At 39.7% G+C, this 288358-nt stretch overlaps 3 protein-coding genes and 2 long non-coding RNA genes across 9 annotated transcripts; 2 read left to right on the top strand and 3 right to left on the bottom strand.

The window, feature by feature from the left end:
• The first annotated feature begins 49622 nt into the window (after window positions 1-49622).
• Window positions 49623-117960, top strand: LOC133538659 (uncharacterized). Of its 2 annotated transcripts, none has more exons than XR_009803077.1 (4): window positions 49623-49712; window positions 84341-84515; window positions 92772-92905; window positions 114105-117960. It is a non-coding gene; the product is annotated as an uncharacterized LOC133538659 (long non-coding RNA). The 2 variants fall into 2 exon arrangements; XR_009803071.1 differs by lacking the exon at window positions 49623-49712 and adding an exon at window positions 49930-50048.
• On the bottom strand, window positions 111172-171235 carry LOC133538650 (ribosomal protein S6 kinase alpha-2-like). The gene is made up of 22 exons (XM_061880337.1): window positions 170809-171235; window positions 159788-159904; window positions 154678-154759; window positions 148626-148706; window positions 147887-147966; window positions 147614-147720; window positions 144937-144974; window positions 144699-144841; window positions 143991-144061; window positions 141068-141156; window positions 140182-140246; window positions 138239-138341; window positions 136414-136556; window positions 136213-136335; window positions 124183-124272; window positions 123908-124066; window positions 123647-123808; window positions 121085-121161; window positions 119091-119208; window positions 114608-114664; window positions 114420-114500; window positions 111172-114236 (listed from the first exon to the last, which is right to left on the bottom strand). Exons 1-22 carry the CDS (start codon window positions 171058-171060, stop codon window positions 114087-114089), a joined length of 2388 nt encoding a protein of 795 aa, XP_061736321.1. The 5' UTR covers window positions 171061-171235; the 3' UTR covers window positions 111172-114086.
• Window positions 171236-188588: 17353 nt separating this feature from the next.
• rnaset2 (ribonuclease T2) lies at window positions 188589-202861 on the bottom strand. 4 transcript variants are annotated; one of them, XM_061880298.1, is made up of 12 exons: window positions 202702-202861; window positions 202508-202584; window positions 201353-201465; window positions 197710-197781; window positions 197580-197634; window positions 197205-197254; window positions 196840-196897; window positions 196671-196735; window positions 196379-196492; window positions 196234-196279; window positions 189060-189134; window positions 188589-188979 (listed from the first exon to the last, which is right to left on the bottom strand). In XM_061880298.1, exons 4-12 carry the CDS (start codon window positions 197772-197774, stop codon window positions 188791-188793), a joined length of 717 nt encoding a protein of 238 aa, XP_061736282.1. In that variant the 5' UTR covers window positions 197775-197781; window positions 201353-201465; window positions 202508-202584; window positions 202702-202861; the 3' UTR covers window positions 188589-188790. The 4 variants fall into 4 exon arrangements, with proteins under 4 accessions (XP_061736282.1, XP_061736291.1, XP_061736301.1 ...); XM_061880307.1 differs by having other exon boundaries at window positions 201410-201465; XM_061880317.1 differs by lacking the exon at window positions 201353-201465.
• LOC133538645 (uncharacterized) lies at window positions 198410-199953 on the bottom strand. The gene is made up of 2 exons (XR_009803067.1): window positions 199319-199953; window positions 198410-199098 (listed from the first exon to the last, which is right to left on the bottom strand). It is a non-coding gene; the product is annotated as an uncharacterized LOC133538645 (long non-coding RNA).
• Window positions 202862-212676: 9815 nt separating the features above from the next.
• On the top strand, window positions 212677-274057 carry myom2b (myomesin 2b). Its single transcript, XM_061880277.1, has 39 exons — window positions 212677-212801; window positions 214901-215004; window positions 222361-222418; window positions 222539-222693; window positions 222788-222874; window positions 223801-223889; window positions 223973-224020; window positions 224110-224274; window positions 224625-224786; window positions 228837-228978; window positions 230531-230730; window positions 230890-230943; window positions 231063-231190; window positions 232054-232237; window positions 232350-232524; window positions 232590-232711; window positions 232798-232985; window positions 238881-239007; window positions 239073-239251; window positions 239729-239843; window positions 242576-242738; window positions 242836-242942; window positions 247200-247244; window positions 247583-247719; window positions 247947-248091; window positions 252367-252429; window positions 252913-252980; window positions 264369-264482; window positions 264670-264757; window positions 265578-265616; window positions 265951-266056; window positions 266729-266795; window positions 267109-267205; window positions 270495-270531; window positions 270627-270649; window positions 270765-270820; window positions 270887-270976; window positions 273304-273429; window positions 273540-274057. Exons 2-39 carry the CDS (start codon window positions 214922-214924, stop codon window positions 273750-273752), a joined length of 4245 nt encoding a protein of 1414 aa, XP_061736261.1. The 5' UTR covers window positions 212677-212801; window positions 214901-214921; the 3' UTR covers window positions 273753-274057.
• Window positions 274058-288358: the final 14301 nt, after the last annotated feature.

The raw sequence follows: 288358 nt of genomic DNA, 5'->3' as shown, positions 1-288358 counted from the left end.
TGTTTTGATTGATTGATTGATTTAAACTTTTATTAGTAGATTGCACAGTACAGTACATATTCCATACAATTGACCACTAAATGGTTGCACCCGAATCCATTTTTCAACTTGTTTAAGTCGGGGGCCACGTTAATCAATTCATGGTAAAGTCAAAAGGCTGTGGTCGATAAGTTTGCAATTGGAAGTTGCAATTTACCAAAGCAGGAAGTGTTGCGCCATAGCCATATCGGGCTAATCACCAATACTCACTTTTTTAACTCACAAAGAAGGAGAATAAAATGTTGATTAGGTAGCAGATACACTATATATTTGCAAGGCCATTTTCAAGAGGGATATTTAAAGAGAAACTACATCTTGTGAAATGACGTCGACCATCCCGGAACCTAGCTCAGCTGTGCATGGGGGAAATACTCGCCACTTCCACTCGAATTAACAGACTACGAGCGGTACCACTGGCTTATACGCCATTGAATGGGTTCTACAAATTGTGAGTTCAAATATTTAATTTTTTTTATTTCCACCCGATTGTATCTGAGATAGGGACCAGCCCCCCCCCGCGACCTCAAAGGGAATAAGCGGTAGTAAATGGATGGATGGATTTCTTCACATATAATTTTTTTTTTACAATTTTAATTTCGACAGTACCACATAAGATATGTTTTAATTGCTGACTCGGGTTTATTGATTTTTAAATGCGTCAGAAAATTACCCATTTTCAACTCTTTTGAGGTGGTTCAATGCCCAGTAGTGCATAAATGTGTTTCTTTGTTGTATTTCTCCAGTAATGGTCATGTGATGACATCAATTATGGTATTTTGAGAGGTATTCATTGAAGTCGGACATCACTGAAGGCCTAGGTGGGAAATGCAAAGCCCGCCACTGCACATAAATCATAATCTGTGTGTGTGTGTGTGTGTGTGTGTGTGTGTGTGTGTGTGTGTGCGTGTGCGTGTGCGTGTGCGTGTGTGTGTGCTTGCGTGCGTGCGTTTGTTTGTGTGGAGACATCTGCACATGTAGATTGATTTCAGCTTCTTGAGTTGTGGTAAGCTCACCACGAATACATGTCAACAAAGAAACTTTTTTTTTTTTTTTAATTTCGTTTAATTTTGCATTTACTAATTCCTTTGCCTGCACACTAAAAAAATGCTGGGTTATTTTGATAACCCAATTTATTAGATGCGAGTGTTGGGTTAAATTTTGGAGTTATTTTTATGAAGAGCAATCGATTTTTGGGGTTGTAAGGGTAATATTTTAACTCAATTTCTGGGTTTTCAAAACTGTTAACCATTTTTGGGTAGTTTTTCAATGAGTAATGCATTTTTGGGTAAAAGGCTTTTTTTTTTAAAATAAAAAAATAACTTTTTTCTTGAAGGGATTTCTGTAAAGGATTAATCCCATTAACATTATTTACAATCACACATTGTATTTACATGTACATGAAAACATTTGAGCATGCTGTATAGAACTACTATGACCATACACGGCAATTCTTGTAAAAAAAAATGGCCCTTATATCTTGCTTTTGAGTAAATTTGAATGGAATAAAAATACTTTTGATCAGTAGTTGGGAAGAAGTAGGACAAACCAGCAGTACAATTTATAATTTTGAACCAACTATTGGGTCAAGGAACGCTAAATTGCGCATCCCAATAGTTGGGTTTGTTATAATCCGTTGTCCGGATCGTGTTTTGTTATGTTAGTTTGACTACCTCAGTTCTGTTTTCAGCACCCCTAGATTTGTGTTTTAGTTGCTGTGACTGCAGATAAGTTTCACCTGCCTCTGATTAGTGTTCGGGATGCTCACCTGCTCCTGGGCACTAATCAGAGAGCTATTTATTCCTGTTTTTCGCCACAATAAGTCTGGCTTCCTTGTTTGCACTACACAACATTCACGACGTCTTCTATTTTGCTTCAATGCAACCCGTTACGTTAAATATTTCTATGATCTTTGATCCCTGGTACTGTGCTAAGCTTTGCCATAGCGCCCACGCTAAGGGCACACTTTTCTGTCTTTTTGTATTTTTGCAAGATTCAGGGACAATAAATCAATGTCTCACCTGCACCTCGCCTCTGGAGGTCCTGCTGCAATTTGGTTAAACGATCCGCACAATAAAACATAAACCCGTCGTTAAAGGGTTAGGAATAACCCAACATTGTAGTTAGCACAACTCAGCTTTTGTGTTAAATGAATTTAACCCAATAGTTGGGTTATGAATAAACCATCATTGAGTTATCAAAACTCAACTTTTGGGTTAAATAATTCATCCCAATAGTATGGTTGGGAATAACCCAACATTAAGTTATCACAACTCAAGTTTTGGGTTAAATAATTAATCCCAATAGTTTGGTTGGGAATAACCCAACATTAAGTTATCATAACTCAACTTTTTGGTTAAATAATTAAAAGCAAAAGTTAGGTTGAAAAAAACTAACCCAAAATGTTGAGTTAAAATAACTCAAATAAGGGGTTTGTCCTTTTCTGTATCAGCAGTTGGGTTAAAATTGGGTTATTTTTTTAGTGTGTGTGAAATAAGAAAGCTTTCAAGCTTTATGTTTTGTGGCTCCAGACTATTTTTCTTTGGTGGAAAAAGTGGCAAAATGGCTCTTTTGACAGTAGAGGCTGCCGTCCCGTGGGTTCCAAAGGTAGCTGAATATGACAAGTGATGTAGAACATGATCAGGTAGAAACCAGCAAGCGGTCAAACCAAAAACAAAACATGTTGGATGTCCTCCATGCTCCTTCTCTCAGTTGCTTTAATTGCGTCTCATCTATGATGTCACACTATTTATACTATCCCGCCCACACACTATGTCGGAAGGCGTTCCAGAACTTACCGCGGTGTCTTTATTCACACACCTGCAGCTTTTCGCTCCACATTTGCAGCCATCTGGATAAATAGTTGCGTTCGTCAGTGCTGCATTGTGTCTTAATGTGGTTAGTGAGTGGGATAAACACAGAGGACACTTTCCCCCGGTGGGCCGCTATCACCGTGTATTGTGTTTATCTGCCTATCTTCTTCTTTCCTGCAGCCTATAGTTGGTCACGAGTGGATCATGCAGCAGCCATTACCCCCTCCTCGCACACACAGTTCCCTTCTTCACTGTCAATTTAACCCTGGTGTGTGATGGGGCCCACACTTAGGCTCCTTGCGGGTGTTAATGGCCAATGGAGCAGATATCGTAATGAGTGATCAATCTAGTTGCTAGCCGTCACTGCGGCGCATTAGCCATTCATACAGATTCAGTCCACTTGCCCAAGCAGAAGATCTGGATGCATATTTTATGTTTATCTATTACCCATCTCGTCTAAGCGGCGCCGCTCATAAAGCAAAGAACTTGAAAAAAGGTGGCAAAGTCCACGCCGAGACTTCTCGTCAAAGGAGATTCATCTATATGAATGATAACGAAGTGATTATTAGACTCTTTTGAAAGTATCCCACACTTGCATTGTCGAGCTCACACCCCCCCCCAAAAAAAAGTGAGGTATGAGATGAAAGCGAGCATATAATGTGGAGAGGGAGAAGCAACCCTGGGAGATGAGCCGAGTGTCTGCTTTTAAGTACCTCAATCATGCACCTGTCACTCCGCTTCTTCCCGTCCACGTCCATGTTTACCAAAATGAGCTGTGACAGAAGACATCAGTGCTGGTTTGTGTGCAAACAGCTTATGTGGACAGCCTCATGGAGCCCGCCACGTCTCGCACACTAATGCATTTTTCAGCTTTCGCCATCATGCGAGATCTTATTTGAGGCTATTTAAAGCAGCCGGAGGAACTCGCACTCATCCGGACGAGGAGGGCAGTAATTTGGCGTGGGTTGGCTGAGACGGCGTGAGGAACGAGACGCCTGGCGCCGCTAACGTGGCAGCGGCCGCTGTGGCATTTGTCATTATTACCTGAATATATTTGTCGGGGTGGGGGGAGCCGTATATGTAGCGAGCGTCCCAAGTCAGCCGTGGAACGCCTGAAAGCAGGTTTCAGGCAAGGCTGGTTCCAATTCAACTGTGATAAATGGGCAGATAAGACGATCAGTGCAGGCGGTGACACGGTGCTGCAGTGTTATCTGTCACACTAGCACTGCTCCGCCAGGTGCAGCCATGACGTCCAGGTGCACTGACGGAAGCCTCAACAAGGGGGTCTTGTAGAGAGCGTGTGGTTACTACCTGAATGACGAACATCTTCGGCCCCAGCTTTTTTCTTTTTTTTTTTGTCGTCATGAAGCTGCAATGCGGTGTTCACGTTCCTGCATCTCCAGGATGCAACAATGAGGCTAATTGTTGTTCAGTGCTCATCATGTGGCTGTTATTGCACCAACCTACAGCAACACCCACCCTCCACCCCATAGCCCGGCTTGCACTCGTGGTGTTACAACAAGCACTCTGCACGCAAAGCTCCCGACATCCCAGAACCAAAAGCAGTCGTTCTACCAAACATCAACTTTCTCGCCTCCCGTGTCATCTAATTGGGATAGAGCCCATTTGTTTTCTACCATTCTATTATTATTAGTGTCTATATGTATTTAGATGGTGTAGTTAGTACACTGCATCCTACCTAAATATTATCTCTGAGTATGATGTCGTGCATCACCAAAAAAAATATTCCTAGGCAAGGCCACTGCTGCTGCTCACTGCTCCCCTCACCTCCCAGGGGGTGATCAAGGGTGATGGGTCAAATGCAGGGAATAATTTCACCACTCCTAGTGTGTGTGTGTGTGTGTGTGTGTGTTTGTGTGAGTGACAATCATTGGTACTTTAAAGGCCTACTGAAATGAAATTTTCTTATTTAAACGAGGATAGCAGGTCCATTCTATGTGTCATACTTGATCATTTCGAGATATTGCCATATTTTTGCTGAAAGGATTTAGTAGAAAACATCCACGATAAAGTTCGCAACTTTTGGTCGCTAATAAAAAAGCCTTGCCTGTACCGGGAGTCGCAGACGATGACGTCACCCGTGTGAGGGCTCCTCACATCCTCACATTGTTTATAATGGGAGCCTCCAACAAAAAGAGCTATTCGGACCGAGAAAAGGACATTTTCCCCATTAATTTGAGCGAGGATGAAAGATTTGTGGCTGAGGATATTGATAGCGAAGGACTAGAAAAAAAAAAAATAATAAAGTAAAAAAAAAAAAATGGCGATTACATTGTGAGCGATACAGATGTTTTTAAACACATTTACTAGGGTAATTCTGGAAGATCCCTTATCTGCTTATTGTTTTAATAGTGTTTTAATGAGATTTTAAAGATTGTAAAGACATACCTCGAGGTCGGATGGCTGCGGTGAACACGCAGTGTCTCAGACAGAAGCAGAGGAGCCAAGCTCACAGCTGCCTTTTTTGACATGACAGCTGCTGCAGGACGACGAATAATCCATTGATGTCTCCGGAAAGATATATATCACAATTTCCCCATCCAAAAACATGCTGGTTGACGTAGAGAAAACATGTTCGCTTGACCGCTCCGCTTCACAACAAACAAAGAAACACCGGCTGTGTCTCGGTGCTAAAGACAGCTGCAATACACCGCTTTCTACCAACAGCATTGTTTTTTATAGTCTCCATTATTAAATGAACAAATTGCAAAAGATTCAGCAACACAGATTTCCAAAATACTGTGTAATTACGCCATGAACAGAGACAACTTTTAGCCGTGTTTGGTTTAGCGCTAATATTTCCTTACAGTCCGTGACGTCACGCGTACACGTCATCATTCCGCGACGTTTTCAACAAGAAACTCGCGGGAAATTTAAAATTGCAATTTAGTAAACTAAAAAGGCTGTATTGGCATGTGTTGCAATGTTAATATTTCATCATTGACGTATAAACTATCAGACTGCGTGGTCGGTAGTAGTGGGTTTCAGTAGGCCTTTAACTTGAACTTAATTTCTGCACAAACCCAAATGTGCTGGTGTAAATGTCAGTTTCTGTACGGTTGTAATGGAGTGTTGATAAAAATGACCCCAAATATTGGAAGTGCACCAGTGCAAATTCCCGCCACAATGGAATGAATACTTCTCTGAGCAATAACTTGTAACCATAATGCACTATTAAGGTCTTTTTTTTAATGTGAGTGTACCTAATGTTTTGGCCGTACAAATGCATGCGCTTACAGCAGATGATCCACTGTAAAAGTGTATGTCACAGTAAATCACTGGATAATAATTGAATTGCTTTTACAGTAAAATATACAGTATTTTACTGTATATTTGTATATGCCAAATGTTGCGTAACCTAGTCAAATGTACAGTGTTGTGCCACATTGCAGTGATCATATTGATATTTGGGAGAGTGGCCGTGCGCAACCCAAGGGTCCCTGGTTCAGTCCCCATCTAGTACCAACCTTGTCACGTCCGTTGTGTCCTGAGCAAGACACTTCACCCTTGCTCCTGATGGGTGCTGGTTAGTGCCTTGCATGGCAGCTCCCTCCATCAGTGTGTGAATGGGTGAATGTGGAAGTAGTGTCACAGCGCTTTGAGTACCTTGAAGAAAGAAAGAAAGAAAAGCGCTATACAAGTACAACCCATTTATTTATTTATTTATATTTTATTGAATGTATTTTTCCACTAAACATACAATTGCTATATCGATATAACTTAGACCTGGACTTAGACTTTGACAAACTTTATTGAGCCACAAGGGAACTCGTTCCACACAGTAGATAGATAGATAGATAGATAGATAGATAGATAGATAGATAGATAGATAGATAGATAGTACTTTATTTATTCCTTCAGGAGATTTACTTCAGGAAAATTAAAATTCTAGCAGCAGTGTACAGAGTTGAGATCAATTTAAAAAGTAAAGTAAATAATGGGGGTATAAATTGAAACAAAATAGAAAAATATTTCAATAAGAATACAAATAGAAAGCAACAATGGGAATATAAATATAACAGTAAAATAGGAATATAACAAGGGAAACTAGGCAGTAGTGACCATGTTATGAAAAAGTATTGCACTGTTGTTGTTTTGCATCCCCTGTCATCCTAAGTTTGTATCCCAAGTAGCTCAGTTTCAAAGGATGGAAAGTGTAAGGATAGAAAGGATAATGCAGGTATAAAGTAGACTGAAAATGTACCGTAGTAGCAATATAAAATTTAACATAAAGGTAATATCTACAGCTTATATATACAGTATATAATATATACTGATATGTTGTATTATTATATTATATTTTTATATAATATATACAATATATAAAAATTAAAATGTACAATAATACAGTATATGTAACAGCTGCAGCATAAAATAAAGAGCAACTCCAACAGAAAATATACATTATAAACAAAGAGAGGTAGCTAACATTAAGGTGATCAGGTAATTATCAGATATCATCTATTGCTGTATGGCAAATGATTATACAGAATCGAATGACTTGTAACATTTAATAATACATATTTTTGAGTAAAAAAAAAGAAATCCAGTCATAAGTTTTGATAGAGCTGACAGTGTAATATATTTTGGGGTCCAATTTGAGTAACACATGCAGTAAAAAACTGATTAAAAACTGTAAAAATTATTTATTTTTTTCATTTGGACAGTGCGAGCAGGTGTTCAAATCTTTGCAGCAGTTAAGAATAACTGAAGCAAAGCCTACTTTCAGAAGTTGCTATGGCAACACTGCCACCTAGAGGCAGACAGAGGAAAGGTTGCCCGCAGCATCAGCAGCATCTTCACACATACATCATGCAGCTTTAGCAGGGTGATAGTGAGTCCAGCATCAAAAGCAGAGGGAAAAGACCACTCCATCTCCATTGTGCTTACATCAGGTGGGCCATCCTCCACCAGAATCCCAGCTGGCCCAGCAGAGGTACGCCAGCACATGCTGACCTGCTCTTGTTCGCTTGCACAGAGGCGGAACTATAAAGACAGGAAGTAGCCGAGGACTCACCTGTGAACCAGAAAGGCCCCGTTCAGGTGGGACCTGTCTTGACCTGCTGCCACATGGACCCCCATGGAGGGTGAGGGGGCATGGGGGGGAGGAAAGGGGTGGCCATCTGCTGTATATATATATATATATATATATATATATATATATATATATATATATATATATATATATATATATGTATATATATACACATATATAGTAAATGTGTGGGAGTGCGTTGTTTATGCGGTTCTACAGTATACAAAGATTCATAGACACATACAATGTGTCCTCATTTAGCAGGTCAAAATTACATTAACATCAAAATGCATACATCATTATTTGACATGTATGCACCTCTTATATAAGACACTAGGACATACTTATTTCATCTAAATATTTTTGTAGTCCATTTTTAACTTCAAAATTGTATAATTTATTTAGAACAATGGAAATCAATAAAACAAGCATTTTTTTTCCCCTAGTGAATTTAGGCAAGACATAAATAGGCAGCGTCAGATTAGGTGCATTTAATCATCATGATCTCTTTTTAAATTACTGATTTTTTGTACATAGAAATACATTAATAACTCGTATATTAATATAATTTATTAAAAAATAATTCTTATTAAATATGTATTTTAAGTACAATTATATTAATATAAATAAACCTTTATAAATAAAAAATAAAGTAAGTAAATCAAATATTTTTGTGTCTTATGTTGTGTAGGACAAAACAAATACTCATCCATGTGTTATAAAGTTCTGCCTTAAATAAGCAGAATTTAATTATCATGATCTCTTTTTAAATTACTGATACTTTGTACATAGAAACAAATAAATAAGTAATACATGAATATAATTTATTACAAATAATACTTATTTAATAGTTATTTTTAATACCATTATATTATTATAAATAAACATTTCTAAACAACAAATAAAGTAAATCAAATATTTGTGTTTCTTATGTTGTGTAAAATAACATTAAAACTAATGCATGTGTGATAAAGTGCTACCTTGACTAAAAACGGAACTATCCATATTTTACGAGAATGAAAGTAACAATATGTAATAAATCTATTTTGAAATAATACCTTTGAAATCATGAAAATTATACAATGGTTTGTAATATTACAGGTTGTTGCCACAGCGACCCCAAATCCCTTAGTTTGGGGACCTGGCTGGTCATCAACACAATTTTGATTTCAGAGTTTGGACGGCAAGGCCCAACTTAAGGACCAAAAAAACACACAAACACTGATTATATTGTAAAAAAACAAAAAACATAGAAATTGTATTTCTAGAAAGTGTTTAGCTGACATGACCCAAGCAGAACAAATTGACCGACAGTGGCAGACGAACACGGACCCCTGGTCACAACCAGATGCACTGACAGTGGGGATGTGCAGTCAAAATTGACCAGCTTGTGGGCGCTCCAAACACAAACAGGCTTCAGCTTGAGCATACTTTTCCCCTTTGGTCCTTTAGTGCTTGATATGTCTCCCAATGAATGCATTGTTTTTGGATGGTAAATATTGCATTGTAAATTACATCCCCGTTAGTGTTAGTGTCAGTGCTAATTTTCCTGGGCTTTCCTCCGCACTAAAATGATATGTCATGTTTATTTCAAGTCATAAGGTTACAACACAGAAAAACTCTGTTAGCAATCGGGTTGTGCTACAGTTATTTATTCACTTTATGGAGGAACAAAGGACAAAACGTCACAATGGATTCTAGAGGCGATATTGACTTTTTTGCCTGAGAAGAATATCCGAAGCTCTTGTGACAATGACAATAAAAGTGACAGTGACGTGATCCTCCATGTTTGTCTTACAATCAAAGGTCAGCTGCTTCTCCAATTCTTACAATAACGGTCAAAACAACATCAGACGCACTAAATCGCAACAATAACATACAGCGACTCAGACAGCCAATGACCTTTTGCCGTTTAAAGAGCTGGTTGCCTATGATACACACACACACACACACACACACACACACACACACACACACACACACACACACACACACAACACACACACACACACACACACACACACACACACACTCACACGCACGCACCTCAGGAGGGAATGTGAACATTTAATTGGAATTTAATTTGGCCAAAGGCCTGAGGGGGGCTTGTTTGACTGGCTGGTTTGTATCGTGTTTCCAGCTCTCTATTGTCATTTAGATGCTGCAAGTTGAAGGCGGTTAAGAGTGATTAGCAGAGATGTCCAGGGGCTTCCTGTGCATCTGAGACTTCCTGGAAAAAACAAAACACTTGTTACAATGGTTGGATCACTGTTATGCAAATTTAAAATGAAAGTAAGAATATGCAATAACTTTAGCCCAGATTAAAAATTTGGATGATACAATTTTATAAACAGCCCCCTTAAATGGTGGCAAGAGAAACTACATTTCTGCAGTTTCATACCAATTTTCACCAAACTATAACCTTTCTTGAAATCCATCCATCCATCCATTTCCTACCGCTTATTCCCTTTCGGGGTTGCGGGGGGCGCTGGCGCTTATCTCAGTCATTTCCGCTAAATATGTATTTTTACTGCGTCTTGATCAGGGGTGTCCAAACCTTTTGACTGGGGGGCTGCATTGGGCTAAAAAAATTTAGCCGGTGGCCGAAAGCCGACTGCATGCAAAGTAATTATACATGTTATAAAAAGATAATGTATATATAATTAATAATTTTTGTAACTGAATATCAAGAGTAGGTGAACATTCAACTCCTACCTGGTTTACTTCCGTGACGATGTCTTTAAAGCGTTGTAATCAATCAGAAATATCAAACAGCTAAACTTCAAAAGTGTGGAGAGAGTGTTTTGCATTTTCCCCATCATGCCTTGCAAGGGATTAAAATAGGTGTATTTTCAATTTTTATTTTTATTTTTTTATTTATATCCACAAAGTTCAGCGAGCAGGTTGTGTTAGTGTGACAATGTGTGTTAACTTTTTTTGTGCTGGTTGAATTTTTTTATTCTGCTCCATGACTAGGAAAGGTTGTTTGGATTGGGTTGTAAGTAAATTATGTGCATTTACTATCAAGAAAGTACACATCATGGTCACCGATCTGGGTTTGTCACTTTTTCCTCAAGACCAGGGGTCTCAAACTCAATTTACATGGGGTCCACTGGGTGAGGCTGGGCCGCAAGAAAAGATTTAAAAAAAAATCTAGCATGCCCTTTTTAATGAATTCACCTTCTCTGAATGGCTTTCTCGCCCTAGCAACATACTTGCCAAACCTCACGATTTTTCCGGGAGACTCCTGAATTTCAGTGCACCTCCCGACAATCTACCGGTGCAACCATTCTTTCGAATTTGTCCCAATTTTCACCCGGCCAACTGCACTGCCTGTAACGTCCTCTACAACAGTGGTTCTCAACCTTTTTTCACTGTAAACTGTGAATTTTTTTTTTTATTCAAGTACTCCCTAATCAGAGCAAAGCATTTTTGGTTGAAAAAAAGAGATAAAGAAGTAAAATACAGCACTATGTCATCAGTTTCTGATTTATTAATTTGTATAACAGTACAAAATATTGCTCATTTGTAGTGGTCTTTCTTGAACTATTTGGAAAAAAAGTTATAAAAATAACTAGAAAACTTGTTGAAAAATAAACAAGTGATTCAATTATAAATTAAGATTTCTACACATAGAAGTAATCATCAACTTAAAGTGCCCTCTTTGGGGATTGTAATAGAGATCCATCTGGATTCATGAACTTAATTCTAAACATTTCTTCACAAAAAAATAAATCTTTAACATCAATTTTTAAGGAACATGTCCATAAAAAGTCTAGCTGTCAACACTGAATGTTGGATTGTTTTATTATTTTTTCACAGTTTATGAACTTACATTCATATTTCATTGAAGTATTATTCAATAAACATATTTATAAAATATTTATGAATTGCTGATGTTTTTTTAGAATGTTTTTAATAAATCTCACTTTCCCTTTGCATACCTTCAAGTACCTCCAAGAGTTCACTCACCCCCTGAAACAGGACTACTGCTCCACTTCATGTCATCGCACACGCTTTTACATCACACAACCGATGTGCCTGTTCCATAACATGTTGTATAAGACTTGTGCAGGACAACGTCAGCGGCTGCAAAACGTATTTGTTCAACAGCCATACAGGTCACACTGAGGGTGGCCGTATAAACAACTTTAACACTGTTACAAATACGCGCCACACTTTGAACCCACCTCAAACAAGAATGACAAACCCTTTTGGGAGAATTTCCATACCTTAACACAACTTAAACACAAGAGAACAAGTACCCAGAACACATTGCAGGGCTACAATATACAACACCTCAACCGACGCAAGTAGGGAGGGTGGGGGTTGGGGGGTTGGTGGTAGCGGGAGTGTGTATATTGTAGCCCGGAAGAGTTTGGGCTACATGGGATTCTGGGTAATTGTTCTGTTGTGTGTTACGATACGGATGTTCTCCCGAAATGTGTTTGTCATTCTTGTTTGGTGTGGGTTCACAGTCTGGCTCATATTTGTAACAGTGTTAAAGTTTTTTTTACGACCACCCTTAGAGTGACCTGTGTAGCTGTTGATCAATATATTTTGCGTCTTGCATGGCCAAATTCAACATACAACTGGGCTTGCATGCAGTCAGTTCAGGATGTAGGGGGCGCTAAGGGCGGTGCCATTATGGCACTCCCTGAATATTGTTGATTTGATAAATATCGACAGGGGGCTTCGATAGAATTGGCGCCCTGAAATTCAGGGGTCTTCCGGGAAAATTGGGGACTTCGCAAGTATGACGCTGTCAAGCGCCCTTCACATTTAACTCGCGGGCCGCACCAACATTAAATTGTCATATCTAATTGCCGGCCGCATAATAACGTCTCGCGGGCCGCAATTGGCCCGCGGGCCGCTTGTGTGAGACCCCTGCTCAAGACGGTGACAATGTGCCGCCTGCTGAACACCTGGGTATTTAAAATGAATATGAAAACACCCCGCATGGCCAGGTTGCTTATTGAAATTGAACATGTGCCGTTGTTTCGCGAGCCAGATGTGGCACCGGGGTTTGGACACCCCTGATCTAGATGGTCTGTGTTTATGGGCTTGTAAATCAACAACCATGAGACTTTGACGGTTTATTATTTGCATATATCTTCACAACTGTAAATAAAGATTTGTGATATGTAAAGATCACCTGTGCAAAGTATTTTAAAATAAACCAGAGCAACGTCAAATAACTTTTACTGGAGAAAGGTGCATTCAAGCAATCCTGTGAAATCTGGGCAAAAACATTACATTGGTGTAAAATAACTTTCTTTGATAAAGTTAAAATTAAAATGTGATTTTTTTTAAATGTCTTTAATGTCAATGAGTACCTTATCTTCAGAGATCCAAATAATATGTACTAAATAGTGAGTGCAAACTATAACATTGCATGTACTATTAATGTGCGTGCTGCGGGTAATTGACAGCGTGTAAGACTATTCAAATGTGATTTGTATGTGTACTACCGACTGTCACCATGGAAACACTCATTTCCCTCCACATATGGCATCAAATGGTCAAATCTGTGGCATTTTGTTGTGTTGTTGAACATGCAGCACAGACAGCAGATCCTACTTTTAGCACGCTGAAGGTGCACTTGGGAGGCGCTGTGGTGTTTGGATGGTACGTCTGGAATTAATCAGACGCAAGGAAATGATTATTGAAATATGTTTTTTTGTACAGAAAAAACAAACTGACACCAAAACAAATCCATTTAATTATTTTTAATGAGCCCCTATGTCATCCAGCAGCTATAAAATTATAATATAATATTGCTGAATAGACAAACATGTAATATTTTTATTTAAGCTTGTCCAAATATGTTGGCGCGCAGAAGAGTTAAGTAAATAATACCTCGATTCTGTGTCCAACGTCTGTTTTGAAGCGTGATTGCTTCTTTTTCATATTCATATTTGCTTAACTGTGCCAGTTTGCACACACATTTCACAGGTGCAAAAAATATAGATACAAAACAATGGCTGCAGAACATTTTTAGTCTTAATAAATCACATTGTGAATGCTAAATGATTATATTTGCATCTCTTCCTCCCAGTATAGTGGGCCTTGTCAAACACAGCACATATTCTGCATATGTATATATATATATATATATATATATATATATATATATATATATATAATATATATATATATATATATATATATATATATATATATATATATATATATATATATATATATATATATATATATATAAAGACAGATGCTAAATGAATTACGTTATCTATTTTGGTCATTTATAGGTTGATTGGCAACACTAAATTGGCCCTAATGTGTGAATGTGAGTGTGAATGTTGTCTGTCTATCTGTGTTGGCCCTGTGATGAGGTGGTGACTTGTGCAGGGTGTACCACGCCTCCCGCCCGAATGCAGCTGGGATAGGCTCCAGAACCCCCCGCAACCATGAACAGGACAAGCGGTAGGAACTGGATGGATGGATGGATTTTGCTCATTTAAGAGATGCAAGAGCTTAGTAGATCAGATTAGTAGATCAGCTATCAAGTTTGCATGTGTTTTAATTAAGACTGTCAAATTAGGACTCAGTTATTTAACTGAGTTACCTATAAGATAATTAATCACATTAGTTATTAATCACTTGGATTAATCGTACAATTTATTTTGACCTCACAAGCTCTTATACCTTAACCGCTATAGGGTAAGTGATCAGATCAACGCGTACATCAGTACAAAAATGAGTAAAGAAACTCAGACTTGTGTGCTGGCCATACTTGCCAACCCTCCCGGATTTTCCGGGAGACTCCCGAAATTCAGCGCCTCTCCCGAAAACTTCCCGGAAGAAATTTTCTCCCGAAAATCTCCCAAAATTCAGCCTGAACTACAGGCCACGCCCCCTCCAGCTACTTTGCGGTCCTGAGTGGAGACAGCCTGTTTTCACGTCCGCTTTCCCACTATATAAACAGCTTGCCTGCCCAATCATGTTACAACATCTACGGATTTGAATAAAAAGCTGTACACACGAGACGAAGCAGAAGACTGAAGAAGTTACAGCCATGGCGACGCCGTCTGTAATAGAGTGATTCTATGTTGTCTGTTGCCATCTCCTGGTGAATGTTGGGTATAGCGTTATGGGGTTGCTTTTTGATTGGCCAACGATTTACGTGGTGTTGGGCACCTGACGGCAAGTGAGAGAGTCTGAAGCCCACAGTAAAGAGACATAAATTCATCACCTCGCCTGGTTATTGACTCCAACCCAATATATTACACCGTCGATGAGGAAAATGAAGAAATAAATGTCAGAACAAAGGTTACTCAAATAGTGAAAGGTAAGTGTTGTTGTTTTTTAGTAACCAGCAAGCAGTACAGTTAGTAGAACAACTGTGTTTTTATTACTGTGTATTTGATAGGTGCCGTCTGAAATTCAACTGTTTCTTTTATTCATATATATAATAAAATAAATATATATAGCTAGAATTCACTGAAAGTCAAGTATTTCATACATATATATATATATATATATATATATATATATATATAAAATACTCGAGTCTGTGAATTGTAGATGTAAATATACTCCTCCCCTCTTAACCATGCCCGCCGCCCCGACCACGCCCCCAACTAGGCCTCCGCCCCACCTCCGACCACGCCCCCAACCACGCCTCCGCCCCATGTCCGACCACACCCCCCCCATCCCGAAATCGGAGGTCTCAAGGTTGGCTAGTATGGCGCTGGCTGGAAAATGTATCTCCAAAATACAGCGAGAAAAGCTAAAACTGTAACCAAGTCTTGCGCAAATAAATGACAATCATTCATAAAAACCTTTTTTTTTTTTAATTCCTGGATGACATTCTGACAACAAAATTGCATTTATGTAAAAATATTGGAGTCTTTTCTTTAACAAATCACAATTATGCAAGCAAGTGATAACCTGTGCTTAATCATGATTAATCTAAATTCCACAATGTGATTAATCTGGTTAAAACATTTATTATTGGACAGTTATTGGTTTTAAAACATGCAAACTTTTCGTAGATGAGGCCCTAAATTGGCTGGGATATTGTGCGGTATTATAGCGTAAACAATGTTTACACCCAAAGAAAAATATACCTTCTCTACCCTCTAACATCCTGAAATCAGTTTCGTCATTTTTGCATAATCCTGCTAACCATCCAACAAACTACAATAACAAACGTTTTAGCCTTTTTTATTTTCTGTAAGAAAATGATGCCCTATTGTAATTTTAGGCCGCTTTGTCTGAATTTATCTCCGATTCAGACCCTCTTATACCGCCAGACAACATGTTACCACATTAAAACGTCAACATTGAACTTGGCCGCGGGCTAACACGTGCACGCGTTGGTCGCTTGTAACCAAAGTCCTCCCTTGACCCGGACGTCCAATTGAACCAACACCAGTTTAAAGTCCTGCTGACAGGAAGCGGGGAGCGAGAGGAGAAAGAGGATATGACATGAGGAGAAATCGGCTCCTTCTGTTCCTTGTCACTCCGGATTATTGAAGACTTAGCCAACATGCACCTGGGGGAATCAGTGTCTGTCCACCCGGGTCGCTCCCGTCTCGCGTCGAGACACACATTCCTTCCTTCCTTGTTTTCTTCCTCGACAAATGTGCGCTTATTCCCTTGTTTTTTCCCTCTCCTGGCATTGTTTTGCGTAAGCGTTTGGGCTCCAGCGGGTCATGTATGTCAGCCCGTGTATGTTTCCACATATGTGTACATATGTGAGCAGATGTTTGCTCGGGGGCGCTCTGGCGCTCTGTCCGTCCCTGCTAGCTCAATGGAAATATGAGACAAACTTGGTACCACAAAGGAACTTTGCACAGCGACGTATTCAGCACACATCTGAATAAGCCATCACTGCATCAAGATGTCCTCCTTTTTTTAGGAGGGAGGAATGAGGGTGTGGGGGGCTTACTATTCATTACATGACAATTTATTATAATATTCATTATTTCTACGTGTCCACAGAGGAGGAAAAATACATCTGTTAATAGCAGCAGTTCCTTGATAATGTCCCCGCAGAATGTGCTCCCCCCCCACCATCGTCTCATATTAATAAGTCCTCGAAACAGGGTTGTAGTTATTACAGTTATTTATACATTTTCCTCCACAAAGCCAGCCTCGCACACCTCACTGAGCACCAAATATGTTTTTGTCAAACTCTTTAATGGTAATTCAATGAACCGTGACCTTTGGATGACAATTAATGCCAAATGTATTCATTTGTTACGGGCTCCTTTTACCTCGCATTGCATTTTCTCTCGCCGCCGTGCGAGTTGTGTTCAAATGAGCTCTTCGTCATTAGCCTCAGCAGGACAAAGGCCTCGCCGTCCACGTCGGGGCGACTGCATTGGGGAAAGTCAACTTTAAATTTCTAATGAATTTGTTTATGACGAGCCAGGGGCTATTAACTGCCTCTTCGTGATGAGCGACTTGGATTTAAAAAATGTGTTACGAGGGTATAAACAATTTAAAGCCGCTTCATGAACAAATGGGCTTGTATTGATTATTTTACAAGCACGATTGAACCAAAGGAAATGTGTCCCTCTAAGCTCTTAGAAGTCTGGAATGGATGCTTTTTTTAGACAGACGTCACAAGATCGCAGAAATATTCTGTTTCCGCCCGTTGCGAATGTTTCCAGTCTATCATGCATCCCCCCCTTACTGGGATCAGTGGGGCCATCACGCGCGCACCTTTGATGTCTCCCAGAGTTAAGCTGGTTTTGAAGTCAGATTAGTGAATTGTAAACACCCCTTTTAGACCCTCAGACTCTCGGTGCATAGTGTGGAGGGCGAGAAGGAATTGTGGGATTAACCCGTACACTACAGCTGAAAGGTTAGCGCATCTAGAGCCGTGGTACGTATTACGTTGAACAGACGGACAACAATTCACGTGTTGGTCCACGGGGCACTATTTTGACCAAAGTTTGTGAGCACAATAACAACTGCACACCTCATTCGAATGAAACTATGTACAGAGGACTGCCAAGTCTGAAAATAGTGGTGCATATCTAAAAAAATGCTGATTAATTTCAATTTTTCCATCGTCTCCCTATTTTGCACAAAACACTGCCACTTGCCAATCGATAGGACAAACAAACAGAACTACCGAGGAAACAATAACTCGGACAAACTGCCCCCTCGTAATGTTCTAACTTTCAATGCCAACAAAGCACACTGTAAAAAAATAAAAATCTCCACAATTTACGGTAAAATACTGGCAGCTGTGTTTGCCAGGAATTCACCGTAAAAAATACGGTCACGAGATGTAGGAAATTACAGTATGTTGAACTGTTTTTGCTAACTGTAAATTACTATGAAAAAAAATGATATATTGTTAACCTGGTAAACAAAAAACTATAGAATTTACAGTAAAATACTGGCAGCTGTGGTTCCCAGGAGTTCACTATAGAACAAGCCGGAGTACCGGAGGGAACCGACGCAGTCATTTTGGGAAAACATTCAAATTCCAGATAGTAAGACCCCAAGTCCGGCAACGCCTATGTTTCTGAGACATTTGAGCATTACATTAGCATTTTAACTTGAAAGTATTTGTACAACCTTTCACTGGACAACTCACAACATTCCGCAGCATGTTTCTTCAAGTGAACAATTAAAAACGAGCCTTAAATGCACCCTATCAGTTAAATAACTGTTTGCAAACAGTTACAACAGACTTGAACATGGAGCATGGTTCATTTCGATGCCGTTAACGATGAAGCAAGTAAAGGTAACTGATATCAATGTCTGAAACCACTTGCCAGAAAAACACAAGAAAACATGTTAGCCAAAAGTTAACTCGGCTAATGCTTTAGTACAAAGCCCTAAAATTAACAAATTAGGTTATGCTGTACATTTAAATGTACTATATGCAAAATCTTTAAGACAGAATACCATTTGTTCATCCATTCTCAACTACTTGTCCCTCTCGAGGTTGCAGGGGTGATTGCATTCAGGCATTCATTCACACACTAGGGCCAATTTAGTGTTGCCAATCAACCTATCCCCAGGTGCATGTCTTTGGAGGTGGGAGGAAGCTGGAGTACCCGGAGTGAACCCACGCATTCACAGGGGAACATGCAAACTCCACACAGAAAGACCTCGAGCTTGGGGATCGATGCAGGGCCTTCTTATTGTGAGGCACCAGCACTAACCCCATACCACCGTGGTGCCTTGAGACGGACTAATACTGTACATTTTAGAGTAATTGCATGCTTGCGTGTGACATCACAGTATTTGCAAATGCAATTTTTCATTTTTTTCAAAGTAAAGTCATGTGTTTTCTTCGTATTATAACCATAGTAATTTAGGTTATATACTGTTTTGTGGTTTGCAGGAATCCACTGTAAAAAGTATAAAAAAAGCTAACCAACATCCGACAAACGTAGAAAATAATATTGTGCTGAGTTGCAGGTCATTTCCTCCTTTACTCGGGGCGTTTGCGTGCTTTTCACCCTACGGTGGCGGTCCTCAGGGCGCTGAGAGTGGTCGGCGGCGCGTTGGAGTGTTTGGTCATTTTGCTATAGAGCCATTTCATGAAAGGAATCTTAATTTTTGTTATGCGGGATTCATTTGTGGCATATTGAATACAAGCCTGATCGTGTTACCGCTAATAGTTATATATGTCTTGTGTTTGTTTAATGTTTTAGTCGTTCCCTGCTGAATATCAGGTCCCACCCATGACTCCTTAATTTGCATAAATGCAGCAACACCCGGACACTTGGGTGCGTTTGTTACAAACCTTGAGGAAAACACCAGTAGAAGAGGACACAAAATAGAAAATTAGGGCTTACCTTACTTTTTCCGTTTTCCTATAGGTTCTAACTCAATTTTTCTCCCCTCAAGTGTGCCCCTGATTTTAAAGATCGCATTTGGTTTGAGTCTTTTAATTTTTTTCCATCTAAACTACAACCAAAACCTTTTTTCATCGAAGAGAGAATCATTCACATAATGTAAATTACACTCCTCTTGCTTGGTTTCTTCTATTTTGCGCAAGTACATTAGACTGAAGAGGTCCATACTTTCTTCATACTACCATCATTTGGATATGTAAGCAGGTTAACCGCTTCTTTATTGTATTGCTACAACCTGCAACAATGCATCTGGCAGACAAATTCTGCGTGAAAATATCATGATTCGGTATTAAGATGCTACCAAACATGTATGGCCTGATTTACTAAGATTCAAATATCAAGCGCTAGAGGCTCATAAAAAATACAATGTTGTGTACTAGCAGTAGGCATGTTGCATGTGATCTACCAACACTGTGTGTGCAATTGAAAAGTGGTGCAGGCCGCATTATTTAAATGAAGATTTTGTGTGCGTACGGGATTTTACCATGGAGACACTTGATCATTTTTTCTTCACATTCCTGTTGTCATGATCCTACCTGTGTGCGATGTGTTGAACCAGCAACACACATTTATAATCTGTAATTTTTTCAATCGCAATCTAGACAACAAAAACATATGCACATTTTCTAACACTTTTCTTTCACTTTCACGTTCTGTGCACGAGGCTGTGAATCGCATCATCAGCGCCTTCGTCTGTCTGGAATGTCTCAAACGCAAGAAAATGCACAATGAAAGACGTATTTTCATATAAAAGATATATTATAGTAATATATTTCCTAAATAATAAATAAAGAAACAATATTAAAAAAAATGCCAGCAGACACCAAAACGCATCAAATTAATTTGTTTTAATCAGCTCCATAATTCATCCAGAAGCAATATAATTAAAAAAGGAAATTGCTGGATAGACGATAAGTCTAAACAGTTTTATTTCCGACCATCCAAAAATTTCGACACACACACACACGTATGATGGAGGATTCTCTGTCCAACATCTGTCGTTGCAGCATGAGCAACTTCTTTTTCACAGCCGTGTGCGTCTGTGGCTGCGTTTCTATTACACCTGAAATGCGCAAAACCTAAATAAAGCAATAAAAAACTGGTAAAAAGTCTGCGGGCTATAGAGCGTTTTCCGTTCGGGTTCCAGTACTCTGGAATGCCCTCCCGGTAACAGTTCGATATGCTACCTCAGTAGAAGCATTTAAATCTCACCTTCAAACTCATTTGTATACTCTAGCCTTTAAATAGACTCCCTTTTTAGACCAGTTGATCTGCCGCTTCTTTTATTTTTCTCCTCTGTTCCCCCCTCCCTTGTGGAGGGGGTCCGGTCCGATGACCATGGATGAAGTACTGGCTGTCCAGAGTCGAGACCCAGGATGGACCGCTTGTCGGGACCCATGATGGACCGCTCGCCTGTGTATCGGTTGGGGACATCTCTACGCTGCTGATCCGCCTCCGCTTGGGATGGTTTCCTGTGGACGTCCTCTCGATGCTGTCTTGGATCTGCTTTGAACTGAACTCTCGCGGGTGTGTTGGAGCCACTATGGATTGAACTTTCACAGTATCATGTTAGACCCGCTCGACATCCATTGCTTTCGGTCCCCTAGAGGGGAGGTTGCCCACATTTGAGGTCCTCTCCAAGGTTTCTCATAATCATCATTGTCACTGGCGTCCCACTGGGTGTGAATTCTCCCTGCCCACTGGGTGTGAATTTTTCTTGCCCTTATGTGGGTTCTTCCGAGGATGTCGTAGTCGTAATGGTTTGTACAGTCCTTTGAGACATTTGTGATTTAGGGCTATATAAATAAACATTGATTGATTGATTGATAATGAAAACACCCGTATTTCGAAAAACCTCTCAAATATCGCTAAAACATTTTTTTTCCAATAATAGTGTTTCACAAAAGCAATATGGAAACACTTTTTTTGCGTTTAGAGAGCTCCTAAACACCGAACTGACGCACAACACCTTATAATGAAAACACGTAGAAGTCGTAAATGCACTTTATCGAAATTTTTGAAATAACGCTTTATTTGGCGAAAAACTGCGATGTCAGGTAGCACGTCCTTCTGACATGTGCTAAATAAAACACAAAATAGTGCTCCCAAAACGGTCTTGAGTGTTGATTAATCACGTTAAGCTTTACATATTCTCCCACCATTGTGGGCGTTTTGATGATGAAGCATATATTTTGCATGATAACGAAGACGCCAAATGTATTATTCTGCTCACTTAACTGACGGAGAATCCTTTTTGCACACATTGAGTAGATCAGCTTGCGTGTGCTATGAAGTTTGCGTGTGTTTTAGTACATGCAAACCGGTAATAAATCGGGCCCATACTACCTAATATGAAAAACACCCTATTGTTATTTTCAAAATAAAGCAAGCCCGCCCACATTTGGATGCTAAAAGTGGGTGATCCAAAATGTGCAAAAAATTGATTGAAAATCGTCCTAAAATCACAACATTGTCTATTTTTGGGGCAATTTTACTTGTAGACATTGTTTTTAGGTTCAGAACTATGAATTAAGTGCCAATTAGGGTCTCTTTAACTGACCCTTCCTATTAAATACAAATAGAATATGTTTAATTGTTTCTTTACTCCCCCCAGAGTCAAAACATAAACTTTGACGTTATATTACGTTGTCCTCTACATACCAAACGTTATGATACCCATAACTGATGCTGTGTTGTGTTAGGTGTTGATATCTTGTTATTTTATATACTTTACTATTTTTAATTAATTCTCTTTACTACCTTGTTCGTATCAGAGTAAAGATAGGATTTATGGGACTCTGAAGGGAGCCCGATCTTGAAGAGCGGATCCTTTTAACAAAAACGTTCAAAACTTCCGCATTTTTATGAACACAGACACGCTGAATAGATTTGGCTTCTTGTTTTCTGCACACAAGAGACACATTCCTCTACGCACACGTTTAGTAGATCAGCTTTGCATGTGCTATCAAGATTGCACATGTTTTAATTAGGGCTGTCAATGTTGTTGCATGTGTTTAATAAAAATAAATAATCAGGTTATCAAATATGAAAGATTATTCACTTCTGAGTTAAGCCTTAACCCGGAAGACACAACATCGTGATGAGGGGCGGCCCATTTCACTTCAAAACAGAACTTTTGATGAAACGAACGTAACTTGTTGGTATTGCAGCATCAAAAGTTTTAATCACCGGTACATACAGTACATCAAGTTTAAAATACCATCTTAAAGTGAAAAACGTACTCGCCGACAGTGTTGTCAATCTTCTTGGCCACTTTTTTTTGGTAAACAGATACTAACGACAAATCTAATGAATTTTCCAGGGAATATTGGTGACTTTTTTGTGTCTTGGAGAAACCAAGAAGCAGTCACCGTCCGCAATATGCTGGTTACATCCACAACAATCATAGGAGAGGAGAACACTATGCTGGCAAAGTTTACTGATTCAATGACGTCAACAAAAGTACCACACTTAAAGGCCTACTGAAACCCACTACTACCGACCCCGCAGGCTGATAGTTTATATATCAATGATGAAATATTAACATTGCAACACATGCCAAAACGGCCGGTTTAGTTTACTAAATTGCAATTTTAAATTTGGCGCGGAAGTATCGTGCTAAAACATTGCTGTATGATGACGCGTGTGCCTGACGTCACGCATTGTAGAGGACATGTTGTTCCAGCACCATTCCCAGCTATAAGTCGCCTGTTTTCATCGCTTAATTCCACAGTATTATGGACATGTGTGTTGCTGAATCTTTTGCAATTTGTTTAATGAATAATGGAGACGTCAAAGAAGAAAGCTGTAGGTGGGAAGCGGTGTATTGCGGCTGCCTTTAGCAACATAAAAACAGCCGGTGTTTCATTGTTTACATTCCCGAAAGATGACGGTGAAGCTTTACTATAGAACAGAGATGTCAAGCGAACACGGTTGGATTGGACCACACACACAAAGTACAGTGTAATATGCAGCGACCATTTCGAAAGATCGTGTTTCGAAGAGGGTCCCTTACAAAGGGCAGAGATGGGCATCGCCACCACCCGTCGACTGGTGCTGAAGAAAGGTGCGGGGCCGACCTTCAGGTTGTACAGGTACGACCATATCATCTCACTAAAACACTGGTAACACAACAAGCAGATAAGGGATTTTCCAGAATTATCCTTGTAAATGTGTCTAATAACATCTGAATCGCTCCCACTGTATAGTCTTTTTTTTTTCTAGTCCTTCACTGTCACTTTCCTCACCCACAAATCTTTCATCCTTGCTCGAATTAATGGGGAAATCGTCGCTTTCTCAGTCCGAATCGCTCTCGCTGCTGGTGCCCATGATTGTAAACAATGTTCAGATATGAGGAGCTCCACAACCCGTGACGTCACGCGCGCATCGTCTGCTACTTCCGGTAAAGGCAGGGCTTTTTTATTAGCGACCAAAAGTTGCAAACTTTATCGTCGATGTTTTCTACTAAATCCTTTCAGCAAAAATATAGCAATATCGCAAAATGATGAAGTATGACACATAGAATGGACCTGCTATCCCCGTTTAAATAAGAAAATCTCATTTCAGTAGGCCTTTAAGAAGTTTAACACATGCCCTGGCTGAACGGACAGCATGCAGGACATCTAACATCTGTGGAGACCAAGTCCTGCAAGAAGATGTCATTCATATCACCACAGCTGACCTGTCTTGCAATACCTTGAAGAGGCACAATTCCAACAAATAGGTTAAGAACCCCTACTTTAATGGCAATCATTTACATTGCATCATAAGCACTTCTTTACCATCTATTGCCTGATCTTGTCAGAGTGTACACTGCTAATTGCAGAAGCTTACTCACCACAAAGTTGTTGGGCAAACATAAAACATGTTTTCCCCTTTTGTTAACATTTCCACTTTGGCAAACGTTATACTACTTTCTGTATTTTGCCCTCAGAATGTTCTGGAGACAGCCAGATTGAAGCAGACAGTGTGTCTGACACACACACACACACACACACACACACACACACACACACACACACACACACACACACACACACACACACACACACACACACACACACACATTCTTATATTTCTTACCTTCTTGAGACCTCAAAAAAATGCCCACCTCTTTAGGACCACCCTTTCTAGATATATAAAGACTAGTATTTACAACATTGATAATACATACATACTATGCAGATAAAAAAAGGTAAGCTTTAAGTAATTATTATTTACTTTTTTAAATGAATTGTAATTGGTTTTTAATCTTCATTATTTACTAAGTTATTACAGTATGTCTCTATGTACATATTATAATTTTTTTTTTGAAACATTTTGGCCAAAGGGGGTGCATTTCAACTTCTTACACACACTTGTTATTACATATGTTGGCCAAAGGGGGAGCACTTTAAATTTTTACACACTTGTTATTTCATATGTTGACCAGAGCGGAATAACTTTTAAAACCGACACACGTTCAATTTGAAATATCCCTCCTTTTTGGGACCACCCTCATTTTGACAGATTTCAACACCAGGGGTGCAAATGAGATCTTTTTTTTTTTGCTTTTTTGTAATGTGCTTAAGACCGATGACAAACGAGTCACGGACCACAGATGGCCCCTGTGCCGCACTTCGGGCAACCCATCTGTAGAAGCTAACTGTTAATGGCCACTATAGTCTTAGTACAGTAGTGTATTTATTCATCCTACGTTCACATATGGGACGCGGGTTGTCTTACGTCAGCACCGGAAGTCGTAAAATCAGCTGTTCCCCTGGCGTTTTTTTTTTAGGGTTTTAAATAGAGAAGTCCTTCTTCAGCTGCCGTATTGTCTTATCATTTATTGCTGCCTTTGCACCTGTCTTTTGTATGCCCATTAAAAAAAAAAAAAAATTCGACTTTGGAGCTATGTTCACGGACTCTAGTGTTTGGCTCTCTACCAGATGCAATGGTTTTCCGTATTAGGACCATGACTTTGGTCCTAACTACAAATTTCCATATGAGTTGGGAAATTGTGTTAGATGTAAATATAAATGGAATACAATGATTTGCAAATCTTTTTCAACCCAAATTCAATTGAATGAACTGCAAAGACAAGATATTTGATGTTCAAACTCATAAACTTTAATTTTTTTTTTGCAAATAATAACTAACTGTTAATTTCATGGCTACAACACGTGCCAAAGTAGTTGGGAAAGGGCATGTTCACCACTGTGTTACATAACCTTTTCTTTTAACAACACTCAATAAACATTTGGGAACTGAGGAAACTAATTGTTGAAGCTTTGAAAGTGGAATTCATTCCCATTCTTGTTAGAGCTTCAGTCGTTCAACAGTCTGTCGTATTTTACGCTTCATAATGCGCCACACATTTTCGATGGGAGACAGGTCTGGACTGCAGGCAGGCCAGGAAAGTACCCGCACTCTTTTTTTACGAAGCCACGCTGTTTTAACACGTGCTGAATGTGGCTTGGGATTGTCTTGCTGAAATAAGCAGGGGCGTCCATGAAAAACATGGCGCTTAAATGGCAGCATATGTTGTTCCAAAACCTGTATGTACCTTTCAGCATTAATGGTGCCTTCACAAATGTGTAAGTTACCCATGCCTTGGGCACTAATGCACCCCCATACCATCACAGATGCTGACTTTTGACTCTTTGCGTCCATAACAGTCTGGATGTTTCGCTTCCCCTTTAGTCCGGATGACAAGATGTCAAATATTTCCAAACACAATTTGAAATGTGGACTCGTCAGACCACAAAATACTTTTCCACTTTGCATCAGTCCATTTTAGATGATCTCAGGCCCAGAGAAGCCAGCGGCGTTTCTCGATGTAGTTGATAAATGGCTTTCGCTTTGCATAGTAGAGCTTTAACTTGTACTTACAGATGTAGCGACGGACTGTATTTCGCGACAGTGGTTTTCTGAAGTGTTCCCGTGCCCATGTGGTGATATCCTTTAGAGATTGATGTCGGTTTTTAATACAGTGCCGTCTGAGGGATCGAAGGTCTCGGTCATTCAATGTTGGTTTCCGGCCATGCCGCTTACGTGGAGGGATTTCTCCAGATTCTCTGAACCTTTTGATGATATTATGGACCGTAGATGTTGAAATCCCTAAATTCCTTGCATTTGCACTTTGAGAAACGTTGTTCTTAAACTGTTTGACTATTTGCTCACGCAGTTGTGGACAAAGGGGTGTACCTCACCCCATCCTTTCTTGTGAAAGACTGAGCATTTCTTGGAAAGCTGTTTTTACACCCAATCATGGCACCCACCTGTTCCCAATTAGCCTGCACACCTGTGGGATGTTCCAAATAAGTGTTTGATGAGCATTCCTCAACTTTATCAGTTTTATGGCCACCTTTCCCAACTTCTTTGTCACGTTTTGCTGGCATCAAATTCTAAAGTTGATGATTTGCAAAAAAAAAAAAAAGTTTATCCGTTTGAACATCAAATATGTTGTCTTTGTAGCATATTCAACTGAATACGGGTTGAAAATTATTTGCAAATCATTGTATTCCGTTTATATTTACATCTAACACAATTTCCCAACTTATATGGAAACAGGGTTTGTAGTTCACCGGTCCTCATAATGGAGGTACTTTTCCTTGTTGACGTCTCAAAAAGAGTATAAATACAAGAACACACACACACGTTTGGTATAGACGCACGTGTGCATGCAATGGGGGGAGCGGGCAGTGTTTTTCAGGCCGAGAAGCCCGTCTGTCTCTTTCACATTCCATTAGTTCCTGGAGCTACATCAGAGGGCAGAGGGAGCACGCAGGCATTCCTGCAAGACGCAGATGCCAGGATCAAAAAGTCTGACTTAGTCCTGTACACAGCGGGGCGAGGGGGGGGGGAAGATTTACAAGTTTGACCAAACCACAGTGCAGTGTCGGTTAGTCGCAAAGCAGGAACAGCGATTTCCCCATTCTCCTGTGAGACAGTGAATGCCCCGTGTGATGATGTGTTGTGTTTACTCTTCTGGGGTCGCCATCTTTACTCACGTCTATGCCGCTGCTGCCAGGCTTGATGGGAAACTGTGCACCATGCTGCCTGCATCTTGTGCCGTGTTTCAGTTATTAAAAGGCACAGGACCAGATGGCATGTGTGCACGTATGTGTGTGTGTGTGTGTGTCTCTCTCTCGTTCTCTTTCTCTCTCTCTTTTTCTGTGTATGTGTGTGTCTCCAGGTCTACGCTTTGGCTCCGGGCTCTTCCAGAACTGGCACAAGCCCAACTGGGTCATCCATGCAAAGACTCCCTCTCTTCCTCTCTTTCAGTCCCCATCACCAAGACCGCATCTGTGTATGCTTTTATATGGGCAATGTGTATGTGTGTGTATGTGTGTGTGTGTGTGTGTGTGTGTGTGGTGAAGAATGCTCTAGAAGGGATGGAGATGCGACGCAGCGTGCGTCCACTCCTTGACCAAACATGTTCAGCATCTGACAATCTCTCCTGGGCCTGTCCGTGCGTGTTTTTGTTTTCATCTCGTCTTCCTCTCATCGCAAGCCAGGTGAACTCTCAGTCAAGCTTTTACTTTCACTTTGGGGCGAGAGGAAGAAAGGAGCAGTGGGATTAGAAACGGTAGAAGTGCGCACAGACGTATACACTGCATGGGACGCAGTCCTTCAGTGCGGGAATGAGACAAAAGGAATGAGGACGGAAGGAAGTGCCACAGGCCCTCTGGAGCTGTCAAGACAGCCGTGGGATGTGATTTTAAAGTATTTTTTTTTTTGTGAAGACTTTTTGATCTTTGCTCACAACTCATACATGTAACGTAATGCTGAATGAACACGAGAGGCCGGGACTGTAGCTCTGAGCAACACTCTTCTATCTATCATAATTTGTGGAGATCAGCACTAAAGTCAGTGTTAGAATTTGACCTGCAGGAGTTCCTTCTTCTCTTTGCTTCTAGCAATGCTTTCACTCCACGTCAACTACAAAATACACGAAATATATAAATATTTTTTTATTTAGAAAGGAGTCGTGCTCCTGATGTGCTGTAAATTGTTGCCGCAAAGATCATAAAACTATAATATTTTCACCAGTCACAAAATTAGGTACGACTGCAGGAGATAAAAGGATTCTGTACAATAAATGAGAACTCAGAATTTTACTTTTTGAAGTTAAACCTTATGTTAAAATAATTTATGATAAGACTGATTTAGAGTAAATATCATAAATGAGTGGTCAGAAGATATGAGTATGACTAAGGGAGAAAGAAACAAATGCCCCGACTTTCTTTTCTCAATTAGAAACATAGAATATTACGAATACCACAAAAAAATTGGCGACAAGAACATATGTCAATACTAAAATATAACGTGTAATATATTTTTTAATCTCATTTTTTTTAACCTTATTTTGGGATTGCCGCCCCAAAAAAATGCATAACTTATACTGCTTTCCCAATATGTACGGCGACCTTGAGAGCTTTGAAAGGCGTCTTCCAAAATAAAAAACACTCTCTCTCTCTCTTTCTCTCTCTCTCTATATATAGATAGATAGTATTAGTAGACAAACCCCGTTTCCGTATGAGTTGGGAAATTGTGTTAGATGTAAATATAAACTGAATACAATGATTTACAAATCCGTTTCAACCAATATTCAGTTGAATATGCTACAAAAACAACATATTTGATGTTCAAACTCATAAACATTTTTTTTGTGTGCAAATAATCATTAACTTTAGAATTTGATGCCAGCAACACGTGACAAAGAAGTTGGGAAAGGTGGCAATGAATACTGATAAAGTTGAGGAATGCTCATCAAACACTTATTTGGAACATCCCACATGTGTGCAAGCTAATTGGGAACAGTTGGGTGACATGATTGGGTATAAAAGCAGCTTCCATGAAATGCTAAGTAATTCACGAACAAGGATGGGGCGAGGGTCACCAATTTGTAAGCAAATTGTCGAACAGTTTAAGAACAACATTTCTCAACGAGTTATTGCAAGGAATTTAGGGATTTTACCATCTACGGTCCATAAAATCGTCAAAAGGTTCAGAGAATCGGGAGAAATCACTGCACGTAAGCCATGATATTACGGACCTTTGATCCCTCAGGCGGTACTACATCAAAAAGCGACATCAGTGTGTAAAGGATATCACCACATGGGCTCAGGAACACTTCATAAAACCACTGTCAGTAACCACAGTTGGTCGCTACATCTGTAAGTGCAAGTTAAAACTCTAGGCAAAGCAAAAGCCATTTATCAACAACACCCAGGAACGCCGCCGGCTTCGCTGGGCCCGAACTCATATGAGATGGACTGATGCAAAGTGGAAAAGTGTTCTGTGGTCTGACGAGTCCACATTTCAAATTGTATTTGGAAACTGTAGACGTGGTGTCCTCCGGAACAAAGAAGAAAATAACGATCCGGATTGTTCTAGGCGCAAAGTTTAAAAGCCAGCAACTGTGATGGTATGGGGGTGTATTAGTGCCCAAGGCATGGGTAACTTACACATCTGTGAAGGCACCATTAATGCTGAATGGTCCATACAGGTTTTGGAGAAACATATGTTGTCATCCAAGCAATGTTAACATGGATGCCGCTGCTTATTTCAGCAAAACAATGCCAATCCACGTGTTACAACAGAGTGGCTTCGTAGTAAAAGTGTGCGGGTACTTTCCTGGCCCACCTGTAGTCCAGACATGTGTCCCATCGAAAATGTGTGGCGCATTATGAAGCGTAAAATATGACAACAAGACCCTGGACTATTGAACAACTTAAGCTGTACATCAAGCAAGAATGGTAAAGAATTCCACTTTCAAAGCTTCAACAATTAGTTTCCTCAATTCCCAAACGTTTACTGAGTGTTGTTAAAAGAAAATGTGATGTAACACAGTAGTGAACATGCTCTCTCCCAACTACTTTGGCACGTGTTTCAGCAATAAAATTCCAAGTTAATTATTATTTGCAAAAAAAAAAAAGTTTATGAGTTTGAACATCAAATATGTTGTCTTTGTAGTGCATTCAATTGAATATGGGTTGGAAAGGATTTGAAAATCATTGTATTCTGTTTTTATTTACCTCTAACTTCATTTCCCAACTCATATGGAAATGGGGTTTGTAAATACTGCATATACAAACATAAATAGAAACATATATACTATATATATAGTATATGTACATATTAATTTATATATATAAAAATACATGTGCATATCATATATATATAAAAATACATGTGCATATCATATATATATATATATATATATATATATATATATATATATATATATATATTTTTTTTTTTTTATCAGATTAAAATAAATGTATTATTATTGAAAACAACCTAAAGTATGTATGTATATATTTATGAGAAGGTATCGGACACCTCAGTCTCTTTAGACACATCCTCGCTCATCCAGGCAGACTGGACACTGGCCGAGTTAGCGGGCGGCCGAGAGTGGAGTCGGCTCTTTTGGTTGCTTTGTTGGGTCTGCTCCTGTCTCTGGCCATGCTCTCTCCACCTCAGCAGACGATGGCGTGGAACAGCGCGGAAGCCACCACAGTGTATATGTTTATTTTACTTTTTATTCATAGCTGTTCAGGGTGTACCACGTCTTCCGCCCGAATGCAGCTGAGATAGGCTCCGGCACCCCCCGCGACCCCAAAAAAGGAACAAGCGGTAGGAAATAGATGGATAGATGTAGAAGTGGCTGGTTGCATCAGCTCTGCTTTTTTAATGTCTTTAATATCCTTTGTGTTCTTTGAGGGGCAGCAGGGTGGAAGAAGGGTTAGTGCGTCTGCCTCACAGTATGAAGGTCCTGAGTAGTCCTGAGTTCAATCCCGGGCTCGGGGTCTTTCTGTGTGGCGTTAGCATGTTCTTTCTGTGACTGCGTGGGTTCCCTTCAGGTACTCCGGCTTCCTCCCACCTCCAAAGACATGCACCTGGGGATAGGTTGATTGGCAACATTAAATTGGCCCTAGTGTGTGAATGTGAGTGTGAATGTTGTCTGTCTATCTGTGTTGGGCCTGCGATGAGGTGAGGACTTGTCCAGGGTGTACCCCGCCTACCACCCGAATGCAGCTGAGATAGACTTCAGCGACCCCCCGTGACCCCAAAAGGGACAAGCGGTAGGAAATGGAAGGATGGATGTGTTCTTTCATGTGTGCTATGGCTATGAGTTGTTTTTTTCCCTTGGCCTCAGTCTGGACCCCCTCTCCAGGGGCCCATGCTTAGACCGATTTTTTTTTTCTCTATTTCATCCATTCAAAAATGTCAGGTTAATTTTTATACTTAGCAAACTCATCCCGTAGGCTGGATAAAACCTATTTGTGGGCCTGATCTGTACTTTTGACAGCCTTGGACCAGAGGATCACAAATTGGCAATTTTATATGCATTAGTGTTACACCTGTGTCAGCGCTGGTTTTACCCTACACTGTCCGTCTTCTAACGAGCACATTAGTCCTCAGAGCTCCTTGATGACATTAAATGATGACTTGTCTCTCGGGGCTTTAAACAGTTTGGTTTTCAGTGTGTCCACACACGCTATCCCTTTGTCTGTCACTCTCTCTTATTTTGGTTCCCTCTCCTGCTCAGCTTGCTCACTTTCCCGTTTAATGATGGTAATTTTCTTCGCAGGTCCGAGTGCGAGCTGATGTGGCCACGCTCTCGGCACCCCCCGCTGTTCCTGACGAGGCCTGGTGGGAAATTACCCGGCACCCTCTCCAGTAACTCGCTGTTTAGTTGTAATAAGCCGGTAAGGCCCCGCGTGCATCTACACACACACACACACACACACACACACACACACACACGCACACACACACACACACACACACACACACACACACACACACACACACACACACACACACACACACACACACACACACACACACACACATTTCTGATTGTGTGCATTAATTACACTGTGTCTGATCACCACAGTGACCACAGCTGTGCAGGCAACGCCTCGCTTTCCGGGTCACTCGGGTCATCAACTCCACCATAAGAGCTAACAGCAGACACAATAATGAGTGTCATCCCTACCACACACACACACGCACGCACGCAGACACACACACACACACACACCAGTAACACACTCTATTCCTGTCCATCCATCACTCTCCCGCCTCCACCGTGCATGGCCGCTGTGACGCGGGCAAAGCCACAAGGGCCCGCCAGGGTGCCACCACCGGGGGAGTGGATGTTGATGGAGAGTTTAGAGGGTGGGCCAGCCCCTGTCGCTTTGGTGTGTCACCTCTGCAGTGCCGCTGTCACCAACAAATGGAGCTGTGAGTGGAACCCTGGGAAGAGGATCCTGCTGAGGTACTGTTTGAATCAGCTTGCAGCCAGTAGACAACCGCAGGTTCTGTTTGATCAACATCACTGGATATTGTCAGTATGCGTGGCTGTGTGTGTGAGTGCGTGTGTGTGTGTGTGTGTGTGTGTGTGTGTGTGTGTGTGTCCACGGTCAACCTAACAACAATTGACCATCAACTGTCAATGCATTTATCATAAGTGGGTTGCTTGTGCTAAAAAATGTAATACCAGTACAAGTATAGTGATGTCCAGCCTAACATTCTTTGGGTTACTAGAAAAAAAGTGCGATATGAATCTAATCCGTTATCATTATTAATATTGTAGATTTCATTTGGGGTTTTGGCAGGTTATACAAAAAAGTTTTTTTTTTTTTTCTTAAGCTGCGACAACCATTTGAAAGCTTTTGGAACCCTAATGTCGCGTGGGGGTCGCATGTTACTGCAAGAGTCATTCTCCCAGGATGCAGACGGACCAAAACTAAACAGAACACGATCCGTGCAACGGATCATGACACCCAAAAGGGAGGTCTGACTTTAAAAAATAAAGCATTGGTGTAATTGGTCTTCGTCCTCAAAATTGACAGGGATATGAAGACTTTTTAAGATGTAAAAATATCCACTACATTAAAAAAAAAAATCTATACACTACATATCTGTAAATTTAATGTATAAAACACCTGTATATACATGTTGTTTTTCTTTTTAAAAATATTAAATTTGGCTAATGTGAATAATAATGAGTTTAACTATTTGTGTCATAAGGTGTTTTAAGTGAAAAAATAAGGCATTTTTTGGATGCAAAAGGAGTGAAAAGCAGGTTTGAAATGAGTCCAAATTGGTTTAATCAGCTTTTTAATTAAGAGATTCAGTGCAATTCTACCATATTCATACCCATTCCTCAAAATCTAAGTATTATTGATGAATTCACACCTAAAAGAAAAGTGCAGAGCTTCTTCATCGGGTACCCCTTGCATAATTTGATACAATCCGACAAAAAAGTCTGCCCTTTAAAGCTGATAACGCTCAGTTTTTGTTGGTTAACTTAACAATATTGTTATGATTGTGTCCGTACATCTGCATTACATCTACTGATAAAAAGTGTGCATTTGAAAAAACAAGCATATCATGGAAAAGCCAAGAAAAGGGAGTGCAATAGTCTGCATGAAAGCTTCAATTATGGTACCCACATGGTCATCGTCCACATGATTGTGTGTGAACAAACTACACAATGTGTTTAGGTTGCATGACATCACTTCGATGATGCAATGTAATTCTGATTCTGCCCTGCCATGAGCGAGCTCTGCTTTATTATCATAGAGTATGGAGGCCATATACTTCCCTGCATGTCTGTGGACATCCTCCAAGAGGAGCTCAATGTAACTAATGGATAACGGTCAGCATCAGCCCCGTCATAGCGCCCCTGGCTGACTGGATGTGGGCAAAATAGCCAGGACTTAACCAAACTGGTGTGACTGAAGACGGTCTGAGATGGCAGAATCAGCCCTATACACACACACGCACGCACGCACGCACGTACGCACGCCCGCCCGCACACACACACACACACACACACACACACACACACACACACACACACACTAGAGCCAGGGGCCAGAATGCTGACAGTAAATAAAACCAGGGACCCTCCGTAATTAGCTCATTCCCTTGGGGGGAAACAGGAAAAGTGTGTCAGTCTCTCCCTCATGTTGGCTACTACTCTATCAATGTGATCAGGGAAGCCAAGGAACACTGTAAGAAAAGCCTATAGAGGGACAGAATTTCCCGCTATTCAGAATATGTATTTATGTATCTGTACAACACTGTGTGAGTGATACATTATATGTATGTGCTGCTGACCTCTACTTTTTCTTACTTTTCTTCCTGTCACAAACTTCTCCATCTCTGTTATAAGAAACTCTGTTTCTCCACACTATATGTTTCTACTTTGTAGTAATCAATCCTTTAATCTTTTAATCAATCAATCAATCAATCAATCAATCAATCAATTAATCAATCAATGCTTATTTATACAGCCCTAAATCACAAGTGTCTCAAAGGGCTGCACAAGCTACAATGACATCCGCGGTACAGAGCCCACATAAGGGCAAGGAAAAACTCACCCCAGTGGGACGTTGGTGACAATGACTATGAGAAACCTTGGAGAGGACCGCATATGTAGGCAAACCCCCCCCCCCTCTAGGGGAGACCGAAAGCAATGGATGTCGAGCGGGTCTAACAAGATATTGTGAAAGTCCAGTCCATTGTGGATCCAACATAACAGTGAGATAATAAATACACACGTGTTGCTGCACACTTACTACTTACTGGGTAATAGTTGAAAGTACACATGTGTTCCTGTGTTCTTACTACTCCTACCGTGTAGAAGGAAAGTAAGTACACTGTAAAAAAATTACCTTAAAAAATACGGCAATTAATTGTTAAATAGCAACAGTAAAACATTGGATAATCAACAGTACTTTATCACAGTAGTGAAAGAAGTGGATTCCTACAAACCAAGAAACGGTATATAACCAAAATTATTATGGTAATAATACATAGAAAACATATGACTTTACTGTGAAAATGTAAAAAGCTTGTACAATGTCGTTAATTGCAATACTGTATTGTCACAGCCATGCAAATACATTAAAATGTACGGTATTGTTCTGTATTAATTCAAGATTTTGCAAATTGCACATTTGAATTTACATCATACCTTAATTAATTGAGGGGTTTGTGTGAAAGCATTGGCTAATAAAATGTTTTTTTGTATTTTAGTGGCAATTTCTTTCAGACATGGAGGGGTTACACCTAGGTGCCTCATTGTAAACTGCATTGGAAATAAACATGCTGTGTGTTTAAGTTTGTTGACCTGGTTAAAAGCAGCTATTTAACAGAAATGGAGCATTTAATAATTTTTAATAGCTCACTTGAACAAACATGTTGTGAGTTGTCCAGTGAAAGGTTGTACAAAACTTTCAATTTAAAATTCATATCTACCGCTCACGTGTCTGAGACACACAGGGATTTTGCAGATACTAGTATTGGTAACAGGTCGACGCAGTGGTTAGCATTAATACCTCTCAGTAAAAAGGTCTTTAGTTCGTATCCCGGGCTAGGGACTTTCTGTGCAGAGTTTGCATGTCCTCCCCGTGACTGCGTGAATTATCTCCGGGTACTAGCTACGGTTTCTTTCCACCTCCAAAGACATACACCTGGAAATAGGCTAATTGACAACATTAAAATTGGCCCTAGTTCTTTTACGGTGAATTCCTGGCAACCACAGCTGCTGTACCGTAAATTCTGCAGAATTTTTTGTAGAGGCTAGCAATATATCAGTTTGTTTCATTGTAATTCACCGTAGGCAAAAACAGTTATTGAAGTGAAGTATATTTATATAGCGCTTTTTCTCTAGTGACTCAAAGCGCTTTACAAGGTGAAACCCAATATCTAATTTTTTTACATATAAACCAGTGTGGGTGGCACTGGGAGCAGGTGGGTAAAGTGTCTTGCCCAAGGACACAACGGCAGTGACTAGGATGGCGGAAGCGGGAATCGAACCTGCAACCCTCAAGTTGCTGACACGGCCGCTCTACCAACTGTAAATTTACCATATTCAACACCAACATACCGCAATGTCCGATACATCATGACTGTATTTGTTGCGGTGAATTCCGGGACACCACAGCTGCCGGTATTCTACCATAAATTGTGCAGATTTATTTTACAGTGTATACATAATTTCCTGCGTATTTACTACTACTTCGACTGGGTAGAACAGGCATCCTGTTGATTATATTGAGCACTGATGCCACCTGGCTGCAGGCTTGTGCATTACTATAAAATGAATAGTAGAGTGTACACACAAATAATGAAAATCTGTGACCGCAACCCCCCTGGAACCTAACTGCTTTCACTTACTTTACAGTGTATCATTAAAACAAATACATCACAACCAACGCCCGCTTCGAATACATACAATCCAATTTTATCTATATAATAGAAGCATCATGGATTTAAATTAAAGCCAGCGCTATTTTTTTTGTTGTACAGATACTCATTAAATTGAACATTGACAAGGTCAAGCCTGTCTTCCTTGGTGCATCACCGCCAATTAATCCAACCTGACTTCATTAGTGTGTAATTAAATAAAACAAAAGAGACCTCCATCCTATTGTTTTCCTGGGTTTGTGACCCTCGTCAGTCAGCCATTTAATGACAGACCATCCCAAGCTTCCCGGAATTGTTGTTTTTCTTTAAGCATTAATTTACTATTAACATTATGTAGGGTTTTTCTTTATAATTTTTTTTTGCGCCAAATTGCTCTGTAGAGAATGAATTTGGATTGTTGGGGCAAATGTTTTTCAAACGATGATGCAATTATTGGAGGCCATTAAAAGTCAGGTAAAGCCTGATAAAAGTGCACTACTGCCCCCTGGTGGTAGGTTTATCATCTAACCCTAAAGGAAGCCCCGAAATAAATTAACAATTAGCCTTTTTCTTAGAATGAAAACAAAATAAAACTGATTTTCATTGTTATTTTTATTATTTCATAAATTAAATTTATAAATAAACATTGATTTATTGATTGATTCAAACGGTATTTTATTTACAAAGGAATATATGGATGGCATGTAATGAAATTATAATAGTATAATATGGCAATATCATGTCAAATGTAATAATAATATCGTAATTGTACAGTAAGATCTTATAAAATGTAGTGCGTCAAGGTCCACATTATTTTGGTAAATAATAAAATAAAATTAAGGCTACAAAGTAATAATGTAGTAGTTATTTTAATTACTGCATTTGTATTTCATAGACGCTGAATAGCTGGATGGATACATTTAAATTATAGATACAATCAAATAATTATGTCAATTAAATTAAGGCTAAAATGTAATATGTATCTAATCATAAAATGTAGTATACAAATAGTAAACTATACTTTACCATGTTTTGTTATAATATACTATGTTATGCTATGTACTGTACTATGTTATACATACAATACTATATTAGGCTATTCTATACTGTTCTCTACTATAATAAATTATACTGTAATATATTGCACTATGCTACACTAAACTATATTATACTCTATTATGATATGTTAATCTGTACTATATTATTCTGTACTATGACTTGCTATACTATGTTATTATGTACTATACCAGGGGTAAGGAACCTATGGCTCTCGAGCCAGATGTGGCTCTCTGCATCTGATGATTGCATCTGGCTCTCAGGTAAATCTTAGCTGACATTGTTTAAGTAAGTAATGAATAATTCCACTGGTAATCAGAGTGTTAAAAATAACTTTCAAAATTTAAAATATTCTCATGCCTTTTAATCCACCCATCCGTTTTCTACCGCACCTGTTCAAGAAGTGCCATTAATGGTAAGAAGTATTTTATTCATTATTAGTTAGCAATGTTATTAACAAGAACAAGAGACTTATTTTACTCTAAAAACGTTGGTCATACTTAAAAATGCACGCATCTGGTTGTATTCGGTATTAAAAAATATTATATGGCTCTCACGGAAATACATTTTAAATAATTTGGTTTCATGGCTCTCTCGGTTAAAAATGTTCCCGACCCCTGCACTGTACAATGCTATGATATAGTATTGATATAGTATGAGTTACTACACTATACTACTGTTAACAATGCTATATTATGCTAGACTATGCTGAGCTACATCATACTATAAAATACTACACTATACCATGCTATACTATACAATGTTATGCTACGCTATGTCGGGCTGCTATGGTGGCTAATTGTGCTCGTTCGAACACCATTAAACTGCAACCATTATCTTTGCAGTTTGCTCAATTAAGGAAAAAAAGAGCACACTAGAGCGGTTCTGTCAAGAAAAAAATGGCGAGAGAAAAGCAACTCCGGGGAGAAAATTTGGCGAATGTGGCCTTTACCACAACATACTATACCCATCCATCCATTTTCTACCGCTTATTCCCTTTTGGGGTCGCGGGGGCGCTGGTGCCTATCTCAGCTACAATCGGGCAGAAGGCGGCGTACACCCTGGACAAGTCGCCCCTTAATCGCAGTCATACTATACCAAATAATACAATACCATACCATACCATGCCACCAGCTCAGTGGCCTTGTGGTTAGAGTGTCCGCTCTGAGAATGGGAAGTTGTGAGTTCAAATCCTGGTTGAGCCAAACAAAAGACTACAAAAAATGGGACCCATTGCCTCCCTGCTTGTCAGGCAGCATCAAGGTTTAGAATCACCAAATGATTCCCGAGCGCGGCGTGCGCTGCTGCTCACTGCTCCCCTCACCTCCCAGTGGGTGAACATGGGATGGGTCAAATGCAGAGGAAAAAAATCACCACACCCAGTGTGTGTGACTATCATTGGTACTTAACTTTAACTTTAACTCTGTACCACAGTGGTTCTCAACCTTTTTTCAGTGATGTACCCCCTGTGAACTTTTTTTAATTCAAGTACCCCCTAATCAGAGCAAAGCCTTTTTGGTTGAAAAAAAGAGATAAAGAAGTAAAATACAGCACTATGTCATCAGTTTCTGATTCATTAAATTGTATAACAGTGCAAAATATTGCTCATTTGTAGTGGTCTTTTTTGAACTATTTGGAGAAAAAAAAGATAAAAATAACAAAAAACTTGTTGAATAATAAACAAGTGATTCAATTATAAATAAAGATTTCTACACATAGAAGTAATCATCAACTTAAAGTGCCCTCCTTGATGATTGTAAGAGAGATCCATCTGGATTCATTAATTTAATTCTAAACATTTCTCCACAAAAAAAGAAATCTTTAACATCAATATTTATGGAACATGTCCACACAAAATCGAGCTGTCAACACTGAATATTGCATTGTTGCATTTCTTTTCACAATTTTTGAACTTACATTCATATTTTGTTGAATTATTATTCAATAAATATATTTTTAAAGGATTTTTGAATTGTTGCTACTTTTAGAATATTTCTAAAAAATCTCACGTACCCCTTGGCATACCTCCAAGTACCCCCAGGGTTATGTGTACCCCCATTTGAGAACCACTGCTGTACCATACCGTATCATACCAATGGCCACCTTAATGCACCGGCTTACCTGGGCTGAAGCCAATCGAAGCCCCCGATTCTAACGACGGGATGCAATGACTGGTTTTCATAGCTGTCAATAACAGACAGCTCTGCTGATTATAGCGATGTGTACTCTCTCTCTATTGGCTCTGTTGTCTTTTCTTACTCTGCAGAGCGGGGCTCGAACCCAACTTGCCGGCATGAAGGCCAGCGTCTTGACCACGAAAAGCACAGGCCAACATTATTCTTGAGTTTGAGTGGCCTCTGCACCAACCGCAAAGGAGATATATTCAAGAACACAATTGTTTTTAAAATGGATGATAGGTTTGCGTTGTTGCTGTTCTGTCGAGTAAAATCATGATTTTTCTTTTCAAACTGTGTTTTCAGGGTGGGGGGAGTGGTGGGCTGGTGTTTATTTATTTTTTTGGGGTCTGGGTGTTGTTGAGGTTTGGGGGGTGGGAGGGATGCCCCAAAACCCCTCTCGAGGCCCTTTACTGGCCATACCATATCATACTAACTACACGCTTTAGAAGAAACATGTTGTCACCCACATAATGAATTCAGAGGGTAACGTCGCTTTTATCACTCTTCTTGACTGATTCATGCAATATTTGCTGGAATGGAACACATATGTGTTTACTGGTCACTGTACTGGAAAGAGGAAAGCGGATTTACACGTTGTTGCCCTTTTGATGTCATTGCGTCATCACGACTCAGGAGGAGGGGTACTTTACTGAGAGGATAGGATAGGATAGGATAGGTCTTTATTGTCATTGCACAAGTACAGCGAAACTTTGTTTTCAGCACAAATCTGTTCAAGATTAGACAAACAAACAGTGTACAGGGTTACAGAACAAGAACGCTGATGGGTCGCCATAAGGCGCCCCGTAAAAGATTGGAAAAAGGTAAACGCTGGGGAAGGATGAGTAAAAAAATACAATTAGACTGGGCTCCAAAGGGGGCCCAGTCTGGAGTGGGAAAAAACCTCCATAGCAAAGCACATATACATATTACAACATACATCTCGAGATATCTAGCAACAGAGGGAAGGTAGTTCAAGGTCATGGTGGTAGGTCGCAGCTCTCAGGCGCTGACCAGCCATTCATCACCCCTACGGGATTTGCGTCGAGGGCGTTGGGTTGGTGGGTGGGGGGGGGGGGGGGGGGGGTTGTATGTGTGGCGTATATTTTTTTGTGGATGTGTGTGTGTGTGTGTGTGTGTGTGTGTGTGTGAGCCCGTAGTGTGTCTCTGTTCCGCGGCCTTGATGTATTGTGCAGTCGCTAGTCCAAAGTCAACAACAACAGGTGTGTGTCAATGAGAGAAAAGAAGGGAGTTTGTTGTGTCTTCCTGCAGTGATCTTTGGGAGAGTCTCAAAGCCAGGGAAACAATCCAAGTTAGAGTAATTTGTATGCGAGTGAAAATAAAATTTGCTTTTCACTCTAAATGATCTATGACTGGTCCTCAAACCTGCGGGGTTGACAGTCCGATGTAATCCACAGTTCTTCCCGCATCCTCCAATCATTTGTGGCAGCTTTGGGGTACTTTGAAGACTGCCAGCAACTTCCAATTTGTCGACAAACCAGAGCAACGCTTACTCCAATCAGCAGATGTCGTGTTGTCATAATTCCCAATAGGTAGATATCTTCACGTCCTCGACAGAAAAGGGTCGCCAGGCAGGCGGCCCTCCTTCTTCTCCCAAGAGTCTGTCGTGTGTCCAGCAACAACCGCTTCGTCACGACAGCAGGTTCCCCCAAACCCAAGATCTTGTCTATTTTGTTGAGGCCAGTTAAATAGTTCCAATATTTAGATTTGGAGAGCAGTGCAAAAACAGGCAACAAGAAAGTTAAGACAAGACAAAACAAAGAAGCAAGCAGGAGAGATAAGGGAGCGGAAAGGGGAGCGTCCACCCTCGATGAGTGCCAGAGAGAAAAAAACTGAGAGATTTTGGTCCTCTATGAACATTGTTATTAGCCACAAAGAATGGACAAATTGTGCGATTGGGCAAAACGTCAGGAAGTTTTCAAAGTATGCAGAGTGTGTCCAAAGATACATGCATGTTAGCAAAAAGTCCGGCAAGCTATATGGGACGAGACAAGCAGAGGACACACGTCACCATGGCCATATGGCAGTGGCCCTGCAGCCACTATGAGTGGACTATCAGTCTCAACTGTAACGAAAGGCCCAATTAAGGACATTAATTATGCTTCCTTGGCACTCGACCACTCTCTTTTTTAGCCCGGAGAGCACTTACTCGCGCGCACGATCCCCCTCGTGCTAATCCCATCCACTTGAGGAAGTTTGTCATGTTTGGCCGAAGTGAACTTTGCGGGACGAGCCGGGATATCCAGATGGACAGTACGGCGGCGCCGCGCTCCTCCACGGGCGAAAGATGTGTAGTCACACAGAAAATGCAGTGTGATCTCAGAGCGGGATTCTACGAGGGGGTCTCCTAATGCGCTGTGAAAAACCTGTGAGGGAGGCATATGCAACATGTTTCACATCAGCACGCCTGACAGCTCTTTACTCAAAGCAGACATGAGAAAGCCAACACGCCTCCTGCCATTTTGCATTTGGCCACACTCAGCTGTATTAGCTATTACTTTACAGATATTAATTATATGGATGCAAATGTGCTTTAAGTTTTCAAAGGCTCATAGCGCCTGCAGGCATGCTGTCCTGATTGGTGATGAGACTTAGTTTGATTAATGACATTTCTTCCCCAGGGAAATGTAGTTTTGACCCTTTCTTATTAAAACCTACACTGCTGTGAGAATGTTTTCAGTCCCCGATAACTTTGTCGTTTTGTTCACGGCAGCCTTTTGGACATAATAAAACAGTAAATATTAGGAAGATACATATTGCAGGATTACGGATAATGTACAACAAGGATATTTGGTCAAAGTGTTGTACATTTACCCATCAAGTTATGGCATGAATAGAAATTCACCCTCAGAATCGTAATACAAAACCCAAAACCAGTGAAGTTGGCACGTTTTGTAATTCATAAATGAAAACAAAATACAATGATTTGCAAATCCTTTTCAACTTATATTCAATTGAATAGACTGCAAAGACAAGATATTTAATGTTCAAACTGAGAAACTTTATTTTTTTTTGGCAAATAATCATCAACTTAGAATTTAATGGCAGCAACACGATGCAAAAAAGGTGGCACAGGGGCATTTTTACCACCGTGTTACATTGCCTTTCCTTTTAACAACACTCAGTAAACGTTTGGGAACTGAGGAGAATTTTTTTTTAAACTTTTTAGGTTGTATTAGTTCCCATTCTTGCTTGATGTACAGCTTAAGTTGTTCAACAGTCTGGGGTCTGCGTTGTGCTATTTTGGTCATCATATTGCACCACACATTTTCATTGGGAGACAGGTCTGGACTACAGGCAGGCCAGTCTAGTACCCGTACCCTTTTACTACGAAGCCATGCTGTTGTAACACGTTGCTTGGCATCGTCTTGCTGAAATAAGCAGGGGTTTCCATGATAATGTTGCTTGGATGAAAACATATGTTGCTCCAAAATCTGCATCTAATTTTCAGCATTAATAGTGCTTTCACAGATGTGTAAGTTACCCCATGCCTATGTGGACGGCGTGGCGAAGTTGGTAGAGTGGCTGTGCCAGCAATCTGAGGGTTACTGGTTCAATCCCCACCTTCTACCATCTTAGTCACGTCCGTTGTGTCCTTGGGCAAGACACTTCACCCTTGCTCCTTATGGGACCTGGTGAGCGCCTTGCATGGCAGCTCCCACCTTCAGTGTGTGAATGTGCGTGTGAATGGGTGAATGTGGAAATACTGTCAAAGCGCTTTGGGCTCCTTAAAAAGGGGAAGAAAAGCCTTATACAAGTACAACGCATTTACCATTTACAATGCCTTTGCTTCACACTGGACCGGTTCGCAGCCGAGTGTGAAGCGACCGGAATGAGAATCAGCACCTCCAAGTCCGAGTCCATGGTTGTCCCGCGGAAAAGGGTGGAATGCCGTCTCCGGGTTGAGGAGGAGACCCTGCCCCTAGTGGAGGAGTTCAAGTACCTAGGAGTCTTGTTCACGAGTGAGGGAAGAATGGATCGTGAGATCGACAGGCGGATCGGTGCGGCGTCTTCAGTAATGCGGACGTTGTACCGAAGAAGGAGGTGAGCCGGAAGGCAAAGCTCTCAATTTACCGGTCGAGCTACGATCCCATCCTCACCTATGGTAATGAGCTTTGGGTCATGACCGAGAGGATAAGATCACTGGTACAGGCGACCAAAATGAGTTTCCTCCGCCGTGTGTCCGCGCTCTCCCTTAGAGATAGGGTGAGAAGATCTGCCATCCGGGAGGAACTCAAAGTAAAGCCGCTGCTCCTTCACATCGAGAGGAGCCAGATGAGGTGGTTCGGGCATCTGGTCAGGATGCCACCCGAACGCCTCCCTAGAGAGGTGTTTAGGGCACGTCCAACCGGTAGGAGGCCACGGGGAAGACCCAGGACGCGTCTCCCGGCTGGCCTGGGAACGCCTCGAGATCCTCCGGGAAGAGCTAGACGAAGTGGCTGGGGAGAGGGAAGTCTGGGCTTCCCTGCTTAGGCTGTTTCCCCCGCAACCCGACCTCGGATATGCGGAAGAAGATGGATGGATGGATGCCTTTGGCACTAATACACCCCCATACCATCACAAAAGTTGGCTTTTGAACTTTGCACCTAGAACAATCCGGATGGTTCTTTTCCTCTTTGTTAGGGAGGACACGATGTCCATAGTTTCCAAAATCAATTTGAAATGTGGACTCCTCAGACCACAGAACACTTTTCCACTTTGCATCAGTCCTTTTTAGATGAGCTCAGGCCCAGCGAAGCCGGCTGAGTTTCTGGGTGTTGTTGATAAATGGCTTTCGCTTTGCATAGTAGAGTTTTAACTTGCACTTACAGATGTGGTGACAAACTAGTTACTGACAGTGGTTTTATGAAGTGTTCATGAGCCCATGTGGTGATATCCTTTACACACCGATGTCGCTTTTTGATACAGTACCCCGTTTTTTGTGTTTTTAACGGGCATGACGGTGCGTCGTCACATCATGACATTGCTGGTTATACAAGCAGAGGAGTATATTCAGCAGTGCAACATTACATAGTACTTTTAAGCAGTGTGTGGACAGAAAAAGGACAACGGACGCATTTTGGCTTAAAAAATTATGATAAAGGTGAAGTTATAACACGGAAACGCCCTCAGGAAGTGGTGCTTTAAGACATGGCTAGCTAGCTAGCAGCTAACATCCATCCACAGTTGGCAGTGTTTTCATTACTTCTAAATCACTAATCCTAGTCTCCATGGCGACAAAGTGAGTTTCTTACAAGTATCATCCCTGCAGGACGAGGAATAGCTAAACATGTTTCACTGCACACCATAGGAGGATACAATAGCTCACCGGCGTCACCGCTAACAAAAGCTAACGCTCCTGAATGTAAACAAATGCCATGGGTGGATCTACACCCGACATCCACTGCAATGATAACAATTACAGCATATCTCATGGAAACTACTATGATTACAATGATATCTTAAAATAAATTTGTATAATGTTAAAAAAACAGGAAACATGTCCCTGGACTCTTGAAGAGTTTGAATATGACCAATGTATGATCCTGTAACGACTTGGTATCGGATCGATACCTAAATTTATGGTATCATCCAAAACTAATGTAAAGTATCCAAACAACAGAATAGTAAGTGTGTATTACATTTTAACTGAAGTGTAGACAGAACATGTTGAAACAGAAAGTAAGCAGATATTAATAGTAAATGAACAAGTGGGTTAATAATTAATTTTTACAGCTTGTCCCTCAAAATTTTGACAACATAATAGAATGTGTAATGACACAATATGTTACTGCGTATGTCAGCAGACAAATTCGGAGCCTTTGTTTGTTTACTTACCACTAAAAGACAAGTTGTCTAGTATGTTCACTATTTAATTTAAAGCCAAATTTGTTCTTCGATTGCAATAAGAAACAAATATTTAATGTACCCTAGGATTGTCTTTTTAAATAAAGCCAATAATGTATTTTTTTGTGGTCCCCTTTATTTAAAAAAATATCAAAAAGTATTGAAATACAAATTGATACCAAACCCCATGTCCACATAATTTTACTATTCAGGGGAGAGCACAAGGAAGTTAGCTCTCTCTGGTCGATGTGCCGCTAAATGTAGGTCCTTATTGTTAGCGCTTATAATAACAATATCGCCAACACTTGGTTGATAATCAGGTCGCAAAATGTGAATGGGGTATTGCTGGCGCTTTTTGGATGTTGTTACGTCTGACCAGTCTTCCTCTCAGGGAATAAAAATCACTGGTCAATCCCAAGTTCTTTCAGATGACATATGTGTTGAGTAAGAAGGACCATCAAGACAGAATAGGAATATCATCAAGTTTTACCAAAGCTTTGGGGGACCACCCTTACAATGCGGTAATACCAGCAACTACAAGCAGTCTGAAAGCCAAACGGAAAGAGATAACTTATTAAATACGAAAACAGCTCCCACCTTGCCCACCCGCCCAGAAAACAATACAGCCTCTTTGTTCTAATACTGATAGGGTAAAAAGCGTTTATTTGCGGACATAAGATACAAGCATAAAGAGTACACATGGGAAAATATTAGCTGCTTTAAACATGACTATGAATGAAGAAATACTGTATATCTTAAAAATAGTGGCATTCTCTACAATGTTTATTTAGACTTAGACTTAGACTTGGAGAAACTTTATTGATCCACAAGGGAAATTGTTCCACACAGTAGATCAGTTACAAAGGATGGATAGTGTAAGGATGGAAAATGTAATGCAGGTATAAAGTAGACTAAAAATGTAAATAAAATATAACATATTTGCAATATTTACATGTTATATATGCAGTATATAATATATACTGATATATTATATTATTATATTATGTCGATTAACAACACTAAATTGGCCCTAGTGTGTGAATGTGAGTGTGAATGTTGTCTGTCTATCTGGGTTGGCCCTGCGATGAGGTGGCGACTTGTCCAGGGTGTACCCCGCCTTCCGCCCAATTGTAGCTGAGATAGGCGCCAGCGCCCCCCGCGACCCCTAAAGGGAATAAGCGGTAGTGGATGGATGGATGAATGAATGGATGACAACTCTAAATTGGCCCTAGTGTGTGAATGTGAGTGGGAATGTTGTCTGTCTATTTGTGTTGGCCCTGTGATGAGATGGCGACTTGTCCAGGGTCTACCCCGCCTTCCGCCAGAATGCAGCCGAGATAGGCTCCAGCACCCCTTTGACCCCAAAATGGACAAGCGGTAGAAAATAGATGGATGTTTGTATTATATTATCCATCCATCCATTTTCTACCGCTTATTCCCTTTCGGGGTCGCGGGGGGCGCTGGCGCCTATCTCAGCTACAATCGGGCGGAAGGCGGGGTACACCCTGGACAAGTCGCCACCTCATCGCAGGGCCAACACAGATAGACAGACAACATTCACACTCACATTCACACACTAGGGTCAATTTAGTGTTGCCAATCAACCTATCCCCAGGTGCATGTCTTTGGAAGTGGGAGGAAGCCGGAGTACCCGGAGGGAACCCACGCATTCACGGGGAGAACCTGCAAACTCCACACAGAAAGATCCCGAGCCTGGATTTGAACCCAGGACTGCAGGACCTTCGTATTGTGAGGCAGACACACTAACCCCTCTTCCACCGTGAAGCCTATATTATATTATGTTATATTTTATTGGGTGTTATGGTTGGAATAGACACAATTGCGTCTGTTGGCTCTTTTGTAAGCAGACTTGTTTCTTTACAGGTTAGAGTATATTAAAAAAAAAGACAATTTTATTCTTGTCCCTCATAACAATTGTGAATTATAAGCAAAATTCCCAAAAAGTGTCACAAACAACAAATCCCAACTCTATTAAAGGCCTACTGAAACCCACTAGTATCCACCACGCAGTCTGATAGTTTATATATCAATGATGAAATATTAACATTGCAACACATGCCAATACGGCTTTTTTAGTTTACTAAATTACAATTTTAAATTTCCCGGGAATTTCGTCTTCGAAACGTTGTGTAATGATGTCGTGTACGCAAGACGTCACAGGTTTTTAGAAAGTATGAGCGCTACGCACACACACACCTAAATGTCGTCTGCTTTAACGGCATAATTACACAGTATTTTGGACATCTGTGTTGCTGAATCTTTTGCAATTTGTTCAATTCATATTGGAGAAGTCACAGTAGAAATACGGAGTTGGGAAGCTTTAGCCTTTAGCCACACAAACACACGGTGATTCCTTGTTTAAAATTCCCGGAGCTGAAACTTTCCTATGGGATCCAAGAGAACATGGATCCCGACCACATGTCAACCAGCAGGTTTCGGTGAGAAAATTGTGGTTAAAAAGTCAGTTCTTACCGGAGAAAAGCTGGGCTTGTACCGTCCATAGCTGCCGTCGACTCCTCTGAGACACTGCGCGTCAAGACACCCGTGGAGACACCCTTCCGACTATCAGGTACTATTAAACTTACTAAAACACTAGCAACACAATAGAAAGATAAGGGATTTCCCAGAATTAACCTAGTAAATGTTTCTAAAAACATCGAAATCCGTCCCAATGCAATCATGTTTTTTTTTTTTACTTTTTTAAAAAAAAATGTTCTAGTCCGTCTCTATCAATATCTTCAAACACAAATCTTTCATCCTCACTCAAATTAATGGGGGAATTGTCGTTTTCTCGATCTGCTTAGCACTTTTTGTTAGAGGCTCCCATTAAAAACAATGTGAATATGTGAGGAGCCATCAACATGTGACGTCATCGTCTGCGACTTCCGGTAGAGGCAGGGCTTTTTTCTTAGCATTGAAAGTTGCGAACTTTATTGTGGATGTTCTCTACTAAATCCTTTCAGCAAAAATATGGCATTATCGTGAAATGATCAAGTATGACACATAGAATGGACCTGCTATCCCCGTTTAAATAAGAAAATCTAATTTCAGTAGGCCTTTAAATGTAAACTGCTTATATTTATAGCCTGATAGACATACAGTTTTTAACATTAAGCAACTTTTTAGTTTTTGAAATGAGCATCCTTTCCGTAGGTTGCCATCCCAAAGCCAACGTTCTCCCCAGCCCTTCCAGACCACCAGGCCTCAGTTTTCTTGGCCAACGAAACATCAGCACGCTTATTGCTCTCGCCGATTATCCCAACTATGTACGGTACATTAGCGAAGTGTGCGATTGGCCAACCTCCCGCCTGCACAATCAACAGAGAGCGTGAACGAATGATCAGCCATTAGCAGGTCGGCTGTGAACTGTGAAAATGGGCTCTCACACCAATGACTGCAGGAGGCCTCCACATGCACGTGCCTAGCCCTAGCAGCCTTCTGCAAGGCCCTGCACTTGTTGTTGCACACACACACACTCACGCACACACACGGTGGCAGCACATGAGGGGGCACGAGCTGCCCTGCCCAATGTAATGCAGTGGAACACAGCGACTAGTGTAGCGTACTGAAGCCCAGTCTAGTGGAGGGCTGTATGCAAGATCATAGCAAGACTTCTTGCTAGCATATGCTTGTGTTTAATGCAGCGACCTGCTTCTGCATGGTGAGTTTACACATACCCTGCAGTGAAGGTACTTTGCTGGATGTGTGTTTAAGTGTGTGTGCGTGTGTGTGTCTGTGTATGTGTGTGTGTGTAATATCAGTAATCAGTGTACCTCAAACAAGCTGGGTATAACTAGGCCTGGTGTGGCAAGAGGGCTGCAGACCTGCACTGGTCTGCCGGCACATGTTGGCTTTATCAGACGCTGCACTTTGACCTGGATATTTTTCTGCGCGCGTGCATGTGTGTCTGTATAGTGTGAGTGTGTGTGTTTGTGTGTGTGTGTGTGTATAGTTGTGTGTCTTGGAGTCTCCACCTCCAGATGAGCGACAAGCTAAGGTAAAAAGACAACAGGAAGTAGATGACTTTGTGGGTTTGCTGTGTTTCGTTGGGGTCTGCTACATGCATGCATTGCAAAGTTCCTCCAGTGTGTGTGTGTGTGTGTGTGTGTGTGAGAGAGAGAGAGTGTGTGTGTGCGTGCGTGTTTGAAAGTGGAAATTTAGGCAGCACGAGTATGGCTGCCATAGACTGGATGCCTTTGGAGCCGGCAGCATGTCGAGGATTATTGCAAGACATATGCACTATTTAAAATGGAAAATGATCATTCCTACTTTATTTGATTATTCCTTTAGAATTGTTCGAATTGCTACTACTTAATATCAATAATAATACGCATGTATTGACAAATGTATTGTATGTTTAAGTCCTCATAAGGGGAAATCAAGTATGAAATAATGTATTTATTTATTTTTAAATATCCATAACATTTATGCTTTTAGCACAACTGTCATTGTTTTTTTTGTCAGTTAGTTAACAGTATTATGCAAAAACTAATAAAAAATTCCATGAAACTTTTTAACAACTGCTAGCCAAGAATGTACAACAATTCTTCTCAACAAAAGAGGAGAAATATAACCTTAGAGGAAAATATAATATAAAACATGTGTATGCTCGTACAACACTTAAAACCTTTTGCATAAAATTATTAAATTAAATTATGGAAGGGATTAAGCAAAGAAATCAAACAAAGCACCAATATGATTCAGTTTAAGAGGCGTTTCAAACTACAAGTGTTCACAAATTACACAGAGCAAGAATTAAGATGAACATCTTGAACCCTTTTTTTGATTTTTCTTATTTTTTTTAAAATTGAGACAAAGATTATTTATGTATTGAATATTTGTATGATTACTATGGTATATAATTATTTATTATTTATTTGTTCACTGTTCTGTTACAGAGAACAAGGAAATAGGACACAATTGCTATTATATGAAAATGGGTAGGATTAAATAAGCTCAGCTTCTTCCTACTCCTTTTCGGACGTTCTGTAACGAAACAACTGGAATTGTGTGAAGCATTACATTGTATCGTATGCATGTTCCAAATAAACTGAAACTGAACTAAACTGACCTGAACATTCAAAATATAAAAAAATCAAATCAAATATATCTATTTGATTGATTGATTGATTAATAAATAAAAGTGGAACGAATCAAAAATATTTGTTTAATATTTGTGTAATTTCAAAAGGAATAATGCATGCATTTTAACGACAAAAAAGATTGATTGTTAGGCCTTGTCGGCGGTCTGTGCTCTTGTGGTTTTGCAGAAAATAGAAATGGACCAATGGATCCTTCTGGAACTCTATAGCACTATGTGGTACGGGTACCATTAGTGCTACACAGGCTCCATCTAATGGTACGCCAAAATAATCATTTAATTAAGTGATTATTAGGGCTTCACGGTGGCAGAGGGGTTAGTGCGTCTGCCTCACAATACGAAGTTCCTGCAGTCCTGGGTTCAAATCCAGGCTCGGGATCTTTCTGTGTGGAATTTGCATGTTCTCCCCGTGAATGCGTGGGTTCCCTCCGGGTACTCCGGCTTCCTCCCACTTCCAAAGACATGCACCTGGGGATAGGTTGATTGGCAACACTAAATTGGCCCTAGTGTGTGAATGTGAGTGTGAATGTTGTCTGTCTATCTGTGTTGGCCCTGCGATGAGGTGGCGACTTGTCCAGGGTGTACCCTGCCTTCCGCCCGATTGTAGCTGAGATAGGCGCCAGCGCCCCCCCGCAATCCCGAAAGGGAATAAGCGGTAGAAAATGGATGGATGGATGGAAGTGATTATTATTGTATTTTTTGATAGTCAAACAGTCAATCAATCAGTCAATATTTATTTATATAGCCCTGAATCACAAATGTCTCAAAGGACTGTACAAACCACTACGACTATGACATCCTCGGAAGAACCCACATAAGGGCAAGGAAAACACACACCCAGTGGGCAAGGAGAACTCACACCCAGTGGGACGCCAGTTACAATGATGACAATAAGAACCTTGGAGAGGACCTCATATGTGGGCAACCCCCCCACCCTCCGCTAGGGGACCGAAAGCAATGGATGTCGAGCGGGTCTAACATGATACTGTGAAAGTTCAATCCATAGTGGCTCCAAGACAGCCGCGAGAGTTCAGTTCAAAGCGGATCCAAGACAGCAGCGAGACTCCCGTCCACAGGAAACCATCCCAAGCGGAGTCGGATCAGCATCGTAGAGATGTCCCCAACCGATACACAGGCGAGCGGTCCATTCTGGGTCCCGACGAGCGGTCCATCCGGGGTCCCGACTCTGAACAGCCAGTACTTCATCCATGGCCATCGGACCGGACCCCCTCCACAGGGAGGGGGGGGACAGAGGAGAAAAAGAAAAGAAGTGGCATATCAACTGGTCTAAAAAGGAGGTCTATTTAAAGGCTAGAGTATACAAATGAGTTTTAAGGTGAGACTTAAATGCTTCTACTGAGGTAGCATATCGAACTGTTACCGGGAGGGCATTCCAGAGTACTGGAGCCCGAAATGAAAACGCTCTATAGCCCGCACACTTTTTTTGGGCTTTAGGAATCACTAATAAGCCGGAGTCCTTTGAACGCAGATTTCTTGACGGGACATATGGTACAATACAATCAGCAAGATAGGATGGAGCTAGACCGTGTAGTATTTTATACGTAAGTAGTAAAACCTTAAAGTCACATCTTAAGTGCACAGGAAGCCAGTGCAGGTGAGCCAGTACAGGCGTAATGTGATCAAACTTTCTTGTTCTTGTCAAAAGTCTAGCAGCCGCATTTTGTACCAACTGTAATCTTTTAATGCTAGACATGGGGAGACCCGAAAACAATACGTTACTGTAGTCGAGACGAGACGTAACAAACGCATGGATAATGATCTCAGCGTCGTTAGTGGACAAAATGGAGCGTATTTTAGCAATATTACGGAGATGAAAGAAGGCCGTTTTAGTAACACTTTTAATGTGTGACTCAAAGGAGAGAGTTGGGTCAAAGATAACACCCAGATTCTTTACAGAGTCGCCTTGTTTAATTATTTGGTTGTCAAATGTTACAGTTGTATTATTAAATAGAGGTCGGTGTCTAGCAGGACCGATAATCACCATTTCCAATTTTTTGGCGTTGAGTTGCAAAAAGTTAGCGGACATCCATTGTTTGATTTCATTAAGACACGCCTCCAGCTGACTACAGTCCGGCGTGTTGGTCAGCTTTAGGGGCATGTAAAGTTGGGTGTCATCAGCATAACAGTGAAAGCTAACACTGTGTTTGCGTATGACGTCACCCAGCGGCAGCATGTAAATGCTGAACAGTGCAGGGCCAAAGACTGAACCCTGGGGAACTCCACATGTTACCTTAACATAGTCCGAGGTCACACTGTTATGGGGGACGCACTGCACCCTGTCAGTGTTTCTGTTCAAACTGTTTTATAATGTTACATTGGCCAAAAATATTCAATATGCTTGTTAATGAAAACTTCTGCCTTGTTTTTAATGAATACTTGGGTTTACTGCGCTGCTGTATTTTAATGTTGGTCATTATGGTGGCACTTGGATAGCTAAGTGTTTTTCTAAGGTGTTTTTTGGTGATAGAAGTTTGAGAAGCACTACTTTATAGCATCAAGAGAATAATTTGCACAGCATTTAGGGTTTTTTAAACCCAAACCAGAATCTCTGAAGCAAGCAGCCTGAATGTCTGTATGTCTGTAGTGCATGGATTGAGCAAACAGTTTGAAAAAGTTTCTTTGTTAAGTATGCAGCCTGACACATGTGCACAGCTTCATAACTCAGGTCAGGCTTACAGCAAACACACTCTGTTTTGTCTTCCAGAGCCAGAGATGGCACATTAGTCATGACAGAGAAACCAACACAATGTGTGAACAATTTTCTTCTTTATTGACTTTGACAGTGTCGAGGTGCAGGAATAAATCAGGCAAAAGAAGCGAAATAGCGGCATTCAACCTCGTACTTATCTGCTTTTTTTTCCCACTTTCACACCCTGCTCTAATTTCACACTATGGCTGCGTGATGGCTCGTATTGTCGAGTCTCGAATCAGTGGACCAGTGGATCAGAGCGGACTCGGGGGCCGCTAACTTGGGGCCCAGAGCTCTGCACAGGGGGCGCCTACGTGTGCATGGCTAATTTGGTTGTTATTGCCGCTACCAATTGAGGCAAAGCGTGTTGGTTGGCGGCGGCGGCCAGGTTTTACTTCCACTCGCTAGTCTAAATGTGCACACGGAGGCTGATGTGAACTCCCTCTGGACCCCCCCCAACACACCACCAACATTCCTGAATCTCTTCCGTGACCCTCTGACAACATTAAAATAGGTTGTTTCATTTCATTGATGGCGATGCTTATGCCTGGATGACAATGCTTCTCTTCTGATTGGTGCACATCGCATGCACTGATGGCTTTACTTTGACAAACAAGAGCTTGTTAGCACACACTGTCAACACAGACACATAGGAGCAGTAAAAGACAGACCTCAGCCAAGGCCAAACTACTATTTTTTTAATAAAGCAGAGCAGGGAAATAACCACAGGCACCAACAATGTATTGATTTTGAACATAAAAAACCTACTGAGCCCCTAATGGGACATGGAGGGGAAAAAATGTTTTGCGTGATTTCGCAAAAGGTTTTTTTCCTATGTCAGTGAACCGGAAGTAAAACAGACACAGCGATGGTGAACCGGAAGTGATTTACAACCTTCTTAATACAGTTTTTAAAACCCTGATAGCTCTTTAGACAACCACATAGTTACCTTTACACTCTTGTCATCCAGTATTGTGACGTTGCCAGAGGCTGAGCCAATCATTGGTCATAATACTGAATAGCGTCCTCTGATTGGTTTGGTGTCATCTAGACTTAGACTTAGACTTAGACTTCTTTTTAATTGTCATTCAAATTTGAACTTTACAGTACAAATAAGAACAAAATTGTGTTGCATTAGCTCTTGATAGTGAAGGATAAAAAAAAAAAACAGTAAGGTGCAGGTATAGATAAATAGATTACTGTACAGATAAATACATTGCACTTTTTCACATGCGTCCATGTTTATGGATGTATGTTGTATTGTCTTTTTTATTCCAGCGAGTTAATCCATTTTGGGTGGAGTTGAGGGGATAATTTAATTATGATGCGTTCAAGAGTCTTACTGTTCCCTCTGGGGACTCCGGCTTCCTCCCGCTTCCAAAGACATGCACCTGGGGATAGGTTGATTGACAACACTAAATTGGCCCTAGCGTGTGAATGTGAGTGTGAATGTTGTCTGTCTATCTGTGTTGGCCCTGCGATGAGGTAGTGACTTGTCCAGGGTGTACCCCGCCTTCCGCCCAATTGTAGCTGAGATAGGCGCCAGCGCCCCCCGTGACCCCAAAAGGGAATAAGCGGTAGAAAATGGATGGATGGATATATATATATATATTTACATATAATATGATGAATAAATGGGTTGTACTTGTATAGCGCTTTTCTACCTTCAAGGTACTCAAAGCGCTTTGACACTACTTCCACATTTACCCATTCACACACACATTCACACACTGATGGAGGGAGCTGCCATGCAAGGCGCTAACCAGCACCCATCAGGAGCAAGGGTGAAGTGTCTTGCTCAGGACACAACGGACGTGCAGAGGTTGGTACTAGGTGGGGATTGAACCAGGGACCCTCGGGTTGCACACGGCCACTCTCACGCCGCGCCACGCCGTCCCTGTATATATATATATATATATACATATATATATATATATATATATATATATATATATATATATATATATATATATATATATATATACAGTATATGTATATATATACAGGTTTATCCTAAACTGCTGCACACAAAATATTGCATGCACTCTACTGTGTTGTCTGCGCAAATTTTTCTTTTGACAACTATTATCAAATCCCCTTCGATATCTGTAGTACTGTACGTACTGTATGTTAGCAGGCCTTCCAAAGCATTTTGACCACAAGCTGATTGGAGCGCCACAAATGTTATTTTCATGTACATTACCTTCACTTTTAACGTAATAAAATATGCTAGAGTAATGGAAAAATAGCCGTAAATTCCTTAACATAAACAATTATTCCATACAATTTCATTATACTGTAATTAAAAAGTACTCCCCAAACTTTATTAGTGACGATACGTACAATGAACTTCCATTTTCTCACTGTTACTGTTGCTCTTTCTACTAATTTTTTGCCTGTAAAGGGAAAATCAAATCCTCCCACACTCGACACAGTTCAATCAAAGTGCTTCTCGGCCTACAAACAAACAGCTCATCATAGCATTAACACAACTCACACACATAAGAACAATGCATGCACTTATTAGTTAAAGTCTCTGCTTGCAAACGTCTCGTCTCTAGGATGCAGTCAGTGACTGTGTGATGTGGACACTGTGTGTGTTGTCGCCAAACTAATGCGTGAGCTTAAAGCAGCTGATGGTTGAGCTTCTAACTCTCGCACTATAGGCTTTTGGCGACTCGTGTCTGCCTGATGTGCCATCAGTTGGGGATCATCGTGCGGATGCAGGCATGGAGTCCTGATAATGAGCAACAGGACTGAGTGCAAATCTCACAGATGCATGTGCTGTAAAATGTGAGCCCTTCCAACTGGATTTACCTGATTTGTGCCGGTTTATGCTTTGATGATATACAGCAGCCAGCCTCATTATACGACCTAAACACACTTGTGTGTGCGTGTGTTTGTTGTAAGTTCACCAATTAGAGACCTCTTGTTAGAGTGCTTAAACACAAGAAGATAGGATGTAAGGATGGAGCCAGCTAGTGTTCCATGCTTACTTGGGTGTAATGACCCATCAGTGGTGACATCTTGTTGCATCATCTTCTGCTTCCCTTCACTTGACTGTCTCGGCCAGGCTTCTCATCCCTTCTTGCCCCCTCAAGTCATCCTCCAAATCTTACCTTTCTGCCCTGTCTGCATAACTGAGTTATGTAAACAGTATGAAGAATCACACATTCACAAATCATTGTATCATTGTTGTTTGGTCATTCTTATGGATCACACTCAAGGCCCGGGGGCAACATCCGGTCCGCCACATCATTTATTTTTAATGTGATCCGCCACATCATTTCCTGCAGCTGCCGTGTACATTTAAGGTGACCCAGCATGACATTTATGTGGCCCGCCACTTCATTTATGTTGGACCGCCAAGTCATTTTACAAACCCTGTTTCCATATGAGTTGGGAAATTGTGTTAGATGTAAATATAAACGGAATACAATGATTTGCAAATCCTTTTCAACCCATATTCAGTTCAATGCACTACAAAGACAATATATTTGATGTTCAAACTCATAAACTTTATTTTTTTTTTGCAAATAATAACTAACTTAGAATTTCATGGCTGCAACACGTGCCAAAGTAGTTGGGAAAAGGCATGTTCACCACTGTGTTACATCACCTTTTCTTTTAACAACACTCAATAAACATTTGAGGACTGAGGAAACTAGATGTTGAAGTTTTGAAAGTGGAATTTTTCCCATGCTTGTTTTATGTAGAGCTTCAGTCGTTCAACAGTCCGGGGTCTCCGCTGTTGTATTTTACGCTTCATAATGCGACCACACATTTTCGATGGGAGACAGGTCTGGACTGCAGGCAGGCCAGAAAAGTACCCGCACCCTTTTTATACGAAGCCACGCTGTTGTAATACGTGCTGAATGTGGCTTGGCATTGTCTTGCTGAAATAAACAGGGGCGTCCATGAAAAAGACGGCGCTTAGATGGCAGCATATGTTGTTCCAAAACCTGTGTGTACCTTTCAGCATTAATGGTGCCTTCACAGATGTGTAGGTTACCCATGCTTTGGGCACTAATGCACACCCATACCATCACAGATGCTGGCTTTTGAACTTTGCGTCCATAACAGTCTGGATGGTTGTCAGACAACAGAACACTTTTCCACTTTGCATCAATTCATCTTAGATGATCTCGGGCCCGGAGAAGCCGGCCACGTTTCTGGATGTTGTTGATGAATGGCTTTCGCTTTGCATAGTAGAGCTTTAACTCGCACTTACAGATGTAGTGACGAACTGTATTTAGTGACAGTGGTTTTGTGAAGTGTTCCTGAGCCCATGTGGTGATATCCTTTAGAGATTGATGTCAGTTATTCATGCAGTGCCGTCTGAGGGATCAAAGGTCACGGTCATTCAATGTTGGTTTCCGGCCATGCTGCTTACGTGGAGTGATTTCTCCAAATTCTCTGAACCTTTTGATGATATTATGAACCGTAGATCTTGAAATCCCTAAAATTCTTGCAATTGCACTTTGAGAAACGTTGTTCTCAAACTGTTTGACTATTTGCTCATGCAGTTGTGGACAAAGGGGTGTACCTCGCCTCATCCTTTCTTGTGAAAGACTGAGCATTTTTGGGAAGCTGTTTTTATACCCAATCATGGCACCCAACTGTTCCCAATTAGCCTGCACACATGTGGGATGTTCCAAGTAAGTGTTTGATGAGCATTCCTCAACTTTGTCAGTATTTATTGCCACCTTTCCCAACTACTTTGGCACGTGTTGCTGGCATCAAATTCTAAAGTTAATGATTACTTGCAAAAAAAAAAAATGTCAAACATCAAATATGTTGTCTTTGTAGCATATTCAACTGAATATGGGTTGAATAGGATTTGCAAATCATTATATTCTGTTCATATTTACATCTAACACAATTTCCCAACTCATATGGAAACGGGGTTTGTATGTTGTCTGCCACATCATTCATTGTGGCCCACTATGTCTTTATATATGGTCAGCCACATCATCTACTGTGGCTGCCACATCATTTCATAGCTGCCTACCACGTCAGTTATTTGGCCCGCCATGTCATTTATGTGACCTGCCATATTATTTAAATGGCTTGCCACAAATTTATGTGGCCTGCCATGCCATTACTTGGCTGGAAATAATAAACACATTTTTGGCTATGCAATTTGTGTTTCTCACAGCCAGACATGTGTGTTTACTTCCATAACTGACAGTTTAGGCTGCAACTGTAGCCTTCCTCAGAGGTTGGCACGTGATTTTGTAGTAGTCATACCATCTCTGAGGAAGGCAACCGTTGCAGCCTAAACTGTCAGTTATGGAAGTAAACACACAGGTCTGGCTGTGAGAATACAAATTGCAAACTTTTTGAGGAACTAATGAACTATTTTGGATCACATTTTGTTTAATTATAATTTTTCTTTTGTTCTTCAAATTTTGACAGAAAAATGTACTGTATGCCAGGGGTTCTTTGCCTTTTTTACGTTGGGGCCAGGGGCGTCACTAGACCTAATACTGCACTGGGGCACACCTGGGGCACAAATAATTCATATGAGCGTGCAAAGCGCGAAAGCAAAAAAAAATGTATTATCATAAAAAATACATAAATAGTGCTTCAAACTATGAAATCATATCAGATTATGTTGTATGGATCTTTGATTAACCACCTGAAATTAACTAATGCATTTAACCTACTTGTGCACTTTTTTACTCCAGACTTCTAAACTGCTACAAGTAAAAGCAAAAAGGAAGAGCAATGAATCTTTTTGAAATATATATTGCAGTAATCATCTGCAAATTTAACATCTACAAAAGTAAAACAAAAAATAAAGCACCCCTACATCTCTGGGTTCTTTTATATTATTTAATTTCCATTTATGGCAATGTGGCTAATCCTATTTCAGATAACAAAACTATAAAATATACACAAAATAATAAAGCCACAGTAGAAGAATAAATGAACAACTGTTGTGTGTCTGTTCAGGGAATCATTTTCGGAGAAGTAAACTATAACGTCTCGTTTTCATTTTTGCAAAGTGGTCAATCTCTCTGGACAGACATGGAAATATTACAGTAACTGTTATACAGTTGACCAGTGGTTCCCAACTGCTGGGTCGTGACATAAAAGTGGATTGTGTGTCATTTTCAGTGAGTCGCAGTCACATGTGTGCATGAAAAAAAAAAAAAGTTTAGGGAGAAAAAAATCAAATTGTGGCAACAAAACCAGATATTTTTAGCCATTTTTCTAGTGACTATTAGAGAGTATTTTAGCAAAAGGCAAACCGACTAACACGTTGGAGGAGGACTCAGGACAGACATGGAAATATATTTTTCAAAAATCTAAATGGGGCAACAAAACCCGATATTTTCAGCCCTCTTTCTGAAAACAAATACAGAAATGTTACTATTTTTCTGGAAACAAAAGCAGATGCTTTAGCTGTAGTCATTTTTCTGGTGACAAAACAAGATTATTTTAGTCAAAGTCACACCGATTAACAAGACAAGTCTACTGTGCTATTTTTCTGTGAAATAAACTTGAATGGTTTAAAAATTTGGCTCACGACTTGATGATATGGAAAAATGTTTTTCTTCCTGAAGATAAACCATTTGAGAAGCACTCAACTCACACATGCTTACTCCAAATCATCATTGATGCAGAGGTCCTGAGCAGAACCAGCAGACAATGACCAACAGTATGTTTCATGTTGATTGGAAATTCCCCCAACTGCTCGTACAGCAAATGAATATGTTTGTCTTGATACAAGGAATAATGTTAGCTAACTTAGCATCAACTTAAGACAATGATGTTGCCTAGCTAGCTAGGACTTCACTTACATCTCTCATTCCTGCTGCTTCTTCTCTGCTGCGGGCGAATAACTTTCTTAAATCCATCTAGGAGTTACAGTTTGAGTCACATCAAAATCAAAATAATGTAATTAACAAATTGTTGTTGGCTAACGTTACCTACCTCGAGCAGTGATTCTCATCCTCTCTCTCTCTCTCTCTCTCTCTCTCAACCTAAGTCTCGATCCACACGTGAATAAATTACCATATTAAGTAGCCATGTGCTCATTGTTACGTGGAGTGAATACAGTAGCAATCAATTACCATACTAGGTAGTATGTGCGCTGTTGTTTATGTTATGTAGACTTAAAACTCTGAAGCGTTTTTTTTTATTGGTGAAATTTTTACTCGGGCACTGCAGATCAACATTGGGGCACGTGCCCTAGTGAAATCTGTCTGGCGACGCCCCTGGTTGGGGCCCAACTACAGAAGGGCCTGGAGGCCGCTTAAAGTGGAATTGATCTTTGTTTGTAATTTTGACTTTAGTTCACAATCATTATGAGAGACAAGAAGACAAAAGGATTTTTTTTCCCGCTTTCAAACATGTAAGAATCGTCTCTTTCTTGGTGGCTAGCAATGCAGCTAATTGGAGCAATAATTTTTACTTTGAATCACTCTAAAAATGTCAACATTACTCATTTACGTTCCGCAACTTGTGTAATAAGCAAGCTGTAGCGACATTGTTATTGTAAGAGCGAACACTGAAGAACTCTTCTTCTAGCATACTAACACATCGGTGTGCTACGGTATTAGCTGTAGAAGCTAACTATGGCAAGAGATAAGCTAAGTTCTACGTTAACACAAAACACGTTTGAGTTTGTAGAGCACAACACTGCGATAAGTCACCAATCTGTACTGACTGAAAAACATAAGCAATCATATTACAGTATCTGTAAAGTATTAGCCCACATTTAATGTTTTGTTTGTACACAACTAACCAGACAGTTTATGGTGTCTGTCATGATACGCACATGATGTTCAGTGTGTATCATGAACAATATAAAGTGTGACTCAATCGATGGACAGTTGTCCGTTGGGACGATTTCTCCGGTCAACTGTGGGTAAGCACTCCATTTATTTGGAAATAGCTTGGCTTCAAGTACCACATTTTGCAGCTTCGATTCACTTTCACCTCACTCTTTTGGCTTCTGTCTGCTCCAACGTCTCACTCTTTCTTTGTGTTTGCTTCTGGAAGCAGTAGTTCATTCAAAAAGATAAGGTTGTGAATCATCATTTGTCTAAAAATACTGGTCTTCCTTGTTTGTTGCCAAAACTGCCATGATTAGAACATACTCGTAGAAACAGGTTTTGGCTGGAAGTCAGATGTGCACTGCTTTGAAAACAGAAATAAATCCGCCAAAGAATTAGTTTCAGCAATGATTAAAATGAACAAAATAGGGTAAATATTGTACATATTACATGTTATGAAAATGTATGTTACTACATTATATATAGACTTGCTCTCATACTGATTGTGAACACTAGGCTAAATTCCCCCAAAAGTGAAGTTCCCTTCTCAAATATGAACTATTATCATATTATTTATTTAAAGGGGAACATTATCACCAGACCTATGTAAGCGTCAATACATACCTTGATGTTGCAGAAAAAAGACCATATATTTTTTTAACCGATTTCCAAACTCTAAATGGGTAAATTTTGGCAAATTAAACGCCTTTCTATTAATAGCTCTCGGAGCGATGACGTCACATAGGTAATCAATCCGCCATTTTCTCAAACACATTACAAACACCGAGTCAAATCAGCTCTGTTATTTTCCGTTTTTTCGACTGTTTTCTGTACCTTGGAGACATCATGCCTCGTTGGTGTGTTGTCGGAGGGTGTAACAACACGATCATGGACGGATTCAAGTTGATTTACGTGGAGTGTGCCTCGGTTAGCATGCTGTGGGGTTTTGTAGGGAAAAGAAATTTGGCGTGACAGTACCGTACATGTTATCTGATACAGTTGTACCATGTTCTTCAGTAGATATGTCATGTTGAACTCCTAATAAAAAAAATACATTTGAATCAATTTAAACGGGACAACTATTGTGATTTAATTTATATTGCGATACATATCAAAATCGACTGATATGAAAACAACATTTTGCCGCCCAGGTCTACCCACGAAAGAGTATTTAAGGTGCATTGCCCAAAATTTGTTCTAGAATGCCAATCTTTAGTTTAAGATGTTTAGTGAAGCCTTTTAATTTTTGTGTTACACTGTTATCATTTGTAAAGCGGCACTTGGACTGGGCTCATCTGGCCAAGGGTGAGCCAGAGAGGTGGTATCAAGTCCATGGGGTTTTTACTTCATGAATGCACAACAACTTTGATGCTCCTAAACATGCTTTAGGGACACATTATTAAAAAGTCAGTTTTACATGAGAGGACATCTTACTCTTATTGTGGGGATATTTTTGTTCCATTGTGCTAGTCCCCATACAAAGAAATTATAGTCTGAGGTCCTTATTAGACCGTGTGCGCGTGTGTGTGATAAAGCAGTGGGGGGTCAGCTGACGAGTCTTCTCACTAGGACACCGAGGCTGACTTGCCTCAAGCGCTGCTCAGAGCTCCACTTCTGACAGGCGTCATACTTATTGCTCAATGACATTCCATGTTTTCCTTCAGTTTTGCTCTAAGATTGATTCTCTACATATGTCTGAAATATCTCCAGAGCCCTAAAGCAGGATGATGGCCACTGTGGCACACAGAGAGGCGGCCATGACAGACAGAGGTGGTACTGCAGTTGTTAGGTGTTCATAGATAAAATTTGAAAAAGGCAACGAGCCGTCCAAAACAGTAGTGTGACTGATACACACTAAATTCTGCTCTCTTACAAGTCTTTCCTTAGGCATCAATTGTCAAACTGCTGTTAGGCTAATACTATTCAATATAGTAAATATAAAGAAAAATGAATGAATGAATGGACATGAATAATGCAGTACTATGTGTGCTGTATGGTCGCTCTAAAACTATTAGATTAGCCCCATTTACTTTTTCGAAGAAAAATTACCTAATGTCATAGTAATAGTAGTTTTTTTTTTTTTTTGAATTCTATTAAAAGCCTACTGAAATTAGATTTTCTTATTTAAACAGGGATAGCAGGTCCATTCTATGTGTCATACTTGATCATTTCGCGATATTGCCATATTTTTGCTGAAAGGATTAAGTAGAGAACATCCACGATAAAGTTCGCAACTTTTGGTGCTGACAAAAATAGCCCTGCCTCTACCGGAAGTCGCAGACGAGGACGTCACAAGTGTGGGGGCTCCTCACATAATCCCATTGTTTTTAATGGGAACCTTCAACAAAAAGTGCTATCCGGACCGAGAAAATGACAATTTCCCCATTAATTTGAGGAAGGATGAAAGATTTGTGTTTGAGGATATTGATAACGACGGACTAGAAAAAAAAAAAAAAAAGTAAAAAAAAAAAAACGCGATTGCATTGGGACAGATTCAGATGTTTTTAGACACATTTAGTAGGATAATTCTGGGAAATCCCTTATCTTTCTATTGTGTTGTGAGTGTTTTAGTGAGTTTAACAGTACCTGATAGTCGAGGTGTGTCTCCACGGGTGTCTTGACGCCATTGTCTCAGTGGAGTCGACGGCAGCTATGGACGGCACAAGCTCAGCTGATCTCCGGTAAGAAGCGACTTTTTACTACAATTTTCTCACCGAAACCTGCTGGTTGACATTCGGTCGGGATTCATGTTCGCTTGACCACGCTCTGATCCATAGTAAAGTTTCACCTCCCGTAATTTTAAACAAGGAATCACCGTGTGTTTGTGTGGCTAAAGGCAAAAGCTTCCCAACTCCATATTTCTACTTTGACTTCTCCAATATTAATTGAACAAATTGCAAAAGATTCAGCAACACAGATCTCCAAAATACTGTGTAATTATGCCGTTAAAGCAGACGACTTTTACCTGTGTGTGTGCGCAGTGCTCATATTTCCTAAAAACCCGTGACGTCTTGCGTACACGTCATCATTACACAACGTTTTCAAGACGAAACTCCCGGGAAATTTAAAATTGCAATTTAGGCCGTATTGGCATGTGTTGCAATGTTAATATTTCATCATTGATATATAAACTGTTAGACTGCGTGGTGGGTAGTAGTGGGTTTCAGTAGGCCTTTAAAGGCCTAAGGTTGTCAAAGCAAACTTTTTTATTGGCCAACTACACATTCTAACGACAAAAAAAAAACACATCCCAGATGAGAACATTACACTAAAACTTAAGATAAATTTGATTTGGCTTACTTCTTCTCAAAAATGGTACATGAAAACCAAAATGTCTGACGATCTGTGCGTCTTACTGTATATTGCAGGGGTGTCAAACTCATTTTAGATCAGGGGCCACATGGAGAAAAATCTACTCCCAAGTGAGGCGGACTGGTAAAATCACCGCACCATAACTTAAAAATAAAGATAACTTCAGATTGTTTTCTTTGTTTAAAGTAAAGTAAAGTTAAAGTACCAATGATTGTCACACACACACTAGGTGTAAAAATGTATGTTGTTTCTTTTTTTACACTTACATGTTGCGGTTAATAGTATTCTATCTTTATTTGTCGTTATTTATACTTTATGAATAAATTATGTAATAATGTTCATCAGTCAACTCATTGGTGTTAATTTTAATATATCAAGATAAAAAAAATAATAACAAAATTAAATTACATATATTTTTTATGTAGTTTGCTAATTTTCCCCGACTGGTGCACTAACATCATGTGGTTTATGTTTTTTTTATTTTACATATGTAGCATCCTCTGAAAATATAAAACAATTGCTATCGTGACTTCTAGTGGACACATTTAGAACAGTAGTTTCTTTCATTCAAAAATGTTGGCTCATTTTTATACTTAGCAAACTCATCCCAATGGGTAGGATAAAACCTGTTCGCAGGCCTGTTCTGGCCCGCACGTTTGACATCCTTGGTATATAGTTTCTGAAGATGATCTGTCATGATGAACCTGTGCCAATGTCTTGCAAAATATGCACACGTTTTCGAGTGTGCTAAAGCCCTCAAAAAGATTTAGTTGGCGTAATAATAATAATAATAATAATAATAATAATGATAATAATACGGTATAAATGAAGAATGATCATAGGAAAGTATGTCATATCTCAAAGTGGTTAGGTTGGGCCAGGCGAGTTTAATTGTAGAACACGATTCGTACGCAAAACAATACAAAATACAAATCAAAATACAAAATGTTTACAATTACAAGAAGGTGAATACAATCCTCAATAAGAATTCAATCAGGAAATTGTCATGATTTAAACTAATTTGCTCTGTTAACTGGAACACAGACCTGAGATGTGATTGTTTTGTTCAGATAGCTTAACATATGTCATTTCATGAACAACATGCAACATGTGTCAAAGTGACCCCCCATCGACGATAAAGTTTGCAACTTTTGGTCGCTAATAGAAAAGCCCTGCCTTTACCGGAAGTATGTGTGCATGACGTCACGAGTTGCAGGTCTCCACACATCCTCACATTGTTTATAATGGGAGCCACCAGCAGTAAGAGCAATTTGGACCAAGAAAGCGACAATTTCCCCATTAATTTGAGCAAAGGATGAAAGATACGTGAATTATTATATTGATAGTGAAGGACTAGAAAAAAAAAAAAAGCGACGGCTCCGGGCGGCGGCAGTGTGAGTGTTTCAGATGTAATAAGACACATTTACTAGGATAATTCTGGAAGATCCCTTATCTGCTTAGTGTTTTAATAGTGTTTTAGTGAGGTTTTAAAGATTGTAAAGACATACCTCGAGGTCGGATGGCTGTGGTGAACACGAAGTGTCTCAGAGAGAAGCCGAGGAGCCAAGCTCACAGCTGCCTTTTAAACAGCTGCTGCAGGACGACGAATAATTCAATGATTTCTCCATCCAAAAACATGCTGATTGACATAGAGAAAACATGTTCGCTTGACCGCTCCACTTCACAACAAACAAAGAAACACCGGCTGTGTCACGGTGCTAAAGACAGCTGCAATCCGCTGCTTTCCACCAACAGCATTGTTTTTTATAGTCTCCATTATTAAATGAACAAATTGCAAAAGATTCAGCAACACAGATGTCCAAAATACTATATAATTATGCGGTAAGGGCAGACGACTTTTAGCCGCTAGTGGTGCAGTGCTAATATTTCCTAACAGCCCGTGACGTCACACGTACGCGTCATCATTCCGCGACGTTTTCAACAAGAAACTGGGGGGAAATTTAAAATTGTAATTTAGTAAACTAAACCGGCCGTATTGGCATGTGTTGCAATGTTAATATTTCGTCATTGATATATAAACTATCAGACTGCGTGGTCGGTAGTAGTGGGTTCCAGTTGGCCTGGTAGGGTCTTAATGGATTAGCCCCTGATGTGATGGTGTCAAGAATTACAAAGACACAGTAGTGAAGGTGTGCAGGCTCCAGCTGCAGTCAGTGGGAGCTGTAGAGTGAAAAGGTGCAGAACGACTCTGGGTTAGTCTGCGTTCTCAGTGAAGCCATCTGTGGAACTCTTTGCCACTGGAGTTAAAGTCACAGTTGGACATTCAACCTTTCTCCACACAACTGAAAAAGTGTCTTAAAGGGGAACATTATCACCAGACCTATGTATGCGTCAATATATACCTTGATGGTGCAGAAAAAAGACCATATATTTTTTTAACCGATTTCCGAACTCTAAATGGGTGAATTTTGGCTAATTAAACGCCTTTCTGTTTATTGCTCTGGAGGCGATGACGTCAGAATGTGACTTCGCCGAGGTAATACAGCCGCCATTTTCATTTTCAACACATTGTAAACATTGGGTCTCAGCTCTGTTATTTTCCGTTTTTTCGACAATTTTTTGGAACCTTGGAGACATCATGCCTCGTCGGTGTGTTGTCGGAGGGTGTAACAACACTAACAGGGAGGGATTCAAGTTATACCACTGGCCCGAAGATGCCAAAGTGTCTGCCGCCAGACCCCCATTGAATGTGCGGGAGTGTCGCCACATTTTACCGGCGATGACGGACATGATACAGAGATGTATGGATAACCTGCAGATGCATTTGCAACCATAAAGTCAACAAAATCACAAAGGTGAGTTTTGTTGATGTTGACTTATGTGCTAATCAGACATATTTGGTCGCGACGTGACTGCCAGCTAATCGATGCTAACATGCTACACTAATCGACGCTAACATGCTATTTACTGGCGGTGCTAAAGCAGACATGGCACAGAGATGTATGGATAACCTGCTGATGCATTTGCAACGATAAAGTTAATGAAATCACAAAGGTGAGTTTTGTTGATGTTGACTGCCAGCTAATCGATGCTAACATGATACGCTAATCGATGCTAACATGCTATTTACCGGCGGTGCTAAAGCAGACATGAGACAGAGATGTATGGAAAACCTGCAGATGCATTTGCAACTATATACGTTTCCTTCCACCCACATTTAATGCGAAAAAAACACTTACCAATCGACGGATTTAAGTTGCTCCATTATCACAAAATGCGAAAGTCCTGATCGTTTGGTCCGCACATTTTACGGCGATGCTAACGCAGCTATTCGGCCATGATATGGCTATGAAGAGCGTCAATAGCTATTCGCACAATAGCTTCAGTTTCTTCTTCAATACTTTCATACTCCAACCATCTGTTTCAATACATGCGTAATCTGTTGAATCGCTTAAGCCGCTGAAATCCGAGTCTGAATCGAAACTACTGTCGTTATATCTTGCTGTGGTATTCCCGTTGTTTGTTTACATTGGCAGCACTGTATGACGTCACAGGAAAATGGATAGTGGTTTCGAAGAAAGCGAAAATAAGGCACTTTAAAACTTTATTTAGGGATATTCCGGGACTGGTAAAATTTTGAAAAAAACTTCAAAAAATACAACAAGCCACTGGGAACTGATTTTTATTGTTTTAACCCTTTTGAAATTGTGATAATATTCCCCTTTCAGGAAAATCAGAAGAGTGAGCACCAAAACTGGATGTAGTATGGACAAATGGGGCCAATTATTTTCTATGTGTTTTTTATGTTTGTACTTGTCTTAATCCTTTGTATGTGTCTTTTATACTTATCTTATCTTTTTTTAAAGCCTAACCAGGGACAAGGGTTGCAAATTAGCCTGTGGCTATAAGTCTTATGTACTTTGACATCGGTTACCTTCCATCCATCCATCTATTTTCTACCTCTTATTTCCTTTGAGGTCACGGGGGGCGCTGGAGCCTATCTCAGCTCCAATCGGGTGGAAGGCGGGGTACACCCTGGACAAGTCGTCACGTCATCGCAGGGCCAACACAGATATACAGACAACATTCACACTCACATTCACACACTAGGGCCAATTTAATGTTGCCAATCAACCTATCCCCAGGTAGATAGTACTTTATTGATTCCTTCAGGAGAGTTCCTTCAGGTGCATGTCTTTGGAGGTGGGAGGAAGCCGGAGTACCCGGAGGGAACCCACGCAGTCACGGGGAGGACATGCAAACTCCACACAGAAAGATCCCGAGCGCAGGATCAAACCCAGGACCTTCGTATTGTGAGGCAGACGCACTAACCCCTGTCGCACTGTGCTGCCCGGAGTACCTCACATCGGTTACCTATGGGTAGCAATGTTTAATTGTACTGTCCCTGTCAAATAAATACGTGAATGAAACATGACGTATTTATAATCCCAAACAAACTCTTGTTTTAGGCCACAAGGCAGATGTTAGTTATTGTGATTGCATGACTTGCAGTGACCCAGTCAGTGATCCTCTCTAAAAGTGATACTGCTGGATAAAAACCAAATGATTTTTGATTGTGTTGATGCACAAGTCTGGGAAGCCTTCTGTCCCTCTGGCTTGACTCTTTGCATTAAGTTCACATCTCTCTTGAGGAGTGCCATAATTTGTTTAGAGCGTCATGATGAAATGTTCCCCTTTTATGAAAATGGATCCACGGTGCGATTGCGTTCACATCCGGCTTTGTTGCCTCTGCAGTGAGGTGAGCGTGTGAGGGGACACACACGTCTACTGTTTTAACCACTTTAATGCAATTTAACAATGTCACGTATTCTTTTCACGTTTCATTGGGGTCCTTTACGTGTGAAATTGTGGCGGCATGAACGACGCCGGGGCGCAGCAGAGGCGGGGTCATGCCGGAGCGCCAGATGTGGGAGGGCGAGCGCAATTAATGGCTACACATTGTTCAGTGGCTGTGTGGGCACACCTTCGGTGAATTAAGCCGCGCTCTTGGGGCGTGACTGTTTGAATAACGCGAATGAGGTGTGAGGCCTCTCGCTCACAGCTGAAGCCAAACTCAGCGATTGCATCCAATTAGCTCGTATGTCCTCAAATTACGTGCTTAACTTGTTAGTTTGCGCAAATTGTTTGTCAGTGGATTCATTCTGCGTTGCACAATTTAATACTTTACTGTGTCCTTTTAAATACCGCGCAATTTCGGATTACCTGACATTCTGCAGCAATGTATTGTTACTTTGTTGCAGTGCCATATTCAGGTGGAGAGTCAGTTCAAAAGGCAAAGCAATTAAGGGAAGGTCCATTAATGAAATCTATGTGCTGTTGCCTGAGAGCAGATGTGATGCTCATTATTGACAGTTGGGCAGCAGGCATGATGATCTCTTACAGCTATTAGCAAGATCATCCCATCTCTTCTTCCTATGGAGGATTAGAAGAAAATCAAGTCTCAGCACATACAACCTTCACTCATAATGACCGTAGGACTACGTTTACACTGCAGGCCAAAACAACCCAAAATAGATTTTTTCCGAAATCATATTTTTTCCAGCTAACACTGCAAAATGTGATATTATTTTCAAATGAATCACAATTCTTATTTAATCAATCAATCTTTACCTATATAGCCCATAAATCACGAGTGTCTCAAAGGGCTGCACAAGCCACAACAACATCTTTGGCTCAGATCCCACATCAGGGCAAGAAAAAACTCAACCCAATGAAATAACAATGGGAAACCTTGGAGGGGATTAGGGAACTAGAGGGGAAGTTCTGTTTTGAAGCGAAATTGGCCGCCTCTCATGTTTGATTGATTGATTGAACCTTTTATTCGTAGATTGCACAGTACGGTACATATTCCATACAATTGACCACTAAATGGCAACACCCGAATACGTTTTTTAAATAGTTTGAGTCAGGGTCCACGTTAATCAATTCATGGTAGTGTTTACGAACTGTGACACAAATGCCTCAACCCGGAAGTGATTACTCATCATTCATATTTGATAACGCAATGATTTATATTTATTAATCACATCAATCAATCAATCAATCAATCAAATTTGACTTATATAGCCCTTAATCACAAATGTCTCAAAGGGCTGTACAAGCCACAACGACATCTTCGGCTCGGATCCCACATCAGAGCAAGAAAAAAATTCAACCCAATGGGAACAACGTGACACCCTGGAAGGGATCACAGTATGAGTGTGTGAACACAATGAGACAAAATAATTTATCAATACGTGAGAATAATAAGACATTTTATCTCCCATCCATCCATCCATTTTCTACTACTTGTCCCTATCTTAAAGGCCTACTGAAACCCACTACTACTGACCACGCAGTCTGATAGTTTATATATCAATGATAAAATATTAAGATTGCAACACACGCCAATACGGCCTTTTTAGTTTACTAAATTACAATTTTAAATTTCCCGCAAAGCGTCCTGTTGAAAACGTCGTGGAATGATGACGTGTACGCGTGACGTCACGGATTGTTAGGAAATATTAGCGCTGTGCACACACACAGCTAAAAGTCGTCTGCTTTAACCGCATAATTACACAGTATTTTGGACATCTGTGTTGCTGAATCTTTTGCAATTTGTTTAATTAATAATGGAGAAGTCAAAGTAGAAAGATGGAGTTGGGAAGCTTTAACCTTTAGCTACACAAACACACGGTGATTCCTTGTTTAAAATTCCCGGAGGTGAAGCTTTCCTATGGATCAGAGCGGTCAACCGAACATGGATCCCGACCGAATGTCAACCAGCAGGTTTCGGTGAGAAAATTGTGGTAAAAAGTCGCCACTTACCAGAGCTCAGCTGAGCTTGTGCCGTCCATACTGCTGCCGTCGACTTCCATCAGACACTGGCCTCAAAACATCCGTGGATAAACCCATCCGACTATCAGGTACTATTAAACTCACTAAAACACTAGCAACACAATAGAAATATAAGGGATTTCCCAGATTTATCCTAGTAAATGTGTCTAAAAACATCTGAATCTTTCCCAATGCAATCGCGTTTTGTTTTTTTACTTGATTTTTTTCAACATTTTTTTCTAGTCCGTCGCTATCAATATCCTCAAACACGAATCTTTCAACCTCGCTCAAATTAATGGGGAAATCGGCGTTTTCTCGGTCCGAATAGCTCTTTTTGTTGGAGGCTCCCATTAAAAACAATGTGAATATGTGAGGAGCCCTGAACAGGTGACGTCATCGTCTGCGACTTCCGGTAGAGGCGGGGCTTTTCTGTTGGCGACCAAAAGCTGCAAACTTTATCGTGGATGTTCTCCACTAAATCCTTTCAGCAAAAATATGGATATATCGCGAAATGATCAAGTATGACACATAGAATGGACCTGCTATCCCCGTCTAAATAGGAACATCTCATTTCAGTAGGCCTTTAAGTTTCAATGAATCAACACTCCCTCACTATTTCTCCTGAGGTCTTAAGTGACCACCAAAGCAGCCCAGACTGACCCCCACTCGTTGCCAGTATGTAAAGATGATGTCGCATGATCCACCCTCGCCGTGACCCCGGTGTCATCCCTCCCAATTCCTGCAGCTCCAGCCCGAATAAACGCCACACCTCTCCCCTCCACCTGACCCCTCATGTCTGGGTGAAGGAGGGAGTAAGGTGGGGGTCGCAAACAACGGTGGTAGTGGTGCTCCCCCTGGGGCTGCCTGCTGGAGCGAGGTGACCCAGCTTGTCGCTCGGTGACCTGTGAGAGGGACATTATGAAGTGTGAGTGGCTGTCAGTCTAACTGCTTGTGACAGCTCCCGGTGCAGCTGTGCCAGGCCGCCCCAGCCAGACGACTAGTACCCATGGAGGGAGGACGCCATGGCTGAAGGCGTGGGCTGCGGTGGGGCGCTCATATACTGGTTACGGTGGGCCGGGAGAAGAAGGTGAGGGGTGTGTTGAGGGCTCTCATGGTGTATTGACTTCTCCATTGACTTCCAAGCTGAGAGGGTGACCCTCCGGCCTTGTTAGGTCAACGCCGCCTTGGTTGGGATTGAACATCATTGAGGAGTGAAGGAGGAGGTGAGGGACGAGGTGATGTCCTTAAAAGCCAGCAGTGTAATCTATATGTTTGAGTGGACATGTGACTTATTTGAATTCATCTTGTTTTGTGTGAGAAAAGCCATGGGCAACATGCCCTAATGATAGAGCAAGCTCTACTTTGAATTCAAACTGAAGTTTTTGCAGTTAATTTCCTATTTAGTGAGCGAACCAGTAGTTGAGATTTTTTTTTGGGACAATCAATTGGGTATTTATTTCAGTAGGAATTCATTCTGCCCTTATTGTCGCAGTTTACCTGACACATGAAACGTGAAGAATTGTGGGGATGCAGCATCCACTTCAGCCATCAGATGGCAGTGTGTAAAACCATTTCTGAGCATATCCGACTTTGCCCACAGCGTCAGTTGCTATGTAGAGTGGCGCCTTACATCATTTTCAGCAAAGTGCATTAAAAAAATATATTAATTGCTTCCTATAATGCAGCTATAAGATATAATAATCAGAATTATACAATTATTGTTACTAAATAATTAAGACAAGTAGATTAGATTTTAAAACATTGCACTCTGTGTGTAGTGAATATAGAGGAGATAAGAGTTTCACCTTTTTCAATTGAACTACTAAAAAAACCCGTTTTGCTCCCATTTTGCATTGTTCTTAAAACTTTTCCCATGTACACAAAGTACGGATTGGTGTCTTTCCCCTTTGATCACAGTTGGTGGTAGCTGGGAGTTTATGCTGGTATGCAATGTGATAACTAAAATAATTATAATAATATAATTGTATCTTGTACCTTAGTTGTAGTTTTCATTACAACATTTTCGCCATACAAAATCACTATTGTTAATCAGTAGCATGCAGATGGCAAAGCCAATGTAAATTAGTTTTAAGCTAGCACATTTTGGAAAAGTGGAGCCTTGTTGTACAACTGATTGATTGATTGATTTAAACTTTTATTAGTAGATTGCACAGTACAATACACATTCTGTACAATTGACCACTAAATGGTAACACCCTAATAAGTTTTTCAACTTGTTTAAGTCGGGGTCCACGTAAATCAATTCATGGTAAAAAAGGAGTGTGTGTTATATTAGGCATAGGCATTGGGCTTTGTTGGAATACCTAGTTTGGCTGAGTCCACTCTGAGTGATGCTTGTTTCCTCACCAAGTGTTTGAGACGGTGTTTAGTCTGCAACCTGACGTGGCGACACAAGCAACAAAAATGTCAAAATATGGTACCGTTTGAGTTTACGTGAATCAATACTAAGTTAAGTGAATCAATAATAGTATAGACAAAATAGATCAGTTCCTATACAAGTAAAGTATTTGGTAAGACAAAGGAGGCCTTTGAACAGGTCTATTCCTCTCAAAAGTTGGTCAGAAATCTGTATAAAGCTGTGTTAGGGCTGTTATTAAGTACTTATCCTTTGTCATCCACCTCATAGATGTGGCATACCAAGAAGAAATCAGTCCCGGCAATGATTAAAATGATCAAAATACGGTAAATATTGAACATATTAGACTTAGACAAACATTAATCAGCCACAAGGGAAATTGTTCCACACAGTAGCTCAGTTACAATGGATGGAAAGGGTAAGGATGGAAAGGATAATGCGGGTATAAAGTAGACTAAACATGTACCATAGTAGCAATATAAAATATAATGTATATGTAATATTTACATTTTATATATACAGTATATAATGTATACTGATAAGTTATATTTAAATATTATATTATATTTGTATATAATATATAACAAACCATGTACAATATTACAGTATATGTAACAGCTTAAACAACAACAACAAAAAAAGGCAGCATAAAATAAAGAGTAGATCCATCAGAAAATATACATTATAAACAAAGAGAGGTAGCTAACATTAAGGCGGTCAGGTAATATACAGATATCATCATTTGCTGTATGGCGAGTGATTGTACAGCTGGATGGAGTGTGGAATGAAGGAGTTCTTGGATCGAACACTGTGGGAACAAAGCTGAAGGAGCGTGTTGGAGTATGAGCTCCGCTGTCCCTCAATTGTCTGGTGTACTGGGGGGGCAGGATTGTCCATGATGGTGAGCAGTTTGTCTAATGTCTTCCTGTCCCTCACTGACACAAACGCCTCCAATGGTGTGTCAATAGTTTGGCCAACTTTCCGGATCAGTTTGTTAATCCAGTTTAAGTCCCTTTTGCTGGTGCTGCTCCCCCAACAAACCACTGCAAAGTACAGGGCACTGGCCACAACAGGCTGATCAAATATCTCCAACAGCTTGCTGTTGGAGACCTAAGCTTCCTCAGGATCTAAGCTTCCTCAGAAAAAAGAGTCTGCTCATTACTTTCTTGTATACAGCTTTGCTGTTGTCCATCCAGTCCAGTCTGCTGTTCAAGTGGACTACTAGGTACTTGTACTGCCCCACTACAGTAGTGCCACCTCCTGGCTATGCATCTTGATGGGCTCCACAGGGGTCATTTTCTTCTTGAAGTTGATGATCAGCTCCTTTGTGTTGTCCACATTAAGGAGCAGATGGTTGTTATGTTATATGTTATAACATATTGTTATGACCGTGTATGTTACTACATTATATATATATATATATATATATATATATATATATATATATATATATATACTTGCTGTATGTATATATAAAACCTTATATATAAAACCTTGATGGAGGGTTTTGAAGTTGTTTTAAAGGGCTTTGAAAGCTACAACAGTGACCCCCGTTAGGAGCATTTTCCAAGCGTCTTTAAAATCCTAAAAAAAAAAGACGTGTTCTTGTCTCTTACAAAGATTGTGAACGATAGGCAAAATTACCAAAACAATGTGCATTCCTAGTTTAACTCAGGAGGGCAACACATTAAGTTTTGTATTTGCAACGCACTGCTTTTCAAAGCAGAGTTTGAAGCATGATACTGCATAATACTGATGAAGGGGGTCCCCGTGGCCAGACGTACCCCACCTGGCATGGCGCCCCCCCTGACCCCAAACACACTATTTGAAAAGGACTGCCTTGAGGAGTAGAATGATAGGACATGGTAGTCAGCAATGTGTGTGTGTGTATGTATATATATATATATATATATATATATATATATATATATATATATATATATAGATATATATATATATATATATATATAATATTTATATATATATATATATATATATATGTATGTATATATATATGTGTATATATATATATATATGTATATATATATGTGTATATATATATATATATATATATATATATATATATATATATATATATATATATATATATATATATATATATATATATTTATTTATATATGGAGTAGAATGATAGGACATGGTAGTCAGCGATGTGTCTGTATATATATATATTTTTTTTTTTTGTCCTGTCCAGCTTCTCAGGCAAATTATATAGTTGATGTAGATCATGGCCGGCTCTACGCAGGGGCAAGAGGGGGCAGAGCCCCCTTAAATAAATGTCTTGCCCCCTCAAATCAAAATTTGAGAAAGCAAATTTTAATAAATTCACAAAATTACTACATTACAAGTTGACAAAATTATCTGCACTAGCAGAAAAATCCGCCGAAAAAGGGACACACACGATATAGTAGTGTCGGCTTCCCTCCCATCCCTCCCTCCACTGTGCGTGTATTCTACATTCCACAGGCTGCGCAGCAGACACACACCTGCACACACCCCTCAGCCCTCAGTAAACATCCAATCACTGTTGCAGAATGAAAGTAAAAGAAAAGGAAAAGTTGTCTACATTTATCATATACTTGTTAGGATGGGTGTGTTTGTGTAGTCTTATCTGTCATAAACACGTTTATCGTCGCGGACTTTCGGTGCTACGGAGTTCCTTTTTTTTATTTTTTATTTATTTTTTTTTTTTATAACTTGACGAGAGCAGTGACAGCGGAGGCTCTGAGCCAGAGGCGTCACTAGACCTAATACTGTACTGGGGCACACCTGGGGCACACATAATTCATGTAAGTGTCCAAAGCGCGCAAGCAAAAACATTTTTAGCTCTTATTTATCATAAAAAATACATAAATAGGGCTTTAAACTATGAAATCATATCAGATGATGTTGTATGGATCATTGATTAACCACCTGAAATTAACTAATGCCTTTGACCTACTTGTGGACTTTTTTACTCCAGACTTCTAAACTGCTACTGGTAAAAGCAAAAAGGAAGAGCAATGAATCTTTTTGAAATATTTATTGCAGTAATCATCTGCAAATTTAACATCTGCAAATGTAAAACAAAAACTAAAGCACCCCTACATCTCTGGGTTCTTTCATATTATTTAATTTCCATTTATGGCAATGTGGCTAATCCTATTTTAGATAAACAAAACTATAAAATATACACAAAAAAATAAAGCCACAGTAGTAGAATAAATGAACAACTGTTGTGTGTCTGTTCAGGGAATCATTTTCTGAGAAGTAAACTGTAACGTCTCCTTTTCATTTTTGCAAAGTGGTCAATCTCTCTGGACAGACATGGAAATATTACAGTAACTGTTATACAGTTGACCACTGGTTCCCAACTGCTGGGTCGTGACATAAAAGTGGATTGTGTGTCATTTTCAGTGAGTCGCAGTCACATGTGTGCATGGAAAAAAAAAAGTTTAGGGAGAAAAAAATCAAATTGTGGCAACAAAAACAGATATTTTTAGCTATTTTTCTAGTGACTATTAGTGAATATTTTAGCAAAAGGCAAACCGACTAATAAGTTGGAGGAGGACTCAGGCCAGACATGGAAATATATATTTTTTAAATCTAAATGGGGCAACAAAACCCGATATTTTCAGACATCTTTCTGAAAACAAATACAGAAATGTTACTATTTTTTCTAGAAACAAAACCAGATGCTTTAGCTGTAGCCATTTTTCTGGTGACAAAACAAGATTATTTTAGTCAAAGTCACACCGATTAACAAGACAAGTCTACTGTGCTATTTTTCGGTGAAATAAACTTGAATGATTTAAAAATTTGGCTCACGACTTGATGATATGGAAAAATATTTTTCTTCCTGAAGATAAACCATTTGAGAAGCACTCAACTCACACATGCTTACTCCAAATGATCATTGATGCAGAACCAGCAGACAATAACCAACATTATGTTTCATGTTCATTGGAAATTCCCCCGACAGCTCGTACAGCAAATGAATATGTTTGTCTTGATACAAGGAATAACGTTAGCTAACTTAGCATCAACTTAAGACAATGATGTTGCCTAGTTAGCTAGGACTTCACTTACATCTCTCATTCCTTGCTGCTTCTTCTCTGCTGCAGGCGAATAACTTTCTTAAATCCATCTAGGAGTTACAGTTTGAGTCAAATCAAAATCAAAATAATGTAATTAACAAATTGTTGTTGGCTAACGTTACCTACCTCACGCAGTGATTCTCACCCCCCCCCTCTCTCTCTCTTTCAACCGAAGTCTTGATCCACACGTGAATAATTTACCATATTAATTAGCCATGTGCTCTCTGTTTCGTGGAGTGAATACAGAAGCAATCAATTACCATACTAAGTAGTATGTGCGCTGTTGTCCATGTTATGTAGACTTAAAACTCTGAAGCGTTGTTTTTTATTGGTGAATTTTTTACTGGGGCACTGCAGATCAACAGTGGGGCACGTGCCTCAGTGAAATATGTCTGGCGACGCCCCTGGCCCATGTCCACTGCATGTGACAAACTGAAGACAAGTGACCTCTGTCTGCCAGACCCCTACGTAAAGCCCCGCCCCAGGCTGTAGTCCTGTACTGTTGTTGTTTTTCTTCATGTAATCACAGCAGGTTTTTTCTGTTGTTGTTCAAGCTTACTTATTTTCTGCTCCAGCTTCCAGCAGCTCACAAAGAGAAAGTTAATGCTCTGTAATGCATCCATTTTTCAGAGCATTTAAAAAGTCTAGTCCTGCTCCTGCATGTAGTAGTAGTAGCAATGATGCTACTGCTAGTACATCAGGGACAGCAGCTAGCAATACTGCACCTTTAGCACCAGCAAGCAGTGTTTCTCCTGCACCAGCTCCCTCCTTTCCCCCAACAAGCGCTCCCCCAAAGCAGCCTGCTCAGCTACCCAGTAACTTAAATGGCAACGCACCATCTCAGCCAATACTGGGTGGCTACCCAAAGCGTGCATTTGGTACAACATTAAGATCATTCAATCCTGCCTGGTACCGCACACGACCATGGCTAGAGTATTCTCTGGTGCGAGACGCCTGCTTCTGTTTCCCCTGTCGGAAATATGGCAGCGCTGTTAATGTTTCCCCCCCTGAGGGATTGCCACCTTATTGTGGTCAGGGGGTTTGCGTGCCTCAGTGACCGTAAAAGCTATACCAGCAGGAGCTTAGTCTTCAGGTGGGACACCCAAGTTGGACAGGTCTGAAGGTAGATGCCTGACAAAGTGCAATCCACTACTCCAGGTTGGGGTTGGACACATAGCTAAAAACCCCTTTCAATGGAGAAAGCATCGTTACAATAAGCACAGAAAAAAAAGTGCTGGAGCATGATGTGTACACATGATGCCCCCTTCACATTTCTGACTGCCCCCTCATATAAGCATGCCTAGAACCGCCCCTGATGTAGATGCCCATATCGGATGTTCAGATTTACTTTACAAAAGACAAGTGTAGGATACTTCTCTTGTTGTCTTATTTGAATTTGACTTTATTAAATGTATTTATATTATCATCTGGTGCAGCCGGGCCGGAGCAGGAGGGGATAGAAAGAGAAGAAAATGAAGAAAGAGGGGGAAATTGTGGGGATAAGAGGGGGATTAGACAGAGAGACAAAAACAACAACAGCAAACACAACAATAACAGCAAAAACAACAACAACAATAGAACAACACCAGCACTTACGATATGTACAAATATGATCTTGAAAGTGATAGCAAAGAAGCAGTTAACAAAATAAATAATAATATAGAATTGACAATGAGCATTTTTACACTACAACTGGAGCAATACAAATACCAATAGAAAATGCGCTATTGATCATGAACAATACCAATAGTTTACCTCTATTATCAACAATACAGTTGTTCAAATGCAACAATACGAATACATAATGATAACTAGAGAGAAAAAAAAAGGAATACCGAAAGATGGAGGGGAAGAGAGAGAGGCAACCTATATCAATCTCGTAGATTCTTATAGTAACAAAGGGTTAAGCTTTGTCAGTATGCCATGTGTTACCCAGTTTACCCTAGGGCAACAACGTTAATATATGATTGATGAAACGTGATTATGTGCATGAGTGTAACTTGTATATGTACAGAATGTGTATATGAATGTTTGTACAGTAAATGTATATGTACAGAATGTGTGTATATATATCTATATATATATATATATATATACACACACACGCATCGCTGACTACCATGTCCTATCATTCTGGCGTAGTGGGTAGGGCGGCTGTGCCAGAAACCTGAGGGTTGCAGGTTTGCTCCCCGCCTTTTGACATCCAAATCGCTGCCGTTGTGTCCTTGGGCAGGACACTTCACCCTTTGCCCCCGGTGCCGCTCACACTGGTGAATAAATGATGAATGAATGATAGGTGGTGGTCGGAGGGGACGTAGGCTCAAACTGGCAGCTACGCTTCTGTCAGTCTACCCCAGGGCAGCTGTGGCTACAGATGTAGCTTACCACCAACAGGTGTGAATGAATGATGGGTTCCCACTTCTTTGTGAGCGCTTTGAGTATCTAACAATAGAAAAGCGCGATATCAATCTAATCCATTATATATATATATAAATATATACATATAAATATATATATATATATATATATATATATATATATATATATATATATATATATATATATATATACATACATATATATATATATAGAAAAATATATATATAATAAATATATATATATATTTTAGCGGTGTGGGAAAAAATCGATTCGAATTTGAATCGCGATTCTCACGTTGTGTGATTCAGAATCGATTCTCATTTAAAAAAAATCGATTTATTTTTTTATTTTTAGTTTTTTCATCTATCCAACAAAACAATACACAGCAATACAATAACAATGCAATCCAATTCCAAAACCAAACCTGACCCAGCAACACTCAGAACTGCAATTAACAGAGCAATTGGGAGGAGACAAAAAAAACACAACACATAACTAACCAAAAGTTGTGAAACAAAAATGAATATTATCAACAAAAGTATCAATATTAGGGTTAGGGTTAGCATAGGGTTAGGGTTCAGCATAGCAGTGATTAAAAATCCCTCATTGACATTATCATTAGACATTTATAGAAATAAAAAAAAGAACAATAGTGACACAGTGGCTTATACTTGCATCGCATCTTAAACGTTGACAACACACTGTGTCCAATGTTTTCACAAAGATAAAATAACTCATATTTTTGGTTCGTTTAATTGTTAAAACAAATTTACATTTTTGCAGTCAGTTGATTAAACATTGTCCTTTACAATTATAAAAGCTTTTAAAAAAAAATCTACTACTCTGCTAGTATGTCAGCAGACTCGGGTAGATCCTGCTGAAATCCTATGTATTGAATGAAAAAAGAATCACTTTGAATCGTAAAAATATCGTTTTTGAAACGAAAATCGCGTTGAATCGAAAAAAATAGATTCATAATGGAATCGCGACCCCAAGAATCGATATTGAATCGAATCGTGGGACACCCAAAGATTCGCAGCCCTAAGATATACAGGTATACACACATCGTTGACTACCATGTCCTATCATTCTACTCCTTATATATATATATATATATATGTATATATATATATATATATATATATATATATATATACATGAAAAAAATTATGAGTTTGAACATCAAATATCTTGTCTTTGTAGTGCATTCAGATGAATATGGGTTGCCTGAGAAGCTGGACAGGAAAAAAAAAAAAAAAAAAAAAAAAAAAATATATATATATATATATATATATATATATATATAAATATATATATATATATATATATATATATATATACATGCACACACACATCGGGGCGGTTTAGCTCGGTTGGTAGAGCGGCCGTGCCAGCAACTTGAGGGTTGCAGGTTTGATTCCCGCTTCCGCCATCCTAGTCACTGCCGTAGTGTCCTTGGGCAAGACACTTTACCCACCTGCTCCCAGTGCCACCCACACTGGTTTAAATGTAACTTAGATATTGGGTTTCACTATGTAAAGCGCTTTGAGTCACTAGAGAAAAGCGCTATATAAATATAATTCACTTCACTTCACTTCACATCGCTGACTACCATGTCCTATCATTCTACTCCATATATATATTTACATCTAACACAATTTCCCAACTCATATGGAAACAGGGTTTATATATATATATATATATATATATATATATATATATATATATATCTTGAAAGATACATCTCCTGGATGCAATGGGACACATAATGAGTGCCGTAACCTGGATTCATCGGGTGTTTCGGGTCTTGCAACATCAGACACCCTCGTCCAGGCGACCCATCCGGGGTGATCAAGTCCCTGCTTGTGTCCCCGTAGCAACCCACGGTTCTGCCCTTTTCAGCCACAACCACCTCGTGGCTTTCTCTGCCGCTTCACTCGCGGATTGATTGGACCTCCTTTTGGCCGCCCCTGTGACTCCCAATTGGCCAAGCACTTTGCAGAGGGAGCGTCCTGCAAAGCCACATCAGCCAACTTCTATTGGCTCGTAGAAAGTTCTCCAGCCCATGCCCCTGCAGTCCTTCACCAGTTCCTGATACTTGGCACGTTTCCTTTTGTTGGCATCCGCAGTCCGCTCCTCCCAAGGCACTGTTAGTTAAAGCATGATAAGAGGTTTCGGAACCTCTGAAATGATGATCATGTCTGGCCGTAGAGATGTTTTTACAATGTGCTCGGGGAACCTCAGTTGTTTTCCCAGGTCAACGTGTAGCAGCCAATCAAAGGCTGTGTGAAGGAGTCCTGTTGTTGTCTTTGGACGTGCGCAAGGTCTCTCTCCAGCTTTGATGAAAGATATTGCCTTCTTTGGCGCATGATGTTGCTTGCTGGTGCTGATGGCTGAGCCTATGCTCACAGCAACTGCTTTGAGTACCTGGTCACGACGCCAGCGATAGCGACCATTAGCCAGAGACTTTGGGCAACTGCTGAGGAGATGTTCCAAGAACCCATTTCCAGAGCAAAGGGAGCAGAAGGGTGTCTCGCTCTTCCCCCAAACATGGAGGTTTGCTGGGCTAGGGAGGGAATCATAGACTGCTGCCAATAGGAACCGGACGTGGTGGAGGTCTATCTGCATGATGTTTGACCAGGTGACTTTGCGCTGCAACGTGCCCTCCCATCTTGTCCATGCCTCCTGTTGCCGGAGTCCCACTACCCTGCCCACTTGCTCTTCCTCCAAGCCTGCTCGGACCGCCTCTTGGAGTAGATGTCGTCTGTCTTTGCCCCGGGCCTGGCTGACTTGGGTCTTTGGGAAGTACCCCAAGCCTGCTCTCCCTGTTGCTACGACCCTAACAAGTACTTTTTGCCTAAGGTGTGACTCAGCCACCTCCACTGCCTTTTATGCCTTCCACTTCCTTCCTGTCCTCACTTCAATCCTGGCTGATGACACCTAGCTGTCCCTGGAGTCTCTGTGCTGTAGGGCTTCTCTTGTGCGTGCCACCTCCCTGCTTATTTCAGCAAGACAATGCCAAGCCACATTCAGCAAGTGCTACAACAGCGTGGCTTTGTAAAAAAAAGAGTGTGGGTACTTTCCTGGCCCGCCTGCAGTCCAGACCTGTCTCCCATCGAAAAAGTGTGGCGCATTATGAAGCGTAAAATACGACAGCAGAGACCCCGGACTGTAGAACGACTGAAGCTCTACATAAAACAAGAATGGGAAAGAATTCCACTTCCAAAGCTTCAACAATTAGTTTCCTCAGTTTCCAAACGTTTATTGAGAGTTGTTAAAAGAAAAGGTGATGTAACACAGAGGTGAGCATGCCCTTTCCCAACTACTTTGGCACGTGTTGCAGCCATGAAATTCTAAGTTAATTATTATTTGTAAAAAAATGAATAAAATGTATGAGTTTGAACATCAAATATCTTGTCTTTATAGTGCATTCAATTGAATATGGGTTGAAAAGGATTTGCAAATCATTGTATTCCGTTTATATTTACATCCAACACAATTTCCCAACTCACATGGAAACGGGGTTTATATATATATATATATATATATATATATATATATATATATATATATATATATATATATATATATATATATATGTATATATATATGCATATACATATATATATATATCAAATACAAACCCCACTCTGCATCACTAAACTTTGCACCTCTGTCTATCCGTCTGTGTCCCGCTGTCATGGCTGACCTGCGTCCTCTCTCTGCAGGGCCTCTCCTGGTTGGGCCCAGCTGGCGCCGTACGAGTGGGCTGGGCAGATGCACGAGGCTGTGCCAGCTCTACTGGTGCAGAAGGGGGCACACCAGGCAGACAGGCCCGTGTCAGCAGCAGCAGCAGCAACTATCCCCCTGGCTACAGTACAAGCATATGGCAGCATCCTCCTCGTACGTGTATATACAGTATGTTTACTACTGCAGCCCAATCGCACGCACACCAGCATCACTGAAACAATGCCAAATGGGTTTGAGCCGACTGGGACCCAGTTAACTGGGACAAAATGTTTGTTTACACATTGCTGGAAAGTAAACCAGCAAACACACACTCTCTTGAAAGGTGATACTGTAAATGTTTTAAGTAGCTTTGGACCATTTTTTTTAACTTCCATTCAAAGTTAAAAAAGGCTACACGCAGAATGTTACAACCTTAAACATTCAAGTGTTGTACAAGTGTAAAATAAGTTAAAACAAGGTACAACACTACCTTTGCCTTTAAAAGCATGTGCAAATGTGTACACTGCAAAACGTCAGTGTTCAAAAACAAGAAAAAAAATACACATTTTAGGTGTATTTTATTTGAACTAAGCAAAATTATCTGACAATAGTACAAGAAAATTCGGCTTGTCAAGACTTTCCAAAACAAGTACAATTAGCTAACTTCAATGAACCCATAAATACCTTCATATAAGTATGTTTGTAACATGCGGCGGGTCGCAGCTTTCTGCGAGGTTCGTTCCGCCGGGATGCAAAAGGACCACCCAGGACATAATTTATTTGTCAAAAGTCAAACAGGTAACAAAAACTAAAAACAAGCTAGAGGAAAAAATTGCCGATCGCACTCGAACCCAAGGCTAACACTTAGCATAGGCAAGAAGACAAGGAATACTCACGTAACTTTAGCATAAGCAAATAAAGAAGCCAGGCCGACTGACTGGCAAGGGCAGGCTTAAATAATGCCTCTGATTAGTGCTCGGGGAACAGGTGAGCGTCCCGAACACCAGTCAGAGGCAGGTGAAAATAATAAGTAGCCAAGGTAACTAAACAAACTCAAGGGTGCACAAAAACAGGAATTAAGGGAGTCCAAAACTAACAGATGACAAAAGCATGATCCGGGCTACTGATTATGACACATTCTCACTTTTCTTGGTAAAAAAAAAATTTTACCTTTTTGCTCAATATTTTGAAAAATATTCTTAAATTAAGTAAATGCTAGAGTATGCGGTAGAAAATGGATGGATTGATGGATAGACTCAATATTTTGACATAATGATATGATTTTTTTTTGTCTTGCTTCAAGTAAGAAATTCTTACTTTAAAGAAGTAGTTTTATACTTGTGAGTGTTAATGACACAGCTTTGCATCAGTTGATATTCTAGTTCCAAGCATGTTTTACTCAATATAAGTCATTAAATCTCAGCAAAAATCTGTAGTATCTTACTGAGATAATTTAGGACAGAAACCCTTAAAACAAGTAACATAAAATCTGCTTAGTCAGAAGAATTATCTTATCAGACAAAAATAAGCAAATATCACACTTATTTGAGATATTTCATCTTACTTAGATTTCACTTTTTGCAGTGTATAGGGATGCTGGACTCTTGACTTGGATCTGGAAGCCAAGTGTCCAGCATCAAATTCTTCTTCTCGTCTCACATTGTTTGCTTGATGCTGTTTGTTGCCCCACAAAGCCAAAGATAACAGCGACAAATAATAATTGCCGTATTTTCGGATCTGTAAGCCGCTACTTTTTTCTTACGCTTTGAACCCTTTGGCTTATAAAATGGTGTTGTTAATTTATGGATTTTTCTTCGATATACGGCCATAACTTTTTGTGTTCAACAAATAGTTTTCATAAAATACTGACAGAGATGCTGGAAATGTGTGAGTGGGTTGAACATGTAGTTCCTTCTTACTTCCTTAACCCGGAAGTACTGTATTATTCCTTAGTCTAAAGCTCGAAATGATTCTTCATTCATCACTCTAAACAACATGTGCACATTTTACAATAGAACGAAAACAATTCATACTTTTTAAACCGTGTATGTGATGTTTGTAGGAGTGTTTTCAGGCATATTTGTACACGCTAACATAATGTAATCAAGCAAGCGTTGTTACTTTTACTGACTATGGTAACATGTTTACAAGTGTCTATGTTAGTATTATTAACTTACAATGGCATTCTTTTCGTATAATTAAATTTTTGTAAATTCACCAAAACATCACAGTGGACTTATTGAGTCTGTTCGGCTGATTGGAGCGCTATCTTCCGCAGCTATTAGGTTCATGATTATCACTTCTGTTTGGTTTGATCAGCAGTTTAAATGCCGTGTGAATATGGTCTCTGCAGGTTTCAACAAGTCAGATTTAAGACTTTTTAAGCCCCACTTAATAACTTTCAGTTTTAGTTAATTTTAGCCACACCAGTGGACAAAAGCGCTAGTGTTTTATCAGCAGAAGACCACATTTCCAATGAGGACTAACGTGTAATTTTGGCATAAATATTACGTCTCTTTTTAAGACCACAATGAATATAATTCAAGACCATTTCCCCTTCAAATGGACAAAAAAATCAAAGACAAAAAGGAAAATTAGAGGACCAGAATGAATTCTAAGTATATGAATTCCTTCACTGCTCTTTGATATTAGAAAACAGTATCGGTCACCCATACACCCGCCCTCCCGTCCTCGTCATGTTGTGACGTTGCAGGTTTTACGAGCAGAGGAGCATGTTCAGTAGCACTCAATCACACAATCACAATCTCCCAAGTACTTACAAGCAGACAAGGTGTGTAGACAGAAAAGGGAGAATGGGCACATTTTGGCTTAAAAACTAACGATAAAGGTGAAGTTACAACACTGACACGGTCTCAGGAATAGGTGCTTTAGGCCTGGCTAGCTGGCTAATTGGCCCTAGTGTGTGAATGTGAGTGTGAATGTTGTCTGTCTATCTGTGTTGGCCCTGCGATGAGGTGACGACTTGTCCAGGGTGTACCCGCCTTCCCCCCGATTGTAGCTGAGATAAGCGCCAGCGCCCCCTGCAACTCCAAAAGGGAATAAGAGGTAGACAATGGATGGATGGATGTTTGCTTACTTACTAATAAAAGACATGTTGTCAAGTACAGTTTTTCTCAAATGGGGGTACGCGTACCCCTGAGGGTACTTAAAGGTATGCCAAGGGGTACGTGAGATTTTTTTTAAATATTCTAAAAATAGCAACAATTCAAAAATCCTTTATAAATATATTTATTGAATAGTACTTCAACAAAATATGAATGTAAGTTCATAAACTGTGAAAAGAAATGCAACAATGCAATATTCAGTGTTGACAGCTAGATTTTTTGTGGACATGTTCCATTAATATTGATGTTAAAGGCCTACTGAAATGAGATTTTTTTACTTAAACGGGGATAGCAGGTCCATTCTATGTGTCATACTTGATCATTTTGCAATATTGCCAAACTTTTGCTGAAAGGATTTAGTAGAGAACATCGACGATAAAGTTTGCAATGTTTGGTCGCTAATAAAAAAGCCTTGCCTGTACCGGAAGTAGCAGACGAGGTGCGCGTGACGTCACTGATTGTAGAGCTCCTCACATCCTCACATTGTTTACAATCATAGCCACCAGCAACAAAAGCTATTCGGACCGAGAAAGCGACAATTTCCCCATTAATTTGAGCGAGGATGAAAGATTCGTGGTTGAGGAAATTTAGAGTGAAGGACTATAAAAAAAAAAGTTAAAAAAAAAAAGGCGATTGCAGTGGGAGGGATTCAGATGTTATTAGACACATTTACTAGGGATAATTCTGGAAAATCCCATATCTTTCTATTGTGTTGCTATTGTTTTAGTGAGATTAAATAGTACCTGAAAATTGGAGGGGTGTGGCCACGGGTGTGTTGACGCCAGAGTCTCTGACGGAAGTCACGGTGTCACGTGTTCGGCGCACTTGTTGCGCGGAGTTGCCACTTCGTGGATGCACAACGACCAGTCAGCAGGAGTGCAGGTAAGAAACTGATTTTAATGTAATCAAACAAAAGAACACTGACACAAAAGTGGAAAAATAAAGCGCGTGCCTACGCACGGAAGCTAACGCTAAACTTAGCAGGATACAAAAAAGGGTCCAAAACGGTGACGTGCCGAACGCACGCGAAGCTAAGACAGAACTTAGCACAACTAAAGCAGAGATAAGCAGATGATTACTTCTATGTGTAGAAAACTTTATTTATAGTTGAATCACTTGTTTATTTACGTGATTGTTGCCGTTAGCAAATAATGAGCCGAGGCCGAACTAAGGAATAAACGCAGGCTTATATACTCAAATCATAATTGCCATCAGGTGTGCGACAAAGGAATAGCAGCTGGGACAACATAAGAAACCATGGCAACGAGCTACATCAGGAAGTGCACAAACACAGGAATCGGCCAAATCTGAAGCTAAACATGAACAAAGACATAAACGACCAAAACAATAAACGATTCGCATAGCGGATTGTGACACACGGCAGCTGCAGGAGGACGCTGGCTCCGCTGATGTCTCCGGTAAGAGCAGACTTATTACCAAAATTTTCTCACGGAAAACTGACGGTTGACATGTGGTCGGGATCCATGTTCGCTTGACCGCTCTGTTCCATAGTAAAGCTTCAACTTCGGGAATTTTAAACAAGGAGACACCGGCTGTTTGTGTGGCTAAAGGCTAAAAGCTTCCCACCTCCATCTTTCTACTTTGACTTCTCCATTATTAATTGAAGAAATTGCAAAAGATTCAGCAACACAGTTGTCCAGAATACTGTATAATTACACGATTTAAGCAGACGACTTTTAGCTTGGATCGGGTTGGAAAATAATGTCCGCTACAACCCGAGACGTCAGACGCACGCGTCATCATATTGACGTTTTCAACAGGACACTTTGCGGGTAATTTTAAATTGCAATTTAGTAAACTAAAAAGGCTGTATTGGCATGTGTTGCAATGTTAATATTCCATCATTGATATATAAACTTTCAGACTGCGTAGTCGGTAGTAGTGGGTTTCAGTAGGCCTTTAAAGATTTATTTTTTTATGAAGAATTGTTTAAATTCTTGTAATAGAGATCCAGATGGATCTTGATTACAATCCCCAAAGAGGGCACTTTAAGTTGATGATTACTTCTATGTGTAGAAAACTTTATTTGTAGTTGAATCACTTGTTTATTTTTCAACACATTTTTATTTATTTTTATATCTTTTTTTTTCTCCAAATAGTTCAAGAAAGACCACTACAAATGAGCGATATTTTGCACTGTTATACAATTTAATAAATCAGAAACTGATGACATAGTGCTGTATTTTACTTCTTTATCTCTTTTTTTCAACCAAAAATGCTTTGCTCTGATTAGTGGGTACTTGAGTTAAACAAATGTTCACAGGGGGTACATCACTGAAAAAAGGTTGAGAACCACTGGTTTAGTATGTTCACTATTTTATTTAAGACAAACATGCAATAAGAAAAGTATCAAAAAATACCGAAAAGTATCGAAAACCATTTTTGTACCGGTACCGGTACCAAAATATCGGTATCGGGACCACACTAGTATGCACCTGTAAATCCCTTTGAAATGCCTTGATGTAAGCACAAGTCAACACTTGCAGGGCATTACTGCCTGACGCACCTCCGACAGTGCCATGTGGTGCCGGCTGCAGGGTCATCAGCCGGGAGCCACCCTTAACGGATGTTTCGCTCCTTTAATCCCAGAACATCTCTGGGTGGTGGAGCAGCGACAGGGACGTCTCCCCGCCGCCCCCTGCAGCCAGCTAAAGGATCCATACTGTACCCGCATTCCAACCCCGGTGTTATTGCTGTTGTGTATATGGAAAGAGTACTAAGGGACTATGCATGGCAGGGACGTCTATCTCCCTGAGTCAAGCGAAGGCCTGACCGCATACCCTAACATGGGTCTCAGGGTGCTGCTATTCCAGCACCCCGAGACTCATGTTACTTCCCCCTGTCTACACACCCTGCGTTCCCCAAGCCTTGTCGTTTCTTCTGAGCCACAACCAGAAGCTCCCTTGTTCTGCCTCCTCTGCCAGGGCTTTGAGGGCCTTATTTAGATTGGAGCCTTTGATCCCGAGGGACTTTAGGAGCCGCTGGGTGGACGCTCCAGTGTAGCCTCTACAGCCAACTTCTACTGGATAGGTGAAGGGCCTCCATCCTGCTTGTGCGCAGTCGCTTGCCAGCTCTGAATACTTGTCCCTCTTTCTTTCAAAAGCAGCCCCCGTTCCCTCTTCCCATGATACCGTTAGTTCCACCATGATGACAGTTTTACTAGAGGTGGACCACAGGACAATGTCTGGGCGTAACAAGGTTGTTGTAATCTCTTGAGGGAACTTCAACTGACGATCTAGATCAGCCCTCATGCTCCACTCGCCGCCAGCTGACAGGAGGGACTGGATGCTCTTGCTGCTGCTGCAAGGCTGGCCACCTTGCTTGACAAACTTAATCAACCTCTGTGCTGTTCCCGGAGTGGCCCCATTTTCTTCCACTCTGCGTGCCTCCAGAATTTCAGCCGGCTTCCGCAGGACGCGGTCGTGCCGCCAACCATACCGGCCCTGCGACAAAGCCACCTTGCAGCCAGAAAGAATGTGATGCAAGCTTGGGTTTTGGGAGTCACAGAGCTGGCAGATCACCTCTGCCCCGTACCACGAATGTGAGTTCCTGGGACTGGGGAGGGTATCGTACGTGGCCCTGATGAGGAAACTTAGCCTCGCCTGGGGCATCTTCCACATGTCTGCCCACGTAACAACTCTGTTGACAACGGCCTCCAAATTGGTCCATCTCCCCTGCTGCTGTTGGCCCACAGCCTTGATCATATAGCTCTCCTCTTCCATCTTGACCACTTCTGAGATCACCAGATCTTTTCTTTCCTTCCTTGAGGCTTTGGACCACATCTTGGGTGCTGTTCCCCATCCGAAGCCGGCTCTGCCAGACTGTATCCGTCCTACCATCTCCTGGTGTTTCAGTCGGACGATGGCCTGGTCTACTGTCTGCATAGCATTCCACTTACGCCCTGTACAGACTTGGGTCTTGGTGTTACGGACAGACGGATCAGGTGAGTCTCTGAGCTTGAACACGAGCCTCACCTTCTCCTGTTTGTAGCCCAAGCTGATGGATTTCAGTGGCAGCTTCAGAATGGCTCTTCCAAACAGTGCCGTGTTGGAAAGACATCTGGGAAGGCCCAGCCATTTGCGGATGTAGTTATTGGCTTTTGAGTCCATTTTGAGGACTGTTGTGGAGGTGATGTCGCACAACTTCAAGGGCCACATCAGGCGATGGTATAAGGTGAACTGGTAACACCAGACCTTGCATATGAATTGTGCTGTATAAATGCACTTGCCTTGTCCACATGTTAGAAGAAAAGTGTGCCCGGTTGGAAAAACATGTCCAAAATAAGCGCTTGATTTAATCTACATTTACACTTTTTGAAATGCAGAGGGGCATTCTTCCAAAAATAATTTGGAAACAACTGCAAGGTGTTTTTGTGCCACAGACAGGATTCAACTTTTAATGCAAACACATGGAGGAACAGTTTGCCTGTTTTTGGGCCAAACCCTTCATGTTTTCCAGCACTTCTGCCACTGCTGGCCACCACTTCATCTTGACCTTCTCCCTGCTGCAAATTTGTTAACCCAACTAAAGCTCCCTGCCTTGACACCAGCGGGGTGACCAGAGCTCTTTGCACTCACTTTGTCCGTGCACAACTTTCAAACTTACCAACTGAAATGTCAAGGAACAAGCCGACAAACACTTCGATCCATACTAGAATACTCAGGTGCTTCTGCAAAGCAAATTCATTTGCATAGTCTTTGATTATATTACATGGTTCATGAGTGTTCATCCAAACTTCCTTATTTGTCCCTCTGTGGATGTGTGTGTGTGTGTGTGATGGCCTCTTTCACACAGAGAGACCCCCAATTGTGCTGCAGTAGCCAGCCGAGCTCAGTCAAGCAGAGCCGGCATGCTCACTGGCATTTCACACGCCCAAACGTGTGCACGTAAACACACATGAGTACCATTTATCTAGCTGGGGTCACATGTGACACATACAGAGAACAGGGTGACGGGGGGTGTGGGGGGGAGGGCTCCGATATGGAAATGTTCGCCCTCAAATCCAAACTTAAGCCCACCATTTTGTTGCCACCCCTCAGAGAAGACATCAGGCAGACTTCCGCTTTCAAAGTTGTACACCTTTCAAAATCAAGTCACAGCCTAATTGAGGCCACCCATGCAGAAGTTGTTGTCGCCTATTTTGGCACACACACTTTTTGAGTAGCTGAGGAGGGGGGTGGTGGTGGTCTATACTGTCTCAGCTCATCCAACTGTGAGATGCTCCTTTCCCCTTTCCCCATCCTGCCATCATCTCACTAATGGTGTTTCTATCTCTTCTCCATAGGAGGCAAATGAAGCTTTTAAGCAGGGTGGAGGGACGTGGTGGGAGGAAGAGATGCAGGTTGGCGGCTTACCGCTGAAAAAAATTAATTGACTTTCTGTGGAGCATCACTTATCCTCTATCAACACCTTTGACTGGTGAGTGCATGTGTGTTTGGACCACAAACTAAGACATTATTGCAGCAATATGAGTAAATTGTCAAATTGTCAAGTATTTAGACATTTTATCTGCTCGTTATCATCTTTTAGATTGTGTTCAATATAGTAACATTTTAGAATCAAAGCAACATCACCATGGAAATTATGAACTTTTTTTTCTTTTCGCAGTACTACCTCAACTTACGTGCTTAATTAAATCAAAACACTTGTATCTCAAAGCAATGTTTCCCATTGACATGAATTAAAGCAATTTAATTGGTGCAAGGCCCACCAAAACAGCACAAAGTTAACATGTCACATGCATTTTAAAAACAAAAACATACTTTTAGATAATAAATAGTGTCTGAAAAACAAAACAATGAAATGTAGTATTAACAATTAGTTTTATGAAGCATTTACAAACCCCGTTTCCATATGAGTTTGGAAATTGTGTTAGATGTAGATATAAACGGAATACAATGATTTGCAAATCCTTTTTAACCCATATTCAATTAAATGCGCTACAAAGACAAGATATTTGATGTTCAAACTCATAAACTTTTTTCTTTTTTTTGCAAATAATAATTAACTTACAATTTCATGGTTGCAACACGTGCCAACGTAGTTGGGAAAGGGCATGTTCACCACTGTGTTACATCACCTTTTCTTTTAAAAACACTCCATAAACATTTGGGAACTGAGGAAACTAATTGTTGAAGGTTTGAAAGTGCAATTCTTTCCCATTCTTGTTTTATGTAGAGCTTCAGTCGTTCAACAGTCCGGGGACTCTGCTGTCGTATTTTGCGCTTCATAATGCGCCACACATTTTAGATGGGAGACATGCCTGGACTGCAGGCTGGCCAGGAAAGTACCCGCACTCTTTTTTTCATGAAGCCACGCTGTTGTAAAACTTGTCTTGCTGAAATAACCAAGGGCGTCCATGATAATGTTGCTTGGATGACAACATATGTTGCTCCAAAACCTGTATGGACCTTTCAGCATTAGAGGTGCCTTCACAGATGTGTAAGTTACCCATGCCTTGGGCACTAATACACCCCCATACCATCACAGATGCTGGCTTTTGAACTTTGCGCCTATAACAATCCGAATGGTTATTTTCCTCTTTGTTCTGGAGGACACCACGTCCTCTGTTTCCAAATATAATTTGAAATGTGGACTCACCAGACCACAGAACACCTTTCCACTTTGCATCAGTCCATCTTAGGTGAACTCGGTCCCAGCCAAGCCGGCGGTGTTTCAGGATATTGTTGATAAATGGGTTTGGCTTTGCATAGTAAAGTTTTAACTTGCACTTACAGATGTAGCGACCAACTGTAGTTACTAAAAGTGGTTTTATGAAGTGTTCCTGAGCCCATGGGGTGATATCCTTTACACACTGATGTCGGTTTTTGTTGCAGTACCGCCTGAGGGATCAAAAGTCCATAATATCATCGCTTACGTGCAGTGATTTCTCCAGATTCTCTGAACTTTTTGATGATTTTACGGACCGTAGATGGTAAAATCCCTAAATTCCTTGCAATAACTTGTTGAGAAATGTTGTTCTAAAACTATTCGACAATTTGCTTACAAAGTAGTGACCCTCACCCCATCTTAGTTTGTGAATTACTTAGCATTTCTTGGAAGCTGCTTTTATACCCAATCATGACACCCAACTGTTAGCCTGCACACCTGTGGGATGTTCCATATGAGTGTTTCATGAGCATTCCTCAACTTTATCAGTATTTATTGCCACCTTTCCCTACTTCTTTGTCACGTGTTGCTGGCATCAAATTCAAAAGTTAATGATTATTTGCAAAAAAAAAAAGTTTATCAGTTTGAACATCAAATATGTTGTCTTTGTAGCATATTCAACTGAATATGGGTTGAAAATGATTTGCAAATCATTGTATTCCGTTTATATTTACATCTAACACAATTTCCCAACTCATATGGAAATGGGGTTTGTACCTTTTACGCCGGTATCTCTCTGCTGCCTTTCCATCAAACACACTATCATCAGCCTTTACATATTTTTATGGATCTATAATTTTTTTTGCATTCTTGGCTAAAATCATGTCATATTGTGATGACTTATTTCTATAATTCAATGAAGCTCATCTGCTTTTTCTTTTGAGCATTGTTCTTCACACTCACTTTCTTTCTTACAATGACTGGAAAACAAATATATTTTGATCTCTCGCTACTAAGCTTATACTAGTGAGTAAGACTGAATGTTGTGGGCGGTTTTTATGGGGATTCACTGTGACATTTGCCACACCAAATAATGGTGGGGGTGCTTGGAAATCACATTTTTGCTTGCAACCTGAAACACATATAACATAACATATAACATTTTTTTAATTTTTACAACAATCATTAACTTAAATGTAACGTAATTTTCAGTAATAAGTGCAGTATTTGTACAATTTTATCATTTAAACAAATATCTAAATATTAATGTAAATGTTTAAAGAATGTTCTAAATCCACAGTAAAGTGAATATGTTCTTAGGGTAAAACTATTGCCATCATAAAACCATTATTGACTCAACAGGTGGTGTTAAGTAGCAACCTAGTAGCCCAACATTGGAAAATTACTTTAAAAATGTAAATTATTACAGTTACTTTCCACACAAAATAATTGAATTACTATTGGAATTATTCATTGATAGATGTAATTAGTTACTAGGAAAAGCAAGTAATGTGTACTTTTTTAAACATTCATATATATATACATATATATATATGTGTGTACAAGTACCGTACGTACAGTTGAGAGATGTTTCATGAGAGAAGAGTGCGCGTGTGCCTGTTGCTAAATGAAGTGTAACATCAGCGAGGTTGCGTTTATTGACTGTTTTACCTCACAATTGGTAATTTGCGGACTGAAAGAAGATTGTTAATCACAGGGCTGGTTAAATGTTTTTACTGTTAGTTTTTAAAGCAATCGAATGTGTGTCAATGGCTGTGTCCCTCCTTGTCTACAAACGGGGTGTTTTACGATTAATACTGTTGATAATTGTCACATCATTGAATGTTCATTATTTCCCAGTAGTAGTAGTAGTAGTGTGCGCAATTGTGTGTGTGCGTGTGTGTGTGTGTGTGTGTGTGCATGCGTTGTTTTGACCGCTTGCACTAGTAAAGAGGTACTTCCTGAAGTAAACTTGCTGGGATTCTAAAGTTGTCTTTTCCGCATCAAAAATAACGTGCCATATTACATCAAACCTATCGGCAAAGACATTGTAACGTACATACAAATATTTCATTAGATGACTTGTCAGAAGAAAAACTAACGGCGTTAGTAACGTCATAATAATGTCACGCCATTTTTCTGAAGTCTATTGAAAAGGGAAGTTTACAACACTAAAATAAAATAAAAATCAAGTAAACATATTACTATAATGACAGAAGTGTCCAAACTTCTCACACGAGGGCCGCATAATAAAAATGACATATTATTAGTTTTAACATTTCAGCTGTTTAGCTTTAAATTGTGTGTTTACTACTTCTCCTTTTTCTTCTGTTTGTTTTTTTTTTTATAATAAAAAGAAAAATAACCCCGGGCCGTACTTTGGACACCCCTACATAATGTATAGTGTAAGGGAACAGTTAATGTTTGCAAAGTGATTCTGTCAACTTGCAGATTTTTATTTTTATTTTTTCAAAAAAAGCACACTTGAGGAGTAATTACTTTAAGATTCACTGACCTGACAAGTTTTATTTGACCCTAAAGACAAATGTTGAAATTGTGCAAACTTTTTGAGGTTGTACTATACATTTAAAGTAGCAAGATTACTCTAAAACACGTTGTACCTGTACTATAATGGCCGTTTGGCCCTAAGCTTTGTGTTGAGGTCCCTTTCACTCTGCCATGTCATTTGCATGTATTTCATTCAGTACACCTTCTCAATCCATTACTAGCATTAAGACACAAATATCTTCACATGATAGGTAGGTACCATATTGAGCTATATGAGAAGGGCAATATTTTAGAAACAGCTGTTAGTATAATGCACTGCTTTTCAACAACAATATTGTTAATATAATGTTAAATGAACACCTCTGACAGTGTCAATCAAAATATAGAAAAATACGGTATTGTCCTGATTTTAATTTGCTACTTTTCTCCTAACTTTTCACCTTGCGGCTCAAAAAACAGTGCGGCTAATTTATGGATTTTTTGGGGGAACGGCCATAATGTTTTGTATTCAACAAATAGTTTTCAACTGCGACCGAAAAGGTGTGTTATTGTTCGTGCTATGGCTCGGTCAGTGCAAGTGCTGTGGTTTGAAAATGTACTTATTGTTATGTATGTTAAGTAATATGAAAGTATATTGCGTCTTGTCTACTATTCCTCTATTGTGTTACTGCATAAAAGGATTCTTATTCTTATTCTTCACTCTAATTAACGTTTTTAGATTTTACAATATAACTAAAACAATTCATACTTACTAAACCGTCTTATATGTTTCTGTAGGAGGAAGGAAGGGATGATATTTATTGTAGTACAATAAGATTTCATTTTCAGCATAAACCCGATCAAGAGCAGACACACATTATACAGAGTAACAGAACAGGACGGCGCCCCGTCAAATGTGGGAAAAATGTGGACGCTTAGAGAGGATAGGTAAAAAAAAAAAGTAAACTGGGCTCCTATGTGGAGCGGGCCAAGTTGGTTTTGAGTAAAAAAAATTTGATTGCAAAACATCTATACATATTAAGACAAAGAGACTTGCAACCAGGGGTAAGGGGGCAGGCATCCGGCCCGAAGCTGCCAGCCACTGCTCCATTTTTATGAAGCGCGAAGGCGTGGCATGCCTTTGTCCTCTCGCAAAGGTGACAACTCGGCCTATCAGTCCAACAAAAGTCAACAAACAACATTTGTGTTTCAATGAGATAGTTTGTTGCATCTTTGCTGCACTGCCCTCTGGGGAAATCTTGATGCAACGACCTTGCCACATCTCTTGTAGCCAGGGAAAACAATACCAGTTAAAATGTTTTTGTTTGAGCCAGCAAAAACGCATTTAAAGTTTTCACTCTAATCGTCTATTGCTGGTACTCAATATCATCATATTTGGTTTTGCAGAGCAGTCGGCATCTCCAAGATGTTGTCAAGTTTGCGATTTGATCTGAAATCACAAAAGTCTAAGGGCCTGGAGGTCTACACTCATCCTCCAATCATTTGTGGCAGCTTTAAAGGCCTACTGAAACCCACTACTACCCACCACGCAGTCTGATAGTTTATATATCAATGATGAAATATTAACATTGCAACACATGCCATACGGCTTTTTTAGTTTACTAAATTACAATTTTAAATTTCCCGGGAGTTTTGTCTTGGAAACGTCGTGTAATGATGACGTGTACGCAGGACGTCGCGCGTTTTTAGGAAGTATGAGCGCTACACACACACAGCTAAAAGTCGTCTGCTTTAACGGCATAATTACACAGTATTTTGGAGATCTGTGTTGCTGAATCTTTTGCAATTTGTTCAATTAATATTGGAGAAGTCACAGTAGAAAGATGGAGTTGTGGAGCTTTAGCCTTTAGCCTCACAAACACACGGTGATTCCTTGTTTAAAATTCCCGGAGCTGAAACATCAGCTCCGGGACATGGATCCCAACTGAATGTCAACCAGCAGGTTTCGGTGAGAAAATTCAATCAATCAATCAATGTTTACTTATATAGCCCTAAATCACTAGTGTCTCAAAGGGCTGCACAAACCACCACGACATCCTCGGTAGACCCACATAAGGGCAAGGAAAACTCACACCCAGTGGGACATCGGTGACAATAATGACCCAGTGGGACGTCGGTGACAATGATGACTGTGAGAACCTTAGAGAGGAGGAAAGCAATGGATGTCGAGCGGGTCTAGCATGATACTGTGAAAGTTCAATCCACAATGGATCCAACACAGTCACGAGAGTCCAGTCCAAAGCGGATCCAACACAGCAGCGAGAGTCCCGTTCACAGCGGAGCCAGCAGGAAACCATCCCAAGCGGAGGCGGATCAGCATCGCAGAGATGTCCCCAGCCGATACACAGGCAAGCAGTACATGGCCACCGGATCGGACCGGACCCCCTCCACAAGGGAGAGTGGGACATAGAAGAAAAAGAAAAGAAACGGCAGATCAACTGGTCTAAAAAGGGAGTCTATTTAAAGGCTAGAGTATACAAATGAGTTTTAAGGTGAGACTTAAATGCTTCTACTGAGGTGGCATCTCGAACTGTTACCGGGAGGGCATTCCAGAGTACTGGAGCCCGAACGGAAAACGCTCTATAGCCCGCAGACTTTTTTTGGGCTTTGGGAATCACTAACAAGCCGGAGTCCTTTGAACGCAGATTTCTTGCCGGGACATATGGTACAATACAATCGGCAAGATAGGATGGAGCTAGACCGTGTAGTATTTTATACGTAAGTAGTAAAACCTTAAAGTCACATCTTAAGTGCACAGGAAGCCAGTGCAGGTGAGCCAGTACAGGCGTAATGTGATCAAACTTTCTTGTTCTTGTCAAAAGTCTAGCAGCCGCATTTTGTACCATCTGTAATCTTTTAATGCTAGACATGGGGAGACCCGAAAATAATACGTTACAGTAGTCGAGGCGAGACGTAACAAACGCATGGATAATGATCTCAGCGTCATTAGTGGACAGAATCGAGCGAATTTTAGCGATATTACGGAGATGAAAGAAGGCCGTTTTAGTAACGCTTTTAATGTGTGCCTCAAAGGAGAGAGTTGGGTCGAAGATAATACCCAGATTCTTTACCGTGTCGCCTTGTTTAATTGTTTGGTTGTCAAATGTTAGAGTTGTATTATTAAATAGAGTTCGGTGTCTAGCAGGACCGATAATCAGCATTTCCGTTTTTTTGGCGTTGAGTTGCAAAAAGTTAGCGGACATCCATTGTTTAATTTCATTAAGACACGCCTCCAACTGACTACAATCCGGCGTGTTGGTCAGCTTTAGGGGCATGTAGAGTTGGGTGTCATCAGCATAACAGTGAAAGCTAATACCGTATTTGCGTATGATGTCACCTAGCGGCAGCATGTAGATGCTGAAGAGTGCAGGGCCAAGGACCGAACCCTGGGGAACTCCACACGTTACCTTAACGTAGTCCGAGGTCACATTGTTATGGGAGACACACTGCATCCTATCAATAAGATAAGAGTTAAACCAAGACAGGGTTAAGTCTGACATACCAATTCGTGTTTTGATACGTTCTAATAAAATATTATGATCGACGGTATCGAAAGCAGCGCTAAGATCGAGGAGCAGCAACATAGATGACGCATCAGAATCCATCGTTAGCAATAGATCATTAGTCATTTTTGCGAGGGCTGTCTCCGTGGAGTGATTTGCCCTGAAACCGGATTGAAAGGTTTCACATAGATTGTTAGACGCTAAGTGTTCATTTAACTGCTCCGCAACAATTTTTTCGAGGATTTTTTAAATAAAGGGAAGGTGAGACACCGGTCGGTAGTTTACCATGAGGTGAGGATCGAGGTTAGGTCTTTTAAGAAGAGGATGAATAACCGCTTTTTTGAATGCTAGGGGAACAGTGCACGAGGAGAGTGATAAGTTTATAATATTTAGCACTGATGGACCTAATAATACAAAGAGCTCCTTGATCAGTTTCCCAGGAAGAGGGTCAAGTAAACATGTTGTCTGTTTTATTCCATTTACAAGTTGTAACAATTCCTCTAATGTTATTTCCTCAAAACGAGAGAAACTATTTTGGAGGGCAGTATCCGCCGTGTATACCATCGTATCAGTGTTAATAGAACCCCGTTGTAGCTGGGACGCATTGTCTTTAATCTCCTTTCTAATGACTTCAATTTTCTTACTAAAGAATTGCATAAAGTCATCAGCTGAGTGGGTTGAGCTACTGGAAGGGGTCCCTTGTTGGGTTAGCGATGCTACCGTACTAAACAAAAATTTAGGATCGTTTTTATTACGGTGGATGAGATTTGAAAATTGTGGTTAAAAAGTCACCTCTTACCGGATATCAGCTGAGCTTGTGCCGTCCATACAGCTATCGTCGACACCCGTGAGGCATGGCGTCAAGACACCCGTGGACATACACCTCCGACTATCAGGTAATATTAAACTCACTAAAACACTAGCAACACAATAGAAAGATAAAGGATTTCCCAGAATTATCCTAGTAAATGTGTTTAAAAACATCGGAATAGGTCCCATGGCTATCGCGTTTTTTTTTTTTCTAGTCCGCCGCTAACAATATCCTCAGACACGAATCTTTCATCCTCGCTCAAATTAATAGGGAAATTGTCGTTTTCTCAGTCCGAATAGCAGTTTTTGTTGGAGGCTCCCATTAAAATCAATGTGAATATGCGAGGAGCCCCCACACTTGCGACGTAATCGTCTGCGACTTCCGGTAAAGGCGAGGCTTTTTCAGGTAGTACCAAAAGTGGCAAACTTTATCGTCGATTTTCTCTACTAAATCCTTTCAGCAAAAATATGGCAATATCGCGAAATGATCAAGTATGACACATAGAATGGACCTGCTATTCCCGTTTAAATAAGAAAATATAATTTCAGTAGGCCTTTAAGGTACTTTGAACAGCTGCCACAAACTTCCAATTTGTCGATGCACCAGGGCAACACTTATTCCAATTAGCAAATGTGCTTTTATTATGATTAGGACTAGGTATCTTCAACGTCCTCGACTAGAAGAATTGCCAGGCACAGGGAACTTTGCTTCTCCCAAGAGTCAGTCATGGGTCCAGCAACAACCATTCTGTAAGGACAAGCAGGTTCCCCTGAACCGGAGATTTGTCAATTTCGTTGAGAGGAAAGTTGATCAATTCCATTGTTTCGATTTTGGAGAGCAGTGCAATAAGAGGCTACAAGATAGTTAAGACAAGACAAAAGAGCGAGCAGGAGATATAAGGGAGAGGGATAGGGAGGGTCCGCCTTCGATGAGTGCCAGAGAGAAAGGAGCCTTTTCATGCATTTTTGAACGTGCTATCATAATGTAATTAATGTAGCGTTGTTAGCATTAGCAAATAAGCTAACATGTTTACAAGTGTCTGTGATAGTATTATTAACTTACACTGGCCTTTTTTTGGATTGTTTCAATTTCATAAATTCGCCAAAACGTCACTGTGGAGTTATTGAGTCTGTCTAGCTGATTGGAGAGCTCGCTTCAGCAGCTAGCGGGTCCATGACGATGACTTCTGTTTTGTTTGATCAGCCATTTTACTGCCGTGTGACAGACATTTAAACAAGCAACGATTAAGGTATGTAAATAAATATTCACAAAAGTTTTTGTATCGGTATATATCTTTGCGGCTTATTGTCTCATACGGCTAATACACGTAAACATATTTATTTCTTATTTATTTTGTGGGTGCGGCTAAATATCGGTGAGCTCTAAAGCCCGGAAAGTACCGTATTCTTTTTAATATTGATTTTATTTAAGTTTGTATGCACAAAAAACATATTATCAGCCTATTCTGCCAACTTTGAACAAATATCTTGAGAGAAGAGTCACACATGAGGATGTACAAAGAGTAAAGTCCCCCAGCCCCACCCGAACCCGCATGCTGTAAACATCACCGCCACCACCCACAGCTGCACACACTTCTCCTGTCATGGTGATAATCCCTTTGTCACTGGCCGTCTGTTACAGATTTGTACGTCTGATTCGGTGAATGTCCGGGTGGCAGGTTTGACTTTAGAGCCACAGGATAAATGTGCGTGTGTGTGTGTGTGTGTGTGTGTGTGTGTGTGTGTGTGTGTGTGTGTGTGTGTGCGTGTGTGTGTGTGCATGTGTGTGTGTGTGCGTGTGTGTGTGTGCATGTGTGTGTGCGTGCGTGTGTGTGTGGATGTGTGTGTGTGTTTACTCAGTGCCATAGGTGGTGGGATTGCCATCCCTGTCAAAGTGTATATGTGTCCAGATGTCAAGCGTGAATGTAAAAGGATTAAACAAAGATCTGTTGCACTGTTGATATTTGAATTTGTTATTTTTTTTCTCCATAAATTCGTTTGAAAAATTATTAATTTTTGCCCTCCATAATGAAAATGGTGCAAAATCGCCCAAGTTGCACATTGGGTAAGGCCCTTTTTTTGTCCACAATGCACCAGGCAAAAACCTCAAAGCAGGGCTACTCAGCTGGAATGACACCATACCAGTCCCCGATTTCAGTTCAAAACTTTTTGCAAAACTCGTTTGCTGCAAAGCATATTTGCAGAAAATTCCTAAAAACACTAGCGTGCTAATGTTGTATTGAGCAGTGATTTTCAAACTGTGGTACGTGCAGCATTAGTGGTATCCATGTAGTGTTACGCCAAGTAATCACTTAATTAAAACACAGAAGGTTTTGTTCCTATATCTAAACTGTGTGTAATGTTACAGTGGCCCAAAAAAAATGTACTTGCTAAATAAAAACCTCTGCCTTGTTTTTAATGAATATTTAGGCCTACAGGTTACTGTATGTTAATGTTGGTCATTGTGGTGGTACTTGGAAAGCCACGTTGTTTGTGAGGTGGTACTTGGTGAAAAATGTTTAAAAAACACTATTATAGAGGAGGGCTTCACGGTGGAAGAGGGGTTAGTGTGTCTGCCTCACAATACGAAGGTCCTGAGTCGTCAGGGTCAAATCCCGGGCTCGGGATCTTCCTGTGTGGAGCTTGCATGTCCTCTCCATGAATGCGTGGGTTCCCTCCGGGTACTCCGGCTTCCTCCCACTTCCAAAGACATGCACCTGGGGATAGGTTGATTGTCATCACTAAATTGGCCCTGGTGTGTGAATGTGAGTGTGAATGCTGTCTGTCTATCTGTGTTGGTCCTGCGATGAGGTAGCGACTTGTCCAGGGTGTGCGCCGCCTTCCGCCCGGTTGTAGCTGAGATGGGCACCAGCGCACCCCGCGACCCCAAAGGGGAATAAGCAGTAGAAAATGGATGGATGGATGGATGTTATAGAGGAACTTGGACCACTGTAAATACATTGGCAGATCTTTGCATTGACATTTTAACCTTTCAAGCAAACATAGAACACTTATAATTTACATAATTGAAGCGTTCCTCTAGGCACCCTTTTAAGTCCTCTGCTAATTGTTAATTTTTCATCATAATGGGATTTATATAACTAATGTTTTGCTGTAGCTTGTTTACTTCAGATGCAGTCAGTAGTCATTTGTTATCATAGTATCGTGGAGTAATGTTCCTAAAGGTTCTATTCTATGTCCTCTCTTTTTCAGCTATTGGGCTATTCAACTGGTGGCCCACAAGCTCAGATCAAAAACCTTGTGTGAAACTCACATTTTGGCAGCCTAGTCCTAAAATCACAAAAGTGTTGCCATAAAGATGATCTTTGACTAGATTTGTTGCAGAAGGCCCTTGAAAACCGCAGAACGCTCCTGTAACTCTGACAAAACAAATGCTGTGATCTCCGGGTTATAGAAGCTACAAAAGGCTATTTAAGCCGCACCCACCAAATTTTTGAAAAAAATAAATGTTTTTACATAAGCCGCAGATATATACTGGTACGAAAGTGAAGTGAATTATATTTATATAGCGCTTTTCTTGAGTGACTCAAAGCGCTTTACATAGTAAAACCCAATATCTAAGTTACATCTAAACCAGTGTGGGTAGCACTGGGAGCAGGTGGGTAAAGTGGCTTGCCCAAAGACACAACGGCAGTGACTAGGATGGCAGAAGCGGTGATCAAAACTGGAACTCTAAAATTACTGTAACGGCCACTCTACCAACCGAGCTATACCATGGAAAGATTTTGTCAATATTTATTTCCATACCTTACTTATTTCCAAACGTTGCCTGTCACATGGCAGTAAAACGGCTGATCAAACAAAACAGAGGCCATCATCATGGACCCACTAGCTGCAGAAACTAGCTCTCTAATCAGCTAAACAGACTCAATAACTCTACGGTGACGTTTTGGTGAATTTATGAAATTGTGACAATAAAAAAAAGAAAGCCATTAAAAGCTACTGATAATAACACAGCCACTTGTTAACGTGTTTGGATATTAACTAATGTTAGCTTGATATTGTTACGATAGCACGTACAAATATGCATGATATCACTCCTAAAGGTTTAGTAAGTATGAATGGTATTAGTTATATTGTAATACTTGCAAACATGATGAATGAAGAATCATATTGAGCAGAAACGCTATGGAAGAATAGTAGACGAAAGAAGATATACTTCTGGTTCAAGGTGCAAAACAGGAATCACATTTTCAACCCGCAGCACCTGCAGTGAGCAAACTTATCCAAATGATGGCACCATAGCACAAAAAATAACACACCTTTTCCGTATTTCAGTCTGTGTTGTATGAAAACTATTTGTTGAGTACAAAACATTATGGCCGTTAGCAGAGAAAAATCTATACATTAGCCGCACTGTTTTGTTAGTGGTTCAAAGCGTAGGAATAAAGTAGCGGCTTCCATTCATTTTATACCGTGTGTCCCTTTCGGGGTCACGGAGGGTGCTGGAGCCTATCTCAGCTACATTTGGGTGGAAGGCGGGGTACACCCTGGACAAGTCACCACCTCATCACAGGGCTTATAGTCCGTAAAATACGGTACACCAAAAACTCTACTGTCGGTTTTTCAGAATATAAAAAAAAAGACAAAAAGTCCATCCCTGTTCTAACCGGCATGCTCGGATGACTTCGGTGTGAAAGAATCCCTTTAGATTGATGGATGGATGGATGGATGGATGGATAGATAGATAGATAGATAGATAGATAGATAGATGGATAGATGGATAGAAAGAAGCCTAAGGATAACTGTTAACCCAAATGAGTTAGATAAATATGAAATGATATGTTGATGTTAATACAGTATATTAACATAGAATGTATGAATGATTTTTTTAATTATAAGGTGAAAGTTTTTGGTTTCTCTTCAAAAAGCTCCTTTTCCGTCTTTTTCCTTTCATGCCTCCCCCCAGCCCCCACTTGCCTGGCGACACCTTCTTCTCCTCGCTCGCTCTATCTGTTGTTTGCTCTCCTCTTGTCACTCCACTGCAATCATCCTTGCAGGGGGCCTTGTCATCTCTATCTACTCATATCCCGCACTCCCTTTTGCTTGGAGCACTACTGCACTTAAATGTCAGGCCTGATGAGCCGGCCACACCCACCTGCCACATCAGCTCAGCGCCTGCTAAAAGCTTTTACGGAACAAAGTGTGAGCCTGGTGCTTGATACAAATTAAAGACTTTCTTCTTCTTCCTTCTTTTTTTGGTTTCTTTCAAAGGTATGGAGAGGGAACTTGAAAAAGGAAGAGGAATGTGAGAGATAGGGTGGGAATGAATGCCATCTAGTGGCTTCACAAGCACACAACTGACTTCTTATAATAAGGCCACTTTTGGAGTTAAAGTGAAAGAGGTAAAACATATATATAAATATATATATATATATATATATATATATATATATATATATATATATATATATAGACACACACACACACACATATATGTATGTATATATATATACATACATATATATATATATACATACATACATATATATACATATGTATATATACACACACATATATATTTATATATATATATATATATACATATATATATACATATACACACACATATATATATATACATATATACACATATATATATACATATCTATATATACATATATATATATATATTTATATACATACACATATATATATATATATATTTATATATACACACATATATATTTATATATATATATATACACATATATATATACACATATATATACACATATATATATATATATATACATATATACACATACAGTATATATATATATATATATATATAAATATAAATATACAAAACCCTGTAGTTGGCCCGCTTTCTAAATCGTAAATAAAAACATATATACCAAGATTTGTAAATCCTGTTCAACCTATATTCAATTGAATAGACTGCAAAGAAAAGATACTAAGCCTTCAAACTGGAAAACCTTGTTATTTTTTGCAAACATTAGCTCATTTGGAATTTGATGCCTGCAGCATGTTTAAAAAAAGCTCGCACAAGTGGCAAAAAGGACTGAAGACAGTTGAGGAATGCTCATCACACACTTATTGGGAACAACCCGCAGGTGAGCAGGCCCATTTGGGAACAGGTGGGTGCCATGATTGGGTATAAAAGCAGCTTCCATGAAAGGCTCAGTCATTCACAAACAAGGATGGGGCGAGGGTCACCACTTTGTGAACAAATGTGTGAGCAAATTTTGGAACAGTTTCAAGAACAACATTTCTCATTTCATTGCAAGGAATTTAGGGTATTCACCATCCACGGTCCGTAATATCATCGAAAGTTTTAGTGAATCTGGAGAAATCACTGCACATATGCGATGATATTTCAGACCCCACCTTCGATCCCTCAGGCGGTACTGCATCAAAAAGTGACATCATTGTGTAAAGGATATCACCACATGGGCTCAGGAACACTTCAGAAAACCACTGTCAGTGACTAGTTTCTTGCCACATCTGTAAGTGCAAGTTAAATCTCTACTATGCAAAGCGAAAGCCATTTATCAACAACACTCAGAAACTCCGCCGGCTTGGCTGGGCCTGAGCTCATCTAAAATGGACCGATGCAAAGTGGAAAGGTGTTCCGTGGTCTGACAGGTACACATTTCAAATTGTGTTTGGAAACTGTAAACGTTGTGTCCTCCTTACCAAAGAGGAAAAGAACCATCCAGACTTTTCTCGGGTCAAAGTTGAAAAGCCAGCATCTGTGTTGGTATGTGGGAATATTAGTGCCCAAGGCATGGATACACATCTGTGAAGGCACCATTAATGTTAAAAAATAAATACAGATTTTGAAGCAACATATGTTGCCATCCAAGCAACGTTATCATGGACACTTCTGCTTATTTCAGCAAGACAATGCCAAGCCAAGTGTTACAACACCGTGGCTTCATAGTAAAAGGGTATTATGGGTACTAGACTGGCCTGCCTGTAGTCCAGTCCTGTCTCCCATTGTAAATGTGTGTCACATTTTGAAGCCCAAAATACCACAACGAAGACTGCTGAACAACTTAAGCTGCACATCAAGCAAGAATGGGAAAGAATTCCACCTAAAACGCTTCCAAAATTGGTCTACTCAGTTTCCAAACATTTACTGAGTGTTGTTAAAAAGAAAGGCCAAAAATGCCTCTGTGCCAACTTTTTTGCAATGTGTTGCTGCTTTTAAAATCTAAGTCAATGATTATTTGCAAAAAATAAATAAGTTTCTAAGTTCGAACATTAAATATCTTGTCTTTACAGTCTATTCAATTGAATATACTGTAAGTCGAAAAGGTTTTGCAATCATTGTATTCTGTTTTTATTAACGAATTACACAACATGCCAACTTCACTGGTTGCATATATATATATATATATATATATATATATATATATATACATATATATACATATATGCACACACACAAACACACCTACATACTGTATGTAGGTGTGTTTGTATATATATATATATATATATATATATATATATATATATACATATGCAACCAGTGAAGTTGGCATGTTGTGTAATTCGTTAATAAAAACAGAATACAATGATTGCAAAACCTTTTCGACTTGTATTCAATTGAATAGACTGTAAAGACAAGATATTTATTGTTCGAACTTAGAAACTTATTTATTTTTTGCAAATAATCATTGACTTGGATTTTAAAAGCAGCAACACATTGCAAAAAAGTTGGTACAGAGGCATTTTTGGCCTTTCTTTTTAACATATATATATGTATATATATATATATATATATATATATATATATATATATATATATATATATATATATATATATATATATATATATACATACAGACACACAAAACCCAAAACCAGTGAAGTTGGCATATATATATATATATATATATATATATATATATATATATATATATATATATATATATATATATATATATATATATATATATATATATATATATATATATTAGGGCAGGGCAGCGATTACAAATTTTAATCGAAGTTAATCGCAGTATTTGTCCGATTAATCGCGATAAACTGCATTGTATACGCAAAGCCGAATAATGAATTCAAAAGTAGTGTGTAGTGCACCTTTATTGGAATATTCTCTCGCATGAACAAAAGCGCGAAAACATTTGTTGTGCAAACAACATTTAAATCAGTCCTTGTTAAACAGTAGCAGTTAAATAGCATATTTTATGAAAATCAACTCAAAAAATGTAAATACAAACATTTAAGCTTATTGCCACTGCCAGGGTATTTAAGTTATCCGGTTTGTTATGGAAAATAAATATAATTTACATACACATCTCTGAGCCACAATCATAATATCTGAACAGGGAATTTCAGAGGTAACAGCAGAAACATTTTTTTTTTATCAGGGATCTTATATTTGAAAAACCTATATTATAGGTAGTGGGCTGTTTTAGGGAATGTTTGATCAAATTATCCGTAGTAGCAATATTAATAATGTTGTTTTTATTCTGCGTAGTGCACTTAAAATAATTATGACCATATCTAGGAATTGATATGATGGGAATTTTCCGATTGTTTGCTTGGTGCTTTGATCAACTGAACGCATATACATGGTACTATATTGTGATGTTATGAGCCAGGGAAAAAAAGAACTACCCTACCCAGCATGCAACAGGAGTGACGAGCATGCGCGGTAGCCCGGTATAGGTTGTGTGTCGCCATGACGGCATCTTGTATGTTGTGATATGCACGCTCTGAAAGTAAACATTAAGAACTCAGCCAACACTCCTGGTCTGCATTATTCATAAATAGACAGACAACACATATACTCCGCTGCTTCACAGGCCGCTGGATGTTGCCGGCAAAGTATTCACATGCTAGCTAGCCGGTCTAGCAAGCACGCGTCATTCAGTCCAAAACGGCCCGATCCATCCACATCCAGAATTGTCTGGCGGTCTTAAGTGACCACGCTGTAAGCCAGCCATGAAATTTGCAGAATTGTCTGGTATTTTTGCCAAATGTTCCATCTTTACCAAGAGCCCCTCGACAACGAAGCCCATCCGGGCGACGCCATCTTTTTAAGAAAAGGCGTTAACAAAATAAAAGCATGTAAACAACATACGCAAATGTGCGATAAAATAATTGTCGGCGTTAATAGATTGATGAGTTAACTCGTAATTAACGCATTAATTTGCCCACCCCTAATATATATATATATATATATATAGACACACAAAACGCAAAACCAGTGAAGTTGGCATATATATATATATATATATATATATAAATATATATATATACATACATACATATATATAATTACAGCTTTTTACATTTGTTTTAATATTGATTGTGTTACATGCTTCATATTATACTGTATCTAAATGTGTATTGATTAGAATGCTCGAGGTTGTGCATTAAAATATTGCATAACTTCAAACATTTGAGATAAGTAAACCAGTGACAGTGGGGAACAACTCACTTTATAAGATAACTAAACTTTTGGGTTTATTTCTTTGGAGGGTCATATGGGACAACATTGTATAAATGATTACACAGGATTAGGGTTAAGTTAGGTATTCAATATATAAGGATCATATACATAAATAAATACTTTAATAGATAGGATTAATTATTTAAATAAGGGATTCTCAAAATGTGGTACGTGTACTACCAGTGGTACGCAGGCTTCATCCAGCGGTATGACAAAGAATCACTGAATTGAAGTACAGTGTTTTGCTTTTTCCCATATTCAAACAGTGTTACTGTTCAAACTGTGTGCAACATCACAGCGGGCCAAAATACTAAATATAATTGTTAAATAAAACCTTTACCTTGTTTTTAACGAATACTTGGGCCTACTTCGCTATAGTATTTTATTGTTGCTTCATTAGGATGATACTTGGATAACCAAGTGTTTTCCGAGGTGGTACTTAGTGAGGAAAGTTTAAGAACCACTGATTTAAATCATTAAATTGATCATTAAATCATGAATTAATTAAATAAATAATTAATTGGGAGCTAAACTATTGCATGAAAAAGTAAAGTATATAATAGATAATGCATGAAATAATGAAATAATTCATTGATTAAATGCTTAAATAATTATATGTAATTTACATTAAATACATTAATGACACATTTAATAGCGCATGTAAGTATTTGATTCCAATTATAATGAATTAACAGCCCATTTAAGTAATCATTTTATTTGATTGTGTTCTGTTTGGCCCTCCATATAGAGCATCATGCATGTCGATGAGAAAAAAAAAAAAACAAAGTCACAAATGATTTATGACAGCTGTAATTATTATTTCAATGGAGCAATTTACCGTTAGAATGTTTTGCAGGAAGTAAAAGACCTTCATTGCGTGAGAGTTCAACATGTTTTTTTACATGTTTCTGCATCATTTCTATTACATATATTGTAAACTCTCACAAACAGGAAAAAACACATACTGTAAAATAACTCTGTTTCCAATGTTGTCCTTTATCTGTAAAACTTTGGCATATGAACCAACCATGTCAATGATTAGCCAGGTATAGACAGTATATACATCCATAAATTGATGCACAACTCAGTGTCCCATCATATGTACAGTCTGCACGCACAATATTTACAGTGAATGCTTTCGCGTAGCTGTACATAATTCACAATCTAACCTCGTACAGGTGATTTGGCGCCATATTATGTACACTAAATTAATAAATATTCACAGCTTTGACTCAAGCATGAGTTTCACCGACGTAACAGGAAATGTGCAGTGCAAATTGACTCATCCAGGCTGGTCACTTTGTGATGGCAACATTAAGTTTGATTTGTATAAACAAGTGTCTGATGTAAATATTGTTTGTGTACAGTTTTGCTCTGTCACTACTGTTGACTAAACATGATTGTTGTTCTACTGATACATTGCACAGCAATAAGGTGCTACTTAGGTCTTACCTCGTATTATATATGATTGCATTAACGTATTGTTCACAATCAGTTCTGCAGGAAAATATAGTTAACATACAGCATACACATGTCAGACACAGTACTTGTCAAACGTTTTGGCTTTCAAAAGCTACAAGCAAACAGAAGCATAGATGGAAGCTACAGTAGGCGACTTGACTACACACACAAGATTTGATGTGGTTTGCACACAAAGAGCCATGCTGTGTACCCTACTTGTAAGCCACATAACATTTTTTACATGTCACAGTATGAAGCAACATGCTTCAATGTAAATAACTGCACTGCTAACTCGTCTAATATGGGTGACTGATACCTTTGTAAGAGCCTTACTGCATGGAAGACAACCACAAATACACACTATCAGATGATTTAGCATGTTAGACAAAGTTGACATTTTTTTACATTTACAACATGCAAGTCTTGCTACAATTCAAAAGACCGATGAGATGAAACACATTGTGATTGACACTGTTGTACAGATAAGGGCTATTCCACTGAATCAATTGCCATTTGTGTCCCTATGCAGGAAATAAAATGTATAAATATACAATAAATGCACAGTCCTGGCGCCTAAATGATTTTTGGTGATGTTATTTGAAATATATTTTCGGGGTTAAGTGACTATAATGTGCTTAATGGCAACATTCTATCCAGTAAATACCATGTGGCTTTACAGTGGTACCTCAACTTGAGAGTGTTTGGAGATAAGAGCCGTCTCTCGGCTGCTTTAAGTTGCAAGCAACAATTTGAGTTCCAAGCATCTCCGCCATCGAACAAATGTCACACTGAACCTCGTAATAGCCACCCCCAAACATCTGGTCTTACTTGCCAATATTAACTTATAGCTAGAAAAGGACATGGCTTTGTTTTTCTAAACATTGCAAGGACGGTGCTGGGAAAAAGTGGATGTATTAAAGAAAAAAATCATTAACAACATGGTGACGTTTGAGCATTCAAGGGGGTTTGAATAATTTCTGAACGGCAGACATGTATCCATGAAAATATTGAAAAGCTGCTGATTATTGATGGAAAAAAAGCTCCACTCCACTCTATAATGTAAATGCTGTTGATTATTATAACATTACTTCATAAAATTACTGTTTTTCATACGACAATTCTTATCTAGAAGTTTCTTTTTCTTCTTTGTTTGTTTAACATTTTACTAATGGGGCTAAAAGCACTATTTAAATTGATTTCAGGCAATATCTCTGTCACAGAACCAATGCTCATGGGTTGAGATACTACTGTACTTCATGTGTTTGATAATTCTATGCTATAAACACACTGCTCAAATGAGTCATCTTCAGTTTAGGAACCGTGTTCAAAAACGAGATAAAGTTGCCTCAGATGGGCCGATACACATTTTGGGGAGGTCAATATGTTTATTATCGGATATAGAGTTGTTCATTTTGAGTGTTGCACACTGTAAAACATTTTTTTGTAAATTCACAGTAAATGACTCACTCATTATTGCATTACTTAGTTTTTACAGTAATTTGTCATAAGGTTGCAGTAAATTTTGATGGACTGTGAAGTAATACTGTTAAATGCTCTGAAATTCTGATAATTTTTTAGCGTGCAAGCAAACGGCACCAATTCGGTGGTAAGGTGGGTAGGGTCCATACACTTTAGAAGAGAAATGTGTTTAATTGTGTAAATAAAATGGAAGTTGACTATATATATATTTTACTTATTTTTGCTACCAGATGAACACTTTGTGCTGAAGAACATACTGTATTGTGTATTAATGGGCCATATATGACTGATTTCGACTGATGGTAACATCGTCACACAACTGTAAATTCTAACTGGTTACCAAAGGTACCTCGAACATGTGCATTTTTATATATTTTTTTCCAATTCAACCATGACTTTAATATTTTTGAAGAAGTTGTTACACTCAGCGGATACTTTTCTATTTATGAGATCCTGCATCACGTGTCTAGTATTGTCCCTTCTTGTCCCCTGCAGCTATGACAGTTCTAGTTGTGATGTATTGCAATTCAATGTGCACACAACCCTTGAAGAATTGTGTTATTATTGTTCAATGAAGACGTTTTTAGACAGTGTCACTCCAATCTCAGATGGTACAGTGTCCTTAACAAAGAGTCATGTGAGTGAACCAGTGGATCTGACGAAGGCCACTGAAATTATTAATAGGAACCAGGATCCCTTATTCCAGAGGCAAGTGTGAAAAATCATTGCAATTGTTAACAGGGTCAGTTTGCTTTGTCTACCCCTTTTCTTTTAGGTCTGATTCGATGACAACACCACCAACTTTCTTCATTTCTCGACGCTGGGCGAGTACTGAGGACTGCACAGGCTCCAGGACTGGTGCTGGAGCACAGCGCCTTAAAGCAGAATAGGTGGCGGCCAGTGACCCCTAGTGGAAAACACAGGGTATTACATGATCTGGCCTGACGACTAAATAATTGGCAAACACTACTGCCTACTGGACACAATGAGAAAAACAAGTATACATATTGTAGATGTGGCACATGATACATGGAACTTATTAGAAAAAAAAAAGTTTTGTCTAGATTTTGAGCACAACTGTTGGTCTGACCTTGACAGTGAGCAGATCATGTCTGGCAAGGACTTTGTCAGAGAGCTGGTCTCTCTCTACAATCCAGGGATGGCGAAGGATCTTAAACAAACACAACACTGATCATGTATTGCTTCAGGTGCACCTAAAGAAGAATACACTAAACAAATATATAAAGATGATATTTAGGATCCTAGAATTCTAAATACCTGTGGAGCAGTCAGACGCTGGTGAGGGTCCACATGGAGCATCTTAGTCACTATGTCCTGGTAAATATATGGGAGATGATGTTATTGGTGATGTCATGACCTCTACCCGGGTCAAGTCTTGTTTTGTCTTAGTTTGTAGATTTCCTGTGTTTAAGATTTATTTCTCTATCAGTGGTTACCTCTGGTTGCTCGGGGCACTGGTTGAACACTCCGGCATCTGTTTGTTGTTGAATGTGACTCACACCTGTGCTCAATCACAATCGTGCCCCTATTTAGACACGTCTCGCCGTCCAGTCGGTGCGGGTTAAACGACATTTTATGTTTGAGCATGGCGTTGATTTTTCGTGTTCCCAGGATACGGAAGAACAAGAGGAAGCAGTGTGCAGGTAAGAGAGTATTTCATGTCCGAATGTTCTTAATCCGAAATAGAGTGAAGCAGGGAAGTGTGAATAAAAGCTCAGTGGCCTTGTGGTTAGAGTGTCTGTCCTGAGACTGGGGTGTCGTGAGTTCAAACCCCGGCCGGGTCATACCAAAGACAAAAAACTGGACCCATTGCATCCCTGCTTGGCACTCAGCATCAAGGGTTGGAATTGGGGGTTAAATGAACAAATGATTACCGAGCGTGGTGATTGCTGCTGCTCACTGCTCCCCTCACCTCCAAGAGGGTGAAAATGGTGATGGGTCAAATACAGAGGAAAAATATCACCACACCTAATGTGTGTGTGTGTGTGACAATGATTGGGACTTTAACTTTAACAATTCAAGCTAAGTCACAGGAAACAGTAGAGGCTAGAGATGCGCGGTTTGCGGTCTCATCCGTGGAGTCCGCGGATAAACCGCGGGTCGGGCGGGTGACATGACGAAAAAATAGATTTTAATTGGATTCGGGCGAGTGGCGGTTGAACCATCCGGAAATATTTGATATACATGGTTCTGGGATCGGTATCCTTTACCATTCAAAGAGCCATTTGAAACCCGTGTCACAAAGCGAAAAAGAAAATAGGAGACACTAATATTCTCTAGAATGACTGCCGGCAGTCATCCAGTTAATAAGTATTAGGGCATGCCAGGGGCGTCACTAGACCTAATACTGTACTGGGGCACACCTGGGGCACAAATAATTCATGTGAGCGTGCAAAGCGCGCAAGCAAAAACATTTTTAGCACTTATTTATCATAAAAAATACATAAATAGTGCTTTAAACCAGTGCTCCCCAACCTTTTTGTTTCCGCGGACCGGTCAACGCTTAATAATTTGTCCCGCGGCCCCGGGGGGGTTTGCGGTCTCATCCGTGGAGTCCGCGGATAAACCGCGGGTCGGGCGGGTGACATGACGAAAAAATAGATTTTAATTGGATTCGGGCGAGTGGCGGTTGAACCATCCGGAAATATTTGATATACATGGTTCTGGGATCGGTATCCTTTACCATTCAAAGAGCCATTTGAAACCCGTGTCACAAAGCGAAGAAGAAAATACAAGACACTAATATTCTCTAGAATGACTGCCGGCAGTCATCCAGTTAATAAGTATTAGGGCGTGCCAGGGGCGCCACTAGACCTAATACTGTACTGGGGCACACCTGGGGCACAAATAATTCATGTGAGCGTGCAAAGCGCGCAAGCAAAAACATTTTTAGCACTTATTTATCATAACAAATACATAAATAGTGCTTCAAACCAGTGGTCCCCAACCTTTTTGTATCCGCGGACCGGTCAACGCTTAATAATTTGTCCCGCGGCCCCGGGGGGGTGTCCTTTTTTTTTTCTTTTTTTTTTTTCTTCTTTGTCATGAAAAAGGGACGTTTTTGTAATGAAAAGGGGAGTTTTTTGTGTTTGGTGCACTATTTGTAAGTGTATATTGTGTTTTTTATGTTGATTTAATAACAAAAAAAAAGAAAAAAACAATTTTTATTTTTTATTTTTTTTTTAAGAAAAAGTTCTTCTGCGGCTTGGTACCAATCGGGCCACGGACCGGTGGTGGAGGACCACTGCTTTAAACTATGAAATCATATCAGATTATGTTGTATGGGTCTTTGATTAACTACCTGAAATTAACTAATGCATTTGACCTACTTGTGCACTTTTTTACTCCAGACTTCTAAACTGCTACTGGTAAAAGCAGAAAGGAAGAGCAATCATTCTTTTTGAAATATATATTGCAGTAATAATCTGCAAATTTAACATCTACAAAAGTAAAACAAAAAATAAAGCACCCCTACATCTCTGGGTTCTTTTATATTATTTAATTTCCATTTATGGAAATGTGGCTAATCCTATTTCAGATACACAAAACTGTAAAATATACACAAAACAATAAAGCCACAGTAGTAGAATAAATTAACAACTATTGTGTGTCTGTTCAGGGAATCATTTTCTGAGAAGTAAACTGTGACGTCTCGTTTTCATTTTTGCAAAGTGGTCAATCTCTCTGGACAAACATGGAAATATTACAGTAACTGTTATACAGTTGACCAGTGGTTCCCAACTGCTGGCTCGTGACATAAAAGTGGATTGTGTGTCATTTTCAGTCAGATGTGTGCATGAAAAAAAAAAAAGTTTAGGGAGAAAAAAATCAAATTGTGGCAACAAAACCAGATTATTTTAACCTTTTTTCTAGTGACTATTAGTGAGTATTTTAGCAAAAGGCAAACCGACTAACAAGTTGGAGGACCAGCAGACAATAACCAACATTATGTTTCATGTTCATTGGAAATTCCCCCGACAGCTCGTACAGCAAATGAATATGTTTGTCTTGATACAAGGAATAACGTTAGCTAACTTAGCATCAACTTAAGACAATGATGTTGCCTAGCTAGCTAGGACTTCACTTACATCTCTCATTCCTTGCTGCTTCTTCTTCATTGCTGCGGGCGAATAACTTTCTTTAATCCATCTAGGAGTTACAGTTTAAGTCAAATCCAAATCAAAATAATGTAATTAACAAATTGTTGTTGGCTAACGTCACCTACCTCACGCAGTGATTCGCAGCCCCCCCCCCCTCTCTCTCTCTCTCTCTCTCTCTCAACCGAAGTCTCGATCCACACGTGAATAAATTACCCTATTAATTAGCCATGTGGTCATTGTTAGTGGAGTGAATACAGTAGCAATCAATTACCATACTAAGTAGTATGTGCGCTGTTGTTTATGTTATGTAGACTTAAAACTCTTAAGCGTTTTTTTTTTTTATTGGTGAAATTTTTACTGGGGCACTGCAGATCAACAGTGAAATATGTCTGGCGACCCCCCTGGGTAGTGCTATGAAGCCATTGACTTTGTCGCCTTCTACAGCATGTACGATCTGCTTGTCAGTCCAGCAACATGTTGTGTGTGGCTTCCGCGGTAACACGCACACGACTGCAAGGCATACTGGGTGACACATAGTACACTAATGGATGTGATATTAACAATTTTAACAATCTTAGTAATATGTGCCACGCTGTGAAGCCACACCAAACAGGATTGACAAACACATTTCGGGAGAACATCCTCCAAGCAACACAACATAAACGCAACACAACAAATACCCAGAATCCTTTGTATCCATGACAATTTCTGACTATTTTATGCAGGTAAGGTGGGCGGGGGTGTAAAATATATTCAGGAAGTTTCATGGATACAAAGGATTCTGGGTATTTGTTGTGTTGCGTTTATGTTGTGTTACTGTGAGGATGTTCTCCCGAAATGTGTTTGTCATACTTGTTTGGTGTGGCTTCACAGCGTGGCGCATATTAGTGTTAAAGTTGTTTATATCACAACCATCAGTGAACTCTGTATCACCCAGTATGCCTTTCAATCTTTTACGTGTGATTGCGGAAGCTGCTCACAACTGTTGCCGGACTAACAATCGGTTTGTACATGTTGTTGAAGGTGTCAAAGGCAATGGCTTCCCAGCACCCCCATATACTTGTCATCAGGATGAAAGCCAATTGGATATTCGCGAGAACGTTAGCGGTTCCAATTGTCTTTATTACTCTGTTGAATGAGTTTAAATAGCTCTGTGAGTGGTAAAGGTGGCCGACCTCTGATGTATTTCAGCGGGCGGGTGGCAGGCGGTTGCGGTTCTGATAAAATGTTGGTTCGGGTGGACGGAGGGTGGATGACGACTTTGGTGATGCGGTTGCGGATGATATAATTGCCTATTCGCGCATCTCTAGTAGACGCTCACCAGAACGTAAAATGTCAAATAAAGCAAACATTCAACCTGCGCCAACTGGACGGCGAGACGAGTCTAAATAGAGGCCTGATTGCGATTGGGCACAAGTGCGTGTCCAAATCAACAAATAGAGGCCAGAATGTACAATCAGCGCTCCGAGCTATCAGAGGTAACCACAGAAAAGAAGGCTGATACAGAAATACATCTTTAACACAGGAAAACCACATATTAAGGCAAAATAAAGTGACCTGTAAGACAGGTCATGACAGGTGACAGATTACAACAAGCAACAATAAGACATACGGCACACTCTCTGTACAGTATATCTAACCTTGGCAGCGTCAGACACCAGATCCCAGTTACCGCCACTGATGATGAATTTCCCGCAGCCTATTTGAGCCAAGATTTCCTCTGCCGAGTCATCAGCACTGCTGGCAAATGGACTAAAACTTAAGGGAAATAGAAGAATAAAATGGTTAGAGGCATAGACACATTCGCAACAATTGTCCACATATTTACAGCGCTAGTGCAGTATAGTTGCACCTTGTATTTAAAAGGGAGGAAGGGCGACCCAGAACATGTAAGACTTCACTGTAAGCACGTAAGGCAGCGGAGTCACGACAGTGAGATGTGTTGTGCTGTAAAGCTGTTTCCCGCAAGTGATTACAACAGTTGAATAAACAAAGTTGTGTGAACACTAGAAATGGGTACCTTTCACATTTGAATTAAAAAATGGTACTCAATGGTGCCAATTTTAGATACTCTGTGTGTGTTCAAATGTGTTAATTGTTTAAAGAAACTTCTTTAAAATTTAACCCTAACTGTGCTATCCAGTTATTTTTTTTTCTTTCACTTCACTGTCTCATTTGCAAGCACTGTACTGTTTTCTAAGAGACTTTGCATGCAGTTGTAATTCCATTAGATGGAAGTGGTGTAGGGCTTCCCGGTGGCAGAGGGGTTAGTGCGTCTGCCTCACAATACGAAGGTCCTGAGTAGTCCTTGGTTCAATCCCGGGCTCGGGATCTTTCTGTGTGGAGTTTGTATGTTCTCCCCGGAATGCGTGGGTTCCCTCCGGGTACTCCGGCTTCCTCCCACTTCCAAAGACATGCACCTGGGGATAGGTTGATTGGCAACATAAAATTGGCCCTAGTGTGTGAATGTGAGTGTGAATGTTGTCTGTCTATCTGTGTTGGCCCTGTGATGAGGTGGCGACTTGTCCAGGGTGTAAACTGCCTTCCGCCCGATTGTAGCTGAGATAGGCGCCAGCGCCCCCCGAAACCCCGAAGGGAATAAGCGGCAAAAAATGGATGGATGGAAGTGGTGTATAAACTACGGCATGTTTCTTTAGCTAGGAAATAGTACTTGTGGCAGTCTTATCTTTTGTTGAGGTCTACAAAGTGTTTTTACTGCAAGTATTATACTCATTACACGCCAGCTGTTTTAATGCTCACATGCATCTTAAGCGTAGTTATCCATCCATCCATTTTCTACCGCTAGTCCCTTTCGGGGTCGCTGGAGCCTATCTCAGCTGTATTCGGGCGGAAAGCGGTGTACACCCTGGACAAGTCGCCACCTCATCACAGGGCCAGCACAGATAGACAGACAACATTCACACTCACATTCGCACACTAGGGCCAATTTAGTGATGCCAATCAAACTATCTGCAGGTGCATGTCTTTGGAGGTGGGCGGAAGCCGGAGTACCCGGATGGAACCCACGAAGTCACGGGGAGAACATGCAAACTCCGCACAGAAAGATCCCAAGATTGAACTCAGGACCTTCGTGTTGTGAGCCCGACGCACTAACCCCTCTGTCCACCATGCTGCCCCTTAAGCGTAGTTTTTTGAGCGCCTTTTTCTTACTTGACATGGAAAATGTTAACATTACAACAAGGCAGTCCGCTCTCAGTGCTTAACTGCTTGTTTCTTGGGCTAGTGCTTGAGCCGGTGCTAAGGCTGCAACCTGACGTGACGCCATGTGCAACAAAGGTATCGAAATATGCCTCTTTTTGTTTTTACGTGAATCGGTACCCAGTAGTAACGAAGGAATTCATCCCTACTGAGCACACAGTCATCGTTTGAGTGTTGCTGGACACAACATCATTTCCAGAACTTTGATAAAGAAGGTGAGGAACACTAAGTCAAAAAAAATTCTAAAGGAATATTCGTACAATAGTTTAACAAACCATTTAGAACAGATGCATTACAAAAACCAAGGCAACACTGTAATTTCAAACATGCAGAGAAACTTCATGATAAAAATGCATGATTGTCAATGTAAACAATCTGCAAGTTTTACAGTTTTGTCATTGATTGTTAAACTAACCCAGCTATCATGGTGTAAAGCAGGATCCCCAGGCTCCAGATGTCACATGCAGCGTCATAACCTTGCTTCTTTAGAACCTGCACACACATAAACACACACATGGTAAATATATATATTGCACATTACTATACCCAAAGTGTTTTACATTATACATCACATTCACCCATTCAAACACACATTCACACACTTATAAATAGAAAAGCTTTTGCTATGAATAGGGGAACTAAAATGTTTTTGTGTGTGTTCTCACCTGATTAGACAATAGGATACTTTGAGTATAACTTTTACAGCATAAAAAGAAACTAGATGTTTTTTCTACAATGTGTTCCCAGGTAACCATACAAATGTTTTCTTTTTGAGTATAGCTTTTGACACAAACTGAACAGCTGAATGGTTTTCATCTCGTTTCACTTTGTGTTGAGTCAAACTCTGTTGAATTGATAAACGTGGACCCCGACTTAAACAAGTTGAAAAACTTATTCGGGTGTTACCATTTAGTGGTCAATTGTACGGAATAATTACTGAACTGTGCAATCTACTAATAAAAGTTTCAATCAATCATTCAATCAAGGCTTTTACTACAAACTCAGCAACTAAATGATAAATGGGTTGTACTTGTATAGCGCTTTTCTACCTTGAAGGTACTCAAAGCGCTTTGACACTACTTCCACATTTACCCATTCACACACACATTCACACACTGATGGAGGGAGCTGCCATGCAAGGCGCCAACCAGAACCCATCAGGAGCAAGGGTGAAGTGTCTTGCTCAGGACACAACGGACGTGACGAGGTTGGTACTAGGTGGGATGGTCTTTCTGTAGTGTATTCAAAGCTTTTACAGCAAACTGAACAATTAAATGGTCTATCTCATGTGTACAGGCAATGCTCTCTTTTGAGAAAAACCTTTATCACAAACAGATTAATGAAAAGTTTTTTTCTCTGTATGTTATGTGTTTAGTCAAAGTGCTATTATAAAAAAAAGCTTTTACTGCAAACTGAGCTATTAATTTTTTTTTTTTCCTGAGTGGGTTCACATGTGTGCTTTCAAATGGCACTGTTGTGTAAAGCTTTTACCACAAACTGAACAAAGTAATTTACTAATATTATATTTAAGAACTAAATATTTAGTTTTAGGTACCTGTGATATACAGCAGGGGTCCCCAACCTTTTTACCACTACGGACCGGTTTAATGTATGCGTTATTTTAACGGACTGGCTTTCAGTAAAAAAAAAAAAATAGCCTTTGGCTACAATCTGAAAGTTAAGTCTGAGAAAATGTTTATAAATTAACCAGATGGGGCAATTCCTGAAGGAATTGCATGTGAATGCTCCAATGCTGACAGAATGAAGCATGACTGTAAGAATAGTTTAAATGTTGGAATGTTTTAAATGTTGAAGCATTTGAATTTCCAGCAAGACTGGAATTTGGTTTGGAGCTTGGGAAAGACTTAGTTTGAATGTCCAGGATGAGTGGAATATGTTGAAGTTGGAATGGTTTGAATAGGTCGAAACATGTTGGAATTCTGAAAAATGGATAATTAATTTGGAATGGGGAAAATGTCCCTAAAAATTGAGAATTCTTAAAAATCCTGGAATTTTTTTACAGTTTTTGAAAGGGAGCACACAATTCTTGAACAGGCTGAATATTTTGAAGTTGGAACGTTTTGAGTGGGAGTTGTGAAACTTGGAAAAATGTCCCATTCTTTTTAATGGAAACTTAATGGACATTTGTGGATTTTGGGAAAAGTGGGAATTATTGGGGAAATGAAAAAAAAAATAAAAGTAATGTTCTGAATGAGTTGAAATGGTTGGTGTTGGAATTTTTCAAATCGGTCGAGAAATGGTAAAAAAGTACAATTTTATATTGATAAATGGTACTAAGGAATTCCTGGAATTTCAGGAAAACCAAGAATTTTTCCTGTTAAAAAAACAACTTAGTTTTTTTTCCTGATAAAGAGAAATGTGTTGACGGGCAAACGGTTGAAATGGGTTAAAATTGTGGAAGGAGTAGTGGCCAGAAAAAAAGAGTCCAAAAAAGAATTCTGAGCATTCCTGGGATTTTTTTTTTTACTTGAAAAAATTTGAGTTTCAATGTCCAGGGTGAGTGGAATATCTGGAAGGTGGAATGGTTTTGAATCAGTTGAAAAATGTGGAAATGATGGAAGTTTAAAAAATGGCCAATTCATTTTGAATGGGAAAAATGCCCCGGAAAACCTGGAATTCTGGGAGAACTGGGAATTCAGGGAATTTGTCAAGGGGGCGCCCGCGATTGGAACGATTAGAATCGGATGAAAAAAGTGGAAGGTAATGCGCGCCAAAATCTGAAAAGAAGTAAAAGAAGAAGTTTAATAAAAAATGTATGAATTTTAGTGTAGAAAAGCATTATAATTGAATACTAAGGAGCTTTAACACAACCGGGGGTTGGGGACCACTGATATAGAGTACAGTACTGGGTAAAAGTCTTTGACCCACAAAGCTAATGGTGGCCAAATATGGTTATCTAATATGGCGCCCAACTAAATATATTTTACGAAACTAAATTAGGCAGCCCTAATCTTACCTGTGGTGCCATGAATGTTGCTGTGTAACATGGAGTCATCAGTAAGCCATTTTCCGCCCTCAGCTGTTTGGCAAAACCAAAATCATATATCCTGAGGGATTCAGAGAGTCCTCTGTCATCAGAATAGCGAATGTTACTTGGTTTCAGGTCCCGATGCACAACCTAAAAAAAGATTTACACAACTCCTTACTTTTTATGGCGAATGCATCATATTTCATCTGCAGTCCAATGAAAACAATGCACTTATTGGCTCACTCTCACCCCCTGGGAGTGTAAATATTCCACAGTCTTGGCGAGTGTGCAAATGATGTCTGATGCATCTTTCTCGATGAAATTTGTCGCTGTCAATACTCGGTCCAGCAGCTCGCCTCCTCTCAATAAATCCTGAACCAGGTACACACAATGGCCGTCGTCAAACACCTGCAGACGGGAGGACAAGCACACATACGCAGATAAGTAAATAAACAAATGCAGACCATATGTGTGTCAATTTGTGTTCTATAGATACAATATGTCTTTAAGTGTGTTTAACTCACGTCCTTTAGTGTGATGATATTAGGATGCTGTCCATATCTTAACAGGATCTCAATTTCTTCAGCTGGATCTTTCCTTGCTTTGTCAATGATCTGCATGAATTGGAAACACACAAACATACCCAATGGCGACTTCCAAAGATGCACTCGTCAATACAGAGGGTCACCAATTTGTAAGAAAATTGTCGAACAGTTTTAGGACAACATTTCTCAACGAGCTATTGCAAGGAATTTAGACATTTTACCATCTACGGTCCGTAATATCAGCAAAAGGTTCAGAGAATCTGGAGAAATCACTGCACGTAAGCAATGATATTATGGACCGTTGATCCCTCAGGCGGTACTGCATCGAAACCAGACATCAGAGTGTAAAGGATATTACCACATGGGCTCAGGAACATTTCATAAAACTACAGTTGGTTGCTACATCTGTATGTGAAAGTTAAAACGCTACTATGCAAAGCAAAACCCCTTTATCAACAACACCAAGGAACGCCGCTGGCTTTCGTTGGGCCCAAGCTCATTTAAGATGGACTGATGCAAAGTGGAAAAGTGTTCTGTGGTCTGACGAGTCCACATTTCAAATTATATTTAGAAACTGTGGACGTGGTGTCCCCCGGAACAAAGAGGAAATTAACCATTCGGATTGTTATAGGCGTGAAGTTCAAAAGCCAGCCTGTGATGGTATGGGGGTGCATTAGTGCCCAAGGTGTTGCGATCTGTGACTCAGATCTTCACATGTTTATTTTTCCATCTTTGTTTCATTCTCTTCTGACCCACTTACTTCCTGTTTAGTCCGTTACCATGGTTACACATTGATTTCACCTGCTCCTCGTTTTCTACACACCTGGTTCTCCTTGATTTCTCCCTATATAAGCTTTCCTCTTTTCTTTGTTCAGTCTCGGATCCTAATTTGCCCACGCGCAACAGTGACGACTCTCGACCTGCATCTTTGTATGTATATTCTCGCTAGCTTTTACGCTAAGCCATTTGTTTATTCCAGCTCACATGCTGAGGAATTGTTTTTTCTGTTTTTGGTTTGCCTTCTCTTTACAGCAGTGTTTTTGTTCCTAGCCTTTTATTATTTAATAAATCCATTTATAACTTACCTTGTTGTGTTCATCGCTTCGACGCATCCCCGGAAGAACCAATCCGGCATTACAATGCCACACAAGCGTCACAGTAGGATCCGAGCATCAAAATGTTTTTCCGCGTCGAAACCACGGGAGGAACCCTTCGACTTGGGTTTGTGGTTGGAGCTCGTGGCTTGGGAGCAGGAAAGACTTGACTGTGGGCCTGAAGTCCCCTCCGAAGCCGTTCGCGCTGCCCCGAAGAGGCGGGGGGTCCAGTGGAGAGGCCCCCCGCACGGCAGTAATGTTCCAGCACCACTTATTCCTCCCCATGGACACAGCAAGTTTCACCCCGTCCAGGATTCACCCGTCATTACCGGTAATCCTGCTTGTTTTTTTTCAAATCATTCCTTAAGCTGCCATGACACTTTTTCTGACACAAGCGATGACGTCAATTGGGGAACGCCCACCGGTGACGCAACACCGGCCTCTGTTGATGACATTTTTTCAGAAGATTTTTATATTGTGGACAGTACTTTTCATTCCCAACCTTTTTCGAATACCAATAACATTTATGATAAAATACGTAATTATCAGGATATTTTTTCTCATTATTCTAGTCAACCTCAGTCACCTAGTTTTTCTCCTACACCTCCTTTAAAACCTCATTCTCCGGCCAAGTCCAAGGTGTTTCCTCCCTTTTCTAAAGGAAATTCTGGACAAATTAAAGGGGAGGAGTCGGCCCGCCTCCAAGCCTCCCACCACCCTCCCTTAAGGTCAGTCCCTGACCATAGGGAACGGGTCTGGGATCCCCGTCTGGAGGAAGGGGCTATGACCTATAGCTGTGCTACGGAGGTAGCACAGATACTACCCTCTAAACCACAGCCACCATGTAGACCTCCTCCACCTGTTTTTCCCCCGGCCAAATCTCAACGGCCTTGTAGACCTCCTCCACCTGTTTTTCCCCTGGCCAAGTCTCAACGGCCTTGTAGACCTCCTCCACCTGTTTTTCCCCCGGCCAAGTCTCAACGGCCTTGTAGACCTCCTCTACCTGATTTTCCCCCGGCCAAATCTCAACGGCCTTGTAGACCTCCTCCACCTGTTTTTCCCCCGGCCAAGTCTCAACGGCCTTGTAGACCTCCTCCACCGGTGTTCGGACTCGCGAGGTCATTACCTCCAGCACGTCCTCCACCACCGGTGTTCTGCACTGCTCCCAGTCTGGTTCTCACACCAGCACATGACTCTCGCCTGGTTTTCAAGCCAGAATTAGACTCTCGCCTGGTTTTCACACCAGAAAATGTTTCTAGCCTGGTTCTCAAGCCAGCACTAGACTCCCACCTGGTTCTCACACCAGCCTCCGACCCAGAACTGGTTCTCATACCAGTTACAGACTTTAGCCTAGAGCCCACTCCAGTACCAGCTCCAGAGCTGGAGCCTACTCCAGTACCAGCTCCACGCCGCCAAGCGCCAGTACCAGCTCCAGAGCTGGAGCCTACTCCAGTACCAGCTCCACGCCGCCAAGCGCCGGTACCAGCTCCACGCCGCCAAGCGCCGGTACCAGCTCCGCGCCGCCAAGCACCGCCGACGACGGGGCTGGAGCCCACACCAGCGTCGACGACGGGGCTGGAGCCCACACCAGCGTCGACGACGGGGCTGGAACCTTCACCTGTGTCGACAGGGCTGGAGCCCACTCCAGTGCCAGCTCCTCGACAAGCGCCGGTACCAGCTCCACGCCGCCAAGCACTGCCGACGAAGAAGCTGGAGCCCACACCGGCGCCGACGATGAGGCTGGAGCTCACACCAGTCACGACTCCTGCGGCTCCCAGGCCGCCTCCGACGACTCCTGCGGCTCCCAGGCCGCCTCCGACGACTCCTGCGGCTCCCAGGCCGCCTCCGACGACTCCTGCGGCTCCCAGGCCGCCTCCGACGACTCCTGCGGCTCCCAGGCCGCCTCCGACGCCTTCTTCGGCTGCAGCACCCGCATCATCCTCGCCAGCTGCACTCGGGCCTGCTTTGGCTGCAGTCCCCGCACCCTCGTCTGCTGCTTCCAAGCCTGCTGGGATTTCGGTGCTGAGGCGTCGTCCACCACGTCGATCACGGGCGTGGCCTCTGCGAGGTCATCCTCCTCGCCAGACACTCCCTCCTCCATGTCGGCCACGGATGTGGCCGTGCCCGGGTCGTCCGCCTCGCCGGGCACCTCATCCTGCGATGCGGCCACTAATGTGGCCTTTTCGAGGTCGCCCGCCAAAACTTTTTCGGCAGCGGCGTTCCATCCGCCGCCGCCACTTGACTTGTCCTCGGTGGATTCGGGGACACACGACTTGGCGACCCTCCACCGTGGCCTCCCTCCGCCCTCCCTTCGTTTGTGGACTCTGTTTTTGGGGAGGGGGTTCAAGTTGTTTCTTATTTGTTTTTGTTTTCTTTGAGACATCTGGAATCTGTCTTTTTGGGGGGGGGAATACTGTTGCGATCTGTGACTCAGATCTTCACATGTTTATTTTTCCATCTTTGTTTCATTCTCTTCTGACCCACTTACTTCCTGTTTAGTCCGTTACCATGGTTACACATTGATTTCACCTGCTCCTCGTTTTCTACACACCTGGTTCTCCTTGATTTCTCCCTATATAAGCTTTCCTCTTTTCTTTGTTCAGTCTCGGATCCTAATTTGCCCACGCGCAACAGTGACGACTCTCGACCTGCATCTTTGTATGTATATTCTCGCTAGCTTTTACGCTAAGCCATTTGTTTATTCCAGCTCACATGCTGAGGAATTGTTTTTTCTGTTTTTGGTTTGCCTTCTCTTTACAGCAGTGTTTTTGTTCCTAGCCTTTTATTATTTAATAAATCCATTTATAACTTACCTTGTTGTGTTCATCGCTTCGACGCATCCCCGGAAGAACCAATCCGGCATTACAATGCCACACAAGCGTCACACAAGGCATGGGTAACTTACACATCTGTGAAGGCACCATTAATGCTAAATGTTCCATACAGGTTTTGGAGCAACATACTGTATTTTGTCATCCAAGCAACGTTATTTCAGCAAGACAATGCGAAGACACTTGTTACAACACCGTGGTTTGTAGTAAAAGAGTGCGGGTACTTTCCTGGCCCGCCTGCAGTGCAGACTGTCTCCCATCGAAAATGTGTGGCGCATTATGAAGCATAAAATATGACAGCGGAGACCCCGGACTGTTGAACGACTAAAGTTCTACATAAAACAAGAATGGGAAAGTATTCCAGTTTCAAAGCTTCAACAATTAGTTTCCTCTGTTTTCAAAGGTTCATTGAGTGTTTTTAAAATAAATGGTGATGTAACACAGTGGGGAACATGCCCTTTCCCAACTACTTTGGCACGTGTTGCAGCCGTGAAATTCTAAGTTAATTATTATTTGCAGAAAAAAAATAAAAAATTATGGGTTTGAACATCAAATATCTTGTCTTTGTAGTGCATTTATTTGAATATGGGTTGAAAAGGATTTGCAAATCATTGTATTCCGTTCATATTTACATCCAACACAATTTCCCAACTCATAAGGAGACGGGGTTTGTATTTGATAAAGTTCTTATTAATAATTTTTGCTCCCATTTGCTTTTAACAAAATAAATCAAGTATTGTGAGTCTATATTTCCTTTCTGTATTTGTATCTGAAGCAGCAATAGCTAACCTCCATGAAAACGTACTTTGTATGATCGCATTCATTTCGTCTTAAAGTCCAATTTAGAGAAGTATTTAATCTTGGTTACATAATCCTCCATATTGGCAGAAACCATAATTTAATTCAGTTTCATTCCAAGAAATTAAACAATATTTTTCCATCTGACAAAAAACACCCACCGATGCTGGCTTACTCTAATAAAAATGCCATGTTTGTTATAAATACAGTTAAAAAAAAAAACAAGATAAAAAAATTCCTGCTTCCTCTGGAGAGATCTGTGTCTGCTACCTTGAGCGCCCCCACTTCTCCCAGTGTGGCAAGTCAGAGTACTGCTGAGGCATTGAACTGCAAGTTAACAATATATCGCCCCCTACCTTGAAGCAGAGGTACTTGTTGCCTTAAGACCTGCCTTTTCCACGTGGCAACAAGCATGCACCCCCTTGAACGAACGCCCAATACACACTGCGTGTAGCCGTGGAGGCACCGCCTGTGTCTGCCTCACTTCTCATCTGCTGCATTGTTTTGATCAGGAAAAAATAAATTTCCGCGATTTTAACCATGAAAATTATCAAAATATACAGGAGCCACACCAAAATCACATAGAAAGCATAAACCAAAAGAGAAATATTAACTACTTCGTTTTGGAACATTTCATGGTTAAGTTACCTGGTGGCAGGTGAGGCACTGCCTCACTTGCCTCCCCTGACAACACGTCACTGGTTGCTTGTACAAAGAGGACAATTGGCAGCTGTGAGCATGCGCAGCATAATACCAAAAGATCAGCTAATATTTTGGTAACCTTGAAAATCATATTGGAAAATTTTTTCTACAGTATAGGAACTCACAACAATATACAGTTTATAGTTAAATACCTCTTCCTGCAGGCCCATACCATAATTCACATCGCTTTAATAAAGTAAGCATTTGGATTGCTTCTGAAACATCTGGTATTGTGCCAAAAAGCGATCATTTGCCAAAAATGCATTGACGCTAGATCCGTAATTCTCAAACTGCAGTAAATGTAGCACTAGTCAAGAGTTGTGTATAGCGAGAGTATGGCCAACTCAGTTTTAGGTGATCTCCTTAATGTTTGGTCATAAGGCACTCATGTGACAACAGAGCACCCCTTTCTCTCTGGCACTCACCGAGGGTGGACGCTCCCCTTTCCTCTCCCTTATCTCTCCTGCTTGCTTCTTTTTCTGGCCTTAACTTTCTTGTTGCCTCTTTTTGCGCTGCTTTCAAAATCTAAACATTGGAACTATTTAACTGGCCTCAAAAAAATTGACAAGATCTTGGGTTTGGGGGAACCTGCTGTGGTGACGAAGCGGTTGTTGCTGGACACACGACAGACTCTTAGGAGAAGAAGGAGTGCCGCCTGCCTGGCGACCCTTTTCTGTCGAGGACGTGAAGATATATACCTATTTGGAATTATGACAACAGGACATCTGCTGATTGGAGTACGCGTTGCTCCGGTTTATCGACAAATTGGAAGTTGCTGGCAGTCTTCAAAGTACCCCAAAGCTGCCACAAGTGATTGGAGGATGCGGGAAGAACTGTGGATCACATCAGACTGTCTACCCCGCAGTTTTTGAAGACCAATCATAGACAATTTAGAGTGAAAAGCAAATTTTATTTTCACCCGCATACATAACATTCTAACTTGGATTGTTTCCCTGGCGTCGAGACTCTCCTGAAGGACAGTGCAGCGAAGACACAACCAATTCCCTTTTTGTCTCTCATGGACACACACCTGTTGTTGTTGACTTTGGACTAGCGACTGCAATACATCAAGGCCGCGGAAGAGAGACACACTACGGGCTTACACACACACAGCCACAAAAATGTACGCCACACACACACACCCCATCCCCCAAAACCCAACGCCCTCGACGCAAATCCCATAGGGGTGATGAATGGATGGTCAGCGCCTGAGAGCTGCGGCCTACCATCATGACCCCGAACTCCCTTCCCTCTGTTGCTAGATATCTCGAGATGCATGTTGTAATATGTATATGTGCTTTGCTATGGAGGTTTTTTTTCCCAGTCTAGATTGTATTTTTTTTTACTAATCCTTCCCCAGCGTTTACCTTTTTCCCATCATTTACGGGGCGCCTTGTGGCGACCCATCAGCGTTCCTGTTTTGTAACCCTGTACACTGTTTGTTTTTGTCTAATCATGAACGGGTTTGTGCTGAAAACAAAGTTTCGTTGTACTTGTGCAATGACAATAAAGACCTATCCATCGATCCATCCATCCATCTATCTATCTATCTAGCTATCTATCTATCTATCTATCTATCTATCTATCTATCTATCTATCTATCTATCCATCTATCTATCTATGACTGCTACAACTTAGAGCTGATCCAATGTGTCTGCGGCGCTTCCCCTTGTTAGTTTTTCGAAATGTAAAAATACCATGTTGCAAAGCTTGGGGTTGCTGCAACATCTTTCACAACAACCCGAAAAGAAGACAATATGGGAAGTTAAAATTTGCCATCAATAGTAGAGAGCCACCAACTACAATGTCTTGTGCCGGGTGAACACACGACACAACCTCTGCGTTTTGTCCAGGAGAGAACGCACAGAAGCTAATACATACTTATAACACTAATAACACTTAATTACCTACTCAGTGGCCTAGTGGTTAAAGTGTCCGCCCTGAGATCGGTAGGTCGTGAGTTCAAACCCCGGCCGAGTCATACCGAAGACTATAAAAATGGGACCCATTACCTCCCTGCTTGGCACTCAGAACTAAAGGTTGAAATTGGGGGTTAAATCATCCAAAATTATTCCCGGGCGCGGCACCGCTGCTGCCCACTGCTCCTCTCACCTCCCAGGGGAAGATCAAGGGTGAATTATTATTGAATTATTATATTTATATAGCGTTTTTTCCTCAAGTGACTCAAAGCGCTTTACATAGTGAAACCCAATATCTAAGTTACAATTAAAGCAGTGTGGGTGGCACTGGGACCAGGTGGGTTAAGTGTCTTGCCCAAGGACACAACGGCATTGACTAGGATGCCGGAAGCGGGGATCGAAATTGCAACCCTCAAGTTGCTGACACGGCTGCTCTACCAACTGAGCTATACCTCCCCAGGGTGATGGGTCAAATGCAGAGAATAATTTCGCCACACCTAGTGTGTGTGTGACAATTATTTGTACTTTAACTTTAACAGAAGATATTAAATTCAACAGATGGTTTGACCAAACAGAATGTCTTTGATTCTCAGTAAAACTAAAATAATGCAAATTAGTAACAGTAGAAAAGAAAGTCAAACACAAATAGCCAGAGTAGACATTAAATTGGTCAAAGAAACTACATTCTGGGTGTACAAATAGATGATAATAAATCAATAAAGTGTGTCTAAATCTAAAAGCAGACGCAAAGCAATGTGATTACAAACAATACATTGGAGGCAGCCACCATATATATCATCCATCCATACTTTACTCAAAAGTCACAATTTCTCCGTGATTGTTGGTCCAAAGCTAACGAAGATTTTGGCAAAATGAGGGAAATTAGTTATTTTTTTAGTTGGTCCGTGTATTTTTTAATTTACGTTTATTGAGCTATCTGGTTCGTGTTAGAGTGCCTTCTTGTCACAAAACACTGCAGGATTGTGCAGTACAGTGTTTTATTTTCTTATATTCAAACACAGTGTTACTGTTCAAACTGTGTAATGCTACAGTGGGCAAAAAACATTAAATATACTTGTATATAAAACTTTTTACTTGTTTTTAATGAATACTTAGACCAACTACGCTACTGCATTTCAATGTTACCCTTATTGTGGTACTTGAAAAGCCAAGTGTTTTCTGAGGTGGTACTTGGTAAAAAATTGTTTTGAGGGCCACTGCTGTAGCTCAAGGGCCTCAAGCTCAGGGCCTGTGTATTTTGCGGCCTCAAACTTGACTTCATAGTTAAGTGTGACATCGGCCCATGCACTTTGGACAGCTAATAACTATATAATAGCAATCATGAATCCCACTAGAAATAACAATAACAGTGCAAACACAAAAATTAAAGCCCACATTGGACAACACAAAAAGCAATTTTGTGTAAACAAAACGCAACACTGTCAAAAATATTAAATGTTTACATTCAATTGTAGATTTATAATGACTTGAAAGGGAACAGCACTTGTTTATTCATCTCACCTATCATTCACAATATGTATAAGGAACAAGAACACATGTGCATTCTTTTTAAATAAAATAAAAAATAAAAGTAAATCCAAGTCAGTTTACAATAGTCAATGGGAGACCCTCTATTTTGCCCATTAAACCAATAAATAAAGCTCCAAATAGCTCCAACAATACTCCATTTACATTTCGTGACCTAAACATTAACCAAGTGTTAGTGAAATTGTTAAGGACCTATTTTTAGCGGTGCATTGATCAGAGAGAGGTAATTAGCTTATGCAGTTGTGTTGAAACCATCAGCTGGTGAGCTGATGCGTCGCCTCTTAGCTGGTGAAAGTTAATTGTAGATTATAAATCATGTATCTCACCTGGATAGTAGAAGCTTATAGCCATAAATTGAGAAGGTAGGGAACTTTGACATTCAACATAGTGCCCAGAATTGTCGACAAAGACCTGAAAAGCGATCAAATGCCATATCTTTTTTAACCTTTGACCTTTCGCAAGGGCTATGAATTATTCTTCATCTACACAGGAAGATATGAACATCCCATTAGCCATCATCCCAGTGACAGTAGACATTGTGCAGTAAGTGATTTTTACATTGTATTCATTGTCTCGTTAAGTCTGCTAGAGTAGTAATCCGTGTTGTTGAAGGAAAAAGCAAACAGTGCACTCCGTCTATTAAAATGATGTGCCGGAGATGCTTAAAATAATCAAAATATGTAAATATAATATTATTAACGTGTTACTATGTGACATATACAATTTTGGTAAAATGGGTATGGATGTTTTAGAGCACTTTATAGACAGAATACAGTGACTCCCATTGGTTACATTCTTATCTGACTTTTATTTACATTTATTTACAGGTTTAAATGCATACAAAGAGAAAATATATGTGTGTTTGTTACCACATAAGGATTGTGAATGATGGGCAAAATTAAAAAAAATATATGAAGTTCCACATTAAGGCCTACTATAGCTCAGGGTCTATATAGCTGTAGTCACACGGTTAAAATGTGATTCCATGTGGCCAAACTTACTCAAACTCTAACAGCAGTGTTCCCCAAGGAAACTGAGTTTAAGACCATTGTCCTAGATCAAGTTTGTTTTTAGGTTGTAAATGCACTGTGAGTTTTGGATCAATCATAGTATAGCGCTATAAGTAATTTTAACTTGTTTGAAAATAATGTACATCTTAATTACAATAAAGTGCTTGCCAATAAGTGATTAACTTTAAAGTAAAAAACTAATGCTGATGTTGTAATTGCTTTTTTTTTTTGGTTTAAAAAAATGACTAATTTGGTTTTAAAAGTCACATATACCGTATTTCCTTGAATTGCCGCAGGGCATATAGTATGCGCATGACCGCCTGGTCAAACTCGTGACGTCACTAGTGACACTTCCCCTGTCATTATTTTCAAAATGGAGGTGGCTGATTTCAATACCGGTAATTTAAAATCGCATAAAGGGAAGAAGATTAAGAGCCATTCAGTAGGATTTAAGGTCCAAGCTTACATCACACTCAAATTTTTACTGCATACCTTTGGTAAGTGCCGGAGTGAGAAGAGGTTTTAAAATAATTAGTGCCACGGCGGCAATTTAAGGAAATACGGTATATATATATATATATATATATATATATACATATATATATATATATATATATATATATATATATATATATGTATGTATGTATATGTATGTATGTATATGTATGTATGTATGTATATGTATGTATGTATGTATATATATATGTATGTATATATATATATATATATATGTATATATATATATATATATATATATATATATATATATATGTATGTATGTATGTATGTATATATATATATATATATATATATATATATATATATATATATATATATATATATATATATATATATAATGTATGTATGCATGTGTGTATGTACATATATATGTGATTTTCAAACTAGTCTTGTTCTGCTGAGCAGTTGTTTACATGCCAGTTGACATGAATCGATGTTTTTCTTTGTTGGAACATATCTGTATTCCTCTCGGTTACCATCATGTGCCACTGAGTCACATTTTGGAAATGTGTACCTAATAACACATTGGAAATAAAAAACATTCCACAATAAAACTGAAGCCATAGAAATCGGAATCAACAGTACAGACATTGGTTTTATTAACATTTAACTATATGTATTTTATTTTTAAAAAGTTAAAGAACTATTGAAATTAAGAAGTGATAATATTGAGACGCTGCAGTCGAACTGCTGTGATGTGAATATGAGATTGTTCACTCTATAAAACTTGCGGTGTACGGTCTAAAAACAATAGTTTTAATTTTACACCATACCATGACAAACACATGTAGACATATGGGAAAAGAAGGGGTATGTGGTAATGTTCTACATTTACTCCATTGCATTTACCTAATTTACTAAAATTCTACTTGTTCGAGTAGTTTTAATGCAACATACTTTTTACTTTTAATTGAGTAATTTTGTGAAGAAGAAACATACTTGTACTGTTGAATTGAGTTTCATTCTGATTGCTAAATGTATTCATTTATTTTATTAATGTACTATATTTATTTATAATCTATTGATTATTGCTTGCAAAGACAAACTATGCAAAGACAAACTATTTGGCTCGTTAGAAAGACATCTTCCCATTGTCACATGACTCTGTTTCACCAATCAAATCAAATACTGCAGCTTGTTTGATAATGTTGTCTAATACAATGCTGTAACAAAATGTGTTTATTTTAACTTCAGTCAACCATTGTTAAGCTTGACAATGCTTAATTTAGGCCAAAACTACGCAAAATGTGCTTCAATGTGTATATTTCGGACTAATGATAAGCGACTGAAACACGAAACAGCGAGGCACGGGGATATGATTTAAAAATATATATATATATATACAAGCTTCAAAATTCATAGCTCAAAGTGACGACTGTACTTTAAATTGGTTTTAGCATCTTTATGAATTAGATTTGTTTATTTTTTAACAGCAGTTCTCATAAAAAAAAGTATGGACACACCATTCTAACATAACCGTATTCTGATTTAAGTACAATTTCGGGCCGATCTACCCAACTCTGGGCAAAAGAAAATCCTAATGTACACTGAATGTACATCGAATGTATGTAGGAGGCTACTCCAATACCTTCACTGAACATTCCACTGCAGTCACTCTGTGAAGACATCTCCTGTAGACTGAGTTGGCCGGCCGTCCAACTTCCTCCTTTAGGTCGTAAACGTCACTGAAGGCCACATCGCCACGGAGATGCTGCAGAGACATCATCACCAATCAAACAATGGCCGCAAGAGTTATAACGCGGCGTGATTGCTTCAATTCATTGTGTACCTGGGCTATGGGGATTATGGTGTTCCCCTCCTGGCGAGAAGGCAGGACAGTCTTGCTATGATCCTGATTTTGATTTGTGGCGACAAAACTGAAACCACGGAACAACTGGTGTGTGTTTGCACTGGGTGGGAGGCCAGGAGAGTCTGGGTTGGAGAAGATGCATAAAAACACATGCACAGTTAATTTAGCAGACACTCTTGTTTTTAATAAAGCTGTATAGCAGTAATGATTCAAATGGCTCCATTCCTGGGTGGATCTTGCATGAGAGGAAGAGGGGGTTTGACAATTTTGCAATGCAGTCTGCTAATGGAAAGCATCACTCTACATAGCAATATTTACATAGTAAATATTGAAAGGGTAAAAGAAAACACATATTTGGGTGTAATAATAGAGGATAAAATAAATTGGAAATCTCATGTAAAAACTATACAACATCAAGTAGCAAGAAACACATCAATAATGAATAAAGCAAAACATGTTCCAGACAAAAAATCACTTCATATTCTCTACTGCTCGCTAGTGTTACCATATCTGAATTATTGTGCAGAAATATGGGGAAACAACTACAAATGTGCGCTTCATTCACTAACTGTGTTACAAAAAAGATCAGTCAGAATAATACATAATGTTGGATATAGAGAACATACCAACCCCTTTATTTATCAAATCACAATTATTGAAATTCAACAATTTGGTGCTTTTGCAAACAACTAAAATTATGTATAAAACAAATTAAAACAGGCTACCCAAGAATTACAACAATTCTTCTCAACAAAAGAGGAGAAATATAACCTTATAAGAACATCTCATTTAAAAAACATCTGTATGCTCGTACAACACTTAAAACCTTTAGTATACCAGTATGTGGAATTTAATTATGGAACGGATTAACCAAATAAATTAAACAAAGCACCAATATGATTCAGTTTTAGAGACTGTTCAAACTACAAGTGTTCACAAAGTACACAGAGCACGAATTATGAACATCTTAAATCCCTTTTTTTGCCCCTTTATTTTTATTGAGACAAAGATCTTTCATGTATTTAATATTTGTTTGCTTACTATGCTATATTATTTATTTATTATATATTTATTCACTGTTCTGTTCCTGTACAAAGAAATTGGATAACATGTCTATGGTATGAAAAGGGGTAGGATTAAATAAGCTCTGCTTCTTCCTACTCCTTTTAGGACATGCTGTAATGAAACAACTGGAATCGTGTGATGCATTACATTGTATTTTGTGCATGTTCAAAATAAACTGAATTGAACTTAACTGAACAACTGGCAATATGGTCAAAATATTTAAAATGCCACAAACAAATTTTAAGATATTCAACACTCTATTGCCATTTGGTTTCTAAAGTGGATAGTGCACCCCACAATTTGTCACGTTTCATGTGTCAGATAAACAGTGACGAATGGTGCCAGCGACTGTACATTCACAATGTGACTTGACATCTGCAGTAGAGCCATACTGTCCATAAATGTAACATATGTGTGCAATATTATAATATATTTATTTTTTGTATTACTGTGTAATTGGCCTTTTAATGGTTTTATGTCATACTTATAGCATTTCCAACCTTTCAAAACTTTAAAACTAAATCCAAAGCCTGGTTTATTTCCCTTGTAGTGTTTTTATCTACCTGTTTTTACTGGGGCCTGGAAATGCAATTTAAGTTTGTTCTGCTGCACACCTCTGATGTAAATATTTGGATGACAAATCTGAAAACCTGTTCATGTGTGTGCGTGTGTGTGTGTGTGTGTGTGTGTGTGTGTGTGTGTGTGTGTGTGTGTGTGTGTGTGTGTGTGTTTTGGCTACCTGTGGGTGTTCTAGAGGTGAACTCTGGGTCGAAGTGAAAAGTATCCTCAGGTCTTCCAACTGTTGGTTTGAATGGCGGCCTACTTTCCTTCCTATACAGCTTCTAAGGAAAACAATAGCTTTTCTTAGAAATGTCTCTGAGAATGTAAAAACATTAACCAAAAAAATTAAAAATTCCATCTATTTTAACATTAGATGAGACAAATGCAACGCAACGTCAAAAGGCAACTGTTACGTTCCATTCCGTCGAACATCTTTTGCCCAGACTGCCTTTTCAATAAAAGGACCACAACTATGCAACTCTAGCTGACACTTTGAAAAGTATACCTGCACTTGTCACTTTCAAAAAACAAACACAATTGTGGCCACTTGGGCAACAATCATGTTTCCATGTTTAGTTTTTACAAAGGTTTACTATTTGGTTCTTATCTACTTTGCACTTTGTCTGTATTATTACTATTATTATTATCGACTCCTATATGCCTCATTCTTTTTATTTTCCTATTTCAATGATGCTAGATCTATGTTGTTGTTGTTGAGGACAAGTGTTGTAAATTAGCTGTGGCTACAAACACTATGATGCTTACATTGGATGACTGTTTCAGATGTCTATGTTTCTGTATCTGTTCCTATTTCAAATAAACAAGAAAGAAAGAAAGAACTGTAATACTTAACTTTGCCTTTGAGAGTCGCTACTGTGACGTGTTATAGTAATAATAGCACCATGTCTTACAATGCCAGCAATTATCTCTGACTGCTGAAGGTGTACAGGAGAACATGAAAGTGCAGGGATGGTGCACGAGCATCAGAAAATTGAATTAATGAGCACCATGCTCAAAATTTGCTTGTCACACACCGAGCCAGCACAATAACTTGCTTTGAAAAGGAATTTCCACAATAATACAATTAAACATCCATCTATCCATTTTCTACCGCTTATTCCCTTTGGGGTTGCGGGGGGCGCTGGTGTCTATTAAAGCTACAATCAGGCGGAAGGCGGAGTACACCCTGGACAAGTCGCCACCTCATTGCAGACAATTAAACACAATAGTTTAATGGCAAGGCGCAGTGGGAGAATGACCGTGCCAGCAACCCGAGGGTCCCTGGTTCAATCCCCAACTAGTAGCAACCTCGTCACGTCCGTTGTGTCCTGAGCAAGACTCGTCACGTCCGTTGTGTCCTGAGCAAGACACCTCACCCTTGCTCCTGATGGGTGCTGGTTAGCGCCTTGCATGGCAGCTCCCTCCATCAGTGTGTGAATGTGTGTGTGAATGGGTAAATGTGGAAGTAGTGTCAAAGCGCTTTGAGTATGTTGAAGGCAGAAAAGCGCTATACAAGTACAACCCATTTATCATTTATTTATTTAATTTTAAACAATTTCTATTTTACACAAAATATTGTACTGTTTTACAAAAAAGGCCTGCTCAGTCGCCTTGTGGTTAGAGTGTCCGCCCTGAGATTGGTAAGTTATGAGTTCAAACCCCAGCCGAGTCATACCAAAGACTATACAAATGGGACCCATTACCTCGCTGCTTGGCACTCAGCATCAAGGGTTGGATTTGGGGGGTTAAATCACCAAAATGACTCCACCGCTGCTGCTCACTGCTCCCCTCACCTACCAGTCAAATGCAGAGGGTATTTTCACCACACCTAGTGTGTGTGTGACTATCATTGGTACGTTATAAGCAAACCTTCTGCATATAAGGTTATTAAAGATAAGATAATTAGTATTTGAATATGAAACATGTGGAAAAGGGAGAAAAGATTTTTGTCAAAAACTTAATTATTCAATATTGTAACGTTGTTTTAAAAACATTTCTAATAAATTGCTCATCTGATTCTAATTCTGTAATTTCACACGTTTTGATAGGCTGCTTCAAAAAACTTATTAAACAGAACTAAATGTTTAATAAAATACATGCCTTGTAGAATTGCATACTCACCTTCCAGTTGATCGATGCAAAGAAGCAGTGACTTTTTATTTCTTCTACTCCATCTGGTCCTGCACCTGTGAATCATACATTGATTAGTCAATGCCCATACTACGATATTGAATATATATTTGCAGTCATCCCTCATTTATCACTGTTAATTAGTTGCGGACATTGTCGCAATAAATGAATTTCCGTGAAAAAGGAATCATTAACTATGAAGTAAATATTTTCATAGCTAAAGTTTAAAAAGACAACTGTTAATTACCTTCTTAAAAGTTAATTCAACTTTAGGAGAGTCCTCTAGACATGAAATAACAGCCTTGGTTCAGTCCTTTAATCCAATATAGTAATGCTGTCTGATGTTAAGCCAATCAGCGGCCACCATACTGAACAGCGTGCTCTGATTGGTTCGGTCTCATCTAGTGTCCAATACAGCAGAACTGTAGAGTTGTATTTTTCTTTTTAATTATTATTTTGGTATATAAACAGCTTGATTAGGGACCAGCATGTTTTAAAATGTGCTTTAATTTTTTTTAATTCAAAAACACATGTTTTGCAATGTGGTAAAGCCGCAATATTTAAAGCACAATGTAGCTAAGCCAGACTGTACAGTAGTTACTAAACCGACAAGAGGATTCCGTTCCATGTTGTTCATCTGAATGTTAAACTTGATATTGTATCAGGTGAAAATAGTGCAATAGTGTAGAAATGCATCTCCCCCATTAGTACCGCCATCATGTTTTGCTGACTGCAGAATTGCTGAATCATCAGTGGCTTTAAAACCTGACACTTAACCTAATCTTGTTTATCCAAAATGATGCAAGTTGGAACTGTATAGTCCTTCTGAATGTACTTCAAAGACTCAGTACTTCAAGGATTGTAATGTGCACAATACCGAGACGGTTAGCAGGGTTCCTCTTGAAGAGTGCTCTTAATAGACTCTGCACCTCTGGACTGAGGAATTGTGGCATTCCCAATTTGGCCCTGCAAAGCCATGACAAACATTATTTTTTAATTATGGATGTTTAGTTTGCATTTATAAACAACATGATTACAGTAGGGCCTGATCTACTAAGATCCAAATAACAAGTGTTGAACAGCGTGTTAGTGGGCGTGTTGCGGGCGATCTAATAAGACTCCGTGTATAATTGCTATCAAGTGCAAACATGGTCGATTTTAAATCAGGTTTTTGTGTGTACTATACTGGCTGTCACTATGGACATATTCATTTCCCTCCACATTCACGCTGTTTCGTGCTGTTTTACAATGTTGTTTGACTTGCAGTACACATCTATAATCTGTGTCACCCTTTTGGATCTATAGAATTGCAATTTAAACAACATAAACCTGTTTTTTGCATGCCGAATGTATACTCTGGGAGACCAAACAAATAACTGTGATAGTGCATTGGAATGATCCAGAGGCAATAAAATGCATGTTACAAAAAATTGTTTTGTATATCTCCTATGTACTGTATATAAAAAGAACACCATCAGACATCATCCAGGTGTTCATCTGTGTCTAAATTAACTCAAAGTATTTTATCGGCTCACCCGCGACCCTAAAAGGGAATAAGCGGTAGAAATGGATGGATGGATGGAAAAATGATATGTCTTATATTTTTATGTTTTTATGTATATTGTTGACATGCTAGCAAGAGTCTCTCCTCCTTCTGACTGTGACTGCGGCAAAAATCATTTGTGTGTGACTGTGCCAGTTCGCAAACACATTAAAGACATGCAAAATATAGACACAAAGAGCGACAGAAGGACAGGAGCATTGATGAATCACATTGCGAGCTCTAAATAGATAGATTTTAGATAGAGAGTACTTTATTGATTCCTTCAGGAGAATTCCCTCAGGAATATTATGATTTATGTAATAATCATCTATATTTAATAAATGATTATGTTTGCATTTTCTCCTATTACTGTGATAATCAGCATATTTTTTGTATATACCGTAAATTCCATAATTCTATAAGCCGGTCGTTTTTTCCTTTGCTTAGAATCCTGCGGCTTATAAAATGATGAAACTAATTTATGGATTTTTTCCCGCAAAGGCCACAATGTTTTGTGTTGAACATATGGTTTCCATTAAACATAAGTAGAGACACTGTGTCATTGTTTGTGCTATGGCGCAATCTTAAAGGCCTACTGAAATGAGATTTTCTTATTTAAATCATTTTTAATAATTTCGCGATATTGCCATATTTTTGCTGAAAGGATTTAGTAGAGAACATCCACGATAAAGTTCGTAACTGTCGGTGTTAAGAGAAAAGCCCTGCCTCTACCGGAAGTCGCAGACGATGACGTCACAAGTGTGGGGGCTCCTCACATATTCACATTGTTTTTAATGGGAGCCTCCAACAAAAAGTGCTATTCTGACCGAGAAAACGAGAATTTCCCCATTAATTTGAGCGAAGATGAAAAATTTGTGTTTGAGGATATTAATAGCGACGGACTAGAAAAAAAATATATATTAAAAAACGAGTTAAAAAAAAAACGTTTTTAAAGATGTTTTTAAACACATTTAAAGATGTTTTTAAACACATTTACTAAGATAATTCTGGGAAATCCCTTATCTTTCTATTGTGTTGCTAATGTTTTAGTGAGTTAAATAATACCTGATAGTCGAAAGGGTGTCTCCACGGGTGTCTTGACACGCAGTGTCTCAGGGGAGTCAACGGCAGCTATGGACGGCACAAGCTCAGCTTTTCTCCGGTAAGAACTGACTTTTTAACCACAATTTTCTCACTGAAACCTGCTGGTTGACATTCGGTTGGGATCCATGTTTGCTTGACCGCGCTCTGATCCATAGTAAAGTTTCAGCTCCGGTAATTTTAAACAAGGAATCACCGTGTGTTTGTGTGGCTAAAGGCTAAAACGTCCCACCTCCATCTTTCTACTGTGACTTCTCCAATATTAATTGAACAAATTGCAAAATATTCAGCAACACAGATGTCCAAAATACTGTGTAATTATGCCGTTAAAGCAGACGACATTTAACTGTGTGTGTGCGTAGCGCTCATACTTCCTAAAAAAGCGTGACGTCTTGTGTACACGTCATTATTACACGACGTTTTCAAGACGAAACTCCCGGGAAATTTAAAATTATAATTTAGTAAACTAAAAAAGCCGTATTGGCATGTGTTGCAATGTCAATATTTCTTCATTGATATATAAACTATCAGACTGCGTGGTGGGTAGTAGTGGGTTTCAGTAGGCCTTTAAGAACAAGTTCGCTCACTGCAGGTGCTGCAATGTGAATGTCTACATTATTTTCATCAGTTTAGTGCTTTGAACCGTAAGTACAAGTGCCGTTCCGTCTTCTAGTCGTCCATAGCATTTCTACTTGTATGGAGTCTTCATTCATCACTCCAAGTAACATTTGTAGGTTGTACCATGTAACTAAAACTACTTATACTTCATAAACCGTCCCATGAGTAACTACTTAATGACCTATGTTTTGTTTCGTCATTCCTTTTAATCATTGATATGTATCTCCGGCTTATGGTCTGATGCAGCTAATAAATGGAAAACAAATGTTTTCTTGTAAAATTTAGAGGGTGCGGCTTATATATTAGTGTTGTCTATAGTTTGAAAAAAATGGTACATGAAGACAGACATGCTAAATAGATTGCTCAGTAAGGAGACACTATCCTATGCACAACGGGCTTCGAAGATTAGCTTTGCGTGCACGGTCAACTTCGTACGTGTTTTTAATACACACCTATTTTTAGTAGTTCAGGCCCTAAATGAGTATCTATATTTCCAGAAAAATGTCAACAAGTTTCAGCAGTGATGAAAGAATCTTACTTTAGAATAAGAGCCATTGTTTCCTTGCGATCTTTTCCTTGAAACGGTAAGGATCCCGTCAGCATCTCAAACTGCAAAACAGACACACGAGTGATTGTATGATCAGCTTGCACTTGGTAAATGCTCATTTATGACATTTTAAATGACTAATATACAGTAGCTTCAGTCTACATTAGGGACCTTAATGTTGACTGTTCAACGCTCAGTTGCTAACCGCCTTTAGAATTACACATTTGGAAAACTTTACAGGAAGATGTATTACATGCTTAAATAGGCTCTCGGCTTAGAAATTTGAGTAGATGGCACAGGTTTGCTTCCTGGCCTGTGCACTAACACCCAACCAAATTGTAACTCTCCAATGTCGGTGCTAAGCCCGGATAAAAGGGAGGGTTGTGTCGGGAAGGTCATCTGGCATTAAAACTAAACTAAATCATGTAAGCGACTCAACCCCTAACCGGAAACGTCGGAAGACAAGCGGTATTCTTGACATTAGCCATGATGATGACACACTTTATCTAGTGCTGCGATGCTGCTGCCATCTGTCAGCGCATGTTAACCTTCTTTCCAAAATGAGTCACCTAAGTAGGCCACTAAGACAAGCAGATGCATGACAGGACATAATCCGGCAAATATGACTATTATGCATTTTTTTCTCACACAAACAAGGAACATTAGGACATCAGGTTTTGAAGTGAAAACAAATCTTACCATCAGCACTCCGAAAGACCACCAGTCTGCACTTTGCGTATGACCCCTCCTGTTGACCACCTCTGGAGCCATGTACTCTATTGTTCCACAGAATGAATATGCTCTCTTATCGTGGTCAATGGCTTCTTTACTTAAACCAAAGTCTGGGCAAAGACAGATGAGAGAAAGGGACCCCCGGTTAGAAAGTGGATGAGAAAACATACTTAAAAGTTAGGGTGGGACAATTGGCCATACTTACCAGTGATCTTAATATGTCCTTCTTCATCTAAAAGAATACTGTTGAGAAACATGACAATAGATTTATCGGCCGATAAATGCTTTAAAATGTAATATCCAAAATTATCGCTATCGGTTTCAAAAAGTAAAATCAATGACTTTTTTAAAACGCCGCTGTGTACATGGACGTAGGGAGCAGTACAGAGCGCCAATAAACCTTAAAGGCACTGACTTCCTGTGCCGGCCCAGTCACATAATATCTACGGCTTTTCACACACACAAGTGAATGCTGGGCATGATTGATCAACAGCCATACAGGTCACACTGAGGGTGGCCGTATGAACAACTTTAACACTGTTACAAATATGTGCCACACTGTGAACCCACACCAAACAAGAATGACAAACACATTTCGGGAGAACATATACACCGTAACACAACAGAACAAATACCCACAAACCGTTGCAGCACTAACTCTTCCGGGACGCAACAATATACAACAATTTCAACTGACATCATAAATTAAAATGTGAATATCTAGAAATTAACAGGAAGTTTAAGTTAGAAATAGTATTTCTTTCTGAAAACAAGCAGTATTCAACTTGTAACTCTTAAATGAAGCATCCTCAAGATGTTGCATAATCTTTAGAAACTATTTTCTAAGGAAGCGGAGGACCATAATATCTTATTTAAATAATTATTTTCTCAATTTTAACATTTTTATTCTAGAATATAATTTATTCATGCTAAAATTAAGATTAGTAAATGACTAAATATAAGTAAATAGCTCTTAGAAGTAAGGACATTTCTAGATATACAATTTAAAATTTTGGCAGGTGGCACATAATTTGTAGTGTAGTTCTTCGGCGTTTGGTTTTACAATAATAATGACTCTTCGGTTTATATGCAGGTCACCACATGTATATGGATCATTGTTGGCGGTTTTTGGATATATATATTTTTAAGGGCGTGGCAGTCGGAATAGATGAATCCTTTGACCTGCATTGTTAGCTGCCTTTTTCTAGGAGTTTTTTTTACAATATAGAATGGAAAACGTCGCGGAATGATTAAGCGTACGCGTGACGTCACTGACTGTCATGAAATATTAGCAGCTGCACCACTCACGGCTAAAAGTCGTCTGCTTTAACCGCATAATTACACAGTATTTTGGACATCTGTGTTGCTGAATCTTTTGCAATTTGTTCATTTAATAATGGAGACTATAAAAAAGAATGCTGTTGGTGGAAAGTGGTGTATTGCAGCTGTTTTTAGCACAGAGAAACAGCCGCTGTTTCTTTGTTTGTTGTGAAGCGGAGCGGTCAAGCGAACATGTTTTTTCTACGTCAACCAGCATGTTTTTGGATGGGGAAATTGTGATATATATCTTACTAGAGAAATCATTGGATTATTTGTCGTCCTGCAGGAGCGGCAGCTCTGAGCTTGGCTCCTCGGCTTCTCTCTGAGACACTTTGTGTTCACCGCAGCCATCCGACCTCGAGGTATGTCTTTACAATCTTTTACAATCTTTAAAATCTCACTAAAACACTATTAAAACAATAAGCAGATAAGGGATCTTGCAGAATTATCCTAGTGAATGTGTCTAAAAACATCTGCATCGCTCACAATGCAATCGCCATTTTTTTTTAAAATTTATTTATTTATTTTTTTTCTAGTCCTTCACTATCAATATCCTCAGCCACAAATCTTTCATCCTCGCTCAAATAAATGGGGAAAATGTCCTTTTCTCGGTCCGAATAGCTCTTTTTGTTGGAGGCTCCCATTATAAACAATGTGAGGATGTGAGGAGCCCTCACACGGGTGACGTCATCGTCTGAGACTCCCGGTACAGGCAAGCCGTCGTTTTTTTTTTCTATTCCTTCACTATCAATATCATAATTCATGAATCTGTCATCCTCGCTCAAATTAATGGAGAAATTGTCGCTTTCTCGGTCCGAATTGCTCTTACTGCTGGTGGCTCCCATTAAAAACAATGTGAATATGTGTGGAGCCCTGCAACTCGTGACGTCACGCGCACATACTTCCGGTAAAGGCAGGGCTTTTCTATTAGCGACCAAAAGTTGCAAACTTTATCGTCGATGTTCTCTACTAAATCCTTTCAGCAAAAATATTGCTATATCGCGAAATGATCAAGTATGACACATAGAATGGACCTGCAATTCCCGTTTAAATAAGAACATCTCATTTCAGTAGGCCTTTAGATAATCGCATCTTGAAGCAATTGAGGCAATATACGACGTGCAATATTTAAATTAAACCAGGAGGAAGCACTTTTGAGTCAGTCACACATCGCCATTGTTTAAACCAATGAGAAACTCCAAAATAAAGCTTAAATCATAGGAATTTGAGCTACACTTTCTGGTGCTACTTGGACACTTGACTAACAAAAAGTAAAAAGTCTATTCATCCTCTATTGCCTGTCATGTCATCAGGCTAGGGTTTTTTTTTTGCACACATCTCTGCTGGCAGACTGACAATTTGAAAGGGCATAACCGCCTCCATATTTCACATATTCAAGCTCTGGTCTATGCTACACCCCACGACTGAATTCTCAGTTGTGGATTTAGCATTCTTGACTGCTAAACAAAGCTGGCAAAACATAACCTTCTTGGCCAAATAAAAACCAAATGACCCCGAAAGGGAATAAGCTGTAGAAAATGGATGGATGGATGTTTTCATACTTTTCAGGTTTGAGGTCCCTGTAGATGATTCCCAAACTATGCAAATGGTCCAAGGCCAGTGCCAACTCTGCAAGATAAAATTTGACGTCTTCTTCTGTGAACATTACCTGGAGGAAACACATGAAAACATATCAAGACATGTCTAATAGCTACTGAGAGAAACTATATGATAGTCTTGTGGATGTCAGAAAATGTTACAAGTTTAGACCTGAAGACCTTGAAATGCACTGTAAAGCCTTGTCATTGTTTAAAGTTGACTTATTCTAAACTTACCTCTTTTGACAGACGAGTGAAGAGGTCTCCCCCTCGGAGGAAGTCTAGGATTAGATAGAGCTTCCCTTCTGTCTGGAAGGCTACACACACACACACACACACACACACACACACACACACACCCACACACACACACACACACACACACACACACACACACACACACACACAAGGGCTTAATAGCTGCGAAAGGGCTTTAGTTTAATCATTTTTTCATTTTTTCAGCATGTATTTAAAGTTGAAAAGGTGAAAAGTGAACACGTTCCAACTCAGTGTGGCATGAGGGTTTAAGGAAAGTAGTATCATTGCAGACAATAACAGCTTCTTATATATAAATACAGTAGGGATGGGATTCTTACGGCCCCATTTCTGAGGAGATCTCACATGAGAGGAAGGGAAGGGGGAGGTTAATCACTGTGCAATGCAGTCTGCTGAAAATGATGAAAAGCGCCACTTTCATAGCAACTTACGCTATGGTCAAAGTTGGAGTTGCCACAAAACACATTTTAAGTTGTTCAACTCTCAAATGCCCATCAGACGGCTAAAGTGGATTGTGCATCACCCCCAATTAGTCACTTTCCATGGCAAACCATGACAAATTGAGCCTAATGAATCCCTTTCGTACTGTACGTAAAAGTGTTCATATAATTATTTTTTTTACTACATTTAAAATACTTCCCCTTTTGTAGTGGATATCCATGTTTTCTAGGTAACATGTAAAGGTGGTTATTTGACTTACCATAGTGTAGTTTGACTATGAAAGGGTGGTTGACCTCTGCCAAAATGTCTCTCTCCATCTTGGATCGCACACGATCCCTGACTGAGAGAAAGGTGGGGAATCAGTTTAATCACCGTTGTTTTTAATGTCAAAGTGGCAAGCCTGTAAATCTTGTCATTTACAGGATGGAATATCATTAACTTGATACAAAAATAACTAGGATCAGGTCCATCCTGTGCTGTGCAGTAATAAATATCATGCAATACCAATAGACAAGACCACTTATATTACAAGGAGTGCAGGTGAAGAGGATTAATGATCGTGCAAGGACACAGTCGACACATGCCGACTCAGGCTCTTTCATTCACAATAACACTGCACCCTCATTGACACTAATCCCATTCAATACCAGTTTATCTGAATAAAAAGTACAAAGTAACCACTTTTGCACAAGTCCCCTCAAATGTAGGGCATGCTGAGTTCAGATGAGCATACTTTATTGAACGCTGCTGTTTGCCATGCACTTATCTTTGTATGTACAAAAGGTTAATTGGCCACTAAAAGTTTACATTTTAAGGTTTTGTTTTTGTCACCGATTTAAATCAGTGGTTGAATGAGCCAATAATGCAATTACATCAAGTTTATTGACGAAGTAACTCACTGCCACTACATTTAGTCTGTTACATTTACTAAAATAACTTTTTGGGATAAATAGTACTTTTAGTTTTATTGCAACATAGTTTTTACTTTTATCTAAGTATTTTTGTAAAGAAGAAACACCACTTTTTCTCTGTTACATTGACTTTCAGTCCAACTGCTATGTTTATTTCTAGCATCATTATATTTACATATAATTTTTTGATCACTGCTTGCAAAGACACATTCGCTTAAATCACTTCTTTTTTTTAGGTATCAGCAGAGTGGAAAAACAAGTTGCCTCCATATTGAAGCTATTATTATATTGATTTGATTTATGACACCAAAAGATTTCCAAAGTTTGCGGATAAACAGATACAATCGAAATACTATCAATCTCAGAGACATTCCTAAGGCATTTTGAGTGTTAATGAGCAAGCCATCAACAACAATGCGAATCAAGCAGGCTTTGTGAGAGCCAACAACAATTACTTTTGGAAATATTATGATCCAGGACTATTGTTGTCCCAATACCAGTATTTTAGGTACCGGTACCAATACCAAAATTATTTTGATACTCTTTGGTAATTTTGATACTTTTTAAAATAAAAGGGGACCACAACATTTTTTATTATTGGGTTCATTTAAACAAAAAATCTTAGGGTATATTAAACATGTTTCTTATTGCAAGTTTAACATACGAGACAACTTGTGTTTTAGTAGTAAGTAAACAAATATTTTTGTCCAAATTATTAAGGACAAGTGGTAGAAAATGAATTATTAATCTACTTGTTCATTTAATGTTAATATCTACTACTTTCTCTTTTAACATGTTTTATATACACTTCAGTTAAAATGCAATATCCATTCAATCTTCTGTTGTTGTTTGGATGCTTTACATCAGTTTTGGATGATACCACAAATATAGGTATCAATCCAATACCAGGTTGTTACAGGATCCTACATTGGTCATATTCAAAGTCTTCATGTGTCCAGGGAAATATTTCTTCAGTTTATAAACATAACATAAACCGGTACTTTTCAGAGGAGGTCTAGTACCGAATATGATTCATTAGTATCGCGGTACTATACTAATACCGGTATACCGTACAACCCTATCCAAGACCTTATATTTTTGAGCTCGAAACACAAAGAGGATGAGCAATAAGTACAAGAAGCCAAGCTAAACGGATTTAGTTTTGTTGTCACACAGTAGCTTTAGCACATTGCTAGGTGCGAAACATACAAACTAACAATATAAAACCAGAATAAAACAAACACTTCATGTAAAATTTTCACTATCGCTGGGATGCCGACCGACGAGACGCTCACATAATTCCGTTTAGATGAAGAATCAATCAAAATCCTGAAGGAAGCATCTTTTGGGGTCTAGTCCAAATGTGGCCAGTCTGTCCATGGCCACATTTGTCTACTACCATGTGAGAAATGCATGAATTACAATCTAAAATGTACTTTTAGCAAGTTGGAGACAAACCAGAAGCAGCCGTCGACTCAGTGTGTCAACAATAGCAGCCTAAACTAGCATTAACTCATTGAGATCAATGCGCCGATTAAGTAGTATGTCTGCGGTGGTGCCTATAATAACAATATCACTCATATTTGGTCAATTTCAAGGTCATGACATGTAAATGGAGTATTGTTAGCGCTTTCTGGATGTTTTAGAGCAGTGTTTTCCAACCACTGTGCCGCGGCACACTTGTGTACCGTGAGATACAGTCTGGTATACCGTGGGAGATTATCTAATTTCAACTAATTTGGTTAAAAAAATTTTTTGCAAACCAGTAATTATAATCCGCAAATAATGTGCCTTTGTTGAGTGTCTGTGCTGTCTAGAGCGCTGCAGAAAACTGTGTAATACTCTTCCATATCATTAAGTGGCAGCAGGTAGTTAATTGTTTTGTAGTGGTCGGAAACATGTTTAATCGTGATCACAATATGCTGGCGACAGCTGAAGGCAGTGTGCAGGTAAAAAGGTATCAAATGTTAAAACCAAAAAATAAACAAAAGGTGAGTGCCGCTAAGAAAAGGCATTGAAGCTTAGGGATGGCTATGGAAAACGAAACTAAATCTGAACTGGCTGCAAAGTAAACAAAAACAGAATGCTGGACAACAACAAAGACTTATAGCGTGTGGAGCAGCAGACGGCATCCACAAAGTACATCCGTACATGACATGACAATCAACAAAATAGCAGCGCAAGACAAGAACTAAAACACTACACACAGGAAAACACCAAAAAACTCAAAACAAGTCACAGAGTGATGTGATAGGTGGTGACAGTACACCTACTTTGAGACAAGCTATAGTGATGCATGGTTAGTAATGGTTTGAATTTATATCCTACAATTGCGAGAACAACTTTTTAATGCCAATATCAGCTGCTGGGTTTTCTGTTAGTGGTGTAACTCGGGATTTTTTCAATCAAAAAAATGGGTCTTGGCTCAAAAAAAGGTTGAAAAACACTGTTTTATAAGATATGATGAACATAACAAAGGACCCTCGGTCTGTTGACTCAAGTGTTAGCTATTTATTTACGATTTCAAAAGCATAAACAAGCCAAGCATATGTGTTCTTGACTTACATAAGGTTTGTGAATAATAAACACCACATATCTTTTCAAGTTTTTTGTGTGTCCAGAATGACTGATTTGATAACATTGTCAGGGTGCAGAAGTGTTACTGCTTTGATGTCAATCTCCGAAAATAGCTGAAGGTATTCGGAACGAAATATTTGAAATGGCTGACTGAATTTGTGGCATTTTGTGATGTTTAGACGATATTTTCACAGACTTTGTGGATTGTACATACAATTGGGTATGGTTTAATGGTTAAAATGACACACAATTAAACAAATAAAGCCAACTTGATTTCCACTCCACTCATACTTTAAAACATATTCCGCTGTCACAGGATTCTGTTTCAACAATCTGTAGTAAGCACTAGTGACATTTCACCAATCAAACAGAGCCTGGCAGTCACATGACCGCACTCAACTTCTATACACATTGTAAATAGTGACATAACGTTAGACGAGGCAATGTACATGTTTACCTAAAAAGTAGATCACTTATATCATTTGTGTGAATAGATGTTCACATTTCAGCGTACAAGAATTCCACGTTCATCTATAGAAAAAATGTTGCGGTAAGTTGTTTTAAAGGGGAACATTATCACAATTTCAGATGGGTTAAAACCAATAAAAATCATTTCCCAGTGGCTTATTTTATTTTTCGAAGTTTTTTTCAAAATTTTACCCATTCCGGAATATCCCGAAAAAAGGCTTTAAAGTGCCTGATTTTCGCTATCTGCGAAGCCACCGTCCATTTTCCTGTGACGTCACCCAGTGATGCCAATAAAAACAACATGGCGGATACCATAGCAAGATATAGCGACATTCGCTCAGATTCAGACTCGGATTTCAGCGGCTTAAGCGATTCAACAGATTACGCATGTATTGAAACGGATGGTTGGTGTATGGAGGCAGATAGCGAAAACGAAATTGAAGAAGAAACTGAAGCTATTGAGCGAATAGCTATTGACGCTTATTGGCCATGTCTGCCTTAGCATCGCCGGTAAAATGTGCAGACCAAACGATCGGGACTTTCGCGTTGACACTGGAGCAACTTAAATCCGCCGATTGGACAGTGTTTGTTTGGCATTAAATGTGGGTGGAGGGAAACGCTGGATGCAAATACAGCTACAAATGTACATACAGCTAGCTTAAATAGGATGTTAGCATCGATTAGCTGGCAGTCATGCCGCGACCAAATATGTCTGATTAGCACATAAGTGAATAACATCAACAAAACTCACCTTTGTGATTTCATTAACTTTATCGTTGGAAATGCATCTGCTTTGCGTGTCGCAGGGTATTCATTCATCTCTGTGCCATGTCTGTCGTAGCATTGCCGGTAAAATGTGCAGAACAAAAGAGGGACATTCGCATCTATTGACACTGGAGCAACTTAAATCTGTCGATTGGTAAGTGTTTGTTTGGCATTAAATGTGGCTGGAGGGAAAGGCTGGATGCAAATATAGCTACAAATGAGGCATGACGATGCAATATGTATATACAGCTAGCCTAAATTAGCATGCCGTGCTAATCGATGCACATTCTACGTAAATCAACTTGAATCCGTCCCTGATCGTGTTGTTACACCCTCCGACAACACACCGACGAGGCATGATGTCTCCAAGGTACCGGAAAACAGTCGAAAAAACGGAAAATAACAGAGCCGATTTGACTTGCTTCGTGTATTGTGTTTGAGAAAATGGCGTTGACTACCTAGGTGACGTCACGTTTTGACGTCATCGCCCCGAGAGCGAATAATAGAAAGGCGTTTAATTCGCCAAAATTCACCCATTTAGAGTTCGGAAATTGGTTTAAAAAGTATATGGTCTTTTTCCTGCAACATCAAAATATATATTGACGCTTACATAGGTTTGGTGATAATATTTCCCTTTAACGTTTTAGATTTGTGGAGTTTGCAAGTTCTCCCGGTGAGTTCATAGGTACTCCGGCCTCCTTCCACCTCCAAACACATGCACCTGGGGATAGGCTGATTGGCTGATTGAACTCTAAATGGGCCCTAGTGTGTGAATGTGAGTGTGTTGTCTGTGTTGGCCCTGTGATGAGGTGGTGGCTTGTCCAGGGTGTAACCTGCCTTCCGCCCGAGTGCAGCTGGGATAGACTCCAGCACCCCCTCCACCCAGAGAGGGACATGCGGTAGAAAATGGATGAATGGCCAACGCTGTGCTAACATTAGCACCATTACAACATCATACATGACTGTAAAATCTCCACTCTTTTGTTTTACCATACATGCTGTCGGAGTGTCTCTCTATCTCTCACACACACACAAACACAAACAAACACACACACCAACAACAGTGCAAGTAATATCAAAAAATATCTACTAAATATATTGGAAGTTACTCACTAATTAGTCAGTACGGGAGTCGCTTTTTCAACAGATACTTAGTTACACTACTCAAGTGATTATTTGGATGACTATTTTTTTACTTTTACATGAGTCATATTACTCTAAAGTAACGATATAAGTACAAATTTTGGTTACTGTACCCATTGCTGCCTTAAATGCAAGGGCTTACCTGGGCTGTATCCCGGGGCCCACACCCAATCAAGGCCCCCGATTTTAACGACGGAAAGCAATGATTGCTGTTCCTAGATGTCAATCACAAACAGCTCTGCTTCATGTCGCGATTTCGTACCCTCTCTCGGCTGCGTTGTTTTTTCCTATTGCAACAAGCGGGGCTCGAACCCAGGTTGCCGGTGTGAAAGGCCAGTGTCCTTACTACTGAGCGAAAAACACAGGAAATCCCCCCGATATAGCTTTGCTTTTTCTTTCAGTATTAAGCTCCCTTGTCCGTAGTTCATTACAAAGCTGCTAAATTACCTTTGAGGGTTGCTTTCTTCAGGACTTTCATTGCATACAGTTGTCCTCTGTCCACTCCTCTGATCTTTCTCACCAGAAACACCTGCAACATGATTGAGGTCATCCATCAGAGTCGTAGTCATGCTTTTAAGACACTTATATAAGATCAGGCTGTAACAGTCAGCGATTATTTTTTTCTGTTGGCCGATCAAACGTTTATTTATAGAGGTTAATTTGTGTCTTGATTACAGAAGTTTTTTTCCTGGTTAAGACACTCAGAATGTATAAGGAAATAAAGAATGTGGGATTTATAATAAACTTTGATCAATAAAACAATGAATATTGGGAACATATGAACATTGCTCCTCTTTACTTCTCAGACCAGCTTTTTGATCAACATCTTTTCCAATAGGGTAAAATGTAACTAAGATACAACAAACTTCCTGAAACATACATGCAAAAGCTAGATATCCCCCACATCGCCGATATATCTGTTTTCTCTAAAACTTTGTTGTAAAAATCTGCTTCCGTGTGTCGGGCTGGCTGCTGTGTAAACAAACCCCACCCACTCTGCAGTGCCTTTTGCAGCTGCTCTGACTGATTACCTCTGATTGGTTTGGTCACCAATAGTGGCCACTACTACTGTGGTCTTTCTATTTTCAGTTTATTCAGCCATTGTTATGTTTGAAAATGCTTAATTGAGTTCCCCAAAAATTGTAGAATACGCTTTAAAAAAAATGGTTAAGCCGAAGTATCCGAAGTGACCGTACTCCGCTTATGTATCCTTCCACCGTACGCATGTGACTACTTCTCTTTTTCTTTTTGTACAATATTAAGAATTTATGAGTGTGCCTACATAACCACGAAGAACGAGTACCACCTCTGTTTATTGTGGTTTTAACTCTTCAAAACACCTAAATGAGTAACTCTTCAACTATGTTCAGCTTTTTTTTTTGTTCTTGTGAGACCAGAGGAAAAGGAAAGGTGGCCACAGAACCGCAAATATTGTTACGGTTCAGACCCCTGCCAGCGCCGCTCGTCCATCTGTGCGCCACTCGGGACACGCCCACGGGCGCACACATCCAGGAACGAGCCGCGCGCGTCCCCGCCCTGCAGCAGCCGCCAGCTGCAATCAGTCACCTGCAAACTTCACACCTGATGGTAATGACGGAGCTGCCTTTATAGACCTGGACAACCTGCCATCACTGGCCGGATTATAGCCATCTGTACCTGACTCTTCCCGTGTTTCTCCTGGATCCCCTGTTGTTCCCCTTGCCTGCCTTTTGGATTCTCGACCTCCCGCTTAGACACGTTTTCCCACGGACTTCCGCGTTACTTCACTCTCGTCAACATTTTGGTAAGACATCCTCCATCTAATCTACACACATAGCCTTACACCATACACACTTGAGTTTTGGCCAGACTTCATTTCCTTGGTTTATTCATTAGCAGTATTATTATTATTATTATTATTATTATTATTATTAGTACTACAGATTTATGTATATATTTACTATATATAATAAATCTTTGAACATACTGCCACCTGGTGTTCGTTTGCCGTCACCTCCCCTTTAGTCAAACATAACAGTATAATCCGGCCAATTGATTAGGGACCTGACGGTACCTTAGCCCTGCCCCAGTGACTTTCGTTCAGCCCCCTGTGAATTTTTTTTCTTTCTCCTCCTCTTCTCCCATTCACTGTCTTTTTCTTTTTTTTTGCTCCACACGGGAGGATCTGTCTTGTCCCGTCAACATGTCTTGGAAGGGGATGTTCAGTAGCAATATTAGCAAAGAGGAATTTTCTCGTCGCCTGGACACCCTCTTTCCACCCTTAGAGACTGTTCCTCAGTCTGCAGGAAGCGTCTGGCATCCGATTTTGGAGGGGGGGGATAGTACTGGTGGCTGTGCTGGTGTGGCGGCGCAGTGGCACCCAGACAGGCTACCCCCTGCCAAACTAATTCCACCTGTCTTCCGCTTTTCTCAGCCACAGCCACCAGTTCCCTGGCTAGCCTCCGAACTAGCACCAGTTCCCTGGCTAGCGACCGAGCTAGCTCCAGTCCCCAGACTAGCCTCTGAGCTGGCACCAGTCCCCAGGTTAGCGCCCGAACTAGCACCAGCCCCACAGCTAGCCTCCGAGCTAGCGTCTGTCCCCGAGCTAGCCCCTGAGTTAGCACCAGCCCCACAGTTAGCCTCCGAGCTAGCGGCAGTCCCCGAGCTAGCCTCCGAGTTAGCGGCAGTACCCGAGCTAGCAGCAGTACCCGAGCTAGCAGCAGTACCCGAGCTAGCGGTAGTCTCCGAGCTAGCCTCCGAGCTAGCGGCAGTCCCTGAGCTAGCACCCGAACTAGTGCCTGCCCCAAGGCTTAACCCCTCGTTTCCACCAGCTCCCTGGCTGGCCCCTGTGTCTCCACCAGCTCCCAGGCTGGCCTCGACCTCTGCCCCTCGGCCTGCAGCGCCGACTTCAGTACATCGGCCAGCTCCTCAGCTGCCCTCCTCGTCTTTGGCTTTGATGACTTCCGCTGCTTCCACGCCGCAGATGACGTCCGCTGCCTTCACGCCGCCGTCTTCCTATGCCTCTACGCTTCAGACGTCACCTCCTCGTTTCTGGCGAGACTCACCATGGCGTCACTCGCGTCCGCCTCCACGACTTCCAAGATGGTGGCCGTTCCTTGGTTGCCCGCCTCGCCGGCGTCAGCTGCATTCTACTCGCCATCGCCACCAGACTCGTCCCCGGTGGATTCGGGGACACTTGGGCTGGCGACCCACCACCAGTTCGCCCCTCCGCCCTCCCTTGACTTTTGTTCCTGTGCTCTTGGTGTTTCGACCTGTGGGACATCTGGAAGCTGTCCATAAGAAGGGGGGTACTGTTACGGTTCAGACCCCTACCAGCGCCGCTCGTCCATCTGTGCGCCACTCGGGACACGCCCACGGGCGCACACATCCAGGAACGAGCCGCGCGCGTCCCCGCCCTGCAGCAGCCGCCAGCTGCAATCAGTCACCTGCAAACTTCACACCTGATGGTAATGACGGAGCTGCCTTTATAGACCTGGACAACCTGCCATCACTGGCCGGATTATAGCCATCTGTACCTGACTCTTCCCGTGTTTCTCCTGGATCCCCTGTTGTTCCCCTTGCCTGCCTTTTGGATTCTCGACCTCCCGCTTAGACACGTTTTCCCACGGACTTCCGCGTTACTTCACTCTCGTCAACATTTTGGTAAGACATCCTCCATCTAATCTACACACATAGCCTTACACCATACACACTTGAGTTTTGGCCAGACTTCATTTCCTTGGTTTATTCATTAGCAGTATTATTATTATTATTATTATTATTATTATTATTAGTACTACAGATTTATGTATATATTTACTATATATAATAAATCTTTGAACATACTGCCACCTGGTGTTCGTTTGCCGTCACCTCCCCTTTAGTCAAACATAACAAATATATTACCATTGTGAAGTTAGTGTGGGGCACGGGGGGTTATCCACATATGTCCTGGCTCCCAGTACAATATAGTTAAAGCAGGGGTCGGGAACCTTTTTGGCTAAGAGATCCATACAAGCCAAATATTTTAAAAAGTATTTCCGTGAGAGCCATATAATACTTGTTTTAAGACTGAATACAACTAAATGAGTGCATTTTTAAGTAAGACCAACATTTTTATAAGTCTCTTATTCTTTTTAATAACATTGTTATTCTGAAGCTAACCAACAACAAATAAAAAACTTCTTACCATTAATGCTACTTCTTGAACAGGTGCGGTAGAAACCGGATGGATGGACTAAAAGGCATGAGAATGTTTTATATTTTGAACGTTATTTTTGACACCAGCGGAATTATTCATTACTTATCGTGTTAAGCAATGTCAGCTAAGGTTTATCTGAGAGCCAGATGCAGTCATCAAAAGAGCCACATCTGGCTCTAGAGCCATAGGTTCCCTACCCCTGGGTTAAAGTGACAATGAGGTGACATCATTAATAATAGAGAAGAACGTAATATACTCGCCTTGACTGAGTGAAATGGCGTGGCTCAGATGGCAGAGCAGCCATCCGAGTCACTCCCCCTGTGTCCTTGGGCAAGACACTACCCACCTTGCGCCAAGTGCCACCCAAACTGGTGTAAATACAGCCTAAATGTAGATAATGAGTTTCTCAAAGTAAAGCGCTTAGAGTCACTATGCGCTTTATAAATATAATTCACTTGAATAATTCAAACAGAGTTGTATCTCGAAGCTATCTGACATTCCTGTGGTGAAATATAGTTTCATCATGATGGCACAGAAGTACTACTCATCCAGTAGCTACCAGCCTCTATGAAATTGCAACCTATTGCATCGTCAGTCATGCAATGGAAAAGCCTGCAGGTGGGAGTGAGCATCTGGCCTGCTGTCATGCATTATAATTCTTGTTCCTGCTAGTGTTTTATTCCTACATGGATGTTTAAACAATGATTAGCAGTGTAAACAAAACTCTCTGCATTTTTTGCTGTTCCCCAGTTAAAGGCACCACCAGCCTACTGGTGGTGCTAAATGGAGCTCTGGGTTTAGTAGCCAGTTTTTTCTCTGGGAAAGGTTGGTCTGGGGCCTTGCAATGGCAAGGAACTGAAGATCGATGACTATCCACCTTGATCCTGGGATGTCAAGAAGCGACCGACACGACAAACAGGACTGTTCAAAGTGCCAATATTAACAGAGCAAGTAGTTTTGTTGGCCGCACAGGACTTTTGGACATGTGCGGCCTGGGTTCGGGTTTGGGCTCATCTGTGAAGGCAGAGTTATGCACACGTTCCGTCCTGACGGTTCACCTTGAGATCCAGTTGGAAAAAAACTTTTAAGTGGTGTATAATGTATACCGTATTTTAATTTTCCTGAAGGAACTCTCCTGAAGGAATCAATAAAGTACTATCTATCTATCTACTGAACACAAGAATTTAACAAAATTAGATATATATTGCTCTGAGAATTGTTGTGGTTTAGAAGGGGTGGGATTTAATAAGCTTCGCTTCTTCCTATTCTTTTGGGGACATGTTGAAATGAAAACTGTCAACCTTAGTTTGTACGCAATTGTAATCTGATATGATTGTCCGGAATAAAATGAACTGAACTGAATTGAACTGAACTTGCCTTTCCGTAGGATCCCTGTCCGAGCACCTTAAGCAGCTGGAACTGAGAAGGGTCTGCTTTCTCAAAACCCGCCTTGACATGGTTGCTGATGTCAATCTCCTTCAGTATGCTTTCATCCTGGGGAAGAACATAGTTGTTAAAACACACAGTCTGGCCTTTACAGGATATCACAATGGAAGCAAGAGTTTTAAGTGTCACAGAGCTCTTGTTCTTGTTTTTGTTACGCTTGGGTGACATGGTAATGCGTGGATCCTTTCCCCAAGATGCAGACGGAACTCTGGGGGCAGCGTGCAGGTAGGAAAATGATTTATTTTCCGTAAATCCGTCAAGAATACAAAAATGCAAGAAAGTTTGCCTATAGCACGTGAAGCTATAGCAAAGTTATGGAAAGGCCTAGCATCAAAAACACGAACAAGAAGCAAGGATCATCAAACAAAAACGTTGCATGAAGCAAACAAAACAGCCAGACCAAGTGTGGTGAAAAGCAGGGATAAATAGCTTTCTGATTAGTACCCGGGAGCAGGTGAGCATCCCGAACACTAATCAGAGGCAGGTGAAAATAATCAGCACCCATGGCAACCAAGAAGCACAAACCCAGGGGTGCTGAAACAGAACTTAGTTAAAATTAAAAAGTACCAATGATTGTCACACACACACTAGATGTGGCTAAATTATTCTCTGCATTTGACCCATCACCCTTGATCACCCCCTGGGAGGTGAGGGGACCAGTGGGTAGCAGCGGTGCCACGCCCGGGAATCATTTATGCTGATTTAACCCCCAATTCCAACCCTTAATGCTGAGTGCCAAGTAGGGAGGTAACGGGTCCCATTTGTATTGTCTTTGGTATGATTCGGCCGGGATTTGAACTCACGACCTACCGATATCAGGGCGGACACTCTAACCACTAGGCAACTGAGTAGGGAGTCTTAAACTAAAACAAAACATGATCCGTGCAACAGATCATCACATTTCCCCCCACCCCTTAAGGACACATTCCAGATGTCCCCAGAAAAAGCAAACAGAACAATTTCAAAAGTCACAGGAGGGCAGAAGGAGGACTTGGTGGTGGGTCCCCAAGCCAAGTGTACCGGAATCCATCAGGAAAGAGTAAGCTGGCAGGTGAGGCGGGCGACCACGGAACGCCGAAGAGCTGTTGGCGCAAAGGGCCTCCATTGATTGGCCGCTGAGGGAGCTGCTTGCATCAGGGCAACGGATCATCACAGTTTCATCCCAATGATCAGGCTTCAACAGTTTAATCTCACCAAACACTTTCAACCACGTCTTTGTGTACCTTATTGTGTTTACAGAAAATACATGATTTCCATGAAGTCAAATGCCTTGAATTGTCCAAACTTATTTTAACTAAGGGGCCACTTTTAGGAAAATATATTCCCACGTGGCCGAACTGATAAAATTATGGCATAATAACTTACAAATGAAACTACAACAACCTTGGATTGTTTCTTTTGTTTTACTTTGGCCCAAAATAGAACAAGTAAATGTACATGTAACAAATAATCCTCCAAACAAAACACTTCAATTTAGTTGAAAATCTTGAAGAAAAATTTGGTGCAATTTCAAAAACAACACAAAGATTACAAGTAACACAATGAACTTACACTTGGTCTCAGTGTATCTATAAAACCAATAAATGGTAAGTCACAGTATATCTGGATTGGAACACATTACAAAATAAATACTAAATAACTATTTTTAGGTATCAAATGTTGGATTTTTCATTTCCATCTATTAATCCTGTGCTAACTCAACAAACCATACAAACTGACGTTGAAACTATTCAAGAGGACTGAGTTACAACCTGCATTGGAGGCATCCCTGTATATCTATTCAAAAATAAAAGTTGTGCAATGCATGAACAATTTCAACAAACCAAACTTATGAACTTAAGAGACAGACAGTATTGTAGTAAATCACACTTTGAATTTTCACAGATCTTTAACAAGGTACAGTGTGGGGTTCACAATTGTTTATTTTACTCCTGAAAATTTCAGGATGTTACTCAAGTGTTTGTCCGTGAGCCTTGAGTGTAGCTTTGTTATACTGATGCTCATGCTCACAAATATATGTGGTCTCCCATTCACCTCCGTAAATAAATAGTAGGATAATAATTTTTCTTGGAACACTCTGCGTCCACTTTTCTCTTTTCTGATAGAGGCATTTTGTGGAAATGAGAGTGACAAAGCACGATGTGTTCGAAGCATACAGTGGGGCAAAAAAAGTATTTAGTCAGCCACCGATTGTGCAAGTTCTCCCACTTAAAATGATGACAGAGGTCTGGGATTTTCATCATAGGTACACTTCAACTGTGAGAGACAGAATGTGAAAAAAAAATCCAGGAATTCACATTGTAGGAATTTTTAATAATTTATTTGTAAATTATGGTGGAAAAAAGGTATTTGGTCAACCATTCAAAGCTCTCACTGATGGAAGGAGGTTTTGGCTCAAAATCTCACGATACATGGACCCATTCATTCTTTTCTTAACACGGATCAATCGTCCTGTCCCCTTAGCAGTAAAAAAGCCCCAAAGCATAATGTTTCCACCCCCATGCTTCACAGTAGGTCTGGTGTTCTTGGGATGCAACTCAGTATTCTTCTTCCTCCAAACACGACAAGTTGAGTTTATACCAAAATGGATACATGGATGATACAGCAGAGGATTGGGAGAATGTCATGTGGTCAGATGAAACCTGTCAAGCCCGGACTGTGGTTATTTTTGCTTCTTCGATGCAGAGAGGATACGGGACGAGCCAGACGAGAGTGTAAGTACATGGTTGTTTATTTGACCACTAAATACAAAAATAAACAAACTCAGGGCGCTCACAAAGAGGTACAAAATGTGGCTAAAAAAATACAAACGGGAAAACAAAACAACTGCTCGATGGCATGAAAGACGATAAACTATAAACTTAAACTTGCACTGTGGCAGAACTATGAACAACTAAAACAAAAACACTTACTGTGACCGAAACAAGGGGCATGGATAGCAGGGTGCGTAGCAGGTAATCGTGAAGGCATGAAGGCAAGCACATGTAAAAATCCCAGACTGATGGACAGAAAGTAAAATCCTTAAATAGTAGCAGTGGTAATGAGAAACAGGTGTGAGAGCTGAGGGACGGGGCGTGACTAGGATGGGAAGGTGAAAATCAATGGGTTGGCATGGAAACAAACGAAACCAGGAAGTGTGAAACGTGACTGAATGTCCAAAATCAAAACATAACATGACAAAACAAAACATGATGAATAGGTGTGACGAAACCAAAATATAACTTTTTGGTATAAACTCAACTTGTCGTGTTTTTTCACATTCTGTCTCTCACAGTTGAAGTGTACCTATGATGAAATTTACAGACCTCTGTCATCATTTTAAGTGGGAGAACTTGCGCAATCGGTGGATGACTAAATACTTTTTTGACCCACTGAAAGATGTAAAACAGAAGGTTTCACGTTCCATTTGGATCCATGGGGAGGAGCCGCAGCCCAGCTTTACTGTGTACCTCTTTCTTGACCCCGGTATAAACCATTTGCTTGCCTAACAGAATCACTATTTCAACTTCCAGTGGACACCTTGAGAACAGCTGTTTCTTTCATTTAAAAATGCAGCTCAATTTTATTTATCCATCCATCCATTTCCTACGGCTTATTCCCTTTGGGGTCACGGGGGCGCTTGTGCCTATCTCAGCTACAATCGGGCGGAAGGCGACGTACACCCTGGACAAGTCGCCCACTCATCGCAGGGCCAACACAGATAGACAGACAACATTCACACTCACATTCACACACTAGGGCCAATTTAATGTTGCCAATCAACCTATCCCCAGGTGCATGTCTTTGGAAGTGGGAGAAAACCGGAGTACCTGGAGGAAACCCACACAGTCACAGGGAGAACATGCAAACTCCACACAGAAAGATACCGAGCCCGGGATTGAACCCAGGACTACTCAGGACCTTTGTATTATGAGGCAGACGCACTAACTCCTCTTCCATCGTGCTGCCGTTTTTTTTTTTATTTACCCTGAAAATAATGTCTACATTAAACCGGTCCATGGTAAAAAAAAGTTGGGGAACACTAGTCTAGATAATATTTATTGGCTATGGTTCGGTGTAAATTGTGCGTGAATTTGCGTTTGTGGATGCGAAATTATATATCTTGTAGTGACTATTGGCACGGCTGGTGCTGTGGTGCTGACAGTGTTATGAGGGCTGCTGTTGCCATGTTAAGTTTAGCAATAAAAAGAGCATCGGACAATATCACCGCCATGCATTTGTTGCAGGCAGCCTCGTCTGCATTTATTTTTGCACCCAAATGAAGCACCGATCGCTTCTTCTTTTTTCAGTAAGGCCACTACCGTTTACATGGGCAGTGGTGCCATTATTATACGGTCTTTCAGTGCCTATCAGCATTTATGTAACTGCATGTCACACGTTTCCTCAAACCAAGTATTAATGTCGCAATGTTGCCGTCTTTCAGCAGCAGTTTAGCAGCTAATCCGGCCAATGTTGACTACTCGTGTAAAATGTTGTGGACATATACACACAATAATACTTTTCTTTTGTAGCCATCAGAGCAGTCAGGAGGGCATGAGACAAGACGGAATAATAATTGAGCCTGCAGACAGCATGCAACAGTCTTGGTACAGAGAGGAGGGCCATGCACTCGGAAAGCAAGTACGAGGATGCCAAAATAAGTACATCCGACAATGTGTGACGTCACAAATGGCCGCAAAACACAGAGGCATCCAAAACTGTGTGCAACCTCTTGTCCGGATGTCTGAACATTTTTATGTTTAGCACAAGTATCTAAAATTGTGACAATATTTACAAGTCAAAACGGAGGAAAGTTATGATAGGTTCCCCTTAACTTGGAAATAGGGCTGGGCGATATTGGCTTTTATTAATACCGCGATATTTTTATGCCATATTGCGATATACGATAAATAATACGATATTTTGCCTTGGCCTTGAATGAACACTTGATGCATATAATCACAGCAGTATGATGATTTTCTGTGTATACATTAAAACATTCTTCTTCATACTGCAATTATATATGCTCATTTTAAACTTTCATGCAGAGAAGGAAATCACAACTAAGTCAATTGACCAAAACTGTATTTAATAAATACTCTTCATTCTCTCACAGGTGACTTTTTAAATGAAAGAACAAATTAATAGTGTTGCTACCTTTTTGTAGTAACACTTCTGCGGCATACTTTGCATTGATTGATTAATACTTTTATTAGTAGATTGCACAGTACAGTACATATTCCGTACAATTGACCACTAAATGGTAACACCCGAATAAGTTTTTCAACTTGTTTAAGTCAGAGTCCACGTTAATTAATTCATGGTACAAATATATACTATCAGCATAATACAGTCATCACACAGTTTAATCATTATAGCATATACTTGAACAGCATATTGCTGTTGTCTGCTGAATATCTTCCCACTTGAAGCCAAACCACCGCCAGATGATGGATCCCCTGCTCTTTATGTTGGGCATTTATTGTTCTTCCTCCATTTGTGATAAGTTTCGCATCATCTCTCTCGTAATGTCACAAGCTCCGCTTGCTCGACCTGGCTCAGCTAACGTTAGCCATGCTGCTACCTCGCTGATCGGCGAGAGCTATGACGCTAGACTTGTGACAGTATGTGACGTATGCAAGAAGGCGGGCTTGTTTTCCGTATCATTGAGAAGGACAGACGAGAAGGAGTGAGACACGCAAGTAATGTAATGCACGCAGCTCAAAGCATCTGTGGGAGAACATATAATCGAATGAATGAATGAATGAATAGTTTTTTTTGAGCCATGCAAACAAAAAAAAAGAATGACATAAAATACAAAAGAAATATATGTATACATTATATTTACACTTATATTGTAAACATTACATGTGACTAATCTTTTGTAGATGTCAAGATGGGCTCAAAAGGGAGTGGGAATAAGTAAACTTATTATATCCCACCCCTATATATATATATATATATATATATATATATATATGTCTTGATTGGATTATCCAGAGAATAGTGCTCGATACCGTGGTAGAGCGCAATATGTAGGTGTGGGAAAAAATCACAAGACCACTTCATCTCTACAGATCTGTTTCATGAGGGGTTCCCTCAATCATCAGGAAAAAAAAAATAAAAAATCTCCTGATGATTGAGGGAACCCCTCATGAAACAGATCTGTAGAGATGAAGTAGTCTTGTGATTTTTTCCCACACCTACATATATATATATATATATACATACAATATATAATACAATAATATATATAATATAATTCAATTCAGTGGTTTCTGCGTAGACGCTATAGATTATCTATATATAATACATTTAAATGCACACACACTTACATATATACGTATGCACACACACGTATATACACATACACACATATATATACACACACATGTACACAAATATATATATATATATGTATATATATACATATATATATATATATATATATATATATATATATATATATATATATATATATATATATATATATATGTCTTGATTGGATTATCCAGAGAATAGTGCTCGATACCGTGGTAGAGCGCAATATGTAGGTGTTTCATAAGGGGTTCCCTCAATCATCAGGAGATTATGATTGAGGGAACCCCTTATGAAACAGTTCTGTAGAGATGAAGTAGTCGTGTGATTTTTTTCACACACCTACATATATATATATATGTATATATATACATATATATATATGTATATATATACATATATATATATATATACATATATATACATACAATACATACATATACACACATAAGCAAATACATACACATACATACACACATGCATATACCCAAAATACACACACATCCATCATATATACACACACACACACCTTTATAAATACTATATGTATATAATAATATATATAATATACACTTTTGTCTATACATTATTAATAGTTTTTGGTGCCTATGGGAACAAGCTTTCATTTTGACTGTGTTATTAGTGGTTATTAGTGGTTATTAGTGAATATTACGATATAGTAATTTTCAATATCGCACAGAGACAATCCTGCGATACATCCTATATATAGATATTTCGCCCAGCCCTACTTGGAAACAAAACTCATTTTATTAATCCATGTTGATAATCTGATCATTTTTTGCAGAATTATGTTGCCAGCAACTCTTGCGGTGGTTTTCACACACAAATAAAAATACTACTGTATCAGGTTCTCAATATTTTAATCCACTGGGGTGTGCTAAAAAATAATTGAGAATCACCGCGCTAATGCAATTTTTTTGTTATTGTTATGGCTGGCTTTCATATCAACTTCGGGAATTACAACTACTAATCATATCTGTATTCATTTTTTGTCCTGTAACTTAAGTTCACCACCATTCCCCACACACACACAATTAAACGATGTGATGCTCGATGCAACTCTCGTTCTGTTATTGAGCAGTACAATGGCTCTGAACAAAACTTGAGTTGCACTGGTCGCATGATTGCATTCATTCCCGATCAGCCTGACGAACACATGTGAGCTCCATGGAAGCTATTCTGCCACTTTTTCCTTGCCTTGCAGGAACTCGCGCCATTCATGTATCACATGACACACGCTGAGCGGCAGCCTGGCTAGTAAACAAACAAGATGAAATACATGCGTCAGCAGAGACGCCATCATTCGCATTTGTATCCCATTACAGGAAAAGTGCTTTTCTTCTATTTATACACCCTAAAACACAGTGAGCCACAAACAGCATGGTGCCACTCTGTCCTGCACTGAGCTATAAATAGACACCCCGTGCAACGGCATCCACTGAATCAATCTGTCTGCATCCATTTATCTATCAAGTCGCCTGCCTGCTTGTTTGCTCCTCTTGTCTGATTTAATTTCCGTGAGGTCTGCCTCTCTTTCTCTTAGGCAAAACAGTCACAACCCTTTGCTGAGGTGCCCTGGACCCTGGACAAACAACTACGACATCTGTAACACTGCAGCAACAGCAGCAGTGACCTCACGCCTCCTTCCACAACTGACTAAATGACACAAAATGCTGCAGTATCTACCGGCATGCTTTAAAATCCAACCCATTTTTTTTTTAAGACTTTACTAACTCAAAATATTTAGTTGAAACACAATTTAATGATGCACAACCCAAAGGTACAGAACTATTTTGGCCATAGTTAACAACATCCATCCATCCATTTCCTACCGCTTATTCCCTTTTGGGGTCGCGGGGGGCGCTGGCGCCTATCTCAGCTACAATCAACATGTCATTTGAATAAATAGTCAGCAAAACGTAAACACTAAAGGATGATGACATTTTGCATCGGTGGAAGAGGGGTTAGTGCACAATACGAAAGTTCTGGGTTTGATCCTGGGCTCGAGATCTTTCTGTGTGGAGTTTGCATGTTCTCCCCCGGTTCCCTCCAAAATCCAGACATGCACCTGGGGATAGGTTAATTGGCAACACTAAATTGTCTCTACTGTGTGAATGTGAGTGTGAATGTTGTCTGTCTATCTGTGTTGGCCCTGCGATGAGGTGGAGACTTGTCCAGGGTGTACACCGCCTTCCGCCTGAATGCAGCTAAGATAGGCACCAGCGACCCCAATTTGTTGATTATATAGAGATGTGGTTTTCGTGAACGAGTCAATTATTTTGAATGGCTCTTTTGAGTGAACGATGAAAAGCGGTCTGCATTTGCGAGCCATTTTATATTTTGAAAAAATTACGTGTGCCCCACCCGACCTAACTGGAAAATGAGTTAAAGTCAAAGGAAGCAACGCTGCTTTTGAATTCAGATTTTCTGGTTTACTTGTACAAACACCAGGTATGAGCATTAACATTATGCATTTACCCACGGTGGAACAGGGGTTAGTGCATGTGCCTCACAATATGAAGGTCCTGGGTTTGATCCTGAGCTCAGGATCTTTCTGTGTGGAGTTTGCATGTTCTCCCCGTGACTGCGTGGGTTCCCTCCTGGTATTCTGGCTTCCTCCCACTCCTAAAGACATGCACCTGGGGATAGGTTGATTGGCAACACTAAATGGTCCCTAGAGTGTGAATGTGAGTGTGAATGTTGTCTGTCTGTGTTGGCCCTGCGATGAGGTGGTGACTTGTCCAGGGTTTAACCTGCCTCCCGCCCGAATGCAGCTGGAATAGGCTCCAGCGACCCCAATAGGGACAAGAGGTAGAAAATTGGTGGATGGATGAAATTTTGCAGTATCCATCCATCCATCCATCCATTTCCTACCGCTTATTCCCTTTTGGGGTCGCGGAGGCGCTGGTGCCAATCTCTGCTACAATCGAGCGGAAGGCTGGGTACACCCTGGGCCAACACAGATAGATAGACAACATTCACACTCACATTTACACACTAGGGCCAATTTACTGTTGCCAATCAACCTATCCCCAGGTGCATGTCTTTGGGAGTGGGAGGAAGCCGGAGTACCCGGAGGGAACCCACGCAGTCACGGGGAGAACATGCAAACTCCACACAGGAAGATCCCCAGCCTGGGATTGAACCCAGGACTGCAGTATATGAAATATAAATACCTGCTTTGTATCATTTGTTGACAATATAGAGATGTAGAGTTCATGAACGAGTCAATTCTTTTGAATGGCTTTTTTAAGCGTTTTTCTGTCTTGCCTCTGGTGAGGGCGGTTCCCCTCGGGACCTTCCTGGGCTCCAACCCCCCCCCCCCCCTCTGTGCGAGTTGTCGTGATTAAATGTAATGTGTTTATGTGTGCATTGCAAATACGTTTTTTTTTCCCTGGGACTCAGCCTGGACCCCTTCCCGCGGGACCAGCCTTTGAATGATATTTTTTTACTCTTCCCCTCCTTTTCCAATATCACTTTTTTCCCACCTTTTTTAAGGAGAGCCATAAAAATGGTTGATCCGTAGGCGGTCCCGTCTTGTCTCCCTGTAACGTATGTCTGCTCTTAGTAGGACTGTGCCGAAAATGTACTTTTCATTTCTCATGTGTCTTGTGCATGTTAAGAATTGACAATAAATCATTTCCATTTCCATTCCATTCATTTCCATTCATTTTCATTTAAGAGAACAATGAAAAACGATCAACATTTGCGAGCCATTTTATATTTAAAAAATGCCTATTGGCAGGCTTGTGCGCCCCACCCGACTCAACTTGAAAATGAGTTAAAGTCAAAGCAAGAAAAGTTGCTTTTGAATTCAGTTTTGCTGGTTTACTTGTACTTTACCACAATTTTCTCACCGAAACCTGCTGGTTGACATTCCGTCATGATTCATGTTGGCTTGACCGCGCTCTGATCCATAGTAAAGTTTCACCTCCAGGAATTTTAAACAAGGAATCACCGTGTGTTTGTGTGGCTAAAGGCTAAAGCTTCCCAACTCCATCTTTCTACTTTGACTTCTCCAATATTAATTGAACAAATTGCAAAAGATTCACCAACACAGATCTCCAAAATACTGTGTAATTATGCCGTTAAAGCAGACGACTTTTAGCTGTGTGTGTGTGAAGCGCTCATACTTCCTAAAAACCTGTGACGTCTGCGTACACGTCATCATTACACAACGTTTTCAAGACGAAACTCCCGGGAAATTTAAAATTGCAATTTAGTAAACTAAAAAGGCCGTATTGGCATGTGTTGCAATGTTAATATTTCATCATTGATATATAAACTATCAGACTGCGTGGTGGGTAGTAGTGGGTGTCAGTAGGCCTTTAAATAATTTCAAAGTTTAAAGTCTTATGAGAGTACGGAGAGGAGGAACAAAACAAGCGGATTCAATAAACCTTACAAAATTTAAACCATTATCCATCCATCCATTTTCTACTGCTTGTCCCTTTTGGGGTCACTGGGCGTGCTGGAGCCTATCTCAGCTGCAATGTTTTCATTATCATAATGCAAGGCACTGCATGACATGATATGATATAGTGCACCAAATATGAATGAATGAATGAATGAATGAATGTGCACATCAAATATTATGGGATGCATTTTACAGAGGTCCATCAACCTTGACCCACCTCAAGCTGGCAGAATCCCGTCGTGTTCTTGTTCCTGGCGGCCTTGTTCTTCAGGTAGATGGAGAACCATCTCCGCACTGTGAATTTTCGCGTGCTGGTATCCATGGCAACGATCAGTCCTGCGCATCTATCCCGTTCGTGAAGGACATCTCGTGGAGGTAAACGCGCGCGGAGGAGCGGATAACGTGTTCGCCTCTCTAATTGCACCGCGGCACCTGCGCGCGTCCCGCGTGGACGCGCTCGGCGTGACATTTTAATTTGGCCATCGTTTAACTCCTCGGCTCCTTTCCTCTCCGCAGAGCTGCAAATCCCAGTATTGTCTCGCGTGTGCGTGTGCGTGCGTGTGTGTGTGTGTGCTAGAAGAGGTGGCCAGTTTAAATCTGGTGTGCTGAATCAGGCAAAGGGTGCTGACAGCACACAATGTGTGTGTGTGTGTGTGTGTGTGTGTGTGTGTGTGCGTGCGTGCGTGCGTGCGTGCGTGCGTGCGTGTGTGTGTGATGGCCAAAATTAATTTCAAAAATGTAATAAATATGTATATAGAGACATACTTTAAAACCAATTACAAACACAGAAAAATCGTGAAAAAAGCCCTAAAAACTAAAAGCTTACCTTTTTTATATTTGCATAGTATGTATATATTATTAATGTTGTAAATACAAGTCTTTATATATCTAGAAAGGGTGGTCCTAAAGAGGTAGGCATTTTTCGGAGGTCTCAAGAAGGTAACAAATACAAGAATGTGTGTGAGTGTTCTTGTATTACTACCCTTCTTGAAACGTCAACAAGGAAAAGTACCTTCCGTATAAGGACCGGTGAACAAGTTAGGACATAAATCATGGTCCTAATACGGAAAAACTCATCCATCCATCCATTTTTCTACCGCTTGTCCCTTTCAGGGTCGCGAGTGGTGCTGGAGCCTATCTCAGCTGCATTCCATTGCATCTAATAGAGAATGTCTCATTGGGAACCCTGGTGGTGAAATCTATCAAAATGAGGGTGGTCCCAAAAAGGAGAGATTTTTAAAAATTGACTGCGTTGGTTTTAAAAGTGTTCCCCCTCTGGTCGACATATGAAATAACAAGTGTGCGTGTGAAAAAATGGAAATGCGTCCCCTTTGGCCCAAATTTATTAAAAAATAAAATAAATATGTATATAGAGACATACTTAATAAATTAAAGTAAATTATGAAGATTAAAAACAAGTACAAACAATAAAAAAGGAAAAAAAGCAAAAAACTGAAAGCTTACCTTTTTTATAACTGCTAATAATGTTGTAAATACAAGTCTTTATATATTTAGAAAGGGTGGTCCTAAAGAGGTAGCCATTTTTTGGAGGCCTCAAGAAGGTAACAAATACAAGAATGTGTGTGTGTGTTCTTGTATATCTACCCATCTTGAGACGTCAACAAGGAAAAGTACCTTCCGTATAAGGACCGGTGAACAGGTTAAATCATGGTCCCAATACAGAAAAAACAGTGCATCTAATAGAGAATGTCTCGTTTGCGCCCCTGGTGGTGAAATCTATCAACATTAAGGTGGTCCCAAAAAGGAGGGATTTTTAAAAATTGACTGTGTGTTGGTTTTAAAAGTGCTCCCTCACTGGTCAACATATGAAATAACAAGTTTGTGTAGAAAATGAAAATGTGTCCCCTTTGGACAAGATTTATTAAAAAAATAAAATAAATATGTATATAAAGACATACTGTAATAACTTGAAGTAAATAATGAATATTAAAAAACAATTACAAACAAAAAAAGGAAAAAAAAACTAAAAGCTTACCATTTTTATAACTGCATAATTTGTATATATAATTAATGTTGTAAATACAAGTCTTTATATATCCAGGGAGGGTGGTCCTAAAGAGGTAGGCATTTTTCGGAGGTCTCAAGAAGGTAACAAATACAAGAATGTGTGTGTGTGTTCTTATATTACTACCCTTCTTGAGACGTCAACAAGGAAAAGTACCTTCCATATGAGGACCGGTGAACAGGTTAGGACATAAATCATGGTCCCAATATGGAAAAACCCATCCATCCATCCATCCATTTACTACCACTTGTCCCTTTCAGGGTCACGAGTTGGGCTGGAGTCTATCTCAGCTGCATTCCATTGCATCTAATAGAGAATGTCTCATTGGGAACACTGGTGGTGAAATCTATCAAAATGAGGGTGGTCCCAAAAAGGAGGGATTTTTAAAAATTGACTGTGTCGGTTTTAAAAGTGTTCCCCATCTGGTCAACATATAAAATAACAAGTGTGTGTGTAAAAAAAAAATGGAAATGCGTCCATTTTGGCCTAAATTTATTTAAAAAAAATAAAATAAATATGTATATAGAGACATACTGTAATAAATTGAAGTAAATAATGAAGATTAAAAAACAATTACAAATAAAAACATTCGAACACCCCCCCCCCACACACACACACACACACCGGGTGGCGATGGTGGGTGGGTGGCTGGGGGAGGGCAAAATTGTGATGTGTGATGGCCAAAATTGTGTGTGATGGCCAAAATTAATTTCAAAAATGTAATAAATATGTATATAGAGACATACTTTAAAACCAATTACAAACACAAAAAAAATCGGAACCCCCCCCCCAAAAAAAGCATACCTTTTTTATATTTGCACAGTATGTATATGTTATTGATGTTGTAAATACAAGTTTTTATACATCTAGAAAGGGTGGTCTTAAAAAGGTAGGCATTTTTCGGATGTCTCAAGAATGTAACAAATACAAGAATGTGTGTGCGTGTGTGTGTGTGTTTATCCCCTGCCTCTTCTTCCTCACCCTCCCTCTTCTTCCCACCAGCAGCATGCAGCAACAGCTGGCGAGGTCACGTGGTGTCACCTTGTTTCCCTCCCCACCACTCCGCATACATTTCTATTTTAACCTCACACCGACGGAGGGATAAATTAAGTGCATTAAAACATGACATTTTAATCAAAATGTGAAATGGGCCAGAGGAGCAGTGCATGGGAAATAATGTGACAAGAGCCGTGACATAACGTCAATCAATTGTTCCAATCAATCATATTGAGTCATGCTGGGTATGAGTGTGCGTATGCATGTGCAGGGATCTGTCATGTCAGCAGCTTTGCATAGCTGCAGTGTTACATAACCACTGGGTGGGGGGTGGGGTCATGTGGTGATGGCAAAGGGGGTAAATCAGGACTGTGACACTACACCTGGGTCAAGTGTCCAGGGAATTGTTTGTTGTGATTTTGTTTAATGCCTGTTAGGTGACCTCATGGGTGTTTTGAAAGGCAACCATTTGGAGCATTTACACATATGGTTAACCACACCAAAATGCATTTACAATTGTGATCAAAATTATTCAACCCCCACACAATTTTGGTGTTTTAGCAAGTTGGACATTTACTCCGTGTTTTGTTTATAGTCATATCAAATAAAGATGTGTTAAATAGACAAATGCAACTTAAATTGTAACACTGTATTTTACAAAATACCAAAAAAGGACATTTTTACTAATATCTCATTGACAAAATGATTCAACCCCCTAGTGAGATGCATCTTTAGTACTTAGTAGAACACCCTTTGCCAGTAATGACATCCTTCAAACGTGATACATAACCGGACACAAGCTTCTTGCAACGATCTACAGGTATTTTAGCCCATTTCTCTTGGGCAAAGGCCTGCAGTTCATTCATATTCTTGGGCTTGCGTGCTGAAACTGCCTTCTTCAAGTCCCACCACAAGTTTTCTATCGGATTTAGGTCTGGCGACTGTGAAGGCCACTCCAGAGTCTTCCAGCCCTTCTTCTGCAACCACTCTGATGTTGATTAGGAGGTATGCTTGGGATCGTTGTCCTGTTGGAAGGTCCAACATCTCCCAAGTATCAGCTTCGTCACTGACTTTATGACATTTGAAGCTAATATATCCTGGTAAGAAATAGAATTCATAATGCCTTGAACGTGCTGGAGATTCCCGGTACCTGAAGCAGAGAAACAGCCCCAGAGCATGATTACCCCCCACCATGCTTAACAGTAGGCAAGGTGTTCTTCTCATTGTAAGCTTAATTTGTTCTCCTCCAGACACAACGTTGATTCATAGGCCCAAAGAGTTCCAGTTTTGTCTCATCACTCCATAGAACAGTTTCCCAAAACCTTTGGGGTTTGTCCAGATGATTTTTGGAATACTGGAGTCTATTTTTCTTGTGCCTGGTAGTCAGAAGTGGGGTGCGCCTGGGAGTTTTGGCATGGAGGCCTTCATCTCGTAGTGCGCGCCTTATTGTCTGGGACGAAACTTGCGTTCCCCCCTCTGCAATGTCCTGTTATAGTTCCTCAGCTGTTACCCGGGGGTTTTTCACCACTGTACTGCACACAGCATCCTCTTTCTACCACGCCCAGGTAGTGTTTCCACTGTGCCTTTAGCTTTAAACTTGCAAATTATGCTCCCAAGTGTGTCTCTTGGAGTGTGTAATGTCTTTGCTATTTTCTTATATCCATATCCTTTCTTATGAAGAGAAATTACCTCCTCTCTTGACTTCTTTGACCACTCCCTGTACTTCACCATGTTGCATATACACCATTGACCATCTACAAGAAGCTAAGCGTCACAGTCTTTTTCAATCAGTTTTATTGTTGCTCGTTATGGTTCTAATCACATCTACAGGTGTTTTCAACATCTGATTGAAAAGACCTTATTCAAATTATGTTCGTAAGTGTTATGATCTTCAAGGGGTTGAATAATTTTGTCAATGAGATATTAAGAAAAATTCCAATGTTTGGTATGTTACAAAATATAATGTTGTAATTCAAGTTGCATTTGTCTATTTAATGCATCTTTATTTGATATGACTATAAACAAAATACGGTATAAATGTCCAACTTGCTAAAATACCAAAATTGTGTGGGGGTTGAATAATTTTGATCACAACTGTATTTATTATTGTGTGAATGCTCTAAAGCATTCACACATATGCTTTTCTACACCAAAATTCATCTATTTATTCAACTTCTTCATCTTCTTCTTCTCCAGATTTTGGCATTGCTCTACCTCAGAATCAGAATAGTTTTTATTGCCATCATTTGAGAGCAGGTTCGCAAACTAGGAATTTTTCTTGGTGCAATCATGCAACATAAAAGACATATAACACATAATAGAATAACCTTCCACATTTTTCATCCGATTCAAAACTGTCCGACTTCAAACTGTTCAGCCTATTCGAGGATCACTGGCTTTCCCCTGAAAAATTCCTAGATTTCCCAGAATTTCTGGTTTTCCTGTAGCTTAGCTACTTTTAGACCCATGTAGCGAGGTAGCTTACATCAAAGCTAAAAGCTAAAAAAAAAGAAAAAAAAAAGAACAACTGAACTGTGAATCCAGGGCAAAGAAAATACGGAGAAAATACAATCACCTAGATTATTGACAACAAATACGGAGAAAATCCATGATGTGATTGGTTGGTGTTCGTATGATGAGTCACAATTGGCTAAGGTTAGGGTGAAACATTACAGATTGGCCAATCAGAGTCAAAAAAAGGTGAGTCATCAAAACAGGAAGCAAAATCGTAACAGACACACACTCTTGTCACATGACGACCAGGGAGTCGGAGACAGAGGGACGCTTCAAGCTGACGATTCAAAAAATAAAAAAACTTACTTGAAAATGGCGGAGGAATTCTCTCCCGCAGATTAGATTTTGCCTTTAGTGATGAAAATGATGTCCAGGAAACCTAAATGACAGATAGTTAATAGTAAATGACCCTTATTGGGTCCATTTGTACACTCTCAGTTACATTATGATTGGTCAGATTGATTGACATGTGGGCCCATAGATATAAATACCGTTAAATGTAGCTTTGATGTAGCAAGCTACTTTTGCAGTGTAGCTTGTAGTGTAGCTTGCTACATTTAATCGAGAGTAAGTTGTAGCTTAGCTTACTACATTTTTTCAAGTAGTTTCATTCGCCACAATGGGCGAATGAAACGTTTGTACACCGGAACAAGGTTTGTACAACAAAGCATATTTTTAAGCTGTCTATAAAACCTATGTCAAAATGTTCGCACAATGAGGTTATCAGAAATTGAGGTTCCACTTTAGTCAACATTTTGTCGTTGGCAACACCTCGCACGTCCAAATTGAGCTTAGGGGAGGGCGTGGCGAAGTTGGGAGAGTGGCCGTGCCAGCAATCTGAGGGTTCCTGGTTCAATCGCCACCTTCTACCATCCTAGTCACGTCCGTTGTGTACTTGAGCAAGACACTTCACCCTTGCTCCAGATGGGTCCTGGTTAGCGCCTTGCATGGCAGCTCCTGCCATCAGTGTGTGAATGGGTGAATGTGGAAATAGTGTTAAAGTGCTTTTAGTTCCTTAAAAAAAAAAGGTAGAAAAGCGCCATACAAGTACTACCCATTTAAAGCAGTGGTTTCTTAAACTTTTTTTTTTTTACCAAGTAACACTCAGAAAACACATAGCTCTTCAAGTACTGCCATAATGACCAACATTAAAATAGAGTAGCATAGTGTGACTAAATGTTCATTAAAAGCAAGGCAAAGTTTTATTAATAAGTATAATTAATATTATTGGTGACTGTAACATTATACACAGTTTGAACAGTAACACTTTGTTTGATTATAGGAAAATAAAACACTGTACTTTATCAATCAATCAATCAATGTTTACTTATATAGCCCTAAATCACTAGTGTCTCAAAGGGCTGCACAGACAAGAACACGAACCACTACGACATCCTCGGTAGGCCCACATAAAGGCAAGGAAAACTCACACCCAGTGGTACGTCGGTGACACTGATGACTATGAGAACCTTGGAGAGGACCACATATGTGGGCAACTCCCCCACCCTTTAGGGGACCGAAAGCAATGGATGGCGAGCGGGTCTAACATGATACTGTGAGACTTCAATCCATATTGGATCAACACAGCCGCGAGAGTCCAGTCCAAAGTGGATCCAACACAGCAGGGAGAGTCCCGTCCACAGTGGAGCCAGCAGGAAACCATCCCAAGCGGAGGCGGATCAGCAGCGCAGAGATGTCCCCAGCCGATACACAGGCAAGCGGTCCATCCTGGGTCCCAACACTGGACGAGCGGTCCATCCTGGGTCCCGACTCTGGACAGCCAGTACTTCATCCATGGCCATCGGACCTGACCCCCTCCACATGGGAGAGTGTGACATAGGAAAAAAAGAAAACAAAACGGCAGATCAACTGGTATAAAAAGGGAGTCTATTCAAAGGCTAGAGTATACAAATGAGTTTTAAGGTGAGACTTAAATGCTTCTACTGAGGTGGCATCTCGAACTGTAATCAAGTGATTATTTGTTGTACCACTAGATGGAGCAAGTGTACCACTAGTAGCACAAGTACCATAGTTTGAGAATAACTGGTTGTTGGGTTTGTTGTCTGTGAGTGTTGGTTGTATCCTTCATCGAATCTAGGCAAGAGGTCGCGGGCAGGAGCGAGGCAGCGTGGTCTGGGTCCGAGCAGGGAGGTCGTGGATCGAGGAAGGCAGTTAGGAATCCGGATGGATGTCAAGAGGCAAAGTACGATCACGGAAGACACGGGAGTCATGGGAACATACAGACGTTCTGGCAATGGTTCCTCGGGTCTGTTGGTCTTTATGCCGCTCCCTTCATCAAGTTCAGGTGTGTCGATTATTGATTGAGTGCAGGCTTGTTGCTGCGTGGGCGTGCTGCGCTCAGCATGAGCGGGGATGTGTCTGAGTATGCTGTCAGCGGAGGAGAGTCTTGGTGTATTGACAGAGGAGGCCCCCGCCGCCGAGGAATCACGGGTTCGACTCTGCGTCAGGACAGTGGGATGAGTTTGCCAAGTATAAAAATGAGCTGAAATTTTTGATTGAAAGAAACAGCTCTTCTAAATGTGTCCACTAGATGTCACAGTAGCAATTATTTTTATCTTTGTAGATTATGCTACATATGTACCACTAGATGGAGCCAGTGTACCACTAGTAGCACAAGTACCATAGTTTGAGAATAACTGGTCTAAAGTATCTATATTTTGTGTGAGCACCATTGTTATCTGGACTTCATGTTTCCTCTTTGTGAACTGCAGATCCCCTGTACCGGCAACACTCATGCTGCCCCGCACCATGAAGCGACACCCATCATTCTTGATCGTAGGCAAGACACACTTTCCTTGGATGCTAGCCATTTAGACAATAATGGCTGTATGTTGAGTCATTCTCAGTGGACAGTAAATCTATATTGCTATATGAGCTGTACACTGACTAGACTTTAGTTGCATCCAAGCTTCATTTCTGTGTTGTCCCTTGAGGAGATTTACTGTAGTATAATAATAAATGGGTGCTAAAATGTGAGAGGTGTACTCAATTTTGCGAGATACTGTACGAAGGAGGAGGAGATGCAGGATTAAGGGCCGGGTGTCTTTGTCCAGGTAGGATTAAAGCTATGTAAGGCGATAACGATAATAATATCCATGTACACACTGCATGCAGACAGACAGGCTGGATAAAGGCATCAGTGCAATCCTACACTCAGCAACCACAACTTTCCATTTAATTCCTATACTCTCTACCATCTATCAGCTCTGTCATGAAGTTGGCCTTCCTAAAAGGCTTGTGCAAAATTAGAATTGAATTGATGTCTCCCCAAATCCAATTTGAAATGTGAAATGAGGTTGCGAGCAGAAAGTAAAATCACACTTCAAAAATTCAAATTAAAAGGAAGCATAATTGGAATTATATACTTGATGCTTTCAATGTATTTCAAAATCATGCTTTACATTATATTTCAGACATGATTGTTTTACATATAGTATAGGAATACATCTATCCATCCATTTTCTACTGCTTATTCCCTTTTGGGGTTGCGGGGAGTGCTGGCGCCTATCTCAGCTACAATCGGGCGGAAGGCGGTGTACACCCTGGACAAGTCGCCACCTCATCGCAGGGCCAACACAAATAGACAGACAACAGTCACACTCACATTCACACACTAGGGCCAATTTAGTGTTGCCAATCAACCTATCCCCAGGTGCATGTTTTTGGAAGTGGGAGGAAGCCGGAGTACCCGGAGGGAACCCACGCAGTCACAGGGAGAACATGCAATAGGAATACATGATATCCATCCATCCATTTTCTACCGCTTATTCCCTTCTGGGGTTGCGGGGGGTACTGGCGCCTATCTCAGCTACAATCGGGCGGAAGGCGGGGTACACCCTGGACAAGTCGCCACCTCATCGCAGGGCCAACACAAATAGGCAGACAACATTCACACTCACATTCACACACTAGGGCCAATTTAGTGTTGCCAATCAACCTATCCCCAGGTGCATGTCTTTGGAAGTGGGAGGAAGCCGGAGTACCCGGAGGGAACCCACGCAGTCACAGGGAGAACATGCAATGGGAATACATGATATATAAAATATTATATGAATACATATAATATATATTTAAGTTTATTTGACAGGTAAGAATAAAAGCATCTTCTATAAAATAGATTAATATAACTTTCAAATCATGAAAAATAATGAAACTGCTACAACTTAAGGACATAAGAAATGGTTATTTAGTTTCATCTCCTCCATCCATCCATTTCCTACCGCTTATTCCCTTTTTGGGGTCGCGGCTCTTCACTTTAAAATGAAAAGGTTATTAACAATTGTTCAAAATGTTAGGAATTTGTGTTTAATTTGAGTGTTTATAAACTCTCTCCAGTATTTAAGTCAAACGTACAGGTTTTATGCGGCCCGCGGGTGTTGTGTACAGAGGAGGGAAGCAGGCGACAATCAGGGCACAACTACGGTTCACAAGGTTTACTTAAACCTTTGATGATTACATGGAGTGTGTATGCCACTGTAAGTGAATGAGAGTTGACTATGTGTAATATTAATAATGTAAATGTTACCAGGGTTTGTTGTCTGTGAGTGTTGGTTGTATCCATCGTCGAATCCAGAGGGGCAAGGCAAAGAGGCAGTTCGTGAGCAGGCAAGAGGTCGGGGGCAGGAGCGAGGCAGCGTGGTCTGGGTCCGAGCAGGGAGGTCGTGGATCGAGGAAGGCAGTTAGGAATCCGGATGGATGTCGAGAGGCAAGGTACGATCACGGAAGACAGGAGAGTCATGGGAAGATAGCGACGTTTTGGCAATGGTTCCTCGGGTCTGCTGGTCTTTATGCCGCTCCCTTTCATTAAGATCAGGTGTGTCGATTATTGATTGAGTGCAGGCTTGTTGCTGCGTGGGCGTGCTGCGCTCAGCATGAGCGGGGATGTGTCTGAGCATGCTGTCAGCGGAGGCAAGTCCTGGTGTATTGACAGAGGAGAGGCCCGCCGCCGTGGAGTCATGGGTTCGACTCTGCGTCATGACAGTGGGGTGAGTTTGCTAAGTTTAAAAATGAGCTGAAATTTTTGATTGAAAGAAACAGCTCTTCTAAATGTGTCCACTAGATGTCACAGTAGCAATTCTTTGTATCTTTGTAGATTATGCTATATATGTAAAAAACAAAAACAAAAAAAACACATGAAGTCGAGGAAAATATTCAAACTACATAAATAACATTCTGTAATTTGATTTTGATATTATTTTGTTATTTTGATATATTGAAAATTACCACCAATGAGGTGACTGATGAACATTATCACATAATTTGTTCAGAAAGTAGGAATAACGACAAATAAAGATAGAATACTATTAACTGTATATATGTGTAAAAAAAACAACAACAACATCATGATTTGTACAATTTCTTTCTTTCTTTCTTAGTTTATTTCGAACATCAACATACTTACAACATAATACATCAGACAATTTCATATCATTTCACATTACATCATGTCCGAAAAGGAGTAAGAAGAAGCAAAGCTTATTTAATCTTACCCCTTTCCCACGTCAGAGCGTTTACAAACATATACATTCATGTACTGACCTTTTTTATAGTAAAATAGTAAATGACATCCGTGAATGAGTATTACAACAGTTTTGTCATATGTAATTAATTAATCCAGTCAATTTTAACATACTGAGATGAAGAATATCTTATTTTCAATAAGGTTGAAAGTGTTCTTCTTCTTTGTACTTTCTAAGCACTATTAATTTGAACAGCCTCTTAAACTGGATCATATCTGTTGTGATCCGCTTCCTGGATCACATTTTGATGTCGATTTTTTTGAGTCCTTTTGTATTCTCGGTTTGTTTTGGACTCTTTCGATTCCTAGTTTTTGCACTTCCTAATCTGGTTATCATGAATTCGCATTTGTTCCACCTGCTCTTGTTTTTGACGCGCACCTCTGGTAATTTATTACTTCCCTATTTTAGCCTGCCTTCTCCCTTTGTTAAGTCTTGATCCTTTGTTTGTGGTAAGAGACTTGCACGAGACGTTCCTGTTTTCTGTGCTAAGTTCCTCCTTAGCTTCCCGTGCGCTCGGCACATCCCTTTTGGACTCTAGACTCTGCTAAGTTTTAGCTTAGCTTCCCGTGCATTTGGCACGCGTTTTCTTTTGTTTATTTCTGTCCATTTTTGTACCAGTGCTATTAATTTTTGTATTAAATCAAGCTCTTATCTGCTATTCCAGTCCAATTGGTCTCCTTGCATCTTGGGGTGCACAAAACGTGCATCACTATGCGCTACCCTCATGACAATATCAGTACAATGTTTAACTTATTTACTTAATCCATTCCATAATTTAATTCTACATACTGATATGCTAAATGTTTTAAGTGTTGTACGTGCATACAAATGTTTTAAATTAGATTTTCCTCTAAGGTTATATTTCTCCTCTGTAGTTGAGAAGAATTGTTGTACATTCTTTGGTTAGCAGGTTATAATTTGCTTTGTACATCCTTTTAGCTTTTTTCAATTTTAACAAATCACCAAACTTTAATTAAATTGACTCAATAAATAAAGGGTTTGTATGTTCTCTATATCCAACATTATGTGTTATTCTAATTTATTTTTTTGTAACATAGTTAACGAATGTAGCGCACATTTGTAGTTGTTTCCCCATATTTCTGCACAATAACTCAGATATGGTAACAATAGTGAGCAGTAGAGAATATGAAGTGATTTTTGGCCCAGGACGTATTTTGCTTTATTCGTTATTGAAATGTTTTTTGCCACCTTATGTTGTATGTTTTGTATATGAGATTTCCAGTTCATTTTATCATCTATTAATACTCCCAAAAATCTGGTTTCTTTTATCCTTTCAATATCTACTCCGTCTATTTGTATTTGTGTCTGATGCTCCTTTCTACTGTTAGTATTACTGAGATTCAAAGATAGTCTGTTTTTATCAAACCATTTTTTAAATGTGTTAATTTCTTCCGTTATTATTTGTATTATCTTCTGTGTGTTCTCTCCTGAACAGAAAGCAGCTGTGTTGTCTGCAAATAAAACTAACTTCAAGTCCTTTGTGATTTTACAAATGTTGTTTATATAATGATTAAACAATTTTGGTCCCTGTATTGATCCCTGGGGTACGCCACAAGATATATCTAGCCTTGTTGACATATTTTTACCCATCTTCCTGTTGGTTAAATAGCTTCTTACCCAGTTCAATACCAAACCTCTGATGCCATATCGTTCTAGTTTTTGTATTAAAATATCATGATTAATTGTCTCAAATGCTTTTGTTAAATCCACAAATACTGCGGCCGCACATTCTTTACCATCTATTGCATTGGTAATTTCCTCTGTTATTTTGATTAATGCTATTGATGTTGAGATATTTGCTCTAAATCCAAATTGGTTCTCCACGAGCGTCCCACTTTTGTTGATACATTTATCTAATCGGCTATTGAATAGTTTTTCCATGATTTTGGAGAATTGTGGAAGTAATGAAACTGGTCTGTAGTTAGTGAACTGGTGTATGTTTCCATTCTTATGAATTGGTACAACTTTTGCAATTTTCATTTTGTCAGGGAATTTGCCGGTTAGAAATGATACGTTACTGATGTATGTCAGAGGTTCTGAAATGTCTTCTGTAACCTTTTTTATCATTACCATATCTATTCCATGACAGTCGGTTGAGGTCTTAGATTTACAATTTTGATTACTTCTTCTTTTGTTACCTTCTTAAGAAACATGCAATTGGGATTTCTGTCTATGTGCTCACTCAAGTTCTCAACTGACCCATCATCTGCATTTGGAATTCTTTGTTCCAGATTTTTTCCGATATTGACAAAGTAATCATTAAAACGTTCAACTTTTTGGTTCATATTGTAATTTTTTGTATTTCCACCTAGAAAGTAATGTGGGTAATCTTTCTAGCACCATTTTTAATGATGCTATTTAGGATGCCCCATGTTGCTCTCATGTTGTTTCTGTTCTTGTTTAATAATTGACTGTAGTATTCCCTCTTAGATGTTCGTAGTATACCAATTAGCTTGTTTTTATATTTCTTATACTTAGTTTCTGCCTCTATAGATCTCTGTGTTATTAATACTCGATATAATGTGTTTTTTTGTGACACGCATTTCTCAGTTCTTTTTTCATCCATGGTTGGTTGTTTTTCTTTTGCTTCTTACTAAGTTCTTTCCAAGGACAATGTTTATCATAGTGTTAGAAAGGTGTTGAAAAAAATCCCAAATGCATCATCTACATTATCTTTATTGTATACATTGTCCCAAGTTTGTTTCCTCAGATCCTCCTTGAAGGAAATTATTATTTCCTCTGTGCATAGTCTTTGAAATGTCTTTTTGTCAATGTTCTTCTTCGTGTAATTCCCATCATAAATAGTAAAAACTGGCAGATGGTCGCTGATGTCGGTTGTTAACAGTCCACTTGTGCTGTTATTATCAAAGACATTAGTGAAGATATTATCAATTAGTGTAGCACTGTGACTTGCAATTCTGGTTAGCCTTGTGATTTGGGGATACAAACTTGGACTATACATTGTATCTATGAAATCATTAATGGACTTTTGCTTATTGGGGTTCAAAAGATCTATATTGAAGTCTCCACATAAAAAAAGTACTTTTTGACAGATTCCATTGAAAGTTCCCTTAATCCAGTCTTCAAATCTTTCAATACTTGAGTTGGGTGTTCTATATATATAACTGATCAATACTTTTCTACTTCTTTCATGACATATCTCAATGGTTATACACTCTAAAACATTGTCAATAGCTAGTGACATGTTTTTTTGCCACTATTTAATCGAAGTCCTCCATCACATAAATAACAACTCAACGACTCCATTCTTATTTAATCTATTAATATAATTGAGTTCATATCCTTCTAGTCCATAGTCCATTCCTTTTTTTTGTATCCTACTATGTCTCTGATACAGCAATAATTTTAAAAGGTTCTTTAAATTGTTCCAAAAATGATTTCATATTGTTAAAATTGGCATATAAGCTTCCGCAGTTGATATGAATAATTGAGAGTTTGTTTTTGGAATTAATGTTGGTGTTGAATTGTACTTCTGTTTAATATCAACAATTATTGTCCATGTGAGAAAAAAAATGTGTGTCTGGATCAATAGAACTGTCCAATTCTGTCCCGTTATGATCAATGCTGGAAAAGGTTATAAATTCTCTTTCTGATTGATTATTGTTTGTTTGTGTCATGGTTGTGTTTAATTTATTTATCGTTATTGATATTTATCCAGCTCTGCCATTTTCCTTATGACTATTACTCTTGCTTCCTCTGGTGGTCCATTTAGTTTAAAGAGGAACATTATCACCAGACCTATGTAAGCATCAATATATACCTTGATGTTGCAGAAAAAAGACCATATGTTTTTTTAACCGATTCCCGAACTCTATAAGGGTGAATTGGCCGATTTTAACGGCTTTCAATTGTTCGCCTGTCGGAGCGATGACCTTTCACCCGTGACGTCACATCGTGAAGCGACCCGCCATTTTCACAAACACATTACACACACCAAGTCAAATCAGTTCTGTTATTTTCCGTTTTTTCGACTGTTTTCCGGTACCTTGGAGACATCATGCCTCGTCGGTGTGTTGTCGGAGGGTGTAACAACACGGACAAAGACGGATTCAAGTTGCACCAGTGGTCAAAAGATGCGAAAGTCCTTTGTTTGTTCTGCACACTTTACCGACGACAGCTATGCTACGACAGAGATGGCAAGAATGTGTGGATATCCTGCGACACTCAAAGCAGATGCATTTCCAACGATAAAGTCAACGAAACTCACCTTTGTGATTTCGTTGATGTTATTGACTTATGTGGAGTATGCTAATCAGACATATTTGGTCACGGCATGACTGTAAGCTAATTGATGCTAACATGCTATTCAGACTAGCTGTATGTACATATTGCATCATCATGCCTCATTTGTAGCTATATTTGCATCCAGCCTTTCCCTCCACCCACATTTATTGCCAAACAAACACATAACAATCGTTGGTTGGAAGGCGATCGCCGAATTCGTCTGTGCTTCCTCCCGTGCCGCTCTCTGTCGTGATGTGGCACAAAACTTTCTGTTACTTCTTTAATTTTGTTTTCGGTACTTGCCTCTACACTCCAACCATGCGTTTTAATACATGCGTAATCTGTTGAATCGCTCAACGGCGCTGAAATCCAAGTCTGAATCCGACCTAATATCGCTATAACTTTCTGTGCTATCCGCCATGTTTGTTTCTGTGTGGTCACGCTGTGGATATAACGACGGTTAAATCAGGTACTTTGAAGTCGTTTTTCGGGATATTGCGTGATGGGTAAAATTTTGAAAAAAACTTCGAAAAATAAAAAAAGCCACTGGGAACTGATTTTTATTGATTTTAACCCTTCAGAAATTGTGATAACGTTCCCCTTTAATAAATATTTTGCAGTTTGCTGTCTGTTTGTTGTATTTTGCCTTGTTTTCTTAGGCTACATGCTTTTCTGGCAATGTCTGCGTTATTCTTTGTTAAATGTTCCTTTTAACTTCCTCCGTTGTTTTAGTAATGCAGTTTTATATTTTCTATTGACGAACCTCATTATTATTACTGGTGCCGATCCATCCTTCTTCTTATGGAGTGGGTGGCAAGCTTCTACAGTTGCAATGTCCATGAGTATACCCTTGGACTCCATGAACGTTGCTACTTGTCTCACTGAGGAGATGTCCAAATTCCCGGGCTCCTCTCCACCATTGGCGGTCACCGCCCGAGCATATGAACGGGGCTTTACATTAAGCCCGGTCAGAATAACGTCGTTTATTCAAAACATTTCAGAATGTGCTTTTTCTATCTTTAAACAAAAAAAATTATCTGAAGTTGTCTTTATTATTAAGTTATCGTGCTGTGTTTTTACCTGTCCGGCCCACTTGGGAGTAGATTTTTCTCCATGTGGCCCCCGATCCAAAATGAGTTTGACACCCTTGATTTAAGCCCAACACTTTTGTTAATTGTGACAATATCTAACCATTACGTGATGAGGGCTACACAGTTAATTGATTTAAAATTTAAATCAAATTGGTTAATGGCTAAGTTAAAAAAACAAAAAACTGTGAAATGGATTTTTCTTTAAAAGTCTCGCACCTACAAGAAACCGTAAGCTCTCCTTTCCAGAGAGTACTCTCCACAGACATGAGGTGCTCCCAACACACATCGGTGTTTCACATTTTGCTTTTATCTGTGGCTACTAATTAACATTTTCCCCGTCCCAAATTACAGAGTTGGCAACTCGTAAAAAAATCACAGTCTTAACTCTGCATCACAACACACCTCATACCACCTGCCTGGCTGGAGAATAGTCTGGTGTATATGTTCGCGTCACGTAACTTGCGTAAGCGACGCCGTCTTGACCCTGCCCACTGCAGAATTATCTCAGGTTTGCGTCGTTGGCGACGAAGACCACAGACCTGTGATCGGTCAGCTTTCCAGTCATACTAAAGACTATACAAATCGGACTCATTACCTCCCTGCTTGGCATTCAGCAGCAAGGGTTGGAATTGGGGGTTAAATCACCAAAAATTATTCTCCGGCACGGCCACCGCTGCTGCTCGCTGCTCCCCTCACCTCCCAGAGGATGGGTCAAATGCAGAGAATAATTTCGCCACACCAAACAAAAATTTGTCTTTAAATGTATGTTCCTTTGGCCTTTTATGAGCTTATTTCGTTACAAATGCCATGATAACGTCAGCAACCCCGCTCCCCTCTGTTATCCTTTCCAAAAAATATACATTGAAATGGTAATTGAACATTTTTTTTTTCAGGGAAAACAATTGAAATTCTATAAATCACCTGGAATTCATAATAACTCCAATTCAACACCCCATGGGATGGTTTTACAGTACGCTTTTACATGCCCCTGGAAATGGCAATTCCAGTAACAAAACACATTTTTAGATTCTCAATCTATATTGGACCGCGTTATTGTCATATGATGCATTGTTTCTCATTAGGTTGTGCAGGTGAACTTGATGAAAGGGCCAGTGAATGTAGATCCAGTGAAATCATCCATCCATTTTACTACCGCTTGTCCTTTTTGGGGTCCATTTGAGCTGGAGCCTATCTCAGCTGCAATCGGGGTACACCCTGGACAAGTCGCCACCTCCTCACAGGGCCATCACAGATAGATAAACAACATTCACACTCACATTCACACACTAGGGCCAATTTAGTGTTGCCAATCAACCTATCCCCAGGTGCATGTCTTTGGAGGTGGGAGGAAGCCGGAGTACCCGGAGTGAACCCAGGCATTCACGGGGAGAACATGCAAACTCCACACAGAAAGATCCCAAGCGCAGGATAGAACCCAGGACTACTCGGGACCTTCGTATTGTGAGGCACATGCACTAACCCTTGTACCACCGTGCTGCCTCCAGCGAAATCATATTGACTGTAAATGCATGCCGAACCCTAAAATAATGACAAAAGCACACACTTAGTGTAAAATATTTTAATGTCTTTTAGCAAAGGCAATACATTCCAAAGCTCATCATATCCAATTACACAGCACTAAAACAACACCAGTAGACTTATTAAGTACACATTGTGAAATTATTAGCAACACAAAATTTACAGTACTGTTGATCGGTACACAAAGAGGTATTGATTCCGAAGAGTGTAGTGCGCAATTGTAAACACTAGTGTTTTTTTGTTTGTGTGTTTCGAAGAGGTGGGTAGTAAACTGGGATGTCATGTTCACAGACACTGAAAATAGATGATTCGGGAAAACTCTGGTCTTCAAGTGGGAGCTGTTTTTCACAATTCACGAGCGAGAAGTCAAAGTCGAAACAAATCTCGATCTGACCCAAAGTCTGAGCATCGGAATTCTGAAGAACACAGATCATTTTCAGTACCATTGTAGAACTCAGTGGGGAACTGAATTGGTACGGCTTTTAGACAATCATACCTTTGAAGGGTGCACACACTGGATCTTCGGGGTAACACCATAGAAGTTCTCTATGACACCTTCAATTTGGGAAAACTACAAAAATATATTCTTAATAAATTTTATTTATGATACACTTTACATTCCATATAAATCTCAAAGTGCTAAATGACACACAGTGGATATAGGCCATTGTTTGGACCTCACAACTTCCATCCCATTTTGTTTGATTCTATGACAGCATTAAAAAAATATGCATGTATCTGAGATGTGAATCGTCAGCATTCAATCTGAATGTTTTCCTTTTTTTTTTTTGAGATGTATTTGTTGACGGACTGATGCAAGTCATCCAGGTTATAATTACAGTGGTAGCCTACTATACGAGTACACCAGCTTACTAGCTTTTCGGGATACAACTTGTCTCTCAGCTAATTGTTCTGCTTTGACTTGTGTTAAAAAATGTGGGTTATGAGGCTCTCCATCGCTAGTTGGCATAGCCAGCATATGCCACACTGACCCTTGTAAAATCTGCCTTAAAAATCCAGTGTTTTCCTTGCTGGATTTACCTTGTAGCTAGAGATGGACATCCCTTTGTTTTCCAATTAGAAGAAAGTGAAAGTGAATGACAATGTTGAGAAGAAGCGGATTAAGCAAGCACTGCTCGTCTGTGCCATACTAAAGCAGAATGAGTCACTTAAGGACATTAAAATAATATCTAAATGGTAAACATTTATCCATGAAAATATGGAGAAGCTGCTGATGGAGTGTTTGAAAGAGAAGGAGCTCGAAGGAGATATTATAAAAGTTCGCTTTACAAGGTAAATGCCGTGTCACGCCCTGCGTAACAATTTTGTGTCTGGTTTGTTTTTATTTTGTTCTGTGCTTTGTTCCTGTCCAGCACCCTTACTTTGATAGTTCCACTTCGGTTTTGAGTATCAGGCAGCCACTTTACTTTGGATCGCAGCGCACCTGTCTTGAGTTTGTTGCTATCTTGCCTATTTAGTGGGTGTTACTTTCCGTGGTTTGGACATTGTTTACTTTGTGGACGTTTTTCTTGCGAGATGTCTTGTAAGTCTGTTGTTCTCTAGCATTCTGTTTTTATTATTTTTGTAGCATGTTAAAGGGGGAATGCACTTTTGATTTTTTTTCACAATCATTTTAGTTTTAAGATTCTAAAGATGATAAAAAAAACTTCCAAGATTTGGCAAATGTGAGTCGCCATTGTAGCCTTCAAAGCCCTATAAAAAACTTTAAAACCCTCCATCAGGGTTTTATATACATGCTACAAATGTATATATATATATATATATATATATATAATATAGTAACAGAAACATTCATAACAATATGTAATATGTACAATATTTACTGTTTTTTGGTCATTTTATGCATTACCGAACCTTATTTCCTCAGCACATTTGTTTTCGTTCACATAAAAACACACTTCCGACTTCTAGCATTAAACTCGCATGCGTTCTAATCATGGATTTGGTATTAGTTGACGAACATGGCTATTTCTGGAGAAATGAGGATACAAAACCTTATGTTTTTTAACTTGATTACACAGAGGATGAACAACTGGTTATAGAAGCGAGCATGAAGAGAGGCTGAAATGTTGGAGCATGCGGAAGCTGAGAGTGAGGTCGGCGTGAACCGACGCTGCAAATGTGAACCTTGGAGCCGAGCTATGGCAACATAAAATTGCGTGCTTACCCAAAATAATCAACCAATCAATCAATGTTTACTTATATAGCCCTAAATCACTAGTAACTGGAACCTCCCCGGCCAGCTGGACCAAACGCACAACTGTCCATCGGGTGAGTCACTATAATATTGATCATGATACATTCAGCACTTCATGCTTGTAATTACAACTACAGTACATACACATTTGAGCTAGCCGTGTACAAACAAAACCTGAAATGTGCGCCTATACTTTACGGATACTGTAATTTGATTGTTAATGTTTTTTAGTCAGGATAGATTGGTGTCTTTTTACAATGTGTTGTGTATTACAAACTCAAAAGCCATTCGGGTGCTGTTGCATTTCTAACTTAAATGGCGATCCGACATGATACATAAGTTATGATACGATTAACGATACAATACTTTTTAAAACATTACGATTCAATTCCATGCAATTCGATGCAGATTGAATATTGGTATGTTGAAAAAAAAAGTATCATGTATTAGCTCAAAACAATCAGAGTTTTTTTTTTCTTAAATAGACAGATAGAACAGGCGGTTCTTGTAATAATTTTGAACAAATAGTAGAACTAATAACTCTGGTGCATTGCAATCCATACACATTAAGAAAAAAAGTTGTAAACAGAACACTTTTGTAAAGGCTACCAGGTTTTTACTGTTGTTTTCTCAGATAGCAAAATTTAAGACCTGCTCAGTGGCCTTGTGGTTAGAGTGTCTGCCTTGAGATCGGTACGTCGTGAGTTCAAACCCCAGCCAAGTCATACCAAAGACTTTAAAAATGGGACCATTCACCTCCCTGCTTGACACTTGGAATTGGGGGTTAAATCACCAAACTAATTCCCGGGCACAGCTACCGTTGCTGCTCACTGCTCCACTGACCTCCCGGGGGGTGATACAGAGCTAAGGGTCATATGCAGATGATAATTAAAATTAAATTAAAATAGAGGCTACCCCGCGGGGAAGGAGAGATCCACATGCCCGAGAAAGCGGTCACCAGCTCCCTTCGTCATCCATTGACATCACGGAGCAGCAGCTGCACTATCTTCCTCAAAGAGAAGACTGGCGCGATGAGAGTTTACGAGAATTACAGCTCATGACGCAGGCAAAACACCCTTTAATGGAAACACCTACAAGTCGCAAATGTACTTTATCGAAATTTTAGAAATATAGTTTTTATTTTGCAAAAAACTGCAATGAAAACGCAGCCCTCATTGCCCACCTAAGTATATCCATGCCGTCGCAACATGTGGGTGATCAGATTTGTCGTGCTGCTGCTACTTAATCGCTGCTGTGCAAACTTTACGAATGGCCTTACTTCTATCCAACTTACCATTTTTTAAAATAAAATCCAAACATTGACCACACTTAAGATTTAATATTTGGGGGTGCATTGTCTGTAAAACTCTTTCCGTGCTGTCTGCCATGTTGCTCGGTTTTGTTGTAGGTCGCAAACAGAAAGTTACTCTTGTATGACATCACAAGAGATGCCTTGCAAGATTGGAGCAGCAATATTTGGTAGCAGAGCTCCAATCAACTGATTCATGCCTTTGAAATCGACCTCTATACCTAGACGTGGATATTAATCGTTCCAGAAGCTCGTCAAACGATGTATTTATATCTCTAAAGTAAAATATTTTTTTTTCTATTTGTATCGATTAATTTTTACACCTTTAGTTATTTCGCTACAAATACAGGTCCTCAGTGTTCGCTCTTAAAATAACAATGTTGCTACAGCTTGGTTATTATACAGGTTAAAGAATGTGAAGAAAATATTGTTGGCATTTTTGGGTGCATTTTTAGAGTGAGTTGGAGGCAGAATGAGTTGCTCCTATTAGCTGCATTGCAAGCCACTGAGAACAAGCCGATTATTACAAATTAGAATGTAAAAAACCCCAAAGTCTTTTGTCTTCTTGTTCCTCACAAAATTCCCCAAAAAAGTGCAGTTCCCCTTTAGGCTTTTGTATGTGTATATATCAGCTTCCCCTATGCTTCTGGGGAACTTCCTAGTGGCTCTCGTCTTTTGTTTTGTAGTAAGTTAAATATGTTTTACCTGCAAGCTGCCTCCTGGCTATCTTCTGCATATTGGAACAATGCCAATTATCGCTGCCTTGCGACACAATCGTTGCATGTTGTACATTATAATCACATAACTTTACAGGAGTAATGTTGTTTGTAGAACAATCTATTGTGTTGTTTTTGCTGCCATATTTGTGATCTAAAAGTCAATATTTCTCCTTAAAGATGTAACATGTTAAAATGATGGTGTTTTGTGGTGAAGCAAACACAAATTACAATAATTTTAAATAATTTCAATGGGCGACACTGTTTTGCAATACGACTCTTTTGAGGTACGAGCTGCGTCACAGAACGATATATTGGTTGAACGGTATCTCGTATCACGGGGTCCCACTGTATGTAAACGTACCCTAATGCAGAACATATAACCTAAAGTTAGAAAACACATGCATGGATAGCAATACAACTTCCACATATCTAATTAGATCACAGCAAATTGCGCAAGACTTTAGTTCAGTGGGTATCTAGAGCAGGGGTAGGGAACCTATGGCTCTAGAGCCAGATGTGGCTCTTTTGATGACTACATAGGGCTCTCAGATAATTATATTTATATAGCGCTTTTTTCTAGTGACTCAAAGCGCTTTACAAAGTGACACGAAATATCTAAGTTACATTTAAACCAGTGTGGGTGGCACTGGGGGCAGGTGTGTAAAGTGTCTTGCCCAAGGACACAACGGCAGTGACTAGGATGGCGGAAGCGGGAATCGAACCTGGAACCCTCAAGTTGCTAGCACGGCCACTCTCCTAACCGAGCTATGCCGAGTAACCGTGTAATGCTCTTCCATATCAGTAGGTGGCAGTCGGTAGCTAATTGCTTTGTAGATGTGGGAAACAGCGGGAGGCAGCGTGCAGGTAAAAAGGTGTCTAATGCTTAAACCAGGGGTAGGGAACCTATGGCTCTAGAGCCAGATGACTGCATATGGCTCTCAGATAAATCTTAGCTGACATTGCTTAACACAATAAGTAATGAATAATTCCGCTGGTAATCACAGTTTCAAAAATAATGTTTAAATTATAAAAAATGTTCATGCATTTTAATTCAGCCATCCGTTTTCTACCGCACCTGTTCAAGATGTCGCATCAATGGTAAGAAGTATATTTATTATTTTTTAACTTTTACAATAACAATGTTGTTAGAAAGAATAAGAGACTTATTATACTGTACAAATGTTGGTTATACTTAAAAATGCACGAATTTAGTTGTATTCAATGTTGAAAAATGTTATATGGCTCTTACGGAAATACATTTTGAAACATTTGGCTTTCATAGCTCTCTCAGCCAAAAAGGTTCCCGACCCCTGATCTAGAGCAAAGGCCTTCCTAAAGGGGTCCGTGCCCCGTAGGGGTCTGGGAGGTACTGCAGGCGGGTTGTGAAATTTTTCTTTATTCCTTTAATAGTCTCCCAAGTATTTTCACAAAAATGGATGGTTTTGTGACACAACAAAGCAAACAACCAGAAGAAAGATAAGCTTACCCTTCATTTTAAAAAACGCGGATTAACAAGGTACCTTCAAGACCAATTTAATTTAAAACTAGTGATGTCAAACAGTACATTTTCTAAATCAGGTTATTCACATATTAAAATTATGATTACTACAATAAATCACTGTAATTGAATTGGTTGCATAATTCAAATTAACTTTAAAAAAGATCCCAATATTTTCAAACAAATGCAGCGTTATTTTCAGTGTCACACACACAAAACAAATTATATACTTCTAATACCAGCACGCCAGTCAGAGTCTTCCTACTAATCTTTGCACTGATGTATACATTAACCTGATCACTGACCATACAACTACCTGTGCTGCCTTTCAGTTGTATGTGCAGTCCAAATAAATTCTGTAATTAATCTGTGTTTAGACATTTTTAATGCAATATTTTTGTGATTAATTACGTTAACCTTGAAAGCACGATTCGAAAAACAATTTCAGACGAAAAATATAAAAGGTAAAGGATCCCCGGTGATTCTCTCCATTAGTTTAGGAGTCTTTGCCCTGGAGAGACCCGATCCAAAGGATTAACACCAGACCTTTAAATTCACTTTTCTTTTCTTTTTGTAATATGATCACTAACATTCTCAGTAAAATACAGGAAGAGGGCATCGCAAGACTAGCAGTTTTCAGTGACTGGCCTCTTACATTATTCTAATTTGTTATATTTCATCAGGGAGCGAGTCGACAATTTACTGTTTTAACCTTTACCTGTTAACTTTCTTTTACCCTTTTATGACAATAAAACATGCTAAAAAGTGCCATAAAGTTTCACTGTAAGCCTGTCACACATGATCAAAGGGTAAGTTTTATTGCACAGTAGTTAACTTATTTTTTTACATTTACATTGCCTAAAAAACCCCAAATATAAACATTTGGGGTGTTAACAAAAATTAAATTTTGCAGATTAATCTAGATTCATTTTCATAATGATTTCTAATCATTAAAAAAAAATCAAAAATGTATTTCAAAACATGAATCTGTCCTGTCCAGCCATTCAGCCAAATTATATTGTTGATGTAGATGCCCATATTTGCTGTACAGATATACTAGGTGTTGAATACTTCTCTTGTTGCTTTATTTGTATTAGATTTTATTTAAATCAAATGTTTGGGAAGCATTTTATTACACAAAACCAGTTTTCTTTAAGTAATATAGACACTGTTTATCTTTTGTATGAAGGAATGTAGTTAGAAGAGTATAGTTTTTGAATCAAGAATCATTCTGAATAGAGATTCGATTATAAATCGAATCGTTATGCCCAAGAATAAAATTTAATTGAATCGTATTAAAGATTCACAGACCTAATAAACATTTCCAATTCAATATCGTCATCTGAAAAAAGAATAGTAATATAAAAATTAAATTAAATTTAAAAAAAGGAAGAGCGGCGTTTGTCCAAAAAGAAGTAGGTGACCAGAATACATGTTTTATGATTATAATTGTTTGACACTACAAGGGTTTCAAACATGTAGTCACTAAACAGGCGAAACTCAAACAAATTAAAAATAGCGTGAGAGTCCATTCAGTTCACCAGTTCAACTTCAAGTGTGAAATTATTATGTGATACAAAAACTCATTACATAATCATTAAAATTATATCCTTTGAGTACCTTGAAGGTAGAAAAGCGCTATACAAGTAAAACCCACACAACCCATATTCAAAACAAGTCTTGAAATATATTGCGTTGCATGTTATGAGGCTATTTCATATATTAGTTTCACCTTCGAAATCCAATTGCTGGTATAAAGAAACTTTTGCACAATATTGAATCATTTTGAGTTTCACCTGTACACGCATCAAAAGTACCTAGTATAGTACCTATAATTAACACATGTGAAACATTGATTCTTTGTCAGAAAATGTTTCAAAATCACTTCAAGTACATTTATACTTCATTATGAATAGTCATACTTACTTTGTAGTAGTTTTCAGATGGAATAATATCAAATTTCTGAAGGATGCTAGAATAACAGAGATATAGTTGTAAAATGTGCTAAAGAAGTTGTCACGTGTGAAATGGAGGGCTATAATAAAGACAGTAAAGAGTAGTGTTCCAGTACCTAGTCAAGTCCAATTTATGGTACAGTTCCAATGCCTTGCTGAAGTATTTATGTTGACTATCAAGAGAGGGTGCTTTAGCAGCACATGTGCCATGTTTGGACCACTCATACTTCCTGTTATAAAACAAAGAAAACATACATTTAGTATTGCGAAGTAAAACAAATCACACAAATTATATTACTACATTATACCTTGTATTATATCTGGAGAAAAACTAAAACCACACACCTTACTAATTTGAACTTCATATGACTCATAAATAATAAATACAAATAACAATAATCCATTTACCAAAATGCAAATGATGTAGGCTTTAGTAAGTCAGGCCAACTCTTCTCCATGTCTGGGAGCAAGTCCTGAAAACAACTTAGTTAGCTATTTAGTTTTGAAGTTGCATTTGATAAAAATAAAGTACAACCATTTATTAAAATACAAAAACAGTGAAAATACATTGCAATACCTCTATTTCAGAAGAATTGAAATGCCATGATGAATTGCAAAGAATCCCTTTATCAGGCCTGCAAATTGCAAACATTTACTTGATTAGACACTCATTTATTAACTGCATGCTAATGGGACACCAATGGTATTTCAAAACGCTGTGCTATCCTCATAATGTACATGCACAGTTGGGTGCATTCTTCCCTTAGCTAAATAGCTCATTAGGAGACCCTTTTATCCGGTTAAACATCACACACACACACACACACACACACACACACACACACACACACACACACACACACACACACACACACACACACACGCACAGACACACACGCACAGACACACGCGCACACAAGCAAGCACACGCAAATTACTCACCAGAGCCCATGTAGTGTCCAGAAACTAATATTATTATGGCAGTGCTCCATCTGAAATTCATAACAAATATTTTAAGATGGGCCTTTTGCACCAACTAAATAGTCAGTCACGTTTCTCAACCCAAACACATACAGGCAGATAATGCACCAAACAGTAGACTTGCCATAAAGGGTTAAAAACCCTACCCCTCATGTCTGCATGGTGCCACAATCAAAAACACACTGTCTTGTCACTTAAATGTCACATGACCTCTTAACTTTAAAAGTTGAGTCAGTGGAAAAGTTAATTTAAAAAATGGAGATGAATAGATTTATTTATTCTGCATGAATATTTTTCACCAAAAAGGTGAAAAAGGGTAGACTCGTGTAAACTTACGCCACAAAAAGTGCTCGGCCAATGGTGGGTGAGGATGATTTTTGTCCACAGGTGTCTAAAACACACAAACAGATGCTTAATAAACTACTAGAAAAAAAAATCTGAAACAACTATTTTTTTATGCACTTACGGAGGCAACATTGGAAAGGCAGAAACCATGGCCAGATAGAGCAGAAGATGAACCCCGAGGCCCATGTTGGATCTAAAATAAAAATAAAAGTTAATAATTATGTAAGTTTATGGATGCATTGAAGCAGGCTACTTGTTAATTTTTAATAAACACCAGCCATAGAATGACAAAATACAATCTTCATGTTAGTTAAATTTGAACATGTACAGCAGGTCTATTAACCCAAATCCGGCCCGGGAATGACACCATACCGGCCCCCGAGTTCAGTTAGAAACTTTTACACACCAAATTCCTAAAAACATTGTGCTCGTTGTATTGATGAACTTGGACCATTGTAAACATATTGACGGATCCTTGCATTAATAGTTTAACCTTGCTAGCAAACACAGAACAGTGGGGTCCAAATTTGTGATATACATAACTGAGGTGTTCCCCAAGGCACCCCTTTAAGGCCATGTCCACACGAACACAGAGAGTTTCAAAAACGCATATTTGGGGTTAAAACGATCTCCATCCACACAAGTGTGGTTTCAAAATTGTCTATGTCTACACACAAACACATACACCTGCTGTCATGCACATTTTGTCCAATCAGAAGCTTGAACAAAGCAGCAACAACTGACTTGGTAGCATTATACCTCTCTAATGTTTATTTTGACAGACAAGACGTACATTAACTTTAAAACCAGCCTGTACTTACACAGAGCCCTTGGAATATGCGTATTTTTTTTTTCAGTGTTTACAGTGCGCATGCACAGCTGTACTGCTGAAACCCAACACTAATATAATTATAACGTGTTCAGCAACATGGTGATGTATTGCATGGGCAGTGAAGTGTACATCATTTCTAAAATCAACACGTACTAACGAGCCAAGGAAAACGTTTTACATGTTTAACTGCCTATGTAATGTACATAGACATGCATGTGCCGCTGGAAAACGCTTGTGGAATAATAAAGCATTTAATCATCGATATAGTGATATAGTACATGCGCAATGAAGTGTATATTGTCTTTTTTTACAGTACTTTTCGGATTATAAGTCGCTCTGGAGTATACGTCGCACCGGCCGAAAATGCACAATAAAGAAGGAGTATAAGTCGCATTTTTGGGGGACATTTATTTGATAAAATCCAACATTAAGAATAGACATTTGAAAGGCAATTTAAATTAAATAAATAATAGTGATCAACAGGCTGAATAACTGTACGTTATATGACGCATAAATAACCAACAGAAAAGGTGTCCGGTATGTTAACGTAACATATTATGGTAAGATTCATTCAAATAACTATAACATATAGAACATGCTATACATTTAACAAACAATCTGTCACTCCTAATCGATAAATCCGATGAAATCTTCTTCCTTGATGTCGCTTCTAATCAACTCTGCCAACTCCAAAGGTATGCGCCGCTTCCTCTTGTCGTTTTCTGTTGCATATTTCACCCTGTCCAGTTTGTAATCTGCTTTACATGATTTCCTTTTCGGTCCAATTTTTGTTCAGCCCTTCTCAGTTTTTATAAGTTACCGCCAACATTGAAATGATCCACTTTAATAGCTACGGCAGTAGCATATAGCAGTTAGCATTCCATGACCCACAATGCACTTCTGCCATGACCCTCCCCCGCCGAATTCTTATTGGTTGACGTGTATGTGATGATTGCTGACGTGTGTGGGACGATTGCTGACATTTTCTTGGTCTCTTCCGCGAATAAGATAAATAATATAATTTGATATTGTGTAATCTGCAGTACATGATTTCCTTTTCGGTGCCATTTTTGTTCAGCCCTTCTCAGTTTTTGCAAGTTACCCCCAACGATGAAATTATCCATTCTAATAGCTACGGCAGTAGCATATAGCATATAGCAGTTAGCATTCCATGACCCACAATGCACTTTTGCCATGACCCTCCCCCGCCGAATTCTTATTGGTTGATGTGTGTGTGACGATTGCTGACTTTTCTTCGTCTCTTCCGCGAATGAGATAAATAATATTATTTGATATTTTACGGTAATGTGTTAAACATTTCAGACATAAGTCGCATAAGGTATATGTCGCACCCCCGGAAAACTGCGACTTATAGTCCGAAAAATACGGTAATTCTTTTTTTGTAGTTGCTGGGTCGCTTTTTAAGAATGTGCATTTACAAAAATGGAAGCAACATTTACAAAAATGGAAGCAACAAACGTAAGTTAACTTCATGATTTGTCATTAAATAAGGACTAAAAACATAAGATAATGCTGCACCTTTCTTATGGCACAGAGCAACAAGTCGTGTTAGTCAAAGTTGTACCATCCGGTGAAGGTTCCACAGCATTCATATCCATAACAGCTGACTGTCATTAGTGCTGGCGAGAGTGTCGCAAAGCCCATTTTGATGTGTGGAGGAGTTCAAGTACCCAGGAGTCTTGTTCACGGGTGGGGGAAGAGTGGATCGTGAGATCGACAGGCGGATCTGTGCGGCTTCTTCAGTAATGCGGACGTTGTATCGATCCGTTGTGGTGAAGAAAGAGTTGAGCCGGAAGGCAAAGCTCTTAATTTACCGGTTGATCTACGTTCCCATCCTTACCTATGGTAATGAGCTTTGGGTCATGACTGAAAGGATAAGATCACGGGTACAAGCGGCCGAAATGAGTTTCCTCCGCCGGGTGGCAGGGCTCTCCCTTAGAGATAGGGTGAGAAGCTCTGCCATCCGGGAGGAACTCAAAGTAAAGCCGCTGCTCCTCCACATCGAGAGGAGCCAGATGAGTTGGCTCGGGCATCTGGTCAGGATGCCACCTGAACGCCTCCCTAGGGAGGTGTTTAGGGCATGTCCAACCGGTAGGAGGCCACGGGTAAGACCCAGGACACGTTGGGAACACTATGTCTCCCGGCTGGCCTGGGAACGCCTCGGGATCCCCGGGAAGAGCTAGACGAAGTGGCTGGGTAGAGGGAAGTCTGGGCTTCCCTGCTCAGGCTGCTGCCACCGCGACCCGACCTCGGATAAGCGGAAGATGATGGATGGATGGATGGATCAAATGCAGAGGACATATTCCACTCCACGTAGTGTGTGGGTGTGTGTGTGACAATCAATGGTACTTTAACTTTACTGTAAAGGATGCTGGTTCTCCGCAATATAGAAATTAAGACCAAAAGTGCAGGGATAAATGTGGCCCCCAAAACAATTACCGTATTTCCTTGGATTGCCGCAGGGCATATAGTATGCGCCTGCCTTAAATTACTGCCGGGTCAAACTTGCTTCCCAAAATAATAAGCGCATGCTTAGTATTACCGCCTGGTTAAACTTGTGATGTCACGAGTGACACTTCCCCTGTCACTATTTTCAAAATGGAGGAGGCTGATTTCAATACCGGTAATTTGAAATCGCAGAAAGGGAAGAAGATAAAGAGCTATTCAGTAGGATTTAAGGTCCAAGCTTACATCACACTCAAATTTTTACTGCATACCTTTGGTAAGTGCCGGAGTGAGAAGAGGTTTTAAAATAATTAGCGCATGCTTACTCTTACCGCATGCCTTTGGTAAGCGTAGGAGTGAGAAGAGGTTTTAAATTAATTAGCGCCTCGGTGGCAATTCAAGGAAATACGGTAAGTTCAATTTTTGCAACATTAAATTTGGCCTTCGAGTCTGAAGGTGAATGTACATGGTTGTCCCTCTGTGTGGGCTGGGCAATGATGTGGCAACTTGTGAAGGGCCGTACACTGCCTTCTGTTGAAATGCAGCTGTGGAAAGGCCCCGGAACCCAAGAGGGACAAGCTGTAGAAAAAAAAAAAAAGAATAAATCTCTGATGTACATTACCTGTATGGCAATATCAAAAGTCAAAAGAAAGGAAAACAGTGCCATTATAAACAAAACATGAATTTTTTTAGGCAATCAATAATGGGGCGGTATAGCAGGGTTGGTAGAGTGGCCGTGCCAGGAACTTGAGGATTCCAGGTTTGATCCCCACTTCCGCCATCCTAGTCACTGCCGTTGTGTCCTTGGGCAAGACACTTACCCACCTACCCCCAGTTCCACCCACACTGGTTTAAATGTAACTTAAATATTGGGGTTTCACTATGTAAAGCGCTTTGAGTCACCAGAGAAAAGCGCTAAATAAATAAAATTCACTTCACTTCAAAACAGCTCTGTGTATTATAGAATGCAGTTCTGCCTCACTGCGTTAAATCACAGTAACATGCTGTTAAAGAAACACCTACGTGCCATGATAAACAAAACATGAAATGTGTTAGGCAATCAATAATGGGGTGGTATAGCTCGGTTGGTAGAGTGGCCATGCCAGGAACTTGAGGATTCCAGGTTCGGTCCACACATCCGCTATCCTAGTCACTGCCGTTGTGTCCTTGGGCACGACACTTTACCCACCTACTCCCAGTTCAACCCACACTGGTTTAAATGTAACTTAAATATTGGGTTTTAACTATGTAAAGCGCTTTGAGTCACTAGAGAAAAGCGCTATATACAAATAATTCACTTCACTTCAAAACAGCTCTGAGTTTTATAGAATGCGGTTCTGCCTCACTGCGTTAAATCACAGTAACATGCTGATAAACTAACACCTACGTGACAGTGTCAAGATCTATCCATTCATCCATTTTACTACCGCTTGTCCCTTTTGGAGTCGTGGGGGGTGCTGGAGCCTATCCCAGCTGCATTCGGGCGGAAGGCGGTGTACACCCTCGACAAGTCGCCACCTCATTGCAGGGCCAACATAGATAGACAACAGTCGACATAACTTTGTAAATATACGGAATAAACAATGGTATACTCCCTACCTGGTGAATATAGTCAACTTACTTTTAATGACGTGCTCTGAGGAATGCCCAGCAGTATGTGAACGTTTAAAGTCCAAGGGAAGCGCAGAAAACGGAGAACTACAAGAACAAAGGGAATTTATTCTTAGTAGAGAACAACTACTAGCTTCAAACCCACACAGGCGTTTGCAATCTTTCAGAGTGTGCGATACTTTAAATATGGTGTCGAGAGTCTACCTTTTCTTGCGATTTTTCTCCGTGGAGGTGGCCAAAGTGAATCGCCGTGTTAGCTTGTGAGTCACACAAGTGAGCAAGCAGGCAAGAACGGGAACAGTTGTTGCTTCATGGATGAGTTGTTTACATGCTGAATGTACGCCCGCCCCGCCTGCCGGCTCAGCCAATCACAAGCGGTATAGGAATTTCAGCTTGGTCACGTGGGGATATTACGTGTAACTCTATTTAACGTCCGACTGCCTCTTTAAAAGAATTATCAAGTATGCTGCTCTTCATTAGTAGTGCAGAGTAAAACGACACACAAAAAACAAGGCAAGTCTCTGATATAAATTTAACAGTGGTGTGCCTTCTTTGCTGGCCTAACATAACCAGAAATCATGATCATAATTAAGGATGAAATTATTTTAAAATGTACTTGACCTGAATCTCTAAAACTATTAATATTCTCTTTATGACATATTATGCTTGTTCCAGTGCTGTTGTTTTTTATAGTTTGGGCTTGTATCCAATCAGAATTCTGCTAGCTTATGTTGCCATGCTGTACCAATTCTGCCCAAGGCCTTCAGAATCGACAATGCAGGCGTACTATGAATTGATTAACGTTACGTGGACCCGACTTAAACAAGTTTCATCCATCCACTTCCTACTGCTTATTCCTTTCGGGGGGCGGATAGCGGGGTAGATAGATAGATAGATAGATAGATAGATAGATAGATAGACAGATAGATGGATGGATGGATGGATGGATGGATGGATGGATGGATGGATGGATGGATGGATGGATGGATGGATGGATGGATGAATGGATGGATGGATGGATGGACGGACGGACGGACGGACGGATATAGATAGATGGATGGATGGATATATAGATAGATAGATAGATAGATAGATAGAAGATGGATGGATATATAGATATATGGATAGATAGATAGATAGATAGATAGATAGATAGATAGATAGATAGATAGATAGATAGATAGATAGATAGATAGATACATAGATGAATAGTACTTTATTGATTCCTTCAGGAAAGTTCCTTCAGGAAGATTAAAATTCCAGCAGCAGTGTGCAGAGTTGAGATCAATTTAAAAGGTAAAAAGTAAATAATGGGGGTATAAATAGAAACTAAATAGAAAAATATTACAATAAGAATAAAAATAAAAAGCAACAATGGGAATAAAAATATAACAGTAAATTAAGAATATTACAGGAGAAACTAGGCAGTAGTGACCATGTTAACACCCTGGAAAAGTCGCCACCTCATCGCAGGACTTAAACGAGTTGGAAAACTTATTTGGGTATTACCATTTAGTGGTCAATTGTACAGAATGTGTACTGTACTGTGCAATCTACTAATAAAAGTCTCATTAAATCAATATGCACTGTAAGCAAACAGGTACATACAGGTGATAGACAGTTGCGATAGCCAATCAGATCACGAGTTGTTGTCAGTAAGACCTCACGTTGAACGTGGCATTTACACGTCCTGTGATTGGATACTCATCGGTTAGCGGATGAATTTGAGATCACATAGAGTTGAGAGACAGTTGTGATACAGGGGTCGGCAACCCAAAATGTTGAACGAGCCATATTCGATCAAAAATACAAAAACAAATCCATCTGGAGCCGCAAAAAAATTAAAAGCCATATTACATACAGATAGTGTGTCATGAGATATAAACTGAATTATGAGAACTTAAAGGAAACTAAATCAGCTCAAATATACCTACAAATGAGGCATAATGATGCAATATGTACATACAGCTAGCCTAAATAGCATGTTAGCTTGCAGTCATGCAGTGACCAAATATGTCTGATTAGCACTCCACATAAGTCAATAACATCAACAAAACCTTTGTGCATTCATGCACAATGGTAAAAGTTTGGTGGAGAAAATGACACAGAAAAAGACGTGGCATAAAACACGTCTTAGAAAGTCGGAGAAAGTTATACATGTAAAAAAACTACGGTGAGTTCAATCACCGTCAAAATTAATAGGAAAAAACAGCGCTCGCCAAATACTCGAATCGGTGAAGCATATAGCACATAAACAATGTGCTTTATAACAATTAGGGAGGTTTGTGTCATGTTTGTCCTCCTACAGAAACCATATAAAAAACAAATATATGTTTTTTTCCCCTCATCTTTTTCCATTTTTCATATGTTTTGGAAAAAGCTCCAGAGAGCCACTAGGGCGGCGCTAAAGAGACACATGCGGCTCCAGAGCCGCGGGTTGCCGACCCCTGGCCTATCAGATCACAAGTTGTTGAAAGCTGTTCTGTTACAACAAGAAGTTTTAAATTATTGTTGTTAAAGTGTGTCATGCTTGTCATTTAATTAACATTGTTACATGGGGCGGTACAGCTCGGCTGGTAGAATGGCCGTGTCAGCAACTTCAGGTTTTCAGGTTCGATCCCCGCTTCCGCCATCCTAGGTACTGTTGTTGTGTCCTTGTGTAAGACACTTTATCCACCTGCTCCCAGTGCCACCCATACTGGTTTAAATGTAACTTAGATATTGGGTCTCACTATGTAAAAGCGCTTTGAGTCACTAGAGAAAAGTGGTACATAAATATAATCCACTTTATGTGTATTTGTCGCCACCATGTGGTCAGGGCAGTTGTTACATATCTTTGAGAAGTGTGTGCTTTAAATCAGACTTCATTGACCGGAAGTTGCATACACCAAGCAGAGACATTTAGGGTTTATGTTTTAATTGCCGATGCGTTTTAACACATTTTTAAATGCCCCAGAAAATGTTGTATACTCTTGATGTGTTTCAATGCGCAGTAGGGTGTAAATGTGTTTCTGTATAGTATTTCTCCAGCAATGGTCATTTGGTGACATAAATGATGGTATTTTGAGAGGTAATCATTGAAGTCGGACATCACTGAAGGCCTAGGTGGGAAACGCACAGCCTGGCATTGCATTTTAAGTTAGCACTTACTTGTATTAACTTTCATTGTTCAGGTAAAGTGGCCATGAGTGCAGTACTTTACTGTCTGTATTTTACAGTAATTGGTTAGGAAGACCACTATTTGTCACAGAAAGGCACCAGTAGAAGTTATTTTAGCACAATGCTAGATGCTATCAGCCGTGCTATTATAAAATAAAGTGAAGACACTTTCTGGATGAGGTCCAACATTTAACTTACTTGCACTGTTCATTAAAGTTGTTTTTTCTGTTTGAAAAAGGCTTACATTCATCCGATATAGTGCACTTTTATGACATCTTCATTTGCCTCTGCAGTGATGTTTCACACAATCACATTCATCGGACAGGCTTGATTAACTGTACGAATATAGCCAAGGGGTTGTTATTAAATTAATGAATCATTATAATCTAATGTGAAGAATTAAGCTTGTCGGGAGAGGAGAAAAAGTGAATAATTCAACCACGCTACGTCATGAAGGACTGAATGAAAATTATGGCCACTTGGCAAGCACAGACTATAGGCTTACCAATTTCTCACTGTCTGCTATTAACATAATGTACCAAACACCCGTAAGGGACAAGCGGTAGAAAATGGTTGGGATGGATATATTTGAGCCTTGTTGTCACACTGCTCGTATTTGGCCAACAGGGGGCTCTTTTTGACCACGCTCAGGCTGCAAAATAACTTCCCATATTTTCCATAAATTCTTGTCACTTGTGTTTAAGACATGTATTATTATCAATTCCTAGATTTCAGAAAAATACTCCAATGAGAAGCAATGGAACATGTTTAATACGTAGTTCATACTGTATGTGTTTAACGTCTTTTTTTCACAGGGTATTCACTGAGTCAGAAATAGGCCCAGTTGTACTGTAACTGTAGCTTGTTTTATAAATAAACCCTGGCCAAAGTTCAGGATTTGCAACTCAGTGACTTAAGACTTAGAGGGTGGACAGAGTTAAGGTAAATAATTTGAGTAAAATGTTGGGAAAATACATCCAAAAATAAGTCTAAACTGTCTGCAATGGTTCTCAAAATTTTTTCATCAAGTACCACCTCAGGAAACACTTGACTCTCCAAGTACCACCATAATGACCACCATTAAAATATAGTAGCATAGTAGCCCTAAGTATTCATTAATAACAAATCAGAGATTTTAGTGAATAAGTATATTTAGTATTTTTTGGCTACTGTAACATTGCACAGAGTTTTAACAGTAACACTGTGTTTGAATATGCAAAAATAAAACACTGTACTTTAATCTAGTAATTCTTTGGCATACTAGACTAGATGGAACTAGTGTACCACAGTTTTAGAATTACTGGTATACTGTATTATCATTAAATACTGCCATTAACATTCTCCTAAGAGTATCTGAATTGAATGTCCTGCATGTTTAATACAAAGGAGGTGGAGAGAGTCAACTCTTTCAAGTTCCTCGGCACCCTCATATCTGCTGACCTGTCCTGGACCCAAAATACAACTGCGATCATCCGGTAGGCCCAGCGGAGACTCCACTTCCTGAGGGTGCTGAGGAAGAGCAGACTGGAGAGACAGCTAAAGGTGACCTTCTTCCGCACGGCTGTCGAGACCCTGCTGACGTACTGCATAACAGTGTGGTACGCCAGCTGCATTGAAGCAGACAAACAGGCGATTCAGAGGGTCATAAAGTCTGCACAAAAAATCATCGGCTGTCCCCTGCCCTCCCTGAAGGATTTACACAACTCTCGTTGCCTCAACAGAGCAAAAGACATTACCAAGGACAGCACACACCCTGGCTTCCACCTGTTCGACTTGCTACCATCAGGCAGGCGCTACAGGTGCATCAGAGCCAGAACAAACAGGCTCAGAGACAGCTTCTTTCCCAAAGCTGTCACCATGTTGAACTCTAACTTATAATAATAATAATTCACCCCTATACAATATCATGCCCTAATACCCTACTGTGCAATACTACCCTTTGAGTGCAATACGTCCGACACTGATTGTTATTTATTACTTCGGTACTCTTGTCTAGTTCTGTATATTGGACAGTATTTTGTATTTCTATAGTGTTTTGTATATTGTACATGATTGCCTGTTATTTTTATCGGATAGTAGTCTGTTTATTTCAATTGTTAGTTTTTTTTCCTTGATTACCTCTTGTGTTATTTATTTCACCCAATATTTGTTCCCACTACCACACCTTAAGTTGGAGTCTTTAATCTCGTTATATGCAAATATAATGACAAAAAAGTCCATTCTATTCTATTCTATTCTATTCTATTCTATTCTATTCTATTCAAAGATATACAAGAACCACACTGGGGAAAAAAATAATTATGAATCGATCCATAGTCTACCGCCTGTTCCTTTCGGGGTCGCGATATTCTGAGGAATGTGTAACACTGGAATAAACCAACAAAAGACATGCACCTGGGGATAGGCTGATTGGCAGCATTAAATTGGCCCTAGTGTGTGAATGTGAGTGTGAATGCTTTCTCTCTATCTGTGTTGGCCCTGTGATGAGGTGGCGACTTCTCCAGGGTGTACCCCAAATGCAGCTGAGATCGGCTCCAGCACTCTCCGCGACCCCGAAAGGGACAAGCGGTTGAAAATGGATGGATGAAGTATATCTTGTCATTTTACAAATAAAATGTATTTATTTTACAAGAAAATTATGTAATAGTACAATCTTTAACATGTTACTGTGTTAAAGTAGGGACCTTATCTTGTCAAGTTATGCTTAGGTACGATCGTGTAAGATTAACAAACAATAAGATCATCTGTTTTGGCATATCATCACCATTATCAGATGTAAATGTGGTATACTTCTAACATGCTTTTCTACCTTCAAGGTACTCAAAGTGCTTTGACACTATTTCCATATTCACACACTGATGGCAGTAGCTGCCTTGCAAGGTCCTAACCACGACCCATCTGGAGCAAGGGTGAAGTGTCTTGCTCAAGGACACAACAGACGTGACTAGGATGGCAGAAGCTGCTGGCACGGCCGCTCTACCAACCGAGCATCGCCGTCCAATGTTTGCATTTGTTTGTGAGAAAGGACTACATTAGTGGTTCTCAAAGTTAGAGGCGGGTGTACTGCCATGTCAGCAGCTTCAGAAAAATAAAGAAATACATATATTTTTTGTGTGTACATTATACACTGCATTATAGAAATTTCCCAAGTTTTAAGAACTATTTACTTATTTTTGGTCATAATCATACTACTTTTAGCTTGAATAATTACATTTTGTCTATTGTAGTTTAAAAATGTAAAAATTGAAAAAAAATATTATTCAAAGACTAAGTGGCTTTTCCCCACTTAGAACATTTTGTTTAAATATTTTGCAGCATAGGCAGTACGGTGATTAAGGGGTTGGTGCATGTGCATAAGAAGGTCCTGGGTTCGACCCCCGGGCTCGGGCTCTTTCTGTGTGGAGTTTGCATGTTCTCCCTGTGAATGCGTGGGTTCCCTCCGGGTACTCCGGCTTCCTCCCACTTCCAAAGACATGCACCTGGGGATAGGTTGATTGGCAACACTAAATTGGCCCTAGTGTGTGAATGTGAGTGTGAATGTTGTCTGTCTATCTGTGTTGGCCCTGCCATGAGGTGGCGACTTGTCCAGGGTGTACCCCGCCTTCCGTCCGATTGTAGCTGAGCTAGGCGCCAGCGCCCGCCGCAACCCCAAAAAGGGAATAAGCGGTAAAAATGGATGGATGGATTTTGCAGCATAGGCAGTACGGATATACAGGGGTTGGTGCATGTGCTTCCGAAGGTCCTGGGTTCGATCCCCTGGCTCGGGCTCTTTCTGTGTGGAGTTTGCATGTTCTCCCCGTGATTGTGTAGGTTCCCTCGGGGCACTCCGGCTTCCTCCCACTTCCAAAGACATGCACTTGGGGATAGGTTGATTGGCAACACTAAATTGGCCCTAGTGTGTGAATGTGAGTGTGAATGTTGTCTGTCTATCTGTGTTGGCCCTGTGATGAGGTGGTGACTTGTCCGGGGTGTACCGCGCCTTCCGCCCGAATGCAGCTGGAATAGGCTCCAGCACCCCCCGCAACCCGGAAAGGGACAAGCCGTGGAAGATGGATGTTGTTTGTGACAACCAGAAGATGCTTAATTAAAGAATTGCAAGTTGAAAAATGGGCTTCACGGTGGAAGAGGGGTTAGTGCGTCTGCCTCACAATACGAAGTTCCTGCAGTCCTGGGTTCAAATCCAGGCTCGGGATCTTTCTGTGTGGACTTTGCATGTTCTCCCTGTGAATGCGTGGGTTCCCTCTGGGTACTCCGGCTTCCTCCCACTTCCAAAGACATGCACCTGGGGATAGGTTGATTGGCAACACTAAATTGGCCCTAGTGTGTGAATGTGAGTGTGAATGTTGTCTGTCTATCTGTGTTGGCCCTGCGATGTGGTGGCGACCTGTCCAGGGTGTACCCCGCCTTCCGCCCGATTGTAGCTGAGATAGGCGCCAGCGCCCCCCGCGACCCTGAAAGGGAATAAGCGGTAGAAAATGGATGGATGGAAGTTGAAAAATGTTTGTTTTCAGAAGAAAATATTTATTTTTATCTTAAACGTCCTGCTAATTTATACATTTACAATTCTGAATTTAGGATGTTTTACAAAAAAAAAAATATTAACTAGCTGCACTGCATTGACAGATCATTTCACAAGCTTTTAGTGTTTTTTCCCCTAAAATATAGTCTTTATATCTCATATTTTGTCAGCTATTCTTTGCAGTGCATATATATATATATATATATATATATATATATATATATATATATATATATATTACCGTTCAAAAGTTTGAGGTCACCCAAACAATTTAGTGTTTAATGAAAAGTCACACTTATTCACCACCAAACGTTGTGAAATGAATAGAAAATAGAGTCAAGACATTGACAAGGTTAGAAATAATGATTTGAATTTGAAATAAGATTTTTTTTACATCAAACTCTGCTTTCGTCAAAGAATCCTCCATTTGCAGCAGTTACAGCATTGCAGACCTTTGGCATTCTAGCTGTTAATTTGTTGAGGTAACCTGGAGAAATTGCACCCCACGCTTCTAGAAGCAGCTCCCACAAGTTGGATTGGTTGGATGGGCACTTTTTGCGTACCATACGGTCAAACTGCTCCCACCACAGCTCGATGGGGTTCAGATCTGGTGACTGCGCTGGCCACTCCATTACCGATAGAATACCAGCTGCCTGCTTCTTCTCTAAATAGTTCTTGCACAATTTGGAGGTGTGTTTTGGGTCATTGTCCTCTTGTAGGATGAAATTGGCTCCAATCTAGCACTGTCCACTGGCTATGGCATGGCGTTGCAAAATGGAGTGATAGCCTTCCTTATTCAGAATCCCTTTTACACTGTACACATCTCCCACCTAACCAGCACCAAAGCAACCCCGGACCATCACATTACCTCCACCATGCTTAACAGATGGTGTCAGGCATTCTTCCAGCATCTTTTCAGTTGTTCTGCGTCTCACAAACATTCTTCTTTATGGTCCAAACATCTCAAACCTGGATTCATCCGTCCACAACACTTTTTGCCAGTCTAACTCTGTCCAATGTCTGTGTTATTTTGCCCATCTTAATCTTGTTCTTTTATTGGCCAGTCTCAGATATGGCTTTTTCATTGCCACTCTGCTTCGTAGCCCAGAAATCCGCAGCTGTCTCTTCACTGTAGATGTTGACACTGGTGTTTTGCGGGTACTAGTTAATGAAGATGCCAGTTGGGGATCTGTGAGGCGTCTGTTTCTCGAACTAGAGACTCTAATGTACTTATCTTCTTGCTCAGTTGTGCAACGTGGCCTCCCACTTCTTTTTCTTCTCTGGTTAGAGCCTGTTAGTGCTGTCTTCTGAAGGGAGTAGTACACACCGTTGTAGGAAATTTCAATTTTTTAGCAATTTCTCACATGGAATAGCCGTCATTTCCAAGACTGTCGAGTTTCAGATGAAAGTTCTCTTTTTCTGGCCATTTTGAGCGTTTAATTGACCCCACAAATGTGATGCTCCAGAAACTCAATCTGCTCAAAGGAAGGGCAGTTGTGTAGCTTCTGTAACGAGCTAAACTGTTTTCAGATGTGTGAACATGATTGCACAAGGGTTTTCTAATCATCAATTAGCCTTCTTAGCCAATGAGCAAACACATTGTACCATTAGAACACTGGAGTGATAGTTGCCTGAAATGGGCCTCTTTACACCTATGTAGATATTGCACCAAAAACCAGACGTTTGCAGCTAGAATAGTCGTTTACCACATTAGCAATGTATAGAGTGTATTTCTTTAAAGTTAAGACTAGTTTAAAGTTATCTTCATTGAAAAGTACAGTGGTTTTCCTTAAAAAATAAGGACATTTCAATGTGACCCCAAACTTTTGAACGGTAGCATTTATATATATATATATATATATATATATATACACACATAATTTAAATTTAAATGAATTTTAGTTTTTTGTGATGTGATGTGATGCAAAACATAGCTTGAAAGTTAAAAGTCCTCCACGCCACCCGTCACAACGCCAGCTTTCATTCATCCTTATCATCGTGTGTTTGAGTTACATGCCATGTATTAGGACGTGATCTAATGGCTCCCATTGGCAGGGGTGTCCAAATAGTGGCCTGAGAGGCATTTGCATCCTGTAGCTCATTTTTATTGATTAGCGGCGCATTGTCGTAATAAACTAAACAAAAAACAGCTACAATACAGGAAAAAGGCACAATGTACAGAGAAAGTGATGAAAATGTTATTATTATTTAATAGTAATGCAAAAACTTTGTTTTTAAATATTTTCTGTACAAACGTTTTGTAGTCTTTCTACCAAAAATATATATTATGAAAGCAGCAAAGATTGGAAACTTTTGGTATTGGAAAATGCATTCCTTTCTTCTCTACCAAAAACATATATTATGAAAGCAACAAAGATTGGAAACCTTTGGTATTGGTCGAACTGTGTTGATCAAATACAATATTTGACTGGTTATAGCACCCTTGAGTCTTGAAGGATCTTAGTTATATATAGGCACCTCCGTCTCCTTTTAAGGCCTCAGGGAGCGGCAGGTGGGGGTCAGTTGGAGACATTGGTGGTTTTGTTGGCCTGCTCCTTGGTTTAGGCTGACTCCCCCTGTGGATTTGGGCTGACAACTGAAGTCGCTGCAAAGGAAATCTCAAGGGGTGAGCGAAAGCTTTGTCAAAACTTTGATAATAATCCTTTTTCTCACAAGTTTTCCGCATATTTGGATTAGATCAATGGGTGTTGAAATAAATGTACACATGAGTGTTTGTTGGATAATAGTATAAGAGCAATGTATGATTTGTGGATGTGTGTCTGGGAGGCGACATTCCATAGCAAAGTTAAAGATAATGAAATGCCATTTAACCTTCATGTCACTGTGTTAATTGCATATGTAATGTTTTATACAGGGTAGGAATTTTACAGGTTTGTACAGTTATAGCTGGTTTAGTGAGGTCTACTGTTACTGCGTGAATGGCTCAGGTGTCTTCTGACGTTTGTGCTCTTACAGTGTTGGCCTTGCTCAGTTGAATTACTGACAGGGCGAGAACATAATCTACCGTTCAGATTATTTTTACGAAAGTACCTGTAGTTTATCTGTTTGTTTTCTATATTTTATTTATGATGAGCAGGTGAAGCTTTCATCTTAATTTTTTTTCGATTCTCAGAAAAAAATTTAACTATTGGAGGGTATTGTATAGATATGATTTTGAGGTTATGGTGCTGTTTACCTGATTGACAGTTTTGGGGTGCTAGATGCTTACTTAAACACATATTGGGTCTGCAAGCCCGGGTGAACGCTTCAGAGGTGTGAGATTAGGACCATCTGTTTCAGAGACAGGGTTGTTTACAGACACTGTGTGGATTTTGGTTTGTAATGTTTCTTAGTTGTTCACTAGTGTTGATTATGTATTTTAATATAGCCCACGTTATTCAATTTTCTTTTGATTAAGAGAACATATTGACATCCAAAGTCCATAATTGTTAAAGGGGAACTGCACTTCTTTATTTTCTGCCCATCATCTGCAATCCCTATGTGAGACAAGAAACCACATGTATTTCCCTTATGCGTGCATCCTAAATAGTAAAAAAAAAAAAAAAAACCCTGCCAGTATGAGGCAGCTAACATTGCAGGAAATGGGATTATTGTACTTTGCATCAAGCTCTCCAAAAAAGAAATGCTCCATTTACATGTCGCGACCTGCATATTAACCAAGCTTTAGCAAGATTGTTATTGTAGGAGCTAACAGCAACATTGACTGAGACCCGCCTTAAAATAAAGAAGAAAAAGGATCTTGAGCTGCTTTTGCATTGCCTTTGTAAAAGTTAATGCAAAATAATAAATCATGCATCTCAATTTCATAGTAGAATTTTGTGGCGCCATTTCATTTATCTGAGGAAAGAGTATTAGTCTGAATCTACCACCTTGAGGCGAGCACAATAACTGAAAGATACAACCATCCCGCCAGTCGGCATTCCAGTGACAACAGACATTAAGTCACTGTTTTATGTTCTTAATTGAAACTTTTAGTGCATACCAACAATGTTTGTGAAAGTGCTTTGTGAAATTTATACGCCCAAGAAAGAAGTTTTGGTAATGTTTAAAATGACCAAAATACAGTAAATGTTACATGTTATCATGAATGTCCCTGTTACTACATTATATGCATACTAACAGCATATATATCAAACTGTTTTGGAGGTTTCTGGATAGTTTTAGAGGGTTTTAGGAGGCATTGTAGGCAGAATCGATCATATTTCTAAAACCTGCGCTGCATATAGTTTTTCACTATTGAGTATGCACAGAAAACATAAAGAAGTGTTCTTATCTCACGAAAGGATTGTGGATGATGGGCAAACAAATACATAAATAATGCAGTTCCCCTTTAAGTGAGTGTCATAGCACTGCAACTTCTAGTACTGAATTTAGTTTTGAAAAAAAGAAACACGCAAAAAGATATTAATAGAAAATCGCAACCCTGTCTTTGTTTATTTGTGTGAACACGTGCATCTAGTGTCACCTTGTCGTAGCAAAGGGTGTCAACGGGAACGTCATGTCTCCATGTGTCTATATGTGTGAGGAAAATTCCATGTTGTTGACAGTTGTAACTCAACAATGGTCTCTTTTTAGGTATACCTACACAGTAGTCTCTTCTCTTCCACAATTCCCCATTGTAATGTTTAGATGTGGTATGGATTATCACAGGTAATGGTCCGTTGTCTGTTGTAATCATGTATGTGTGTGTTGCTGGTCCAACAGGTCAGTATCTGCAGTGTCACCATGTTCTGTTGGTCCAAAGGAAGGAATTACAACCATAAGTACCACCATAAACAGAGCCAATATGTGGTCAAAGAGTACAGCAGGTACTGGATTAGAGTTGATACTAACATAGTGTGTTAATGATTCTAATGTTGATGCTGGTGTTATTACTAATAACAGTGTTTTAACAATAGTCAGCTTGGTTGTAAACTATTAACCTGAAAACACTGTTGTTAATGTAAACCTGAAAATGCAGCCTTACTGCACTGCAAGTCCTTGCAGTTCACATTTACTGACAATTTTAGCCCAATCTAAAAAACAGATGAACTCATTCTAACTGTGTTTCCAAGTATTTTCCCGACTAAGATTAAATAAAGTCTTAAATTGGATGTTATTGCTTGTGACAAGCAACACGAGGCCACATTAGGATACTGCCTTCTGTTAAGACAGCAGTCAAAACACCAGAGCGTAACCCAGTTAAAAAAAACTCCCTGCTTTTTGGAGAGAAGGGTTGTGTCTACTCTATTCTGACAGTTTGCATTAAGAAGAAAGTGAGATCAAGTGCGGTTCTGAGCTGACTGAGCTCACGGCTGCCCATCTACAGCCATGTAGTTTCACAGAATAAATGCGGGTGACGTTTTCTGCAACATTAATTCTCTGCCTGCAACTGTTTTTTTTTAATCTATTGTTGGTGATATGCTGTGGTATTCACTTACCTCTTAAAAAAAGAATATTTTTTGTCAGTTTTTTTTGTTTCTTTTTAAAGTTGTTGCAAATACGCAGCATGACAGTACTAACATTGTTGTATGCCTCACATAGAGCTGGTGTTCTTATGTCTAATTAATTTCCTTCAAGTTCATGTGAAAGTTATGATCTGTCCTTACTGGTTAACGGGAAAATGTATTGAATTATTTTTGTAAGGTACCTTCTAGTTGCAAACAATATGAATAACAACTCTTATTGACACATACAATAGACAACACCAAAATGTCAAAGACCACTTTCAAGACAGAAAGTAGCATATTTTACATATTCACTGACACTATTTACTGGCACTATTTACTGGCACATTAAGGAACATTGATGGGGAAACAGATTATATTGCAATGTTTGTAAAATAAATACTACAGGATGACCCAAAAACACAGCCCATAAAAATATTAACACATTTGCTGACCTTTAACTCTAGTCTGTGTATGACTATTCCTCCAAATTTCAGTTATCTTGTTCGCTTAATATAAAAGTCATGTTTTTTCATAAATATGCTCCAAATATTCAGCGTTTGAGGCAAACTTTAATACATCTTGCAAACGTATTGATTACTCTAAAAAAATGTTCTTTAGGGTTTTAGAATAAAAATTTTGCAGAGTCCCATACCATCTGAATTTCTGAACCAAGTCAAAAATTCCACATGGGAAAATTGGCTTGCAATGCATCAGGGATATTCAACTAAATTGTTTCGGGGGCCACATTTCTAGAAAGCTAAGGACCAAGGGGTACTAGACTTTACCCTTCTCTACTATTTTTATTTTGTATAACTTGTAAAAATGTTATGCAGGTGTATTTAATTTGTCAGAGTTACAGGAGTGCTCAGCTGCTTTAAAGTACCTTCTGCAAAAAGCTAGTCAAAGATCATCTCTATAACAGCACAGAAGTGTTTTTAAGAATCTACTGCCAAAATCCAAGTTAAATTAGAATCATGAGGAACACTACTAGAATAACTAAAGCAGTTGAAGAAATGACTATTGACTGCATCTGAAGTAAACAAGCTACAGCAACACCTTAGTTACATAAATCACATTGTGGAAAAAAAAAAAACTGCCAAAGAGGAAAGGACTTAAAGGGGGGCCTCGAGAAATGCCTCAGTTATGTTAATCGCAAGTTTGGACTCCATGGTTTTATGTTTGGTAGCAAAATTAAAATGTCAATACAAGGATCTACCAATTTGTTTACAATAGTCTAAGTTCCTCTATATCAAGAGCACTTTTTAAGAGTTTGCTGCAAACATGTGCGTCTCCCAAAATTTGAAACAAGGCCTGGTCTGGTGTCATTCTTGTGCCGGTTTTGGCCCCTTAGCTGCTTGTCGAATAACCCTGCAAAGTGTATGATTAGTTGGAGAAATAAAATGTATTTTCCTTCGTTGACCAAGACATGTTGGGGAAGACTACGCTTTCCAATATTTTATGTACAAGGTTAACTTGTACACCCTGAACAAGAAAATAAGAATACCGTATTTTTCGGAATATAAGTCGCAGTTTTTTTCATAGTTTGGCCAGGGGTGCGACTTATACTCAGGAGCGACTTATGTGTGAAATTATTAACACATTACCGTAAAATATCAAAAAATATTATTTCGCTCATTCACGTAAGAGACTAGACGTATAAGATTTCATGGGATTTAGCGATTAGGAGTGACAGATTGTTTGGTAAACGTATAGCATGTTCTATATGTTATAGTTATTTGAATGACTCTTACCATAATATGTTACGTTAACATACCAGGCACCTTCTCAGTTGGTTATTTATGCGTCATATAATGTACACCTATTCAGCCTGTTGTTCACTATTCTTTATTTATTTTAAATTGCCTTTCAAATGTCTATTCTTGGTGTTGGGTTTTATCAAATAAATTTCCCCCAAAAATGCGACTTATACTCCAGTGCGTCTTATATATGTTTTTTCCCTTCTTTATTATGCATTTTCAGCAGGTGCAACTTATACCCCGGAGCGACTTTTACTCCGAAAAATACGGTAATTAAAATCAACAGATTTAATTATTAGATTTGTGGATTCTGTTTATCGTGGTCACCCTGGAGAGCTACATGTGCACAAAAATGTAATTGGTTTCCAACCACCACAAAAAGTTTTCAGAAACATCTGCTTACGTGTTGGCTAACAAAAAACACAACATAGTTTATATACGATGACACAAAATGCTTTTGTTTTGTCAATTAGAAGCTATCCATGCACACTACTGGCAATGCTTAACCATTTTCCCAGCCTGTCATTTACTGTATTGTCTTTAATTTTTACAATAACTCAGACTCAGTGTCTTAGTACCTATGTCAATGTGCAACATCACTGGCTTCCTATGTGTCATCCCTATTGCTAATTCCCCATGGCAACATCTTTGATTGCCATCAGAGCCAGCCAGCTTTCAAGATCATCCCAATTCCCAAGACTGTGGCGCTCTCTTCTATATTTAAGTAGTGGCATCGGCAGCGGAATGACTTCTGCTGAAGGGCATAACAACAGTCTAGACACCTCATAAGACAAACAAAGTTTCCCGTTTTTGTCTCTGTTGGAAACACTCTGGAGTTTAGCTCCCTGTCATTGTTACTTAAGACATAGCGACGACATTCAGCAAAGAAAAAGTCAGCAAGTAAACAACAAAGTTATGTTTAGCCCACCTCAGTCCGTCATGTGACAATATATAGTTGTTTATTATAAACAATTTCTCCCAATTAGCTGTTTTTTTTTGTTCTGAATTATGCAGACTAATTGATACATTCTCTGTGTGCACTAAATGCTCGAGTATGATGTACACTTTAAAGCAAAGTGCAATCACAACTTACAGTAAGTATTTTCCTGTTTTCCTACCTTGTAGAGCAGGCCTTTATTCTATTATATTCTATTCTATATATCAGTGGTTCTCAAATGGGGGTACGCGTAAAAATATATATTTTTTCAAAATATTATAAATGGGGGTACGCGTAAAAATATATATTTTTTAAATATTTTAAAATTAGCAACAATTCAAAAGTCCTTTATAAATATATTTATTAAATAATACTTCAACAAAATATGACTGTAAGTTCATAAACTGTGGGAAAAAAATACAACAATGCAATATTCAGTGTTGACAGCTCTTTTTTTCTGTGTGGACATGTTCCATAAATATTGATGTTAAAGATTTCTTTTTTTGTGAAGAAATGTTTAGAATTAAGTTCATGAATCCAGATGGATCTTTATTACAATCCCCAAAGAGGGCACTTTAAGTTGATGATTATACTTCTATGTGTAGAAATATTTATTTATAATTGAATCACTTGTTTATTTTTAAACAAGTTTTTAGTTATTTTTATATCTTTTTTCCAAATAGTTCAAGAAAGACCACTACAAATGAGCAATATTTTGCACTGTTATACAATTTAATAAATCAGAAACTGATGACATAGTGCTGTATTTTACTTCTTTATCTCTTTTTTTCAAACAAAAATGCTTTGCTCTGATTAGGGGGTACTTGAATGAAAAACATGTTCACAGGGGGTACATCACTGAAAAAAGGTTGAGAACCACTGCTATATATCACTAAGCTTTAGAACTTTGTTCTGAAAATGTCCTTCCGCGTTTGTGGAAACGCTTACCGCCCACACTGCTTGGTGCCTCGTCTGAGGTGCTGTGATATAGATGACCATAGTAACTAATTACATGACCATAGCATCTAATTAGATTACCATAGTAACTAGTTAATCATCCATAAGCGCAGATTCCAAGCATTGGAATACTTGTATAGTTCAAGACTTACGGTCATTTGAAAACATCACTGCACATCAAAATGGCAGCTACACTTTCCATCTTAAAGATCTAAAAAAATTATTTGGGAATGTCCGGCGGGGCAGATTGAAAACCTCAATGGGCAGCATGTGGCCCCGGGGCCTTAATTTGCCCAGGTCTGTTGTAGAGGGAGTTGGAGTTACGCCATTGTTTGTTTTTTTTTGTTTTTTTTTACGCGAGTTACGCCATTGTTGATAAATTATTGCACATGAACATGTTCATCCTGGGAAGGGTCTTTGAAAGAGTCCTACATCCTTAGTATTGGCCATGTTCACTTTCCTTTTTCTCCTATTTTGAGGTGTTAGCAAGAGTTGAAAGATGGGGTCACTTCATTTTAAAGGGGTTACTGCACTTTTGTGCCTAAAATTCAGCACAAGCACACATATAGTGAGAAGGAGATTCATATGGCCCCATTGGTCACGGTTTACCTGACACATGAAAGGCGACACATTTGGGTTGCACTATCCACTTAATCCAACAGATGACAGTAGATTGTTGAATATCTTAAAATGTGTTTTGTGGCAATTACAACTTTGACCACAGCGTCAGTTGCTATGTGGAGTGCCACTTTTCATCGTTTTTAGCAGACTGCTTTGCCAAATGATTAACCCCCTTCATCCTTTCACACAATATCCACCCAGCATGTGTCCCTTTTCTACTGTATGTTTTTCTTTTTTAATGCATTCTAACTCATAAATAAATTGAGCCAATGGAGTTGTCCTAAACAACATCTGAAAGCCTCCATCAACTTTTATATCAATGGTAAATGGTCTGTATTTATATAGCGCTTTATTATACCTGGAATGGTACCCAAAGCGCACATTCATGATACCAAGTAATATATAGGTCATTTTAGGCATACAGCGGTGTATTAATTTTACAGACGCATCACAGCTTTTACTTTTCTTTTCAACAACAAACTACTTCTAATCATGGCAGACTTCATGGGAACCAACAAAGACGACTTTGGGACATATAATGATCAAATCACTATATTTTTTAGCCTGAATATAGGGAGGATGAGCTCCAAGTTTTAGAAGCTGTGTGTTAAAAGGATCCAGCTTTAGTGAAACATAAGCATCATATAACACCATAGCTAAGTGCTAAACAAGGCAAACTAATTACGAACATAATATAACAATCACTTACTGTAAAATGTCCGCTCTCAGGGGGAGGTCGACTGATGCGACGCTCATATCTTTCCAATTAGATAGTAAAAAAAAAAAAAAAGGCCGCATACAAGCGTTTTAAGTGTCCTTCTCGCCAACTCCTGGTCTAGGTTGATTTTCAAGGTTTACAAACGTGTCGATTAATCGCCACAACCTGTGTCCCAAAAAGGTTTAGCTAAATATTGTAAGAAACTCTTCTAATGCAACATTTTCTAAAAGTAAAAGAACAACTAAACAGTGTTACATATTTTACTAACGCTCAATTACAAACCCTGTTTCTATATGAGTTGGGAAATTGTGTTAGATGTAAATATAAACGGAATACAAGGATTTGCAAATCATTTTCAACCCATATTCAAGTGAATGCACTACAAAGACAAGATATTTGATGTCCAAACTCATAATCCTTTATTTTTTTGGGGCAAATAATAATTAACTTGGAATTTCATGGCTGCAACACGTGCCAAAGTAGTTGGGAAAGGGCATGTTCACCACTGTGTTACATCACCTTTTCTTTTAACAACACTCAATAAACGTTTGGGAACTGAGGAAACTAATTGTTGAAGCTTTGAAAGTGCAATTCTTTCCCATTGTTGTTTTATGTAGAGCTTCGGTCGTTCAACAGTCCGGGGTCTCCGCTGTCGTATTTTACGCTTCATAATGCGCCACACATTTTTGATGGGAGACAGGTCTTGACTGCAGGCGGGCCAGGAAAGTACCCGCACTCTTTTTTTTACGAAGCCATGCTGTTGTAACACATGCTGAATGTGGCTTGGCATTGTCTTACTGAAATAAGCAGGGGCATCCATGAAAAAGATGGCGCTTGGATGCCAGCATATGTTGTTCCAAAACCTGTATGTACCTTTAAGCATTAATGGTGCCTTCACAGATGTGTAAGTTACCCATGCGTTGGGCACTAATGCACCCCCATACCATCACAGATGCTGGCTTTTTAACTTTGTGTCGATAACAGTCTGGATGGTTCGCTTCCTTTTTGGTCCGGATGACACGATGTCGAATATTTCCGAAAACAATTTGAAATGTGGACTCGTCAGACCACAGAACACTTTTCCACTTTGCATCAGTCCATCTTAGATGATCTCGGGCCCAAATGGTTCGCTTCCCTTTTGGTCTGGATGACACGATGTCAAATATTTCCAAAAACAATTTGAAATGTGGACTCGTCAGACCACAGAACACTTTTCCACTTTGCATCAGTCATTCGGCGGCGTTTCTGGATGTTGTTGATGAATGGCTTTCACTTTGCATAGTAGTTTATATTTACATCTAACACAATTTCCCAACTCATATGGAAACGGGGTTTGTAGTCTGCCCTTTGCAATAGCAGGATAATACAAACATATTTCAAGGTGTTTTATTTGAGATGTATTATATTTAATCGGATACAAAATAAATTATTAATCCAGGAAATGTCATTTAAAAATTCTAATTCCGCATTAAATTGTTTGGAACTTTAAAACCGATTTTGAATGCCCTTAGTGCTTCCTTCAGAATAAGCAAAACAGCATTCATTTAAGATAATTGTATTTAAAAACATATCTTTATGAGCATCAGTTGACTTTGGAATATTTTTTTTCAAAATTATTTTAACTTATATTGATTTTAGTCCCTGAAGTAAAATACCTTAGAAATTAAAGATGGGAAGTCGTCAAGTATTGTGAGGCAAATGATAAATCTGTTTTTGAACTGACTTACGTTCTATCTACTGTTTAGTTCTGAGGAGGTGTTGGACAGATATGAATTTAAAACACGAGCCCACATCCAGGAAGTGGTAAGAATCAATCCAAACTTTTAACTGATTTGAAGAAATAAACACATTTAAAAATTCCGCCAACTAAGAAGTGTGTTAACTTTACTTATGTTGTACGTGTATGTTTGATTTCCCATCTAGCTAAATATGAAGATGCCGCGCAAATACGTGCGGGAGGAGCCAACGATCAGGGGACCAATTTTCCTGGTCAGACTCAGGTCTCACACCGTGTTTGAAAACACTCCAATCAATCTCTTTTGCACTGTGGAAGGCTACCCTCTGCCTATTGTGAAATGGTGAGTAACTATAAACGGTTACATCATAATGCTATGATAACATCTTGCCTCAGTGGTAGCGTGCCACTGTACTCTACTTCTTACTGTAATTCAGGTATAAAGACGATGTGATCCTGGACATGTCTTCTGGGAAGTATATGGTTCAAGCAAACGGTGGTGTCCACTCCCTGGAGATTCAAAGGTGCACTGAACACAGAACGTGTAATGAAAATATTAGGTTTACTGAAAACTATTGGCGTCAATCCATCCCCAATTTATAAAACCCATCCATTTCAATGCTGACCCTATTCTGTACCCAGTGCACAAAGCAAGGTCCATAAAGGCCTACTTGGATTCGTTTGGTGTAAACTAAACTTGAGAGCCCTGACCTGAACCCAATCAAACACCTTTGTTTGGGTGAATGGGATGTCAGTAGGGCTGTTGTATCTTTACTGAGTCGGTGGCTCACTACTTATCTACTTACATACCTAAATTTACATCAGTGTTTTCAGATTTAATTTAAATATTTTATTGATTGACTATTTGATGACTTTTTGATGATTACATCAGGACTGCAAAGTAAGTGCCGTGCATGTCCTCCCTCATTTCTTGGGAAGCACAGCTGTTCAAATGCTGACCTCAGTGTTATGTGATACCCCAAGATTCCAGATTCCTTCAGCCGTATTTCTCTGTCTCTCACTCTCTCTCTCTCTGCCTCTCTCTCTCTCTCTCCTTGCATCCAATCATCTTATCGACCAACTATGTTTGTGCTATAACTCATATAAAATTAAACTACTTTAAAACATGTAGGAATCACATGATTTTGTTGGGCATACTGAACGTTTCAACCATAATATATGGGAGAATGGCAAAAATTACTATTCCCAAGGACCCTGCCCCACGTGTTTATTCAAGCGTTTAAGACGCTTGTTAGAATTTTGATGCCGGTGTTTGATACAAGATAGCGTACAAAAAAGGCAGTTACTGTACCTTTTGTACCACTTTGGTATCCCCATTTGGATTCTCTGATTTCTATGGGTTTGTTGGCAAACATATACTGAGTGTGCAATGTGATGTTCTCTTTTGCAATTTGAGTGTTGGTTTCACTTGTTTTTTTTTTTTGTGCAGATGTACTACTGATGATACAGCTCAGTACACAGTTGTGGCTGGTAATATGCATGGACAAGCCTCCAGTCAGGCCTCTGTTATTGTGAAGAGTAAGTTCACATTACTTGTTTTACAATACTTGGCTGAAATAGGTCAATTCTGTTATTTATTTTATTTGTTTTAATTCTTATAGGATACAAACATGAGGAGTTTTGTCCATATGGATGGGTACCTTACAATGGTACAACCGAATTTCAAATACTGGTCAGTGGTCACAAGCTGACTTGTCTTTTTGATAACCATTTTTTTTTATGTACCTGTCTTTTACAGCTGCCATGCTTCCTAAAATCCATTACACTAAAATCAACATTACCTTTGAGGAGAAGTTTGGCCCTGTGTTTGCCTCTGAGGGAGAGTCCGCCACTCTGACTGCAACAATGAACCTGGAACCCAACCTGGCCAACCTGCAACCTGAGGCACAGTGGTACAGAGATGGTAATGGGCTACCACTTATGGTGTTTCATTATTTTTTTTGTATAAGAATGAAATATTGTCTTTGTAGAGCAATACAATGTGATTGCATCGTTCTTTTGGCGGTATAGCTCGGTTGGTAGAGCGGCCGTGCCAGCGACTTGAGGGTTGCAGGTTCGATCCCCGCTTCTGCCATCCAAGTCACTGCCGTTGTGTCCTTGGGCAAGACACTTTACCCACCTGCTCCCAGTGCCACCCACACTGGTTTAAACGTAACTTAGATATTGGGTTTCACTATGTAAAGCGCTTTGAGTAACTAGAGAAAAAGCGCTATATAAATATAATTCACTTCACTTCACTTTCTCCCTGTCCAGACACTCGTTTGTTTGATTCTAAATGGGTGAAGATTGAAACAGGTAGAGGAGTCAGTACCTTGAGTCTTCCTATCCTCTACAAAGATGACGAGGGCTTGTACACACTACGCATGGTCACAAAAGGAGGCACTGCAGAACATAGTGCATTCGTCTCTGTTGCAGGTGAGGAATGGTGGACTAATCCTAAATGAAAATCTTAGCAAGACATTCAGGACCTGATCTACTAAATATCTGCATTTTAAAACACGTGCAAACATGATAGCTCACGCAAAAATGATCCACAAAGCTCATTCAAAGATGATTGCGCTCTCTATTTTGCTCATTTAATTTATGCAGAATACATTCTGATTACATCACATTCTACATTCACATCGAGAGGAGTCAGATGAGGTGGTTCGGGCATCTGGTCAGGATGCCACCCGAACGCCTCCCTAGGGAGGTGTTTAGGGCACGTCCAACCGGTAGGAGGCCACGGGGAAGACCCAGGACACGTTGGGAAGACTATGTCTCCCGGCTGGCCTGGGAACGCCTCGGGATCCCCCGGGAAGAGCTAGACGAAGTGGCTGGGGAGAGGGAAGTCTGGGTTTCCCTGCTTAGGCTGTTGCCCCCGCGACCCGACCTCGGATAAGCGGAAGATGATGGATGGATGGATGGACATTCTGATTATTAGAATGCCTACAACACTGGGAGGAGGAAATGCAGATATAAAAATGCAGAGTTTGCAATCTGATATATAAAACCTAAAATGGTTTTGCGGCTGCTGTTTTTTTGTCTACTTAGCACGTTTAAAGGGGAACTGCACATTTTGAGAAATGTTTCCTATCGTTCACAATCATTATGAGAGACAAGAACACATAGCTTTTTTTTAGGATTCTGAATATGATAATACGTGCTTGCAGGATGCGGTCAATTGGATTGACCATTGTCACCTTCAAAGCCATCAAAACAACTTCAAAACCGTCCATAAACGTTTTATATGGACATTGCAAGTATCTATATATAATGTAGTAACAGACATTTTCAGTACAATATGTTTTATGCTCAATATTTACCATATTTTGTTAAATGTATGTATTACCGGTATTTATATCCACAGCACATTTATTTCTATTCCCATGGCAACATACTTACGACTTCCGGCAACAAATGTGGGATCCTACTAACGGAAACAAACACTTGTGGGTTTTCTAATCATGACAGACTTGTTAAAAGGGAACATTATCACAATTTCAAAAGGGTTACAAACAATAACAATCAGTTCCCAGGGGCTTGTTGTATTTTTTGAAGTTTTTTTCAAAATGTTACCGGTCCCGGAATATCCCTAAAAAAAGTTTTAAAGTGCCTTATTTTCGCTCTCTCGAAGCCACTGTTCATTTTCCTGTGACGTCATACAGTGCTGCCAATGTCAACAAACAATGGCGAATACCACAGCAAGATATAGTGACATTAGCTCGGCTTCAGACTCGGATTTCAGCGTCTTAAGCGATTCAACAGATTACGCATGTATTGAAACGGATGGTTGGAGTATGAAAGTATTGAAAAAGAAACTGAAGCTATTGAGCGAATGGCTATTGACGCTTTTCATAGCCATAGCATGGCCGAATAGCTGCGTTAGCATCGCCGGTAAAATGTGCAGACACTCCGGCACATTCGATGGGGTCTGGCGGCAGATTACTTTCCACTTTCGCATCTTCGGGCCGGTGAATCCCTCCCTGTTAGTGTTGTTACACCCTCCGACAACACACCGACGAGGCATGCTGTCTCCAAAGTTCCAAAAAATAGTCGAAAAAACGGCAACTAACAGAGCTGAGACCCGGTGTTTGTAATGTGTTTGAGAAAATGAAAATGGCGGCTTTCTTACCTAGGCAACGTCACGTACTGACATCATCGCTTCAAGGGGGCTAAACAGAAAGGCGTTTAATTCGCCAAAATTCACCCATTTAGAGTTCGGAAATCGGTTAAAAAAATGTATGGTCTTTTTTCTGCAACATCAAGGTATATATTGACGCTTACATATGTCTGGTGATAATGTTTCCCTTTAATAGACAACAAAGATGACTATTTTTGGACAAATGAGAATTCCTAACTATATCTTTTCGACTTTGAATATGCAGAGGTTATAGAAGCCAGCACTAGGAGGGAGTAAAACTTTAGAGCAGACAGAAACCGAGAAAATGAGGTTGGCGTGACTTGACGGTATATGTGGAGTTTGGAGCGGAGCTATGGCGACAAAAGTGGTGTGCTTAAACAAAATAAACCCAAACAAAACCTCCCCGGCCAGATGTACCAGACACAAACTACTGTTCATCGAGTGAGCCACTTTATTATTGATCATGCAGCACTTCATGCTTGTTTTTACAACTACATTACATACACTGTCGAGCTAGCTTTGTACAAAGAAACTATTAAATGTGGGCTAATACTTCAGAGATACTGTAATATGACTGTTCATGTTTTTCGTCAGTACAGATTGGTGTTCTATAGTTCTGTGTTGTGCATTACAAACTCAAAAGCCATTCAGCTGCTGACACAATAGTTAGCTTACCTATGACCGTAGCTAGCTTATGGCTAATACTGTAGCGTGCCTTTGCTAGGAGATGGGTTAGTACGCTAGAAATACAGTTACTCAGTGTTCGCTTTTACAATAACAATGTTGCTACAGCTTGGTTACCATACAGGTAACGGAATATAAAATAAATATTGTTGCATTGATGCATTTTTAAATTGATTTAGAGACAGAATGTCTTGCTCCCATTAGCTGCATTGTTAGCCACCTAGAACAGGCCAATAATTACAAATTCAGAATACAAAAAAACCCCGCCAAAAACTTTTGTCTTCTTATTTCTCATAAGGATTGTAAACTATCGGCAACAATCCAAACTTTAAAGTTAACGTGCAGACTGACAGAGTTGCGTACAAATGGCTGTTTGAAAGGAGTGGATGGCACTGCAGAGATGGACAGATGGCTCGATGGAACTTTATTGCCATTGCATTTACATTTTCAGTACAAATATTGCCAAGAACAGATATACAGTTACAAAGTGGAAAAAAAGAGAACACTGATCGAGTTGATATCTGTGCGGCAGGTAGTAAAATAGTAAACATGAGGGGGCGAGGGGGAGAAAAAAGTAAGTCCCAAACTAAACTTGAGACTTGCAACGAGGGCAGTGGGGGTGGGCATCCGGCCAAAAGCTGCCAGCCACTTTGGGCGCTGCTTTGTTTTCCGTGAAAAGCGTGGCATGTGTGGGTGGGGTACATCTGATGTCCTGATATAAAGATTCCGAATAGGCACATATATTCAACATCCTCGACTGCAAGGGTCGCCAGGCACGCGTCACTCCGCTTATTCCAAGAGTCCATCGTGTGTCCAGCAACAACCATTCCGTCGGGACAGGCATGTTCCTCTTAGATCTCGTCAATTTCGTTGAGAGGTCACTTGATCAATTGCAAAAAGACGCTACAAAAAAGTTAAGAGGGGAAGGGGGGCTGGACGATGGAGAGAAAATCCTCTCTGTGTGCATGTCAAAAACTGTCATTAATAAAAATATTATATGTATCGTTTATTCAGCAATGGCATTGTATAATTTCATAACTGTGTTAGGTAAATTGTGTTAGGTGTTTCCATACAGTATAAACAACTTTTTGCCATATGCATTTTCTTTTAAGCCGGTACGTCTGGAGTGACCCAGATGCATAATTGTCACAGCACTGCGGCACCTACCAGACTGCATCATTAACGTGCTGAATAAGATTCTGCATTTCAATACAGTCCAGAAAAGTTGACCCAGATTATAATTGTGTGCTTCATGTTGAACAACATAACGAAACAGCACAGTTGAAACATTTGAAGCAAGTGTGGGGTAAAACGAGTGTTTCCATGATGACAGCCGGTCGCACACGCAATATTCTCATTTAAATAGCACCACTTGTGTACTTGTTGTCAGTTGTACATGCAATCTTAGTAGATCACCAGCAAACCACCGCCACTAATAGTACAAGCAATTTTAAAGTTTGTACATGCTTTTTAGCACTTCTTTGGGATCTTGGTCGATCAGGTCCTTAGTTACTATAAAGACATGCATGGAGAAGTACGTTGTTGGAGAACTTGAGAGTGCTGACTTACAATACATTTTTCAGTGCACTTTATTGATTAGATATGGTTTGCCTACATACAACAACCAAAGCAGTGTTACCTTGTCACATCCTGTATAGACAGTCCTCCCCCAGTCGTTGGTGCGCCCGGTGCACCAATGGACATGAAGATCCACGACGCCAACAGGGACTACGTCATTGTGTCATGGAAGCCCCCTAATACCACCACAGAGGGTCCAATTTTGGGATACTTTGTAGACAAGTAAGAGTTACAAATAAGTACCGTAAAGCAAATACATTGATGCATTAGACCAGGGGTCACCAATGCGGTGCCCGCGGGCACCAGGTAGCCTGTAAGGACCAGATGAGTAGCCTGCTGGCCTGTTCTAAAAATAGCTCAAATAACAGCACTTACCAGTGAGTTGCCTCTATTTTTTAGATTGTATTCATTTTTGATTTTAAGAGAGACAAAACTCAAATAGAATTTGAAAATCCAAAAAAATATTTCAAAGACTTGGTCTTCACTTGTTTAAATAAATTCATATATTATTTTACTTTGCTTCTTATAACTTTCAGAAAGACAATTTTAGTGTAAAAATACAACCTTAAAAATGATTTTAGGATTTTTAAACACATATACATTTTTACCTTTTAAATTCCTTCCTCTTCTTTCCTAAAAACTAAAATCAATGTTCAATTAAATTATATATATTTTTATTGTAAAGAATAATAAGTACATTTTGATTAAATTATTCATTTTAGTTTCTGTTTTTTCGACGAAGAATATTTGTGGAATATTTCTTCCAACTTTTTATGATTAAAATTCAAAAAAAATATTCTGGCAAATCTAGAAAATCTTTAGAATAAAATTTAAATCTTATTTCAAAGTCTTCTGAACTTCTTTTAAAATTTTTGTTCAGTAAAATGTAGAAGAAATAATGATTTGTCTTTGTTAGTAATATAGCTTGGTCCAGTTTGTTATATCCATCCATCCATCCATTTTCTACCGCTTATTCCCTTTTGGGGTCGCGGGGGGCGCTGGTGCCTATCTCAGCTACAATCGGGCGGAAGGCAGGGTACACCCTGGACAAGTCGCCACCTCATCGCAGGGCCAACACAGAATGCAGATTGGATTTTAACCTATTTAAAACATGTCATCAAAATTCTAAAATTAATCTTAATCAGGAATAATAACTAATAATGTTCCATAATTATTTTTTTTATTTTTTTCAAAAAGATTCAAATCAGCTAGTTTTTCTCTTCTTTTTTTTTGGTTGAATTTTGAATTTTAAAGAGTTGAAATTGAAGATAAACTATGTTTCAAAATTTAATTTTCATTTTTTTCCTGTTTTCTCCTCTTTTAAACCGTTCAATTAAGTGTTTTTTTCATCATTTATTCTCTACAAAAAACCTTCCGTAAAAGGAAAAAAAAATGTAAAACGGAATGACAGACAGAAATACCCATTTATATATATATATATATATATATATATATATATATATATATATGGATTTATTTATTAAAGGTAGATTGAGCATATTGGCTATTTCTGGCAATTTTTTAAGTGTGTATCAAACTGGTAGCCCTTCGCATTAATCAGTACCCAAGAAGTAGCTCTTGGTTTCAAAAAGGTTGGTGACCCCTGCATTAGACCTAATTGTCTTTCATTTTTAATAGTAAAAACGCAACCATTTTCTTTTCTCTTTTCAATGTACTTAATATGAAGATGGTACCTCACTACAGTATCTCATCTACAGTATGTCATTCCCTTATATCAATATTATTAATGCCTTTTTCTCACTTACCTTTGCAGATGTGAGGTTGGAACAGAAAACTGGACTCAGTGCAACGATCAACCCATTAAGATCTGTAAATACCCCGTGTCCGGCCTGTTTGAGGGACACTCCTACTACTTCAGGGTCAGAGCAGTCAACTCCCGCGGAGTCAGCAAACCATCCCGCATGTCAGAGCCCATCGCTGCATTGGACCCGACCGAGTTTGAAAGACTGCATAGTGGGTTGCACGTCTGATGTCAATCATTTATGTTTTTAATGACAAGTCAGGAATTTAATAAATTATACAATTTTTTAATAGTAAGATACAAAGAATAACAGCCTGTTCTCCATGTGAAGAAATGATGATTTATTACAGTCTGTCATGTCTTCTCCGCAGCTAGAAAATTCGGAGGAAGGTTGGATGTTGTGTCTTACCATGATGAGGTTGAAGGTGTGTTTTATTGCCTTAATTGCTTTCTTGTACAATATCGGTCTGCAGATTCAAAGCGTAAGTATTTTAAGTGTATTTTTTGTGTAATTTCAGTATATTCTATATCTGTTTGTTTGCAGCTGACGGAAAACCTCCGTGTTCTCCATCCGGAATTTATGCGTCAGAAACTGACAGGACTTACATTGTTCTGAGCTGGAAAGCCCCTTTATATTCCAACAAGGCCCCCATGTGGTATTACATAGAAAAGGTGAGGCGGTCCCCCTCCTGTCTATAGTATACTGAAAATGATCCGCATTGTCAACACACTACTCAGTTGCCTAGTGGTTAGAGTGTCCGCCCTGGGATCGGTAGGTTGTGAGTTCAAATCCCGGTCGAGTCATACCAAAGACTATAAAAATGGGACCCATTACCTCCCTGCTTGGCACTCAGCATCAAGGGTGGGAATTGGGGTTTAAATCACCATGAATGATTCCCGGGCGTGGCACCGCTGCTGCCCACTGCTTCCTTCACCTCCCAGGGGGTGATCAGGGGTGATGGGTCAAATGCAATTTTGCCACATCTAGTATGTGTGTGACAATCATTGGTACTTTAACTTTAACTTTAACACACACCACAAGCTTGTTCACGTGTAAATAATAACGACATGCCATTTAATTGATGCAATTGCCCCTCCCAAAAGTTATAAATGATGGTCATTTTGGGTGTTTTTATGTATTAATTGCACCCAACTTAACTTACAGATATACTTTGTGTATGATAACTAAAAACTCTGTTGGTAAGAGCATGTATCTCCTCTGAGAAGCCTGGATGAGGGAGGAACATAATGGAAATCGTTTTAGAATTATAACAAATTAACAAAAAAACAATGACTCAAAATCTTAATGGTTCACAGAATTACATACATCGGTATATTAAGAGGTTATTCCTGAAGATGTGTAGAATCCTTTTATTGACAATTATTTAAAATAAATATTACAAATTGTTATTGTGACACATGGAATGGCTTTTGACTTCAGCTGCCATGGCCGTCACATGAAAGATATAGTTCTCAAGAGTGCTTACTACAGCTGAGAAGTTTGTGTTATTATAATGTGTGTCTTTGTGTCACAGAGCATGGCAGACAGCGATGCCTGGCAACGCGTTAACACTCAGGTCCCAATTCGATCCCCCCGCTATGCTGTCTTTGACCTGGCAGAGGGTAAACAGTATAAGTTCAGAGTCTTGTCCGCCAATATGTATGGGACCAGCGAACCATCAGAACCAAGTCAACCCATTGAAACGCAAGAACTTAAAGGTCTGTCTTATTTCCCCTCCACATATAGTCACTCAAAAGTCTTCTTAAGCTCTCTGGTTTTCGGTCATTGTAACTGTTGAAATTCAGTTTTTTTTTCATTCTTTGGCTTCAGGTGTGCCTTCAGCTCCCGGCCAGGTGATTTCAACCCGAGAAACGGACACCTCTGTCCTCATCCAATGGGCTCCTCCAAAAGAACCCAACAATCTGATTGGCTACTACATCGACCAGTGTGTGAAGGGGTCTAAAGACTGGATCTCAGCCAACCATAAACCACACAAGAGCACAAAGTAGGTTTCCAACACTATGGACACAGTGTGCATATTCATAGCATACTTAATGTCTTTCTCTGCAGGTTTGTGGTAAGCGGTCTGACAACAGGGGAAACCTACGTGTTCCGTGTCCAGGCTATCAATGAGATTGGCCTCAGTGAGGAATCCCAAGAGTCTGCACCTCTAACAGTAAAGGCTGCCCTTAGTCAGTAGTTTTTCCTTTTTGTCATTATAGTTAATAATTATATTTAATAGGGTTGTTACTTTAAAATGATCTCATCTTCTATTTAGCCGCACCGTCTGCTCCTTATGCGATTGCTGTGGTCAGCTGTGACGGACATTCGATGGTCCTGAGCTGGAAGAAGCCCCTTCTCTCTGGCGGTACACCGATTAAGGACTATTATATTGACAAGAGACCTAGCGGAACAAGCTTGTGGAGGGAGATCAATATCCCACCAGTCACAGAAAGACTTTACAAGGTAAATGTGGCAAAACATGGCTAGTACTTGCTTGAGAATGTCTTTCCCATCTTATAAGATACAGTCGCTCCATGCTACATCATGCTTCAAATATAGCAACTTCACAGTCACTACCTACATCGAAAAAAATAGATAAATAAGATTATACTAAATTTTTGGGCCTAAATTAAGTGATACATTATGTTTTATTTATGTAATAAATGCACTAAACTGCAGCAATTGTCTTATTGTCTAAGCAGGACGTACGTTTTCTGGGTAAAGTGTAAAACATGCTAACAACAACAACAGGTGGCTAATTCAGTCATGATCTTCATGGCGGCAGTCTCAAATTAACCAACTTTTGGCGGAACAACTTTTTGATGGACTTCCTCTTTAAAGGCCTACCGAAACCCACAACTATCGACCACGCAGTCTGATAGTTTATATACCAATGATGAAATCTTAACATTGCAACACATGCCAATACGGCCGGTTTAGTTTACTAAATTGCAATTTTAAATTTCCCGCGAGGTATCTTGTTGAAAATATCACGAAATGATGATGTGTATGATGACGCTTGCACGTGATGTCTCGGGTTGTAGTGGACATTTTTTCCCAGCCCGATCCAAGCTATAAGTAGTCTGCTTTAATCGCATAATTGCACAGTATTCTGGACATCTGTGTTGCTGAATCTTTTGCAATTTGTTCAATTAATAATGGAGAAGTCAAAGAAGAAAGATGGAGGTGGGAAGCGGTGTATTGCAGCTGTCTTTATCATCACAAACACAGCCGGTGTTTCCTTGTTTAAAATTCCCGAAGGTGAAGCTTTACTATGGAACAAAGCGGTCAAGCGAACATGGATCCCGACCACATGTCAACCAGCAGGTTTCGGTGAGAAAATTGTGGTAATAAGTCGGCTCTTACCGGGGACATCAGCGGAGCTTGTGTCCTGCTGCAGCTGCGTGGCTTCCCTCAGAGACACTGGCGGTCAACACACCCGTAGCCACACCCCTCCGACTTTCAGGTACTATATAATCTCACTAAAACACTAACAACACAATAGGCAGATAAGGGATTTTCCAGAATTATGCTAGCAAATGTGTCTAATAATATCTGAATCGCTCTCACTGCCCTCGCCTTTTTTTTTTGTTCTAGTCCTTCAATCTCATTATCCTCATCCACAAATCTTTCATCCTCGCTTTCATTGTCGCTTTCTCGGTCCGAATCGCTCTAGGTGCTGGTGGCTATGATTCTAAACAATTTGAGGATGTGAGGAGCCCTACAACCCGTGACGTCACGCGCACATTGTCTGCTACTTCCGGTACAGAAAAGGCTTTTTTATTAGCGACCAAAAGTTGCAAACTTGATCGGCGATGTTCTCTACTAAATCCTTTCAGCAAAAATATGGCAATATCGCGAAATGATCAAGTATGACACATAGAATGGACCTGCTATCCCCGTTTAAATAAGAACATCTCATTTCAGTAGGCCTTTAAACCCCGTCTCATCAATAACATATCCCCACATCAGTGAGACTTTGACGCGAGCGATATCAAAAGGGTTGCCAATCGTTCCTTGAAAAACAGAATTGTCCTGTATTAAGACAAAACAGTACCCAATCTTTATTTAGATGGTAAGGGACACACTTTGTCCTGTATTTTTGTTCGAGCAAGAATATAAAATACACTGTAATTATCACCGCATTCCATCAAATGACAAAAGCTGTACAACATTTAGTCACAGGATAAGCCAATCGATGACAGCATACAGTATCTGATTTCTCACCTGTTAAACCCATAGCAGTTTGATTTTTCGAGCATCTTTGTGTATCATCTTTTCATCCTGTCTCTGCTTGGCTGCATCTAGCTCAAGTTATCCTCCTTGCTTCTAGCAATCAGACGCCAATTGTGACTTGTAATGACATATTTTCTTTAATAAAAAAAAAAAAAAGGAGCTATGGGTAGGTTCAGAACTGTGAATATTCCATCCACGAGGTACATGCTAACTTAGTGCTTACTTACTCTTTAACTGTCATTTAACAACTCAGCTCTCTTATTGTTATAATAATGATGTTGTGTCATCAAAACAGTAGCTGTGTATCTAAGTTGTTCAACATAAACATAGTGTGTCCAGCATTATAATAATAGTAAACACTACACTTTATGATAGTGACAATACACTTTATGATAACAACACAACAATGTTCTTGAACAAGAAGCTGGAGGCTGCTACAAACAAGAAAAGCCCAGTTGCCTCCATTCAAGTGTAAAACCTCTGTCGCACAAATAAAAAGGGGGGGAAAAAAATCGGTCTACCAGCACACTAAAAATAAGTATCTTTTTTTTTTTCAACGAGTTGGCCAATTCAGCAAAATGTAGCATCAGACATTTTGCACTTCAGGCTAGCTGTGACTGCTAGCTGTCAGCTAACAATAGCTCTCCGGGCAAAGTGTAGATGAAATGTATTTTGATTCAAGATGCACTTCATATTTGACGTCAATAGAAAAGCTTGGATGTTAGCTATATGCTAAGAAGACGGAATACTAACAAGTACCAACAAAGCTAACGATCGCAGCTGCAACTGTTGACCAAGTTTTTGCAGAACAACACACGTCCGTGGTTTCAGCACACGGAAGCCCATTTCTAACGTATAGGAATTACCCAGGATGTGACTACTGGTATTTCCACATCGTCGCCGTTTTAGCGGCTGAGTGACGGCCATAGCAAGACGCTTTGAAGATTCTCTGGTCTTCTGGTGAGCAGTACATGTTCGAAAAATTACTTTTTAAAAGTGATTATTAAAGTTACTTGTTACTTTCCCCAAAAAACAATTCAATTACTAATGAAAATATTATTTAATAGATATAATTAATTACTGTGGAAAGTTATTAATGCATGACTTTTTTTTACTTTCATATATCCGGTGTATGCATTTCAGAGATGTTTCATGAGAGTAGAGTGCGGAGTGTGTGCCTTTAAAAGGTGGTGCATGTTGCCAAGTGAAGCGTGACATCAGCGATGATGCACTCATTGGCTGTTTTAACCCAGCTTTGGTAGTGTGGGTATTGGAAGGAGATTGTCGACTGCAAAGCCTGTGGAATGTTTTTACTGATAGTTATGAAAGCGCTTTAAACATGCTTAAATGGCTGTGACTATCCTCTTCCACAAACAGGGTGTTATAGGGTAATTACTGTTGATGATTGCCAATTTGTTGAATATTCATTATTTCCCCAAAGTCATAGTGGCGTGTGTGTGCGCGTGTGTGTGTGTGTGTGTGTGTGTGTGTGTGTGTGTGTGTGTGTGTGTGTGTGTGTGTGTGTGTGTGTGTGTGCATGCGGTGGCTGCTGCTTGCACTAGTAAAGAGCTACTTACTGAAGTGAACTTGCTGGGATTCTAAAGCTGTCTTGACTACATCAAAAGTAGCGCTCCATGTTACAGCCAAAGTATCGATCACGGCGTTGTAATGTACGTCAAATCATTTAATTAGATTACTTCTTGCTAATTGACGGCGTTACATTATTAATGATATTATGTAACGCTGTTTTCCAGAACACTGCTAGTGAGTTCTATAATATACAGTATAACACACTCAAAGCTGGGAATGTACAAACCCCGTTTCAATATGAGTTGGGAAATTGTGTTAGATGTAAATATAAACAGAATAGAATGATTTGCAAATCATTTTCAACCCATATTCAGTTGAATATGCTACAAAGACAACATATTTGATGTTGAAACTGGTAAACATTTTTTTTTTTGCAAATAATCATTAACTTTAGAATTTGATGCCAGCAACAAGTGACAAAGAAGTTGGGAAAGGTGGCAATAAATACTGATAAAGTTGAGGAATGCTCATCAAACATTTGGAACATCCCACAGGTGTGCAGGCTAATTGGGAACAGGTGGGTGCCATGATTGGGTATAAAAACAGCTTCCCAAAAAATGCTCAGTCTTTCACAAGAAAGGATGGGGCGAGGTACACCCCTTTGTCCACAACTTTGTGAGCAAATAGTCAAACAGTTTATGAACAACGTTTCTCAAAGTGCAATTGCAAGAAATTTAGGGATTTCAACATCTACGGTCCATAATATCATCAAAAGGTTCAGAGAATCTGGAAAAATCACTCCACGTAAGCAGCATGGCCGGAAACCAACATTGAATGACCGTGACCTTCGATCCTTCAGACGGCACTGTATCAAAAACCGACATCAATCTCTAAAGGATATCACCACATGGGCTCAGGAACACTTCAGAAAACCACTGTCACTAAATACAGTTTGTCACTACATCTGTAAGTGCAAGTTAAAGCTCTACTATTCAAAGCAAAAGCCATTTATCAACAACATCCAAAAACGCCGCCGGCTTCTCTGGGCCCGAGATCATTTAAGATGGACTGATGCTAAGGGGAAAATTCTTCTGTGGTCTGATGAGTCCACATTTCAAATTGTTTTTGGAAATATTCAACATTGTGTCATCCGGACCAAAGGGCAAGCGAACCATCCAGACTGTTATCAACGCAATGTTCAAAAGGTTTTGGAACAACTTATGCTGCCATCTAAGCGCCGTCTTTTTCATGGACGCCCCTGCTTATTTCAGCAACACAATGCCAAGCCACATTCAGCACGTGTTACAACAGCGTGGCTTCGTAAAAAAAGTGTGCGGGTACTTTCCTGGCCCGCCTGCAGTCCAGACCTGTCTCCCATCGAAAATGTCTGGCGCATTATGAAGCATAAAATACGACAGTGGAGACCCCGGACTGTTGAACGACTGAAGCTCTACATAAAACAAAAATGGGAAAGAATTCCACTTTCAAAGCGCAACAATTAGTTTCCTCAATTCCCAAACGTTTATTGAGTGTTGTGAAAACATAAGGTGATGTAACACAGTGGTGAACATGCCCTTTCCCAACTACTTTGGCATGTATTGCAGCCATAAAATTCTAAGTTAATTATTATTTGCATAAAAATACAAAGTTTATGAGTTTGAACATCAAATATCTTGTATTTGTAGTGCATTCAACTGAATATGGGTTGAAAAGGATTTGCAAATCATTGTATTGCGTTTATATTTAGATCTAACACGATTTCCCAACTCATATGGAAACGGGGTTTGTAAATTGTTAGGTTTTTATCGATATTACTTATTGATATCGATTTATATCGTTGCTCTTATCATACACTATACAATTTGTGGAAATAAAGATGTGAAGGAAAAAATGCATTTTAATTAGCATTTATATGATGGATGGATTTACATGAGGTAACAGGGAAATCTTTTGTCAACACCTGTTTTTTTAAGTCTTAAACAAGTCAACAATGTTTGCAGTGCAAGGTGAAGTGCAGTTGTAATAACATTTTCTTGTAAAGACTACACTGATGGAATGCGTTAGTGGATCGCCAGAGGAAGAATGATAAAACCCGGTCATGACTCAAACTAACGCAGAGTGCGTGACTTTGAGATACTTTTGGGGAGGAAATATTGTTGCATTACCAACTTTTGTTTGGTGTTGCTTCTGTATTTGTCATTATTCAAAGCTAATTTGATAGTGGAGTAGCGGCAGCGTCAATTAGATGGAATAAAATATACTGATAGTAGTATCATTAGTCCGGAATCTTCACCAAATTAGGAACCTGTACCAAAAATACCCGTACTTGGTAAACATCCCTACTCAAGGCTACTACCATATTGGTGAAAATGTGACTATTTGGGTGTTATTTCATGTTTAGAGGGTTCTAGTAATGTTTTTGTTGTTAATGCTCTAACTATAAAAATAGTCAATTGTAATAGTAATAGTAATCCTACTTGGTGGAATTTAATTTATCGTCGTTATGTCCGGTACTAATTAACTGAGATAAACGAGGGATGACTGTAATTACATTTTGCACCACATTGACAATGGTACTGCTCTCACTTACAGGTGGAGGGCCTGACACAAGGAGAAGTTTATCAGTTCCAGGTTTATGCAGCCAACCTTGTTGGCCTGGGACCAGCATCCAAATGCTCAGCCGACATCACTTGTGAAGCATGGACTATGCCTGAGCCAGGTTTGTTGCTGAACTTTACTATTCCAAACATGCCTATTGTGAGAATAATGAACATTTTACTACAGGCCCTGCATATGATCTGTCTACTTGCGAGGTTAGAGATGATTCGTTGGTACTTGAGTGGCAAAAGCCAGTCTACATTGGTTCTGGACCCATCAATGGTTATTATGTGGAATATGCTAAGCGTGGCACTAATGAATGGACAGCAGCCAATGATGAACCCACCAGTCAATGCTTCCTCAAGGTGAGAATACCCTTTGATGTATTGAGCTAGCAATGCTTATCCATTTATGAGATATTTATTGCAATATTATTGTTATTTTATTATATATATTACACAATTTTCATTAGACATTACCTTTTATAATCAGTCCAACAACTAAACGTTGGTGCTTGTAATGACCTATCTGTTTTTTTTTTTTGACAGCCCTTCATATATATAGTTTTTAATTGTTTGTAATATTGTTTTCAAAGTGGTGTGCAATGTTTTATGTGTGTCAAGTTTATCGCTGGGACATCTACCTGTGCGACACTGACATCTACTGAACAAAGTTGGCAATTACATGTTGGTTTTGACACTATTTTCATGTAATGATAGTAGGAAATGGTTCAAGTTATTAACGTAAAGTGTACATTATGAGTGTTATCAAAAAAACATATATATATATATATATATATATAAACATTACTGACCACCTGTCATCAACATTTGGTCTCCTAGGTAACAGGGCTGGAGGAGGGCTGCACTTATGACCTCAGGGTGCGTGCTGTCAATGATGCAGGTGTAGGCATGGCCTCCATGCCTTCTGAACCCGTCACTGCTAAAGCTGTGTCAGGTAACACCTAAAAGTGCTGCAGTAAAGGAGAACGGGGTTGGTTGTCACACTTTTTAATCCAGGGTAAATCGCTCATTATCAAAAACATCTTGTCTCATTTTATCGACATGAAATCGAGTCTAAGGTGTTATAATGAGATACTGTATGTATTCCTCTTATTTTTCAACTGACTGTATCAAAGAGATAATTCACTATCAAAGACACTTAAACCTCATCACGGGTATGGTTGTCACCACACTATGGGAATGGCTGCCACAATGCTATTTTAATGGGAAAAATCTTTTAAAAAAAGCAAGAGGGCAGAACAACATTTGAGAGTTTAATTGCATTGAGAAAACAAATGTGTAACTTAATTGGGTTAATTGCTACTCAGATCGCGCTAACTTTCCAAAGTGTTGTAAGCATTGTACCTCGCCGTCTTCCGCCTTTTAGCACGTAATGGACTTTGACTTCCTTTTTATTGTCATTCAAATTTGAACTTTGCAGTACAGACAAGGACATCAACTACGCTCTATGTAACGCACAAATTAATTTTGTGTGTTGTCAGCTAGTGATAGCGACTTGATAGCTTTAGCTGCTAACGTTGACTGAGAGATATTATATTTTTTGGTTTGCAAAATGTTACTTTTAGCAAGTCGCAAACAGTCTATGTATTGTGTCAAAATGAGCAAATAACATGAAAAGGAAAGAGCAGTTTAGGCCAGCTACCGTATTTGTGTATTTGATATCAATGAATTTTGATTACACATAACAACCAACCCCAAACAGAATGTGACGACCAAACCCAACTGGATTTTTTTTTTTTTGTGTGAGCATTAAAGCTAGCAAGTAGTTAGCTAGTTAATAACAATATAAACTAGAGGTGTCAAACTCAATCTGTGTCAGATCATTTTGTGTGGCTCGCTACAGCCTGATAATAATGTGTGTCAATAAAGCACTTAATTTTTCCTGCTAAATGTATTTATTCTTTTAATTTTGACCGAAAAAACTACCTATGCAATTGCATATCTTCTAAACTTATATATTATCTGCTGGTGCAACAAGAGACTCCAAACATTTTTTGTTATCTGCTAGTCAACTTGTCTCATGATTTCACAGCAAATTATTGATCAGTTTGTTAGTATATAAAAAAAAATACAATAATCAAATGCATTAGCAATTGTATGATAATATAATGAGGCAATTATATGTTTAAAAAATTCATCTCATCTCAAGTGCGGCTGCCATGCTCAAGAGCAGGGGTTTTTAACCTTTTTAATCTCAGTGCCCATCTTTTCCCAGACAGAGAGATTTGGGGCCCACTCAAATAGTAACCCTGATTCTGTAATCGTACTCTTGATTTGAATCATATTCAACAATTATATCCAACCTACTTAAAGTTTAACATGATCAACCTTGTGAAATGATATGAAACCATGTGTTAATCACAAATAATTTCATCAAGGCTTAGGTCAGGCTGATTACAAACATAAATACTAATCAAATTTACTGCAAAAGAAGTGACTTACAATGACTTATAATTATGCAGTACTAAAATACATAGACTCTAGTTTAATTAATCTTTAATGATAATAATATTTGTTTCTTAAAAAAGTAAACTAAAATGGAAGTGCAAATAAAAATGTAGGTTCACCACTTTAGTCATAATTGTTGCCTTTTAAAAACCTCTCTATGGCTTAAGATCAAGACTTTTTTTGTTTGCTATTGTCATTACTGCCACAAGTGGTGGAAAAGTGTATTACAAATGAGTACCAATGCAACTCAAAGAGACAACAGCTGAGAAACAGATATTTTTTGGCGGTCCTATAGGGCAGTGGTTCTCAAATGGGGGTACGCGTACCCCTGGGGGTACTTAAAGGTATGCCAAGGGGTACGTGAGATTTTTTTAAAATATTCTAAAAATAGCAACAATTCTAAAATCCTTTATACATTTATTGAATAATACTTCAACAGAAAATAATGCAAGTTCATAAACTGTGAAAAGAAATGCAACAATGCAATATTCGGTGTTGACAGCTAGATTTTTTGTGGACATGTTCCATAAATATTGATGTTAAAGATATCTTTTTTGGTTAAGAAATGTTTAGAATTAAGTTCATGAATCCAGATGGATCTCTTTTACAACCCCAAAGAGGGCACTTTAAGTTGATAATTACTTCTATGTGTAGAAATCTTTATTTATAATCGAGTCACTTGTTTATTTTTCAACACGTTTTTAGTTTTTTTTATATATATTTTTTCCCAAATAGTTCAAGAAAGACCACTACAAATGAGCAATATTTTGCACTGTTATACAATTTAATAAATCGGAAACTGATGACATAGTGCTGTATTTTACTTCTTTATCTCTTTTTTTTTAAACCAAAAATGCTTTGCTCTGATTAGGGCGTACTTGAATTAAAAAAATGTTCACAGGGGGTACATCACTCAAAAGAGGTTGCTATAGTATAGGGGTTAAGAAACACTGTTTTAAAAAACGCGATGTAGGTGAACTCTGATCCTAATTTATGAAACTGCAATATCACAATTCGAGAGACAGAGAAATAATGAGTGTGACAACCTACCTCGTTCTCCTTTATAGGTAAATGTTTAAGTTCAGAAAAAGAGGTGAACAATTGCAGTAAAAAGCCACTTAAATGTTGAAATAATAAACAGTCACAGTAGGTTAGACTGCATGAGATGGACAAAGCAGTCAACGCAACAATGGTTGTGTTGGTTTGTGTGTAATCCAGGCTCCCAGGAGGTGTCCTGCTCTGTGGATGAGAAGACAGGTGACATTGTTTTCACATTCGAGTCTTGCCAAATGAATGCAGGCTCTCAGTTTGTCTGGAAGAAAGATTATCAAGAAATCACAGATTTCTCTAAAGGGGTTTCGATTAAGACTGAAGGCAACAAGTAAGATCACAGGCAGACACTCAGACTCTTTGATATCCGAAATGTGATTTAACCGTATTTTTCTCTGTCTTTGTCCCTCTAATACTTTGCTTTGTAGAACCAAGCTGATCTTTAAGAATGCGGATAAAGAAGACTTTGGGACATTCTCTGTTTCTGTCACCAACACAGAAGGAGTTTCATCCAGTTTTGCGATCGACCCTGATGGTATGCTTCATGGTTTAGTGCTGCTTAGCATGCAATATATACCCTATACAAATACAATATTTATACTATACAGCAGGGAAGGGATTCATATGGCCCCACTGCTGGTTAGATCTTGCGTGAGAGGAAGCGGGGTTAATCATTTTGCAACGCAGTCTGCTGAAAATGATGGAAAGCACCACCCTTCAGCAACTGACACTGTAGTCAAAGTTGGAAATATCACAAAGCACATTTTAGGATATTCAACACTCTACTGCCATCTGACAGATAAAGTCAATAGTGCACCCTCCCACCCCCCATTCGTCACGTTTCACATGTCAGGTAAACCTTGACAAATGGGGCCATATGGATCTCCGTTTTACTGTACATTATACATTACTATAAAATGCAACTATTGTTTATCTATTTTACCAATTCAAGTATAGTGTTACTTTGGCTTTTGAGTGCCCCACCTCAGTTATTTGGATACTAGCTGTCTCTCTGCTAATTGTTATGCCATACATTTCGATCAAAAATTAATGTTACGAGCCTCCTCAATGTTAGCTGGTGAAATCGAGAAAAAAAAATCATCAGATTTTCTCACTCACTCACAGGGGCATCTCAGTCGGGGCACAAGGACTTTAGTAAAGTTTGAAGGTTGTTTTTTCTGCTATTTGAATATGTAAGTTGTGGAAAAAAATAAATATATAGCCGTGCAAGTTCAATAATCTGGTTGCTAGCATCAAATTAATAATTGTATAACTAACCTTTACCCCCTACCACAAAATACGGAATTTTTAAATTCACCTCGATAGCAGCGAACTTAGCTTCTAGCAAGACATAGGATTTATGGCTCTTTGAAAGGATCTCAAGAGGATTTATGGCTCTTTGAAAGGATCTTGAAAAAACTGTTTTTCGAAGAGCCGCTCATAATTCTATGTATAACAGATACTCTCTACTTTACACTTAAAATTAAGAAAAAAACTATAATCATATTTAAGTGATTTATATTGAAATTGTTGGCAATCTTTTTTTATCTCTTTTTATCTAGATATGTTTTAAATATGTTAATCCCATCTTTAAAACAGAATATCTGTGGGGTTTTAAAAAGGATACTATAATGTAACTACAAAGTAGGCTCCCTGTTGTTACAGTTACTGTAAGCATAACAGCAGAGAAAACTTAACGAAAGCTCACAGCAAAGCCCAATTACTTGCATAAGTTGGGTAAATGCAGGTTCAACGATTTAATGCATGTTTGAAGCCTGTGGCTGGAAACGTATACTGTAAAGTGTTTAGGACCCAGATGTGGAGGGAAGAGTTTGTAAAAATCAAGTCAAAAATCTGGGATAAGTCCATGTCAAAAAAAGATGAAACGCCACAAACACTTGCACAACTATACAAGGATCAACTTAACCCACCAAAGGAGTATTGAGTGGGTAGAGTGTCGCCAATTGCAGAAGGAGATCAATATGAGATTTTTACCAGTGAAATTATACTATGACATAGAGTAAGCACGTGGACATTTCTTTGTGGTAGTAGTGTACTCAGCAGTAAAACTATATACAAACATAAGAATATCCTTTATTATTTTTATTATTTATTCCAATTATTTCAGGTCATCTTCTCATGCTTAGTCTGTACTCTCAGTTTACACAACAATTGACATTAAAAGCTATAAAGACTGTCTGTTTAGTGTTTACACTCACTTTATGGTTGCATGAGGAAAGCAAGGAATATTTGCAAATGTAATTTTATCATGCTTAAATAGATACTAGTCCCTGTTTATTAGCAATCGGTTTAAAAAAAGTCACAAAAACAGGAAAACATGTATTCATACCTACCAGTTACAAAATGAGTTGAGCAAATTGGAATGTTATCCACATTATTCACATCCAAATAATGTTTAAGGGTTGCAAGCCATTATCACATGTTTTTATTTTAAGACAATTGCTCTGTCTGCACTGTTTTTCACAACTTTGTGCAGATACAGTAGTAGTGCTGTATATGTTTTTATCTATTTGCTCAATTCTGACAACTGAAAAACACTGCAAAAGTTAACCATTTTGCTTTGGCAGAGATGCTAATAGTTTCTTTCACAAATGATACATTGTTATGCTGTCTTATACCATTGCTTCAATTCTGCTTGTTGTTACATGATTTAATTAGTTGTGTATTTAGTTAGTTTAACCATTGTGTTTTCTAATATAAAAAGTCAGGGAGTGAATTCATATACTTACAATTCATTCTGGCCCTTTGATTTTCTTTATGTTTTTTGTATTTTTCTGTCCATACAGATGTGAAATGGTCATAAGTTATATTCTTTATGGTCTCAAAAAGTCTAAAATTTGACATGGTTAACCCTTCAGAGACCCCTGTAAAAAGTCAAAAACCTAGTAGGTCCCCTGTGGCGTTTTACCCATGTGTGACGTCAGCGGATATCTTCATATATGGTAGGAGTTCACCCGAAGTGCTCTGCTCAAGTCCACCATTGTATCCCGCTGCTGTAGTCATGCTCTTTCTTTTCCGCTATCCCCTTGTTGATGGGCAGACTAGCTCGTACATGTGCATGGATTCTTAGCTTTTGCCATTTCTAATACAAAGTAGTATACAGTTCAAATGTATATCCGTTAGTAGTCTTGATATAGAAGCGCTTCGCAAAATTGAGGAGGAAACGACTAGATTTTAAGAATTAAAAAAAAAAGCTATTGCAAATAACTAGCTGCATGGACAGATAATTTTACTTGATCAGAAATCCTGAATTGAGATTTGTATGTCTTGAAATTAGCAGGATCTTTAAGTTAGAAATAAGTATTTTATTGTGAAAGTAAGCATTATTCAACTTGGAATTCTTAAATTAAGCATCCTTGAGATGTTGCATAATATATAAACACAATTTTCAATGTGGGGGGAAACCAACATTTCTTATAGTACTTCAATATTTATTTTCTCAGTTTTAACATTTTAAACTAGAATACAAAAACATATAACTATTAATGCTAGAATTAAGATTAGTCAATGACTAAAAATAAGTAAATAGCTCTTAAAAGTAGGGGAATTTCAAGAAAAAACATTGTAAATCTTGGCAAGTGGTAAATAACTTGCAGTGTAAAAACTACAACAAAGTGGAGGCACGTAAATAAGACTAACAAAATGGCGGAAAGCGGTTGAAAAACATATTCTTTGCAAAATTTTTACCCAAAAAAAAAAAAACTTACATTTTATGTAGACCACGAGAAAGTTTCTTAAATGTAAAAAAAAAATAATACTATAACCCCTCTACGGTTTTTACATGCATTTGAAAAAGCTGTTTTTAAACAAATCCATATTTTTGTTTTTAAAAAGATAGAGGACATCACTCCAATAACAATGTGCACAAGCAGCAAATTCAATTACAGTGGGGCAAAAAAGTATTTAGTCAGCCACCGATTGTGCAAGTTCTCCCACTTAAAATGATGACAGAGGTCTGTAATTTTCATCATAGGTACACTTTAACTGTGAGAGACAGAATGTGAAAAAAATCCAAGAATTCACAATGTAGGAATTTTAAGGAATGTATTTGTAAATTATGGTGGAAAATAAGTATTTTGGTCAACCATTCAAAGCTCTCACTGATGGAAGGAGGTTTAGGCTCAAGATCTCACGATACACGGCCCCATTCATTCTTTCCTTAACACGGATCAATCGTCCTGTCCCCTTAGCAGAAAAACAGCCCCAAAGCAGGATGTTTCCACCCCCATGCTTCACAGTAGTTATGGTGTTCTTGGGACAGTTGACGAGTTGAGTTTATACCAAAATGGATACATGGATGATACAGCAGAGGATTGGGAGAATGTCATGTGGTCAGATGAACCCAAAATAGAACTTTTTGGTATAAACTCAACTCGTCGTGTTTGGAGGACCTTTAGGAGTCTTGTATATGGGGGACCAGAATTTGGAGCTACAGCCCTGCTCACTTACATTAGCTAATAATGACCATGGTATGTTTTTCCAAATATGGCAACGGAGTAAGTGAGTGTAAAGAACAACGATGAGAAGAAGACGCGGATGCTAGGTATTGCATTAAAGAAAAGAATACATGCCTGAGGTCTGCATCTAGCTGACTTGGAAAAGCATTGCTCAAGTACTGAAGAAAAATGAGTCAGAAAAAGGCTATTAAAGGGCGTTAAAATAATTTCTAAATGTGGGCATTAAATAAAAATACACACACTGAAACATATACACAAACATTAAAGAACTGTACAATTAGTTCTAAAGTGTGATCATATGTTTTATGTTTCAGAGATGGCAAAGTTGTTGGTACTCAGCTATGACATCAGACACCCAAGTAGGTTCCTTTTGACCAACTCCCTCAATCTTTTACTCTTCATGTCTCTCTTCATTTGTTGTCCTCTGCACTTCTTTCTCTCTCACCTCTTCTCTACTTTTGTGTTTCACTTTTAAAACAATTCTCTGTTTTGGATCCAAACACACCTTACCTGCTTTTGCATCACCTGCCTAACCACCATACACTCCTACGCCCCAACTGACTGCCCTCCCTTTGTCTCCTCTCCTGTGAATGCTGAGAAATGCTGTCCTCAGGCCCAAGTGCTGGAGAAAGAAATGAAAGGAGGACTATAATGATTTTTCTTTACCTCTTTTAAACATTTTCCTCTTTTTTTCTAGTCATCCCACTGAAGTCGGAGCTGGCCTACAAAATTTTGGAGAGAGGCAGAATGAAGTTCTGGCTTCAGGCTGAAGAAATTTCCCCCAACGTCACCTACAAATTCTTTGTTAATAACAAGGAAATGTCTGGAGCTAGTGTAAGATGAAGATTCAGTTTAAGAGAATTGTTAAAAAAAAAATGCCCCTTTACGATGCACAATGTGGATGACTGAGTAAGGTGTGCAAAAGAAGGATGTATTCTGAGATTAATAGTTCCAACAACGTTTCACAAGATAATTGCAGCCTTTTACAAGCATTGTGGATGTAACACAAATAAGCTTTGTTCCTACGTTCTGCAAAATAAATGCACATTCTCTCTTTGCAGCCCAACAAGTTGGGCCATGATGTGTCTACAGGCGTCATTGAATACACCATGGACCATTTCACTGAAGACAATGAAGGGACGTACACCTGCCAGATTACGGATGGAGGTGGCACAGCACAGAGCTCTCTGGTTCTGATTGGAGATGGTAAGAGAAGCCTGATGACGCACTGCAAGTGAGATTGATTCTTTCGCATGCCTGTTTCAATGTTAAGTACAGTTTGCAAAAGCAATTCAACGCTTTGTTAAAGAGGGTACAGAACAGCACATACCACAGTGTGCTTGTTTGTGTGTGTGTGTGTGTGTGTGTGTGTTTTTGTAACTAAACTTGATATTGCTACATAGTCCAAAAAATGTGTTGGATTGATCTTTATTGTCATTGCAAAAATACAACCACAGTTTCTTTTGCAATTTATTTACTTACTGACTTTATCATCGGAACCTGGTTCAACTTGAATGCAACATAGGGCTAGGCAGATAATCAGAGCAAAAATAAAACATGAAATGCAGACTTTTAATCCAATAAAAAAACTGTCATGCCGGTTATTTAGTTTTTTCTCCAAAGGGAATTTAGTTATTATCTGTGTGAACACAATTTGGTTTTAATAAAGATGATGTCAACCAAACAGTACTAAGCAAAGTCTTGTTGCCAAATATGAACAATACATGTCACAAAAAAGAGACAAACTACATATAAGACAACAAGTATTGCCATAAAGCAGTTGTCTTTAACTAAATCATATGCAAGTATGGAAAAGATTGTGAAAATAACTTAACATAGTCATATAGTAACAGTTCTTTTTTTAAAAAGGGCGAACATTATTTACATTTCTGCACACAGGAGTATTTAAATGTGTTGTTTTGAAAGAAATATTGTTTTTTTTTCTATTTTAAAGGGGAAAATACATTTTTTTTCTGCATTCTAACTTGTAATAATCAGCTCGTTCTCTGTGGCTAGCATTGCAGCTAATGGGTTAACTCGATTCTGCCTCTAAATCACTTTAAAAAATGCATTTAAAAATTGCCGACAATACGTAATTTGGGGACGGCTTGGCGCGGTTGGGAGAGTGGCTGTGCCAGCAACCTGAGGGTTCCTAGTTCGATCCCCAAATTCTACCAACGTCGTCATGTCCGTTGTGTCCTTGAGCAAGACACTTAACCCTTGCTCCTAATGGGTCGTGGTTAGGGCCTTGCATGGCAGCTCCCGCAATCAGTGTGTGAATGTGTGTGTGAATAGGTGAATGTGGAAATAGTGTCAAAGCGCTTTGAGTACCTTGAAGGTAGAAAAGCGCTATACAAGTATAACCCATTTACCATTTAATGTACGTTCCGTAACCTGTACAGCAGGGGTCACCAACCTTTTTGAAACCAAGAGCTACTTCTTGGGTACTGATTAATGCGAAGGGCTACCAGTTTGATACACACTTAAAAAAAAATTGCCAAAAATAGCCAATTTGCTCAATTTACCTTTAATAAAAAAAATCTATATACTGGTATATATAAAAAAATGGGTATTTCTTCCGCCCGATTGTAGCTGAGATAGGCGCCAGCGCCCCCCGCGACCCCAAAAGGGAATAAGCGGAAGAAATGGATGGATGGATGGTATTTCTATCATTCTGTCGTACATTTTTTTTCCTTTTACGGAAGGTTTTTTGTAGAGGATAAATGATGACTGTGGAAGTTGCTTCCTTCCGGGTTCTTTTGGCCACCAGTAACCAACATCACCACTCTTTCCAAGTTGACAACAATAATATTTTTTGTTTAAATAATTCGTGCAAATGTCTTTTCCTCAGAATTATGTCGTGATCTCCTCGCTCATGCATGTGCTTCCACACCAACCCCTTGCCTTTTTAACAGAACGACAGGTGATTAGATGAACGCTTTCAGCTGCGTCATCCACTCACTTGTCGCCAACCTCGAAGCCGGCCCTGCCACACCCCGCATCCCTACAGGTGCGCAGGCCACGCCCACCACAATGACAAAAACACTTAATTGAACGGTTTAAAAGAGGAGAAAACAGGAAAAAAATAAAAATTAAATTTTGAAACATAGTTTATCTTCAATTTCGACTCTTTAAAATTCAAAATTCAACCAAAAACAGAAGAGAAAAACTAGCTAATTTGAATCTTTTTGAAAAAATTTTTAAAAAGAATTTATGGAACATCATTAGTAATTTTTCCTGATTAAGATTAATTTTAGAATTTTGATGACTTGTTTTAAATGGGTTAAAATCCAATCTGCATTTTGTTAGAATATATAACAAATTGGAGCAAGCTATATTTCTAACAAAGACAAATCATTATTTCTTCTAGATTTTCCAGGACAAAAATAAAAACATAAAAATAAAAAGACTTTGAAATAAGATTTAAATTTGATTCTAAATATTTTCTAGATTTGCCAGAATATTTTTGGGGGAATTTTAATCATAATAAGTTTGAAGAAATATTTTACAAATATTCTTTGTCAAAAAAACGGAAGGTAAAATGAAGAATTGAATTCAAATGTATTTATTATTCTTTACAAAAAAAAAAAATAAATGTACTTGAATATTGATTTCAAATGTCAGGAAAGGAGAGGAAGGTATTTAAAAGGTAAAAAGGTATATGTGTTTAAAAATCCTAAAATAATTTTTAAGGTTGTATTTTTTCTCTAAAATTGTCTTTCTGAAAGTTATAAGAAGCAAAGTAAAAAAATAAATGAATTTATTTAAACAAGTGAAGACCAAGTCTTTAAAATAATTTTTTGTATTTTCAAATTCTATTCCAGTTTTGTCTCTCGTAGAATTAAAAATGTCGAGCTAAGCGAGACCAGCTAGCCAGTAAATAAATACAATTTTAAAGATAGAGGCAGCTCACTGGTAAGTGCTGTTATTTGAGCTATTTTTAGAACAGGCCAGCGGGCGACTCATCTGGTCCTTACGGGCTACCTGGTGCCCGCGGGCACTGCGTTGGTGACCCCTGCTATACAGTATAGTTACCAAGCTGCAGCTACATTGTTATTGAAAGAGCGAACATTGAGGAACTATTTTTCTAGTGTAGTAACACACTGCCAAGCAACGGCATGCTAAGGCATTAGCTGTAAGCTAGCTACGGCAAGTGGTAAGATACTATAGCTACTGCATCAACAGATGGTTGTAATGCACAACACAGTGCAATAGGACTCCAATCTGTACTGACTAAAAAACACGAAAAATCATATCACTCAGAGGTGTACGTTGCGACAAATTTACTTGCATATGTGAGTAAATATAGACTCTAGGAATTGTAAAAAAAAACAAAAACTGTCGCTCCTGTTGAATTTTTGTGTCGCACAACGAACAAGCTACACAATTTAAACAAAAACAGCTTCTCCAATTCTATATGTTCATCTGCAAAAAACAATAGCAATAATAAAAGTACATTTATTAGAAACAAAAACAGTGCGTGTATCCAAAATAGATACAGAGCAGGAAGAAGCAAAGACTTATATTGTCCCCCATCACTCACATAGTCTGATTATTAATCATCAATACAATATGTAATCATCTGATGCTTGACAGTATTAGGTACTTTAACAGGATACATATCATATTTAATTTCATTCACATATATTCAGAATGATAATCCCACCCAATATAAACCATCAACAAATCATTTGAGAGTTGAATAATTGTGGTTCAACCAGAATCAAAGTAGAAGCTTCAATTAATCGTGATTTAGATGTTTGCCAAAATTACCCAGCCCTAATGTTACTTATGCAATTTGAGGATGCTGGTACCGGTATGCGTAGTGGTTGTCTATTACCATGCAATTCAGGTTTTAATTGTGCATGCGCATGCTCGGTACAAAACACAACAACATTTTGGCAAGAGAACTATCGTATTTTCTGGACAACAAGACATTGATATTTACCCAAGCTCTCAACCTTTGCGTTTTATACAAAGGTGCGGCTAATCAATGGATTTTTCTTCGCTAATGGCTAAATTATGGAATGGATTAAGCGAATAAATCAAACAATGTTCTACAACGATCCACTTTAAGAAACTGTTTACACTCAGGGTTTACAAAATACAAGGAAGAAAAATCCTGATAAACATCTTGAACATTGTTAAAAAAGGCGAAAATGTTGTCCATTTCACTGCTTTGTTACAGGCACCGTTTGGAAACAATAAACATTTACAAACTCTTTCTATTTAATTTCACAATGTACCAGTAGGTATTGTATATATCTGCGGCTATAGTCTGGTGTGGTTTATATACCGGTGCGGCTTCTAGTCCACTATATACAGTGAGCCAAACTAAATAAATAGTTTATAAGGAGAGCAATGTGGTAACAAACACATGCTTGATTTTATAATTCTTGGAAAATGTCCACTCACTCAAAAAGGATGCACAGTATAAGAAAACATTTGCAGACCTGTTTAAATTATTCTCTGTGTGTACAGCCTTCAAGGCAGCGCTGGCTGAGGCTGAATATCAGAGGAGAGAATACATCAGAGTCAAAGAGGGTAAGAAACACTTATCCCTGTACTTCACTTAAATAAGCCTTTAGTCTACACAAAAGAAACGCATACTTCAAATTAGAAATTACTTAAATACTCCTCATCATACTCGCACTGTGCATTGTACATATTATACAGAGTCAGATTCAAGGGCAACAGTTTTTACCTATTGTAAAAGAAAACCCTCTCAATATGATGCTAAACCTATACAATATAATGATTGAGCATCATTATCCTGGTAAAATCAGCTTTTTTTTTTATACCACTCTTGTACTGGACGGCATTTTATGGCGGAGTACACCAGTGTACAATATAGGCGGCCACACTTTCCATATCAGAGACAAGTTTTGCATTAAAAGATGTTAACTCACCTTTAAATTATTCATATTTATTCCGTTATGCCTGCAGTTAAGGCTATAAAAGACCACAAGTAGTTAATCATAATTATGTTTCATCTCTGTGTTTTTGTGTCCCATTGCGTCACAACAGGCCCCCACTTCAGCGAGTTCCTGTCCCTTCACGTGGGAGATGACTGCTCAGTCACACTGGCGTGCAAGGTATACTCAGCCAAACTCAATTATTGAACATTTGCACTTGAAACAAACACAAGGCTCACTTGTGGATCCCCATGCAGCCATTCATCTGAGAGTTGGTGCAGGGAATAATAGTCTTTAACGATCAGGTCCAAGGAGAGACTTCCCAAAATTAGGCCTGATTTCCTTTTTGCCTTTGTGATTAATATAGAAAAACAAATGAACATACAATATATTATTATATGTATGTAAATATGTACAGGTTATAGCTTTACAGATAATAGTTACTACGTATATATATATATATATATATATATATATATATATATATATATATATATATATATATATATATATATATATATATATATATATATATATATAGAGGTGGGTAGTAACACGCTACATTTATTTAAGTAATTTTTGGGATAAATTCTACTTGTCAGAGTAGTTTTAGTGTAACATTCTTTTTACTTTCACTATTTTTAAGAAGAAAAAACACTACTTAAATTAGTTTACAATGAAATTCCTTCTGATCGTTACATTTATTTATAGAACATCCATCCATCTATTTTCTACCGCTTTTTCCCTTTTAGGGTCAAGGGGGCACTGGCGCCTATCTCAGCTCATCGCAGGGCCAACACAGATAGACAGACCACATTCACAATCACATTCATACACTAGGGCCAATTTTAGTGTTGCCAATCAACCTATCCCCAGGTGCATGTCTTTGGAAGTGGGAGGAAGCCGGAGTACCCGGAGGTAACCCACGCATTCACGGGAAGAACATGCAAACTCCACACAGAAAGATCCCGAGCCAGGGATTGAACCCGGGACTGCAGGACCTTCGTATTGTGAGGCAGACGCACTAACCCCTCTGCCACCGTGAAGCCCATTATCGATCAATATACAGTATACTGAATGTATATACTGTATATATATATATATATGACAGGTATATGTATATATACACATGTATATATATATATGTGTATATATATATATATATATATATATATATATATATATATATATATATATATATATATATATATATGTATATATACACATATATATACTGTATATATATGTATGTATGTATGTGTGTGTGTGTGTGTGTGTGTGTGTGTGTGTGGGTAGTGTACTGAAAGATTTGTACTCAAGTAAGAGTAACGTTACTTTAGAATAACATGACTGAAGTAAAAGTAAAAAGTAGTCATCTAAAAAAGGGTAAGTATTCTGTGAAAAAAACTATTTAAGTATTGAGTAAATTTTGAGTAACTTCTGATGTATCTAGTAGTTTTTTTATTGGTTTTTGGATAACAATTGTAGTTGGTGTGTGTGCGTGTGTAGTGTGCGCGTGTGTGTGAGTGTGTTTGTAAGGCATAAGTTTACGCTTTACTTCAACATGGTTTCTCTAGTTGGAAGTAAAATTCCTGTTAGCTGAAATGTGAACATTTCTACTGACACACATGACAGCACATGATATAAATGTAACTGTTACTATAGTTTAAACGTAATCGTTTAATTATATTTTATTTTGCTGCCCAGTCTGACATGTCACTTTTTACAGTCAGTATGTTTATATGTATAAAATGAATCAGATTTGTCAAATAATTCAGTTTCTTCTATTTTCACAGCTACGTGTGAAGTTCTAGTTTCCGTGCTCTTATCTCTAATGTGACTGATGACCGTACGCACTGTGCCTCTGGTACACTCAGGGGCATGTGTGGTCATTTCAGCTTGTTTAGCTATGTGGAAATGTAAATATAGTCAAAGAAGATAATGCTACATGCTAATAAGTTAGCACTACTAACTTTAAAGCTATGGATCTAACAGATAAGTTCAAATGTCCACTGCTTTTTGATGTTGTTGGTAATGGTTTAATGTGTTTAAATAATATTTGTGGTTATTGGGATCGTCAGAGACATACACATTTTTTTTATTTTAGTCAACTATTTTAGGAAGTTTCTGTTCAGCAGTTCTCTCAAATTGCAGGGATGTGCTTGCGTCATGTGACATAATTAAAATGTCTTATTTGGAAACATTCTGATACTTATTAAACAAGTAAGTAGGTCTCTATTTTATCATATACTTTAAATATACTGACCTATTTCGGCTTCCTACAGCTGTACTTTGTGGTTGTTTGATTGGTGAAATTAAATCAAAACGTCACTACAGTTTACGTTGGATTGGCGAAACAGAGTCATGTGACAGTATCTGCTCCCTGACATAAGAACATGTCTATGCAAGCCTTGATCAATAAATGAAAACATGTGTCATATAAATAAATGTAATGATCGTAAACTTAATGTAACGGAGTAAAACTCTGGTTTATTTTACTAAAATATACTCAAGTGAAAGCGAAACATATGTTACATTAAAACTACTCAGACAAGTAAAAATTTGTCCAAAAAGTAGAGTAAGTGTAGCCCCTTACTACCCTCTCCTGTACATATATATATATATATGTATATATATATATATATACATATATATATATATATATATATATATATATATATATATATATATATATATATATATATATATATATATATATATATATATGTAACGGTCCACAACTGTATGTGGCAAAATGCAGCTCCACACTGCTCTCGCTTCAACATATCACTGGCACCAGGTGGATTATGAATTTCTTTTATTACAGTGTCCTGTAAAACAGTGCAAATTGTGAGACTGTGAGTCCACTTGGGTCACGGGATTCTCAGTTTGGAGGCGTCACAGTTCTGATGTTTGACATAACAAACCATAGTTTCATTGTACAAACAACATGTTACATTTGGGTGTGATCGTATAGTGTTTAGACCAAATCTTTATACCAATTATCATATTAATTTCTTCAATGGTTTCACATGTACTGACAATGGTGTGCTCAAATTAACAATAATCCTTTTTTTAATATGCAAAATACAAAGCAAATTTACAGAACTACATTTTAGAGGATGTCCCTAAACACACCTCGCATCCAAAATGGCTTCTTCAAACCATGCGGTTGATAAACCAGGCTGCGGCCTAGCCATGCTAGCATTAGCATCATAACAATAGGTGAGGACAAATATGTGAACAGCCAAACAAACACAGTGGTATAAAATATAATATTACCTGTAAAACAGTGCAAATTGTGAGATTGTGAGTCCACTTGGGTCACGAGATTCTCTAAATTACACATCAATAATCACCAATTAGTTTACACAGTAAAAGTGTGTTATTGTCTTTAAAATATCACTCTAGGATACAGTTTTGGTCAATACCAATTAGCGAAACTTTTTATGTGTCTGTTACAAAGTAGTAATCAAAATATAAGCAGTCAATATTCACTAATTAGTAATCAATCCCGGACAATACAAAAACGTGTCTCACCAGTTTGGAGGCGCCACAGTACTGAGCACTTCCCACAGTTGACCGTAAATACCACTTCTCGCCAGCAACAGGCGCTGTTGCAACACTTCATTCATAATTTAATCAAGCATGAGGATATTCTGTTTTCTACACCGTTACATATATATATATATATATATGTATATATATATATGTATATATATATATATATATATATATATATATATATATATATATATATATATATATATATATATACATATATATATATATATATATATATATATGTATATATATATGTAGGTGTGGGAAAAAAATCACAAGACTACTTCATCTCTACTGATCTGTTTCATGAGGGGTTCCCTCAATCATCAGGAGATTTTAATGGAAGCATTCACATACAATGGTTTATATAGAGCACAGAGTGGTTGGGTACAAGCAGGCGTAGGGTGTGGTGATTGGCTCATGTGTTACCTAGGAGGTGTTTCCGTCTATGGCGGCATGTTGAAATGATTTCACTGCGCTTGTTGAGGGATGATAGCTCTGGATGATATATAATAAACAGTTTCTCTTTTAAGCATAGGTTGCATCTTTTATTACCACTGTTGTAAGGTGTGCTGGATGCAAGAATTTGCCATGTTATTGAATATTCAACATTATTGTCTTTGAGGTTCCAAATGTGTTTGCTGAGTTCTGTAGAATTCTGCAAAGTCTGGTTTCTAAAGGAGGCGTTGTGATTATTCCATCTTGTTTTGAACGCTCCTTCGGTTAATCCTACGTACGTGTCGGATGTGTTAATGTCCTTGCGTATTACCTTTGCTTGGTAAACGACTGATGTCTGTAAGCACCTTCCGTTGAGAGGGCAATCAGGTTTCTTGCGACAGTTACATTCGTTATTGGTTTCAGAGTCGTTTAGTCTGGGGGTAGGCAGTCCTTTTGCAATTGCTTTGTTGTGGTTTGAAATTATTTGTTGCATGTTATTCATACATGGACTGGCAGTGTGCCGCGCCTCGCCAAGGAGCAGCGAGAACACCAAGAAGCGCATATGCCAAATCTTCAAAGAAAACGGCCTACGGATCACGATTGAAGCCAACAAGCAAACCGTCAACTTCCTCGACGTCACTTTCAACCTGAGAAATAACAGCTACCAACCATTCACGAAACCCAACACAACACTCCAATACATGCACCACGACAGCAACCACCCACCCACCGCCACGAAAAGAATACCTACCGGAATTAATAAAAGGCTATCGATGCTGTCATCCAGCAAAGCTGAATTCGACCAAGCAACCCCCCCGTACCAGAAAGCACTTGATGAAAGCGGATACAACTTCACCCTCACCTATGAACCCACCCCAGGAAACCAACCAAAAAAGAGCAGAAAACGAAACAACATCATCTGGTACAATCCGCCATTCAGCAAAGACGTCTCAACCAACATCGGCCGCAAGTTCCTCACTCTGATCGACAAACACTTCCCCAAAGGCAACACCCTAAGAAAAATATTCAACAAGAACAACATTAAATTGAGCTACAGCTGTATGAATAACATGCAACAAATCATTTCAAACCACAACAAAGCAATTGCAAAAGGACTGCCTACCCCCAGACTAAACGACTCTGAAACCAATAACGAATGTAACTGTCGCAAGAAACCTGATTGCCCTCTCAACGGAAGGTGCTTACAGACATCAGTCGTTTACCAAGCAAAGGTAATACGCAAGGACATTAACACATCCGACACGTACGTAGGATTAACCGAAGGAGCGTTCAAAACAAGATGGAATAATCACAACGCCTCCTTTAGAAACCAGACTTTGCAGAATTCTACAGAACTCAGCAAACACATTTGGAACCTCAAAGACAATAATGTTGAATATTCAATAACATGGCAAATTCTTGCATCCAGCACACCTTACAACAGTGGTAATAAAAGATGCAACCTATGCTTGAAAGAGAAACTGTTTATTATATATCATCCAGAGCTATCATCCCTCAACAAGCGCGGTGAAATCATTTCAACATGCCGCCATAGACGGAAACACCTCCTAGGTAACACATGAGCCAATCACCACACCCTACGCCTGCTTGTACCCACCCACTCTGTGCTCTAAATAAACCATTGTATGTGAATGCTTCCATTAAAATCTCCTGATGATTGAGGGAACCCCTCATGAAACAGATCTGTAGAGATGAAGTAGTCTTGTGATTTTTTTCCCACACCTACATATTGCGCTCTACCACGGTATCGAGCACTATTCTCCGGATAATCCAATCAAGACATATGTATATATATATATATGTATATATATATATATATGTATATATATATATATATATATATATATATATATATATATATATATATATATATATATGTATATGTATATATATGTATGTATATATATATATATATATATGTATATGTATATATATATATATATATATATATATATGTATGGATATATATATATATATACATATATATATATATATATATATATATATGTATAATATATATGTATATATATATATATATATATATATATATATATATATATTCAAGGTACTCAAAGCGCTTTGACACTGCTTCCACATTCACCCATTTATACACACATTCACACACTGATGGACGGAGCTGCCATGCAAGGCGCTAACCAGCACCCATCAGGAGCAAGGGTGAAGTACTTGGTGGGGATTGAACCAGGGACTCTCGGGTTGCGCACGACCACTCTCCCAACTGCGCCACACCATATATATATATATATATATATATATATATATATATATATATATATATATTAGGGCTGCGAATCTTTGGGGTGTCCCACGATTCGATTCAATATCGATTTTTGGGGTCACGATTCGATAATATATCGATTTTTTCGATTCAACGCGATTCTCGATTCAAAAACAATATTTTTCTGATTCAAAACGATTCTGTATTCATTCAATACATAGGATTTCAGCAGGATCTACCCCAGTCTGCTGACATGCTAGCAGAGTAGTAGATTTTTTTTTAAAAAGCTTTTATAATTGTAAAGGACAATGTTTTATCAACTGATTGCAATAATGTAAATTTGTTTTGACTATTAAACAAACCAAAAATATGACTTATTTTATCTTTGTGAAAATATTGGACACTGTGTGTTGTCAAGCTTATGAGACGCGATGCAAGTGTAAGCCACTGTGTCACTAGTGTTCTTTTTTTTTTATTTTTATAAATGTCTAAATGCCTTGGAGAATCGACATCAACACTATTTTCTTCACGCTGCTTCTTCGTCAAACACACCATTGGTGGCTTTTCCATATTTTCTGGTCGTCTAGATATTATTTCAATGTTCTTGACTGGCGTTACTCACTCTGCTTCAGTATGGTGCAGACTAGAAGTGATAAGCTCAAATTGATTTGCCAAGTTCACTACACACTTTGTTCTGTTATTTAAGATTTTTTTTTTAAATTGAATGAATACCATTCACTTCTCCTTTACATTCGCTTTCTTCCTTACCAAGGTTAGAAAAACAAAGTTATGTCGATCTTTGAGTATAAGCGCGTGCCAGCGAGTAAGACCAGATGTTTTAGTTAGACCTTATGGGGTTCACTGTGGCATTTGCTACGTCAACCAATGCCAGGGCTGCTTGTAACTCAAATTTTTGCTTGCAACCCAATGCATAGCAATTAGAAACGAGACAGCTCTTTTCTCAAAACCCTCTTAGTACTCTTAAGTTGCGGTACCACTGTAGATTGAAATAAATATTTGCAAATGAGAATCAACTGATGGGAATGCATACTTTACAATCAGATGTCATCCTGCTAATAATAAAGTGGTTATCGTGTGATTAGTTAAGGAGGACTACATTATTTAGGATGACTAACTGCAGGTTATAACTTTAGGGTGACAGGGCAGCCTTTGTCATCCCTTTGGCAGTGTGAAAGTAACTGCCCAAAGTGACTCTTAACGAACACCCACATGCACTGAACCTAAACACACTTAGCAATGAGTTATACAACCTGAGGTTGCCTACATTAATGCATTAGAGCAAGATTTACTTTTGACATTTAAATGTACCCACAAAACATTTGGAATGGAGGTATAACACTTTTAGCTTTGAATTGCTCCAAAGAAAGATGAAGTAGGCACCATCAAAAGTGCTTTAGAGAGGTAGATTGAAGGAGGCAGTACAGACTGTTAGATTCAGACCTCTGATTGATAAGCCTATTTGATGCCTAACTTCCGTCTTTGTGAATTGACAACACAGAACATACTAGTGCGCTGAGCATATTCCCATTCAAACCAGCTATAACCATCCATCCATCCATCTTCTTCCGCTTATTTGAGGTCGGTTCGCGGGGGCAGCAGCCTAAGCAAGGAAGCCCAGACTTCCCTCTCCCCAGCCACTTCGTCCAGCTCTTCCCGGAGGATCCTGAGGCATTCCCAGGGCAGCCGGGAGACATAGTCTTCCCAACGTGTCCTGGGTCTTCCCCGTGGCCTCCTACCGGTTGGCCGTGCCCTAAACACCTCCCTAGGGAGGCATTCGGGTGGCATCCTGACCAGATGCTCGAACCACCTCATATGGCTCCTCTCGATGTGGAGGAGCAGCGGCTTTACCTTGAGCTCCTCCCGGATGGCAGAGCTTCTCACCCTCTCTCAAAGGGAGAGCCCGCCACCCAGCGGGAGAAACTCATTTCGGACGCTTGTACCCTTGATCTTATCCTTTCGGTCATGACCCAAAGCTCATGACCATAGGTGAGGATGGGAACATAGATCAACCGGTAAATTGAGAGCTTTGCCTTCCGGCTCAGCTCCTTCTTCACCACAACGGATCGTTCCAACATCAGCATTACTGAAGACGCCGCATTGATCCGCCTGTCGATCTCACGATCCACTCTTCCCTCACTCGTGAACAAGACTCCTAGGTACTTGAACTCCTCCACTTGGGTCAGGGTCTCCTCTCCAACCCGGAGATGGCATTCCACCCTTATCCGGGTGAGAACCATGGACTCAGACTTGGAGGTGCTGATTCTCATTTCGGTCGCTTCACACTCGGCTGCGAACCGATCCAGTGAGAGCTGAAGATCCCGGCCAGATGAACCCATCAGGACCACATCATCTGCAAAAAGTAGAGACCTAATCCCACGGCCACCAAACAGGAACCCCTCAACGCCTTGACTGCGCCTAGAAATTCTGTCCATAAAAGTTATGAACAGATTCTGTGACAAAGAACAGCCTTGGCGGAGTCCAACCCTCACTGGAAATGTGTTCGACTTACTGCCGGCAATGCGGACCAAGCTCTGGCACTGATCGTACAGGGAGCGGACCGCCACAATAAGACAGTCCGATACCCCATATTCTCTGAGCACTCCCCAAAGGACTTCCTGAGAGACACGGTCGAATTCCTTCTCCAAGTCCACAAAGCACATGTAGACCGGTTGGGCAAACTCCCATGCACCCTTAAGAACCCTGCCGAGAGTATAGAGCTGGTCCATAGTTCCACGACCAGGACAAAAACCACACTGTTCCTCCTGAATCCGAGGTTCGACTATCCAGCGTAGCCTCCTGTCCAGTACACCTGAATAAATCTTACCGGGAAGGCTGAGGAGTGTGATCTCACGATAGTTGGAACACACCCTCCGGTCCCCCTTTTTAAAGAGAGGGACCACCACCCCGGTCTGCCAATCCAGAGGTACCGCACCCGATGCCCACGCGATGCTGCAGAGTCTTGTCAAACAAGACAGCCCCACAGCATCCAGAGTCTTAAGGAACTCTGGGCAGATTTCATCCATCGCTGGGGCCTTGCCACCGAGGAGCTTTTAAACTACCTCAGCAACCTCAGCCCCGGAAATAGGAGAACCCACCGCAGATTTCCCAGGCACTGCTTCCTCATAGGAAGACGTGTTGGTGGGATTGGGGAGGTCTTCAAAGTATTCCTTCCACCTATCCATAACATCCGCAGTTGAGGTCAGCAGAACACCATCCGCACCATACACGGTGTTGATAGTGCACTGCTTCCCCTTCCTGAGGTGGCGGATGGTGGTCCAGAATCGCTTCGAAGTTGTCCAGAAGTCGTTTTCCATGTCTTCCCCGAACTCCTCCCATGTCCGAGTTTTTGCCTCCGCGACCGCTGAAGCTGCACACCGCTTGGCCTGTCGGTACCTGTTCACTGCCTCCGGAGTCCTATGAGCCAAAAGAACCCAATAGGACTCCTTCTTAAGCTTGACGGCATCCCTCACCACTGGTGTCCACCAACGGGTTTTAGGATTACTGTCCCGACAGGTACCAACTACCTTGCGGCCACACCTCCGATCAGCCGCCTCGACAATAGAGGTGCGGAACATGGTCCACTTGGACTCAATGTCCAGCACCTCCCTCATGACATGTTCAAAGTTCTTCCGGAGGTGGGAATTGAAACTTTCTCTTACAGGAGACTCTGCCAGACGTTCCTAGCAGACCCTCACAATGCGTTTGGGCCTGCCAGGTCTGTCCGGCATCCTTCCCCGCCATCACAGCAGACTCACCACCAGGTGGTGGTCGGTAGAAAGCTCCGCCCCTCTCTTCACCTGAGTGTCCAAAACATGAGGCCGCAAATCCGATGACCCAACTACAAAGTCGATCATGGAACTGCGGCCTAGGGTGTCCTGGTGCCAAGTGCACATATGGACACCCTTATGTTTGAACATGGTGTTTTGTTATGGACAAACTGCGACGAGCACAAAAGTCTAATAACAAAACACCACTCGGGTTCAGATCCGGGCGGCCATTCTTACCAATCACGCCTCTCCAGGTTTCACTGTCGTTGCCAACATGAGCGTTGAAGTCCCCCAGTAGGACAAGGGAATCACCCGGGGGAGCACTTTCCAGTACTCCCTTGAGTGTACCCAAAAAGGGTGGGTACTCTGAACTGCTTTTTGGTGCGTAAGCACAAACAACAGTCAGGACCCGTCCCCCCACCCGAAGGCGGAGGGAAGCTACCCTTTCGTCCACTGGGTTGAACTCCAACGTGCAGGCTTTGAGCCGGGGGGCAACAAGAATTGCCACCCCAGCCCGTCGCCTCTCCTCAGTGCCGGCAACGCCAGAGTGGAAGAGAGTCCAGCCCCTCTCGAGAGAAGTGGTTCCAGAAACCTTGCTGTGCGTCGAAGTGAGTCCGACTATATCCAGCCGAAACTTCTCCACTTCGCGCACTAGTTCAGGCTCCTTCCCCCCCAGGGAGGTGACATTCCACGTCCCAAGAGCTAGCTTCTGTAGCCGGGGATCGGACCCCCAAGTGCCCTGCCTTCGGCTGCCGCCCAGCTCACATTGCACCCGACCTCTATGGCCCCTCCTATGGGTGGTGAGCCCATTGGAGGGGTGACCGATGTTGTCTCTTCAGGCTGTGCCCGGCCCGGACCCATTGGAACAGGCCTGGCCACCAGGCGCTCGCCATCGTGCCCCACCTCCAGGCTTGGCTCCAGAGGGGGGCCCCGGTGACCCGCGTCCGGGCAAGGGAAATCTGGGTCCATGATTTGTCTTCTTCATTAAGGTATTCGAGCTGCTCTTTGTATGATCCCTCACCTAGGACCTGTTTGCCTTGGGAGACCCTACCAGGGGGCATAAAGTCCCCGGACAACATAGCTCCTACGATCATTGGGACACGCAAACTCCTCTACCACGATATGGTGGCAGCTCAGAGAGGAGCTACAACCAAACAAACTAAATGCAGCACTTACATTTTTGGTGGTCATGATATAACACAACACTGATTCCAAAAGCACTGAAGAAGCTTGGATGCAGAAATAATAATGCACTAATTTCACCAGCTGGGGAAAGCTCACTCAATTATCCACTAGTTTGTAATTGCACAGTAGTTAGATAAATGTTTCAACACCTCCAACACATTTGGTTATCGTCATGCACAAAACCTGAATTGGTCTCCTGCTGATCATTTTGAGTTTTCATTGATCTAATGGTTGCAAATTAGTTAACCATGAATTATTTACGCAGTCTGCTGTTTTTTTTTTGCCATGCAGTACTCTAAACGTTGTGTGTTGCTATTGTGTTTTTCATTTTAGGTTGCTAACTTGAAGAAAGAATCTGAGTTCCATTGGTTTAGAGAAAACGAAGAAATAATCCCTGATGTAAAGCCTGACTTGGTATCGGGAGTCTGTAAACTGCCCATTAAACTGGTGAGTACATTTTTGTACAGTTGTCTATTCATAAGTGGGTAGGTCTACAATGCTACAGACATATATGAAAATAGAAGTTATCTCAGTGTGCACAAACATCTAAAATGTCATTTTTGCAACATTTGACAATTAGTTAATGTGTCAAAAAATGTAAGCCAAATAATCATTTCCTATATGTGTTGTCCAGTTTTCTCTGAAAACAACAGGAATTTACAAAGCCACAATCAGTGATGATAGAGGAAAGGACATGAGCCAAATTGACATTTCTGGAAAAGGTAAACAAACTGAATTATTCACTGCACTTATTAATAAGGGCAAAATGAAGATCAACTCACACAATAAATGTATGCACTAATATGGAGCTAACTCATCAAAAAAGGGTGAAGAACAGAGCATATTTTAGGTAGGAACACTGCATCTGTGGCTATGCCGTTCACTATAAATCCCCATCCAATTTCAGATCCTGTAACCTTTAACTGCTGTATAAAAATAGCAAGATGTGACAGCTTGTTCACCCACAGGCCTGGAAGCATTTCTCAGAAAATATGATATGGTTGTCTATTTTTTCTCATGTAAGTTTAGGGTTAAAATCATGGTTAAGGACTAATTCTGTAATGTCACCAGCCATTTCATTAGGTACGCTTAGGTACACAACACATAATCTATCATCAAACACACTCTTTTTTGATTGACAGTTTTAGATACAGAACTGCAGCGTTGTGATTAGTCCTTGTAATAATTACTTAATTCAGCTACACAAGAGCCCACATTTCAGATTAATTTGTATTGCTTTGTGTGAGCGAACCTAATGAAGTGTCCAGTGGGTGTACATTCCTGACCCCTGTGTGCTGCTGTATTTAAATGATTAAATTGTATTTACTAATGTCTGCAGTTCATCTATCGCTATGGTTCAAGATACCATATAACATGAATAACAGCATAATTGACTTCCTAATAGCCAATTAACCACATGGCACATGATTCTCAATTGCAAATCAACACATTAAGTTTAATTGTTTTCATCCTTTTAAGCAGCAGCCAGACGGCAACTTTGTGACTTTACACCCTCTTCATTTGTGTGTCTTATTTTTCTAGTATTTGAAGAGACCATAAACCAGATCACCCGACTGGCTGGTAGGTGTCTTGCCTTTCTACACACATAAAAAGTTGTGTTATAGTTTGTACCTTTTTTGACCCCACAAAAGCTACAAATTGTTACCTTCGAGTTCAATAATTACCCTTATTTAAAGCAGAAATGTAAAGGAAGAGAAAGAAGAATGCTTCATCCAGAATACTTTCTCAAAAATGATGATTCTATTTTAGTCTCTTCATGAATGTAGGCTGGAATTGAATTGCACTTCCCTTTATGTTGGGGGAAAGTGCAAAGTGGCTCTCACCAGTGCAAATGTGGCTGTGTGATTTTCAAAAATGACCTCTACAACCCTCCCTCACCTCCATCCCTCCCCAGGAGCAACTGCACAGGAGTTGGTGATCCACTGCACGGCCACTGGCATTCAGCTGCAATGTGCCATGAAGTATTATACCTCAGAGATGAACATCACTTGGTACTACGGGTAAGGCATTGTTTCAGTGCGCGCCTCTCACTGCTTCAAACCCACGACTGCAATCATTGCTACTGCCATGGCAGGAATAATGAAAGTAGAGCTGCAGATAACAAAACACGAGTTGTTTGTTTTTTCTCTGAAGTCGAGGCAAAAACAATACACTTTGGGAGGGCCGTTGCAAACACTTTCATTATCCCTGTTATTGCAGTAAAATTGGCATGTTTTGTGACTAAAATCACCCCCTGTCATTTTCTATGAAGAAGCGAGGACATTTGTGCACTTAAAAGCACTCCACGGGGCCCTAGAGAATGTGAAATGTGGACACGGGTGGAAATGGTGTACAAGAGCAGGCAGGGAGCGGATGGAAAGAATAAAGAGGAAAGAAGGCAGAAGGGTGACACGGGTTAGTGGAGGCTTTTCAGGTTATTTAATTATTCAGAGAACACAAATTACGGAGATGAGATTTGTAACCTCTGCTCACGCCTTCTGTGAGTGCACACGAGAGAGTGACAGATCGCAAGAGAGGGAGAAATTGCTATCCCTAAGCGTAACATTAGGCTGGCATGTAAACATGGTTTTCCATTACGTCTGAAGTAGACTGCACACACTCACATATAAACAATAATTACGTACAGACTCGCACAACCCTAACATCTCTCCCTTTTGCTTGTGTCTCCACAGTGAGAAAAAACTCTCCCCCAGTGACAAGATTGTAATAGGAGGATCCCCTGCTATGGCAACAATGGAGGTATTAGCTTGTTCTTCTCTACATTTAGGTGCATTCTACCGTGGGTGATTTGCATGGGAGTGCATGTGCAAAGGTTAGAGTCAGATGACCTCTAGGTGAATGAAACAAATAAACTCCACCTCATACCTTTTAGACTTCATTAAAATAAATTATTGAAACACCATCTTCTATTTTTTTTTAATCTTGTACCATAAAGTGTCATCATCATAATTACCTGCAGAATGAATAAAACATGAGTCCTAGTCATACAGGTATTATGAAACAGACGGACACTGATGAAATGATGTGGCTTAATGGACTTATTGATGCTTAGGTGGTTGAACCAACCGACAAGGACAAAGGGAAATACTCCATCGTGATAACCGACCCTGAAGACTCACACAAGCGCACACTGGATCTTAGTGGTGATGGTCAGTCCTCTTGTTTATCATTTTCATCATCATTAGTCTTCAGTGCTGTATAAAAGTGAATGAATGCTTGGTGGTAGGGGTTGGCGCAAACTGGCAGCCTCTTTACCGTCAGTGTACCCCTGGGTAGCTGTGGCGACAGATGTAGCTTACCATTACCAGAATGAATAAAGGGTTATCAGCGTAAAGGGCTTTGGGTGTCCAGAAAGGCACTGCCAACTATTTGTTACCATTATTATTGTTATCAAACAAGGTCCACTTCACACAGCAAGCCATCATCAAGAGCACCAAACAAAAGCAACCAAGCGTTCTACAGGCTGCTCAAGGTTGGAAGTAGACCTGGAAAAAATGCTAGGGTTTTCCTCTAAGATAGTGACGACACTCTGGCCAGGCATAATTCTGTGGTTTCTAACAGCAAAACTGGATTGTGTCATGGACCCGACAGATTCAAGATTCAAGATTCAAGATTGTTTATTGTTATACACACAGTTAAACAGACAGTTTGCCGTACAATGAAAATCTTACTTTGCTAGTCCACCCTTCAACAAGTCGCATGATACTTAGCTAAAAAATAAAAATGAAAATAAAAAAGTATATACAAGGCACAGTAAGTAACATAACATTATTGCACATTCCGATTGACAGTCAACAGTATAAATATGGAGGTGACCTTGGGTCACAGCAGCAGTTAAAGTGTCTTTAGTGATCAAAGGTGAAAGGTGTCTAAAGTGATGGTTCTTCAGTTCGGGGGTGGTCAAAGTAGCTGTCTTTTGTTCAAAAAGACAAAAGTAAAGACGGGGGGTGGGGGCTAGCATTCGCAAGTTAGCATTCACAGGCCGGATGGCCTGTGGGTAGAAACTGTTTGTCAGTCTCGTAGTCCTGGATTTCAGGCTCCTGTATCGTCTGCCTGATAGTAAGAGGCTGAAGAAACTGTGCTGGGGGTGTGTACCGTCCTTTATGATGTTGTGTGCTCTCTTGGTGGCCCTGGTAGAGTACATGTCCTGTAGTGAGGGGAAGGCTGCTCCTGATATGTACTGAGCAGTTTTAATCACTCGCTGGAGTGCCTTCCTGTCCTTAGCAGTACAGTTTCCATACCAGACCGTAATTGAGATGGTAAGGACACTCTCAACCGTACTTCCATAGAAGTTGCTGAGGATTTTGGGTGGCATACCAAATTTTCTCAGCCTTCTTAGGAAGTACAGTCACTGCTGGGCTTTCTTTATTGTTTGATGGGTGTTGTGATCCCAGGTGAGGTCCTCCCTGATGTGGGTCCCGAGGAATTTAAAGGTTTTCACCCTGTCCACGTTTGTCCCCCTTATGTACAAAGGTTTGTACTGTGCACTACTTCTCCGTGGGTCAATAATCATCTCCCTGGTCTTGTATGTGTTCAAGGAGAGATTATTATCCTGACACCAGGCAACCAGTTCAGTACCTCCCTTCTGTACGCCGCCTCAGCTCCCCCGGTGATCAGTCCGACGACTGTAGTGTCATCTGCAAACTTGATGATACTAGTGTTGTTCCGGGAGGCAACACAGTCTTGTGTGAAAAGGGTGTACAGTAGGGGGATCAGCACACAGCCTTGGGGGGTCCCTATGCTTAGAACCTTTGTGGCTGATGTCTGGTTGCCGATTCTGACTGACTGGGGCCGGTTTGTGAGAAAATTCAGGACCCAGTCACAGAGAGTTGGACAGCGCCATAAGAAGGTGAGGTTGGAGAAGCTTTTGAGAGGAAGAACAACACATTTTCTGACTTAGTTGCAGAATAATCTGAGAAATGCTGGAAGGCAATCATCTTTCAAGCAGAAGTGGAATGCCGGGGGTTTGTTGCTACATCTACCAAAGCAGTATCGAGAAGTGCTGCCAAAAAAAGCAGCAATTAGCTCTGAAGAAGGAGGAATGATTGCTGTGAGGCATACACCTAGCTTAGGGATAACGACCCCACTGCCATGCAAAGTCCATCGAGGTACATATAAGGGCATATCAGGGAAATACTTTGGATGCCGGGTATTCCATTGCTCTCCCTGGAGACATTAAAATGCCGATTAAATCGGTTGCCCATTGAGATACAGTATATTTCGATATGACCGAAAATTACAATCTCCATTTTTTTCCACCAAAAATTGGATTTACGATGATTTTTTTACCTACTTTTAAAGAAACTAATAAAAATTATACAAACATATTTCCAAAGAAGTTTTGCTTTTATTTTATCACAAACTAGTAGTTTGAATGGAGACAATCAATGACATAAACTTACTTGGATAAATAGCATGAATGATTTTTATAAAGTTGTTACTATTAGCTTATATTGAAACTGCGCCTTTGTATAAATACATTTTTTTAATAAATAAGAAACCTGCTCTATGAGGCAAAACATCTGTCTTGTATAAAATACTAGGTAGCATTTCACATTGCACACTATTGAATAAACTCCAATATTGAGGTCAATAAAGTGCAAACTTTAATCTTTCGTCCCGAATAAAATTATGCATTAAACAAAATTATAACATTGTACATCTTATGAAAATAATAAAGTCCAACATTGAGATGGCTCTATACTTTTAGTGGATTAACACAGATGTTTCCATTGTATGGGCGTTACATATAATTGTGCTATTTTGTAATGGTTCTCATGTGCTCTTTTTTATTAAACTTTGTTTGAATTATTTAACAACAGTAAGTTGCTTCTAAGCAGAGGTTTGTTTATGCTTGTGTTGTCACAGTCTTATTCGCATTGTAACAACTTGTATGTTTCCACTTGGCTGGTTGCCTCTTTTTCATGTGCTGGAATAAGTTTGTGTGTTGCTGCCTTTTTTAAACACTTGTTGCATGCTTGTTGTCATAAATCTAAGCCACAGATAGCACAATGTTTTTCTGTGGAGCAAACGTTCTGCTGTCTTTCGTGTTAACATTTGCCATGTTGTTGCTAAATTAAATTTATCGATGAAATCAATTTATTCCCCAGGCCTAACAGTGCTAACCTCCCTTTCACCACTCAAATATGATGGCTAACATTCAGAAAGCCAACTATCCAAAGGGATTAATACATCTACTTCTATTTTTCTCTACACACCAACTTAGTTCAAACGTTAAAGCAAAATCAATCATTCTTTAATAAATTGTTATTGTGTTTAATTCATGTAATTAATGACAAATTCATTTGGGAAAGTCTGAAACTCTCACCAAAAACATTTGAATTTCTATTGATGAAACCTTTTTTCAAAGAGTCTGCAACAGAAGCAATTGTTGAATTTCTTTGAAGTTAAGTTATGTTTTTTTTGTTTTTTTTACAGTTTATGACAAAGCATACGCTGAGTTCCTGAAACTCAAGTAAGTCGATGTTTTCAAATTAGATCCATATCAGCATAGTTTAAACATCTATGACGTTGTTATCTGGACTAAAATACATTTCCTTTATTTGTTAGGGCGGAGGCTTATGCTGAGAAGCGTGAGTGTCCTATATTCTGCTCTTACTACTATTACAGTTTAATGTACACAATACCTATATTGTGCATTACACTGAAAAATATGAACTTTTTGGAATTGTCGATGATTTTCTGCAGACCGTGGTAAGGTGATTGGTGGGCTGCCTGACGTCGTCACCATTATGGAAAAGAAGGTAAACACCTGAGTGGTTGTGATAGGTTGTTGTTGTGCAGTGTGAACATGTGTGTGTCTCTTGTAGACTCTGAGCTTAACGTGCACAGTGTGCGGGGACCCCAAACCTCAGGTCACTTGGCTAAAGAACGGAGTGGAGGTTGAGCGGGACGATCAGGTAAAACAATATAAAGAAATACACACATCTCTCTGGAATAAAACCAGCACCTTTATATGCCCTTGTTTCAGATCTCCTTAATAATTAAAACACTTTGTTGTTGCTTACTGGACATGCAGCACGACACACAGTGTGGTCGTTTTGTTCTATCTAGACATGCATCCATCTGTGCATCCTTTAAAACCATATCTTGGGTATCCACACTTAAGGTGCTGAAGTCAATACAACCAGACAAATATAGTGGGGCAAAAAAGTATTTAGTCAGCCACCGATTGTGCAAGTTCTCCCACTTAAAATGATGACAGAGGTCTGCATTTTCATCATAAGCACACTTCAACTGTGAGAGACAGAATGTGAAAAAAAAATCCAGAAATTCACATTGTAGGAATTTTAAGGAATGTATTTGTAAATTATGGTAGAAAATAAGTATTTGGTCAACCATTCAAAGCTTTCACTGATGGAAGGAGGTTTTGGCTGAAAATCTCACGATACATGGCCCCATTCATTCTTTCCTTAACACGGATCAATCGTCCTGTCCCCTTAGCAGAAAAACAGCCCCAAAAAATGATGATACCACCCCCATGCTTCACAGTAGGTTTGGTGTTCCTGGGATGCAACTCGGTATTCTTCTTCCTCAAAACAAGGACGAGTTGAGTTTATACCAAAATGGATACAGCAGAGGATTGGGAGAATGTCATGTGGTCAGATAAAACCAAAATAGAACTTTTTGGTATAAACTCAACTCGTCGTGTTTGTAAGAAGAAGAATACTGAGTTGCATCCCAAGAACACCATACCTACTGTGAAGCATGGGGGTGTAAATATCATGCTTTGGGGCTGTTTTTCTGCTAAGGGGGCAGGACGATTGATCCGTGTTAAGGAAAGAATGAATGGGGCCATGTATCGTGAGATTTTGAGCCAAAACTCCTTCCATCAGTGAGAGCTTTGAATGGTTGACCAAATAATTATTTTCCACGATAATTTATAAATACATTCTTTAAAATTCCTACAATGTGAATTCCTGGATTTTTTTTCACATTTTGTCTCTCACAGTTGAGGTGTACCTATGATGAAAATGCAGACCTCTGTCATCATTTTAAGTGGGAGAACTTGCACAATCGGTGGCTGACTAAATACTTTTTTGCCCCACTGTAAAAATAATCCCTCTCTTTCCATACTTTAATGGCTTACTTTCCAGCCTGCATCTACAAATGTGACAGCGTTTCCCTAGTCAGTCAGAGGGGGGTTCCTGCTATTACATCATTAGCATTGCCGTGGAGCCCGGATGCTTTGAAGTGTTTAAGTCAGAAAAATGGCACAGGAGGTGTTCCGCAAGGAATACGTATTGAAAGTTGGCTCTCGTCTTTATTTATTCCCGCACCTGGTAACAATGTGTGTCTAAAACAAGAACTTCCTTGTCCTTGGTGATGTGTTTGCCAAACCTCAGGGTGCCTCACCGGAACACAGCTCCCACCACCACCACCAAGGCTTTTAAAGCTGACAAAAGAAACACAAATACACATGTATGTACTTCATACAGTACATAGGACAGACACACAGTATTATTGTATAAAATACCGTATTTTCCGGCACGTAGTGTTCATCGGATTATAAAACGCACCCCTGATGAATGGTGTATTTTTGATCTGTGTTCATACATAAGGATTATAGAGCGCATTTAAGGAGTCATATTATTATTACTTTTTTGTAAATGGAAAACACTTCCTTGTGTTCTACTTAACATGTAATTGTGGTTCTTTGGTCAAATTGTTGCATAGATTATTTTTTACAGATCATCTTCGAACGCTTTCTTTCAGTCGCTTCCGGATGCGCCGTTTTGTGGGCGGTCTTATTTACCTTCGGCAGCGTCTTCTCCCCGTCCTCTTTGTTGTATCGGTGTAGCGTGCAAGGACAGGAGTGGAAGAAGGGTCAAAAGATGGAGCCCACTGTTTTAATGACATTCAGACTTTACTTATATCAGTATTGGAGCAGCCTCTCCTCATTCGGAAACAACAACACTGGAAATGTGTCCTGTGAAAAACCATCCAATCGGGACTCTCTAGTAACTACATTTCCTTGGGTGAATAATGTACAAAGTATCAGTTACATAACAGTAATGTATATTAGCATACTTTTTTAGCAGTGGCTCATTTGACCACAGACAATAATGGTTAATCAATACGTATACGGTATATTGATTGTTAACAAAATCTTTACTTTGCACTAATGCCATTAAACATTTGTATACAGTATAACACTTCTTAATGTATTGTATATATTTGATTCAGAATAAAGAGCCACCATTAAAACTTTCTTTTCATGTTCCAGTACGTGATCTCTCTGGACCAGGGAAAGTTTGCCAGTCTTACAATCAAAGGTGTGACTATGGAGGATTCTGGAAAATTCTCAATGATTATCCAGAACAAATTTGGAGGGGAGTCTGTGGATGTTGTGGTAAGTTTTAGCACTAAACCCATATTTTTTATGAAGAATAATGATAAAATAACTTTGTGGTACAAATCTTTTCTGATTGTACTCGTAAATAATGGACTCTCGTATTTCAGGTGAGCGTGTATCGTCAAGGTGACAAAATCCCAGAGGCAAAACCGACTGTGACGACAAAAACAATAATCCCACCCAAACTGCCCATTGAGCTCCCTGAAACCAAGACCCCGCCAGCCCCAACCCCCGCCCGCCCCGCTCATAGCCCCACCCCTCCCAGGGCAGCCCCAGGAAGAGGTGTGAAGAGTCCCACCCCAACTCGGAGGAAATTGTAAAAGGTTAAGAAAGAAACCATAACAACAAACTGGTGCTAATTTTTTGTGCACTTGTATTAATGTCTTTAAAATCAAATTGAGCAAATTCTGTGACATTAATTTAGAGTGTTGGGAAATTCATGGTAATTGAAAAATTCTTATAAATGTATTACAAAAGCAGACGAATAAGAGAACATTAGAAAAAAAAAAAGTTGCCAGCGTGGGATGTTTGAATTTGGGGAAACAAAATATAGTAATTATTCAAATCGCAAATGTGTGTGATTTGATTAGCATGAAGCGGAATAAAAGTGAAACTTGAAAACCAATTTGATGTGTTTAAATTAACACTGCAAGCAGCACTGTCACACGTTTTGTAATAGTCAAAGCAATGTATTCTCATATTGTACAATCTACCAAAGGGTAAAAAAAATATATGTATATATATATGAATACATATACAAATGATTTGAGATGCTTTGCATATCTTAATTTCCCTCTCACACTGCTTTGAAGACGTAGCCAAGGGGAGAGAGGATGGTCCACGTTGTCCATAGGGAGGGCCTGCTGTGGAAATGATCAATGCCTTGGCCCTCTCTCAGTCACAACACATGTTTTATACAACCAATCATAATTTATACATTACAAGATGTAATTCCATAACTTTTTTTTCCAGTATGTCAATGTGAGCGTTCATACTTTCTCACATAGTCATGTCCTTGCTCTAATGTTCTCTCTGAATATGTCAACACACATGAAGAAATAGACATTCTCTTCAAGCCATGCAGTTATCAACAGCAAACACATCCCCGCAATGCCATATTGACCTTTTGCATCATCATAAAAGAAGACACACTGGAGAAAATATGTGCGAATGGAGCACACAAATAATTATCTACTGAACACTTCATTAGGTACATCTAATGAAAGCCATCCAATCTTTTCTGCTTTGACAAAACAATGATGCTCAGTTACTTTTTATTTCTGTCTGTCCATTTTCTACCGCTTGTCCCTATCAAGGTCGCGGGTGGTTGCTACCTCATCATTTAATTTTTATTCAAACTTTATTTGACCAGGAGAGTTCCATTGACATAAAACAACCTCTTTTTCAAGGGAGTCCAGGCCAAGAGGCAGCAAAAGATACCGTTAAATAAAAAATACATGTCATACACATAAATAAAAACAGTTACAATTTAAAAACAACATCTTAAGTGCTCTCAATCTGAAGGGGTATGAGAGGTGAGAGATATTGCGTCAGAACAGCATTATTGTTGTGCTATAGTTGCATGGAATGGCATAAGACAGTGGTTGTCCAATTTCTTTCACCAAGTACTTCCTCAGAAAAAACTTAGTTCTCCAAGTACCACTTCAAAATTAAAATACAGTAGTGTAATAGGCCTAAGTATTCTTGCAAAAACATGGCAAATGTTTTATTTAACATATATACCGTATTTTTCGGATTATAAATCGCTCCGGAGTATACGTCGCACCGGCCGAAAATGCACAATAAAGAAGGAAAAAAAACATATATACGTTGCACTGGAGTATAAGTCGCATTTTTGGGGGAAATGTATTTTTATAAAACTTAACACCAAGAATAGATATTTGAAAGGCAATTTAAAATAAATAAAGAAAAAAGAACAACAGACTGAATAAGTGTACATTATATGACGCATAAATAACCAACTGAGAAGGTGCCTGGTATGTTAACGTAACATATTATGGTAAGAGTCATTCAAATAACTATAACATATAGAACATGCTATACGTTTAACAAACAATCTGTCACTCCTAATCGATAAATCCGATGAAAACTTTTTCCTCGATGTCGCTTCTAAACAACTCTGCCAAGTCCAAAGGTATGCGGCGCTTCCTCTTGTTGTTTTCTGTTGCATATTTTACTATATCCAGCTTGTAATCTGCAGTACATGATTTCCTTTTCGGTGCCATTTTTGTTCAGCCCTTCTCAGTCTTTATAAGTTACCGCCAACGATGAAATGATCCATTTTAATAGCTACGGCAGTAGCATATAGCATATAGCAGTTAGCATTCCATGACCCACAATGCACTTCTGACATGACTCTCCCCCGCCAAATTCTTATTGGTGGACGTGTGTGTGACGATTGCGAACATTTTCTTCGTCTCTTCCACGAATTAGATAAATAATATTATTTGATATTTTACGGTAATGTGTTAATAATTTCACACATAAGTCGCTCCGGAGTATATGTCGCACCAAAGTATGAAAAAAACTGTGAATTATTGTCCGAAAAATACATTATTCAATATTGTGGGCCACTGTAACATTACACACAGTTTGAACAGTAACAATGTGTTTTAATAGAGGAAATTAACACTGTACTTTAATCAAATGAGTCTTTGGCGTACCACTAGATGAAGCCCACGTACCACTAGTAGTACACGTACCACAGTTTGAGAACAAAAGGCATAGCATATTTAAATGCAATCAATAATGATCTTGCTTTTATTAGCTAAAACACATTAGAATTACAATATTGCACTTTTTTGTAAGAAAATTCAAAAGAAAAAAGAATATGGACAAAAAACATTAACTTGTCGGTGTCACATGGTGAACCAGTATCACACTTATGATTACAGTAAACAACCAATGAAATTCTTCTGCTGTCTCCATGCTACAAGAACGCATACATATCTTATACTTTTATAATACTTGTATATATTTGCATGTTATCCCAAGGTTGCTATTATTTGCTGTGATGTATCGACCAGTATTTAGATACATTCATGCAACTATAAATGCTATTATCCAGTGTCCGGTGCCGTGTGTCTTTGGTAATGGTTGCGTGGTCTACAACCCTAATCAGGTCAAAAAACATTTACCGTATTTTTCAGACTATAAGGCACACTTAAAATCCTTTAATTTTTCATTGCCTAATGTACGGCATGATTCTGGTTGTGCTTACCGACCTTGAAGTAATTTTATTTGGTACATGGTGTAATGATAAGTGTGACCAGTAGATGTCAGTCACACATGGGAGATACGTGTAAACTGCAAAATGACGCCAGTAAACAACACCAAAACTTTAAATGTTCTATTGAGAATATAGAACATTACACTTGGCGCTCAAAAATCTGTCAAAATGTTTTTAGTACAACTTCGGTAAGCTATCGCTTGATGGCTTGTCGGCACATTAGTATTATTATGGTGCGTGTGAAAGGACCGCAAAACGGCACCTATAAGCAGACATATTACCTGGCGTTTTGTCTCACAATATTATACAAAACCAACATTTCTTACCTTCTGGTACCTGCCGATCTGTATTTGGGATCTGCATAAGTCCTGAAAATGAGACCGCATCCGCCATTGTAGTTTGAGGCGACACCGTAGTCATAAGTTTCTTCTTTTTCTCTACCTTCTTATGTGGCATTAATCTTCCGCTGTTGCCTTTTCTAATAAAAAGTAGTGTAAAGTTCTTACTTATATCTGTCAGTAGACTAGCTATCAAAGAGCTAAAAACTGTAATGGGTTTACAGAATTTACCCACGAAACCTTTGGTATAGAGAGTTCCGATCGGACGTTTTTTCACGGGATACATTACTGGCGTTGATGTTGCATTATTGAGCCACGGATGAGGAGAAGCTGCTCCGTTATTGATTTGAGTTAAGTCTGAATGTCATTAAAACAGTCAGCTCCATCTTTTGAGACTTCTTCCACTCCCGTCCTTGCACGCTACACGGCTACAACAAAAATGACGGGGAGAAGACGCTGTCGAAGTGGAGGCACTTAGGTAAGACCGCCCACCAAACGGAGTAGTCTGAAGAGACGCTCAGAAAGTTACTTTTAAAGGGTCTGTAAAAAATAATCTATGCAACATTTTCACCAAAGAACCACCATTACATGTTATGGAGACCACAAGATAGTGTTTTGAATTTAGAACAAAATCATAATAGACCCCTTTAATGCGCCCTATAATCCGGTGCGCCTTTTGTGTGAAAATAGACCTTAATAGAAATGCTCATCGGCAGTGCGCCTTTAAATACGGTGTGCCCTGTGGTCCGAAAAACACACTACATTAACAACTGTGGCTGTAGGCAACCTCTTGCTGGGTAGCTGTCGGTAAATAAAAGGAGGTAAATAAAGTTCACGCCCTGACAGAGGCACGCAGATGCTCTTTTTAATCTTCATTCCGACATTAAGACGCAAACATCTGAGTTCCAACACCATATTCAAAATGGCACAAAGGTTTCTCTAGCTGCAAAGCGCTTCCTCATTATCCAGCAATCACTCTCACAGCAAAGTGCCTTCATCAATATCGCATCACAACAAGCACGTTGTAACGCTTTAACTTAATTTTGCTCAATCAACACACAACTTCTGCATGTAGGATTATGTATGTATAATGAGGTCTCATTTATCAATTTATGCTTGAGCTGCGCTTTGTAAGCACTATAAGTACTATTGCTTTTCAAAGTACCGGATTTTTCGGAGCATATGTCGCTCTGGACACGGAGTATACGTCGCACCGGCCAAAAATGCATAATAAAGAAGGAAAAAAACATATATTCATCGCACTGGAGTATAAGTTGCATTTTTTGGGGAAATGTATTTGATAAAATCCAACACCAAGAATAGACATTTGAAAGGCAATTTAAATTAAATAAAGAATAGTGAATAACAGGCTGAATAAGTGTACGTTATATGACGCAAAAGTAACCAACTGAGAAGGTGCCTGGTATGTTAACGTAACATATTATGGTAAGATTCATTCAAATAACTATAACATATAGAACATGCTATACGTTTACCAAACAATCTGTCACTCCTAATCGATAAATCCGATGAAATCTTCTTCTTCGATGTCGCTTCTAAACAACTCTGCCAAATCCAAAGGTATGCGCCGCTTTCTCTTGTCGTTTTCTGTTGCATATTTCACTACGTCCAGCTTGTAATCTGCAGTACATGATTTCCTCTTCGGTGCCATTTTTGTTCAGCCCTTCTCAGTTTTTATAAGTTACCGCCAACGATGAAACGATCCAGGCAGTAGCATATAGCAAATAGCAGTTAGCATTCCATGACCCACAATGCACTTCTGCCATGACCCTCCCTCGCCGAATTCTTATTGGTCGACGTGTATGTGACGATTGCTGACATGTTCTTCGTCTCTTCCGCTAATGAGATAAATAATATTGTTTGATATTCTATGGTAATGTGTTATTAATTTCAGATATAAGTCGCTCCGGAGTATATGTCGCACCCCCGGCCAAAATATGAAAAAAACTGCGACTTATAGTCCGAAAAATACGGTATATTCATGTTGCACATAATATCACAATTTGTTGTGGATTTGTATTTCATATTGGTGAATTTATTAGTTACTAGGGCATTGATGTCCCATGATTCGATTCAATATCGATTCTTGGGGTCACAATTCGATTCAAAATCGATTTTTTTTTTTCAATTCAACACGATTCTCGATTCAAAAACGTTTTTTCCCTATTTAAAAGGATTCTCTATTGATTCAATACATAGGATTTCAGCAGGATCTACCCCAGTCTGCTGACATGCAAGCAGAGTAGAAGATTTTTGTAAAAAGCTTTTATAATTGTAAAGGACACTGTTTTATTAACTGATTGATTACAATAATGTAAATTTGTTTTAACTATTAAACGAACCAAAAATATGACTTATTTAATCTTTGTGAAAATATTGGACACAGTGTGTTGTCAAGCTTATGAGATGCAATGCAAGTGTAAGCCATTGTGACACTATTGTTCTTTTTTTTAATTTTTATAAATCCATCCATCCATCCATTTCTACCGTTTATTCCCTTTGGGGTCGCAGGGGGCGCTACAATCGGGCAGAAGGCGGTGTACACCCCGGACAAGTCGCCACCTCATCTTATTTTTATAAATGTCTAATGATAATGTCAATGAGGGATTTTTAATCACTGCTATGCTGAAATTATAACTAATATTTATACTGTTGTTGATAATATCCAATTTTGTTTCACTACTTTTTGTTTGTTCTGTGTCGTGTTTGTGTCTTCTCTCAATTGTTCTGTTTATTGCAGTTCTGAGTGTTACTGGGTCAGGTTTGGTTTTGAAATTGGATTGCATTGTTATGGTATTAATGTGTATTGTTTTGTTGGAGTGATTAAAAAAAAACATTTTTTTTTAAAATGCAAATGAACATGAGAATCACGATTCAAATTTGAATCGATGTTTTCCCACACCCCTACTAGTTACTGATAATTATCAGAGGTGATGATGATGATTGTTTACATGGCTAAAGATTGTTTTCAAGTGAAAGACTCCTTCAACATGGATCAACGGTCAGGGAGCCACAATTACATTTCCATAGTCTTTGTTACACTCATGCAGGAATTGCATAAATCCCAGGAGGGTGTGTGTTTTGCCAGAACACCGGTTCGAATTAGAGCGCAAACAACAATGAGCGTGTAGTCCAGTGGTTCTCAAATGGGGGTACGCGTACCCCTGTGGATACTTGAAGGTATGCCAAGGGGTATGTGAAATTTTTTAAAAATATTCTAAAAATAGCAACAATTAAAAAATCCTTTATAAATATATTTATTGAATAATACTTCAACAAAATATGAATGTAAGTTCATAAACTGTGAAAAGAAATGCAACAATGCAATATTCAGTGTTGACAGCTAGATTTTTTGTGAACATGTTCCAAATATATTGATGTTAAAGATTTCTTTTTTTTTTAAAGACATTTTAAGAATTAAGATAATGAATCCAGATGGATCTCTATTACAATCCTCAAAGAGGGCGCTTTAAGTTGATGATTACTTCCATGTGTAGAAATTTTTATTTATAATTGAATCACTTGTTTATTTTTCAACAAGTTTTTAGTTATCTTTATATATTTTTTTCCAAATAGTTCAAGAAAGACCACTACAATGAGCAAAATTTTGCACTGTCATACAATTTAATAAATCAGAAACTGATGACATAGTGCTGTATTTTACTTCTTTATCTCTTTTTTCAACCAAAAATGCTTTGCTCTGATTAGGGGGTACTCAAATTAAAAAAATGTTTACAGGGTGTACATCACTGAAAAAAGGTTAAGAACCACTGGTCTACTCAATCCAAAGTGCGAAGCAACTTCTGAAATACTAATCCTTACCGCTTCAGCGGAAATAACTAAATGTACTCAATGTCACATTATCACTGGAGGACCAAAGGTTAAGGAATGGCTAAGTATGCTACACATACACACAATCCAAGCCGTTAGGAACTCGCATGGCTGCCGTTTTTGTGACCCCAAGATGAAAGAACCAGGAGGACAATGAGCAGGTAAAATGATTTTAATTATCATCAACAGAGGGGAAAGCAGTCTTGCATGAAACAGTTCCAACATAAAGTAATCTTCGAGCACTGAGGAGTGCTCGAGACAAAGCATACATAGGAGACATGTTGATTGGCTGCAGGTGTGGACCAGCTGCCAATCAACAGCAGGTGTGTGAACAAACAGTGCTCAGCAAAAAAAGCAGGAAGTGGGAACCAAAATAAAAGCACTGATAGGAAGTAAATACAAAAACAAGGAAAACTAACAGAAATGAAGTGACAGATCATCACACAAGCAGGACAACTCAAGAAGCTAACCGCTAAAGCTTCAATGTAAAGTAGGGTTGATCCATCCTGTATGGCAGTGGTCCCCAAACCCCGGCTGGTGGATTAATTGGTACCGGGCCGCACAAGAAATAATTAGTTATTTCCGTTTTATTTATTATCTGAGCCCGAACAATCTTTTATTTTGAAAAGTCTTTTATTTTTGAAAATGACCGGATTCTCTCGGTTATGTCTTGGTCACTTGAGCGCCAACATTTAACCCAGATAACAAACTGAGTAAACAAACAGTCATCTTTAGAACGTTTTTTGTGAAGGGGAAAAGGCACAGTGAAGAGAGAGAAGAACAGCCTATGACTTCCAACAAAAAGAAAGCTTTTAACAGACAATACCAGGAGTATTGGATTTATTACAACAGGTGATTCCCACGCACCAAGCCCGCTCTGCATAATATGCGGCGACCGGCTCTCAAACATTAGCAGGTATTTTGTTTGAGACTGAGCCTGCGCCTTCATTCACCAAGCTGGTGCTTTTAAAAGAGTTTGAGTGCTACGTCCCAACTTCAAAGGACCCACTAACTACCAAGGAATGGGTCAGCGACCCATTTAAAAAAAAAACAGGTGAATCCAGCATGTCTGTGCAAGAAGAAGATCAACTGCTGGAGATCGCAAATGACGGCAGCCTTAAAAGTGTGTTTGAGACAACAACTGGTGTTCCGGATTAAAGTCATTGCAGAATACCCCGAGATCGCCGCCACAGCACTGAAAACCCTGTTGCCATGTCCAACATCCTATCTGTTTAAAGCGGGATTTTCTGCAGTGACAACCACCAAAACAAAACAACAAAGCAGACTGGACATAAACAAAACTCTTAAGGTGTCTTTGTCACCCATTACCCCCAGTTGGGACCGTTTTGTTGCAGAGAAACAAGCTCAGGGTGTCAGGCTTGCCCCTGACAGTTTGTCTATGTTTTGGTTTTTCCCTCTGTATTTTTCTTTTTTTCCTCTGTGTGTGTAGTGTTTCCTGTCACCTGGCCACACCTCGTGTCAATCAGCCCACTCCTATTTGTACCTGCTTTGTTCCCACAGTCAGTGCTGTATTATTGTCATGTATTGCATGTCGCTTCTGTATTGTATTGTTGCTCCTGTCGTGTCGTTGCAGTGTAGCGGTAAGCTATAATTTGTTAGATGTTTGTAGCTTACTGTTTTTTGGTTCCCTGCTTCCTATTTTGTCTTTGCACAACACATAACGACTCCTGTTCCCTGTTCTGTTTATGCTAGCCTCCATGCTAAGCCTTTTGTTTTTGCTAGCTTCCATGCTAAGCTCCTTTTGTTTGTTATCCACCTCGTGCGCGTTTTTTGTTGTACCCCTTTTGTTTGTTGTTGTTTAGATTTAATCAAATCATGTTTCCTTATTCAATGCCTGCCTCCTTCTCTGCATCGACACAAACCAACTTGACACAGGGCTCCCATTGATTTAGCGTTATGGTCAGTTAAAATTCTCATGCGGGTCCGTGGTAAAATTTTCAAGCCTTGACCGGTCCGCAGTTATAAAATGTTTGGGGACCACTGCTGTATGGTATATTAATGACACTAAAGTGATTAGGTTGTTGTTTTTATTTTTCTTGATATTACTAAATATTTTTGCAGGTTGTTTTTGTTTACAAACTTGGGTAACAATTCTCTGTATACAAGAAGGCTTTGAGGGGAAAACCCAAATGATTAAAATGCAAGCCAAGTGTAATGGTACAGTGGAGAAGAAGATGGCACAGAGGCAGGGATGTCGTTAGCTTGCAGCGTGTTTATTGAAATATATAAAATAAGTGTATGACTAATCCAATTGTATACAGTGTGACTATGTGTAGCGATTATATAAGGAGTGTTACTAGGTGGTGTTGAAGGTACGTGTTCAGATCGGAGGTCCAAGGACAGGAAGGAGGTCAGGGGCTGGAGCGAGGTGCTGTTGTCCGGGGGCAGACGTGAGGTAGAGATCCAGAAAGGCAGCAGAGAGTCCAGAGGGGATCCAGGGAGACGAGACACACACTGCTCGAAACCAGGGGATGACAAAGGGCTGCTGGATGACGACACAGGACAAGGCACATAATGAGCACAACGAAGGGGAAACACAAAAAGTGAGGACGTACATGAGCAAGGAACCGAGAGGCGTGTGAGGCTTACTGTACAGGTACAAGTAGCTACGTTCTGGCACTGGAACGCAGGTCGCGCTGGCTTATGAATGCAGGAGTCTCATCTTAGTCGGGTGTGTTGATTGCAGATTGGGCGGTCTAGCTCGGTTGGTAAAGCGGCCGTGCCAGCAACTTGAGGGTTGCAGGTTCGATCCCCGCTTCCGCCATCCAAGTCACTGCCATTGTGTCCTTGGGCAAAACACTTCACCCACCTGCTCCCAGTGCCACCCACACTGGTTTAAGTGTAAAAATTAGATATTGGGTTTCACTTTGTAAAGCGCTTGAGTCACTGGAGAAAAAGCGCTATATAAATATAATTCACTCCACTTCAGAATGATTGCAGCAGGAGAGGAACGCCCATGAGCATGTCCTGAGGCACGCTCCGTATAGCAGAGTGAGAGGCGGTAGGTGTTTGAACCGTAACACCAAGAGTAGTTTTGGGTTTTGTTTAGTCATCCTGCTGCAGCCACTTTAGTTTGTGTAGCATTCAATACTATGAATTAATCTGATTTACAACAATGATATCTTTACTTAATTGCAAAAAACATTTTAGATTGGATACAAGGCCAAAAGTGTTGAGACATCCCGAATAATTATCATTTATTAATGTATTAATACACTAATTGCCCGTCCAACTAACATGTCACACAATTCCATAAAAAAAAAAAAAATGTCCTGAAAACAATCGTATATTATTGTTTTTTTAACGTATTGGTATTTACCCATCAATCCATCCATTTTTCTACCGCTTATTCCCATTGGGGTCGCGGGGGGCGCTGGTGCCTATCTCAGCTACAATCGGGCGGAAGGCAGGGTACACCCTGGACAAGTCGCCACCTCATCGCAGGGCCAACACAGGTAGACAGACAACATTCACACTCACATTCACACACTAGGGCCAATTTAGTGTTGCCAATCAACATATCCCCAGGTGCATGTCTTTGGAAGTGGGAGGAAGCCGGAGTACCCTGAGGGAACCCACGCATTCACGGAGAGAACATGCCTACTCCACACAGAAATATCCCAAGCCCGGGATTAAACCCAGGACAGCAGGACCTTCGTATTGTGAGGCAGACGCACTAACCCCTCTGCCACTGTGAAGCCCTCGGTATTTACCATTTAAGCATTTTATTAACACCACATGGCGGCATTTGTACAGGCATGAGTGGTCAGCATCCGGCAGCTTTATTTACCTCTGCATGCGGCTTAAAATGTAAGTTGCACTACTCAGCTGTTGGAGTGGAACAGCAATAATAATGCTGAGGGGGTCATTTTCTCCTTGACGATATTAAACATGGGTTCTGTCGCCGCTGTCATTTCGAACCAAGCACCCATATTTCTGGCTTGCATTGGATCTCTTTTGCTACTGCAGCTAGCTGCACTCAATGTTGTGGTGTTGGTCTGCACACGGCATTGAGGAGAGGAAGCATGCTCGGGAAGAAAATGAAAAGATGACTGATGAGATTTGTGCTTCGTTACTGCTGATGAGAGGAGAGCAGCACAGATGAGAGAGGAGGAGAAGGAGGAGGGAAGTCATTGACTGAATGTTTGCTGCACGCTGCTAATAAAAGACGAGAGATTACACTTCGCTTTCAGTTGTTGGCGCAAGAGAGCGGTGGTGAGAGCGAACAAAGTACAGCTGGTGATGATATTGATGATCAGTTCAGTGATGCACATTATGCAAAGATATACTTGAATGTAAAGCAGAGAATGCATGCATATACTGTGCATGTGTGTGTGTGTGCACGAGATGAATCATTGTGATGTTTCACTGATCATCTGCTGTGAGATAATTTCCATGACTTTTTAATTAATTTGCACATTTTTAATCAGCATAATTACTGAGAATCTAAATGTTGCCATGGCAACCAACTTTCTGACTCAATGAGAAAAAGAAACAAAACAGACCATTTGAAAAGGCACTGGGAGACACACAATATGATGCATAAGGAGGAGAGAGGGTGCACATCATAAACACACACACACACATATATATATATATATATATATATATATGAACACACATATACAGACAGACGGCAGCTATCTAAATGGAATAGCTAGCCAGGACTGATAGCATGAAATTGGGTTTCCAAATATAACACCGTGTCATTGGAGTGTGTGGCTCCTAGTGTGTGTGTGTGTGTGGACTACGGGATGCTAGTCCTCATACAAAGCTCCATACGGGGGCACTATTGTAACATAGATTGTAATTTCTCACATTTTGGACACACACACACCCACACACACACATACTGGCATGTCCTAATTAAAACAGTGTTGTTCAAACAATGGAATAAAGTAGGAGCACTGACATTTTGGGGATGTGCACACAGCCATTTTTTTAATAAACGCATATAACGTTATTGGTATAGTGGGAGACAATTATTCTGACGATGATATTGATGACAACTGATTAGAGGAGATGCACAAAAGGCTACACCGTGGCCTTTTACTTCTGTTAAACTAGTCAAACAATACAAAGCAGAAGTGTGGTGCAGAAGAGACTTTGCTGAAGTGAGAAAATGTTGGGTGCATCATGAAGTCTCATCGACTGCAAGAAAAACTATGAAATAAAATCCCGACAAAAGTTGGCTTTCATGACCCCTAAATTTACAGGTTGCATCTTATTAAGAGCTGTCCCCAATATCTTGGCTTCTGTAGTTACTGTCCAGTTGGTGTGCAATAAAATCTCGAAAGTAAAACCTCATCTGAAGTTGTAAAAAAAAGTCACACTTGACTTTGAAATTCAAACTGTCACATCAGCATATTGTACCAGACTTTAAACTACCCTTAATCCCAGGGACATTTTGCTTACAGTAAAAAATAAAATAAAATAAAATAAATGCTGTTTTTTTCTGCATCTACCAGGTCTACATCAGGGCTGACCAAACGTGTTCCATGAAAGACCACAGACAAAAAAAAAATGGAAGACTGTGGGCGATCACTTTAACCTCTTAAGGCCCAAGCTGATTGTTTACATGATTTTTTATTTCTCTTTGCTATTTGGGCTTATTGGACCCTAATTATAATAACAACTAAAAATCATCTTTTTATATGATGTACTTAGTCCATAAGTAACAAATGTGTACTTCATGTGTAGTGACATGCTAATTTTAAAATTTACACTTTTTTCCCCCAAATTCCATTGTATGTTGTACAATTCTGACACCACCAGATAGCAGTATAGGTGTCCATATGTCGGCATTAGACCCCAATTGAGTAGTGTACACAATTTTGGAAATACGAGTTAAAAGGTGGTGTCCACGCATGTGGCCACTAAGGCCTTTAGAGGTTGTGCATTTCACCTTTTTGTTTAATAAAAACACACACGTTGACGTTCAAAACAATTATTTAACCCTTTGTAGGGTGGAACCTTGATTTACAAACAGGGTTTGTGAATAAAACATTTTGTATAATTAAGCAACTTTCTCCCAATGTAAATATGAATAATGGGATCTGGCCTCAACAAAGTTTGTACAGTGTGAACTAGTGGCAATACCAATATTTTGATACTGGTACCGGTATCAAAATTATTTTGATACTTTTCGGTACTTTTCAAATCAAAGGGGCCCCCAAAAATTGCGTTAATGGCTTTATTTTAACAAACAATTTTAGGGTACATCAAAAATATGTTTCTTATTGCAAGTGTGTCCTTAAATAAAATAGTGAACATACAAGACAACTTGTCTTTTATTAGTAAGTAAGCAAAAAATGCTGCTAATTTAGCTGCTGACGTATACAGTAACATATTGTGTCATTTATCATTTTATTATTTTGTCAAATATATTAAGGACAAGTGGTAAAAAATGAATTATTAATCTACTTGTGCATTTACTGTTAATATCTGCTTACTTTCTCTTTTAACATGTTCTATCTACACTTCTGTTAAAATAATCACTGATAATCACTTATTCTTCTGTTGTTTAATACCTTACAATAGTTTTGGATACCACACATTTGGTGTTTGTAAGCTTTTTTTACTCACATAGACGCGCTGGAAGCCAGATGCTCAGGTTTGACAGGAGTTTTAATAATAATCTTTTCAACAAACAGGTATGGTTGGACTTTTCAGTCTCTCAGGTCTGACCTCCTTCCTTGCACCCGGCCGCTCACTGTTAAAGACAACAGATGATTAGTTTAACACGTACCACCTGCGCAAAATAATCATCTGACAGCTGTGTCTCTCAGTCAGCACATGCCACGCCCCCGTCAGAGGGTGCGCTGTCTCATGCAGCCCAGACGGGGTCGCCGACCTCTACTCCAACAGTGCACTGATCACAATTCTCTTCCAAATACCTCCACCGCCAGACTTAGGCCGGGACATCGTCCGGCTGCGCCTACTCTCCCCCTCCCTTATTTTTCGTCTTAGGGGTCGGGCAGGCCGCAACTGCCGCGGTTTTGTCTATCTGTGGCCGCACCTGACCTTCCCCCAAGTGGTACCCCAGATACTGTACCTTCCTTCGGCCAACCGCGCACTACGCCAGGTTGGTGGTGAGCCCCGCCCGCCTCATGGACTCGAGTACCGCCTCCACCCTCATCCAGATAGGCGGCAGCATATGCCGCTTGGGGACGCAGTCCCCGGTCCATGAGTCTCTGAAATGTGGCAGGCGCACCAAACGAGCCGAACGGAAGGGTCACGAATTGGTGCAAACTTTCCGGAGTGGAGAATGCCGTTTTTTCCTAAGACTCTGGAGACAAGGGAATCTGCCAGTAATCCTTAGTTTGATCCAGTGTCGTAAAAAAACGAGCAGTGCCCAACCAGTCTAGGAGCTTGTCGACCCGGGGCATCGGGTAGGCATCAAAACGTGACACATCATTTACCTTGCGGTAGTCCACACAGAATCGCACAAACCCATCTTTCTTCC

Source organism: Nerophis ophidion, linkage group LG02 (assembly GCF_033978795.1).
Source record: "Nerophis ophidion isolate RoL-2023_Sa linkage group LG02, RoL_Noph_v1.0, whole genome shotgun sequence".
NCBI lineage: Eukaryota > Metazoa > Chordata > Actinopteri > Syngnathiformes > Syngnathidae > Nerophis > Nerophis ophidion.
Note: the sequence above shows the minus strand (reverse complement) of the source record. Positions and strands in the feature narration are given on the sequence as shown.

Excerpts from the sequence above, each read along its gene's own strand:
- LOC133538650 (XM_061880337.1), bottom strand. The coding sequence starts at position 171,060 with ATGTCACGCCGAGCGCGTCCACGCGGGACGCGCGCAGGTGCCGCGGTG. Across the intron at positions 138,342-140,181 it reads TTGCATCGATCAACTGGAAG|AAGCTGTATAGGAAGGAAAG; the intron begins GTGAGTATGCAA and ends TGTTTTCCTTAG. Across the intron at positions 136,336-136,413 it reads CCATAATCCCCATAGCCCAG|CATCTCCGTGGCGATGTGGC; the intron begins GTACACAATGAA and ends ATGTCTCTGCAG.
- rnaset2 (XM_061880290.1), bottom strand. Across the intron at positions 196,280-196,378 it reads CATAAATTGGACTTGACTAG|CATCCTTCAGAAATTTGATA; the intron begins GTACTGGAACAC and ends CTGTTATTCTAG. Across the intron at positions 189,135-196,233 it reads CATCTGAAAACTACTACAAA|TTTTCCCAAATTGAAGGTGT; the intron begins GTAAGTATGACT and ends ATATTTTTGTAG.
- myom2b (XM_061880277.1), top strand. The coding sequence starts at position 214,922 with ATGTTCTGTTGGTCCAAAGGAAGGAATTACAACCATAAGTACCACCAT. Across the intron at positions 247,245-247,582 it reads CTATGACATCAGACACCCAA|TCATCCCACTGAAGTCGGAG; the intron begins GTAGGTTCCTTT and ends CTTTTTTTCTAG. Across the intron at positions 270,650-270,764 it reads GGAGGCTTATGCTGAGAAGC|ACCGTGGTAAGGTGATTGGT; the intron begins GTGAGTGTCCTA and ends GATTTTCTGCAG.